We start from the raw sequence: 288,358 nt of genomic DNA, 5'->3' as shown, positions 1-288,358 counted from the left end.
TAAACGTACTCAGGACAGTTTTGCATGCGATCTTGTGTTGTGTTGTTTACAGTGACTTGGTTGAGACACCTCCAAAACATGTTTTTGAACGCTTCAACAGCATCTTCTGGCGACGAAAATCGATGACCACGCCTTTTTATACCCTCCACCATAAGGAGGGTATAATTAAATTTGTCATTCCGTTGGTAACACATCGAAATATTCGTTAAAGACGCTATAAAGTATATATATTATTGATCAGCATAAAATTCTATGTCGATTTGACCATGTCCGTCTGTCTGTCTGTCTGTCTGTTGAAATCAAGATACAGCTCGCAATTTTAAAGATAGAGAGTCAAAATTTGGTACAGAAGTTTTTATTACTTGCAGGATGGTTGGTATTGAAAATGAGATATATCGGTCCACGTTATGATATAGCCCCCATAGAACGGTACCTCCCGATTTTCGGTATTTTGAACGTTGTGGCCTCAATATTCCACCGAAATGGCTGAAATTTGCTATTTCGACTTCGTTGGGGGTACTCAAACTTCCCCTTTAAATTTGTCGGTATAGGTCCACGCCTTCATATAGCCTCCATGGAAAAGTACCTCCCGATTTTTAGTATTTTGAGGGTTGTGTCTTCAATATTCCACCAAAATGGCTGAAATTTGGTATTTAGTCTTCAATGTGATATAAAACTGTTCGCCAGAAATATGTCTGTACAGGTCCACGCTTTCATATTGCCCCATTTCTGACTAAAATTCGTCGGTATAGGTCCATGCTGAAATTCGTTATTTCGTCTTCCAAGAGCTATAAAATATTCCAGAAGAGTATTAGCAGTATATGTCCACGTCTTCGTATATCCCCATAGAAGCTTACTTCTTGATTTTCGGTATTTTTTTAGTTTTAGCCACATTCACTTACCGAAATATAGGAAATTTGGTATTTAGTCTTCTTTGAGCCTAAAAACTTTCCGTCAGAAATTTGTCGGTATAGATCGACGTTTTGAAATAGCCCCCATAGAATGGTGCCTCACATTGTTTTACCGAAATTGCTGAAATTTAGTATTAAGTCTTCTTCATACACGAACAACTTGTGGTGGAGGGTATAACAAGTTCGGCCCGGCCGAACTTAACGCCGTTCTTACTTGTTTCTTGATGTTCGGGAATCAAATGAAGTCATTGGGTGTCAAGGCAGGGCTGTACGGCAGATAACGCCTCACTTCCACGTTTTGTCCGGTCAAAAAGGCGCTGTATTGAATCGAAGTTTGAGAGCTCGCATGGTGCACAATGGTTCGTTTTCCCTTGTTCGTTTTTCGAGTTTATCCGGAGACTTCAGGCAAACAAATCAGAAACAACCGTTCTACATTGCTCATGCCGTATAGTCACCACATAGTCAGTATAGCCAAAGACACAGGTCACCATTTGCTTCAAAGTGCTTCGTCCATGAAAAACTTTCGTAGGATTTGAATCGCCTTCGAAGACCCACACGGTCGATTGCTGTTTTGTTTCGGGCTCCTAAGCATAGATCCAAGATTCGTCGTCTGTGACGATCTTATAAAGGTCGTTTGAAGCACCGCGACCGTATATATTCACAATTTTAATCGACAAGAGCCTTTTTTGAGAAAATTTCAAATCATGCTGGATCTAACGAGAAAATCCCATTTTTGGAGCCAGGTATTCAAGCAATATCATATGTTAATTGGCGGAGGAAAAAAATGCTTCTATCTCACGGTGTGTAACATTGCCATCTTGCATTACCCGTTCACGAACAGTTTAATTTTGTTCGTCTTTTAGCGAGTGTCGGCCACGATTGAATTCGTTAAAGAAGTTTTTCATAGTGCTATAGGATGGTCCTTTATCGACATACAAAGATTTAATTTGATACCGTGATTATCCACGTCAAAATTTGTGAAAAATGATCAGACGAAAATGTTCACAATTAAATTCCCATTGTGTTGCAAAGTGATTTTTTCAAGTCACTGTAAACAACACAACACATGGTTGTATGTCAAACTGTAATGAGTACATTTTGGCTAAAAACTGTCAAACTTTCCAAAAAATGTCAAGTGTCGTCTGTTTCTAGTTCCCCTCGTAGTATGGAGGGTATATTAAGTTTGTTTTCCTTTTGTAACGCATTGAAATACTCATTTGCGACCCTATAAAAGTACATATCGTCAACATAAACGCCCGAAGACGTAATCAACATGAAAATCGAAATTCATTTTGATGGAATCTGATACATAAAGCTAAAATACATGCTCTGGCAAAATTTCAGGCTTCTACGTTCAAAAATAACGATCCTATTCAATAAATGGCATTTCGGAAAATAGGATAACATTGCAGATTTTGTTATAATGACGGATCCAAAAACCATGCGTTTTCGCGGTTTTAGTTTCATTAGTTACTCCTATTCATACATGATTGATAATACCCCAAATACTCGTCCTCATAAGATTGATATTCTATAAAACAGTTTTTCATTTTATAACGTTTTTTGTTTCTCCTGTAAAGTTTTGCTTTTGTAGGTTACGTCTTCGGGCATTTATGGTGACGATATATTTTTGATGAGGATAAAATTCTGAGTCGATCAACACATATCCGTCTGTTGTAATCACAACAACGCTCAATATTTGCACCCTAGTGCATTATTGCCGTAGGCAGGCATAGTTCGAATATGGGCTATATCGGGCCACTGTTTTGATATAGCCCCCATATAACGACACTGCCTGATTTCAAGTATTTTGAGAATTTTAAGTACAACTTCTAACCGAACTAGCTGTAATTTGAGCTTTGAGGTTTCCAGTAGGTACAAAAAATCTCCAGTACAAATTGTAAAAAAGGTCCATATTCCCGGTATTTTGAGCATTTTTAACGAACTAGCTGTTATTCGATATTCCAGAAGATAATTACCAGTATAGGTCCACGTTTTCAATGAGACCCCAATAGAAAGGCACCTCCTGATTTGAAGGCCTTAGCCTCATTATCTCACCGAAATGGATGAAAGTGCCAGCACTTAGTCCTTTCTGTGCCTACAAAAATTTCCCCCAGAAACATGTCAGTACAGGTCCACGTTTTGATATAGCACCCATAGATCGGTACCTCCCGATTTTTTTTATGGTTTTGTCTACATTCTCCCATCGAAATGGCTAAAATTTGGTATTTGGTAGAACCGTACCTCCCGTTTTACGGTCCATTTGGTGATTTACTGCGGATATTTGCATATTCGTCGCGTGGAGGTCAGTCAAATAGCCCTTCACATTTGACATGAGGGAAGGTACTTGATGCAACGCCGTCTGGAGGGGGTGAAATACAGGAGAGGTTGAGGTTAAACAGTTCCGGAGACATCACCCTACATTGGGAAACACACTGTTTCGTTCTACGGGGCATGGACCATTTATTACTAAATTCCACGTATAACTGGGATCAAAGAATATAATTGGCTATCCAACTCTTAACATTTTAATTTATAATTTAGTCTGCTCGATGGCCCCAAACAGAGTAAGGTGCTTGACAGTATCAAAGGCTTTTGATAAGTCGATGCTATTCGGCTATTTCTGACGCTGGGGAGGACAAAATTTAAGTCGGTCTATACGATTCACCTTTACAGGCATCCTTGCTGACTTCAGCATTGGGAAAACCCTGCCTATTTTCCAGATTTCGGAAGGATGCGACAGGTTGAGAACTTTAGTAAGATCCTTCACTTCGAGCTCTTCCAGATGTTTCAGCATTACCCAATGCATTGGATGATTTAGGGTTCCTGATGACATCTGCAACAACATTCATTGTAAATTGTGGTGATATGATGCGACGTAGTACTTTTCTCTTCGCCCTGTGATTCCCGGGTTGCTCAACAAAATGTCGATAAAAACAAGTAAAAAAGTATCAGTCGGCTTTGCCGACTGAGATATACCCTCAGCCTGTGCAAATTGAAATACTTTTTTCACAATAAACTTATATATTTAGGGGGTTTCAAAATTTTGGTCTCGTATGAACCGACAAAAATGTTGATTAGGATTAAAGTTCAAAAATGTTGCTGAAAAAGTACTTAAAGGAATGGACCGACATAGACCATGGGGGTGCCATAGGGGGTTTTTACACCCTTCGGGCTGTTTTCTCAAGAAGTATGGACTTGCCCCTGAAACAACTTTTACCATCGTAACTGAGGCAGCGAATGTAAGTTGCTTCAACAGAAATCAAAGTGATTCAATAGCAGGTCTTAAAGTAAACTTATTCAAAATTTTGTGTGGGAGGTACGGGATGGAGTGGCCAAAATATAGTCCATATTCGAACCTGATCTATATCTGGTAGATATTGTGAGAATGTGTAAAGTATGGACCAAATCGGTCACTCCCATCAAGAGTTGTCATGCCCACAATTTTTTCGAATATTTTTGAACTTTTGTGGAGTAGGTACCTGAAGGAGTAGACCGATATGGCTTCTCTACGAACTTAAACTAAGTTTGGAAACAATATTACGAAGGCCAAATTTTGGCTGGAATCGGCATTTCCGTTCGAGAATTATCTTGCGCTTCCACCCATAAACATGGTGTCATAGGGTTTGTTTTTCAACTTTCAGGCTATTTTTTCAGGAAGTATGGACTTGCCCCTGAGGAAACTTGTACCTTCGTGTAGGGGACAGTGAATACAAGATGGTACAACAAAAACCAAGGCGATTCGAGAGCAGGTCCTAAACTGAACTTTTCCGAAATTTTGTGTGGGAGGTACTCGAAGGAGTTTACCGATTGAGTCCATATTGGAACCTCATCTAAGTCTGGTAGAAATTTCATAATGTGCAAAGTATGGACCAAATCGGTTACTCCCTTCAAGAGTTATCGTACGCACAAATTTTCCAAATATTTTCGAACTTCTGTGGGGGAGGTACCGGAAGGAGTGAACCGATATAATCCATCTTTGAAATTGAACTAAGGTTGCACAAAATATTACGAAAGCCAAATTTTGGACCGAATCGGCAGATCCGTTCGAGAGTTATCTTGCGCTGCAACCACTACACACGGTGTCATAGGGGTTTTTGTAACTTTCAGGCTATTTTCTCAGGAAGTATGGACTTGCCCCTAATGAAACTTACAGCGTCGTATAGAGTACAGCGAATACAACTTGCGTAAACAAAAATCAAAGCGATTCGAGACCAGGTCCTAAACTGAACTTTTCCGAAATTTTGTGTGGGAGGTACCCGAAGGAGTGGACCGATTGAGTCCATATTGGAACCTAATCTAAGTTTGGTAGAAATTACACGATGTGCAAAGTATGGACCAAATCGGTTATTCCCTACAGGAGTTATCGTGCGCACAAGTTTTGCGACAATTTTTGAACATTTGTGGGGGAGGTACCTGAAGGAGTGGACCTATATGGCCCATCTTCGAACTTAAATCGAATCTGGACAAAATATTTCGATACCCAAAATTTGAACCGAATCGATTGATCCGTTCGAGAGTTATCGTGCGCACCAGCCAGACAGACAGACCGACAGACAGGCAGACAGACGGACGGACGGACATTGCTAAATCTACTCAAAATTGTCTGAAACGTATATCGTACAAACATACTTGGGGTCTAAAACCATTATTTCGATGAGGCACATTTTTGGTCGTATCAAAGTGTAAATACCCTCTTTAGCCTAAAGGCTGAGGGTATAATAACTTGAGCGCCTCTTCAGATCACTTAGCGAAACGTCGGTACGAGAGTGACTTAACCGTTGCCCACAATTCACTTATTCCAGCTCCAATGTTGCAGCTCTTTAAAAAATTTAGCCACTTTTTCTGATAATGCTCACGAACAACCAGTTAATTTTCAGTATCAGCTCCCTGATTCTCATTTGCTAATAACTTCGCCTATGCGGGGAAATTTGGTCTCACTACTGGTATTTGTCTCGAAACGTTGAGCAGATCACTGAAGGGTTGAGCAGATCATTGAAGCGGTAAATAGTAAACTCTCTGAAACTAGGCCAATTAGTTTTCCCATGTTTGGTGAAAGTGCGCCGTTCATAGTTGATGAAATCGGATTGTCTGTTGAAGGAGACAATTATGGGGAGATGGTCTTGTCCAAGAGAAACGGCGGGTTGCCAGGTGACGTCGTTTGTCAGACAAGGTGACACGATGGTAGCGTCTAGCGTCCTGTGACACACTCCGCTAATTGACCGTGCAAAACGTAGAGCTATTAATCTGCGCAGCCAGCACTATTCCCCCCGAAAGCCACATCTAATGATGAGCATTAAAGCCCCTTAAGACCAGACAGTTTTGGCCTTCCAAAAGCGGGCTAATTTTAGCTTATCGCCAAAAATGTCAAATATAAGAATTTTGTGTAATATGTAAAAATTAAATGCCTACCCCATTTAAATTTTTTCTTTTGGGTCACCTGCATCTTCCATATAACATGGTTTTTCAGATTCTGAATGGGTAGAAACCATCGATATCTCATTGGTATTGAACCTTGTTCAATACCGGAAGAGCTAATATATTCTCATAAACGAAAGGAAACTACTTGCTCCATTCTACTTCACCACAACTGGTGGTGGATGGTACAAAATGTTCGTCCCGGCCGAACTTAAGGACGTTCTTATATCTTTAAATATATTCTCTACGATACTTCCGTCTCCCATTTTATATTAGTTGTGTTCCTGTACTTGCCCAAGGTTATCATATTTGCAATTTTTAATATGCCAAGCGTTCCTTAACCCCAAAAAATGGTAAAACTTGAAGCAATTTTTAAGAGAGAGACAACAAAAATGGCGTTCTCTTCTACCACAGGCTACCAGACAAATTTCTTAAAATGCTAGAACTGATTTTTCGACTTTTGTTTGACGTTTATATTAGGCAATGAAGAACAAAATTAACAAAAAACAAATAAAAAACGAACGCAGACAAAACAAAATTAAACACAGTGAAATAAAAGAAGAAAATTGAATTTGTATGTTTCTTTTTGAGATTGTTACCAGACCTACCATTTTTCCGTTCCTTTACCTTTCTGGTAAAACTGGTCATGAGAGAGAAATTTTGACTGTTTTCTTTTTTACCACTTTTACCATTAAAAACGTAAAGGAACAAAGCTTTTATTAAAATATATACAAACATACATACGCACGTGCTTTTTACCCCTGGCTCTCAAAGCAAGAAACTAAATTAATGAAATAAATAACTTGAGGCAAATTAATTACGCATATCTAAAGATTAGTTGAAAATAACGTATACGATTCTGAAATGAATGTGTGTGAATGTGTTTTTTAAAGGTATTATGCTTTACGCTAAACTAATATAGTAGTAGTATAAACGTGTGTTACCAGATTTACAATAGATGTAGTAAAAATAAAAATACAAATACACATTTTTTATATGGAATGTTTACTAAATGGTAAGTAAATATTTTATATAAGTAGACTATACATATCTGGCTTTGGTTTATAAGAACGCTTTCCAAACTAATCAACATTTACTAATATCTCCGACTCTTATAAGAAACTAAATGCCAACTCCTCTACATCAGTTTTACAAGGCTCAGCAGACGGTAATCCGGACAATTCGATAATCCTGACACCGTCGAAACATGTGGTGTCCGGATTATCGAGATTATACTGTATGTTCAAAAAGAATAATAACTCGAATCCTATATATCTTGCTATTGTGTCGACAACCTAAGAATATAATATTCTTTTCTGTCATAAAAACGCCAAATTTACTTTTTTACCAAAGTGTAGAGTCTAAGTTAGCTAATTAAATACTTCAGAAATTTAAAATCGAACGATACAGTACTTTTTGAGGCTACAAAACTCATGTCGAACAAATATCTCAGAAACCAATCGGCAAACTCTTAGCTAAGTCGTGACAAAATACTTTAAGTCGAAAATGTTCTTGATTGTTGTTCCGGCTGTATTCTCTACTTTTGATATAACGTTAAAGAGGAAGCTTTATTAATCTTTTAGTTGTACGAGTAGAAGTTTTTGGACTCGTTGGCATTAAACACTTTGCTGGACTCAGGTCTTGCAACTTATTGGAATTAGAATTTAAATATATCTTAAATTAAATTTATTGCTTCAAATGTAACATAGTTTTGGAAAATTACAATCGATCTTTAAGGAACCCCACATAATAAGCAATTAAATCAACAATTACTCTACCCTTGTCTTAATTAAATAAATTTATTTTACCATTGAAATAAGTATTTTTTCTTCAAGCTCGAGGTCAATATATCAATTATCTTTTATTGTTCGATATTTCGCAATTCTTTGAATTGCATCTTCAGGAAGATAAAATCGCAAAAAACATGTCAAGAAATAGTCTTAAAAATATTTTAAGTCTTAAAAGTCTTAAAATATTTCAAGAAATAGTCTTAAAAATATTTTAAGTCTTAAAATATTTTAAGACTATTTCTTGACGTGTTTTTTGCGATTTTATCTTCCTGAAGATGCAATTCAAAGAATTGCGAAATATCGAACAATAAAAGATAATTGATATATTGACCTCGAGCTTGAAGAAAAAATACTTATTTCAATGGTGAACAAAAAAGGTCGAAAAAACAACAATAAAGTAAATTTATTTTAGATTAACCCACTTAGCGCCGAGAATTTTTATTGCGAGAAAACTTAAAATTATTTATGAAAATTATATTTTTGAGACTTTCTAACTAAGCCTTTTTTAAAAAATAACTTTTTTCTCTAAAACGTGTATTTTTCCTGCAATCGGGCCTTCTTTCAAAAGTGCCAAAAACTTTGGAGGGTAATATCGGTGTATCCTTACATGCCAATCCCTTGGTTTTTGGTTGAGAAAATACTCTTACTATATTCCTAACAAATCCCTGACTTTATATGATTCTAACATTAATGATTAAATTTTTATCGCATATTTAAATTTTTCATCAAAAAATTACAAAAAAGTCGATTTTATGGAATAGCTTGGGTTTTAGGCCAATTGCGTGGAAATAGGTAGATCAAATGAAGCGTTATAAGCGTGAAATGACAGGTAACAGACAGTACTATAAAAAAATGCAAAAAACCCCACAAAAATATTCGAAAAAGCCAGAGTTTTACGTCAATTATTGCAACCATTTTTTGTGGCGTTTAAACGACCAGTGGCTTTATCTGGGTTAATACGCAGAAGTGTAAAATTATTGCGGAGACGGTACCTGTAGACAGGGAGCGACATAGTCCATTTTGGAAATGGATCTTATTTTGAGAGTCACTCCTTTCGATAGTTACAAACCACAAACCATTTTAGTTGGTCACCGTAGCAGTTAGAGCTTTGTCAGGAAGAATGGACACCCACGAAAAATAGGATATCGCTATAAACGATACAACAAAAAGTTCCAAAGGATTCTCAAACTTCCTTAAAATTGCACTTATGTTGAACTTTTGTGAGGGAGGTACCTGAAAATGTTGTGCATACATATTCTCTTGGAACTTGATGTTCGTTTAGAAGTAATTTTACGATATTTGAAGGAGTGGACCGATACAATAATATTATTCGTTCTACATATGTCTGGAAGAAATATTGTTACGTGTAAAGTTTAGACCGAACTTTTAATTAGGACAAAATATTACGAGATCCAAAACATGGGCCACATCGGTTGGTCTGTTTAAGAGTTACCATGCGCTCCAATTTTTTTTTTTTTCTTCATTATTTTCTCCTACTGTTTAGAAACAAATTTGTCTAAAAAGTCCCTGACCCATAGTACCATTTAGGGATATACAGAGAATCAATTTCTGAGTCGATTTATGAATGTCCGTCCGTCCGTTCGCAACGTACAGCTCGCATTTACTATCCGATTCAGCTGAAAATTGGGGAAGATAATTTTTAGTCATAGAAAGATCGCTACTTATTTTGGTGAGAGCCGGTTCAGATTTGTATATAACTCCCATATATGTTTTCCAAATTATATTGAAATCGGTTCAGATTTGGATATAGCTCCCATATATTTTTTCACTCGAATTGAGGTATTTTGTGAACCAAACAAACATCCAAATTTTGTCCAATTTTGATAAAAATTGGAAAATGTCACCGAATCAATTTGTCAAATTATATTGTAATCGGTTGAGATTTTGATATATGTAGCTCCCATATATAGAAAAAAATTATTCTCGAAATTATATTGAAATCTTGGTGGTGTTTCAAATAGTCGGTCCCGCCTGACTTTGGTCCTTTCCATACTGTTTGACTTATATGACATACAAAAACAAGTAAGAAAAGTCTATAGTCGGGCGGAGCCGACCATGGGATACCCTATACCACTATCCCTGGACCATCGCTCTCCACGGAACTTCTTTTCAATGATTGTGAAAATGTAATTATCAAATATCAGAGATGTAATGTATAATACTTATGACCAAAATTTAGTTCACGCAAACTAAAATGTAATGAAACCCACTTATGTAGTACTACTACTTCCGTTGTTTAACCGCTACGTTATTGAATTTTTTACCAATTTCACACAAAAATGTTAGTCCATTTAATCCGCTAAGTATTATCTGATCTTCACGTTGGTTTGTGCGCTTCCTCTTCATCATAAATTCAAACTTTGTTTAAAATTTTGCGGGTTATTATTTTGACCTACAGAGCCGCTACAAAATTGGTTAACATTTTGTTTTTGGTCCCCCTGTACATTTCACGATCATCACCAAAAACTAATCATTTCTATTCTGGCCCGAACCCAACCTCCTTAAAAAATTCGTTAGTATAGGTCCATAATTGCGGCCTTAAGCTTGTTAACAATGGACGGACACACATCGCTAAATCGCTTTATCTCGTCGAGATATGAATTTCGGCATACCAAATAAGGGGTCTAGGACGAATATTTCGTGGTGTTACATAAACTTTTGGAGAGTAAATAAGTAGCATGGGATAAAAATGTGGTTCTCTACACAGAACCCATTATATATTAGGTAGTAGTCCCGTTATCTAGCAAACACTTTATTGCAATTTACATCAGAGGAAAGGTCAGTAGTTTTTTTTCATATGTAGGCTACTTTGCGAAATATATATGTCCTCAAGGAATTAAAATATCGACCAAAAATAAAATTTATATATTTTTCATACAAAAGTAATGGTCCATTTCACCCGCTAAAGAATATCAGATCATCATTCAAAATTGTAGGCATCTTTTTCGACCTATACTCTTACCCGGTGCAAAATTTCGTGACTATTGATGTATAATTGCGACTTCTAGCGAGTTTATTATTACACTACAAACACATAACGGAATATATTAGGCTGTCACTCTGTTATCTGATCATGCATACCAACATAATTGGCATCAATTATTCACATATAATCAGAAATTCTGATCAATCCCAACAAAAGGAATCAAACCCTGAAACCCAAATACCTTCACATCCCGCAACAAAAACATCAGAAATTAAAGAAATGTTTAACAGCCTTACACTAATAATGCAACAAATGACAAACCTTATTGCAAATATAACTCAAAAACTCTCTAACATTTAAAATGAGTTTCCTAAAAATAGTGTTCTGGAATGCAAATGGTTTGTCGCAGCATTCCCTAGAAGTTAAAAACTTTCTGATATCAAATAATGTTGATATTCTTCTAATATCAGAGACGCACTTTACTCAAAAAAGCCATTTTTCAATTCCAAAATATAACTTCTACCATGTTATGCACCCTAGTGGGGTGCATTACATAACAAGAAAACTAACTGGTGTTACTTTCGATTTCAAGTATCTCAAACGATTAATTTAAAACTATCTCTGAAAACTGAACATGAAATCACAGAGAGTGTTGAACACTTGGTAAAAGTAATTCAACACGCTTCATGGAATGCTACACCAAAATTAAGTTTTGAAAAACCTCCTGTACCTAACGTAGTGAAACGGAAAATATCTGAAAAAAGAAAGGCTAGAAAGCGTTGGCAACAAACAAAAGCTCCAGAAGATAAAAGAAAACTAAACAAAATTACAAAGGAACTTCAAAAACTTTTAAAAGATTTGAATGAAAAAAATTTTGAGCGTCAGATCCAAAACCTGGGTGCAACAAAATCAACGGAATACTCTCTATGGAAGATAACCAAAAAGGTAAAAAAGCAATCCAAAACAAATCATCCTATTCGTAAGGCTGACAATAGTTGGACTAAAAGCAATTTAGAGAAAGCTACAACATTTGCAAATTATTTACATGATGTATTTACGCCAAATAGCAATGAAGATACGCCACTTCATATTAAAACTTTTTTAGAACAAGTCCACCAACTTGACTTACCGATAAAAAAAATTTCGAAAGCTGAAGTTTCTCAAGCAATAAAGTCTTTAAATATCGCCAAAGCACCTGGCTATGACCTAATTACCCCGAGGGTTCTAAAAGAACTCCCGGAAGAAGGTATAAGTCTCATCACGTACATTTTTAATGCTTGTTTGACTCGCAATTTCGTCCCCCCTCAGTGGAAAGTTGCGCAAATCTCTATGATTCAAAAGCCTGGAAAACCGGCCGATATAGTAAAATCTTATCGACCCATAAGTCTGTTACCAGTGTTATCCAAAGTCCTCGAATCACTGTCTCTTAAAAGGTTGATGCCTATTATTGAAAGCAAACATCTAATCCCACCTCACCAATTTGGGTTCAGGAAAAATCATGGAACGATTGAACAGATCCATCGCCTAGTGGAAGCAATCAATACTTCATTCGAATCAAAAAAATACTGCACTTCCGCATTTCTCGACATTTCCCAAGCCTTTGACAAAGTATGGCATGAAGGATTGTTATACAAAGTCAGAAAACTTGTTCCCATAAACTATTATTTGTTTATCAAGTCCTATTTACAAAATAGATTGTTTTACGTCTATGAGTCAAACGAATTAAGTGGTTTAAAATGTATAAGAGCCGGAGTTCCACAAGGCAGCGTTATGGGCCCCATATTGTATCTTCTGTTCACATCAGATCTCCCTCAATCCGAAAATACTGTCATTGGTACATTTGCCGACGATACTGCAGTATTAGCAATAGATAAAAATGCTTCAATTGCTAGTAGTAAACTACAAATCTACTTGGACACACTTTGTAAATGGCTAAAGCTCTGGCGTATAAAAGCAAATGAATCCAAATCCACCCATGTTACTTTTACTCTAAATCACGGAAATTGCCCGCCAGTTCAGATGAATCACATTGAACTTCCACAGGAAAAAGTGGTGAAATATCTCGGACTTCACTTAGATAAAAAAACTCAACTGGAACACACACATAAAAACAAAAAGAAGGGCTTTAGATATTCAAGCACACATAATGAATTACCTTATCGGACAAAATTCCAAAATGTCACTCGAAAATAAACTTCTTGTTTACAAATGCATCATAAAGCCAATTTGGACATATGGCATCCAGTTATGGGGAACCGCCTCCAATACAACAATCAAAACCCTGCAACAATTCCAATCAAAAACCTTACGGAAAATTGCTGGTGCACCTCAATACATATCAAATGATCGTCTTCACAAAGAATTAAACATAAGAACCGTGAAAGAAGAAATATCATACCAGATTCAAAACTACAAATCGAGGATAGAAACTCATCCAAATCCCTTGGCAGCAAACTTGATGAATAATCCTGAAACATTCACTAGGCTAAGAAGAAGAGCGCCTCAAGATATAATATAAAATTTAAATCAAATGTCACTAATCTTTTTGAAATGTTATTTTGTTTATGGGCCTACCACTGGGGAAGCCCTATTGAACGACTGTAAATAACCATTACATCTAAGCATAATGTAAATATCAAATATATGATAGAAAGCATTAATAAATTGAATTAAAAAAAAAAAAAATTGAAAGGTCAAGCGTCCCACTTTCAAGTATATCTCATTTGTCCGGAATGTCACTTCCAGGAATTAAGATATAAGCTGTATATTAAAAATGTTCACAATTTTCACACAAAAGTTTTGGTCCATTTAACCCTCTAAATATTATCCGATCGCCATCTCAAATTGCAAGCTTCTCCTTTGTGATATACTCTTACCTTATTTAAACTTACGCGTTGATCGGACTATTATTGAGACCTACAGAGCCGCTAGAAAATTGGATAAATATTATGTTTTTGGTCCATTTCACCCGCTAAATATTTCACGATCATCACCAATAAGAATAGGGATCTATTCTGATCTGCACCCGACCTCCATACAAAATTTCGTGACGATCGGTCCATAATTGCGGCCTGGAGCGTGTTTACAATTTATAATGGACAGACGGACGGACACACATCTCAAAATCGCTTTATCTCGTCGAGATATGAAGATTGGTATACCACATTGGGGGTCTCCGACGAATATTTCGCGGTGTTACATGAATTTTTACCAAAACAAACTTATAATACCCTTTTCCACATTGTGGTATAGGGTATAAAAAAGAAAAAAAATTGTTTTTACAAAAATTATAATTTCAAACCTTGAATTTGGAATGTATGGGGATGGGAAATGGGTAAATACCCATTAATTTCGGTTTTTTGGGTAAAAAATGGGTAAATACCCAGGTATTTACTCAAATTGTGGGTAAAAACTATTAAATAAGAAATTTGGGACAAAATGCAGTATAAAGTATTATATGGTCCATTTTATAATAAATTTTATTAATGTACAGTTAAACAGCATATAGAACAAGTTAAAATAAATAAATAAACATATTATTTAAACACATTATTTTTGCAATATTAGATCATGACATCACTGTCACTATCAGTTTCACTCCAAATAAAAATTATTGAAAAGTTAGGCGTAGAGTGGGTAATACCAATGGACGTGGATGGTGATTCCTCTAATAATGGAGATAAATTTAAGATTTCCCCTTCAGGGCATATATTTTTGTGGGAATTGCAGCTTGGATTTTTTGCTCTATTGCAGAGATTCTAATTGTGGGATATGAAACATACTTTTGCAACAGTATCTGCTCTTAATCTGTTCCTCTTTATGGGGTGGATGAAACTTTGAGTGCTGAATGACCGTTCTGCGGCTGCTGATGTGCATGGAGCAGTCAAAATACGAACCGCTATCCTGCTAAGGTCTTTTTTGTGACGCAAATACTGTTCCACTATGTAGTAGGAGATATTTCTTGTATACAGCTCCATACAAAATCTTTTGACCACAGATCCTCTCTAGCTTTATAGTTTGCTAGATCCATCATTACATTTACATTAAATTTTAAACCCATATCATGAATAAATTCCATCGCAATTAAAAATTCAGATGAATTTAAATCATGTCCAACGCTATTGGGGTCAAGTACACTTGTTGCCAAATGTATGGGTTTAATAGATTTGTTCATCCTTTTGTCAAAGGACGACAATAATTCTTTTTTTTTCATCGTCATTAATTTCGTTTGTTGTTGTTAATGTACTTTGCAGCTTATTACGAATATCTTTAAATGCAAAATTCACTCGATGTATACGAGGGCAGTTCGGAAACTTCTTCGCCTAGCACAAAAAGCGCGGTATAAACAGAAAAAAGTTAAGTGTTTTGACAACTTCCATCTCTGTTATGAACACATGTTAAATTTTGTTTCGATCTGGCAACTCCTTCATATAGAAACAGGGTTTCAAAAAAGACGCATCCGCAATTTTTTTACAATGGAAAAATTAGAAATGCGTGCTGTCATTAAATAATTACATAAAAAAGGTTTATCGGGGCAAGAAATTCATAATGATATGGTGAATGTGTTAGGTGAAAGTGCTCCTTCATATGCAACAGTAAAAAATTGGGTTGCTGAATTTAAACGTGGTCATACAAGTATTGAAGATAAATCACGTAGTCGACGTCCAAAAACAGCAACAACAAGAGAAATTGTAGCCAAAGTGCATGATATGGTATTAAATGATCGACGAATAAAAGTGCGTGAAATTGCTAATATCATGGGCATCTCAAATGAGACATGGATCCACCACTATACTCCAGAGACAAAAGAACAATCCGAACAATGGACTGAAGCTGGAGGAAGTGCCCCAAAGAAGGCAAAAACAATTCAATCGGCTGGTAAGGTTATGGCAACGGTTTTTTGGGACTTCAAAGGTATTTTATTGATTGACTATCTGCAAAATGGTAAAACAATAAATTCAGAGTACTATTGCAACCTTTTGGATCAATTAAATGTACAAATTCGAGAAAAACGTCCTGGTTTACAACACAAAAAATAATTTCTCATCAAGACAACGCACCAGCGCACAAGAGTGTTTTAACAATGGCTAAAATCAACGAATTAAAGTACGAGTGGCTTGACCACCCACCTTATTCTCCTGATTTAGCTCCCACTGACTTATACTTGTTACCAAATCTAAAAAAATTCCTTGCTGGCAAGCTTTTTACCTCAAATGAAGATGCAATTACAGTTGTAAACCACTATTTTGAAGACCTTGAGGAAAACTATTTTAATCAAGGGATAGAATTGTTAGAAAAGCGTTGGACTAAGTGTATTGAAGTTTCAGGAGATTATATTGAAAAATAAAAATATTTTTGAAAAACTAACTATTCTCTTTCATTGATAGGCTAAGAAGTTTCCGAACCGCCCTCGTACTGTGCTGATTTGATTCAAAAAAGGTTGTCCATTCAGCCATAGCACGATGGGGCCAATGACAGGTTTTCGAGGCAACAAATCACTGGGGCAAGCTAGACCTTCCTAATTTTGTACAGATGTTTATAATGGGCTTAGAAACTAATATGCCAAATTTGGTTCATATCGGTTCATATATACATATAGCTGCCGTATATATGTTCGCCCGATTTCAAGCAATTGATGGACCAAACACGAAAATTTTGCCCAATTTTTGTGCGATTTGGAAAATACCACGGAATTAGGACTACAAATAAGTTTGCCAAGTTATATTGAAATCGGTTCAGATTTTGATATTGCTCCCATATATATTTTCGCCCGATTTTAGGTATTTGGTGCACCAATCCCGCTATGTATGTCCAATCTTGATGAAATTTGAAATGTGTGACGGATTTTGGTCTAGAAACATTTTTGGCAAATCATATTGAAATCGGTTCAGAATTGGATATAGCTCCCATATATATGTTCGCCCGATTTCAGGAAAATGATTGACCAAGCATGCAAATTCCATCAAATTACAATAAAATTTGGAAAATGTTACGGAATTCGGACTACAAATAAGTTTGTCAAGTTATATTGAAATCGGTTCAGATATAGAAATAGCTCCCCTATACACATATGTTGAAATTTCATGGTTTTGTCTGTGGTTTGTTATAAGTTAATAAAAAAAAGGTTCCAAATTTAGTAAAAATCGGCTAAGATTCCGCCACAAAAGCCAAAGTTTGCGATATCTTTGAAATTATATATTATTATTATTATATACGTCTATTAAATTTTTCCGAAATCCAATTGGTAACATTAATGGGTTTCCGATTATTCGCCAACCAAAACATAAAAATGTCCATATTTTTAAGTATTACGACATCTGAAATCAGATTTTTATGAAAAGGCGCAGATAGGCGCAGCTAATTTTTTCACAAAATGATAGTACACATTAATACTGTTACGAATGTAACTGATAGGTTTAAGTTAGTTTAGTTTAATTTCCGTTAATTTAAAAATTTGAATTGTAACGTAAAGTTTTATTCCGCAGTTACTTTATTTAAGCAACAACAACTACCATGTAGAACTCTCTTCATTATTCTGGATGTTACCTTTTATTAATGTGCGTTTGTTTTGTTTTGCAACAATCATGTAATTATTGTTAGTTTGTTACTTCCTTATTTCTTAAATTTGTTGTTGTAATTACGTCACTCGTATTTCACCCATGTATGTATGTGAATGTGGTTGTTCGCTTATTGCGAATGTGCGTCTGTGTGTTCGTTGCACAGATTCGAGATGTTGCCAGATTTCTAGATAATTCTAGACCAAGGAGATTTTGGGTATAAATATGAGATTCCGGCCAAACAGTGGGCAGTTGTGAATTTTATACCGAAGTGTAAACATCGACTAGTAAAGAAGTAAAGTAAAGCTGTGTACTTAGCTATAACAGTCAGTTCCGAATAAGTGTAATAAAGTAAATAAAGCATTGTAGAAACGTAATCTAAAACGAACCCTGTTTTATTTGGTACAAATCGTATCGGGGAATAAAACAACGTCTACACGGAGATTAGTTAAATCTAATTCCGTAACAATACCTTTCACCACATATATATAATATCCTAGATCTACCTAGATCTCAAAAGTTATACTCCAGAGAACACATGGATAACAAAGCAAAATACTCCAAAAAAGACATAACATCTTAACTCAAAAATACATTTACCACACATAACATTTTTATTATTTGTTAACACTATCTTATTTTACATACCCATTGAAGAGCTTTCCATGTTTAAAAAATATAAAAATGTTGAAATGTTCTTTTTGGCGCCTAAAATGCTTTCACTACTTATTTATAATGAATGTCGGAAAATTATGCATAAGAAAATATGTCACTATTGCCAGATCAGTATGTCTCTATGTGATGTTACCAGATTGATTTATTTTTTTATTTTTAGTGATTCAGAGTGTTGGCAATCGAAATCCGTTATTATTTTTTTCAAATTGTTCACTTCAAAAATTGACTTTTTGCCTCGAAAACCTGCTATTGGCCCCATCGTGCATAGGTTGGAAGAGTTGTAAATTGATGTCTAACGTTTTCCAAAAATGTTTCGAGAGTAATAATGATTTTGTTGTTGGACTCAGGGTTATTTTTTCATGAACAGCCAAGGCTTGAAGGGATACTTTACTGTTCAATAAGCTTTTTAATGAAGTAGCATAAATACCCCATCTCGTTATAACTGGGAGTTTTAGCTGCTCCCCAGATCCTTTTTCTTTACAGATCTTAGCAAATGTCCACGAGAGGACCTTACTGCATTTAATAGTTTTGATTATATCAATAACTTGTAAAAAACAGTTCTTCAGAGTGGGACATTTTAAAAAGTCTTCGCTGAGCAAATTAAGGCAATGGGCTACACATCCTAGTGGTACTACTTGAGGGTATACCTTTTGGACCTCTTTAAATGCACCCTGCATATTCCCAGCATTATCGCCAGTGAGAGATATAAATTTGTGCTCACTGTTTACATTTATTACTTTTATAATCTCTTCGGTGATATATGCAGAGGTGTGCTTCAGTTGCCAAGATTCGGACAAACACCATCTCGGGCTTTGAGATTAAAAAGTTGATTACACCTTCACTGCGCACATTGCTCCAACCGTCACACTGCAGATGCATGTAACTTGCTGCCTTCACTTGCTCAGTAATGTTTTTCGAAGTTTCATCATATATCTTGTTCAAGTATTTACTGGAAATTGTCTTTCTATTTGGTAACTTAAATGAAGGATTCAATTCTTTGAAAAACCATAATTAACAAAAAGCCTTAAATTTAGTAGCGTCATTCTTTGGCCTACAACAACAATAGACGCCATAAATCTTGGATACAGAAAAAACTAGATGACGAACTTTTATACAGTTATTTTTCGACACTAATTGTGTGTGTGACAGAATAAGATCGAACAAAAGGGAGAGTAAATAAAGAAAATTCTTAATATGTATGTTTGTCCAGTAACTGAACTGGGTTGGAGGGAAAAAGAGAACAAAAAAATAAAATAGCTTGTGAACCACAAAAATAAATTGTGCTCCACACAAAAACAAAACTCACATAGCCTGCTCATCTGCAGACTGTAAACCATCGAAAGGACAACATGGAACGAAAGCGCACAAGCCCACCGCAACACGTAGCCCGGCTTCACAGCCACTACAACCATTTATCCCAAAGCCTGAGACACGTCTAATGATTACAGCATATGTTCGGCCTGTGCCACCCACTCGGTGCAATTGGCACGGTGCGCACTGTTCGCCTCACAGGACCGCCGAAGCTTGCTCCAATTCGTGAGAACGTAACAAACGATCCTCGAACAGCACACGACCTTCGATGGTACTATCGGTGCTGCAACCTCTTCGTGCTACAGTCGCCACCTCTACAGAACCGAGCACTACGTCGGCGCCTCGCAGCATTTCCTTCGACGCACCTTCAACGCAACAACAAGAACCTCAGTTGCTGGCCCCGCAGCACCCTTGATGGAATAGGCAACGGAAATAATGCCGCTACCGAACAGATAACTGTGTGCGATGCACGCCAAGTGGCGGTCGTGCCACCGGCAACTGGCGAGAACAATGAGGGGCGCACAGCTGCGGTCGAGGTGACACCCAGAAACAAGGAAGGCCAAATACAGCGCCGGGACCCATGCCGAGCGGTGGTCCGATGCCAAAGTCATGACATACCTAAGGTCCATTCGTCGTACAGATAGAACCCACATACATCTACAATATGTCTTACGACGACAAGGGCGGCCTGCGGTCCAAGTAACAATATCAGGACGGGAAAAAGCACGGCTCCGTTGCATGAGGAAGGACCCTTTCATCATAAGAAAGCAAACGTGGAAAAATAAGTACATATGATTTTTTTTTTTTTGTTTAAGAAATTTTGATTTTTGTTTATTTTATGAAGTTTCACTCTTTGAAGCAAAGGGGGATTTAACGTGACGTCATCACGTACATACATAACATCACAACACAAACATACTGGACAAGTTACGTTATCACGTACATACAGTGACCCTGCCAACATTTTTCAAAAATATTTATCGCTTGAGAATCTTCTGAAATTCACGGGAATGATCAATTCAATCGCGGAAGAGCGCACCTGAGAACCTTCTGCGAATCCCCAGTATAAAGTAACTGTTTCTCGGAAGCGAATCCCGAGGAAGAATCCCAGATTAATCATCTGGAAGATCTTCAGAAGATCAACATGTAAAGAAAAATTAAAAAAAGAATAGAACAATTGTTTTTTGTTTCTTTTATTTGTTGTTTAGTTTTCTCCTTTTGTTTTCTTTTCTGCTTTGTTATGGTTTTTAATTATTCCTTTATGTTGTGGTTATTTGTTATAGGCACAGTACTCAGTACTGTTTCCTCAGTCACTATGTTGTCTTTTGGTTAAACTTGGCAAAACCTGGACATGTGTGGTTTGTCAATACTCATAATATTATACGTGTCATTTACATCAAAGTTCTGTAGAAAGTGTATATGAGAATTATATGCAACAAAATCAAAAATGTTAGTAACAATCATCTGTTGCTCTTCCAGAAGAGTCTTCTGTGATTCCCAACGGCGATCATTTGAAAAATGTAAGAAAAAAATTTAATCAATCACCCAATGATCGCCGTGGGTAATCACAGAAGATTAATCTAAGCGAACACTCTTCCAAAAATTGAAAAAATGTTGGCAGGGGACTGTCACTAAAAATGATGCAACCTGAAATAAAAAATGTAAACGTTGATAAGGCTCCGCGAAAAATGGCCCCAGGAAATATGACCCCAAAAAGCATTGTGAAAAATGGCCCCAAATTTGGGGTGAAACTGCATAACGAATTTTGACCCCAATATGGCTCGAACAATTTTACCCCAAAATAATGCAATATTGCCCCAAGAATAAAATGAAAAACTGCCCCAAATTTGGGGCGATTTGCGTTGTGAAATTTTGCCCCAAAATAAAAAATTAAATTTCACCCCAAAAAATTTTTAATTTTTATTAGTTATATAAAAACAACCATAGTATCTCTGACATGTTCTCTACAATATGGACAAAGACAATGTTCAGATTTCGCCAAAGTGTATGTAGAATCAGAACAGCACTTCAAGTGTTTGCACGGAAGCATCACCACATTGTCTAAATTGTCCTTGCATATAACGCATTCTCTCTCATTGTAGTTAGTAGATTCGTTTTCTGCGGGAACTTCTTCTCCAGATCTTCCTCAATTGAGTTTTCTTCAAAAATGTTTTCTGGTGGTATTTGTTCTGGTACAATATTATTGTTTTTCTGTACCATTCGTGAGAGAAAGGTGGCCACCGTAATTTTGAATTCAGACAATAATTTTGTTGTTTCCTTATTAAAGCGTCCCTTATCACACTATTTTTCATTCTGTACTTTTTGAAAAAACCTCCACTTTCAGTAAGAATTGAGAAATCTCTACTCTTTAAATATTCCTCACGGCATAAGGCTTTTACAAATTTAAAAAGTTTCCATTTGAGGGGATACATTTTCCCAATACGCCGTTATAGGCTTCGACGGCTGAAGTGGTACGTGTGCTTTGATTATAAACACTAAGGTTTTCGCGCGATTTTTAAAACATACTCATTAATGCTCCTTTACAAGTATTACAATTAAAAATCGATTTCAAACATATCATAACATATCACAAATACCAACATCTAATGCATTTCACATTTGGAAAAATATTTTTTAAGGAAGTTCTCAGTCCCTGCTCGTAATTCGTTATTACAGGATTGCAGGATTCATATCAAATATATTTTCCTTTATGTATTTCAACATATTATCATACGCCTTTATAGTTTTTTTTATCCATAAGCACGAAGAATATAGGAAAAATCTATAGAAAATATCTCTTTTAGTATTTACAAAATATTTTTATTATTTGATCTTACTTCGTTGCAGTACTCGATATATATCACGAGCAATTGGTTGAAACATCCACTCGGAACGATTTTAAAAGTTTGAAAGGGGATGCGCAACCATTGAAAAAGGAGCACCATATACAATAATTGCTCTGGCAAGTTTCTCTTGAAGGCTCTCTTTGTATTCATCGCATATTTTGAGGCTCGAGTTTAATGGTGGAAGAGGAGTTGACGCGCTTAAAACAATTGGGTGTTCTGTTCACTTGGAATTATTTCACTTACTTCACTTAACGTAATTGGGCACTTGATGCAGCTTACCAAATGTTTTGCAATTTTATTAACATTTGGGAATTTATAAACTGTGTTGCAATATCTGCAAAGAACTGCCTTTGAGTTGCTTGGATTTGTTGCAAAATGCTTCCATATTCGTTCATTTTTAGGTCTTCCCATCATAAAAAAGATTAAGTTTTAACAGTCTTCACATATTTTTAACAGTCTTTACATATTAAAAAATACCTTATCCTCAGTTTTAACAGATTAGTGTATATCAGGCACAAGCTGTTGTTAATGCACTCACCAACAATTCGATGCTGACCACTATGGATAAATCGTCTTTAGTTGTCCCCGGTCAGCACTATTTGTCTGCACTTGTTCAACTAGCGAGTTCCCCGACTGCTTTTGGGCAAGATTCCGTGATCACCTCCTCGGTGATTTGCAATGGAGAGCACCTTGTTAATTGCCTTTGGGCAAGAATAGCCTCTTTGCTTATTAATGGCCTTTGAGCAATGTTAGAACTTTTCCTTCTGGACAAGATTTTTGACACTTTTGATCTTTAAAAATAACACTATGTTTGGATTTTGATTTTCAACGTTTTATTTTTAATTATTAATTCGAAAACAAATACACTTCAATGTGATTTTAATTAATTTAAACCATAACTCTTATTGGGTAACTAGAATGCTTCTTTCTTCTTTAACGTGTTGCTCTTCCTAATGGTTTGTTCAACAGTGATGTTTCCAAAGACAATTTCAGTTTTTGTTCTTTGCAAAAAATACTGGTTTTACCAGTCTACAAAAAAGCGAGTGAAGAAACAAAAATGGAATAAAGAAACAAAATGAAATGACGAAACAAAAATGGAATAATGAAACAAAGCGGAATCAGGAAACAAATGTAAACAAACCATTACAGAACACAATGGGAGAAAGACGTTCATGTGAGGTACAAATAGAGAAACGTTACAGGTATAATCTCGAACGTAACGTCCTCACATGAACAGCGGTTCTTACTTTTATTTGAAATTTTTTTTCAGCCAATTGACAACTAAAAATTCTCAATTATGATTCTTATTTTTTTAAATACCCAAATAAACACCCTAAATTGGAATGGTATTTACCAGGTATTTACCCATGTTTTGGGTAAATACCGGGTAGAATCCCATCTATAGGAATGTGAGTTACTATTGGTGTGTAGGTTAGGGTTATGACTTTTTGCCATTTTTCCTCAAAAATGATTTCCTGTAGCAGGGATGAATGAACTTTTGCCTATTAATCACTATGCTATCGGGTATTCCATTGAAATATAAAAAAAGTTCACGCACAAATCGATTTTAAAAAAATAATTTTTTGAAAAAATATATGAAATGAAAAAAAAAATTTTTCAAAAAATTATTTTTTATTGCACGAATGAATAAATATAAGCCTACTAATAACTATAATAACGTTTATTTCATTCAAATTTTAAAAAAGTCGCGAAAAAAGTCACTTTGAAAAAGTTTTAAACTTTTTAAATTTTTTTATGATACAGGGATATGAGGTTGTAAAAAAGTCATAACCCTAGTGTAGGTGCTGGATAAGGCCAGGTGTTTAGAAAGTCATACTGGAAAGTTCGTACGAAAAGTACCAAATACTATGTTAGTAAAACCTATTCTGAAATTTGCAACGTGAATCACTGTTGGTGTGTTTCTCTGGTATAAGGTCGCAGTTTTGGGAATTCTAATTAAAATGGAGTTAAATTCAGTTTTCACCATTTCCAGATACAATCGAACTACTCTTTTACAAACTTCCCTGTAACGAAAACTTCTCCATACCGAAGTTGTTTTTAAGGCGTATGTAGAAATTTTCACACTCTATAACGAATTTTCTCAATAACGTAGTAATTCGTCGGTCTCATAGAGAAGTTCGATTGTATTATTTATTTGTATTTTGTTCCATTTCCGCATATTTGCGGAAAGTTCCATATAATATGTATCTTACCTGCCAATCATCTTTGAATACATACTTACTTTTTCAATTACTATACTGTGCGATATAAATTCAGCTTTGAAGAAACTTTAAACCTTTATTAAATTGGCTAGCAAAATGCCCGCTACTTCGTATGCGGAAAGGATATAAAAAAACAAATAAACAATATATAATATGGAAATGACAAACACTGAATATTTGGTCGCACTAATACCAATTTTAATCAATATTTATTTTTATCTTAGTACTATACGTACCCCTTAAGTTCGATTTTCAAAAAGATCAGCCGTATCTCACCCTTACACATTAACAGCGAGATCAACGTTGCACACCAATATACACCCTAACTCCAAAAAATAAAAATTCCAGCACTGTCCCTACACCCAAAAACAAATTGAGTACCATTAAGTAATTTTCGTATACTTATGGTACGTATTTCGACGACATATGTTAGCCATACACGGACATTAATACAAAATAATTACAGTAAATTCCATAATAATTACAGTAATTCCAAATCTCAAGATTCCAGCTGTATCCGTTCGTTCAATTCCAAATTGTACCAAACTTAGTATCAAGTCGAACTCTTCGTACCCATAAGTAAGATTTTCCAAAACTACCTCAATCCTTCACTTTAGTAGTAATCTTACTTCCAAATTTCAGGATTCAAACTCTATCCGTTAAACCAAATTAAAATTGTACTAAATTTAGAACAATTTAGAATTTTCGTACCAATTTTCAAAACTTCCTCAACGCAACAGGGCTACAATAATCATACTTTCAAATTGCAGGATTCCACCGCTATCCGTTCACCTACATACAAATTGTACTAAATTTAGTACCATTTAGTGCTTTTCGTAACCATAAGTTTGCTTTTCCAAAACAACCTGAATCCTACTCTTCGACTGTAATCGTAATTCCAAATTTCAGGATTCCAGCTCTATTAATTCACCCGAATCCAAATTGTATCAAATTTAGTACCATTTCTTTCCCAAACAAAAATTTTAGCATTCCAGCTCTACCCGTTCACCCAAATCCATATTGTACCATATTTAGTACCATTTAGAACTTCTCGTACCCATACGTACGACTTTTCAATATTTCCTCAATACTACACTCCTACAGTAATCTTAATTCCTAATTCCAACACTATCCGTTTACTAAAATTCAAATTGTACCAAATTTAGTGCTTTCTGTACCCATAAGTACGAATTTCCAAAACTACCTCAATTCTACTGTCCGGCAGTAATCTTAGTTCCAAATTTCAGAATTCCAGCTCTATCCGTTCATCCAAATCCAAATTGTACCAAATTTAGTACCATTTAGTACTTTTCGTACCCAAAGGTACGAATTTCCAAAACTATCTCAATCCTACACCCCTACAGTAATCTTAATTCAAAACTTTAAGATTCCAGCTCTATCCGTTCACCCAAATCCAAATTTAGTACTGCTCGTAATCATAAATACGAACTTCCAAAACCATTTCCTTATTTCAACGCCATTTCCCAACCTTGATTCCCATACCAAATTTGAAGATTCTAGCTTTATTCATTAAAAATATGCAATTGGTACCAAATTTAGAAACTTTTAGTACTTTTCGTACACTTATAGGTCGAGTTTCTAAATACCCTTTGCTACATCTTCCTAACTCTCCATCAATGACCACTCGTTCAAAATTTCAGATTTCTAGCTCTTCGCGTTTGCCTAATACAATGGATTCCATAGTTAGTACACTTTAGCACTTTTCGTACCTTTCTACGACGAATTTCCAAAAACCCCTTTACACAAAAACAAATTGTACCAAATTCTGTACAATTCGATTTTCCAAAACAACCTTAATCCTTAACTTCAACAGTACCCATAATTCCAAATAACAGGATTCCAGCGCTATCCGTGCACTCAAATCCAAGTTGTACCATTTGGTACATTTCGTACCCATAAGTACGAATTTCAAAAACTACTTCCATCTCAATCCTATACTCCAACAGTAGTCTGACCAAATTCCAGGATTCCAGCTCTATCCGTTCCCCCAAATCCAAATTGTACCACAGGTAGTACCACTTAGTACTTTTCGTACCCTTACTACCTTAGTCCTACACTCCAATAGTAATCCTAATTTCAAATTTCAGGACTCAAACACTATCCGTCACCCAAATCCAAACTCTACCTCTATAGCCTACCGCGAACGGGTTGCAAATTCTAACTCTTTCCGTTTACTAAAATTCATACTTTAAATTAAAATAAATAAAATTAAAATACTTAAAATTCAGGATTCCAGTTCTATCCGTTCACCTAAATCCAAATTGTAATAAATTTAGTACCATTTAGTACTTTTCGTACATATAAATACGAATTTCCAAAATTTCCCCAATCCTATGCTCCAACAGTAATCTCAATTTCAAATTTCAGGATTCCAGCTCTGTCCGTTCACTCGAATCCCTATTGTACCAAATTTAGTACTTTTCGAACACATAAGTACGAATTTCCAAAACCACCCTCATATCTCAGTCCTACATTTCACAGTAATCTTAATTCCAAATTTCAGGTTTCCAGCTACATACATACGTTCACCCAAATCCAAATTGTACTAAATTTAGTACCATTTAGTACTTTTCGTACCCATAAGTACGAATTTTCAAAACTACCTCAATTCTACACCCCACCAGTAATCTCAATTCCAAATTTCGAGATTCCAACTATATCCGTTCACCCAAATCCCCATTGTCCCAAATTTAGTACCATTTAGTACTTTTCATTCACATAAGTAAGAATTTCCAAAACTTCCACAGTCCTACACTCCAACAGTAATATCAATTCCAAATTTCAGGAATCCAGCTCTATCCGTTCACCCAAATCCAAATTGTACTAAATTTAGTACCATTTAGTACTTTTCGTACACTCAAGTTTCCAAAAACCCTTTGGTGCATCTTTCTTACTCTTCATCAGTGATCCTCAGTCCAAATTTGGGGAATCAAGCTCTATCCGTTCACCCAAATCGAAACTGTACCAAATTTAGTGCTATTTAGTATTTTTCGTACCCTATGTACGAATTTCCAAAACTTCCACAATACTAAACTCCACCAGTAATCTCAGTTCCAAATTTCGAGATTCAAGCTCTATCCGTTCACCCAAATCCCTATTGTACGAAATTTAGTACTATTTAGTACTTTTCGTACACATAAGCATGAATTTCCAAAACTACCCTTGTATGGTCTCTGACCATACTTATGAGCAGCACTGTAAAGTTATTTTCTTCAAAATTGATTAGCGGTCCGCACTATGTACATTTTTACATATATACACATATACAAACAAACTGCGGCCGCTAACTATCAACCTATTGCTCTCCTTCCAATGAATCCTGGAATTTGTCAACATTAAAAGCCGTACAAAGAGCAGCGATAATTCATTCCGACAGTGATCATTAAAGCGTGCGATTCCCTCCAGCTGTGAAAGTTATACACCACACTCAAGTTTACAAGTCAAGAATAAACAATAAAATTACATTTTGTTACGTTTACAACACCAAAAGTTAAACTTAAACACAAAAAATTGTTACTAAATACAACACAGAATTACACAAAAAACAAGTACAAATAAAATAAATTAAATAAATAATTAAACATTTGCTACTTAAAATTAAAATTGCACTAAATTTTTTCTAATATTGCACTTTGTGAAATTTGTCTAAAATTAAAAACTAATTAAAACTTACCTTTTGTTTGAAACAAAATCTAAAAACAACATACATTGACATACACACACTCACATACATTGAATTATCACACAAAATTAAACCAAACACTTGAAATTAGAAAACATAAAATACCTACTTATTATTTACAAATAAAAAAGGCAAAAGGTTTGTAAATAAACAACCCTCATATCTCAATCCTACACTACAACAGTAACCTTAATTCCAAATTCCAGGTTTCCAGCTCTTTACGTTAACCCAAATCTAAATTGTACTAAATTTAGTACCATTTAGTACTTTTCGTGCACATGATTGGTAATTTTCCAAACCATTTCCTTTTAGAAGCACCACTTCCCAACCTTGATTTCCATACCAAATTCCTATATTCCTATATTCCTGGGGCCTATTATTGATTTCATTAATTATTTAGCGATTTCTTCAAATTACAGATTTTGAAATTGAATAGTTATGACTGTACATCTCCATATACGATAAAATTCTTAATTGCAAATAAATCGTGGTAATATGCACAATTTTATTGCACTTTCATTGATTTGCAAACATTTAGTTATTACCAAAAAGTGAGGTCCATACAGTTTTTAGTAGTTGTTATTTCTGGCCGATTTCTGAATTTATTCCCCTAATGTTGTCTTCAACAGCAACTCATTTGTTCAACAAACCCAACATCATTTATTGAAAGAATTTTTGTTTTAATTTTAAATTGAAAATCAAAATTTTTACAAATGCATCGTTTGTAATCATTTTTTTCTAACTGTATTCTAACGAATGAAAATCGTTTGTGCGACACCTGTTATGTGAAAACTAAATCAGGATCGGTTTGTATTTTTCGCGTAATTGATGTTTATACCATTATCACCAACTGCGACATCTGTTGCAATGGAAGATAACAAATGTCTTGTCTTTCTATTATTTAGTGGTTTACGATAAAATAAGTGCGCCTAGAAGTAAACTACAAAATTTGAAATTATGTGTGATCGTTTACGGTATCATGAAGTTATAGCATTGTTAATCTGACACATGTCTTGCAGAGGGCCAACTAAGTGAATAAGTACGTAATAATAATGAAAAATAAGGATTTTTGTTGTTGTTATTTTTTGTGGTTCCAGGACGAATTTTCTAAAACCCGGCCTTATCTCGCACATTTGCATCAACAGTGACCCACTGGTAAAATTTCAAGCTCCTAGCTTTAGCCGTTTTGGCTGGGCGTTGATGATGAGTCAGTCAGTCAGTCACTTATCACCAAGCTCATTTATATATATAGATAAAATATAACATAAATTCAAATGTAATTCATACATTGATAAACCAATGTTTGAAATGAATAAACAACAAATAATGCTGATTTTTTTCTAGCTTCTTCACTTTATTGACATTTTAATGTTTGTAACATCATCATCATCGGCTCATTCTTTCAGAATAATTATAAATAAATACATAATTAGAGAATATTTCGATTTGATTTTGTGTGTATTCTTTTTTAACATTCTTTTGGTAAATATTTACATATTTTTTGTTGTCAATATTTTAATTTAATTTTTTTTCGTTTATTTTTGTAGTAGTTCTCCCAGTTATTTAAATAATTGTTTGCTTTGGAAAGAATTTGTAAATAATGTCTGACTTTGTTTCGATTTTGTTTTTTGTTAGTTATATGTAATATTTATGTATGTTTAGGTACTGCTGCTGTTACTGCTCCTCATCATCTAAAGTTATGCATTTTTGTGTGTGTGTTTATTTTCAACAGCCAAAATATGTACGTTTTTATCGTTAAATATTAAATTCTATTTCATTATCCTTAATCATTCAATGGAATTACTGCTGATATTGCACATACATACATAGTTATTTTTAGTTATAGAATTTTATGTAAACATTTATGCTTAATATTTTCATTAATTTAATAAATATTATTTGTATAGACATTTGCGAAATTGTTTGTTTTATTTAGTTTGAAGTTTGTTATCAGACTGTTATTATGTGGCGTTAATTATATTTTGGGGATAATGATGATTTTAGTGAGACAGGAATACAAATGGGAAGAACCAAAAATAAAAGTTCGATGTAGTTCGACGTAAAATAATGTTAACGAAAGTCTTATTAGAAAAAATGGATATAGCGTTTCAAGTGCAATGCAACTAGGCCAGAAATCCCTAAAGTACCGCATAAGTTGTTAAGGTATCCAATACTTTTTCACTGAATGCCGATGAGCAAACAAACAAATGACATTCGTCTTGATATTCTGCTGAAAATATAACAATGCACACCAGGATAATGCCATCAACTACAAAACGTTAAAGATAGACTGCTGGTAATTCTGGTCAACGACATCTTAATAGGGACGGGTAGTCCATAATTATCGCAGAACTACCAGCAACACGTTCGACATGGTCACACAAATGTTCAAAAACATGCGGCTCAATGAATCTTCAACGCTATTGCTTAATAAATAAAGGTGTTTATGGCCAATCCGTAACCCTCTAGTTTGGCTAATCCTTCTCTATGAGGAACACTACGATAAAGAAAAGATGGCAAGGGGTTTGAAAAAAGGGCTTACAAGGCAATATTCGCGAAAGGTAAATGTTGAAATAAGTTGCCGCTAATCATAACAACACCATAACAATCTTTTTATTCCCCGATTAGAATAGCCGTACTGCTTACTCAAAAAAAAAAAAAACACTACATTTGTAAAGTGACAGAACATTGTCAGTTTTAATATTTTAAATACTAATATGAGTAATCCACGCTTTAATATTTAAATGATAAATCATCTTCAGATCGTGGAAAGATATAAATTATCAATTTCACAATATTATTAGATAATAGACAAAACGAACATTATTTGCGTCAGTCTCGGCGATAAAAGAGAAATTTTCTTTTTCTAAAATTTTTTTTTCAAATGATGTTCATCCGAAGTGGGAGAGGATGTATCACTTCAACATTTTCAATACAGGGAGACGACATTAACCTCCATCGTAAAAAAACTTTCAGACCATCTAAAATAACAAATAAAAAATTATCAGTCTGCTTTGCCGACAGGGATATACACTAGGCCGGGGCGATTTGTATGGAAGGAAAAAACATAAAAGGGCGCGTAGCCTTTCTGATTCTTGGGATTGTACTGAGCAAACAAGTCCACTAGAGCTTCCCGATTTAGACTTGAAGCCTTTAATCCACGTTTTTTGGATATTTGGGTATGTAACAGCTAAACCATTGAGATTTTCAATCCAACACTAAGAAAATTGTAGCCAAGACAATAATTAAGAACTCTCCAATATAATTAAGAACTCTCCAAAGCATTGGAACGTTCCTTCAGGCAGTTTTGGCCTTGAGACAAAATTTTCGGAAAATGTCGATAAATGAAACTGCGCTACAAAAGTTAATCAGAAAAATATTCAAGCGGTCTGATGCAAAAATTATATCGTGTTGGGGTTCATGGACAACGAAAATACCGTTGGTTCCTTTGTTTTTTTTTTTCATAATGTTGTTGCTGTTGTTCACTACAACGGGGTTTCTAAAATGGGCAAAACTTGTTTTTCACAACTTATTTTTATTAATCCTTCTCCATTTAAAAGAGTGAATTATATCTTTCAAACAAGCTATTAATATACCCTCCACCATAAGACGGAGGGTATCATTAAATTTGTAATTCCGTTTGTAACACATCGAAATATTCATCGGATCGCAATTTTTAAGATAGAGCTTTGTAATTTGGTATAGAAGTTTCTATTATTCCAATGATATTTGGTATTGCAAATGGGCTATATCGGTCCCCGTTTTGATATAGCCCCCATAGAACGGTACCACCCGATTTTGAAAGTTTTAGCCTCAATATCACACCGAAGTGGCTGAAATTTGGTACTTAGTCTTCGTTGGGGGTTTTCAAACTCGCCCCCTATATTTGTCGGTATTGGTACACGCCTTCATATAGCCCCCATAAAACGGTACCTTCCGATTTTCGGTATTGTGAAGGTTGTAGCCACAGCAACCCTCCGAAATGGCTGAATTTTGGTATTTAGTCTTCGTTGATGGTATAAAACTTTCCCCCAGGAATTTATCGGTACAGGTCTACGTCTTCATATAGCCCCATAGAACGGTACCTCCCGATTTTCGGTAGTTTGAAAGTTGTGGCTACAACAACCCACCGAAATGGCTAAAATTTGATATTTAGTCTACGTTGAAGGTAGGTTTTTACCTTCCAACTGAAATTCGGTCCACGTTTCGATATAGCCCCTATAGAACGGTACCTCCCGATTTCCGTAATTCTGATACTTGTCACATCAATATCCCACCGAAATTACTAAAAATTGTTATTTAGTCATCCAGGGTTTATAAAATATTCTAGAAGAGAATTATCAGTATATGTCATCCTATATCCCCCATGGAAGCTTACCTCTTGATTCTCGGTATTTTGAAGGTTTCAGCCACATTTTCTTTCCGGAATATCGGAAATTTGGTATTTAGTCTTCTTTGAGTCTAAATACTTTCCGCCAGAAATTTGTATGTAGCCCCCATTGAACGGCACCTCCCGATTTTTGGTATTTTGAAGGTAAGTCACATTGTTTTACCGAAATTTAGTTTAGTATTTAGTTTTCTTCATAAATGAAAGGAAACTAATTATTCCATTTTAGTTCAATACAACTCGTGGTGGAGGGTATAACAATATCGGCCCGGCCGAACTTAACGCCGTTCTTACTTGTTGTTTTTTATATCGCGACGTGCATATTAAGGTTTTCAATTCGCCCCGGCCTAATATACACTCAGCCTGTGTCAATAGCGGCTACACAAACAAACTCCTCTTCTCCAAAAAGTATGTATTTAGGGGGTTCTCAAAAATTTGTGGCATTTTTAGACGTACGAGTATGAACTTGCCTAACTAACGATTGTGGACGTCCCAAATAAATGGATTGGATTAAAGTTTTGAACTTTGGCGAAGTAGGTACCATTTTAGAAGTAGATCTAATTTTGGGGGTCATTCCTTTCGATAAGTATAGGAGCACACCAGACAATGTAGTTGATCACCGTAGGACCTAGAGCTTTCGGCCCATTTTGTCAGGGAGCATGGACTTGCCCACAAAAAAAAAAACATAATATCGCTGTAAACAGTACCAAAAGAAATACCTTCGGAGTACCTTGGATCTTGATGTCCGTTTGGAAGATACGCAAAGTTTCGGCAAAATAGGATACTCAATTCTTAAGTTATTGTTCACAGGGTTTTAGTATAGGGTTGCCCCCGAGAAAATTGTACTGTCGTAATAGGCCCCGAGAAGACAACATACTGCGAAAAAATTGTAAATCGATCCGAGACATGTCTTTTAGTTGCACTTTTGTGACCAATATATTCCATATTCAAAGCATATATTTTTCTGAAAAACACATTGCGATGTGCAAAGTTTGGAACAAATTGGTTACTCCCTTCGAGAGTTATCATGCGCATTATGTCAGCGGAAAAAAATTAAATTTTGTTGAGGAGGTACCTGAAGCAGTGGACCAATATAGCCAATTTACCGATTTATTTGAGGAATATCAAAACCTGGACCAATACCGACAATTCTCTGGAGGGTGGCTTAAACCTTCCAAATCGTGAGGTACAGATTTATTTGAGGAATATCAAACCCTGGACCAATACCGACAATTCTCTGGAGATTGGCTTAAACCTTCCAAATCGGGAGGTGCCGACTTATAAGAGGAATATCAAAACGTGGACGTATACCGACAATTCTCTGGAGGTATGTTTTATATTCCCAAGGGAGACTAAATACCAAATGTTTGCATTTTTTGTTGAATAATGTGGCTATAAACTTCAATATACTGAAAATCGGGAAGTTATCGTTACATGACAGCTATATCAAAACATTGACCTGTACCGACTACTCTCTGCGGGAATGTCCTATACTTTAAGAAAGACCAAATTTAAGTCATTTCGGTGGAATAACAGGAATAAAACCTTCAAAATGACGAAAATGGGGGGAGGGGGGTACTGTTATATGATAACTATATCAACACGTGGACCTATGACAACAATAAAATACCATATTTTAGCCTTTTCTGCTGAATAATTTACCTAAAAACCTTTAAATAGTGAATATCGCCGGGGGTACCGTTCTATGGTAGCTATATCCAAACGAAAATTCTCAGCAAGAATTTAATAGATATTTAGGAAGACTAAATTGTAGCCTTTCTGTTGTAAAATGTGGCTATGAACTTCAAACTACCGAACATTGAGAGGTACCGTCCCATGGAGACTATATCAAAACGACCGACCACTGTCTGTGGACCCAACGAATACTAAGCAGCAATTTCGATTGTACTATGTGCCTAACATCTGTAAAATTCCCAAATTCTGGAGGTACTGTTCTATGGGGGCTATATCAAAACGTGGACGCGTACCTACAATTCTCTGAAGAATTTTCTTCTACACCCAACGAAGGCTATATACCAAATGTAAGTAGGATAATGCGGATATATGCTATAATTAGTAAATTTTCGCATGGTATTATTAAATGGAACAGTGCTTTCAGCTGAACATATTTGTATACCCTCCGCCATAGTATGGGGGCAAAATGTATTAAATTTATTCATCCCAGCCAAAAAAGTCCTCCCAAAATAATGGGTTTTTATAGTACTTTTTGGTAGTCGTAACTACTTACAAAACCCCCTACTAACCCATTATTTTAACAAGGACATGTCGCACTGAATAACTAGTTATTCTATGACCAATATATGACCACTGGAAGTTGAAAAATAAGCTATAAGTTCAAAAATTATATTTTATATTTTTGAGGTGGAATTTGTTTTCAATTCCAACACACTTCATATTTTTATACCCTCCACCATAGTGTGGAGGGTATATTAAGTTTGTCATTCCGTTTGTAACACATCGAACTAATCATTTGCGACCCTATAAAGTATATATATTCTTGATCAGGATAAAATTCTAAGACGATCTAGCCATGTCCGTCTGTCCGTCCGTCTGTCCGTCTGTTGTAATCACTCTAGCGTCCGCAATAATTGAGATAGGGTGCTGCAATTTTGCACCCGAGGGTCTTTTTTCCATAGGCAGGTCAAGTTCGAAGATGGGCTATATCGGTCCACTCTTTGGTATAGCCCCCATATAACGGTACCTCCGGATTTGAGGTATTTTGACGTTATTCGCCATATTTGCAGACCGAACTAGCTATAATTTGGCACTTAGGGTTCCTAGTGATCAACAAACTTATATCCCAAAGGATATGGGCATAGGTCCATGTTTTGGTATAGTCCCCATATAACGGTACCTCCCGATTTTCGGTATTTTGAGAATTTTAGCCACAATTTTTAACCGAACTATCTGCAATTTGACATTTGAGGTTCTCAGTGGTCATGAAATATCTCCACCAAACATCGTCAACATAGGTCTATGTTTTGGTATAGCCCCCATATATCGGTACCTCCCGATTTTCCGTATTTTGAGAATTTTAGCTACAATTTTTAACCGAGCTAGCCGTAATTAGCCATTTGAGGTTCTCAGTGGTCATGAAATATCTCCACCAAACATCGTCAACATAGGTCCATGTTTTGGTATGGCCCCCTTATAACCGTACCTCCCGATTTTCGGTATTTTGAGCATTTTAGTTACAATTTTTAACCGAACTATCTGCAATTTGACATTTGAGGTTCTCAGTGGTCATGAAATATCTCCACCAAACATCGTCAACATAGGTCTATGTTTTGGTATAGCCCCCATATATCGGTACCTCCCGATTTTCCGTATTTTGAGAATTTTAGCTACAATTTTTAACCGAGCTAGCCGTAATTAGCCATTTGAGGTTCTCAGTGGTCATGAAATATCTCCACCAAACATCGTCAACATAGGTCCATGTTTTGGTATAGCCCCCATATAACCGTACCTCCCGATTTTCGGTATTTTGAGCATTTCAGTTACAATTTTTAACCGAACTATCTGCAAGTTGACATTTGAGGTTCTCAGTGGTTAAGAAACATCTCTACCAAACATCGTCAACATAGGTCCATGTTTTGGTATGGCCCCCTTATAACCGTACCTCCCGATTTTCGGTATTTTGAGCATTTTAGTTACAATTTTTAACCGAACTAGCTGTAATTTGACATTTGAGGTTCTCAGTGGTCATCAAACATCTCCACGAAACATCGTCAACATAGGTCCATGTTTTGGTATAGCCTCCATATAGCGGTACCTCCCGATTTTCGGTATTTTGAGAGTTTTAGCTACAGTTTTTAAGCGAAATAGCTGTAATTTGACATTTGAAGTTCTCAGTGGTCATAAAACATCTCCAACGAAACATCGTCAATATAGGTCCATGTTTGGGTATATCCCCCCATATAACTGTACCTCCCGATTTTAGGCAATTTTCAGTGGTCACGAAATTTCTTCACTAAAATTCGTCAACATGGGTCCATTTTTGAGGGTCTACATTGTTTTGATGAAACTACCCTCAATTTGACTCTTGAAGTTCCCTGCAGCTATAAAACTTTTCCGCCAAAAAATTTAAAGATCGGTTGACTCTTTGATATAGCCCCGTAGGTGGTAACTTTCACCTAGCTGAACCCATTTTTATACCCTACACCACTATGTGGTAAGGGGTATTATGTGTTAGTGCATTTGTATGTAACATACAAAAGGAAGCGAGATAGACCCATAGTTCCTTCTAGGGATATACATAGAATCACTTTCTGAGTCGATTTATGCATGTCCGTCCGTCCGTCCGTCCGTCCGTCCGTTCGCAACATACAGGTCGCATTTGTTGACCGATTTCGCTGAAAATTGGGGAATACCATTTTTTTAGCCGTCGGAAGATCAAGTTCGAAGATGGGCTATATCGGTCCAAGTTTTGGATATAGCCCCCATATATATTTTCGGCCGATTTCACGTATTTTCTGTAACACACACGCTATATATGTCCGATTTCGATGAAATTTGGAATGTGTGACTGAATTTGGTCTAAAAATAAATGTGCCAAATTATATCGAAATCGGTTCAGATTTGGATATAGCTCCCATATATATGTTCGCCCGATTTCAAGTATGCGATGTACCAATCACGCTATATACGTCCGATTTTAATGAAATTTGGAATGTTTGACTGAATTTGGTATAGAAATAAGTGTGCCAAATTATATAGAAATCGGTTCAGATTTGGATATAGCTCCCATATATATTTTCGGCCGATTTCACGTATTTTCTGTACCAAACACGCTATATATTTCCGATTTCGATTAAATTTGGAATGTGTGACTGAATTCAGTCTAGAAATAAATGTGCCAAATTATATCGAAATCGGTTCAGATTTGGATATAGCACCCATATATATTTTCGGCCGATTTCGCGTATTTGCTGCTCCAAAGACGCTATATAAGTCGGATTTCAATGATATTTGGAATGTGTGACTGAATTCGGTCTGGAAATAAATGTGCCACATTATATCAAAATCGGTTTAGATCTGGATATAGCTCCGATTTATATTTTACATATTCACAGTGGTGTAGGGTATCATATAGTCGGCCCCGCCCGACTTTGATCCTTTCCTTACTGGTTTTAGATTAGATTAGATAACACTGTGCAACAAAATTGAGGTGAATGTCTGGGGCACGGAAAATTCCTCTTGGGGAAGAAAGGCCTTGGTGAGTATATGTATTATAAACCACGACGGACAGATGCGCCGTGAGTCGAACTTCCGCGTTATGGCGTGATGAAATTTTTGTTAGAGACCCTGTGGGCCATCAGGAATTAGCGTTATATCTTTTTTCACTGTTGCTTAAGTGCTCTACAAAAACAACAAACAAAGATATAATGCTAATTCATGATGGCTTACAGGGTCTCTTGCAAAAACTTCATCACGCCATAACGCGGAAGTTCGACTCACGGCGCATCTGTCCTTCGGGGTTTTTATCTCTGCCCCAACATTTTTGTTCACAGTGTAATTTAAGCAATATTGGGAGGCAGTAGGAGTCTATCCATTGTCGAAAAGTTGTTCCACCTAAAATTGTGAAAGGACCCTAATTATTCAATTTTAATTAAGACTATTTTATGGTGGAGGGTATAAAAAGTTCAGCCCGGCCGAACTTAACGACTTTTTACTTGTTATTATTTTTTTTCGCCTTCTGCTGGCCTAACACACTACACACTCCGCCACGCACACGAACATTAAGGGTTGTTTCAACGTGTGCATATGCTTACATGCGCACCAGCAACTGTTCTTTGATTTTAAAAAAGTACCCGCCGACGGCGAGCGTTGGACGCAACACCCTTGGATTTGTAGTCGGACACACTAGATCTTTGCCACCGTACTCATTACTTAATAAAGAGTAATATAAGTAATTATTTTTGTATACATTACTTTGTATTGAGTTACATAATGACTAACGGATCGGAATTTTGCTGGGATCATTAGAAAGTATACATTTCCTTCATTAGGGCAAAACTCTGAGGCGATATAGACAAGTCCGCCGGTCTGCTGTAATCAGCTTTGCATTCAAACAAATTGAAAAAAGACTCTTAAACTTTGCATAAATGCATCAGTAGTGGAGTTCTGTAACACATTTTTTGAGTTACCGACAAATATCGGTCAAATTAAAACGTTTTTAATTTCGGTAATTAACGTCGCTATGTCCTACCGATAGCAACAATGTTGTCAACTTTTATTGACACTTTTCATTCATAATTTTGCGTTTTAATTTGACCGATTTTTGTCGGTAACTCAAAAAATGAGTTACATAATTACACTACAGGTAGATCATATTCGAAGATGGGCTATATCAAGCCACTTTTTGGATTTAGTCCCCATTTTAGTTAGATTTTTTCTTGAAACATCAACATCCATTTAGTCACCTGTAAATATTGTTAAAAATAAAAGTGTTTTTATGTTTCATTACTTTAATATGTAATATTTTTGTAGTCTTTATTGAATTATAATTGTTTGTTTGTTTGTTTTAACATTGAAGGCTTTTATTAAATGACACATAAATATAAGTTTTATTTTTCTAACAGTTTTCTTATTTTTGCTTCTTTCTTAATTTCCACTTTTAGAAATAGTAAAGTCATCAAAAAAGAAATATACATAGCGTAGGAAAAAATTCTAACAAAATTTAATTTCATTTAATTTAAGTTTAATATTTTTTCACTTATTTGGTAACAGCTGCCTTAAAGAGTCGTTATCAGTTGTTGTTGTTGTTGTTCTTGTTAAATACATGCATATAGTTAAGTAGTAAAATCGTTTTAGTTAGGTTTGGGTAGTTAGGTAAATTCATAGCATAATTACCAAGGTGGTGGTGTCACACCAGCTGTTCGAATATGAAATGTCAAATCCCTTTATAAAAAAAATTATGTTTGTTGTAATTTCCGCAACAACATAAAGACAATTTTGACATAACATATTCGAAATTTTACGATAACACGACCTTGGTAATTGTGCCACTACCTTGGTAATTGTGCCAAAGATGGAAAATATTGTAAATTTTAATTTTAACATTGTTTAAAAATTTCTGCATTTATTATTGAATTATTCATTTTGACACCAAGTATTGTTTTATCTATGTATGTATTTTGAATTAAATTTATCTATGATCCGCCCGCGGAAGAGTATTTGGTTTCTATTGTTTAATATTATTGAATTCGAAGATACAGGTTTAAAAGAAACACAACAGATAGTAATAATGTATAACGCAAAGGTAACAACTATGTCTTAATTGGTAACATGAAAAATATTAATGAAAATGGAACAAAAGCTCCCCAGCAAAATGTTCGTTGCCAAAGATGCCATTCAATCATGGGTGCAAGTGATCTAGCATGTCATCTTTTTAGCATCTTCATCGATGAATTTTATATGAGCGTGGACCCCAAAAGATGCTATTCATTTTTGGATCCAAAGCATGTCATTTACACCAATGCTTTGACATATCATTTTCACCAATGCTTTAGCATGTCATTTTAACCAATGCTTTGGCATGTCATTTTCACCAACCCTTTGCAATGAAATTCTCATTACGACGAGAGTTTTAACAACGCTGGTTGCGATTTCGAGTCTCCGACAACATCAAGTCTATTGTAAATAATTAATCTTATATATTTAGAAACATGTGTATAAATAAAAAAACAAAATTCATCGCTATTGGATCGATGGAATTGGTTCAAATCCTGTTGAAAAGATCGGATATCACGACTTCCTTTGCATGGGTTGAAAGGCTGATGAAAAGATCGGATATTCCCAGCAAAATTTGAAGGAAGGGGTTCCTTGCGATGACGTGATTTCATGTCATCTTTTGCATTGGTTCAAAGGAATTCGTGAAAGATCCGATCTTTTCATTAGGATTTGAACCAATGCAAAGGAAGTCGTGAAAGATCCTATATTTTCATCAGCATTTGTACCCATTCCGCCGATCCAATAGCGATGATGTTTGTGTTTTTATTTACACACCTGTTTTTTTTCATTTTGGTATGTTCCAGTACTGCAATTTTTTTACTTTTTTTCCGATAACATAAAGGAAAAATTGTTATCGTAGTAAAAATTAGTAGATTCTTGCAGGTTCTGGAACAGACCAAAGTTGTTAGAACTCTCGTCGTGATGTTGCCTTAGTCCATATTTACATTAGGCGATATTCCTTGCGGCAATTGTCAGTTTGTCGGTGAGAGAGGGTGTTGAGAGGCAAAGGGTTACCATATGCCTCACCTCTCTCTCCTACAAATTGACAATTGCCGCAAGGAAAATCGCCTAATGTAAATATGGACTTACATTTCCTGCATATCAGACAACTAAAACTTCTAAACAATTGGTATTGTATGAAGCTCGAAATGTCTGCAATAAAAATGAAGTCCCAATCATCGAGCTTAAAATAGAATCGGACTGCACACATTGCTATTTTAAAAGTTCCCTTGTCTGTTCTAAATCTGACATAGAACGAAATCAATCAAATCTCGCTTCTTGGAATTTGAAAAAAAGTCCGAAACGAAAAGGAACAAGAATCTGAAAATAAAGAAACGACTTTTGGAAAGAAACAATTAAAAATAAATTAATTAGGCATAAATGGTATTTTCCAGAAAAAGTCTCTACTCCCCGTTCGTTACATTTTGTTTTTAGAGATCCCTAAAGCAAGCCGGGTTGTAGATCCCTACATATTTTCGTCACTAAACAAAAGAGTATAAATTTCCAAAATGTTGTTATAAAATAACAAAATTATAAAATAAAGGTAATTTACGAAATAAAAATACTTAAAGGAGTGCATTTGGAGTCCATGTCGAAATCTGAACTGGTGATGGGAAGATAATAGAAAAAATCTTTTGTAAGATGAAAGAATATCAGTTGCGGAGAACGGAGGAAGTAGTCTGTTGCATTGCAGCGGTGGTGATTACATTGAAATTTTGGATGTAAACTTTTTGCTGATCAATTAATTGTAGTTATTTCGTGAATTCGACATTTAAATGTCATGCCAAGGGGTTGGTGAAAATTACATGTCAAAGCATTGGTTAAAATGACATGCCAAAGCATTGGTGAAAATGACATGTCAATGCATTGGTTGAAATGACATGCTTAGGATTCAAAAAAAAAAAAAGAACGTCATCATTTGGGGGTCACGCTCATATAAAATTCATGAGTGAAAATTAAAATAAATCATGTCTTACATATAAATGTTTATTCAAAAAAATAAAATTTGTACAAAGCAAGACTATCCAAAGGTCTTCAGAAATCCTAATCGAACTAAAACACTTGTTTTCGTTACTGGCGTGGTATTGTTTGGTTATACAGCCACTGTGCAATGTTGATAAATGTTCTGAAATTAAGAGGTGACCCCCACTTGCACAATTGAATACATTTTTCATGAATGTTTTCCAAGAAAACTATGAAACCATTTAAATAGATGTTTTTTTTTTCATCTGAAAGAGTACATCCTAATCTACTTTGTGAATTTTTCTTGTTGAAAACTATTACGTGGTTTTGTGGCAATTGACCTTCTACCAAACCCAGTTTTTATTAAAGTGTTTTGCGGTGCCAACTCTAGCTCGAAAACTTATAAACCGATCGTCATATATTTTTGAATGCTTATTTAGAACAAAAAAATCTTGTCCTTCATCGAAATGGTGCAAGGAAAAAGCGAAAATTTCAATTTTTGGCTTAAAAACTGACTATTTTTTGATGTCCTTGATAAGCCCACAAAATTATACGAAAATCGGATTAGTAGTTTCGGAGCTAGCTTTGGCACCGTTTTCAAAATGCCATTTAAAGAAAAACACGTTTTAAGTTTCTATGCTACATACAAATCACAATGAATTTTTCCCTTCAAACACAAATATCTCAGTAAATTTTGTTCCGATCGACTTAAAAGTTTTAGTTAAGGTGGAACCAAAAAGTCAAAATTTAAATTTTTGGCTTAAAAACGGAAGTTTTTTGGTCATAAAAATGGCAAAAAAATTGTAAAAATAAAATCGATCGATGATTTGGGTGTCCTTGATAAGCCCACAAAATTATATGACAATCGGATTATAAGTTTTGGAGCTAGAGATGGCACCGTTTTCAAAATGTCATTTCGAGAAAAACACGTTTTAAGTTTTTTTCCCTTCAAACACTCATATCTCAGTCACTTTGCTTCCGAGCGATTTGAAAGTTTTACCACATATTCTATGCTATTTATACTTCGATTTTCTGAAATTTACATGTGAAGGTCAACCCTTAAAGCTATTGGCTCATCATTTCTCCATTAATTTTGTTGCTTGCGTACTTACTTACCATATGCATATGTTACAAAGAGAGGAGCACGAGTTTGGACACATAAATATTAGGGATAAGGAAAATCGTACTCTACCCAGGGGTATTCTTGAAAACTTTGTCCTCTGAATTCGACATAAGATCTCAATAATGTATGGAACTCAGCAAATATTTGGGAGCTACGTGAGCCGAATAAACCGTTGAAAGGCCAACATAAATTCTGCATTAACAGTTGAGTGGGGTGTTTGGTGAAATTCAACATTGTTTCAACAGTTCCAAAATAAGAACATAAGTTTTCTGTTTATCTGTCGACTTTTGTTGAATACATATACTCATGTATAATATAAACCCGTTGCTGACAATTTCGAACACTTGCTTCAAATCTATTACAACAAGGATGGACCTTTTTGATTCTCGCAGTATCTTCGCAAAGCAGGAAAGTGATATCATACTGGGATGTGTTTAATAATCAGCAGTTATTTCAATAGCAAGTATGTGAAAATCGATTGGACTGTATGTCATTGAGTCGTGAACAATAAGTCCAAAAAAATATTTTGGAACAACTGTCTCAGACAGAATTTACAACAATTGTTAGTATTTTTATTTTTTTGAAAGTCTGAAAACTAGGCAGAAGGTCCTCTGTTCTCTTAAATTTTTAATTATAGAAAAATTTTTAACTTCGGATAAAAGTCTTAATAGCCGGTCGAAGCACAAGTAGGCATTTAAATAAAAATATTTTAAATCACAAAAAGGACATAACTCCCGTTGGAATTAGGTCGCCTTTATAGCATCCAAACATTTTTAGGCGTCATACTCTACATCAAACGCGGACATAACTCCCAAAATTATGCATTATGTATTGGGCTTCCCTACACCTTTTTTTAGATGTAATTCGAAACATTTTAGTTGTAATTCGTGACATTTCATTTGTAATTCGAGAATTCCATTTGTAATTCGAATTATTCCATTTGTAATTCGAATTATTCCATTTGTAATTCGAATTATTCCATTTTTAATTCGAATTATTATATTTGTCATTCGAATAATTCTATTTGTAATTCGAATTATTCCATTTGAAATTCGAATTATTCCATTTGAAATTCGAATTATTTTATTTGAAATTACAAATTAAATCATTCGAATTACAAATGAAATCATTCGAATTACAAATGGAATAATTCAAATTACAAATGGAATAATTCAAATTTCAAATAGGTTACTTCGAATTACAAATGGAATATTTCGAACTACAAATGAAATAATTCGAAGTACAAATGGAATTCTCAAATTACAAATGAAATGTTACGAATAACAAAAAAATCTCGAATTACAATTAAAATAATTCGAATTACATCTGAAAAAGTGTAGCTGTGTACTTCCTGCAGAAGCAACACATATAGGTGTGCAGTTAAATCGACGGACAGACTGCAAAGGACAGACCATTATGTGATCGTCACCTTAATATCACATATTGGCACATGTTGATATCCCGATTGGGAATACGTTCACTGTCTAAAGCCAGGAGGAGAAGAAAACCAGTGTTTGAAGAGGACCGGTTTGGTAAGTACCATAACGGCTCACAATGATTCAGAAATCGATTTTCCTCGCCATTCCCAATTTGTCATTTTCTTTGCGGCATTTGATAGTAAACATATAGAAAATAAGTGAACAAAAAACCACTAAAAAAGTATCAGTCGACTTGGCCGACAGAGATATACCCTCAGCCTCGGTCCTAAGTAAAAGAAGTAACGCACAATACTTCTGACGTCTATATAATAAGATGTACAACATTTGGACCAAATCGCTTTCTCCTTTCGAGGGTTATCTTACGTACTACCCAGTTTAGTTGGTTCCGGCAGGCTTTTCTGGAGCTTTTGGGTCATTATCTCAAGATGTAAGGACTTGCCTATGAAAAAAAAACATGTACCGTCGTAATAGGGAAAGCGAATACAAGTTGTTACAACAAAAATCAAAGGGATTCGAAGAACCGATTCGACAGACCCGTTCGAGCGTGTGCTCCAGCCATTAGATATGGCGCCATAGGAATTATGGACTTTCCCCTGAAAAAAACCTGTAATGTCGTAATGTGGGAGCGAATACAAGTTGTTACAAAAAGAAGCAAAAACTATTCGAGAGCAGGCCTTAAACTGCACTATTCCAAAATTTTGTGTGGGAGGTACTCGAAGGAGTGAGGCTATATAGTACATATTCGAACCTAATATATGTCCCGTAGAGATATGAAAAATATGGACCAAATCGCTGACTCCCTTCGCGCTCCAACCACTATACATGGTGCCATTGGGGTTTTTAAAATCTTTCGGACTATTTTCTTAGGAACTATGGTCTTGCCCCAGATAAGACTTGTACCGTCGTAATGGGGGCAGCGACAACAACAAAAATGAAAGCGATTAGAGAGCAGGTCCTAAACTGAAGTTTTTCTGAAATTTTGTGTGGGACCTAAAGAGTGGATCGATAAATTCTATATTGGAATATCATATAGGTGTGGTAGACATTTCACGATGTGCAAAGCATGGACCAAATCGGTTACTCCCTGAACATCCTAATGTTATAAACAGGCTTTCGGAGTCGGAGTCGGAGTCTACGAGTCGGAGTCGAGCAATTTTGCTGGAGTCGGAAAAAATAACTAGACTCCGACTCCGGATAATTTTTTTCTACATTATAAATAGAAATAAAACATTTAATTCGGGACACCAAAATTTTTTCAAAAAATCATTTATTTGAAAACAAAAATATAAGAAAACAATTAAGCGAACGGTATATTATACTAAGTTAGAGGGCGGTTCACAGGATATCTACTATCCTTTGAAGTCAAATCTTTTCATCTCTATTTTGATTACAAAATGCAGGTTGAGAATATTTTATGGTCCAATTGATGCTTTAATTTTTTGCAAGCAAAAGTAAAGTTCTATGATATTCGAATTATAATTGGGCATTTAATGTCTTCTGTACAAGTTCTACAAGTCTTATGTCAAAAGACCTACTGGTCTTCTCACCAAGGTCTAATTTGAAGAGATGTTACATAAAATTAGATAAAATCTTAATTATTAGAATTCTATAAAAATCTAGAAAGAACATCGGAATCTAGAAATTCATCGGTTTTATTTGTCATATTTTGTTGGCCCGTTTTATGACGAAAACGTCTGATTTTGACTTTTTCTATCCACCATTTCCGTAAAATCTAATGTTTTTTAAAAAGTCAATCGATGAAGGACTAGATTTTAATGTTCTTGATAAGTCCACAGAAATATATGGCAATCGGTTTAGTTTCCGAGTTGGCACCGCAAAACGCTTTTATGAAACAAGTGAACAAAGGCTATATAGACTATATTCCTCTGGGACCCAATTAGGCAAAAAAAAAATTCTTGACGATTCGATCAAAATTGCAACCTGTAGCGTGATTACCAAATATGGAAAAATTGGGTGCATTACCGACTATTGTGATATCTCCCTTGTTTGACCACCTTCGCCTACCTATTTTGCATTAATGTAAAGATTATATTTTCTTCTTTCATTGGTTTTTCTTTTAGTATACCCCTTATAGAAGCGGAGATATTCGGTTTGTAAAAACGTTGTCTTTTTCTATAAATAAGTTTTTTGCCCATTCTGACTCCTAAATAATATCCGACCATCACCAAAATCAATAGGCTTCTTCCCCTCCAGGACCCCCATCAACACCCACCCACCCACATAGTGGTGTAGAGAATTTTCGTATACGGCTATTTGCCACAAAACTTCGTGGTATTTTTCAAATTAAAATTCAGAAAGCAGATTTTGTTATGTTCTTTCATATGAAGAAAATCTAATAAAAAGTTTCGTAGTTTTCTTGGATAAACTTCATGAAAAATGGATTTTTAAGCCTCTCGAAGCATTCTAAAATGTTGGCTCACATTCATTTTAAAACCTTTTCATGAATTGCTTATAATTTTTACCGCGTGTAGTTTTTATGGTTTGCCCCGTCATTTTCACATATTTTAAAAGCTTAAAGATTTTCTCACGGGGAAGAGTTCCTTCCAAAATTTACTCGTGCGAAGAAAAAACGCCAAAACCTACAAAAACTTTCTAAATTGAATGTAACCCAGTAAAATGTTCGATGCCAAAGATGGCATTCAATCATGGGTGCAAGTGATCTGGCATGTCATCTTTTTAGCATCTTCATCGATGAATTTTATATGAGCGTGGACCCCAAAAGATGCTATTCATTTTTGGATCCAAAGCATGTCATTTACACCAATGCTTTGACATGTCATATTCACCAATGCTTTGGCATGTCATTTCCACCAATGCTTTGGCATGTCATTTTCACCAACCCTTTGCAATGACATTATCATTACGACGAGAGTTTTAACAACGTTGGTTCTGATTTCGAGTCTCCGACAGCATCAAGACTATTGTAAATAAGTAATATTATATTTAGAAAAATGTATATAAATAAAAACACAAAATTCATCTCTATTGGATCGATGGAATGGGTTCAAATGCTGATGAAAAGATCGGATCTTTCAGGACTTCCTTTGCAAGGGTTCGAATGCTGATGAAAAGATCGGATCTTTCACAACTTCCATTGCATTAGTTTAAATGCCAATGAAAATATCGGATCTATCACGACTTCGTTTGAACCAATGCAAAAGATGCCATGAAATCACGTCATCGCATGGAACCCCTTCCTTCAAATTTTGCTGGGTAAGATTCAATAGAAATAAAATAAAGATATGATTACTAATACCCTTTTTAAAGAATACCTTAGGAAAAGCCAACAAATTAGCCTATATGGGCCAAATATAGGATAAAGTTAAACATTTGTGCAAATTTTATTAATTTTAGTGGTATAGGAATTTACCCTCGGAGTCCACTCGGAGTCGGAGCCGGAGTCGTGAAAAAAATCGGTCTGGAGTCGGAGTCGCAGTCGAGCCAAAAATACCTCGACTCCAAAACCCTGGTTACAAACAATATCAAGTACCAAGAAGGTCTCTTTGGGACACATCCTTGGATATATCTCTCACAAAAGTTCAACATAAGTGTAGTTTAAGGGCTGTTCGAGGAGCCTTTGCAAATTTTGACCGATGGTACCCCTTGCGGTCTGGTTTACAGCGATATTTAATTTTTTCGTGGGTATGTCCATGGTTATGTTAGAAATGGTTCAAAAACTCTAAATCTTACCGTGATCAACTAAAATGACGCCTCGACACCATACTATATCGATCTGTCTACAGATAAAAGTTTCAACTCACACTGGCTGAGAGTATATACCTGTCGGCAAACTCGACTGATACTTTTTACTAGATTTCCAGAAAACAAAAGTTATCAATTTTCATAAGTTTGCCTCCACTGTGCCGACAGAAGTGATAAGTCTTTGGACATAGTCCTTAGAAAGTTTTTAATGTCGTCGTGCCCAAAAACATATACTCGTACAAGCGGGAAAAACAACCATTGAGGTATCAAATGGAGTTTTTTTCGACTTAATCTATTTTTTCAGGACTTAGCTAATAGTTTGCCGAGCTTTTTCTAGAGATATTTTTTCGATTCGCTATTTGTTGGATTCAGAATCAATAAGTCCGTAGTTTGTATCGTCCGACTTCTGATAAAAATGTTTTATTTTTCCTTATTCTACCCGGTATTTACCCAAAACTTGGGTAAATACCTGGTAAATTCCCGATGAATACCTTTTTCGGGTGTTTATTTGGGTATCTAAATATTTATTTTGAAATGAAAATTTTGTTTTTAAGTCAGACAGAACATCAAAAACAAAACAAACAAAAAACGGTTTAACCTAGCGAACTATACTTTTTATATGTAAAATCGAGCGTTGTAGTTGTATGTAGGAGGAAAATCAATGCAGACCGCAGCAACTATAGCTTTATCGAAACGGACCAAAACCTCAAGATTATCAGCTGAAATCCAAAGTTAAGACATCAGATATATGAAAAAATAAGAATATCGGTCCAGCATTTACGTTTTTTCCGCAAGAAGGACTTCAACAAACCGTTCTAAAAGCCCTCATATATCAAAAATTACGCTGTAACTATATATGTATGAGGGATATATAAAAAATAGGGACCAAAATTGGTAAAATATTAACTAGTCACATTTCCAAAAAAATGTAATTTCATTCAGAGTCAGTTAAAATTTGTTAAACTACTGCGTTTTCGCGTCCAATTGGATGATTTTAGTTTCTGTAGTTTTTACCCACATATTGGGTAAATACCTGGGTATTTAGCAATTTGTACCCAATTTACCCATTTTAATGGGTATTTACCATTTGGATGTTTACCCATTTACCATCTCTAAAAATAGTAAAGTTTTGGTGTTTTTATGAAATAAAAGAATAGTATTTTTTATAATAATACAATAATACAAATCTTTTTTAGTGGGACTGAAGTTAGTGTGTGATAATTGGATATGTACTTTAAAGAAGAAATTGCCGAATCGGGCCGAACTGCTTATATCCTCCACCGCATTAAACACTGTATATCTCTATTCGACCCCAGCAAAATTAAATGGAAGTGATTCCATGTGAAATCATGATTTCTGTTGCATGAGTGCGAAAGGAGTCGTGAAAGATCCGAACTTTTTCATCGTATTTTCATGAGCGCAATTGAAGTCGTGAAAGATCCGATCTTTTTCATCGAATTTTCATGAGCGAAATTGAAGTGGTGAAAGATCCGATCTTTGTCATAATATTGTCATGAGTTTAAATAAATTAATAAGTACCCGCACAATAAATTATCAAATACTCATGTACCCGAATAATTGTGTACTTGCAGAAGTAGTTGTTAAAATAAAAATAAAAGTCAGATGAAAGTGAGCGATAGTGGCAAAATTTATATATTTTAATGAAAAAAAATGTAAATTGATATAAAACAAAAGAAAAATATATTTTGTGTTTGGAAACCTGTTTCGTTTTGTGGATATTAAAAAGAAGAAGTAAAGCAATTTTTGGGATGGCTGGGCCATGTTAACAGGATGGAAAAAGATGCCACCGGCATATGAATACGAGCCATTTGACGTTATGCGACCCGAGGGAAGAACAAAACTCCAATGGAAAGGCCAAATTGAATATGATATCACAAAACATGGCATCCAAAGTTGGAGAAGCAAAGTAGAAGATCGGTAAAATAACTATTAAAGAGACCATAACATGGTAAGTTTTTTTGAAATAACATAAAAGAATTCAAATTTATACTAGATTTCCCAAATGGTGAGCTTGGTTCAGAGATTGACACATAATTTATCGGATATTGGAAAAACGGAACCCCAATTTGAAAGAAATATCTTGCAGCCATCGGAAGAGATAAATATGATATTGCAGATTAATATAATATATAATTTTGAAAATTACATACAAAATAAAGAAAAATAACATCTGGCGATACAAATCATCTATGCATTGTATTCTTATTGGTTCAACAAATTACAAAATTGTATTGCAAATTTTATTTCTGATTGGCGAAAATCTGGATCCAAAGCATTGGTGCAAGAAGCCATGACAATGAACTGGTGCAAGATGCTATGACAATGAACTGATGCAAAATGCCATGACAATGAACTGGTGCAAGATGCTATGACAATAAACTGGTGCAAAATGCTATGACAATGAATTGGTGAAAGTGTGTGTCACTCCCTTGTAAATGTCATTGGTGATTCACCTAAATTTTCACCTATGACATGTCACTTGCACCCATGATTCAACTCATGATTTGTCACCGAACATTTTGCTGGGACATATTCGCGAATGCAATCCCTGTATTGTGGACATATTTGCACCACTTTCTGCATGGAGGTTCTGCCGCCAATGGATTTCCAAAATCCATATGTATTTCAGATGATAATTTCTATGCTAATAGATTCGAATTAAAGGTAATCTTTCGAAAGCGAAAACGTGGAGCTATATAAAATACTGTGATCTCTCTATTGTGGTAATATTGCATATAAAATCAAATAAAAAATCTTTAAAACGGCGTACGGAAAAAACTTTATGAAACGTCTGCAAACGTTTCGTTTCGTATTTTCGTTTTGTTTACATTCGTGAATGCGAACAAAACGAAAAATGAAAAGGTCTCAATTTCACAACAACTCATAGAAAGTCCCGGTCCACACTACAGTGAATTTCATTAAAAAATTTCATGAAATTAGGTGTTCTTAGGTTGAATTCCTCACTGCAGCAATTTCATGATTTTACTCTTCTATGGAACTCGATCTATAGACGCATAATTTCATGTCAAAATATCAATGAAATTACTCTAGTGTGGCCCGGGACAAAGCGAAACCGTTCAATGCGCACTGCAAACGTTTGGTGGTCGGTTGAAACATCCACCGCAGTATATTCCAAGCATGTGATGTTAGCTTATAGGATTGTTAAACAATCAAATGTGTGTGTGTCTGACTTTGTCATTGATCAAGTCGCACAGCAAACGATTAATTTTGTTTCGTTCGTGAATGAAACAACTCTAAACAGCATAGGCGAAGTACTTTTCAGCAATCGTACAGTTTTGTTCTTCTTCAGTTGAAAAGTTTGTGGTTTTGTTTTGTTTTGAAACTATTCAGAAAAAATTAAAAGCTTTTGACTTTGTGTGAATCGTTTCGTTTGTTTGCGTCCATTTACGTAACGCTACACAACATTATTAACTTTCATGATTTTTGGTTAAGTTGAACCCCCCAAATGAAATTCTGCGCACGTCCCTGATGGGTATTGGTTATTTAAAAATACATATTTTGAAAACAATTTAAAAAATATAAACGTGTAGCCAGCCGTCATTAAGTCTGTCCAAAGGCAATCCACGACCAGAGAACTTACTTTAAAAATAAAAAATTTACTTATGATTTGTTAATTTGTGTTTTGTGGCCATCGATGTTGCCCAATGTCAAAGTGGACCTTATGACCACGTTATGTCAGGTATGTTAAGTGACGTCTTGTGTCACACTACTACATGAAAAGTCACACTACTGAGCAAGCACCCCAGAAGCGACTGCCCTGGAATGAAGATAGAAGATAGTCCTTTAGTGTTCTTATGTCATTTTGTTGAATAGACGCCTGTTGTTATTAGGCTCACCGCGATGTACTAATCTAATGTTGTTTAGCTTGGCTTTCAGAATCGCCGAAATACTCATGAAATTAATGTTATTCTTCGATTCTACCATTAAAGTTGGAAGTTATACCGAATATTGGAAATTTTCTGCATTAAAATGTCCTAATCATTTTCGAATATATTGTGCATGAGATTTCAAAGGGTACGTGAATAGTATAATTGTTCCACAAACATCCCATAAGGGACAAGGGAGACTTCTCTCATATCAATGAGTGCACCCCGATTCATATTAGCTCAATGAATAGTATGTGCCGTAATATCGGTGGATGGTTTTAAACGCTTTTTTAACTTCACGAATTACAGATATTGTCTGCCTCGCAAACGATGTTCGTAAGTCCACTTTTTATGAAAACAGCTACCATGTCGTGGAAAAGGTGATGCTAAAGAGACGGATGTGCGTGGTTTATATACACACCAAATGGAGAAACGTTTTAACTCAACATTTCGAATCAGTGTAAAAAATTCCGAAACTTAGTATTGGAAGTTCTCAAACCTAACTCAACTACGCAATACAGATAATATTTACAATATTTAAAACGAACCAAAAACTTTATGATAGCTTGCCAAAAGATTAGCTTGTTAACTCTCAGCGAATCGTTTATTTTTATAAAATCGGCGAATCGTTTATTTTTATAAAAGTTCCAGCAAAAAAGTTACAAAAAAAAAAAGTCGTAAGACCAAACACATCCAATTATCGCCCAATCGCGGTTGGATTTGATCAGACAAATTAATTCACTTTGGAATCATTTGTTGGTTACCTTTGGTTATAAATATGAAATGTAGAATTGGGTAAAATAAGTAAGTTTGTTATTATGTTTTTGTTTTATTGCACTAAAAATAAAATGGTAAAGGTATTATTTTCATTGTAGAGATTTTTCTATTTTCTTTATTATTTTGTATATTTTGCTGCTCGGTAAATTTAAAACATTTTATTTTTAATTTTTATACAATACATATTTTCTACACTTGATTTGTGTCTAAAATTAATAACGTTTTAATTTAATTGTTTTTTTAATTTTCTTTAAGACATTTAGCCATTTGTGTTTTATAACAATGTTTACACTCAAAAGTTGTTGTTTTTTTTAATTATGTTTACATCATATCATTGTTTATGAGAGTGTGTATGTGTGGTGGGTTGGGATAATCGTGTATTTATATAAGTACATATACATATATATTTATTTATTCATTTTAGATAATAATTAATTATAATCAATATATTCGTTTAAGCCTTTTTGTGTGTGTGTGTTTCAACATTTCTGGGAGGAGTTGGGAATTGGGGTTAATATTTTTCATCGTTTGATACTTTGATTTTTTAAAATGCGTGACGTGTGTTTCTTTGTTTTTGTTGCTGTTTTTTTCTTTTCAGTTTAACTGCTCGTTTTTTCCACCTTTTGTTTGATTCATTGAATTCTTTGAAATCCCTTTCGGAATTATTTGCAAGGACAACAAAGGATAATCGCAGTTAAATTGAAAGGGAAGCTCTGTCAATCCGTGTGTTGTTGTTATTATTTTTCTTTTTGTTATTTTCAAAGTGATGTTATGCGTATGCTGGTTGTTTGCTCTCGTGGTTAGAGGTTTCAAGAGGAAAGGGGTTGTTGCTAAGAAGCGTTTACTTTCTCGTTAAATGATTTTTATGCAAATGATACAAATAACGATCAACCTGATTATCATCGTTAATGCCGTTTTTGTTACTAGTCACACTGTTCTTGCTGTTGTTGTTATCATCGGAATTATCATTACGTGCATTTGAACCCTCATTAAGAGCCAGAGTCGCTAAATCGTTTAATTTGAAATCGTTGTTTTTGTGATGTTTTAAAGAAGACATAAGATTCTCCTTTGGCTCTCCCTCGTGACCACTGAGATTGATTGGTTTTTTCATTGTGGTTTCGTGGCGTTCATCACTTGGGCCATTTGCCGCCATTGGTTGGAATGCTAGTTTAATGCCATCGCTGCTAACCACATCCAAGTCCTCCATATCACCACCAGAACGAGCAGCAACATTTGCTCCATTGACATTATCATCATCATAGTTATCGAACGACATTGATGTCCTTCTGTCATTTGCCAACCAAGGTCGTCGTTGTTGTTGTTGCAGATAATCAAAAATTAATGTTGAGGGTATTAATTCCAAATCGTCGTAGGGTTGCATTGGCATCGATTCGCGTTGCATGTCACCATCAACATCATCGTTTAGTTGGTGTCGCTGTGATTGCTGTGCACCACCGCCATTCATGGCGTCCATCCATTGTTGCTCCAAAAACGGGTGGGGATGCTTGTTTGTCATCCGTTTGCCAACGTTTTTCAATATAGCCCGATTCAATTCCACCTTTGCCATGAATGATGGTTACCATCACGTACCATACGAAAGAAAGTCATGAAAGAAAAGAAAAAAAATACAGAAGAAAATCAGTTAAAATTTTTTTTTCATTTGTTGCGTATCGTTGGGGAAATTAAATTCTTTACAATATTTATGTACAGTTTTTAAAGGCAGGGGGCTTTTGTTAAACATGTGTATGTTAACACCCATTAAATAAAATTGTTTTTATTTAATATAAAATCTTTTAAAAATACATACAAATGATTCATTTGAGTTGAGGATGCAAAAATCTGAATATATGGCGATACTGTGGCTATTGGAGGTATTATAACTAACTAAGCGGTTGATTATTTCACTCAACAATGTACAGTTTTTAAAGGCAGGGGGCTTTTGTTAAAGATATGTTAACAGCCATTAAATAAAATTGTTTTAATTTAATATAAAATCTTTTAACAAGTAGAAAAGTATCAGTCGGCTTTGCCGAAGTAGAAAAGTATCAGTCGGAATGGACCGACTGAAGTATGGACTTGCCCCTGAAACAACTTTTACCATCGTAATCGAGGCAGCGAATGTAAGTTGCTTCAGCAAAAATCAAAGTGATTCAATAGCAGGTCTTAAAGTGAACTTATCGAAAATTTTGTGTGGGAGGTACGGATGGAGTGGACAAATATAGTCCATATTCGAACCTTATATATATCTGGTAGATATTATGAGAATGTGTAAAGTATTGACCAAATCGGTCACTTCCATCAACAGTTATCGTGCGCACAACTTTTCCGAATATTTTTGAACTTTTGTGGGGTAGGTACCTGAAGGAGTGGACCGATATGGCTTATCTACGAATTTAAACTAAGTTTGGAAACAATATTACGAAGGCCAAATTTTGGCCGGAATCGGCATTTCCGTTCGAGAATTATCTTGCGCTTCCACCCATAAACATAGGGTTTGTTTTTCAACTTGCAGGCTATTTTTTCAGGAATCTTTTCAGGATCTTTTCAGGACTTGCCCCTGAGGAAACTTGTACCTTTGTATAGGGGACAGTGAATACAATATGTTACAACAAAAACCGAGGCGATTCGAGAGCAGGTCCTAAACTGAACTTTTCCGAAATTTTGTGTGGGAGGTACTCGAAGGAGTTTACCGTTTGAGTCCATATTAGAACCTCATCTAAGTCTGGTAGAAATTTCATAATGTGCAGAGTATGGACCAAATCGGTTACTCCCTTCAAGAGTTATCGTACGCACAAATTTTCCGAACCTTTTCGAAATTTTGTGTGGGAGGTACCCGAAGGATTGGACCGATTGAGTCCATATTGGAACCTCATCTAAGTTTGGTAGAAATTACACGATATGCAAAGTATGGACCAAATCGGTTACTCCCTACAAGAGTTATCGTGCGCACAAGTTTTGCGACAATTTTTGAACATTTGTGGGGGAGGTACCTGAAGGTGTGGACCTATATGGCCCATCTTCGAACTTAAATCGAATCTGGACAAAATATTTCGATACCCAAAATTTGAACCGAATCGATTGATCCGTTCGAGAGTTATCGTGCGCACCAGCCAGCCAGACAGACAGACGGACGGACATTGCTAGATCTACTCAAAATTGTCTGAAACGGATATCGTACAAACATACTTGGGGTCTAAAACCATTATTTCGATGAGGCACATTTTTGGTCGTATCAAAGTTTAAATACCCTCTTTAGCCTAAAGGCTGAGGGTATAAAAATACATACAATTGATTCATTTGAGTTGAGGATGCAAAAATCTGAATATATGGCGATACTGTGGTTATTGGAGGTACTATAACTAACTAAGCGGTTGATTATTTCACTCAACACCTTTTGGACCAAGTATTGCAACCACTGGCAAAAATTGTATGTGACTTCTGAAAATCAATTCTGCCGTTCCCGATGGGCCCTGATAGACACACCAAAAACATAGTAAAATGAATATAACTTTAAATTGAGATCAATTTGAGGAGGAGATATTTTTGACACCGGCTAACAACAAGCCCACGACCACCGAAAATATCTGCCGATTTGCATCCAGTGGTACCCAGCTACAACATGCAAATGGTATATTGCACGGAGGCAATAAGACTGACAGAACTGAAGTTATAGAAAGGAGGAGTCGGGGAACACAACCTCCTAGTTGACGTGCTTAAAAAAGGGAAGGGAATTACTTGGATATTTTTTTGTACATCATTTCGACTACAGGGAGGGGAATCGTGGTTTCTGTGGCATTAAATATATCTACGGGTACTCAAAAGGTTCCTAGAAGAAAATATAGACCTTTTTACTAATGTCTGGGACGACTTCGAACTACAAAACAAAACAACATGAGCCAAGTTCTGTCGAATAACGAAGGAGAGGGGGCTGTCCGCATGAAATTGCAGTTCTCTATGACCATGGAAAAAACACAAATTAAAAATAACAAGATCTCCCCCTTACAAACTCAAGAAGACGTCAGACTTAACGTTCTAAAAGAATCTGAAATCAAAAGGTAAGGACTGGATTTTATACCTCATCTGCATATTTATTTGTCTCGCATCCCAGGGTCATAGGAAATAACATGGGCACCTGGGTTTCTGGGTGGTGCAGATAAACCTGCACGATTGCAAAGTAGCGGCTGTCAAACTTTTACTGTTTCTCTAATCAACCGATATCGAAATTACAAAAATTAAGTCTAACAGGGAAAAGTTCAAAATTATTATGTCCTCAGCCTTTGAACTAATGAGGAGATATACACTTCGGTACTATGAAAAATGCGCCTCATAGAAATAATGATATTAGACACAAATTTCGAACGGACCTGACCTGCGATTTGGTGAAAACTTTGCCCTGTTAATATTTTGTCCAAACTTAGGACTAGTTCGAAAAAGACTATATCGGTCCCCTACTTCGGATACTTTCCCCAAAAAAAGATTTTTTTGCTAACTTTTGAAAGGACTAACCGATTTAATTTATTCTTTGCACATCACACATTTTCTTCCAGACATAGATAAGATTCAAATGTGGACTATGTCGGTCCACTCTTTTGGGTACGTTCCACCCAAAATTACAAAACTACAATTTAAGACAAGATCTAGCATTGTTTTAATTTTTTGTCTTGCAACATATTGTTTATGTGGTCCCTATTACTGACTCATAATTTTTTCCGAGTTAGCACTTCTGATATCGTGCCGCTAAATCTCCTGGCGGCACCAACTAAAATTTCCTGCACCTGGACCGTCACCTCAACAATTAGGTGTTTGTATTCGTATATCTTTTCACCATGGTACGGCAATATATGCCAGAATGCTTGCTCGGAGCTTTTTTGTTCCGAAATAGAGAGGAACCCCGCGTCATGGATCTTTTCCGCTTACCACATCCGTACCCACCATTTATCAACATCGGAGGATGTAATGGATGTAGGGAGTGGTTGCACTTCTGAGGCTGCTCTGGTTTTAGCCTCCTCCTGGACTACAGGTAAGTTTCTTCTTGCTGTGCTAGAACATATCACAGTGTGTCTCCAATCTCGTCGTTAGATTTATCGTCATCGGAATACGGGACACCACCTCAGTCTCTCTAACAAAAACAAACGCAGCATACAAAACCACATGTTGTTGTTAAGTGGCCCGGAACTGCATCATTCCTGCAATTCAATAGCAAAGGTCTCCGTAACAAAGTCAACGAAATTGTACACTTTATGAGTCGAAAATTCACCATGATCGCCGCCATCTAGGAAACAAAGCTGATCGCCAACTGTAGCTTGCAACTTTGCGATTTGTATAATGTTTTGCAAAAGGATCGTAAAAAATGCGAAGAAGTAGGATTTACCTTCCTTATACGCTTGAGCTTGATTCTAGTGACCCATAAATAGAATTTTTAGGGACAGCAGTAAGTTGTGGAACTGTCGAGGTAGATTTGCGTACATGCCGCCAATGAATAGTTGTGCCCTGCGTTATATCTCCGACAATTTTTTGCTTGGTCGAGCAAATTCAAAGCTCCACTTTTGTCCCCGTGAACGGAGACGCTCCTACGAGGACAAAGAGATATTGTCGCAGCTCACCAGACATCACAATTGCGGCACCCGGTCTGATAAACGACTTGTCCAGGCAACCCGTAATTTCCCCTGGTTCGGGTGGTCTGTAGCCGATCATCGTTTCCGGTTACAGACCACCAGAATATTTATTTTATTTTTATTTTATTATTAATCCATTTAATAATACTAAAGCCTTCAAGGCCAATAAATAGTATTACAAAAACATTTTATGCTCAAAGTAGACTAAATTAACATCTATATATATTTATATTCATCAATTAATTTACAAATGCAAATTTATTAATTTCTAAAGCAAAGGAAAAAGATTGGCTCCCCAGCCATAACTAAAAAAGTGAAAAATATATGATCGCCGTACTTTTCCGAACGCCGTACTTTTTCTGAACCTTGGGAAAGGCGATTGTCAAGGGTTCAGCGAATTAACCAATCGCCGCTACAGAGTGCTACTCATTCCCTCAGATCCTCGGGTAGCTGAGAAAATTTTCCAGGACATCATCTGCTTATCGAATACCCGAAATCATACCAAATTAAGCAACAGAATCGATGAGACTTTCAAATGAGCGTAATGAACTTCGTCGACGAAAAATGAAAACTCAAAAGTTAGGGAACTTACTCTTGAAGTCAACAGACAAGTAGGCGAGCATAAAAGGAAAAGTGGATAAACCATCTAAAGCAATGAATGCAACACTGCTACAGGATTAAGTAAATTGTGGGCAACGGTTAAATAACTCTCGAATCCCGGTAAGAATGATGATATAAATGCTATTACTTTCAACAGCGTGACAGTGGCAGATCCGAACAGGTTCGCATTTTATTATAACCGGCAATTCATAGAGCACTCCGAGAGTGATAGGGCGAGGAGGGGTGCTATGCCATATAAAAGCCCTCCCAGGCAAGGTGGTACCGCAACAATTTACGATGAGCGATGTCATCCTAAGCGTTGGATCGACACAAAATCTCAAAAATAATATTTAGGCGACTGAATGAATCGAGAGTTGACTATTTGACAAGTGTCCTCAGGGTGGTTCTGCTACTAAAACCAGACAATAACGCCAGTGCAGGCGAATTGTCTTAAAATTCAAGAGGTACTACTATACCTATGATGAGAAGCAGTTTCCCAGTTGCCCAACATCAGCATGGATTCCAGAAAATGTACAGTACCACAATAGAATTACACGCCATGTTTGTACATATCAGTCGAGGACTGAACCAGAACCGGCCGTGCAAACGAACAGTTATGGTAGCTCTTCACCTATCGAAGGCCTTTAATGCCAACGCGATCGATGACATAGAGAAGACCCTCCCTTCAGCCGATTTTAAAACGTTGGATTAACAAATGTATGTGTAGGCGTTTGCGGCATTCAAAAATAAGTCTATGATCGGTTGAGTGAAACAGGAAGTTCTTCAATGTTTTCTGAAATTCCAATGTTTTGACCTAATTTTTTTTTGGTTTCCTTAGTTTCAATGTGTTTCTATCGAGTCCCATATCTATATAAAAAGAAAGAAAATTTTACCACTCCCACTTTTTCAATTTTAAATTTTAATATTTTCTACAAAAACTACTGAACTGATTTTCCTGAAATTGTCAGGGAATGTACTGCGATGGCCCCTGGTGAAAATAGGCTACATATTTTGCTGAATTTCGGAATGCTATATTTACAATAATTACGAATATATAGGTTTGGAAATTAATTTGCGAGACAATTGTGGTTGTGTCTCTGACCTTACCTACTTATTTGGAACACAAATACCGGAACACGCACACTTTTTAAAATATGTTACATCTGCAAAAACTACCGAACCTATTTTCCTGAAATTGTTAGGGAATATACGAATTAATCTACAATCTAGGTACTTTTTGGGACCCAATACTACTGAACCGATTTCCATGAAATTTGCAGCAAAAGCTCAAGGTTTGGCGTTGTTATGTATATTTTATGAGTTTCGGAGGAGGTGGGATACCTTCCCCACGCTTTTCTTTTAAACGCTATAAATTTTGGGAGGCAATTGTGCCAACATACCGGACCACGCCCACTTTTTTAAATATGTTATATCTTGAAAACTGTTGACCAAGCCCACTCTTTTCATATATTATATTATTATATATTTGTAGACGAATTTCGGGGGTCTATTGTTTTATAATCACAATATTTGCTAAACTTATGAGTGCATCGACTTGCAAATTAATTTTCGAGATAACTGTACCACCGTTCAAGAAAAACGATATATTTACAAATTTCCTTAAATGGTGAGATTCAACGGTTCATCAGCCATGAAAAACTGACATAACATATAAGTCTCAATAGGCGCGAGAATTCGACTTAACCATTTTTTTAACTTTTTCAACTTAGGATAAAGACAGGGGACATGGACGTTAAAAAATCCTAAACAGCATAAATGGGCGAAATCCGACAATGTCCGCAAGAGAAAAGAAACGTACAGACAAATTCTGTTGATATATTTAAAACCCTTTAATGAATAACTCGGTTTGACAATGGACCCGAAGGAATAAAGTAGAAAATACCTATTTTTGAATCGTCAAGCATAAAGTCCATAAAAAGTTGGCATTAAAATTACAAATCGGTGACGACAAAAATGTGGGTTTGACTAAGAAAATCAAAAAAGGCATCATTTCTAAAAGCTGAAAATATCATGATTTCGCCGGGATGAAATCATGATATTGGCACTGTCAGTTCGTTTTGAAAACATTACTCTCTGAGGGTAATAAATGAAGTTAAGCGATTGGGGGAATACTCCAGCTTAAGCAATCAAATGAGAGTGAATCTTCAACAATAAACAAAACAAACAAAAAACAGCGAATGGCACGCGTAAGGGAGTTTGTAATAAATTCCAACAACAATCACTCACAGGCAACTGTGATGATGTTTTTCAACGTACAGAACTCGATAAGTTCTTAGTTGATACGTGCTGATAGTTGTTTGCAAATAATTTTGTTCTGATGTTTTTTGAAAAAGCCGAAAAGTGAGTGTGATTCTCATTTATTTGAGAATACTAGACAATTAAAGAGTTCGTTTTTTCGCTAAAAAAGGCATCATTTCAAAAAGCTGAAAAAGCCAATTGATAATTCCCTTCGCCGGGATGAAATCATGATATTGGTAGCGATTAGTAAAATTTTGCAACACTGTCCGTTCGTTTTGAAAAACATTACTCTCTGTAATAGAGGGTAATAAATGAAGTTAAGCCATTGGGGGAATACTCCAGCTTAAGCAATCAAATAAGAAAAGCAATTTCTCAAGCATTGTGCAATGCTGCCATAATACTCTTGGTGACGGACGAGTATATAAAAAAATAAGTAAGCAAATGCTGTAGTCAGACGGGCCGATCATGTGATACCCTACACCACTACCCCTGCAATTAGCGCTAGCGCATCGAAATTCCTTTATTGTAAGAAATAACTTTGTGGATTCTACCGTGTCCAAAGACTCCACTTAAAAGAAGTTGTTCATGGCTGAAATACTCAGAAAATGTCGCCAACATTACTAAGGGGTATTATGCCACCATTAAAAATGTTATGTTGTCTGGCCGGAAAAACTCATATTCAATTATTTATTTGGTCTTCAACAAATAAATATTAAAAAAAACTTTAACGACAGCTACCCCGAGTACATTTTGCAAAAAGTGACTAAGCGAACCCATGCTGCAATATGTGTATAAAAATCCAACTATATATTAGTTATCTAGCAGACACATTATCGCAATTTGCATCAGGGGAAGCATCAGTAGCTCTTTTTTCATAATATACGGCTTGAGATATGTACGACTATAAGGCTTGAGATATGTAGGACGGTTAATTCTGAGTGTCACATTACACTTTGTTTGCCTGAAGTCTCCTGAGAAATTCGAAAAACGATGAAGAGAAATCGAATCTCGAATCGAATCTCTCACACATCGATTCAAATCAGCACCTGTTTGACCGGACAAAACGTGAAATTGATTGGTCATGCGCCGTACATCCCTGACTGGGCCTCCAATGACTTCATTTGATTGCAGCACATCAAGAAAAAAAGGCGTGGTCAACGATTTTCGTCGCCAGAAGATGCTGTAAAAAAACATGTTTTGGATGTGTCTCAATAAAGCCACTGAAAACTGTCCTAAGTACGCTTAGGCTAAAAACTATAAAAACTTAACAAAAAATGTCGAATGACGCCTGTCGACACTCCGTATGCCTCCGTATGCCCTTCAGGAAATAAAATATGGACCAAAATTAAATTTTTATATCTTTCATACAAAAGTTATGGTCCATTTCACGCGGTAAATAATATCAGATCACCGTTTAAAATTGTAGGCATCTTCTTCGACCTAAACTCTTACCTCGTGCAAAATTTCGTGACTATTGAGCTATAATCGCGACCTCTAGCGTCTTTATGATTACACTACAAACAAATACCTGTATATTTTAGGCTGTAGCTCTGTTATCTGACCTAGTACATCAACATAATTGGCATCAATGGAATGGTCGAGAGATCGTCTTCCAAATATAACTCACGTGGGCGAAATGTGGCTTCCAGAAATAATGATTTAAGCTGTGTAATAAAAAGTTTCACAATTTTCACATAAAAGTTGTGGTCCATTCAACCCTCTAGACATTATTTGATCACCATCTCAAATTGCAAGCTTCAACCTCGTCATACACGCAGAAAAATTTATGCTAGAAATATGTTTGGATCCAAACAAATATATGTTTGGGACCGGTTGCAAACAAATATATGTTTGGATCCAAACATAATATGTTTGGGTCCAAACAAATATATTTTTGCAACATTTTGTAACATATCTCAATTTGATATGTTTGGGTAAAACATATTTTTTATGTTAGAACATTTTTTTCATGGGTGGAGAGAGGATGTTTGTCAACGAGAGTAATAACAGTGCTCTCGCGGCTGTGGAATGTTGCTTTATAATAAAGAGTTGTGTGTATTGTATAATAGAGGAAGACGTAGAAACGAAGAAGGGGGCTTTGGTGGCATGTATGCGTCAAACTCGTGTGTTTCTTGTTTTGTTGTTGTTAACCAACGAAGAAGAAAAGAAGAAATGATATGAATTATATTTTTTTTCTTTTTTCAGTGTTTTAGTTGCCAGCGTAGCGTCAAGACGGTAAAGTGAGTGAATAAATCAGTGTTTTGTGTTTTCTTAAAGAAATTGTGTTTTTAGTAAATTAAATGCCCAATACATTTTATAATTGAATCGGAAAGTTGAATGGAATTATTTTATTGGACAAGGAAGAAATCGCATTTAATATTGGTAATTACATACATATTTATGTATATTTGAAATATGGCATATCCATATTTATTTATTACATTACATAATCATTTGATTCTAGATGCCGATTCCCCGCTGATGATTTCAACTAAGAGGACAATTTGTTTTATTTCACAACTAAGGAGAAGCGTTCAACTAAGTTTCTATATATTTTTCCTTTTTAAAAGTGTGACTACAAATTATTTCAATCAGTTTTTCTTTTATTAAAGTGTGTTATGTATTTCTTTGGAATTTTGTATGTACCTATGTGTTTATTGTTCTTTTGCCTTTTAATAAAAACCACAACATTTGTGTGTGTACTACTATAGAGATAGACAGTGAGCTCTTACTGAGAGCAAGTGAGCACACATTTTAAAGTGTTTTACATTAGATTTTACGCTCCCTTGCTCTCAGTAAGCGCCCACTGGTTCATGTGTTTGTTTTTTTTTTGTGCCTTTTGGGTTTGTATTTTTTTGCACCCAAACATATAAAATGTTTGCACCCAAACATAAAATTGTTTCCACCCAAACATATCTTTGTTTGCACCCAAACATATATATCTTTGCACCCAAACATAAATATCTTTGCACCCAAACATATATATGTTTGCACCCAAACATATATTTGTTTCCACCCAAACATATATTTGTTTCCACCCAAACATATATTATGTTTGGGTCTGTTCCAAACATATATATGTTTACTGCAAAATATGTATGGGACATATGTTAGAGAGGCCGATTTTTTTTTGCGTGTATACTCTTACTTTAATTAAAAATTTGAGGCGATCGGACTTTTATTGCGACCTACAGAGTACCTACAAAATCGGCTAAAAATTATGTTTTTGGTACATTTCACTCGCTAAATATTTCATCGCCAATAACAATAGGTGTCTATTCTGGTCTGAACCCGACCTCCATGTAAAATTTCGTGACGAACGGTCCATAATTGCGGCCTGGAGTTTCATTACAATTTATAATGGACAGACGGACTTAGGGACGGACGAACGGACGGACACACATCTCAAAATCGCTTTATTTCGTCGAGATATGAAAATTGGTATACCACATTGGGGGTCTCCGACGAATATTTCGCGGTGTTACATGAATTTTTGCCAAAACAAACTTATAATACCCTTTTCCACATTTTGGTATAGGCTATAAATATTACTGGTCAATTTCAATAATTGGCTGCATTTTTTCGGTAACATGTCGTAGGCAATAAATTTAAAAAATTTAAAATTACATAGCCGAATGTTGCATCAATTCTTATCATTGTAAGAAGTAATAACCTTTCCCAAGCTGTTTAAATCCCTATACTCTTGTAGGAATCTATGAATGTTTTGAGGCACATAATACTGCATATTTTTTCCGATTCAGAAAAGACTGCAAGTCAGATCACTCTCGGGCAGCCTAGTTAATTCACGAATGAGTCAAAAAATGGAATAAGAAACGGGAGCTTTTATGTAAGGAACATATTATCATGCATTAACACAATGAAGACCGAAGTCTTTATAAGGTAGATAATTTTGTTGTCTTTGTTCCTGCATTGGCAAACTCATTCACTACTGTGGGAAATACACAAAAAGACGTGGAAGGACGAGCCTTTGCAATCTACCCTATCTATGGATTAATATGAATATTGAGTATTCTAGGCTCTGTGAACGTGAACAAGAAATTGAGACTATCGGTGCCCTATATTTATGAAGAAATTCCACAGTCAATTAACCAGCGCCAAGTATGTCAGGACTTAAAGCATTTCTAGTGACGACATTTACAGATTTTAACAGGTTACGAACCAACCAGCTCCACTTTCTTTTTCGTTGTTAATTTCTTAGCTACACAGACTTCGCTTCCTATAAATAATGAACTTTTTATGTGTAATTGCTTTTCAGTTAAACGTTATACAATTGCCCACTCATTTCTAAATTTTTTTCAATTTATTTAATATTTTTAAATTTCAATTTCGTTTCAGTTTTCGCCCCTTCAAAAAATGTTAAAAATTGTAATTAACATTTTGCCATGAAATTGTTTCTTTTGGCCACAAATCAACATGATTACCTTAAGGCTTTCGTTTGCGTTTCATTTATTTAGCTATTCTGACTGTTTTAGAATTCCCAACACGTTTATTTTTGTTGCTGCTGTTGCTGTTGTACTTAACATCTTCTAAATTTGCTGTTGAAATAACACAAATTAGTGGATTTGTAAAACAAGCGTTTTTTTCTGTTTTTTATCTTTAAGGAATTAGATACGCACACAGCCACACACAGAATTTACTGTGGACAGACATCTCATAAAAAAGATTAGTCGTAAAATCCATGAGGGAAAAATTGAAATTAAATGGGAATTTAAAATTGTTTTGTTCCTTAACAAGAGGCTCTAAAGTGGGATTTTTGTTGTTAAATTTTGACATTTGGCCATTAAATCACAGGTGAATTTAAAGATATTCTTTCTTTAATTCGGAAGAAGATTGGTATTCTTATTAAATTTAATTACAAATAACAAGTCGTCGGTGTCATGCTTAAGTGTTCCATACGCCATTTTTGACATTTTGAGATAAAGGTACCTTACAAGGTTTTGAACCATGCTCTTTCAGATTTTTTGGTCGGTTTTTCTGTATCTCTTATAGTTTCTGAGATCTTCAGATGCCAGTATGTTCCATATCCGCTTTGTGATCCAAAAAATCTTGTCGTTTTGTTCCATATCCATAAAGCCTGGCGTATGGAACAAAACAACTTTGAACTTTTTAGTTCCATATCCATGTCGTTTGGCGTATGGAACAAAAAGACACAAATATGAATTGTTCCGCACCAAAAATGATGGCGTTTGGAACAAAAAATTTTCCATTTTTGCAAAGATACGGAAAAGTGTGGCGTATGGAACAAATTGTTTTAAAGGACTTGGTTTAAAAACTGAAGAATAATAGTTTCTAAATCCAAATATTGTTGAATATTGTATTGTTATATGAAAACGAGAATGTATTAATCGTTTAAACAAAAAATCCATAGTTTAAAGACAAAATTTTGATGAAAGTCCACAAAAATATACACAAAAACGTCCATTCGGCTTGAAGCTAACCGACTACAAACATGGTATTATAAGAAAATCGCGTTTAAATGTTTTATGTTACCTTAGAAATGCAAAATATCAATCCGTTTTGGCCGATCGAAATTTTTACCACAAAAAATAAGTGATAAATGGGGGAAATCCCTTAAATAAATGTTTTATTGAACCTATAATAATGGTCCTTATTGTATTTATATGAGAAAAATAAATGTTTCATTTAAAGTCCTGATTTTTAAACTCCACAGTAGAACTTCATATAAGGGAGGTGGAACACGATTGATAAAAAGTGTTTTGGTTGAAATGTGACAAAACGTGTCCCATGTGACACAAACTGCTAAAAACATGAAAAAAAGATTCCATGGAACAATTCAGCAACTTTTTGCAATTATAAAAATTTGCCATAACTTCTAGACTATCACAGATATCTGACTAAAATAAACTACTGACATATTCTATGAGTTTAGTTAAGTAGAACTGAGCTCGTAAAGTGTTGGATTATTGCACCATTTTTATCCTGTATGGCCTTAAACATTAACTTGAGTTTTTCTCGAATCAAGCAAATGGCGTATGGAACACTTAAGCATGACACCGACGAAGTCTCAATGTGGTTGAATGGTCCTTGAAGTTTTTTAAGACGTTTCAATGATAAAATTTACGAAATTTAATTACTTTACTTTTTGATTTTCTTATTTATGAATTCCATTACGAATATTAAAAGTACCAATATAATGAAATCTCAAGATCAAGACTCTTTTGTTCAAAATTCTCTAAAATTGCACTTTAAAATAATTTATATCATAATCAAGTAAAATAACTCTATCTCCGGCAGCCATCATCATTAGCTATTAAAATGCTTTCTCATGCTAATAATCGCCTTCTCAAAGCTATTTTGAATCTTACTACTGAAGTAAAGTACGTTTTCAATGTCAAACGTGATTTCTCTTGCTAATGTTGAGAGGTTATTGTCAATGTATGTATTCGTCAAACAAAAAAACATTTTCTTAACTAAAAGTGTGTGGACGCGACAAAACATTAAATAAACAAATTTATAATAATGTATTTGCTAAAGAGTTTGCCTTTGTCACGGCAGACGTTGTTTATTCGCTGAACAATGAAGAATAATACTATTGTAACAAATGGCGAAACCTCCCCCAACAGTTTTTTCTTGTAGACATTACAATGGAACAACTTCCTCTCAACACTCTTTTGTTGACATCCAAAAAAGGCCAAATCAATTGTTAAGTTTATTTGTGTCTTTTTGCCTTCATCAAAACTGTTTTTTTTTTTCTTCTTTCTAGATATTGTCCCACGCCCCGTCCCAACAAAATAAATGAGAAAATAAACACAATCTATGTATAGCAAAATGTTCATTAAGCAGGTACGCATTCACGAAATCGATTTACGACATGTTGTTGCCGAGGGTCGTGCGACTCAAATTGGCAGACCAAAGATTTAATTGAGGTAAATTGGGAAACGTTGGAAGAAAGCTAAGTTGCTTAGAGCTTTTAAATTATATGTTTTGGTGAAATTATTTGGTAAAATTGGGACAATGTCCTAGGTCATTGACATTTTCAATTCCCTATTTGGGATACGTTAACATAATATCTAACAACTCCTGCATATTTATGTATTTGCTGAACAGGAAAAGGAGTAAAAGAAATGCCAGTCGAGTTTACTAGAGTTCATGAACGAACTAGTTCAATTGAACGATTCATTGAAAATAGAGTATGAACTAGATCAGTCCATATAGTTCATCATAGTTCAATAGCTCACTGGGCGCCGACGGAAAGATCCACGAAGAACGATCAACGAACGAACGATTCAGAATCTAGTTCAGCATGTCATTCACATATTAATAAAGTGACGCCGTCGCCTGTGTTATGTGATGCCTTCATAATGTGAAGTGTTTGTTTATATTTTGGATCAAGGCACATGGAATAGGCGTTCGAAAATGAAGATTTCTACAACATATTCCAATATGACGAATCTATTACCTATTCAATGTGCTTTGTTTTGGATAGAAAATAATAAATAATGACAAGTAAGAACGGCCTTAAATTCGGCCGGGCCGAATTTGGTATACCCTCCACCACGAGTTATATTGAAGTAAAATGGAACAAATAGTTTCCATTCGTTTACGAAGAAAAAAAATTACCAAATTTCAGCAAATTTCGTTGATCTTTACCAACAAATTACAAATTTCCGATATTTCGGTAAGAAACTGTAGCTAAAACCTAAAAAAAATACCAACAATAAGGAGGTATGCTTCTATGGGGGATAAAGGAAGATGTGGACATATACTAATAATTCTTTTCAGGAATACTTTATATACAAATTTCATATGGGAAGTTTTATTCCCCAAATGATGACTAAACACCAAATTACAGCCATTTCGGCGTAATATTGAGGACAGAACCTTCAAAATACCGAAAATCGGGAGGTACCGTTCTAGGGGGGCTATATAAAGGCGTGGACCTATACCGAAAAAATTCCGGGGAAATGTTTTATACTAAATACCAAATTGAGGCCACAACCTGCAAAATACCGAAAATCCGAAGGGGGGGCTAAATGAAGGCTTGGACCTATACCGACAAAACTCTGGGGGAAAGTTGTATACCCCTAACGAGGACTAAGTACCACATTTTTGGTGTGATAATGAAGCTAAAATATTAAAAATACCGAAAATCGGGTGGTGCCGTTATATAGGGGCTATATCAAAACGTGGACCGATATAGCCCATTTGCAATACCAAACATCATAGGAGTAATAGAAACTTCTATACCAAATTACAAAGTTCTATCTTAAAAATTGAGAGCTGTATCTTGTTTTCAACAGACGGACGGACGGACAGACGGACATGGTTATATCGACTTAGAATGTTACCCTGAACAAGAATATATATACTTTATAGGGTCTTCGATATTTCGATGTGTTACAAACGGAATGACAAATTTAATTATACCCTCCATATTATGGTATAAAGGTTTTTTTTCGCAATGACAATTTCTACACACACACATAACATAAGTTTTTTGCCAGTTAACTAAATAAAGGACGTATTTTTCTTAAATTAATACCAACTTAACCCAGATAAAGACACTGGTCGTTTAAACGCCACAAAAATGGTTGCAAAAATAAACTATTTAAAAAATAAACTATTTAAAACAATCATTGATTAGAATTCTTAAAACTATTGTGTATTATTTTAATATCATAATTTAAAGAGTATGCAACTTGCTGACACAGAGATATGATGTTCCTGTAAATATTTATTAACAATAACTTCATAATACGAACAGTGCTTGCTCCCGGCACTTAGAGAAATTTATAGAGTTATATCTATGTATGTGTGAATAAAAACTTAAAAACTACTTATTTAACTTAAACTAAATATAAAAAAATTAAACTAAATAAAAAAAAATTAAAAAAATCATCCCCTATGAGTACCGGGAGTAGAATATATATAAAAGTTATGACTAGGACTATCGATTTGTTCCTGTAAAATTCCAATGGCTGATAGATAGTTCGTGTTTATCCAGCTAAATTCCTTTTCGCTTTCCAAAATGTTTTTAATTAAACGGTTATCATGATAAGAAAGTTTTTCAACAAAACGTTTCATTAAATTGAGGGAGTATTTTGACAAAGGTATAATTTTACTTTCTCTATAAATATATTCATTAGAATATCGCTTATTAAGTGAGCTAAAATTCCGTCCTAAACACTTGCGGAGGACGTGTCGTTCAAAAATCTCAATTTTTTTCATTGTAGTACGTGATATGCAAAACCAAATTGCAAAGGCATACAGAAGTACTGGCCGTAAGCTTACTTTATATAGATAAAGTTTAGTTTTTGTAGACAAAAATTTACTATTAAAAAGAAATGCAAAGGCACCTTTTATACGATTGGCTCTTTCTAAATTACATAAAGCGTGTTTATTAAACTTCAACAACTTGTTAAAATTAACGCCAAGGTATTTTAAATTTTCTTTAAAATCAATTTTGTTACCATCCAAAGATAAATCTAGTTTTTTACTTTCTGGTACCACTGTGTATTTGCATTAACTGAAGCATTGCGAATGCATATGGCATTACTTTTTGAAACATTGATTTTTATTCCCCATTGCGAATAAAAATTGCTCACTTGATTTAGATGCGTCGAGACATGTTGCAGAGCAACTGATGGAGATTCAATATGAGCATAAAGGAGTGAATCGTCTGCATAAAGTATTCCCTTGGACCCATTTGCTTCGTGAGGAAAATCGTAAATCGAAATGTTGTATAAGTGGGGAGCCAAAAAGAGCCTTGTGGCACACCGCATGACATAGAACCCTCAGATGATACTACATTTCCTATCTGAATACAGAATTTTCTCTCTTCGAGAAAGCTCTTGAAAAGTTTAACAATCGAAGGATGAAAACCAATAGAAATCATTTTATATAAAATACCGTTATGAGAAGTCTTATCAAAAGCTTTTTCAATATCAACAGAAACAGCAACTGTGCATTTGCGTTCTCTTAGATTTTGAATAATGTCGTTGTGAAATTTCAGAAGGGCGTGAACACTGGAATTGCCTTTCTTGAACCCAAATTGATAATGTGAAATGTATGAATCTTCCAGACCTGCATTCATTTTTTCCTAATAACTTTTTCGAAAAGCTTGCCAAGATTGGAAAGTAATGAAATTGGCCTCAAATTATTGATATCATTACTACCACATTTTTTCTGAATCGTTACAATTTTTGCAATCTTCCACGCTTTTGGAAAATAACCATTATTCAGACAATTATTAAACAAAATAGTTAAATATTCGAAAGCTTTGACGGGAAATTTTTTAATAAGGAAATTGGATATATTATCCACACCACAAGACTTCTTATTATTAATAAGCTTTACAATTTATTGAAGTGAATTTAAAGTTGTGAATGTAGAGCTGTTCTGATTGTTCAAGGCACTGGTAACGCCATTAAAGACAGTCGTAGTATCAGGAGCAGTAGATATGGTCTGATTTATCGTGTCATCTATAAAGGATGTATTTCTATTTGGAGGAGAACTTTGATATACGGAGGAAAAATGATTTCTAAGAACTTCTAACTTTTCATTCAAATCTGTTATGTTATTTCCGTTTACCGAAATGTCCGTCACCTTTGATCTTTTCTTATTCTCTATAATCTGAAATATTTTCTTATGTGCCCAAGGACCAGGTCTTATTTCCCTTAGCTTAGAATTAAAGACATTAGCTTGCTCTAACTCCGCTTGCTCTTTAATTATTATTTGAATTAATTTAATTTGCCTCGAGATCATCATATATTCAGGATCTCTTCTGTTTAGAGTTCGAGCAAATATCCTTTTTAAATCTCTTTGCCAATTGTACTTAATTCTGAGTAGATTCTTCAAATGATCCGACGCTACAAACTTTGAATTTCTCCTATTTTGCTCATTTGTGTGAATTTTTAGAATAAAATTAAATGACGTAACCAACTCTTCAATATAATAGTCAATTTCACTGTTAGATACATTTCGATCAATAGGAGGAAAATGCCACAATAAAGCATTCATGAGATCAAACCTAAATCCATCCCAATTTGTGTTTTTAAAAGAAGTAAAACCTTCGGGCGAATCTAGAATGAAGTCAAATTGTGAAAAGGAAATTTTAAGTTGCAGAGGTAAGTGATCTGAAAAAGTGGAGAGGGTACTAGTTGTAAAATGTTGGTTGCATATCAAATTGGTACTGACGATGAAGGGATCTAAGTGGGAAGAACCACTCGGATATGTGGGATATGAATCGCAAATTCTCGAAACATTCAACTTTTCGGATGCAATCCAGTTTGAAAGAACCTCCCCATTATAATTATTGCTGGTATCTCCCCAGGCAATATTTTTAGCGTTTAAATCGCCACCGATTACCAAACCATCAAAATTTTCCGAGAATGTTTGAATCAGGGTTTCGGAGTCGAGCCATTTTTCCTTCGACTCCGACTCCGACTCCAGGCCAGTTTTTTGTCACGACTCCGACTCCGGAGTCGACTCCGAGGGTAATTTCCTATACCACTAAAAATTAATTAAATTTGCTAAATTTTTCAACTTTTCCTATACTAGGACCCTATATGCTTATCTGTTCTTTTCTCTAAGACAATTTGTAATGCAATGCGATGTAAAATTGATGTTCCGTATTGAATCTGCTGTATCTTATATCAAAACAACAGAAGGAATTTAGAAAGTTTCAGTAGATGTTGCCGAAATATATGTACGAGTATACCCTCAGATTATCAATTTAAAACAAAAACAAGTAGAACTGACTAGTTTGATTAAATTTTTTTTGTATGGACGCACAGAGGGGAAACATTGGCATAAAGTTGTTCAAAACTCAAAATATGAAAATCGTTTTTTTTTATGAAAAAAATGTTGATAAACGGCAACCAGACTCTTTTTTACATTTGCTATAACCATCCTCGACTTTGTAGGATTAACCAATCCAATGCAGCAGTCGATTGAACTCATATTTTTCAAGATTTTTTGTTTTTGTAAAGTCTCCGAACAAGATTAGCATTTAAAATTTTCAGATTGATTTTACATCTTTGCTCTTTAATAATGGTAATACATATCCTCTTTCTGAAAATTGTTTATGATCATTTTTAAGATTACTACAATTTCAATAGTGAAAAAGTCTATTTCCCCGTCGTTTCCCGACCATAGTTTCTTCTAATGTTTTATGCGATTGAGCCTCAAATATCAGATTCAATCATAAAAAATTGCGCATATTTGCGCCATTCCGAAAAAATCTAATTTTTCTCAACTAAAGTATGAAATATTTTTATATGGAATTGAAAGGTTTACTCACACTAAATTTTGCTCCGCGTTATAACCGGGGCTCTAATTTATCAGACTAAACCAACACCTATCAAATATGTTTGCATTATTCAGAAACATTCACGGCTTTTCTCATGTGAATTGAGAAAAATTTAATTTAAGTAAATTTCAAAAAATAAAATTTGGAATGAAATATATGTATGTATATGGGACTATATATACATCTGTACTGATTTGTTTGAAAATTGGCTCAATGTTTTTAAGGCTAGTTCAGGTTGCATGTGTCAAATTTCAGTGATTTTGGTGCATTTTTATCTCATATCAGATGCCAATATATATGGAAGCTGCATCCAAATCTGGACCGATTTTCATTATTTTCTATAGGATTAATCCTTGTGCAGAAGATAGGCTTTGTGCAAAATATTATATCAATCGAAGTATAAATGAGCTTTCTAGGACTTTTGATCAACTTTTAACACAAATTTCCCCTCTGTGGGACGGGTCACATATCTTTTTCGTTTCATTTTGTCGAAATATGAAGATGGGTATGCCAACAGTAATTTGTTACTTACAGATTTTACGAAAACGAAATTTTGACTTCTACAGTTCCCTTTTTTTAAATGCATATTTTTTAATTCGTTTCGCTTAAATACACGACTATTATGTTCTTAATGATCCCACAAAAACATATCGACACCTCCAAATAATAGTATACTAAGTCTAAAAAGTGAGTTTTGCAGGAGAAGCCCTCAAAGTGTGGAAATTTTTTTGAACTTCAGTACTATGCTAAGTCAATATTTGTTTATAACTTCTGTTCGGATTGTCCGATTATTACCAAAATTTGAGAGAATTTAAGTTAAAGGACGTTAAATATAAAAATGCAGAGAACTTGAAAACATGCTAAGTCGACTTAGCATACTATTGTTTGGAGGCGTCGATATGCTGATCGGTTTATTCGTTTTCGAGCTTCAGTGGTCACCGCAAACTGCTTTAGTAAAAACAGTGTTTCGTAGGTGGCCATTTGTCAGAAAACTGTGCAATATTTTTCAACAAAAAAAAAAAAATTCTGAAAGTAGCTCAAGGTATTATAAATCAGATGAAAACAATATCTTTTGGAAAAAATTGGTAGATTACTTGTAAAAATTCATGAAAAATTTAATTTTTCGTGCACAATAAATGACCATAACCCCTTAATTTTGGACAAAATAAACTTATAATACTTTTTCCACATTATATTGTGAAGTATAAATATGTGAGATCTAAAACTGGTATTCCAGAGTGTATATAAGTTTTGTCATAAATGTGATGGTATATTAAGAAATCGATTCATATTGAAAGATGCAATTATAATTCTATTGTCATGGAACATTACTAAATATAATAAATCCTTTGCTTACAAGTTTACTCATAGATTTCCTACAAAATGAATAAACGATTTATCAAAATGTTAATAAAGTTAATCTCTCTATCATAAAAAAATAAAAACTCTTTTGATAAATGTAGAAAAAAACATTTTGCCCGGAGTCGGAGTCGAGATTTTTTTCACGACTCCAGACTCCGACTCCGACTCCAGCAAAATTTGCTAGACTCCGACTCCAGACTCCGACTCCGACTCCGAAGCCCTGGTTTGAATAGAGGATAAACCGTTACAAATAGATCTTCTATCATAGTTACTAGGAAAGTAAATAGACGCGCATAAAATTTTCCGCACTGAACCATTAATTTTTACGTTAATCTCCACAAATAAATGTGGAAAATTTAATCCAGGAATACTAACTTTCGTACAAGTAATGTTTTTACTGAAAGCTACTGCAACCCCGAGAGGACTACTATCCCTTAAAATAACATAATTATCTAAATATAAGGTATTTCCTTCAGGTAAGTGCAACTCTTGTAGGAAAGCTACATCAACCTTAGAATGGCGCAGAATTTCATTAAGTTCAATTTTCCTACTAACGTGGACGAGGGATCCAACGTTATACGTAATTAAGTTCAAACATTTATGGACTGTAGACATCTTGAACAACTTTTACTAACTTCAAGCATTCAGCTTTAGCTTCATCTTTTGACATTTTTTGGTAATTGCTAAGAAAACGTTTTACCCTTTCTTCAAGCGTCAATTGCTCCGGATCACATAACATTTGTGCTACATTTAAAAATTCTTAAATAAATCTAGGTTTCTCTGGTTTGTCGCAAAAAGTATCATTTCCCCTAAGAATTTTAGCAAATGAGCTCTTCGTAGTAACGGTGTTTGTTGCATTGAGAGCTCTAGCAACATTGCCGATTGCGGCAGTTTTTTGTACTTTAAGATCTTCAGCGGCCTTTTTCCTATGTAATACATAATCTTTGTAAGCGCTACATCCCCTATAATTTGCAGTGTGACCATAACTATTGCAATTAACACAAAAAACTTTATCTTCCGAACCTAATTCACAGGCACCACGTTCATGTTTTTTATCACATTTGACGCATGAGATGGGACGACTACAATTTTTTGAAAAGTGTCCCCACTGTTGACACCTATAGCACTGTGGAATTTTGGTCGAACTTTTGGGGTTTTCCCAATATGCAGTTTGACCAAGGATAGTATGGAGCCCAATGACCTCGTTTACTCTGCGATTTACCTTTAAAGTAACTAAAAATAGTCCGGTATCAATGCCATTCTTTTTAGAGAATTCAGTAGAAAACTTAGTAACTGATTCAACAGTATCGGGAACAAAATAGTCAATCTCTGACTTTATATCATCAGGATTTGTCTTATAATATAATCCCCTGCAGATTAAGCTTTGACGTTTAAACTCCTTAGGAGTGTAAGAATAAGAAGAAATCTTCTTTTCTTTTTATAACTGCATCATTTCTGCATGTGTCGAGGCATCTGTCAAGAATAATTTGCTTCTGGTTTTTGATTGATTTTTAATCTTAAATTGGATGTTTTTGGATTTTAGCTGTTCAATAAGAGAATTTATATTAACGTTCTGCAGAAAAATAGGTGGACAAAACGAATCTTTCTTTTCTGCTTTGGTCTGCATATTATTTTTAACGTTAGGAACACTATCATTTACAATGAAATCTGATTCTATATCCAAATCACCTAACAAGGAAAACCTATTTGAATCTTGCAATTTATCTTGCGATTTCATAGCGCAAACTTCAAATAAATCCTCATGAAGTGGGTTAACCCGAAAAAAACTTTAATGTAACCGTACTATAAGACAAAATATATGTTTGCCCCAACAGTATATGAGTGAAAGTCCACGATCCAAGGAACAACGCTCAACCAGACCTGTAGCTTACAACTTTGCGATGCTTATAACGTTTTGATGAAGGTTAAAGCAAAAAAAGGAGGCCCTCCTCCATTGGCCCTTCCCAAAATTGTGTTGGGATGCATTTCACGATTTATCTGGAATTGATAATGCAGTGAAGGCGATATTCTTGAGCATATCGGCCATGTTTATTTTCTATATACATTCCGGTAAAATTACCACCACAAAATGTTTACCGCATTTTAATATACCCACCTCCTATATACAACCAAAAGCATTCCTTCCCAAAATTTACAAAGATGAATTCACAGACAATATTGTGTTTTTATCAAATCGTTAAATCACTGACATAAGGCCACAACAAACAAGCGTCATAAAATTACGATAAATATCTTTCATCAGTTTGTTTTTTTCTCACTTTCCGTTTCGTTGTTTTCATCCTTCTAAGACTCGCTTCTTTTGTACAAACATAACCAGTAATTCCTATGTTACATTTGTAGATTCCCCCTTAATATCAACACCTTGAGGCAGCGGAATGAATGGAAAATCCGCATTCCCACACATATACACCACACCTAATACAAACATTGTACGAAAAGAAAGCTTCTTGTCATGGTTTGTCACCATCACCACTTGAGCGAAGTAAATACTATTCGCGTGAATGTTTTGTAACTTCTTAACATTTCCATCTGTCAATATTTTACCGTGAAATACTTTTCACAGTCGACAATTGAAAGGAGGTATGCAACAAATAACTCAACTTGTATACAGAGTAGAAATCTTGTGTAGGCAGAATTCCTTCAAAGAATGAGTGTTTGTTTAAGGAAACCATTTCAGTGAGATAACGAGTGGAGTAGATGTGTCACTTTTTTTGTAGCAGAGCATAGACGACATGAATGCCTGATACAATCTGAACACAGTTGTTTACTTTTTCTCTATGTTCGACGACATGTTACGCTCAAATTCAATCTGAAGAAGAAACACCAATTTGTCAAAGTAAATTGAACATACACTCAGAGATCTACACACAAAATTTATTAGTTTTAGAAATCTATGCTCATAAAGTATAGTAAGTTTATTAACATACAGGCTAAACGAAGAGGCTAACATTCTGAAATATTTGCCCGGGAGTCCCTTGCAAATTCCTCCTGTAATGTAAAAGGTGCTGAACTCCTGGTTTTAAGCAATCGGATTAAAACGAGAACTAAATAGTATAGCAAGCAATTGTACCATTTTTCCATTAAAAACTAAATATGCTTGACATATTTAAATCACAGCCGCAATAAATCTGGGGATCATAGTTGGGTACATCAATTCGGGTCCTATGCGAATTTAGGCAGCTACTTCATCCGGATATATATTGGGTGTTTGCCTTGAGAACTGGCGTTCTTCTCCAGTAAATATACTGGAGAGCTTCTAATAAAATAAAATAAAATAAAATAAAATAAAATAAAATAAAATAAAATAAAATAAAATAAAATAAAATAAAATAAAATAAAATAAAATAAAATAAAATAAAATAAAATAAAATAAAATAAAATAAAATAAAATAAAATAAAATAAAATAAAATAAAATAAAATAAAATAAAATAAAACAAAAAATAAAAGAAAAGAAAATAAAATAAAGTAAAATAAAATAAAATAACGGTTGTACGGCAACAAACTTTGAAAGTCGGATCGGATTTTGATATATCACCAATATGCATATTTCCCGATTTTGAGCTAAATCAAAATCCGATCCGATTTTTAAATTTTTTGTAGAAATCGTTTTTAGCCACAATACTGAACAGGTAAAGATTTTTCATCGATGCGATTTTAGTGAAAATGCGACTTTGGCCCCATAAAAATTACAATAAAAACAAAGATCGCTAGGTTTGCACGGGTTAACGTTAACAGATCGCCATAAAATGTCATATATATAAGTTTGGAAATCCAAAAAAATAAATTTTCTTTTTTGAAGTCACCATTGTGACACCGATTTCATAAAGTTCGTGTCCTGGCAACCCGTCTTTTATAGAGCTCAGACCATATTTTTATCATCGCCTGCGTCAACAGACCACCCCCCCTGCCTTTATATCATCTGAACGTAGTATTTTCTTACTAACAGCTTCTGAATGCTCCACATCCTGGGGTAGCTGGAAGAACTTTCATCAAAAATCATTATTGTGGCACCCGATTTTATAAATGGTGTGTTCTGGTAAACCATAATTAATCTTGGCTCAGTTCAACTTCTTATCATCATCTCCGTCGAGACCACGTCACTTTATGACCAGAGCATTTCAGATCATCAGGTAGCTTTGACACCAAAGATACTGGGGTTAGGAGATAAGCGTTATGAGCTTCTTCGTATTAATACCGCGGACCCAGAAGTTGATACAGGATTGTGATCAACGGTTAAATCACTGTACAATCCGTGAAATAGAAATGGTAGAACGGTTGCAAGCGTGTTAGAGTAATAGGGCGAAGAGGAATGTGCGATACAATGTAAAAGTACTCCAACGGAGAAGGCACCACCACAATTTGGTCCCACACTGAATCTCAATGGAAGTGTTTAGCAACTGGATGAACCAAGAGTTGAGTGTTTAACAAATGTCTTCAATCTATCGATAGTCACCGATATTGTACCAGAAACCTTGAATGTTGCCGACCTCTGAGGCCCGGTAAGGTTGCCAGCAAAGTCGAATCGTACAAACACTCAGATAGAACATTATCGCCAGAAGCGCATATTCTCGAGTTACTAATCGTTTTCATGATAGAAGCAATTTCCCCAGTTGGCCAACATAAACATGGATTCCGTATCACATCCACACATATCAATCGAGCACTGAACCAGAATCGGCCATTCGACCATACAGCCATAGTGACACTTGATCCATCTACGGCCTTATATATGTCAGCTGTGTTTTAAACGTTGGATTATCAATTATATTTGTGGCTCTCCCTGAACATATTGGTCGATGGTTCCCTACTTCCGATCACCACCTACCCTAAGGTTTTGCGTATAACATTTCGCAACTTATTCACGTCGTCAACGCAACATCATAAATAGGAGCAATGTCTTCAAGTAGCTGGTCAGCCAAATTGGGCTTGCTGACCAAATAACAAGACAATAGGCCGGACCTGCCAGAATTTCGCCCTGATAATTGCAAAAAGTTGCCTTCTTTGCCACTAGTGGACCAACCACATTCATGAGAAGTCGAAGACTTTACATTTTTGTCCTACCTTTTTTGTTTCTATCACCATGGGCATAATCATGTGGACAGACTTAAAACACACACAGATGTCAGAAAATATCTTCATGATCTAGAGAGAAAGGACCAACGGTAAAAACTTGAACCTTTAGACCAACGCCCATATCAGACTGGGTTGACTAGCATTCTCATGCAGTTGAGCAAGCAGTACAAAGATATAGGGTGAAAACTGGCAGCCAAGGCAAACGACAGTGATTTGAGCACAATTACGATTAGGACGGTGGAAGCGACTCAATTCGTAATGGGGCCAAACTGACGACATGCCCTACACGAAACGTTACATCTCTTTAATTGTACAGCTAAGTCCATTCGCCGGCCTTCGGCTTCTTTATGGACGAAATCGATCCACATTGTAGAAGCTTTGATTTCGCACTCAGAGGACGGATAACGGAAATTATACATGAACCAAAATATTTGATTTGCTGCTACAACAACAGCAACAACGCACAATGTTTGGTCTTGTTATGTGTACTGATGTCCACGAAGGTTATCTGAGGTTATCGGAAGCTTATTAAGGAAAAATTGGTATAGCATCTAAACAAGCAATTAAACATATCACATACCTTTATACCCTACACCACTATGTGGGGAGCGTATTATAAGTTGGTTTTGACCAAAAAGTTTGTAACGCATCGAAATAATGGTCGTAGACCCACACTTATATATACCAAAATGAATGTATCGAGTTGAGTCAACCTGGATATGTGTGTCCGTCCGTCCGTCTGTCCATTTAAACCTTGTAATCACGCTACAGGTCGCAATTTTGATCAGATCGTCACCAAATGTTGGGTGTTTATGAGGGTCCTGGAGGGGATGAAGCCTATTGATTTTGGTGATGGTCGGATAATATTTATTTGGTCGGAATGGGCAAAAAACTTTTTTAGAGAAAAAGTCGAAATTTTTCTCCAAAGCAAATATCTCAGCTTCCATAAGGGGTATACTTACTTACTTAGTTGGCCCATTACAGAACATTTGTTCCATAGACCGAACTAAGAACAGATCTCCATTCCTCTCTGTTCTTCGCTTGACTTTTTGGAATACCGCGCCTTTCCATTTCTTCATCCACTTGTGTGCTCCATCGAAGCTTAGGCCTGCCGATTCTGCGTGCACCGCCATGTGGCATGTATTCATACGCCTTTTTAGCGGGTTCATCATCGCTCATTCTCATGATATGGCCTAGCCAACGCAATCGTTGCATCTCGATACGTTTAACTATATGCATGTCTTTGTATAGCTTATATAGCTCGTGGTTCATACGACGTCGATATTCACGGTCAACGCAAATCGGCCCGTAGATCTTTCGAAGAATTTTCCTCTCAAACACACCAATCACTGCCTTATCTGCTTGCGCAAGTACCCATGCTTCGGAGCCATACATTAGCACGGGTAGTATCAGCGTTTTGTATAGTGTTATTTTTGTTTGACGAGATGTGGCTTTGTTTTTAAATTGCTTACTTAGACCATAGTAGCATCTGTTGGCCAATACAATTCTTCTTCTTATTTCACAACTGATGTTGTTTGTTGTGTTTATGGCAGTGCCGAGGTAGACGAAGTCTTTAACTACCTCAAAATTGTAGGTACCAACTTCTACGGTTGGTCCGAGCTCTATGGACGCTTTGCGAGTCGACACCATCAATTTGGTCTTTTCGCCGTTTACCGCCAGACCCACTTTCGCAGATTCTGCTTCGACCTTCCTAAAGGTATCAGTTACTTCCTTTACTGATCGTCATATGATGTCTATGTCATCAGCATAGGAAAGTAACATGTGGCTATTGGTGTAAATTGTGCCATTTCTTTTGACATTTGCATCTCGTATTACCTTTTCCAGCAAAATGTTGAATAGGTCACACGAAAGGCTGTCTCCTTGTCTGAAACCTCTTTTGGTACAAAATTCTTCGGAGAGGTTCTTTCCAATTTTAACTGAGGACCTAGTATCAGTTAGAGTCATCTTACAAAGCCGGATGAGCTTTGCGGGAATACCAAATTCAGACATTGCATGGAATACCTTTGATCGGAGGGGACTGTCGAATGCTGCTTTATAATCGACAAAAAGATGAAATGTGTCGATCTGCATCTCTTGGGTCTTCTCTAGGATTTGCCGCAGGGTAAATATCTGGTCAATTCCATAAGGGGTATACCAAAAGCAAAACCTGACAATGATAGCAGAAAATATCCCACTTTACAATTTGTTTTATTTGAACTGTACTGACGAGTATCTCAGCTTTGGTTGGATGCGTTTCAACAATGAATGTTGAAAATGTTGGAAAAGACACTGGGATATCCCAATTTCCAATTTATGGAATTTTATTTCCATGTCAAATATTTCTGCTTCTGTTGGACATATTCCAAGGAGAGAGCTTTATTCTATTTACCACTCAATGCGATATTTTATTGTTTTGAGGAAAAAGTTCGCTGAACCCAATTACACTGTCACATTTTACTGTTGTTAAATTAAACTACACCAACGCAACATAATATGTCGGAAATCATAAAATAACAAATTTTATTGACATATCCGCTAGCTAGTAACTGACTGACAACATTCCCTGTAGGGTATTTTCTTGGCAAATAAGATGTTTAAAGTTTTTCTCCTCATGTATGCGGTTTTCGTAAAGTGCTGAAAATACAGTTAACAAAAATACATTACAGTGTATGTGTATCGTACTATTTGTTTAAAAGTGTTTGTGTGTGTGTGTGTGAATATGTTTGCTCGACAAATACAGGCAAAGTTGTTTAACAACGAAATGCCTCAAGTTACAGGCATACCATCATGGGACGACAAACAGAAATTTATCTGTATAACTACGTAGAATGAAGGTTGGGTAGGTAAAATGAAAGTCAAGAGAGAAAATTCGCAAGATATTTTCATCAACCATACCATATGAAATGCTTGTTATTGGGGGGTGTAAATTTGCATATTTTTATATGGGGTATTCCATTAAAAGGAACTATTTTTGCAAAAACGACAATGGTGATTCGTGAACGCCTAAGATGGAGTTACAAGGAAGAAAATATAGAAATATTTTTGACCGATGGTTTATCCACATAGAATAATGTTGCTTAGAATTTCCTGAGTATTCAATGGATATTCCCTTCGAACTTGACAATCGAAATAACTTGGTAAAATAGAAAAACCAGATGACATCATAAATATGAGTACTTTAAAGTATGTTCATGGGAAATATTTCCGTAGCTCGTCAAAAACCGCAATGAAGAAAAAGGAAACCTTTGGGAACCGATATTCCGGACATACTTATCCTGTTTCACTAAGACGATTCGAATACAAAGTCATTCTAAATACTACCAAACTTCTGTTTTTTTTTTTTTTTTTTTTTTTTTTTTTGAAAAATATTTGAACTGTTTTTATTGTCAATCATTAAAGTTTTATTACACCCTACTCCACAATGTGGGAAGGGTATTATAAGTTTGTTTCGCTAAAAATTCATGTAGCACCGCGAAATATTCGTCGTAGGCGCCCAATGCTACACATATACCATTTTTCATATCAAGACGAGATAAAGCGATATAGCGATGTGTGTCCGTCCGTCAAACTCCAGGCCGTAATTATGGACCGATCGTCACGAATATGGAGGAGGAGGTCGGTTTCTCATTGGAAAAGACCGCTATTGTTACTTGTGCTGATCGTAAAATATATGGGGGGTGAAATGGACCAAAACTTAGTTTAAGTTCGAAAATGGACCACATCAGTCTACCCCTTGCATTAATTACCCCCACAAAAGTTCAAAAATGTTCCCTAAGATTATTCGCACGATAGTTCCAGAAGGGACTAACCGAATTGTTCGAAACTAGGGACGTGAAAATATTACTTTCATGCATATATCAGGTTCGAATATGGACTATATTGGCCCACTCCTTTGGGAAAAGTATAGTTAACAGCTCTTCTCGAACCGTTTTGAATTTATTTGAAACATGTTGGCTTGCGAAGTTGCATTTTTTTTATGGGCAAGCCCATACTTCCTGAGACGACGGCAAATAAACTGACTAGTGCCTAAGACAACCCTCGAAGGGAGAAGCCGGTTTGGTCTTAATTTTGTACATCGTATTATTTCTTAGATACTTGGATTACGTCCGAATATGGACTACATCGGAAAACTCCTTCGGGTGCCTCCCACACAAATTTTGGAAAGAGTGCTACTTAAGGACTCGTCTTGGATTGTTTCAATTTTTTTTTTGCTTTTTTTTGTCTTTGTGACCCTTTTTACGACGGTACAATTTTTTTTTAATCTGTACATACCGGCAATGAATAGTTGTGCACTGCCTTATATGCCTGATATTAGTTCGTTTGGAGGGCACTATGCATCTGATTCTAAAGAACTTTAACATTATGTACTAGCGTTTGCCGACCAAATTGATAGCCCCACATTTTACGCGGTGAACGAAAACGTTCCAATGAGGATACGAAAATATTGCCTCAACTCTCCAGACATCATCATCGTGGCAGACCACCAGATTTCATAACCTCTGCCGTACTTTTCTGTACAATGAAGAAGCTTATTGGCAAGGGTTCAGGGAATTCAACAATCTTGGCTTCAGAGAGCAGTCCAAGGGATCTTTGATTAGCCGAGAGAATACTCCGAATACTCATCACTGCTGCAGCCTTTCGCTGCATTCCTGCTGGTCTAATATCCAAAACAAGACCAAATTTCTCAGGAGGGACGACGGGACTGGCAAATGAGCGTGATGAGCTTTGTCGTACAAATTATGGGAACGCCAAAAGTTAGGGTACTTATTCTTGAAGTCAACAGGCTATTAGGTGATCATAAACGGAAAATATGTCTAAATTAGCGGAAGCAATGAAACATTGGTACCGAATTGGGAAAATTGTCGGCAACGGTTAAATCGCTCTCGACTCCGGGAAAGAAGGAGAATAGAACGGCTATTATTGCCAAGAGCGTGTCAGTGACAGATCTGAAGAGGTGCGCGTGTTATTTTAACCGGCAGTTTATATATCATGTCGAGAGTATAGGAGCTTTTGAAGACGATTTTTTTCGATGACATATGTTATAGGTTAAATATCCGCCGCTAAATCTACTGCCACATTTTTCACCTACTGTACGATTAAGATAAGGTTGCCCAGGAACATATTGTTCGACGGTGTTCTGATTATGACCACCAACTACCCCAAAATATTGGATATAAGGTTCGATAGCATGTATAAGACATCCGCTCAAGTCACTGCTATTTGTGACAAGACTAAAAGTAGGAATAAGGTATGTAAGTCGCACGCCAGCAGCACTTGGGATGCTGACAAAGAAACTTTGTTGACTTCTTATGAAGAAATACGCCGATCTGTGGTAAGCTGTGTGGCGCCAGTGTGTATGGTATGCGCTACGCAGTGGAAGAATTCAAACCTACCAGAATGTCGCCCTGAGGACTGCAATAGAGTGTCTCCGCATGACACAGTGGTCATCTTCATTAGGAGGTGATGATTGCACCGGCGAAATCTTCAGCACAACAAGATGTCGTCGATGCAGTAACTGCTTGGGTGTCATCGCCGTAAGCTTCTCCATAACAATCTTGTGGTCAGGCTTCTCCACCCAGGTACGTCTGGAGAGATCTTCATGTTGCAGAGATAGAAGTCCAAAGGTATAAACGAGAAACTCTAGATCAATGTGCCTATCAGGCAGGCTCGAAAAAAAAAACACACGCAGTTCAAAGGTATAGTGTGATTATTGTACGCGGAGTCAAGGCAAGCACATGGGGTTTTAGACCAATTAAGATCCCACAACATCCCCTGTATGTGGATTGGGTCTGCACAATACGATTCTTTGTGGCAGGTTTCAACATTTTTGAATCTGGATACAGAAGGACCAGAAACAGATAACGTTGCAGTAACTACCAAATAACAGGTTTATATGATACGTTTACTTTTTACTAAAAATAACATATTGCCCATAAAGAGTGGCATAACTCAAAAAATGTGTTTTTGAGTTAGCAATTTCTATTTTTTCTACGACTTCTAATTTATCTTGTGTGAAATTTTCATGTTGATATCTCCACAACTCAACGAGTTACAGCTTATCTTCGAGGAGTTTGGCATAAATCAACAAAACAAGTTTTTTGAGTTGGTGGTGTGCTGATTCCGACCAAGATGTTGGGTGTAATGTTCGTTAAAATGTTTAAGTCATCCGAGCAAATCAGTGCTATTTATGAGAAAATTAGATGTAGGAATAAGGTCCTCAAGTCGCAGGCCAGTAGCACTTGTGGCTGCTGACAATGAAACTTTGTTGACTTCTTACAAAGAAAGCGTTGTATGAAAATGTAAGCGCTACGCAGTGAAAGAATATTCAAACCTGCCAGAATGCAGACCTAAGGACTGCTCTGTGCCACTGTACTCATTGCTTAGTAATGAGTAATATGAGTAGTTTTGCCATGCAGAATGTACTAGAATTCTGTTACTCATTTTTCGAGTTACCGACAAATGTCGGTAAAATTGAAATGCTTATAATTTCGATAATTACCGAAATTTGTCCAATAAAAGTTCTCGGTAATACCTACCGATAGCAACAGTGTTGTCAACTTTTATTGATACTTTTCATTCATAGTTATGCGTTTTAATTTTAGCGATTTTTGTCGGTAACTCAAAAAATGAGTTACAAAATTCCAATACTTGGCTTTCCTAACAATTTTTTTAATTTAATTTAACAATAGGGCGGCGGTGAGAGTTGAACTGGCAATTATCGGTTTTTCAGTCGGAAACACACACTATGTACGCTCGATACTCATTACTTAATAATGTGTAAAATAAGTGATTTTGCCCTATAACATTTCCATTTTTCAGCCTAATGGTAAATCAGAATGTGTTAACTTGTTTACATTACTTGGTAATGTATTACTCATATCATATGGCTATAAATTTTTTGTTGAGTTACTGCTAAAAATTCTGGTAGCTACTTCGCCATTTACATTTTCTGCAAGCACCCATATGTTTCGGAATTTACCAGCATTGTGTACAATCATGCTTCCATTGAAGGTAATCGAGCAAGCGAAATATTCGAAATTGTGTAAATATTGTAAGAAGATACTTAACGTAGAGGGTGTTCCGGCGCATTCTGCATATAAACATAACGTACGTTAAGGTAATTCCTGTACTTTGTAGGTGTTTATTTTGTTAAAGAAATTTTACCAATGTTTAAAATTCACTTAGGTAGTACACGATGTGGGTGAAAGTGGTATATACATACATACATATGTACAAGTGGGTGTATGAGTGTCAGTGATTGAGTGATGATTTCGCACTTTTTTTCAATAACACTTCAATTCCCTGGGAAGGATTTATGATAAGATGCTGATTCATTTCATTGTTTGTATAAAGGTGAGAAATACATACATTTCGATTAGACTCATCAGATTTCAAATACATACATAAACATTCGTGCATGCATTTGTATGTGGATATGTATACACAACGCTAACAAATGGGGTATTTAAATTGCCTTCATGGAAATGTATTTGCCTAAAATACAGTTTAGACACAGAGTGCCAATGTGAGAAGTGGGTTAACCTATCAATCGAACGTTTAGTGTATTCTACACATACATAAATAATTGATGCGAGTGTTTACCCAGGAATTTAGTAATTACATAATTGACTGTGGCGTTGACATAAGGTAGCAAGGCAGGCAATCAAGTAGTTGGAAAAATAAACAGTTAGCCGTAGTTATTTGATTTGGCCGATAACAATATTTACTTTGATTTTCATTCGATAGGCAGTGACAGGTGGACAAGTTAATGGGAAGCATGTGACATGTTTTTATGTGGTTTGAGATTCCCAATTAATTACTCACATAAGTCAGGAATGTGTAGAGGAGGGACTTGATAACAGGTAAGCATTTATTTTGCTTTTTTTTCTTGGAATTTGGAATAAAATAAAGGAACCAAAACAAAGAAAATCTTCCATCAAACTCTGCCATAACTAAATATATTAGTTAGATATTAGTTCTAAAATTTTGTAAAATATCAAGCAAGATGTTGCTGTAGTTGTAGCAACGCAAATATGTTTATTGGTCTGTGTCCAGATTCTAAAATTCTGCAACCTGGACTGACTGCATCCATAAAGGATCAGAAAACCGAAACATCAATTAAACAAATGCAGAGTGTCCTGCGATCCAATCCATATGCAGGGCATGTGTTGGGTACCATGAACTCAATTCGGAGCCAATACGAATAGATGCGACAGCATCGCTAGGATCTTCACTGGGCTAATGTTCACCTTGGCAGCTGACATTCTTCTGCTGCGATGGATTGGGAGGTGTTCTCTGAGTACGACATTCACGCTGTACCATTATACTTTTCTCTCCAGTAGTACGATTCTCTAACTCATTTTATGAGTTACCGACAATAATCTGTAAAATTAAAATGCTCATGATTTCGAAATTAATGATGTTTTTCGATAAGTTACCGACTTTTGAACGGATTGAGGTATTTTCATAGTTCTGTTTTTGTTCGACAGATAACACTTTCAGCTTTTCGACACTAAAAGCCAACAAACTAGGTCTAGCGGTAGCAGAGGAATTCAAGGTCAATGTTAAAAATTTGAGTTTTTTCATATTTTGCATCAAAATATGAGTGTATTTGAGTTTTTCATATGTTCGGACTATTTAAAAAAGGCCAAACCTCAATAAACAAACAATATAAATACAAAAAATTGAAAAAAAACATTTTTTTGGAATTTTTTTTAATTTTTTTCAAAAATTGCAAAAAAATACTCAAAAAACTCTTATAACTCTTATAAAAACTCATATATTAAAAAAATTCTATTTGTGTGAAAAAGCTATAATTTATATGGGAAACGATATAGAAAAAACACCAATTTTTACCCATGTAATTTCAAAAATTTAAAAAAGTTTTAAACGGACCGATTGGTACGGGTACACGGGCATCACTCTGTGAAAACGGAACGGTGTTCTACTCCACTAAACTTGTAATTTCACTAAAATTTATAACCTAAGGAAAAATAAAATATCTCATTTCGTGTAAACGCTACGGTATTTTATTTAAAGACAACAATCCTACCTAACTCACAGAAAAACAACGAATACAATATCTGTTATAGTTTCTGAGAAATAGCTGTTTCTTTCTCCAGACATTTGCAAAAATTACGTATTTTCCTAAATTGGGAAACATTTTTCCTCTTTAGGAACACGCCACGCCCACACCTTCCAATATTTTGATCTATTTTTTTTTGCTTTCCTTAGTTTTAATATGTTTATTATCGAATCCCATATATAAATTCACAATCGGTTACAACAAAAAATGGTGGTTTTGGCCAGGAAAATCGATTTCTGAACTACTGTGCGACGAATGGTCCCAAATCCATTTTTCTGGCCAAAACTTTTTCTATTACCTTTTTGTATTGATATTTATTTTTATTTTTAATCACTGTCTCTAAATATTGATTCAGAAGAATTTTCACCTAACATTTGCACAAAACCCTTAAAATACTTTAAACAGAGTGATCGCATTGTATGGGGTCTAAACTAAAATGTTGACCTATGTTTATAGTTTTTGCTACGAAGGGCTTGTACCTTCCAAGAAGTCAAAATGTAAAATTACAAGCAAATACATAGCTTAAAATGTGGCTGACCTTATATGGGGGCTATACCCCAACGTGGACCTATGTCGAGAATTTTTGGTACAGAAGTTTTCTTGAGACTCAAAATAAAAATTCCTAATTTTCGGGAAAATCGGTTTCAAATTGTTTGTCCTAGACATAAGTTTATACCAGCTAAATATCCAATATTTCGAAATTTGATGTAAAATGAAAAAAATTATGCTTCAATTATCCTTAATTTTCGCAGCGAATCGCTATTTGAAATTAATTTTTTCTTAAAGTACACACATCAGAGTTATTTTGATTTCTTTTAAACATCGACTACTAGCGATGAAAATTATTTCGGTCCAGAACAATTTTAAAATTGAAAAAGGTAATAATTTAAGAGGGTTCCAGAAATATTTTGATAACTTTGTTCTTTGTTCGAATTTCTCTTCTGTTCTTTTTGGAAAATTAACCTACTTACTTTCGTCTTTCTGGCGCCCCATAGCTACCACAAACGGGCCTTTTGCTTTATAAGTGGCCAACAAGGTTTCTTTGGCAAGTGATGCAGGCAAGCAACATGAGAACCTTGTTCCTACTTTTGATTTTGTCGCAAATAGTACGGTTTACGCTGACGACATAAATATGCTGTCGAACGTTACACTCAATATCTTGGGGTAGTTGTTGGGCGAATCAGGACAATATCGACCAATACGTTCATGGGAAACTCCCATTTCAGTCGTCCAGGAGGATAGCAGTCACATTGCTGATTTGACGGAGGATTATTTCATATTCAGCAATGGGAATAAAGAACATGTTGTAGCAGTGACAATTTTCTACAATATTTTCCTTGGTTCCATTTCGATAGGGCTTGCGGTTTCCAAAATCAAAATCCTGAAACCCTAAAAATGCAACTTTTGGCCGTGATTTATTTAAAAATCTCTCATGCGATTTTTTTATTTTTTTCATCTATGAACATTGTTGTTTTAGAATCTGCAAAAACTTCCCAGGTGTAAGTTCCATCGATAGGTCAAGAGCCATTATGACTGGTCGATCGCAAGGCGTGTTCTGTTTCAGTCCTCGATTGATATGTGTGGATATGGCGTGTAATGTTATTGTGGTTCTGTGCATTTCCGAAATCCATGCTGATGTTGAGCAACTGGGTAACTGCTTCTTGTCGAGGGAAGGAGTAGTGTGTCTCTAGAATCTTTGATCAGTCTGTACGATTCGCCTCGGCTAGCATCCTTCGACTGATACGTGTAAATGTGGCATGTAATTTTGTTGTGGTATTGTACATTTTCCAGAATCCCTGCTAATGTCAGACAACAGAGGAAACAGCTTCTCATCATGAAGAGGAGTAGTGCCACCAGAATCTTCGCTACTGACGACAGGGGGAAATCGGCCACTCATCTACGCCCTATCATTCGCGGTGTGCTCTATATATTGCCGGTTAAAATAACAAGGGCCCCTCTCCGGATCTGTCACTGTGACGCTGATGAAAGTAGCAGCCGTTCTATCACCCCTCTTTTCCTTACTCTAGAGATATTTAACCGTTTCCCCTTAATTTACCGAATGGATTACTTCAGGTGGCCTAGCTAGTTTTCCGCCTATGCTTGCCAGTTTGCTTCAAGAGTTCTATAACGCCGTCGCCTCTGCTAGGAAATTCGGCCTGATTTCCGGTATTCGACCAGCAGGTATGTAGGGAGCGTCATGATGTCTTGGAAAATTGTTTCCTCTTCCCGAGGATCTGAGGGAATGACTAGCTCTTTGAAGCGGTGATTGGTAAATTCTCTTGCCAATCAGGAACAAGTGCGGCAGTTCAAAAAAATACACCGGTCGGGGGTTATTAAGTCGGTTGCTCTGTAAACGGCGACGCTGGTCGGAACCAAGGGAAATAACGGGTTGCCAGGACATTTCATTTATCAGACCGAGTAGTAATCATCTCTTATACTCGTAGGAGAATTTTCGACGCCGTGCAAAATTTGGAGCCACCAATTTGCTCGACCAACGCTGTACCACCCTGATCATTGGTTAGTACAGAATGCCAAGGCTCATGATGAGCATGGAAGTGGACTTCATAAGACGGTTATTAAAAATCGAACTACTGTCAGGTATATAAGGCAGGGGATTTGATAGTAATAATATTGAAACTAAGAACACCAAAAAAGTGGGTCAAAATACTAGAGGTTATGGGCGCGGCGTGCCCCTAAATACCAGATTTGTTTTCCCAAATTGTGGAAAATACGTCATTTTAACAAATTTCTGAGGAAAGAAATAGCAATTTCCCGAAAACTATAACAGATATGTATTGTGTTCATTATTTCATTCATTCTTGTTCATTATTGTTAGGTAGGTAGGATCGTTGCCTTTAAGAAACGATTTAATAAACTTCCGTAGCGTTTTACGATGTGCGTTATTTTATTTGTTCATAGGTACTAAATTTTAGTGAAATGCCTGAGAGTGTCCTCTTTTAGCCCATATATACTTCTGTACCCGTCCCGTTCCGTCCACTTAACACTTTTTTATACCCTCCACCATAATATTTAACATTCCGTTTGTAACACATCGAAATATTCATCGGAGACCTTACAAAGTATATATTGATCATGGTAAAATTTTAAGTCGATATAAACATGTCCGTATGTACGTCCGTCTGTTGAAATCAAAATACAGCTCGCAATTTTCAAAATAGAGCTTTGTAATTTGGTATAGAAGTTTCTATTAGTCCTAGAATGTTTGGGCTACAAACCGAAATGGCTGAAATTTGGTACTTAGTCTCGTTGTGGGTACAAAACTTTCCCCCAGAAATTTGTCGGTATTGGTCTACCCCTTCATATAGCCCCCTTTTAACGGAACATCCCGATTTTCGTTATTTTGAAGCTTGTGGCCACAATTATCCACCGAAATGGCTGAAATTTGGTATTTGCTGTACATTTGGGGTATAAAGCGTCCCATATGAAATTTTTCGGTATAGGTTTACACCTTCATATGGTCCCCATAGCTCGTACCTGCCGATTTTCGTTGTTTTGAAGGTTGTGGCCTCAATATTCTTCAGAAATGGCTGAAATTTGGTATTTGGTCTTCATATGGGGTATTAAAGGTTCCATATGAGACTTGTCAGTATAGATCCACGCCTTCATATAACCCCCATAGAAAGCTACAACCCGAAATGGCAGAACTTTGATTTAAAACTTTCACCCAGAAACTTGTCGGTACAGGTCCACGCCTTAGTATAGCCCCCATAGAACCGGACCTCCCGATTTTCGGTATTTTCAAGGTTGTGGACACAACAATCCACCGAAATGACTGCAATTTAGTGTTTAGTCTTTGCTGGAGGTAAAAGCCTTTCTGACTGAAATTCGCCGGCATGACGTGGACCCGTTTTGATATAGCCCCCATAGAATGGTACCTCCCTTTTTCGTAATTCTGAAGGTTGTGACGTCTTTAGTCTTCCATGGGGTTATAATATTTTCCAGAAAAGAATTATCAGTATAGGTCCGCGGGTTCCTATATCCCCCATTCAAGCGTACCTCTTCATTTTCGGTATTTTGCAGGATTTACCCAAATATCGGAAATTTGGTATTTAGTTTTATTTGAGTCTAAAAGCTTTCCGCCAGAAATTTGTAGGTATAAATCAACGTTCTGATATAGCTCCCATGGAACGGTATCTCCCGAATTTCGGAATTTTGAAGGTTAGACACATTGTTTTACCGAACTTGCTAAAATTTGGTATTTAGTCTTCTTCATAAACGAAAGGAAACTAATTGTTCCATTTTACTTCATTACAACTCGTGGTGGAGGGTATAACAAGTTTGGCCTGGCCGAACTTAACGCCGTTCTTACTTGTTTAATTTATTTAAATTACATGGGCAAAAATCGGTGGCGTTTTTACACAAATTAAATTTTTTTAAATATATAAGTTTTTGTATGTGTCTTATGAAACCCCAAGGAGTATTTTTTGTAATTTTTGAACAAATTTTATTACTTTTTTCATTCTTTGTGTTTGTATGGCTTGTTTATTGGTGTTTGACCTTTTTTAATTGATTTGAACATATGAAAAACTCAAAATGTAAGGGTCAATTAAGTCAAGCTCAAGCAAAATAGGTTTGTAGTGGACAGACTGGTGTGTAAGGAAGGTAAGTCCTCCTCCGATGTCTTGTACGATGTTGTAACCATCTCTACATTGCAAGGTACAGCTGGATTGCGGCGATGATGGTCGTCGACTCATAAAGTCTGCGATGTCACTGACTTTGTTGTGGAGACCGTTGCAATTGAATGGCAGGGATGATGCATTTTCTGGGTGATGAACAGCAATATTTGGTGTTAGATGCTGGTTTTTTTGTTGTAACCACATACTTCTTCTTCTTTATTTGCACATTCGTTTTCCGAATATTAGCGACCAATACAATTTAATTACAATTATCATATATACATTATTTGTTTTCATACATTATTTATCAAATCTGCAAATCCCTCTCTGTCTCTCGCCATGCTTAATAGATTTGTGACATCTCGAATACCAGTCCATTCCGTGATGTTATCAAGCCATGTTAACTCTTTCCTTCCTCTAATGGGGTTTCCTTCAATCTTTATGCGGGTTATATTTTGTAATAATTTATATTTTTGATTCCTCATAATATGTCCCAAATAAGCAGTTTTTCTTCTCTTTATGGCTGTGATGAGTTCTCTTTCGCAATGCATTTTCCTCAATACTTCAGCATTTGAAACATGAGCAGTCCAAGGAATTTTTAATATTCGCCGATATATCCATATTTCAAAGGCTTCTAACTTTTTAATATCGGCAGATTTCACTGTCCACACCTCCATTGCGTACCACATACTTATATACATATTTATGTTCCCATAACATCCTCAAAAAGACAAGAGAGGCTTCTCTCATTCTCACATTGCTAACTACGGAATGTTAAATTGTATTTCCCAACTATTACGCTACTGTAAAAATAATACCCTAAATATCGACACATACTTTTGTAAACTAACATCTTGAATACGGAACAAATTCTTGAAATACCTGATTGAGAATTTAATTCAATTGGCATACGTGATTAATATAAAAATAAAATTCTTCTCCTGTTCAAAATAATATTTTTATGAAATGAAAGCTTTAGTTTAATAACTAAAAATGCCAAGCTGCTGAATACCTTTCTAAAAATTTTGCCTTTGATGATCAATTATTGTGTATTTCATTTACTTTTTATGGGAAAACTTTTGGGAATGAAATTCCAAGCTGAAAAATATGTACCATAACTTGGCCAGTCCTTTTGTAACAAAAAAGGACTAAACTTAAACATTTCAAACGAAATGCAGAAAAAAAATCACAAAATATTTTATTACAAAAATATTTCTTCCACAATATTAAAGTATTTCAATTATTATTTTATGTTCACTCTGTGTCTCTCTTCCTTTCTGGGAAAACAACTTACCTGTCTTGTATTTTCTTTCATTTGCCTGCGAGCAATTTCCAAGAGCAAACGCTGCCGCAGTACATCCAGTGGATTCACAATTGACAATGAGGGTTTATTACGCTTCGAAAGGAAATAATCATTCTGGAAAAAAGAAAAGAGAAAAAAGAGGACATAAGCAAATGACCATCAACAAGAGTATCATAGAGGAAACATGAAATAAACTAAATGTTATAAAATTTTGAAATTATTATTTTTATGAGGTATTTGTTTTAATAACTGTTGCTGCTGGTTGCACTGCTGCCTGTTAAGTGATGGTTGCTTTACGTTATAACACTAAACGGAAACACTTCCTGTGTAGTAATTAAATATGTCTGTTGTTATATGAAGTATCTTCATTGAAATTAATTGCAAATGTGATACATTAATGTTTGAAGTAGTTAATGTCGTTTTTATTTTCATTAGCACTTTTTACCTAATTATATGTATATGTATGTATGTACATATTGCTCATTTACTAGAGGAGTAACATAAATCGATAAAATTAATTAATTTTGAGATACATAATTATGAATGCTAGTATACCATCTGAGCTTTTAATTGATACCACATGGTATGGTATATCAACAAGTGTATCGTGCTTCCTGCAAACATCTCAGACGGGCAAGAGAAAGACTCTACCAAGTTGGAATAACGCATGGAACATATACATATCTTACGGCAGCAGTAGTACATATCTCTATATAGGCTTGTGGTGCATTCCAAAAGAATACTAAGACCCGAGATAGCCTTTCAGAAAGTCTGAAGTACTTTTCTGAGGTCGAAAACTTCATTTATCTATCCAAAATTAGAAGGTTTTTAACACAAGTAAACATTTTTAGAGCAGTTGAGGTTAATTTAGGTTCAATTTAAATACACACCACATTTTTATTACAGGTGCACGAACATATGAATTGTTTGCCGATGGCGTACAGTGGTTCAGAATCGTTTTCTCCTGATCAAAATTCTGTAACTGTTGAAGGGATAGAGATATATGCATAATTCATATTTTGTTAGACAGATAACACAAGCAGCTTTCAGATGAATTATAAGCGCTCAAATTCGGTTTTTTATCTTCATATATGTATATTAAAGATGGTCAAACATTATGAATCAATATATATAAAATAGAAAAATGTTTGTACGTTTGTTTGTTTGTGCCTTAATAACTCAAAACCCGCTGAACGGATTTTCACAAAATTTTGAGAGTATTACAACATCACCTGAAAGTAAGGCTATAACAATTTTTGAAATTCCGCGGTGATCTGAAGATATAGAATCACAATCGGAGGTAGAAAATTTAAATTTTATATGCGTTTATCTCTAGAACGGTAACAGATATGGTCAAAATAAGCGGGAAGTAAGTACACGTCATCTCTTACAAAATAAGCGGGGTAAGGTCAGGCGGAGAAATTTTGATGTATCTCCCATATAAATATTTTCGGCCGATTTCTTGTATTTGATGCACCAAACACGCTATGTATGTCCTATTTCAATGAAAGTTGAAATGTGTGACGGATATTAGTCCAGAAATAATATGACGTAGGGGATGGAAGATACCAAGCAACGGTCCTGACTGGTTTTAACATGGCAAAGCCCAGGATTTATCTTGGTCCCTCTTTCATCTCAAGTGGACACTGACCTCCCCGTGGTGTCACCTGGGGAACTGCCTTTAACACCCGTTAAAGGTAGTGAGCTAACATGTGCCGCGCGTTCTCCCATAAAAACGTTAAAAACTTGGGTTTGGGCGTCGGGTTAGTAACCCTCCCCTAGAAAAAACAGCATACTATGAAAAAACGAAAGAAAAGAAAAACAACCCCCTCTAAAGTTGACGAACCCCGCAAACGTTTTAAGGTCCATGATCTGCGAATCTGCACCTGGAATGTTGGCACTCTTTATAGAGAAGGTGCCGTCTTCGCATTGGCAGACGTACTTGAAAAGTACAAGGCCGATATTACTGCCATACAGGAAATACGATGATTGGGAAAGGCGTCACAACAACACCTAAAGGTGACGCACTGTATTATAGCTGCCATGACGTAAAGCATGAGTTTGGTTGCGGATTTGTAGTTAGTCGGAGACTAAAACATCTTGTATCCAGCTTCACTCCAGTGAATGAAAGACTCGCTGCAATTTCAATAAAAGCTAAATTCTTCAACATCAGCTTTATTTGCGCTCATGCTCCCACTGAAGAAAAGGACGAACAGACCAAAGATATATTTTACGAGCGCTTAGAAGAAACATATGACAGTTGCCCTGCCCATGACATTAAAATCATTCTAGGCGATTTTAATGCCAAAATTGGAAAGGAGAATATCTTTGGCCCAACAGTCGGGAAATTCAGCCTCCAGAGTTAAACATCTGACAATGGTATGAGGCTGATAGACTTTGCAGCTGCAAAAAACATGGTACTTAGCAGTACCAGATTTAATCATCTCGATATTCATAAGGGCACCTGGCTGTCTCCAGATCAGAAACCAAGAAATCAAATTGATCATGTTGTGATAGATGGAAGACATTCATCGAGCGTGTTGGATGTACGATCGTTCCGAGGCGCAAACATTGATTCGGACCACTACCTTGTTGCAGCACTACCTTGTGGTAGCAACCAACGTACGAACAGACACAACACGAAAGTTAGACATCGGTAAGCTGCAATCACAACAGATAGCCACAGCATATTCCACTCAACTAGCCCAATTGCTTAATCAAAGCACTCCTCATCCCGATAACATATCAGCGCAATGGCAAAGCATTGCCCACTCCATGCAAACAGCCGCAAAATCAATACTTGGATACCAGTGGCCTCCACCAAGGAATCCATGGCATGATCAGGAGTGTCGTGCTGCCAACGAAGAGAAAAATGCGGCATATAGGGCTACTTTACAATCCGTAGCAACGCGTAGCGCACGAGAGAGATACATGGAGAAAAGGAGAGAGGAGAAACGTCTTTTCCGCAGGAAAAAGAGAGAGATGGAAAAGCGGGAGGCTGAAAAAATCGAGATGTACAGGAGCCAGAATGAAGTCCGAAAATTCTACCAAAGAGTCAAGCATCAAACTGATGGCTTTGGTATAGGCACATCCTCCTGTAGAGACCAGCAAGGTTATTTGGTAACTGATACAGATAGTACTCAGGATATGGAAAGAACATTTTTCAAAACTGTTGGTATCCAATAGCAGCGAAGACGACGAAGATACCACAGTCCCAATCCCAGAAGATGGTATTGAATGTATACCGCCCAGTCAAGATGAGGTAAAGAAGCAATAAATCGGCTGAAGAATAATAAGGCAGCAAGAGCCGATGGCTTACCAGCCGAGCTGTTTAAAACCGGATTCGACGCGCTGATAAAGTGTATGCATCAACTAGTTACCACCATCTGGCAGGAAGAACGCGTACCCGACGATTGGAACCTGAGCATCCTGTGTCCCGTCCGCAAGAAAGGAGATAAGACTGTATGCTCCAACTATAGGGGCATAAGTCTTCTCCCTATTGCCTACAAGATAGTGTCAGGGATATTGTGCGAACGTCTAAAGCCAATGTTCAGCGAAATAATTGGACCATACCAATGTGGCTTTAGACCTGGCAAGTCCACCATTGACCAGATATTTTCCCTACGGCAAATCCTGGAGAAGACCCAAGAGATGCAGATCGACACTTATCACCTTTTTGTCGATTATAGAGCAGCCTTCGACAGCCCACAACGTTCAAAGGTATTCCAGGCCATGTCTGAATTTGGTATCCCCGCAAAGCTCATTCGGCTTTGTAAAATGACTCTAACTGACACAAGATCTTCAGTTAAAATAGGAAAGAACCTCTCCGAACAGTTCAGTACCAAAAGAGGTTTCAGACAAGGAGACAGCCTTTCGTGTGACATATTAAACATTTTGCTGGAAAAGGTAATACGAGATTCAAATGTCAAAAGAAATGACACAATTTACACCAATAGTCACATGTTACTTGTTTATGCTGATGACATAGACATCATGGGAAGTTCAGTAAAAGAAGTAACCAATACCTTTATGAAGGTCGAAGGAGAATCTGCTAAAGTGGGTCTGACGGTAAACGGCGAGAAGACCAAGTTGATGGTGTCGACGCGTAAAGCGTCCATAGAGCTCGGACCAACTGTGGAGGTTGGTACCTATAATTTTGAGATAGTTAAAGACTTCGTTTACCTCGGCACTGCCATAAACACAACAAACAACAGCAGTTGTGAAATAAGAAGAAGAATTGTATTGGCCAACAGATGCTACTATGGTTTAAGTAAGCAATTTAAAAACAAAGCCACATCTCGTCAAACAAAAATAACGCTATACAAAACGCTGATACTACCCGTGCTAATGTATGGTTCCGAAGCATGGGTACTTGCGCAAGCAGATAAGGCAGTGCTTGGTGTGTTTGAGAGGAAAATTCTTCGAAAGATCTACAGGCCGATTTGCGTTGACGGTGAATATCGACATCGTATGAACCACGAGCTATATCAGCTATACAAAGACATGAATATAGTTAAACGTATCGAGATGCATTGATTGCGTTGGCTAGGTCATATCATAAGAATGGGCGATGATAAACCAGCTAAAAAGGCGTATGAACTCCACCACAAATTTCAGCCATTTCGGTGGATTAATGTGGCCACAACCTTCAAAATACCGAAAATCGGAAGGTACCGTTCTATGGGGGCTATATGATGGCGTGGACCTATACCTAGAAATTTCTGGGGGAAAGTTCTATACCCCCACCGAAGACTAAATACCAAATTTCAGCCATCTCAGTGTGATAATGAGGCCAAACCCTTCAAAATATTGAACATCGGGAGATATCGTCCTATGGGGGCTATATCAAAACGTGGACCTATATAAACATTTTATGGTAGAAATATTTCTTAGCCTCTGGAAACACAAAACACAAAGTTACAACCGATTCTGTATTAAAATGACGCGTACTTTATATGGGGGCTATACCAAAACGTGGACCTATATAAACCAACTTTGGTAGGAATGTTTTTTGGTCTCTGGAGACACAAAATACAAAGTTACAACCAATTCGGTGGTAAAATGGGACAAATATCTTAAACATTCCTTAAAACGACGACGCGTCACGCGTCATTTTGTGTGGGGGCTATACGAAAGCGTGGAACTACATAGCCCGCTTTCAATACCAAAAATCCTACGTACAAATAATAGATTTTCCAAAAATTTCAGCCACCTACGTCAATCTGTTCGGACGCTAGAGTGATTTCCACAGACGGACGGACATGGCTATATCGATGATCAAGATTATATATAGTCTGTGGGGTCTACAATGATTATTTCGAGTAATTACAAACGTAGTTACAAACTTAATATACCCCCATCCTATGGTGGAGGGTATAAAAATGATCGGATAGTATTTAACGGGTGAAATAGACGATTGGCCATTGTGGAAAATAGTATCCAATTTTAATTTTTGGTCCAAATTTTTGGAGTATATTTTAAGAACTTCCGAACACGAAACTTGAAAACCAACCCTTGATCTCCTTACTACGGAAAAAATTTGTACCGTTGTAATACGGGCCGTGAAAATAACCTTCTGCAAAAACATTTTAAATAGATCCGACACGAAAACTCAAACTGCACTTTTATCAAATTTTGTATGGGAGGTACCTGAAGGACGGGGCCGATATACTCCATATTCCAAGCTGATACATGACTGGGTGAAAAAATATGATGTGCAAAGTTTGGACCAATAAGAATCTCCATGCGAGCGTTACCTTGGGGAATTGCCATTTTAGTTTATGTCGTCAGGGTTTCTTCTTCAGGAAGAAGAAAGAAAATTGTAACGTCGACTTCGATTTTTATACTTTTCATACCAAAAAGTCGACCACTCGGCAACAACCGCTGCGCATATATATTCTTTATGAGAGTACACACAAAATCTCAGTTGTAATGAGTTCAAACATCGATCTTACCACCGATCATCTACCTTGTTTTCCAACAACACACTTCCCAAAGGTGTTTTGTCAGTGTTTGCGCGTTCCAATGGCTAGATACGGGGAGGTCATGCTACTCTGCTCTGAACTAAGAAAATTACTTGTGATATGAGCTTCTTTAAAGTAGAGTAATATGATCACCTGCCTCTGGAAACCTTCGAGTTTTCCGCTGACGAAGAGCTAACTTTGGATAGGAGAACACCCCAAATGAACAAATAATTGAAGAAGTTAAAAATGACAAAGATAAAATAATAAAGTCAGTTAGAGCCAGTCTCGGTAGTGGTGAAAAAGATAATATCTCCTGAAGGATAGGACACGGCGAAAAAAGAAAAACGAAAATAAAAATCACTGCTCATCTTCAAATGTCCTGAGTAAACCTCGTCAAGACCCATGCAGTAGAGACGGTCCCAAGCATCCTTTTGGCTGAACACTGAATCTCTTGCACTAAGGATTCTAAAAGGATATCCAGGACCTTTCAGAAGAGAAAGATACCAGTGTTCCACGACAAACTCTTAGATCCTACAAGGACCTGGACTAATAGCGTTCATCAGCAGTGAAGTACACTAGATACTTGGATCAGCATACAAACTCAAATGTTGTCCATTTCAAAATTGGGGGGCCAAGAATTGACGAGGACGATGATGTCAAACAAACAAAACCTTCGAGCTACACACAAGAGGGTGCCGAAACAATCAGCGACCCCCAAGAAGTCCTTTTACTGGAGCAGCTATGAATAGGTCATCCAGATAATCGGAGTGAAACGGAAACTGGTAGAGAAAATCAATACACCTGTTTCAGATGTAATTCGAATTTTTTTAATTGTAATTCGAGATGTCTATTTGTAATTCGTAACATTTCTATTGTAATTCGATAATTCCATTTGTAATTCGAATTATTCCATTTGTAATTTGAATTATTTCATTTGAAATTCGAATTATTCCATTTGTAATTCGAGTTATTCCATTTGTAATGGAAGTATGGGATGTACGTCAAGCGGTATAGCTGCAAACTCGAGGCTCGGTATGTGATGTGAGGTCTTCTACAGGAAGGAAAAAGAGGTGGACCATGGCGTATTACGTTTCAAATGCCGTCCAATCCAAAATTTGCAGGAAAAGAATCGGCTAGGACGAAGATGTGAAAAAATACCAGCCAGTAAGTTAAATCCTCGAGAGACATACATGAGGGAGCCGAAACCATCAGCCGCTCCCAAGAAGCCCGTTTACTGGAAGACCTATGATTGGAGTTATCAATATAAACCTCCATCGCAGTTAAATGTAAACTGAAGCCCTGAAGGAAAATCAATAAAAACAATATACGAGCCCTAACCACTATTAATTCGTACACCAGGTATTTTTTCACTATTTAACATGAAACTTAATTAACATCAAATGTTTGTCTAAAGAGAATAAATTTTCATAAATCTTTGTAGGATTCATTTTTTAGGCACAATAATATACTGGTTAATTGTTTTTCCATCGATTGGAAAATAAATATGACCTGTATGGCGATTTTCGGGAAATTCGTTTTTGGTCCCCATACAAAGTACTATGAAAAATAAAGAGCGGCCAGGGGACACGGGTTATCGTTAACCGATCGTCATAAATTTTTGTAGAGATCATTTTTTAGCCACAATAATGAACTCCTAAAGCTTTTTCATCGATTGGACCATAATTGCGGCCTTTAGAAAATGTTCGTGAAAATGCACCTTTGACCCTATACAAATTACTATGGAAACAAAGATCGCTCGGTAGATACGGGTTAACGTTAACCAATCCCCGTAAAATTTCATATATAAGGTTTTTGCATCAAATGGAAACAAATTTAGGAGCTAGGAGCTCCAAAATAAAAATATTTTGTTTTTTTGGGTCGCCCTAATATACATACTTTAATAACACATTGTTGAAATATGCTCTGTGTACGAATTAATAGTGGTTAGGGCTCGTACATATTAGATTAACCCAGGATCCATTTACTGTAAAAAAGGGCTAATAATGAGTGTGTATCCCTTTGAAAAAATTAGTATATCACGAATATTGTTAATTATTTCATATTCCATTTCAGAAAAAAAGGATACATTTTTTTCGCGCTACATCAACGATTTTTGATATGTAGGTTAAGAAAAAAATACCCACTACGAATCTGGTCGCGAGCCAAAATAAGCACATTTTTTGGTAAAAAAAATAATTTTTTGTTTGAAAAAATATTTTTTCACATGCATTATGTAGTAGAAAATATTGGAGAAATCTAAAGGAATACTTCCTTCATTTTGCTTAAATCTCCCAATAAAATAGACGGATTTTGCTTTATTGACATTCGTATTAAAGCTTTCCCATTAGGGAAGGTAATTGGGTTGATAAAGATATATTTCGAAGCTTTTGAAATGGAAATAGTGGTCAAGTAACCCATTTTAATTTATATGCATTTTAAAATACGTGTAAATCGCGTAATTATCAAAATCATTTTGTCCGCATGTGATTTTCATGTACAGCAAGACCATATCTATTAACTTGTATATATTTTTCGAAATATAAGTTGGACTCTAAGATGTAGCATCGGCTGCATCTTAGCATTAAAAAACCTATAAAATATCGCTAATTTGCGCAAAGTGCATACAATTTTTGTCCGCATCCGATTTCAATGTCCACCATGAAAATCTACATCGATATATATCTATTTCAAGGCGATCAATCAAGAACCGTGGATGTAGCATCACACACTATTTTTTGGGGTAAAATGAATGTAGCTCCCTTATCAGTGAAGTTTTCAAATCTCTGTTTCCGCTAAAACGAAGATGCCGCACTAGTTTTTTTATTGCAGTGGAAACGATCGGCAGAAAACGCGATAAACTACGCGATATTTTCAAAAACAATTTTAGGTGATTTTTCTACTTTGGAATTTCTCGTAACTCGCGTTTTAGTAGATGGATTTTCACGAGGAATGATTTATTGGATCCGGAACGTAAAAAACTAAAATGTGCAATGGAGTACGTGGTATTCTAGAGACAATTGCAAATATTAGACCCGAAAAATATGATTTTTAGAAAAATGATCGAACAAAATTTCTGCATTTGGATGCAGATTTCTATGAAGCTGTGCAGACTACATTCACAATATACGTATCAAATAACTCTGAATCGCAAGTACTACAATCCTGTTTATGATTTTTTGAAAAACCTGTTTGCGGAATGAAATTAGAAGAGAATTTCAAAAAACACTGTAAATCTGGCTTCAAAATGTCAGCATCATTTAATGGTAGAAGCAGACGAAATTTTGAAAAGTAATACATTAGTGAGATGATCATTAATTAGTTTGCTTCTGCTTTTACTTTGACAGGAAACTCGAGAGAAGTGTGGTTTACTCACAAATAGAGAGATAACAAAAAAAGACATGGTGGCTTCAACCCATTTTCACCAATTTTTTAACATAAATATAGCCACAGCTTCCTCGCAAATTTTCTTTTAAGGCCAATATTTTTTGCCACGTCCAAAAACATTTCATTTTATCCAAATATATTTAATTTGTATAATATACAATCACAAGTCGCGTGTTCTGAAAGGGTAAACCTTGGCTTCAGCTATGTTAAATTTTCAAAAATATTGGTGATATAGAGAAAACCCCTAAAATTTTATGGGGAAATCCAGATGACGATAAAACAAAGAACATAATATTATTGAGTAAGGTAGACATTAGTGGACAGACAGGAATCCTAGAGGACACCCTAGGCTACAAGCCCACTGCCCAAAATAGGTTGTGCAGATATTTGCAAATTCAGAGCTTGTGGAGTGGACGACGAAGCGTTTGAACACTTTATGTTTCACTGCCCAGCTTTGGCGAGCCTCATAACACAACTTTCGCGAATTGACTTAACTGCATCATTGGAGGCAAACTTTTTGCTGGTATACCAAACACCGCGAATCTAAATTCATTCTCTTTTGAAGACAAACCTTCAAAAGTTTATTGAAATTTTCTTTAAAGGCATTCTTTATTTTTTTTGTGCGACATTGTTATCATTGAGTGATATATTACACCTGTTATTCGGCAAATAAATTTAATAAAATTTCAATGTACAAGAAAAAATAAACAGTCTCCAATTTTGCTGGTTTTATGCTTTGTCAGCGGTTTTCTTTTTGTGTAACTTAAAAACAGAATTTTTCACCAAAAAAAGTACATTTATTGTGGTAAATAAAATGTAAATATATTTGTGGCACGAACTAAAGCACTTTATGTTCTGTTGTTGAACATAACAAAAGAGGGATTTTTGTTTGTCAAATTTCTGGCAGACACAACAATTGCTACAAGAGTAAACAAGACGAACTCATATTTTTTTATACTCTTCGCAATGATATGAGGCTGTAACAAAAATGTGAATATATACTGAAATTTTTTGTTTGGAATTTTTCTTAACTTACGGAAGAAGAAATATCATTTTCCGTTAGATAGAAGCTTCAAAATACCCTAAGGTAGACGGTACTATTAGCTTATATTAAATTATGGATTCAATACTTTATATGTATATCGGACAAAAATTTGAAGGTGTTACAAATAGAATGGCAAATTTATTATCCCCACAATTTTTTTATTGTGAGGGTTAACGAAAATTTTTATGCCCTATACCACAATGTGGAAATATTCGTCGGAGACCCCCAATGTGGTATACCAATCTTCATATCTCGACGAGATAAAGCGATTATGAGATGTGTGTCCGTCCGTCCGTCTGTCCATTATAAATTGTAAACACGCTCCAGACCGCAATTATGGACCGATCACGAAATTTTGTATGGAGGTCGGGTTCATATCAGAATAGATCCCTATTCTTATTGGTGATGATCGTGAAAAATTTAGCGGGTGAAATGGACCAAAAACATAATATTTATCAAATTTTCTAACGGCTCTGTAGATCTCAATAATAGTCCGATCAACGCGTAATTTTAAATAAGGTAAGAGTATATCACAAAGGAGAAGCTTGCAATTTGAGATGGCGACCGGATAATATTTAGAGGGTTAAATGGACCAAAACTTTTGTGTGAAAATTGTGAAAATTTTTAATATACAGCTTATATCTTAATTCCTGGTAGTGACATTCCGGACAAGTGCGATATACTTGAAAGTGGAACGCTTGAACTGTAAATGAGCGATATCTATATTTTGACCAGAATTTCACGAATGTCTTTAAGGAAAGCAATATTCCAAACTCGGTTTCATGAGCCATTTTAATGTTTTTAAACAATTTCGAGACGGATTGGCTTTATTTAGGCACATATCTGGAATAGAGGTATTTTCATAGTTTTTGCCTCATCTGGGATTTACATCAGCTGAAAATTTTCATGTAGGATTGTTAATGAATGAAAATCTTCCTTGAAAATTTTTCGAGATTTAATACTTCCGAGCCATGTCCTCTTAAGGCCGCCATCAGACCATATGATTTTTCACATGTATGACATCAGCTGTTCTGTATATTAGTATACACAAAGTGACAACATACATGTGAAAAAGCAGATGGTCTGATGGCCGCCTTAATGAGAGTTTTTGTCGATTTTCGACTGCCCATCGACCAAATGTACGTGTACCGACGGCCACACAGTCAAGCAAGCGATGTTTGAGCTAATCTGTCATTCAAAACTGGCAATGTGTACCCAGCTTTACCTTGCTGCATTACTGCAAATTATAAAACCACGGGGAAAACTATCATCTTCTGAAAGCTGTTTTATAGCGGTAACTAAGGGGTTACCTCTACTTGTCACTTTCAAACAACAACAAAAATATTGGCTTATTTTGAAGTACAGGTAGCGTAGAGTATGCCGCAAAAAATTCAAGAAGGGAACAATTTCTTGAGATTTTTTTGTAGCATTGATACGTTAAACGCGTTTTTCTCGAAATGACATTTTTGAAGTCGGTGCCAACGATAGCTCGAAACCGAATTGGCCGATATTCACATGTTTTGGTGAGCTTATTAAATAAATAAAAGGCTTGCCCTTAAGCGAGACAGTTTTTAAAAAATTTTTTGCCAGATTTTTTGACAAAAAAACAGTGAATTTTTTTCGTTAAAATCGAAATTTTGACTTTGACAGTTAAATTTTTTTATAAAAAAGTTTGTTTAAAATACTGTTTCGCCTTGAGGCAAGATTAATAGGTTCTTAAAACGCGTACAAACATGTACGATTGGGTTATATTTATTGCTGTGGGTTGTATATTTTATGTTGTCAGTCTCATTGACAAACCTATCGGCTAAAAAATCGCATTAAACGGTAACCAAACCTAGTTTTGGATCATGATGACGATTTTTTGACGATTTTCCAAATTTTGTTGACGATTTGACGATTTTTTTGACGATTTCGGACCAAAAACTGTCGGCAACGCTGGTTTCATTACATTTTAGTTTGTGTGAACTAAATTGTCCTTTCCTGCTACAAAAATGCCTTTGTCATGATAGATAACTTTTTGGTTTTGGTCATAAGTATTATACATTACATCTCTGATATTTGATAATTAAATTTTCACAATCATTGAAAAGAAGTTCCGTGGAGAGCGATTGTCCAGGGATAGTGGTATAGGGTATCCCATGGTCTTACTTGTTTTTAAATAATTTTATTTACAACAATTAAATAATTCCCTTAAAAATTCTCTATATAAAGAAATTCGATTCGATTTGCGCTTTTTTCACATTTCCTCACACTTTGTGAGTCCAATTGACTCTGAAAATCACTGCATTGCTTTTTCAATTCTAATTGACCGTCATGCCATTAAAACTTTAGCCAACCAACTATTCCCTGGACATCTACAGCGTGGAAAAGGTTAACTAATCAATTTGTAATAGAACACCCAGTAAATAAGCTGTTCTGTGAATTACAAGAGAAAAACCATGCAAAACTTTCTCTTACTATAAAATCAATGAAGTTAAATGACATGTTTTTTTACAGCAAAGTTCTAACCAACAAATTGAACTGCCACTAGCAATGAGAAAATGCAGCATCATCATCAACCATTCAACATCTCAAGGGAATAAAAATATACATATACATATGTATATGTTCACATAAAATTTTATTTTCAGACATCTGTTTACATGGAAAAAACATGCATTAGATGTTGTTGCAAACTTTTCACATATTACAGGTGTCGTAAACTGATTTATTTTAAACGTTTCACATTAACTTATGACTGTTATGATGGCGACGACGATGATGTTGGCTCTTGAAAGACGTAGTAAATTTGTCAAAGTCTACTTATTTTACTGGGCCACTGGGTCCTATGTACTAAGTGCACACTTAACTTTTATATGACAACATTATGAAGTTTTTAATTACATTAATTCATAAGTCATATGCAAATAGATAAATTTGCTCATGAGAAGTCTAAAATCTATTAAGATTCACTCAGCTGGAAAAATTGCTAAATATTAGATTAGATAATAAAATTTTGTTTCAAGGAAATTGACATTTTAATATATAGGCATTGAATAGCACCTGTCAATTTTTGAGATAAGGTAATAAAGTAATTAAAAATAATATGAAGAAAATAAATTAAATGATTCATACCCAGTAAAAAAGGATAAAAATCGGGGGCTACACCATGATTTCATGTTAACTTGACCGAACTGCGTTACATTTTCAAAATTTCATCAACATGTCTGTCGCATTTTGTGTTTGGAAATCGGCCGAAAATATATATGGGAGGATATCCAAATCGGATCCAAACATGAGTATTTTTTTAATTTTTAAACAAATGTTATACGTTTTAAAAATATTAAAAAAATAAAACACGTTTTTGGAAAAAAATTTAAAATTTATTTTTTTAGTTTATTTATTGGTGTTTGTTCTTTGTTAAAGATAGGAAGATATAAACAAACACTTATACTTTGATGAAAAAAATTAAAACAAGTAAAAAAGCGTTAAGTTCGACCGGGCCGAACTTTTTTACAATCCGCCATAAAATATTCTGAACTAAAACGGAATAATTATTTTCTTTCCTATCCACAATTTAAGGCGGAGATATTTTATGAATAAATAAGGCAAAAAAATTCATATAAAATATCTTCAATCGGTCTGCACCTTTATATGGGGCTATATCAAAGTGCGGACCTATGTTGGCAATTTTTGGTAGAATGTGACCAAATGTCGAATTACAGATAGTTCGATCGAAAATTGTATGTAAAATCCTCAAAGTATCGAAAATCGTGAGGTACCCTTATATGGATGGGGCTGTACCAAATCATGGACCTATGTTCACGGTTTTTCGTGGAGATGTTTTGTGATCACTATGAACCTCAACTGTCAAATTGCAGGTAGTTCGGTTAAAAATTATAGCTAACATTTTGACAATTTTTGGTGCCGAAGTTTTGTGACCACTGCAAATTTCAGACGGCAAATTACAGGTAGTACAGTCAGAAAAATTAGATAAAACCCTCAAAATACCGAAAATCGGGAGGTACCGTTATATGGGGGCTATACTAAAACATGGACATATGTTGACAGTTTTTGGTGGAGATTTTTTGTGATCAGTAGGAATCTCAAAGCTCAAATTACATGTAGTTCGGTCAAAAAATGTAGCTAACATTTTCAAAATACCGAAAATCAGGGTAGTACCGTAATATGGGGCCTGTACCCAAGCGTGGACCTATGTAGACAGTTTTTGGTAGAGATTTTTTGTGATCACTGGGAATTAAAGGATAGCAAATGTGACATTGAATAAATTGTGACGTTTTTAACATACAGACTTTCTTATGTCAATCATGTGCTGAGTACACTGTGTGTCATTTTTTGAGTCATGGTTTATTAACCATATTCTGACACCGCAGCGTGATAGAAGATCAAAAAATAGAAGACACGTGTCTCTCCGTTTTTCCCTATTTCATCAACTTTCGCGGTTATAGGCCTCCAAAGGTTTGAGGCTTTGATGTAAAAAGGGGTACATTTTTAAGACTATATCTTCCAAACCGTTAGGAATTTTTAATTTATCTCAGAGGCAAAGTTGTAGATCTTGTCTTAAGGAAGAAACATTGTGAACACATATAATCAATCAAACTTCATCTGCAGGGTCAAAATAGCCAAGGTCAAATTTCTTTTAAAAATTTTCTCGGGGTTTGGTCTGCAGCTATCGAACCGATCAAATTTGAAGCCAACAACCAACTGCAAAAATGTACCTCAGATCCCAATAAACATCTTTCTAGAACATACGGTATCTGTGTACGCGGTTCTTAAAGGTTTGATGTAAAAAGGGGTCATTTTTCAAGACTATATCTTCCAAACCGTTAGGAATTTTGAATTTATCTCAGAGACAAAGTTGTAGATCTTGTCTTAAGGAACAACAATTGTGAACACATAAAATCCATTCAACCCCATCTTCAAGGTCAAAATAGCCAAGGTCAAATTGCTTTTAATATTTTTCTCAGGTTTTGGTATGCAGCTATCAAACCGATCAAATTTGAAGCAAACAACCAACTACAAAAATGTACCTTAGATCCCAATAAATATCTTTGGACCAGAATTGGAGAAAAAAGTGTAAAAATTGAATATTTTCAAATGTTTTTTGCTATTTTAACCTTTAAGAACCGTTCATAGACATTTCGCATGGTCCAAAAAGTTGTTCATTGATGTCTTTGCTACATTATTGCAGATGTTTGTTTTCTTGAATATTGAACAGTTTAGTATCTGTGGACCAGAACCAGAGAAAACAGGAAAAAAATCCCATTTGCTTTGTTATTTTGACCTTGAAGAACCGTCTATACAGAGTTCATATGTTCTAGAAAGATATTTATTGGGATCTGAGGTACATTTTTGTAGTTGGTTGTTTGCTTCAAATTTGATCGGTTTGATAGCTGCATACTAAAACATGAGAAAAATTTTAAAAGAAATTTGACCTTGGCTATTTTGACCTTGAAGATGGGGTTGAATGGATTTTATGTGTTCACAATTGTTGTTCCTTAAGACAAGATCTACAACTTTGTCTCTGAGATAAATTCAAAATTCCTAACGGTTTGGAAGATATAGTCTTGAAAAATGACACCTTTTTACATCAAATCCTCAAATCCTTTAACACCCGTTAAAAGTAGTGAGCTAACATGTGCCGGAGACAGCCTTTCGTGTGACCTATTCAACATTTTGCTGGAAAAGGTAATACGATATGCAAATGTCAAAAGAAATGGCACAATTTACACCAATAGCCACATGTTACTTGCCTATGCTGATGACATAGACATCATGGGACGATCAGTAAAGGAAGTAACTGATACCTTTAGGAAGGTCGAAGCAGAATCTGCGAAAGTGGGTCTGGCGGTAAACGGCGAAAAGACCAAATTGATGGTGTCGACGCGCAAAGCGTCCATAGAGCTCGGACCAACTGTAGAAGTTGGTACCTACAATTTTGAGGTAGTTAAAGACTTCGTCTACCTCGGCACTGCCATAAACACAACAAACAACATCAGTTGTGAAATAAGAAGAAGAATTGTATTGGCCAACAGATGCTACTATGGTCTAAGTAAGCAATTTAAAAACAAAGCCACATCTCGTCAAACAAAAATAACACTATACAAAACGCTGATACTACCCGTGCTAATGTATGGCTCCGAAGCATGGGTACTTGCGCAAGCAGATAAGGCAGTGCTTGGTGGGTTTGAGAGGAAAATTCTTCGAAAGATCTACGAGCCGATTTGCGTTGACGGTGAATATCGACGTCGTATGAACCACGAGCTATATAAGCTATACAAAGACATGAATATAGTTAAACGTATCGAGATGCAACGATTGCGTTGGCTAGGCCATATCATGAGAATGAGCGATGATGAACCCGCTAAAAAGGCGTATGAATACATGCCACATGGCGGTGCACGCAGAATCGGCAGGCCTAAGCTTCGATGGGGCAAACAAGTGGATAAAGAAATGGAAAGGCGCGGTATTTCAAAAAGTCAAGCGAAAAACAGAGAGGAATGGAGATCTTTTCTTAGTTCGGTCTATGGAACAAATGTTCTGTAATGGGCCAACTAAGTAAGTAAGACACACGACAGCAGTACCCACTTCAATTCATGTGTGTCTCTGCTTAAGGGTTGTCAGTGACATGGCAAGACAATTTTCTAAAGACAACATATATTGGTGCCACTGTTCAGTATATAAGAGATGGAATACTCGTCCATAAAACTCTGGCTATGAAAGGAATGGATAATGAACAAAAAAATACAGGTAATTATTATATATTTGTAATTTTTCATTTTAAAGTATATTTTTCTATTTTAAATTTTAGGCAGTAACATAAGAACTAAAATGAAAAAGATTTTATTTGGCTTCGGATGTGAGTTCAACCAACTTGTGCATGTCGTTATTGATAGAGGTTCAAATATGAAGACCGCCTTTGGAAACGATATCATATTTTCTGCATAAATCATCTCTTGAATAATGTGGTTGAGAAAGGAGTTGCTGATGTGGAGGAAGCCAACTCGATTTCTGAAATTTGCTCTAAGCTAGTGAAATATTTTAAGAAATCAGGTCTTAATAGTTCTCTTAAAATTACGCTAAAAAGTTTTTCACTTACACGATGGAATATCTAATATTTCCTTTTGGAATCCATAAAACAAAACTGGTCTGATATATCTCGGATTCTTGAGGAGAAAGAGAAACCCGCAAAATTGAGCATATTAATTTAGGTGCAATAAATGATATTATAGGTGTCTAAAAACCCTTCAAAGAATCGTCGAGAATCTTGGAGGCTCCTCAGATCCACAAACTAAAAAAATATGTGCACACAAATAGCAGATTCGGAATTCATCCAAAAATTGAAAGAGAAACTTCTTCATCACATCCAAACTGTGATATCTCCAAACATTTTTGATATTCATAAGGTGGCTCTAATTCTGTTTCCTCCTGCCAATAAACTCCAACACTTCGATTAAATTGATGTACAAAAACTCATGACAAATGCAAACTGATCGCAGTGCTGTACGAAAATATTCCAAACGACCGTAATTTCGGCTATATTGAAGGAAATGATATGGAAGAAGATATCTTCTTCAGAACTCATCGATGGCAATACTAGGAGAAGAAGTATCAAATGAAATATCAAGGCATAGCGCACAGACTAAGGCCTATGGAAGGTCGGCCATTCAGAGTTCTGTTAACAACTTTTGACAACAAACATAATAGATTTTATATTATTGTGATTTGAGTTTCTTTGTATTTTAAATCACAATAATGTTTTTGACAACAAACATAAGCTTAGTGTCCAACTGTATAAACTGTGGCACGGACAGTTCCGCAACATACAAATTTCAATGTATTGGAATGGTGGGAGTCTCATAAGAATGAGTTTCCATACCTTCATAAGTTAAGTGCGTTGATATTCGCTATACCTGCTAATTCAGCACCATCAGAAAGAATATTTTAAAAAGCCCGTAATTTGCTTTGTGAGAGGAGGTCAGTAGTTGGAAAAGATACTAAAAGTTTAAGCAATATACTATTTTTAAACTATAACATAAATTTAAAAAGTGTTTCTGTTAACCATTTAAACATTGATTATTTTTGTTTGTTAATTATTTTATGTATTTATTTTACTTTTTATATTATGTTTTTTAGTAAATTGAATTCCTATGAAGTAAAATATTTTTGTTTGTTATTATTTATTTTTACCTTTTACATATTTTAATTTAAAATTTCAATTAAAACTAAATTTCTCTGAATTAATTTTGTTATTTATGTTTATGTTTTACTATTATTTACAATAAATATAAATATATTTTTTAGACTAATGCCCGATGTTATATGTGTTGTTTGCATAAAAGCTCTCGGTATTAAAAACGAATGAATAAATGAATATTTTACCAAAAGAGTAACCGTTTTTAATTTCATTTATTTTTACACCATATATTTTTTAATATAAACACTTTAACTACATGTATATGTACATCTTCAGGTAAACATTCTTAATTCACGTCATCGTAGTATTTTTCAATGTATATTTTTCATTCGTTGGTGGTTGTTAGATTGAAACATTGTTAGGCAGAACATATTTGTTGACACACCATTCAACATTCGCTTTGTGGGTTCACTTCATGTGCTGTTGTCGTGTTTGAACCGACGCGACATGGCTAGACAATGAGAATTTGTTTGTATGCCACGCACTGTTATGTTGTTTGATACAACAGAGCATAGCGTAGCATTTGTTTTCGTGGAAAGTCATAAATACGGAAATATGTGACAATTGCAGATGTTTACTGGGGAGTCCCGTAATATGGGGGCTGTACCCAAACGTGGACCTATATAGGCAGTTTTTGGTGGAGATGTTTTGTGATTACTGAGAACCTCAAATGTCAAATTACAGGTAGTGCGGGTAAACAATGTAGCTAAAAGCCTAAAAATACCAAAAATCGGGAGGTACCGTTATGGGGGCTATACAAAAATTTGAACATATGTTGACACTTTTTGGTGGAGATATTTTGTGATCACCAGGAACTTCAGCTGTCAAATAACAGAAAGTCCGGTTAAAAAATTGTAGCTGTAACCCTCAAAATATCCAAAATCGGGAGGTACCGTTATTGGTGGCTGTACCAAAACGTGGACCTATGTTGAAATTTTTTTTGAGAGATGTTTTGTGACCACTGGGAACCCTAAAAGTCAATTAACGGCTAGTTAGATCAAGAAAATGTAGCTAAAACCCCTAAAATACCGAAAATTGGGTGGTACCGTTATATGGGGACTATATCAAAACGTGGGCCGATATAGCCCATCTTCGAACTTGACCTGCCTATGGAAAAAAGAAAATCGGCTGCAAAAATATAACGCTCTAGCTCAATTATTGTGGACGCTAGAGTGATTAAAACAGACTGCCAGACGGACGGGTGCCACCGTGGTACAATGGTATGCATACCCGCCTTCACGCTGAAGGTCGTGGGTTCAACTTCCCGGCCAGTCAACATCAAAATGTTCAACGGTGGCAAAATACCCCTCAGTAATGTTGGCGACATTTCCTGAGTATTTCAGCCATGTAAAACTTCTCTACAAAGTGGTGTCTTAAGACACGCCGTTCGGACTCGGCGATAAACAGTAGGTCCCATATCAATGAGCTAATATGAATTGGGTTGCACTCATTGATATGAATAAGTCTCCTTTGTCCCGTATTGGGATGTTTGTGGAACAATTACTATTAGACGGACGGACATGGCTATATCGATCCTGACCAAGAATATGTATATACTTTATAGGATCGCAAATGATTATTTCAATACACTACAAACGAAAAAAACAAACTTAATATACCCTCCATACTATGGTGGAGGGTATAAAAGTGTAAAAAGAGAGATATACTCTCCGCAGGTATGATTTGAAACTTTCATCTATTAAAATTATCGAATCTGAAGAGAAGACCGATGTAGACCATTTTCGAAGTTAACCTAAATTTTGGACAAACTATTAGTAGATCCAATGTTTAGGCCAAATCGGTCTATCCATTTAGTGACATTTTTTTGCACTTTTGAGGGGGAGGTACAGGAAGGAGTGAACCGATATGCCTCTTATATTAACTTATACGGAGTATGGACAAAATATTACGAACTTTCGGAACGAATCGGCTGACCCGTTTGAGATTAATGGTGCGCTCCAGCCACTAAACAGCTTTCGTGTCATTTTCTCAGGAAATATGGACTTGAAAAACTTGTACCTTCGTAATCATAAAATCTAACAAAAATAAACACTTAAGGGGGGTGCCGCATAAAACAATCAGACATCGATTTTTTAAAACCACACTAGTTCGCACCATTTCAGCGAAAAGTTTTGAACTTTTGTGGAGGAGGTACCTGAGGGAGCGAAACGATATGGCTCATCTGCGTACTTAAACTAAGTCGGCTAATCGGCTGATCCGATTTAGAGTTATTGTGCGCTCCAACCACTACACATGGTACCGCAGGGCTTTTCACCAGAGCTACGAATACTCGCTCGAATTCCACAAGCGAGTGAAATTATTCTCGAATTCGAGCATGTTGGCGGGGGCAACTTGCCCCCTCCCCACCCCCAATCAAAAACTTCTCCCACCCTCAAATAAACTTTCCCCACCCCCCACCAAAAAAATGCACCACCTTCCCCCAAATTTTCACTCGCCAGTAAATCGGAGCTCTACTTTTGACAGCTTTCGGGCCATTTTCTCAGGAAGTGTGAACTTGTCAATGAAAAAAAACTTGTACCGTCGTAATGGGCGCAGCAACTACAAGTTGTTACAACAAAAATCAAAGGGATTCAAACAGAGGTCCAAATAAACTTTCCCCACCCCACACCAAAAAAATGCACCACCTTCCCCCAAATTTTCACTCGCCAGTAAATCGGAGCTCTGCTTTTGACAGCTTTCGGGCCATTTTCTCAGGAAGTGTGAACTTGTCAATGAAAAAAAAACTTGTACCGTCGTAATGGGCGCAGCAACTACAAGTTGTTACAACAAAAATCAAAGGGATTCAAACAGAGGTCCTTCACTGCACTTTTCCGAAATTTTGTGTGACAGGTAGCCAAAGGAGTGTACCGCTAGATCTAATATTGGTACATCATCTATACCAGATACAAATTTTACGATGTGCAATGTGCGGCCCAAATCGGTTGACCCAAAATTGTCTGAAACTGATTTCGTTCAAACAAACTTGGGGTCTAAACCCAATATTTCGATGAGTCACTTTTTGCCCGTAGGAAAGTGTATATACCACTGTTGACATAAATGCTGAGGGTATAAAATGCGATTCCCGAAACAAAATTTTCATGGCAAAAACAAACAAGTTTTTGTCGTTAACGAATTTAAATTTCCATAGCGTATCCGATAGTATACATATTGAAAGTAAGAAAAACGAACAATTAGGTCAAAATATTGGAAGGTGTCGTTGGCGTGTCCTTAAGACGACAATTTTCCTTATTTTTGGATAATACGTCATTTTTGCAAAGTTCTGGAGAAAAAAAGCTATTTCTCAGAAACCATTACAGACATTGGGTTCATTAGTTTTTTGTTGGTAGGATTGTTGCCTTTACCCCAGCGTTTACACAAAAGGAAAATTTTAGTGAAATTCCAAATTCAGGGGATATAGAACTTTTAATGTTCGCTAAAACACCCTATTTTGTATGCACAGAAAGATGCATGAGAGTGTCCCATTTCACCCCATATAGACTTTTGTACCAGCCCTGTAACGTTCGTTTAACACTTTTGTTTTAAATTTGTTGAAATTACTCGGGTAAAAATTAGAGTTGGGCAATCTCGTTCAATTGAACGATCCGGATCACTATCTCGCTCAATGGACACCGGTTATTTCTTTGACAAAACTGCGTATACTTAATTTCACATGTTGGTTTTGATGATGTTACTCATTCGTTTTTGAACGAGGACAGTAATACAGATTGTTCAATTGAACGAAATTGCTCAACTTTAGTAAAAATATATGTTCGTACCTTAGGGCGTATGATTGTGATGATTGTAATTTTTCTACTTAATAAGAAACATACGCACTAAGTTACCAATGTTAAGATATATAAAATACGAACTACAAAAAAAATTCAAACAAACAAGTGAGGAAAGGCTAAAGACGAGGCGCGGCCGACTATGAGATACCCTACAACATCACCCCTATTCATAAGATTTTCACTAGTAAATATTCAATAACCTTCCTCCTCCCTGTGATGCCCATCAGCATCCAAAATTTCGTGACGATCCGATCAAAATTGCTACATGTAGCGATTTACAAAAACAAAAGAAAATGAAAAATTGGGATGTATTACCGATTATTGCAATATCTCCGGCGTTTGATCTCCTACCCCAAACTAATTTGCATTATTGCAAAGCACTATAGGTAATTTGCCCAGTTTTTGAGGCAAAAAGTCGATTTTGCAACTTTTAATAATAATAATTTTTTAGATGGCATTGAAAAAAGAACATGTCAAAATTTATTAATATGAATGATATTTTTCAAAATATCGTCATTATCGCGGTTTAAATTGTAGTCAAAGTGAGAATTTCGAAGAAAAACTAAAAAAATATATATTGTAAGGCATATTTCAATGTATTTAAAATCGCGGAAAAATAAACCAAATATAAATATATGTAAAATGGAATAGATTGGCAATTGCGAGAGGAATTCATTTAATACATAATATAACTAAAACATTTTGGGTAACGAACAAAAAACACAAAAAGTCAGAAATAAATATTTTATTTTTCTTAAACTCACTTCGTATAGACTTATACCAAAATGGCCGTGTTTGGCCGTGATTTTGCCACCTAGAACACATTACTGAAAGTCTTCTGCGTTGGTATTACTAGGTTTCAAAACCCGATTTTGCCCGTTTTTTGATATTTATGAGATTTTATTAGGTTACTTCTCAATAAAAAGTCTTAAAATTGTGGAAGTTTGGTTTGAGGAAATAAATACAAAATATAAAAATATTGTTGGTTACAATTTCATTGCAAGTAAAATAAGTAATGGCGACAAATTGTTCGGTATATCCGGGTTTTCTATAAACGGTGCGGCAGTAGTAAGCTTTATTTTATCTCTCTATTACATATTAATCATTCATACGGTTTAAAGGAGTACTAAACTCGTCTTTATTAACGTATATTCAAAAAATATACAAAACTGTAGTAACAATTCGTTGGAAAATCTACTCGCGGGGACAAAATTTGTGTTACTTACTACCGTGGTCGTTTTCATCAGTTTGTTGTGTATAAGAAAACTAATGAAAATGGCATTGGAAAAAATAGCTTTGTTCGTTATATACGTAGTTGCTTATAACCGTTGTTCCTTATATCCGAATTTATCTGTAAAAATCTTTGTTTTATCTCACTTTTACACATAAATAATTTAAAAAGTTAAAAAATCCTTTAATTCCGCTGTTATTAATTTTTGTCTCAAAAACAGGGCAAATTACCTATAGTGCAAAGGTGAGATTTTCTAATTTCATAGTCAGGCTTTGCATTTGGAAGGCCAGCAGCCAAAGCTGTGATATTTGTCATTACAATTGAAATCCAAATCCATTAGCGACTATTGCGATACCTCCGTTGTTTGAACACCTACGCCAACCTACTTTGCATTGGTGTAAAGGCGAAGTTTTCCATTTTGATTATAAGGCTTTGATTATATAGAAGCGGATATATGGTAACATGGGGCGGCTTCGCCACTGGGGCGCCTTCGCCAGCGCCGATTTTCTTAATAATTATAACAGCTACATAAATGCCGTTAAAGGGAAAATTGTGAGTTTAACTAAGATCTTTCATCTCCCAAAAATTGGCATTTCTATCAAATATATGATTGCTGATGAAAACGGTTTCATGTTTTTGGGGTATTGCGAAAAATATTCATGGTAGGTATATTTTGTGATATCTTGTATACCGTTTGTGATATCAAAATTATATTTAATACCGTTAATAGACAACTACTGAAGAATATAAATCCAAATAATTTGCATGATAAAAGTAATTATAAATGTCATAATATTCATATTATGAACTATGTAGGGGGTGGGGCGGCTACGCCATGATAGGGGTGTTGTGGGTTAATGTGAGAAATATGTCAGGTTTAACTTAAATTATTTATGCTATTGATATACCACGCTATAATGTGAAGTTGAAATCAAATATTGTGCTAAACCTATCTAATTTGACAAAAATTTCATTTTTATGCCTAAATTCAAGGTACCTACTTCAATTAACGCCTAGAATATGTTTGTTTTTTTAAATTTTGGAATCATTTTTGATTATTAAATAGAAAACATGTTCCTTTTATGCATAATGTTGATATTTGGGGAGAAAGTATGGTAAATGCCAGTTTAGAGTCCGTTGATATATGTCCTATGTCGATGGCGAAGCTACCCCATGGGTGGGGAGGCTTCGCCACTTTTTAGACATTTTGTAAATTCTCAAAAATAATATTTTAAAAACAAAAATATAATTATTTATATATCAAAACTTAAAGTCAAGACACGCTAATATTCTTACCAAAAATAATATTTCGAAAAACTTTAATGATGTCGATATGAGAACATATTGAACAACAAGTAAGAAAAGTCTATAGTCGGACGGAGCCGACCATGGGATACCCTATACCACTATCCCTAGACAATAGCTCTCCACGGAACTTCTTGTCAATGATTGAGAAAATTTAATTATCAAATATCAGAGATGTAATGTATGATACTTATGACCAAAGCCAAAAAGTTATCTAGCATGACAGACATTTTTGTAAAAGGGAAAGGAAAATTTAGTTCACACAAACTAAAATGTAATGGGACCCACTTATGTAGTACCACTACTTCCGTTGTTTAACCGCTACGTTATTGAAATTTTTACCAATTTTACACAAAAGTTTCAGTCCATTTAACCCGCTAAGTATTATATGATCTTCACGTTGGTTTGTACGCTTCTTCTTCATCATAAACTCAAACTTTGTATAAAATTTTGCGGATTATTTTGACCTACAGAGCCGCTACAAAATTGGTTAAAATTTAGTTTTTGGTCCACTTCATCCCCTGAACATTTCACGATCATCACCAAAAACTAATCATTTCATTTCTGGCCCGAACCCAACCTCCTTAAAAAATTCGTTACAATCGGTCCATAATTGCGGCCTTAAGCTTGTTTACAATTTTTAATGGACGGACACACATCGCTAAATCGCTTTATCTAGTCGAGATATGAATTTTGGCATACCAAATATTTCGTGGTGTTACATAAACTTTTGGAGAGACAATATGTAGCATGGGATAAAAATGTGGTTCTCTACACAGAACCCATTATATATTAGGCAGTAGGCCCGTTATCTAGCAAACACTTTATTGCAATTTACATCAGAGGAAAGGTCAGTAGTTTTTTTCCATATGTAGGCTACTTTGCTAAATATATATGTCCTCAAGGAATTAAAATATCGACCAAAAATAAAATTTTTATATTTTTCGTACAAAAGTAATGGTCCATTTCACCGGCTAAAGAATATCAGATCATCATTCAAAATTGTAGGCATCTTTTTCGACCTATACTCTTACCCGGTGCAAAATTTCGTGACTATTGATGTATAATTGCGACTTCTAGCGAGTTTATTATTACACTACAAACAAATAACGGAATATATATTATGCTGTAACTCTGTTATCTGATCATGCACACCAACATAATTGGCATCAATTGAAAGGTCAAGCGTTCCACTTTCAAGTATATCTCACTTGTCCGGAATGTCACTTCCAGGAATTAAGATATAAGCTGTATATTAAAAATTTTCACAATTTTCACACAAAAGTTTTGGTCCATTTAACCCTCTAAATATTATCCGATCGTCATCTCAAATTGCAAGCTTCTCCTTTGTGATATACTCTTACCTTATTTAAAATTACGCGTTGATCGGACTATTATTGAGACCTACAGAGCCGCTAGAAAATTTGATAAATATTATGTTTTTGGTCCATTTCACCCGCTAAATATTTCACGATCATCACCAATAAGAATAGGGATCTATTCTGATCTGAACCCGACCTCCATACAAAATTTCGTGACGATCGGTCCATAATTGCGGCCTGGAGCGTGTTTACAATTTATAATGGACAGACGGACGGACGGACGGACTGACGGACGGACACACATCTCAAAATCGCTTTACCTCGTCGAGATATGAAGATTGGTATACCACATTGGGGGTCTCCGACGAATATTTCGCGGTGTTACATGAATTTTTACCAAAACAAACTTATAATACCCTTTTCCACATTGTGGTATAGGGTATAAAAACGTGGCGAAGGCGCCCCATGTTACCATATATTGTCCACAGAAGTTTTTTGTCCATACCGACCGCTGAATATGATCGGGACATTACCAAAATCAATAGATTTCTTCCCCCCATAAACCCACAAAATTTCGTGACAATCGTATCAAAATTGCAACCTGTAGCTTTCACTCAATGAATAAATAAATAGACAGACGGACGGACACGCATAGCCAGATCAATTCAGCTCGTCGAGACATTCATTTTAGTATGTAAAGGTCTACGACCATTATTTCGATGCGTTACAAACTTTTTGGCCAAAACCAAATTATAATACCTTCTCCACATATTTTTTGCACCCGACTATCTTTGGTCCATGGGCAGGTCAAGTTTGAAGACCGACCCACGTTTTGGTATATCCCCCATATAACGGTACCTCACGATTTTCGGTATTTTGAGGATTATAGCTAAAGTTTTTGACCGTATAAGGTCCAGAGTGGTCACAAAATTACTACACCAAAAATTGTCCACATAGGTCCATGGTTTGCTATAGCCCCTATGTTACGGTACCTGTCGATTTTCGTTGTTTTGAGGATTTTAGCTACCTTTTTTGACGGGGCTATCTGCAAATTGATGTTTGAGGTTCCCAATGGCCACAAAACTACTCCACCAAATACTATCAGCATAGGTCCATGTTTTAGAACAGCCCCAAAATAAAGGTACCTCCCGATTTTCGGTATTTTGAGGATTTTTGCTACCTTTTTAGGTGTTTTGACCGAACCATCTGTAATTCAACATTTTAAGTTCCCAGTGGTTAAATGTTCTTAAGCCTAAATGTTGAAACCTTTTCGGGGGAGGCACTGAAAGAAGTGGGCCGAAATAGTCCATCTTCGTATAACGATGTGCAAAGGTTAGACAAAATCGAGGGCTCATTTTAAGAGCTATAGTTAGTTGGTGGCCGTAGAATTTTTACTTAAATAACTATCGCAGGCTGTATAGACTTACCCTCGATGAAAAGTACACTGTCGTAATATGAGCTGCGAGGACTATCTCCTGTAAACATTTCAAAACGATCATAGACATGTCCTAAAATTGCACTTTTACGTACAATTTTGAAATATAGTCCATATCCGAACACTATTTAATTATGGAAGAAATATTACGATGCGCAAAGATTGGACCAATGTCAAACACTCCTGTCGAAAGTTATCGCGCCTTTAGTTAGTCACCGTGGATTTGTTAGAGCTTTTGGACCACTATGTCAGGAAAAACATTATGTAGCTGTAAACAGAATCATTCCTCGAAAAGCCCTTAGACGGCATTTAAACAAAAATGTTGATCTTTTGTGAGGGAGGTACCCGAAGATGTTTACCCTCTTGGAACTTGATGTACGTTTGGAAGGCGTTTAACGCTGTGCAAAGTTTTGGCCTTATCGGATACTCAATTTCTATGTTTTCGTACTCATCAGCCATTTTACTTGTGGTGCCGGCAGGGATATTCTCAGGAAGTATGGACTTGCCCCGAAGACTTATCGTCCGCTCCAGCCAGACGGACGGACGTACAAGGCTAAATCGGGATTTCGTCCAAACGGTACGTCCATACGTCCAAAAAAGTCCACAGCATTTTTGGAAAAAGGAAAGGTTGTGTAGCCGATATGCAATCTGTCCATGGATAAATGTTTCAACTCACACAGGCTGAGGGCGTTCAAATCAAAATGCATATCGTGCACTTACTGATTTTTTCGATCAATTTAAATATGCGTACAATCGGAAAATTCGTGCAAAATTTTAAGCAAATCAGGTCTGTGGGAGGTTTAAAAACACCAGTGCATTCTGGTTATTGATGAAAATTATGCCTAAAGGCTTGCAGTTATATACTTAGAAGAAAATCATCATTGAAGATGATGAGACATGTTTTCACATCAGAATTGTTACATTGAAGCAAACATAATGAAAAAGTTTGCTGTTTCATTCAAATTGTTTGTATTTCTTACTCAAATTGGCGAGTTATTTTCAAATCCTGAAGCAGTTTTTCTCCATCAGCTCTTATTCTAGAGATATAGCTCAGTGCCATAGTAGTAGTAGTTGTAAGTAGTAACATATTTTTATTTATATTTTCAAAATAGGTTTACAATTATTTGTTTCAGTAATATATGTAAGAAATAAAAATAAGATATTATAAAAATATTTAACAAAGCACTGGCTAAGAGCCGTCTGCCTAATGTTTAAAGTTAATTTTAGTGTTTTGAAGACATTGTTATTAGTTATAAATTGAACTCATTTAATAACTGATTTCTATAGTTGATGCATATCATAATGAAATTTGCCAACTGGCTCCAGTTTACAATATAAACATTTAAAATGTATATTAGTTCTTCTTCAGTAAGCAAAACCTTTTGGAAGATCATGAATCTAAATTCTTTTAACGATGGACAACGACATAGAAAATGCTGCAGGTTTTCAACTTCCATCATATTGCATAGCGAACATAGCGGGTTCCTATTAGGTTCATATATATTGCAGTTCAGCTTAAGCATATCGCTTCTTGCTTTAAAAATCCACATTTTTTCTTGAGCCGTTAGATTAGATGAAATATATGTCCGACCTGCAGCTGGATCCAATTTTGCGCATATACGGTTTGTCGCATTAGCTTTGTTTATAGCGAGAGTTTTATGTTTTGTTGTTAATGAATGAAAAAGTTGATCAATTTTTCCCATCGATTCGGCTTTAGTGTTGCGTGGGTCAAGTGGCTCAATATAGTTTTGTAGGAAAAGTGTTTTTACATCTTTTGCCCAATAGATCTGTTTTTGAATGATTTTCTTCGCTAGTTGATTTGGTAATCGATTGGAGTCATAATCATAAAGGGCGCGAATTATATAATTCAGATGCGTTTTCAAAGCGAACATATGGCTATGTTCTGACCCGGTTTCAAGACTTATTATGTAGGTCGGTGTGAAATTTGGGAGTAATAATATTTTTTCCTGGGTGATGTAGGGGATGGAAGATACCAAGGAACGGTCCTGACCGGTTTTAACATGGCAAAGCCCAGGATTTATCTTGGTCCCTCTTTCATCCCAAGTGGACACTGACCTCCCCTGGTGTCACCTGGGGAACTGCCTTTAACATCCGTTAAAGGTAGTGAGCTAACATGTGCCGCGCGTTCACCCATAAGAACGTTAAAAACTTGTGTTTGGGCGTCGGGTTAGTAACCCTCCCCTAGAAAAAACAGCCTACTATGAAAAAACGAAAGAAAAGAAAAACAAACCCCTCTAAAGTTGACGAACCCCGCAAACGTTTTAAGGACCATGATCTGCGAATCTGCACCTGGAATGTTCGCACTCTTTATAGAGAAGGTGCAGTCTTCGCATTGGCAGACGTACTTGAAAAGTACAAGACCGATATTACTGCCATACAGGAAATACGATGGATTGGGAAAGGCGTCACAACAACACCTAAAGGTGACGCACTGTATTATAGCTGCCATGACGTAAAGCATGAGTTTGGTTGTGGATTCGTAGTTAGTCGGAGACTAAAACATCTTGTATCCAGCTTCACTCCAGTGAATGAAAGACTTGCTGCAATTCGAATAAAAGCTAAATTCTTCTACATCAGCTTTATCTGCGCTCATGCTCCCACTGAAGAAAAGGATGAACAGACCAAAGATATATTTTACGAGCGCTTAGAAGAAACATATGACCGTTGCCCTGCCCATGACATTAAAATCATTCTAGGCGATTTTAATGCCAAAATTGGAAAGGAGAATATCTTTGGCCCAACAGTCGGGAAATTCAGTCTCCACAGTGAAACATCTGACAATGGTATGAGACTGATAGACTTTGCAGCTGCAAAAAACATGGTAGTTAGCAGTACCAGATTTAATCATCTCGATATTCATAAGGGCACCTGGCTGTCTCCAGATCAGAAAACAAGAAACCAAATTGATCATGTTGTGATAGATGGAAGACATTCATCGAGCGTGTTGGATGTACGATCGTTCCGAGGCGCAAACATTGATTCGGACCACTACCTTGTTGCAGCAAAGGTACGCACCCGCTTAAACGTAGCAAACAAAGTACGAACAGACACAACACGAAAGTTAGACATCGGTAAGCTGCAATCACAACAGATAGCCACAGCATATTCCACTCAACTAGCCCAATTGCTTAATCAAAGCCCTCCTCATCCCGATAACATATCAGCGCAATGGCAAAGCATTGCCCACTCCATGCAAACAGCCGCAAAATCCATACTTTGATACCAGAGACCTCCACCAAGGAATCCATGGTATGATGAGGAGTGTCGTGCTGCCACCGAAGAGAAAAATGCGGCATATAAGGCTACTTTACAATCCGTAGCAACGCGTAGCGCACGAGAGAGATACAGGGAGAAAAGGAGAGAGGAGAAACGTCTTTTCCGCAGAAAAAAGAGAGAGATGGAAAAGCGGGAGTGTGAAAAAATCGAGATGTACAGGAGCCAGAATGAAGTCCGAAAATTCTACCAAAGAGTCAAGCATCAAACTGATGGCTTTGGTACAGGCACATCCTCCTGTAGAGACCAGCAAGGTAATTTGGTAACTGATACAGATAGTGTACTCAGGATATGGAAAGAACATTTTTCAAATCTGTTGGTATCCAATAGCAGCGAAGACGACGAAGATACCACAGTCCCAATCCCAGAAGATGGTATTGAATGTATACCGCCCAGCCAAGATGAGGTAAAGACAGCAATAAATCGGCTGAAGAATAATAAGGCAGCAGGGGCCGATGGCTTACCAGCCGAGCTGTTCAAAACCGGAGGCGACACGCTGATAAGGTGTATTCATCAGCTAGTTAGCACCATCTGGCAGGAAGAACGAGTACCCGACGATTGGAACCTGAGTATCCTGTGCCCCGTCCACAAGAAGGGAGATAAGACTGTATGCTCTAACTATAGGGGCATAAGTCTACTCCCTATTGCCTACAAGATCGTGTCAGGGATATTGTGCGAACGACTAAAGCCAATGGTCAACGAGATTATTGGACCATACCAATGCGGCTTTAGACCTGGCAAGTCCACCATTGACCAGATATTCACCCTGCGGCAAATCCTGGAGAAGACCCAAGAGATGCAGATCGACACCTACCACCTTTTTGTCGATTATAAAGCAGCCTTCGACAGTCCGCTGCGCTCAAAGGTATTCCAAGCCATGTCTGAATTTGGTATTCCCGCAAAGCTCATCCGGCTTTGTAAAATGACTTTAACTGACACGAGGTCCTCAGTTAAAATAGGAAAGAACCTCTCCGAAGAGTTTGGTACCAAAAGAGGTTTCAGACAAGGAGACAGCCTTTCGTGTGACCTCTTCAACATCCTGCTAGAAAAGGTTATACGAGAGGCAAACGTCAAAAGAAGTGGCACAATCTACACCAACAGTCACATGTTACTTGCTTATGCTGATGATATAGACATCATGGGTCGATCAGTAAAAGAAGTAACTGATACCTTTATAAAGGTCGAAGGAGAATCTGCTAAAGTGGGTCTGGCGGTAAACGGTGAGAAGACCAAGTTGATGGTGTCGACGCGCAATGCGTCCATTGAGCTCGGACCGACTGTGGAAGTTGGTTCCTATAATATTGAGGTAGTAAAAGACTTCGTCTACCTCGGCACCTCCGTCAACACAACAAACGACATCAGTTGTGAAATAAAAAGAAGAATTGTATTGGCCAACAGATGCTACTTTGGATTAAGTAAGCAGTTTAAAAACAAAGCCACATCTCGTCAAACAAAAATAACGCTCTACAAAACACTGATACTACCCGTGCTGATGTATGGCTCCGAAGCCTGGGTACTTGCGCAAGCAGACATGGCAGTGCTTGGTGTGTTTGAGAGAAAAATTCTTCGAAAGATCTATGGACCAATCTGCGTTGACGGTGAATATCGACGTCGCATGAACCACGAGCTGTATCTGCTATACAACGACATGAATATTGTTAAACGTATCGAGATGCAGCGATTGCGTTGGCTAGGCCATATCATAAGAATGAGCGATGATGAACCCGCTAAAAAGGCGTATGAATACATGCCACATGGCGGTGCACGCAGAATTGGCAGGCCAAGGAATAGATGGCGCAAACAAGTGGATGATGAGATGACAAGGCGCGGTATTCCAGTGCGCAAAGCAACAAATAGAGAGGAATGGAGATCTCTTCTTAGTTCGGCCTATAGAACAAATGTTCTGTAATGGGCCAGCTAAGTAAGTAAGTAATATTTTTTCCAAAAATAGACTTCTAACTTGTCAGTTTCCTCGAAATTTGAAAATCCCCATATTTGTGCGCCATATTGTTGTATGGATCTGCACACTGCTTTAAATAGCTTCCATTTAGCTGTGATTGGTAGGTTTGGTTTACTTTGGTTTGAATCACAATTGTGGAGTTAAGAGCATGCCAAGGTATGTAAATTCTGATGTGATGGTTATCAGCTCCTGTTTATAGTACACTTTTCCCTTTGTGCGAGTTTACCGCCTTTTCTGAAAACCATTATCTTTGATTTTTCCAGGTTAACTGATATGTTCCACCTATCGCAATAATCCTCTAATTTATTTATCATCTGCTGTAAGATATTCACATCGTTTGCTAATATTACTATATCGTCCGTGTATAGTAATATTCTGATATTGAGATCATCCACTATAACCACACCGCCGATGTGTTCATGGAGGTCATCCAAATACAGTGCAAACAGGAGTGGTGACAACAGACATCCTTGTTTAACGCCCGTCGAAGTGGTGAAGCTTTCGGAGAGTTCTTTACCTGTCCATACACTAAACTTCGTGTTTCTATATACGCTTTCAATAAATTGTGTAAGTTTTGATGACACTCCAACACAATTCAATTTATATACTAAAGACCTTCTGGACACATTGTCGAAAGCTGCTTTGAAGTCCACGAAAAAAGCGTACGTTTTCATATTATTATTCCAATTCAAGTGTACAATGGAAGTAAGGTTAAATAGATTGTCGGAAGTTGAATAGTTTCTTCTGAAACCTGATTGATACTCGCTGATCTTTTTGTGTTTTTCAGTCCAGACAGTTAATCTGTCATTTATCAATCCCATCATAATCTTCGGCAGGCAATTCATGAATGATATTCCCCGGTAATTTTGGGCCTGTGTGGTATCCCCTTTTTTATGTATGGGGTATATTATGCTGGTTATGAATGTATCATCTACTTCTCCCTTGTTGTAAAAATTGTTACATGCTCTTACTATTTCCAAAAGGAATTGGTCAGGAGCATTCTTATAGAATTCATAAGGAACGCGATCTTCGCCTGGGGCCTTATTTATTTTCGCTTTTTGTAGTACCCTTTTTAGTTCTGCTAATGTAATTGGCTTATCCAGGTCATCGTCTACGAAGTAGTTGATTGCATACTGTATATCGGATGATTTTTGAGGGGGATTTAGTAAATTTTCAAAGTGGGTTTTAAGTTCACTTGTCAGAACACATATTTTTGTCTCATCATTATCAGTTCCAAGTTCTTTCGCTATTCTCCACCAATCTTTACTGTCTCGGACTTGTTCCAGTCTTCTTTCCATAGTAGAATAATATTGCTGTTTTGCAGTTTGGCAGATATTTTTATACTGACGATTACTATTAATGTATCTCTCTTTATTTTCATTTGTGCTAGATTGTCTAAATTTCTTAAGCAATTTGAACGTTTTTGTCCTTGCTTTAAAGCATTTTAGATTAAACCACTTCTTTTTTTCTTGAACGTAGATGAATAGTTTGAGCTATTTTGTGCAGCGTTTTTAACCAAGTCTGTTAATTCTGAAAAACTCAAAACAACCTGTTCTTCACGCATTTTCATTAAGGCCATCAGTTTAGTTTGGTATTCTTCTTTCTTCCTTATATTCCATTTAATTTTTGGTAGCAAACAGCTTACATTTTCCATTTCTCCATTTAATCTGTATGCCAGAGATAGTGATATGGGCATATGGTCTGACCAAATTTTATTTTCGATTTTGAATTCAATGATATGCTGAAGCATGTTTTGAGATATTGCACATATATCATTTACGGATTTCTCAATTGGGCTTATAAATGTAAATTCTCCGTTTTCGTCTATTTTGGTCATTCCATTCGCCACCAACAGATTATGATCATAGCAAAAGTCTATAAAGTTTCTACCTCTGGAGTTTACTTCCTCATCTTTAGAATTTCTTTCTGATAAACCAGCACGAAAATTCGATAAATAAATGTTTTCAATTTATATTTGCATAAGGCCGATTCGTATATTCAAGTCTCCAATGGTTATAGGGTTGTCAATTTCGTTTTCCCTAAGAAATAGGTCTATTTTTTCGAAATCGTCTTTCCATGTGGCTGATCTCATATAAAGTGGAATAAGAGTTGTACTGTTGTTGTTAATGTTCAATTGGACGTAGTTTAATCCGTTATAGATATTAAAGTTGTATTTGACATTTTTATTTTTAATGACTTATTAACTCCTATGAGAATTCCTCCAATTCCTCTACCGAAACGACTATTTCTAACTGCAGGTTGTCAATTTATGTCAAAACCGATGAAATATTTTTGAAATAGTTCTGTTTTATCAGCACATATATGGGTTTCAAGAAGAGCAAAGATGTCAAAACCGTTTACAAATTTAAAGAAATCAGGAAAAAGCATTTTGTTTTCAAGTCCGTGGACATTGTAGGAAAGAACTTTAATTACATGATCTTCTTCAAAGGTTTTGTGTTTGCATATATTACTATTATTTAGTTTTTTTGACCAATATTATTCAAAAGATGTAAATAATCAAGGTTTACATTTTCCAACTTATTTCCATACATTTCCTTTAATACTACTTCTGATTTATTTCTACACGCCATTAGCTCTCGATTTTTAGAAAATTTTATCCATTTATCTCCGATTTTAATAGAGTCATTACTCACAAGTATTTTATGTGTTTTATCAATGCTAAGAATTGTTGTTTTTAGTTGCATCAACACTTTCCGATCTTGTTGTCTTTCTTCAGTAAGATCCCTTTCAACTTTAATGCTCGTTCCAGTCAGATTTTTAACGTTTTTGAAGACTTTCTGGGCCATTTCCTCAGTTTGCATTTCAGCTATTGCTCCCATTTTACCATTTTTTGTATATAGAATTCTGGCTGTTGTAACTTTCGCATCAGAAATCTTCAGCACTTTTTTACAGACTTCCTCTACTGATTTTCTGGGAGAACCTTCTTTCGTAATATCTTTAAAAACAAAATTTTTTCGCTTACTTTGTTCTATTAAATATTTCAAATTATTGTAATCTTTTGCTCTTTCTGCCTTTAGATTTTCGACTTCAGAACGTAATTTTTGGTTATCCGTCTTGAACTCCTCATATTTGTTGCCCATATCAGTAATCCGGAGCTTTACATCTTCAATGTCGGTTTTCGAACATACGTTTTTAAGCTTTTCTTCCATAACAGATTCTATCGACTTTTCCATTATTTCCATGAGATCTGATAATTCCACATTTCCGACCAGTTTTTTCGACGAACATGGAACCTCATCTGGTGATATTTCCGTTAGGGTCCGCTTTGCTGACTGAAATTCAGTATGCTGTTTTGATGTTATTGGTGTTTGTGACATTGTAAACAGTCTATAATTAAATGGCTAGAGTTGGCAATGCTATTTAACGTTCAGGTAAGTATGGCAATGCCTTTGTTGATTTTAGTTGGCAACACTGGATGAAAAAACGAACATATGGTGTATCAGCTGGCAAACGTTGTTGAATTTTTGTGCAACTCTGCAGTATCAAACATGTGTGTCGATCAGCTGTATTTGTTTTTGTTCGAACCAATTGAGTGAGGTTTTCTTTGCAAATCGTTCCAATAAATTTCGCGAAAAATGAAAAATAATTTTGCAAAAAGTGTTTATACTTCACCTCCAACTTTCAATTCTTCACTTGACGGTGTTTGCTGTTTCCAGGTGTTGTTATGAATTTATGCTCAATAAAGCCTTGTGAGTATCAATGTTTACAAATTGTTTGGGAGCCGTATATAAACGCGTGTGTCTTCATAGTTTACGATCACCAAAAATATTTTCGGTTGTTTTTCAAACATGAGTTTGTTAAGGATATGACTTGTGCCAAACAGTTTTTTTCTATATTCATCGTAAACGTACCTTGAAAAATAAAGAAGGCCATACCCAAATTTTTAAAAATTGCGTATTTTGTTTAAAATTACGTCATTAGAATAAGCCATAGGTATTTCATATTGGATGTCAAAATTTGTGGGACGACTACGGCTATCTTCCAATGAAAATAAATATGTCAAGAATGCTGTAATATCCGAGACTTGGGCGAGGATCTTCAAAATATCTTGATAAATTCTAGACCTATCTTGATAAATTTACATGATGTATGTAAGAACACTATTCTAGAGATCGGTAAAAATTGCATTGTAAAACCAAGCAAAAGTTCATCTTTAAAACCATTGCTTTCCACAATTTCTACATGGGTTAAGGCATTTTTTGTCCCGGTAGAAGTTGGAATAATTTAACAATTAGTATTATACCATTTCTTAATTGCTGTTAAAAATGAATGTGTGTGGTAATTGTTTTCAATTCGCCTACGGTTTCGCATTATATTAACATAGTAATGCTTTCAACACCATTCAATGAATTAATTATTAAAGAAAACAAGTGGATAATTAAATGATACAATTAAAACGCACACACACATCTTTGGTAAAATTGTGGAGGAGTTGTTTTAAAATAATTGCTATATAGCAGTTAAAACAGTACGATCTGAGTAATTTTAACGCAAAAGAAAAGAAAGTTGGGCTTGTGATTTTTTCACTGATTACTTCAGGGCAAATAAGTGACAGTTTTACTCAAATAAAACCTGCCTTATTTAAAAATGTTTTAATCGCTATAACAGATCCCTATGACGTTCTTCAATAATATCTGGCTCATTAACTCAAAACTGTTAAATGTAGGTGTATTGTGAATATTAATATACATAAATACGCTGAGAGTATTATATACTTGTATGAGAAGTTATTTTTAGTCAATGTTTCCTGTGAATTCCTTAATAATTTATATATTCTTTAAAGTTCTCTATTCAAACATTTAAAGTTTAATTCTTCTTAAAATAAGCTGTTTATATCCTTTCAATAATCCTTTAAATTCCCCTTAATATTCCATCCCATAAACGTTACAAATATTATAATCTATATATAATTGTTAAAAAAACAGCAACAACAAAAACCATTATGAGGATTGGCGTTTTTTATTTGGGATGACGACTTCTATTTTGCTTTTCAAAATAGTCAAACTTAATCCCATAGTCGTTGTAGTAAAAACCAATAAAACATTAAAAGACAATGCAATTGATAACCGCCACAAATTCATCTATTTATTTACACATATTCTGGCCAATTCATCACAATGGGTATAAATAGTCCTCTTGTAAAGCCTCATGTGTATCAACCAACCAACAAACAAACCATTCAACCAACCTGCATTTCTTTGGTCTGGTCTTGGACAATTCAATTCATTAATATTCATACAATGGCATTTATACACAAATAAACACACACACATACCTGTATCGCATTGGAGTCCATTGCATCCATGGCCGGGTGATAACTGCCATAATTGCCTCTCTGAGCTGTATAGACTAGCTGTGTGGCACACAATAAAGTTAGTACTGGGCACAACCACGTTGTTGGTTTCATGGCGCTAAATGGTGGATTGAAAGAGAAGAAGGAAACACCGGAGAAGAACATTACAATACAGTTAAAAATATTTAAACATGATGCAATTTTTTTCGCCACAATTTTTTCTTTGGTGCAACAAAATTAAAGAGCATTTCAATGAATTGTGAATTCTGTTTTATATTCAATTGGCTTGTTGCAAGCTGCAACCACCTGCTGTTCTGTTGCAGTGTGTGTACTGCTCATAAAAATTGTGGCAGGAAAAGGGTGCATTTTATTATTTCTTATTTTTTGTTAAATGTTGAACTTAAAATAAACATTTATGTGTAAAAATGTTAAGTGTGGCTGTAGTCAATGGTAGTTGAAAACCCCAACAAGGACGACGTGAGAATACATAATCTGTGGATTCTTTATTTGAATGTGGGAGTTAATGGTTGTAATACGTGATGTTTCTATTGAAAAGTTTACTGTTGCAATCATATGTGACCATATATATTTAGGCACCAAAATCCTTGATACATTTTCAAGGATAGAAAGTAGGTTTCAGTAGTGGAATTCCGTAACTACTTTTTTTTTTTTTTTTTTTTTTTTTGATAGGAAAAAATCGATAGAAATTAAAGAGCAAATGTAGGCTATCAGCATTGATGCCGTAACGGTAACATATTTGGGACGCTAACTTATCGAAAATGGGTGCCACCGTGGTGCAATGGTATGCACGCCCGCCTTGCACGTAGAAGGTCGGGGGTTCGATTCCCCGGCCAGGCAACATCAAACATTTTTCAACGGTGGCAAAATACCTCTCAGTAATGTTGGCTACATTTCCTGAGTATTTCAGCCTTGAAAAACTTCTCCACAAGTGGTGTCTTATGACACGCCGTTCGGACTCGGCGATAAACAGTAGGTCCCATATCATTGAGCTAATATGAATCGGGGTGCACTCATTGATATGAGAGAAGTCTCCCTTGTCCCGTATGGGATGTTGTGGAACAATGTTTTTGTTTAACTTATCGAAAATATTTGGTAATAATAAAAGTTATGGGCATTTAAAGATTTCCAATTGGGTAATGCAGGGGATGAAAGATACCAAGCACCGACACTGACCGGCTTTAACATGTGAAGGCCTTGGATTTATCTTGGTCTCACCATCATTTCAAGTGTACACTGACCTCCATGTGGTGTCACCTGGGGAGCTGCATTAACCACCCGTTAAAGGTAGTGAGCTAACATAAGCCGAGCGTTCACACTTAAGGACATTAAAAACTCCAACACGAAGCCCCTTAAATAGTGGCTACGGGGGCTATACCAAAACGTGAACCTATACTTCTGTTATTCCGTTTGAATAATGCGGCTATAACATTCAAAACACCGAAAATCGAAGGGTACCGTTCTATGGGAGTTATATGAAGACGTGTGCCTATACCTACAAATTTTTGGTGGAAAGTTTTATGCTCCCAAATTTCAGATATTTCGATTAGGCATTGGCAGATGTACTTGAAAATACTAGGCCGATAGTACAGGAAATACGATGGACGAGGAATGGCGCCTCAACAACACCTGAAGGTGACGCAAAATATTAATGCTGCCATGACATAAAGCATGTGTTTGTTTGAAGATAGAACATAGCTGTGAAGCTGGGTTGGCAGCCGCTGGTCGAAACACTATGGTTTTGGGTCAATCCGCTCAAACATGGTATTTAGCACAACCAGATTTAAGCATATCGGCATTCATAAGGCACCTGGCTGTCTCCAGACCAAAAAATAATAAATCGAATTGATCATACGGTGATAGATGGAAGACATTCATCGAGTATGTTGGATGTACGATCGTTCCGAGAAGCAACCATAGACTCCGGCCATCACCTTGTTGTAGCAAAGGTACGTACCTGAATAAACGTAGCAAATAAAGTACGAACAAACACAAGACGGAAGTTGGACATCTGTAAGCTGCAATCACAACAGATAGCTAGTACATATTCCACCCAAGTGGCCCAATTGCTTAGTTAAAGCACTCCTCGTCCAGATAACATATCAGCATAATGCCAAGTGGGCAATATCACTCCATGCAAACAGCCGCAAAATCTATACTTGGATACCAGATACCTTCACCATGGAACCCATGTGTCGTGCTGCAACCGAAGAGAAAAATGCGGCATATAGGGCAACTTTATAATCAGTAGCAACGCATAGAGCACGAGAGAGGTATTGGGAGAAAAGCAGACAGGAGAAACGTCTTTTTCACTGGAAAAAGAAAATATTGGGAAAGCGGTTGATGTACGAAGTCCGAAAATTATACAAAAGAGTGAAACATTAAACCGTTGGCTTTGGTACAGGCACATCCTCCTGTAGAGACCATCAAGGTTACTTGGTAACTGATACAGATAGTGTGCTCGGAATATGAAAAGAGCATTTTCACAAACTCTTGGTATCCAATATGATGAGAAGATGGTATTGAATGTATACCGCCCGGACAAGATGAGGTAAAGACAGCAATAAACCGGCTGAAGAATAATACGGCAGCAGGAGCCGATGGCCTAATAGCCCAGCTGTTCAAAATCGGAGGCGACCCTCTGATTGGATTGTGAGCATCCTATATCCAGTTCACAAGAAAGGAGATAAGGCTGTATGCTCTAACTACAGGGGCATAAATCTTTTCCCTATTACCTGCAAGATAGTGTCATGTTCAATAAAATAATTGGGCCATACCAAAGCGGATTTAGACCTAGCAAATCCACCATTGACCAGATATTTACCCTGTGCAAATCCTGGAAAACACCCAAGAAATGCAGATCGACACCTACCATATTTTCGTCGATTATAAAGGAGCCTTCAACAGTCCCCTACGCTCAAAGGTATTCCAAGCCATGTCTGAATTTGGTATCCCCGCAAAGCTCATTCGGCTTTGTAAGATGACTTTAACTGATGCCCGGTCCTCAGTTAAAATAGGGAAGAATCTCTGTGAACATTTCCCTACCAAAAGAGGTTTCAGACAAGGAGACAACCTTTGTGTGAACTCTCCAACATCCTGCTGGAAAAGATTATACGAGATGCAGATTTTAAAAGAAATGGTACAATTTACACCAATGTTACTTGTTTATACTAACAATATTGACATGATGGGTCGATCAGTAAAAGAAGAACTAATACCTTTAAAAGGGTTGAAGGAGAATCTGCTACAGTGGGTCTGACAGCAAACGATGACAAGACCAAGCTGATGGTATCGGCGCGAAGTGCACCCATAGAACATAGACAAACTGTGGAAGTTGTTTCATACAATTTTGAGGTAATTAAAGACTTCGTCTAACGCCGCACCTCCATAAACCCAACAAACAAGATTAGTTGTGAAATAAGAAGCAGCATTGTGTTGGCCAACAGATGTTACTATGGCTTAAATAAGCTGTTTAGAAACAAAGCCACATCTCATCAAACAAAAATAACACTTTACAAAAAACAGATACTACCCGTTGTAGTGTATGGTTCCGAAGCCTAAGTACTTGCCCAAGATCTACGGACCAATACGCGTCGTATGAACCACGAGCTGTATCTGCTATACACGCAGAACCGGAAGGCCAAGGCTTTGGGGAATCAAACAAGACAAGATCGGAAAACGCGGTATTAAAAAATGGAAAAGCAAAGCAACAAAAAGGAGGAATAGAAATCTTTTTATTAGTTCGGTTTATAGGACAAATGTGCTGTAGACGGCCAGAGGTAAATTAGTAACCTATACTGATCACTTTCTTCGAAGTTTTGTAGCACCAAAGAAGACTAAATACCAAAGGAAGACCAAATACCAAATTTCAGCCACTTCAGTAAGCTAATGTGGCAAAAACCTTAAAAAAGGGAGGTACCGTTCTATGAGGGTTATATAAAAACGTGGACAGATTTATGGAGGAGGAGGTGTGTAGCCCTAAAGAAAGACAAATATCAAATTTCTACCACTTCGGTAAGATAATATGGCAAAAAGCTTAATAATACCGAAAATCGTGAGGAACGGTTATATTGGAGGTATATCAAAACGTGAAAAGTTTGGATAAGTTTTGTAGCCCCAAAGAAGACTAAATATGGCTAAAACTTTCAAAATACCGAAAATCAGGAGGTACCGTTCTATGGGGGCTACATAAAAACATGGACCTATAGTGACAGATTTCTGTGGGGAAAGTTTTGTAGTTTTAAAGAAGACCAAATACCAAATTTTATCTATTTTGGCAGGATAATGTGGCTAACACCATCAAAATATCGAAAATCGGGAGGTACCGTTCTATGGGGGGGCTATATAAAAACGTGGACCTATAGTGCTACATTTCTGGGGGGGGGAGTTTGGTAGCCCCAAAGAAGGCTAGATACCCATTTTCAGACATATCAGAAAGATAATGAAAATTGGGAGGTATCGTTCTATGGGGGCTATATAAAAACATGGACAGATTTATGGCGGGAAGGAGTTTTGTAGCCCTAAACAAGACGAAATACCAAATTTCAGCCATTTTTGTAAGATAACGTATGCCTATGGGAGGCATATCAAAATGTGGACCTACCTACCTACCGTTCTATGAGGGCTATATGAAGGTGTGGACCTATAGGAACAAATTTCGGGTGAACAGTTCTATACCTACAGCGAAGACCAAATACCACTTTTCAAGAATTTCGGCGGTGAATTGAGGCCACAACCTTAAAACTGCCGAAAATCGGAAGGTACCGTTCTATGGTGCCTATATGAAGACGTAGACCGACACCAAAAAAATTCTGGCAGAAAGTTTTATGCCCCCAACGAAGACTAACTACCAAATTCCAGCAATTTTGGTGAAATATTGAGGCAACAACCTTCGAAATACAGAAAATCGGAGGCATCGTTCTATGGGGGCTATATCAAAACGTGGCTCCATATAGCCCATTTTCAATACCAAACATCATAGGAATAATAGAAACTTCTCTACCAAAATTATATAAAACTCCATCTTAAGTGTTGTGAGCTGACCATGAATATATGTATATGTATACCTTTTAGGGTCTCTGACGAATGCTTGATGTGTTACAAACGGATCTCCCATTAGCAAATAATGAGTTTACATAGTAAATGTTCGTAGCTGCAACTACCTGCAAAACAACCTACTAACTCATTATTTTATGAAGAGCTTGTTGCATCAAATCCGTACCGTACACATTCCAACGAGCAGAATAGGTAGTTTTGCCTTTTAAAGTGTTTACAAAAATAACCCTTGTTTACATTACTTCGTAGTGGGTAATTCGACTCCTGTGACTCCCATTTTTATACCCTACACCACTATGTGGGGAGGGTATTATAAGTTGGTTTTGGCCAAAAAGTTTGTAACGCATCGAAATAATGGTCGTAGACCCATACTTATATATACCAAAATTAATGTCTGAAGGAGCTGAGTCGATCTGGTTTTTTGTATCCGTCCGTCGGTCTGTCTGTCCATATAAAACCTGACAATGAAAGTAGAAAATATCACCTTTCTAACGATGTAAAGTAGACACTCGTAGGTGGTCACACAACGAATATATCGTAATAGTCGCAAATAAAACTCAAATTTTCATTTTTGTCATTTTAATTATAATGACGAATATCACAGCTTTGGTTGGGGACTTTCCAAAAGCAAAGCCTGGCTATGAAAGTAGAAAATCCTATCTTTACAATAATGTAAAGCAGGTTGGCGTAGTGGCCAGACAACGGAGATATCACAATAGTCGGTAAAACATCCCATTTTTTAATGTTTTTGTAATCACGCTACACGTAACAATTTTGATTCGATCGTCACGAAATTTTGGGTGTTAATGGGGGTCCCACAGAGGAAAAAACCTATTGGTTTTGGTAATGGTCGGATATTATTCAGGGGTCGGAATGTGAAAAGAAATTATTTGGAGTAAAGGCCAACGTTTTATTTCAAAGCGAATATCTCTCTTCAGTAAAAGGTGTATCGAAAGCAAAACCTGGCAAGGAATGTAGAAAATATCACCTTCACAACGATGTGAAGTAGGTTGTCATAGGTGGTCAAACAACAGAGATATCGCAATAGTCGGTAATGCATCCCTTTTTCCATTTTTGTGCAATCACACAGGTCGAAATTTTGATCGTATCCTCACGAAATTTTTGTGGTTGGCGTACATCCCACTTTTCCATTTTTATTTGAGTTGTACTGACGATGCACTTATTTTCACTTGTTTTTTGTTTGTTTTTTTGTTTTTTTTTTTTTTTTTTTTTTTTTTTGATAGAAAATATTTATTTATTATTGTTTTTATTTTACAAGTAATTCCTTTAACATTTTAGCAATTTCTATTTATTATCACAACCACCCTCATATGTAAACAATTTTAAATAGTAGTAACATAAACAATAGCAGCAACAACAACAATAGGAAGCAAGCAACACAAAAAGTACATTCACATATTTGCAAATATTGCAATCATTTCCTAAACTGTCACAAAATGTTTCCTTTTACCGCAAGTGGCACGGAAATGATAGAAATGTCACCTGTAGCTACCGCAAAATTTCAACAGCTGAATATGATGAATGTCCTTAATAGACAAACACACCCCCACCTATAAACATACATATACACATACATATGTTTATAAATGCATTTTTATATGTAAGGAAAAATGCAAATTCATTGTGAAATGTCAACAAAATTTGTGACAATCAAAGCCGATGGATGATGACGGCCACTGGGTCGCAAAATATATTGTATTTGCAATACAACTGCAATATAAAATGGATTATACATATATAATAAAGCGAAAAACAAGAAGATTAAATTAAAAATTCTGTTTTTTTTACATTTTATCATCGTCGCTTTATTGATTGATTAATTTTATTTGTCAAGGATTTTTTTGTTTATGAGTTTATAGAGAGGCAAAAGAGTGTACAATTTGGAGGATGATAATGGCAACAAAATAGCTGAAAAAGCCCTTGCGGAAGGCTTAGCTAGTTCCACTCTATAGTTCGTACTTTGCCTATTATACACGCACCTTTAAGGTTCAACACAAAAAACGGAGTTCTCTCATAAGCATAACTACCCGAACTCTTGAAAATCAACTTAAGAACTCATCTACGGAGGGCGCCCATGCCTAACACCAAATCAGGAAACAAGAAACCAAATTTATCAAGTTTCGATAGATATATTGAGCGAGTTGGAACATGATAGTTGGAAATAGTGTTCAGGATAATGAAAGAACATTTCCCAAACTGCCAGTATAAAACACTAACGAAGACAGCAAAGATACCATAGTTCTAATCCCAGAATGTGGTATTGAGTATATACAGCCCGGCCAGGATGAGTAAGGGTAGCAATAAAAGGGCTGAAGATTAAAATGGAGCTGCCGTTGGTTTACCAGTCGAGCTGATAATAAGGTTTATGCAAAGAACGCGTAACTTATAACTGGAATGTCAGTATCCAATGTTCCGACCACAAGAAAAAAAATTAGACTGTGTACTCACATTAATTTAATAAATCTGTTCCCTAAAGCCTACAGTGAATGAAATAAATGGCACATCAGTGCGGCTTTAGACCTGACAGATCCACAATTGACCACATATTTTCTTTGCAGCAAATCCTGCAGAAGACCCAAGAGATGCGTATCGAAACTAACCATATTTTTGGCGATTTTACAACAGATCTTCGTAATAAAATCTGCGAGATTTTAGACTTCATGAGTCCGGAGAAATATTATTGTAGCCGCAATACAGGAAACAATGTTCAACATCACCTGTAGCTTGTAACGTTGCGATGGCTACAACGTATACGAGGTTCACTCGGGAATCTTCTGGCCTAGGCAACTCGCAGTGTCGCCAGGTGTCATTTGACTTTTTTTATAACCTCCACCATATGGAGGGTATAATTAAATTTGTCATTCCGTTTGTAACACATCGAAATATTCGTCGGAGACCCTATAAAGTATATATATTATTGATCAGCATAAAATTCTATGTCGATTTGACCATGTCCGTCTGTCCGTCCGTCCGTCTGTCTGTTGAAATCAAGATACAGCTCGCAATTTTAAAGATAGAGAGTCAAAATTTGGTACAGAAGTTTTTATTACTTGCAGGATGGTTGGTATTGAAAATGGGATATATCGGTCCACACCTTCATATAGCCCCCATAGAACGGTACCTCCCGATTTTCGGTATTTTGAACGTTGTGGCCTCAATATTCCACCGAAATGGCTGAAATTTGGTACGTAGTCTTCTTTAGGGGTATTAAACTTTCCCCCAGAATTTTGTCGGTATCGGTCCACACCTTCATATAGCCCCTATAAAACGGTACCTCCCGATTTTCGGGTTTTAGCTTCATTATCCTACCAAAATGGCTGAAATTTGGTACGTAGTCTTCTTTAGGGGTATAAAACTTCCTCCAGAATTTTGTCGGTATCGGTCCACACCTTCATATAGCCCCCATAGAACGGTACCTCCCGATTTTCGGTATATTTAAGGTTTTAGCCTCATTATCCTACCAAAATGGCTGAAATTTGGTACGTAGTCTTCTTTAGGGGTATGAAACTTTACCCCATAATTTTGTCGGTATCGGTCCACACCTTCATATAGCCCCCATAGAACGGTACCTCCCGATTTTCGGTATTTTGAAGGTTTTAGATTCATTATCACACCGAAATGGCTGAAATTTGGTACATAGTCTACGTTGGTGGTATAAAACTTTTCCCCAGAATTTTGTCGGTATCGGTCCATGCCTTCATATAGCCCCCATAGAACGGTACCTCTCGATTTTCGGTATTTTGAACTGAAATTGAAATTTGGTATTTAGTCTTCAATATGATATAAAACTGTTCGCCAGAAATATGTCTGTACAGGTCCACGCTTTCATATTGCCCCATTTCTGACTAAAATTCGTCGGTATAGGTCCACGTTTCGATTAGCCCCCATAGAACGGTACCTCCCGATTTTCGTAATACTGAAGATTGTGACGTCAATATCCAACCGAAATGGCTGAAATTCGTTATTTCGTCTTCCAAGAGTTATAAAATATTCCAGAAGAGTATTATCAGTATAGGTCCACGTCTTCCTATATCCCCATAGAAGCGTACTTCTTCATTTTCGGTATTTTTTAAGTTTTAGCCACATTCTCTTACCGAAATACAAGAAATTTGGTATTTAGTCTTCGTTGAGCCTAAAAACTTTCCGTCAGAAATTTGTCGGTATATATCGACGTTTTGAAATAGCCCCCATAGAATGGTGCCTCACATTGTTTTACCGAAATTGCTGAAATTTTCATACACGAAAGGAAAATAATTATTCCATTTTACTTCAATACAACTTGTGGTGGAGGGTATAACAAGTTCGGCCCGGCCGAACTTAACGCCGTTCTTACTTCTTTTTTGAAAGTTTGACAATTTTTAGCCTAAACGTATTCAGGTCAGTTTGAGGTATGACCATGTGTTGGGTTGCTTACATTGGCTTGATTGTGACACCTCCTAAACTTGGTTTTTGAACGCTTTTGCAGCATCTTCTGGCGATTGCAGCTATTTTTCGGGTTCGTACTCATAGTTCCATGATTCGTCACCTGGATCCATCTTAAAAACGTTTTTCAAAGCACCGCGATCGTATTTTTTGTTTTTTTTTTTAATTTCTTGCACCGATCAACACGGGATCCAAAGAGAAACACCCCATTTTTTCCGCCATGTTTTCATGCAATATCGAATGTTAGTTAGTGGAATAAATGCCCAAGGATGTATTTAACATAGCGATCTTGGATTATCCGTTCACGAACGGCTTAATATTTTTCTGGCACAGCGGCCGTTTTAGGACAACCCTCACGACCTTCGTTTTTAGCGAGTTTCCGCGACAAGTTTTTCATAGTCCTATAGGATGGTCCTTTATCGACATACAAATTTAGTTTGATCGATGCACTCTTGCCGAGATTATCCACGTCGAAAGTTATGAAAAATTATCGGACGAAAATGTTCGCAAGTAAATTCCATTTTTTTTTTTTTTTTTTTTTTGCAAAATGAGTTTTTCAAGTCACTGTAAACACCCTAAAACCTGTCAAACTTTCCAAAAAAAATGTCAAATGACAGCTGGCGACATTGCGAGTTGCCTAGGACAGAAGGTTTTCGAGTGACCCTCGTACACCAGTCTGTACAGTACAGACGTATCGCTTCACTTTGACTCGTTAACCCATACATGGAACGTAGTGGTGGTGCACATACCGCATTGCTATGCCCTGAGTTATATGCCTCACTTTTGGAGCATAATCATTAGCTGGTGCTAGTGGAGTTCAACGTTCATCATGAGCGTCCTATGCAATGACCAGAGGGTCGAGCAAATTTACAGCTAAACTTTTTTCACGGTGGCACAGCTCGCCAGACATCACCATTTGATACCCGGTGTGATAAATGACGTGTCCTGGCAACCTGTCACTTTGCTTGGCTCAGGCCTGCCTATCATCGTCTCTGCTAACCGACCGATATCATAACCTCTGACAGTAACTGAAAAAATTTTGCGGGATATCATTAAATCACTCTCCATGGATTATAGAAACGCAAGACAGATTTTAACGGGCAATTTTTAGAGTACCACGAGAGTTATAGGAAAAATAGGAGTGTGCTTCGTCGTAAAAGAGCCCTCTCACCCTTGAAAGTACCATCCCAATTTACAATAAATTGGCAATAGTTTGGCAAATATTAACCGGACCGCGAAATCATCCAAAATGTTGGGCCCACACGGAATCTTAACGGTTATACTTAAACAACTGAATGAACCCAGATTGGAGTATTTGAGAATTGTCCTCACTTTATCGACAGCCACCCATATTGTACCTGGAAATGTTTGCACAACACTCCAGCTACTGAAGGCAGACAATGATGCCAGTAAGGAAGATTCTAGACACACTACTCCTCCCATTCGTTTAGGAAAAAGATCAGAAAAAAGAAGTCGAAGACCCGTAGTGTGAAACAGGGAGTCCCCAAGGCCCCGATGCATGCTAAATCTACTGACACACCGTTCACCACCTGGATAGCTGAAATGAGACGCCACTTGGTGTTCCTATCCCGGTCACTAACTTCCCAAGAACTCCGCCGAAGTCGGTCCCAAGCCCAGTTGAAAAAGGAGGAGGGGTCGTCGTGAGCCAATTGATGTGAATTTATAATTCCACAATACATCTCTGGTACCACTAACGCCGGAGTGTTAAGCAACCACGTGCCTTTCGGTGTTTTTCAAGGTTTACAGTGGGGTTCCGTAGTCAGAAATGCCTCTCAACGCCATTTCGGGGGCACAATGGACAAAATTTGAAATTTTGAACCCCCTGGGCCGCCCTCTGCCTACGTCGGTGGGTTCCCACTCTATTTTCACGGAGCCTCGTTGTCAAGTCTTTGTCGTGATAATGAGACTATGATGTCCCTCCATTAATCAAAATATCATGGATATACGAACGTTCAACAAAAAATGACCCAAAAAACCGCTTATGTAGGTGTGGATGCTTTGGCACCACCAGTCTTTACTTCTATTCTATTATATTGACGACAGTCAAAATAGACAGAATATGAAACTCCTCAATCAAATTGAGGAAAATATCCCCGGGTGACATTTGGGAGAATTTATCGCTGACAGAGGATGATCAATATATGGATACGACAGTGATCCATGACTCCACCTCCAGTCATTATACTTCACCCCAATCCATTGATCAGATTGCTAAACCGATTTGTTCCATTGGATTGGACTTTAGAGTCGGACAAATTCGACAAAGCTTTGCTTCTCAGGCAAATTAGACTAGAGGACGAAAGTGACAGAAGCGAATCATCCATCTTATAGATGATTCACTGATATTGCAAACCTCAAAAAATGCCAAATCCAAAGAAGCAATGGAAAAGAAAGAATCTCAAAGGGCAGTCAATTACTGCACTTGGTACTCAAACAAAGATTCAAACACCATCAGCGTAAGGGTATTTCAGCTAATTTCCCACTTCAAGAACAGGAGGAACGCATATCGAGACCCCTAAGGCGGTGACGACAGGAGAAACATCTTGTTCGAATAAGGATACTTCGTTCAAAGTGCCTAAGTCGCAGCTTTCAAAAAAGGCTGAGAAGAAGCCTAAATAGGCAAAGAAAGTGAAACAAGTCCTCCGGCAAGGTTTCATTTGATTCCTCACCTGCCTCAACAAAAAAACCTCGTAAAAGGGTGGTGGAAGTGAGTCAACTGATGAGCAAGGAGAAACAATCTGACTCAGATGCAAACGCGAGCAGGAGGAGCAATGATGGATCTGTAGCAGCGTCAACAGTCGACCAATCCAAAATCTCAACCAGTACTTGTGAAGAGGATGAGGTTGTCCGAAGAAGAGTCTCCTGCCGTGAAAAAGCTGACACTGGCACGGTTGGTCCATTCGCCTGCATCGTATGCTGCGGTGAGAGGGTCTGTGGCAACGTCAACTAGTCGCCGGTCCTCAGTCGACCAATCCAAAATAACAACCAGTGCTTGTGAAGAGGATGAGGTAGTCCGAGGAACAGCCTCCTGCCGCAAAGAAGCAGATACTGTCACGGTTGGTCCATTTGCCTGCGTCGTATGCTGCGGTGATGGGGAGGGTTAGTGAGAAAATCACTACTGGAGAGACACAACTCTCTTCAATAAGTACATCTTTTTCGAAACCTTATACGTCTGCGAAAGCGAGCAAGGATAACGCGAAGCCTAGCTCCTAGCAGGATCTATGCTCGTCTTACTCGAAGCAAGCTCACAATACTGCTCAACGAATTGTGCCGGTTGACATTCGTAAAGCAATCATCGACAAGGCTGATTCGAATGGGAGCATTAGCATTTGTCATTGGTTGATGCTGGATGGTCTTTTAAGGGACATTCTCATCTCGGTCGTAGTTGACCATAGAAATGTGCGGCTTAGCCAGGCTGCTCTTTGCAGAGGAGTCAAGGTGTAGCTGCGACAATAAGAAATCTGCAGATTTTCAAGCAGTTAAGGACATTGACTCGCAATGGGAAGGCAGTAAACTGCCAGTTGTAACTGTTAACGAGATACCATACGGAATGGTGACTACAGTAAGGGTCCCTCGTCCTTCAATGGAACTGAGACTAATATTGAAGTCAGTCTACAAACGGAACGTCGGTCTTTAGATGGGAAAGTGAAAGATTCTTAATTCCTGTTAGAAGAACGACTGTTTTGTAATCAAGTTTGCCACCAATAAGTATGGGGAGGAAGAATAAGCATCCGAATTCCTCCAAAGAATCCAATAGGAAATAAGCAGCAAAAGCTTAGCTTTGTGCCGATAAATGTGCATCATTTCAAAACTGCTGCTGAACTCCTTAAAACCCATTCGAACTTAGATATTGACATTGCCCAAGTTCAGGAACCTTATATGTCCTCAACTCGATTGCAGGAAAGCTCCGCACGATATACGCAATATCCTTCAACTTTGCTGGGTTCCGGGTTATAGTAAGACGAAGGCTGCACAAAAACTACCTGGTCTAGGCAACACCGCGTATTGCCAGGCGCCTGGTTCAATGAAGTCAACGGTGGTCGGCACTCGCCAAAAAACCAAGGTTGTGAGGGTCGCCCAAAATCGGTCGTTGTGCCAGAAAAAAATATGCCGTGCATGAACGGATAATGTGAGATCGCCATGTTAAATACCGTTAGATAGAGGCATTTCTTCAACCAACTAAAATTCGATATTGCATAAACACCTGGCCGCAAAAATGGATTTTTCTCGTTAGATCGAGCAAAATTGGACAATCGCTCAAACAAAGGCTCCTGTGAATTGGTTCAAAGAAATTGTGCATAAAATCGATCGCGGTGCTTCAAACTACGTTTTTAGGATCATCACAGGCGACGAATCTAGGATCTATGCTTAGCATCCTTAAACAACAGCAGGAATCGGCCGCTTGGGTCTTCGAAAGCGAGCCAAATCAAACGAAAGTTGTTCATGTAACATGCACTTCAAAGCAAAAGGTTGCCAGTTTCTTCAGAAAAACTGACCATGTGGCGACTATACGGCTTGAGAAATATAGGACGGTTAATTCTGAGTGGCACACTATAATTTGTTTGTCTGAAGTATCCTGAGAAATTCGAAAACAGAACAAGAGAAGACAAATCATTCTGCGAATTGACAGTGTGGGCTTTTACACATCGATTTAAACCAGCGCCTGTTTGACCGAAAAAAATGTGGAATTGATGGCTCATCCGCCGTGCAGCCTTACTGGGGATTCAATGACTTCATTTGATTCCAGCACATCAAGAAAAAAATGCGATTTTTGTTGCCTGAAAATGCTGCAAAAGCGTTCAAAAACCATGTTTTAGAGGTGTCTCATTCGGAGTGGAGAAAGTGCTTCGCCAATAGGTTTCAGCGAACGAAAAAGTGTATAAATCATGCTGGAGACTACTTAAGAAAACAATAAAACCGTTTTTGATGATAAATATTCGCGTTTTCATTGTTAGGTCAGATAGTTATCGTTCAGCCCTCGTATAATGGAAACGAATTAGCAGATGAACTAGCTCGAGGTGGCCCTATGTATTCCTACCAGTTGATGATTTGGTCCGGCCACCAATGTGGTACTACATCGGCAAACTTCGGGAGATATACATCGGGGAAGCACGTCCTAGATGACTTATGTAACCAGGATGCAATACATCTAAAGCAATCTAGCCTGTGATCTTTCTTGTTGAAAGACTTCCTTTCTATTACTCCACAAATTAGGAATGAAAATCACTGTGGGACTTATTACAGGTCACTAGAGTTGTCCCAAGTGAACTAGAGGGAACGATCTAGTTCACTACATAGTTCCAATCGTCCACAGCGTTTGTATACAAAACTGCGTGTAAGTAATTTTACGCGTTAGTTTGTATTACGTTACTCATACGTTTTGGAACTAGGACAGTGAACCTAATTTCTAGTTCACATTCATTGCCGAACTCTACAGGCCACTGCACAGTGATATTGCTAAATTCAAAATGGGATGACATTGGCATTGATTACTGTAGGCTATGTAAAGATGTACAAGAGATGGGAACTGTCGAACATCTATGGCGTAGGGATCGTAATGTGTGCTGATGATTGTAAGGGCTGAGGGTATAAAGAAGACTATAATTGGTGAACAGATGCTACATTGGGATAAGTACTCAGCAAACCAATCGTACCTACATTGTAACGAAATCAGTACGAAATTCGGAAGCTACGTCCGATGTCGGATTCGAAATCGTAACGATATCTTAACGAAAGTTGTATAAAGTGGTTAAAATAATTTCGAAAAGAATTGTTGGAGCAAAATCGGATCGGTCTTTCGGTTTGATTTCGGATCGAAATCGTAAGAAAATCTTTGAGAAATTCGAAAAGGGAAATTTGTCTTCCGAATCTAAGTATAGATTTCTGAACGATTTCGGAAATAATATCCTATGAAAATCGGATGAACCTGAAACTGATTTCTGAACGATTTCGCAAATAATGCCGTATGAATATCGAAGGAAAAACATTTTCTATGAAAATCTGAACGCACCGCCCACGAAACAATAATCACACTTTCTCGGACACCAATCACGGCGTTAAAAAAAAAAAAATATTTTAAAGAAAGAAAATTATTTTAATGATATACTGGACAGTTTGCGTTGACGGAGAATATCGAATACTTTTTCAATTGTGGATATGGCTATGTCTCCATTACGCATTATTTTTTCGTATATTAATTCATCAAACAAAAAAACACATTAACCTTGTTAATAATTCAATTCATAACAAAGAAGAGAGCCATTTTTTGCCTTACACACACTTAGGTTAAGAATATTAAAGTTGAACAAAAACAGGAACAATATTTGATGCAACAAAAACAACAACAATTACCGAAAAGGAAAAACATTACAGAGATTTTAAGTACCTCATTTCATTGTCAGGATAATCTTGTGAAAAGATTATTTTTTTTGCTCTTCTGCAAAGAGTTTATACATACATAAGTATGTACATATGTATCTTTTTTTATTTCTTGTGAAAAAAGTACATATTTCCCCCTTCTCAAATATGGCTAACATTGTGGTTGACACTTGACATGTTATGGTACCAACTACATAAGTATGTGTTTTTTAAAAAATCTTCAGTTCACTCACACACATATTATACCATATTCATGTATGGTGTTGAATTGTTTATTTTCTTTCAATGGAACACTCATTCATTCACACAAAATATGTACATATGTAAGTCTATCCTGAGTGCATGATGTGGCTAGAATAGGTTCGGTTAGAGATGGTAAAGACTGCTGCTTCACTGCCAGTTGAAATTCTATTTAAAATTTAATTTTGTTATATTATATCGTTGTTTTTTTTTTTCATTTTGGTTAAAAGACTTGTCTGATAATATGGCTTAGACATATTTTTTCTTCTTCTTCTTTTTTCGGTTTTTATGAGTTTCAATAAATTACAAAATATTTAAATTACTTTTGGGCCCTGTAAGTGAACTGAACTTGAAGTTGATGAGATTGGTAATAAATTGCCATAAATTATAACGATTATTACCTTGAAAAAATATGTGTCTTGTTAAGTAAAATTATGATAAAGTATTTTCTTTTTCTTTTTTGATATTTTTGTGGGCAAATTGAAATCGGGAATGTGAAGGATAAAATAGTAAAAGGTATTTTATGGGAATAAAATTTGAAATCCACACAAGTAAGAACGGCGTTAAGTTCCACCAGGTCGAACTTGTTATACCCTCCACCATCACAGTATTGCAGTAAATATGAACAATTAGTAACTGCTAAGCTCTTTCTCAGCGTTCCTTGGATTGGATCTTAACTGATGATAATCACTTTATGCTGATAATTTTCTGTGTGCATCTTTTCTACCCATTTAGATACCAAAATCCCAGTTTACATCCACTTCAGAACGAAAATGTAACAACACTCTTTAAAAGGGCTCATCGTTGTTCTTTCTATCCTCTGACTAAACACAATACCAAATTACAGAAATCTAGGTTCGCAAATTTAACAAAAACTCCTCGAAATATATAAAATTGGGCAACCAGCCTATGGTGGTTAGACTAAAACCTATATATATGTATGTATGGTTATAGTTTTTTCCGAGTAAGTTGTCTATCTTCTGGGAACACAAACAAATGTGACTAAAATCTTCAAAAAAATTATATTGGGTGGTACCTTTACATGGGGCCTTTGGCAAAATGAGGACGTATATTGTCTGATTTTTTGCAAGGAATGTTTTGAAAACTGGCTAAAACTTTCAAAATATCTAAAATCCGTGAGTGGGGGCTACGTAAAGATTTATACCGACAAGTCTAAATACCATATTTAAAATATTTTGGAGGGATATTGAGGCCACTACCTTAAAATTACCGAAAATCGGAAGGTACTTTTCTATGGGGACTACTTGAAGACCTGGACCTGTACAAACAAAGTTTAGGTGGGCAGTTTTATACCAACAACAAAGACTAATTATCAAATTTAAGATATTTTGGGGGGATATTGAGGCCACATCCTTCAAAAAACCGAAAATCGGGAGGTACCGTTCTATAGGGGCTATATGAAGACGTGGAAAATTTCAGGGGGAAAGTTTTGTACCCCCAACGAAGACTGAATACGAACTTTTAGCCATTTCGGTGGGATATTGAGGCTAAAATCTTCAAGATACCGAAACTCGGGAGGGGCTATATGAAGACGTTGATCTATACCGACAAATTCCAGGTGGAACGTTTTATACCCCAATGAAGTCTAAATACCAAATTTTAGTCATTTCGGGACGATATTGAGGCTAAAACCTTCAAAATACCGAATGTCAAGAGGTACCGTTCTATGGGGGCTATATCAAAACGTGGACCGATATAGCCCATTTTGAATACCAAACATCCTAGGAGAAATAGAAACTTCTATACGAAATTATAAAGCTCTGTATTAAAAATTGCGAAGTGTATATTGATTTCAACAGACTGGCGTACGGACAGACAACCATTTCGGCATAGTATAGGTTCCAACGAATATTTCGATGTGTTACAAACGGAATGAGAAATTTAATTATATCCTCCATATTATGGCGGAGGGTATAAAAAATGTAAATAATGTGGCACAGAAGAGATGCATCTTATAGGAAAGTACCATGTGCTGTGAAGAGCAGAACATTAAATATCAGATGTATTTAGTAATATACCGATACTGCCGAGTGCTTTGAAACGGGAAAGTCCCACGTGGGCCTTTGACCCACACAAACTTCAGGAAACCATTTACAATTCAAATGCAGAGGAGAGAACAGGCTCGAAGATGGACTATATCGCTCCATTGCTTCCCGTACATACAACAAGAAATTTTGAATTTTTTGTAGTAGGACAACCTGCGCTACCCTTATTACGAAGTTATATTTTTGCTATTCCATATTTCATGAGATATTGACCCATAAGCTCTAATCAACCCTGACGGCATCAACTAAAATTACAGATAACCACCGGCCGGTCTTCATTGTGTGCCTTCCTTAAACACAAGTCCGTCCTATCTCGCTTGAACTTGACTCTAATTACATGGTATGAAGGGGGGGGGGGGGGGGGGGGGGTTACCAGTAAAGTGTGGGACTCCCGAAGTAGAGGCGCTTAATGTGTACATACAGATGATGAATAATTGTGCCCTGCCTTATATGCCTGATATTAGTTCGCTTCTGAATATCTTTAACCGTGTGGTGCTAGGGGACGTCAACGCTCGTCATAAGCTTTGACATTCCTTCCTAGATCCATACTTTCCACGCTGAATGCCAAAGCTCGCCAAACATCACCATTGTTACACCCGGTGTGATAAATGACGTGTCCTGGGAATTTGCCATTTCGTTTAGTTCAAACCACAATCCAATCATCGTCTCCGTTAACAGACCACCCCAACGTCGTACTTTTCTCAACAATGGAAAAGCGTATTCCCAAATTTTCAGAATTTACCAATTACAACTTCCAGTCCTTCAGATTCTCGGTTAGCTGAGATAAATATCCATGACATCATCACAGCTGCAGCCGCTTGCTAAATAACTGCTGGTCGAATACACAAAATTAAGCCAGTTAGGGAACTTACTCTTGAAGTCAACAGGCCAGTAGATGAGCAAGTGGAAAAAGTGGTTAGACCACCCGAAGCAACTCAACATTGGTAAATGATTGAACAAATTGTAAAACGGTCGTTACTTTCAACGGCGTGACAGTGACAGATCTGTGACAGTTAACCGACAATTTATAGACCACCGCAAGAGTGATGAAACCAAGAGGAGTGAGCTACGCCGTATGGGAGGGCCCAGTTATAAAGATTGACCAATAATCACTTAAGAGTCCCTTAGATCAATGAGTAGCAGAGAGAATTTTCCGAAATATCATCACAGCTGCAGCCGCTCGCAACATACCAGCTGGTGGTATATCCGAAATTATATCAAATTTCCCCTCCCTAGTGGGAACCATGAAGACCCAAGAGTTAGAAAAGCCGATAGTCTAGTAATCGAGAAAAAGCGGAAAAATGTGGCAAGACCACCTGCAGCAACGCAACTGTGGTGCAGAATTAAGTAAATTGTGGGCAACGGTTAAACCACCCTCGGAATCCGGGAAAGAAAGATGATAGAACGGCTATTACTTTCATTTGCGTGACAGATCCGAAGAGGTGCGCGTGGTTTTTTAGCCGGCGGTTTATAGAGCACCATGAAAGTTATAACGAAAGTCGAAATCATTCAAAGCGTTGGGCCCACACGGTATCACAAACGTAATGCTTAAGCATGTCTTGTCCAAGAAATCTGGAAAGTTCGCAGCGTACTCCCGCTACTGAAGCCAAGAAAGGTTGCCAGCAAAGGCGAATCGTATACGCCGATTTCACTCCTGGCACCAGTAGTGAAGATCCTAGAAGCACTACTCCTCCTAACGATGAGAAACAGTTTCTCCGTTGCGCAAATTTCCCCTCCCTAGTGGGAACCATGAAGACCCAAGAGTTAGAAAAGCCGATAGTCTAGTAATCGAGAAAAAGCGGAAAAATGTGGCAAGACCACCTGCAGCAACGCAACTGTGGTGCAGAATTAAGTAAATTGTGGGCAACGGTTAAACCACCCTCGGAATCCGGGAAAGAAAGATGATAGAACGTCTATTACTTTCATTTGCGTGACAGATCCGAAGAGGTGCGCGTGGGTTTTTATCCGGCGGTTTATAGAGCACCCTGAAAGTTGTAACGAAAGTCGAAATCATTCAAAGCATTGGGCCCACACGGTATCACAAACGTAATGCTTAAGCATGTCTTGTCCAAGAAATCTGGAAAGTTGGCAGGGTACTCCCGCTACTGAAGCCAAGAAAGGTTGCCAGCAAAGGCGAATCGTATACGCCGATTTCACTCCTGGCACCAGTAGTGAAGATCCTAGAGGCACTACTCCTCCTAACGATGAGAAACAATTTCTCCGTTGCCAAACATCCGCACGAATTCCGCAAAAATGCACAATACCACAATAGCTTTATACGCCATATCCACACATATTAGTCGGGGACTAAACCAGAACAGCCCGTCCGACGGTGACTTTTGACCTATCGAAGGCCTTCGATTCCGTCGACCATGCCAAACTGATCGAAAATATAAAGAAGATTTCCCTCCTGTCGTGTTTGAAATGTTGGATAATCAACTATATGTGTGGACGCCAGTCGTTTGTGGACTTCAGAAATAAGAAGTCGAAGACCAGTAGAGTTTAATAGTGACTTTCCCAAGGCTGGGTGATATCTCCGGAACTGTTTAACATCTACCTTTCTGAAATTTCACATACTCCATACTGCAAAGATATCGCAATGTACGCCTATGATTGTACGATTTTGGCGTCGGATCCTGGCTTAGTACAGTTTTTCTATTTAATATAAAAAACATCTGCCGCTTAAGCAACTGCCAGGCTGTTGGTGACCACCTCTTGGTCCAGGTGGTGACCTGGACGTTTGAATTGAGGCTCCCCTGATCATATTGTTTGAACCAACCACAGAATTCCCCAATATATGATGTGTAAAGTTGGATACTATATTTAATTCGTCCTCGCACGTCCACTAATATTTGTGAAGCAAGTAGGCTTGGATAACTTGGAGACCAACCCCCCATCCATCGCAGCAGAAAAACACCTACAGCCAAGACAAATACAAGTGGTTTTAGTCCAACTATGACCCGGACAATGCAGCCGCCTCAATTCGTATTGGTACCGAATTGATGACAGAATACGCAATACATGTCCTGCATGTGTATTGGGACCGCAAGACACGCTGCATTTGTTTAACTGCCCACTCAGATATCTCCTGATTCTTTATGGTCGCAGTCAAACTTGGTAGCAGAATTTTTTATCTGACGAAGAGGACCCATACCAGATAACTGAAAATTTATACGAACGAACATATTTGCGTTTCTGCAACAACAACAACCAGAGGCTCCCGTCAAACAATCCATTAAATCTGTAGCAACACGTAGGACACGAGCGAGCTATCGTTAGAAAAGGAAAGAGAGCAGAATTAAAAAAGTGTCCAAGTCAATAAAATTCATTTCCCTAATTCACCACCTACCTAATACGCTTGATTAACTTTTATTTAAATATGGTTCATCAAAAAGCTGTCCTTTTTGTCTAATACCAAAATACTCATTACTTCCGTAAAAAAATTGTAAATGAAACACCACAATAAGTACCAATAACTTTTTAAATCGCTGTTTACCTTTAAAAATGCAGTCCCTTTTTTAAGGGGAAACCCACTCAATCACATCATTCAACCACAATGGGAAATAATGAATGTGGTCCATAATTTAACGGTCAATTAATTTTCCAATTTTAGCATCACTCGCTTGCAGATGGAGCGCAATATCGCAAAAGGATAAAAGAACCAACAAAGAAAAAATAATTACCTTTTATCACCCAATAAAAAAGGTCACCATTTTCAGTGGCAAGTTTCTAACAAAATGGTGAACAACACAACAACAACAAAGTGGAAAAGAACAATTGTCAGATGTTCATTTCACAGTCATTTACACCTAACCTTGCCCACCAACACAAGACATAAACGATGACAACAACAACAACAAAAGCAACAGCTGATGAAGATGAACGCAAATGGTGGCAAATTGAATATCAACCGGATCCTTTTTACTAGTTTTTTTTTTATAGGATTGCAACCGTCATAGCTCATTGGCGTAGCTGGGTGAGACAATATGCTTCTCAGAATAACAAAACAGATTGATTGAAAATGATGAAATACAGGTGAAATAATGTTAGCTTACTACAAAGGGAAGAAATATGCCTAGAAAACTTGAGCTAACGTTGTTCATAGTATTCCCATACATTTGTAAGTTTAACTTCCGCTTCTTTAGGTTCCCTTTGTTACTGGTTGGATTTTTCGAAAAAACATAAGCCTTTTGATTACCTTTACTTTAAAAACAATAATCGAATCATCAAGCTTTTAATATTAAAAATACGTTTTTAAATTCTCTAAATTTGTTTATTTTGCCTTTAAAACACCAATCAATGGCATGTTACGTTTTGCCCTAATGAAACCTATAAAATATTTAAAAATACTTTCCTTTTAATGAGCCGGTTTTAACTTGTCCTTTCTACCGACCATCTACGCCATTGTTGATTTTCCATTTTAGAATGTTGCACAAAATGAAAACGTTATGGGATATGTCTACCTTTAACGTCTTCTTATTCTTCTTTCTGTACTTTGAATGCGTGTTTCTTTCATGTTCTTGTTTGACATTATTTGATTAGTATGAAATTTGATAAAATAAGAGAATAAGAGAAGACTACTTTTTGCACTTCAGATTGGCCACGTAACAAAGAAATATGTAATAGGTAATCGTTAACTTCAATAGTTACAACACAAATTCTTTGAATGGGCCGACAAAAGGGTGATGCATAAAACAAGTAAGAACGGCGTTAAGTTCGGCCGGGCCAAACCTTTTATGCCATCGATCACCACTATATTGAAGTAAATATGAACAATTAGTAACTACTAAGCTCTTTCTCTACGTTATGTATAATTCCTTGGAAGGGAATAATATCTTAACTGATGATATTTACTTTATACCGATAATTTTTTGTGTTGAGGTTACCCATTGTGATTCCAAAATACCAAGTTACATCCATTACAAAAGGAAAATGTTCAAACACTCTTTAAAAGACCTCATCGCTGTTCTTTCTATACTCTGACTAAACACAATACCAAATTACAGCAATCTCGTTTAGAAAATTTGACAAAAACCCCTCGAAATACATAAAATTGGGCAATATCGGTCCATGGGGGTTAGACTAAGACTGCTAGTAAGTTTTCTATCTTCTGGGAACATAAAATTCCAATTACAACCAATTCGGTAGGAAAATGTAACTAAAATGTTCAAAAAACAATCTTAAATTGGGAGGTACCCTTACGTGGGGCCTTGGGCAAAACGTGGACGAATGCTTCTGATCTTTTGCAAGGAATGTTTTGTACCTGTTATAAAACTTTCAAAATATCGAAAATCCGTAAGTGCCGTTCTGTGGGGGCTATAAAAAGACAAAAATTTCTCGTGGAAAGTATATACCCCCAACGAAGACTAAATACCAAATTTCAACCATTTGGGCGATGGTGTATTGAGGCCACAACTTTGAAATCGTTCTATGGGGACTTTATGAAGGCGACAAATTTCTGGTGGAATGTTTTATACCCCCAACGAAGACGAAATACCAAATTCCATTTATTTCAGTGGTCTATTGAGGCAAAACCTTAAAAATACCTAACATCGAGAGTTCTATGGGGGCTGTATGAAAACGTGGACCTATACTGATAATTCTCTCCTGGAATATTTTGAACCCTGCACGAAGTCTTAATACCAAATTTCAGATATATCGATGGGATATTGAGACCACATCCGTTGTCGGTAGTGTATCAACACCGTTTGTGGTCGAAATAAGCACGCCGCACAGTGGTCGAAACCACTGATCTAGCGGCGCGAAATTAATAACTTGGAAACGAATGAAGATATCTTTCTGAAATTTTGCACACACTCAATCTGTGTCTGTGGGTAGTTATGGACTAAATATGAACAACATAGGCAAATATTTTGGCATAGCCCCCATATAACGGTACCTCCTGATATTCGATATTTTGAGGATTTAAGCCACCTTTTCCTTCCAAACTAGTTGTAATTTGGTACTTAGGGTTCCTAGTGATCACTAAACCTTTCCACCAAAAATTGTGGACATAGGTCCACGTTTGGGCATAGGCCCCTTTTAAGGTACCTCCCGACTTTCAGTAGTTTGGGGATTTAAAGCTACATTTTCCGACCAAATTAGGTGTAATTTGGTATTTGGGGTTCCCAGTGGACACAAAAATTCTCCACCAAAAATTGGGAACATAGGTCTACATTTTGATATAGCCCCCATATAACCGTACCTACAGATTTTGGGTATTTTGAGGATTTAAGCTATTTTCAAGACCATTTATCAGCAAGATTTGCAGCTATTTGCAGGAATCTAGGGAGTCCAATTTAATTATTAAAAAAATAACTGGACCGAACCTCGGTGGACCTTTGTAGTTACGCTCCATCCAACAAAAGTATATTGCACTACAAACATACAAAAAATAATAATTTTTGAAAATTTATTGCTTTATAACTATGAAACTTCAGACCCCAAACATTTTATTTTAATTTAACTTAAACCCTCCACTATCAATAAAAAATAAACTTTGTTTAGTTTTATTACGAATTTATTTAACAATTAAACAAATATGAGATCAGGTTTTTAGCAACAATTTTATTAAAATCTGATCCGTCAAAATTTCTTGCACTTGACACTGAATAACTAAGTGAATATTTACAACAACAAAAAAGTAAAAACAAAATCTTAGTCAGCAGAATGTCTGTAATCGATATAATGGAAAACATTTCGCAATTTTATACTTTGATTTTTTGAATTTCGCGCCGCTAGATCAATGATTTCGTCCTCTGTGCGCCGTTGGCAATTTCACAACAAGTTTAATGGTTTTATGATCCCCTTGCCAAACCACAATCACCGGTTCAAAGATCTCTGCAACCAGGCTTTTTTCAAATCTTCTTCATATTCTTTATCTGATCGGGATCGCAAAGATCTGTATGAGTGTTCAAAACCTTGTCTTTTCAGTAGAACGGGGTCTTATAGAAAGACAGACTATCCAGACAAGACGACATAATATCTCGATTACCAACAAGGATTCACTTTAATACTTGTTCCTAACTATCCATGTCCACAGTTGCTCTAGCTACATATTTCATGTGACTCCCAAATTTTTACTGGGTACGTTCTGTGTTATTGGGACGAACTTGCGGGTCATTATCGAGGGAACTTGGTTTAAGTGTGGGAGTTACTCATATGTATAACTATAGTACCCACCACCCATTTTAGTTGGTCAGGAAGTATAGACTTGTGCACGAAAAAATTATATCACTGTAATCAGAATCAGAAGGACTACCTTCGGAACAAATTCTAAAACAATTCTCAGTAGAACCTTAATTGCCCTTTTTAATCACGCTAAAGGTCGTATAGAAGCCTATTGATTTTGTTTAAAGGCCAGGATGGCTCATAACTTTTGTATCTACCTAAACCCGTGAAAAGTTAATGCACATAGTCAGTGGTGTAGGGTATCACAAAGTTGGCCCAGTCGGCCTATATCCTTTGCTAACTTGTTGGTATTTTTTTATATTTTTAGCCCCTTTTTCCAACTGAACTACAATTCTTTAAAAAGCAGTGTTTTCTTAGTCCGAAGTAGAACCTCTTGGACATTACGATTCTTGTGATTTCAGTAATGATGTTGTTAGTATTTACGGCTATATCTTCCAATTTCCACAGTTGATTCGAGCTTGATAGACACATTACCCGACGATACCATTTAATTTCTATACCCTCAGCATTTAGGCCTCGTCGAAATAATGGTTTTATACCCCAAGTATGTTTGGACGAAATTCTTTTCAGACAATTTGTAGTTGATTTAGTCATGTCCGTTCGGCTGTATATCTGGTTCCACGAGCGGATCAACGGTACATCCCGGTTTTCGGTACATTGAAGGTTATGGCCTCAATACCACACAGAAATGGCCGAATTTTGGTACTTACTTTTGGTACTCTTCGTTCGTGGTATACAACTTTCCACCAGAAATTTGTCGGTATAGGTCTACGATACCTCCCGATTTTCGATACCTCCCGATTTTCGGTATTTTGAAGGTCATTATCAAACCGAAATAGATGATTAAATACCAAAGTCTTAGATGCAGGTATAATATATTCCAGTAGAGAATTATCAGTATAGTTCAACGTTTTCACATAGCCCCTATAGAAGGGTACCTCCCGATTTTCGGTATTTTGAAGGATGTGGCCTCAATATCCCAACCGAAATAGCTAAATCTTGGCATTTAGTCTTCGTTGGGGGTGTACACTTTCCGATAGAAATTTGTCGGTATAGGTCCACGTCTTCATATAACCCCCATAGAACGGTGTTTGGTAGAATGACGACACTCCTGGTTGTTTGCGGCTGTTTGCATGCAGTGGGTGTGCCACTCCACTGATGTATTATTGAGATGTTGGCAGATGGTACTTACTAGCCTATGCATATACCTAGCCAACGTGTTGCCTCCGGCCTTCAACCGCTCGACTGGTAAACCATCGGTTCTTGTGACCATAGTTTTCTTCACTCTACGGGGTTTAGACTTCTTGTTCCTGAATTCCACGTACGACGTCGCATATAATTGATTATCCAACATTTTTAAGTTTGGCCGAAGGGTTGTCTGATCTATGTCCTCAAGGCTTTTGATAAGTCAAGCGCCACCATCACTTCTGTCACACGGCGGTTTCTGGTTGAGTCCTCGACAAATATGTGTGGAGATGGCGTGCAGCACTGTTGTCGTGCTGTGCTGCTTGCAGAATCCCTGCTGATGATCGGCAACTAGATAGCTATTTCTGACACTGAGGAGGACTAAGGCCCCAAAGGCCTTTGCTACAGGCGACAATAGCGAAATCGGTCTGTTCGATTCATTTTTTCTGGCATCTTGCCTGGATTCAGTAGGGTGACTAATCTGCACATTTTCCAGAATTCGGGAATAACTAGAGTGGCTAGCGACAGGTTGAGAACTTTAGTGAGATACTCCACTCCCGGCTCATCCAGCTGTTTCAGCATTACCATGGAGATTCCATCACTTGTTCCGCTTATGCTCGCCGACCAGCCTGTTAACTTCCAGTGTAAGCTTCCTATCTCCGGGGTCATTGGGGTTGGCTCGACGAAGCTCATCACGCTCATTTTCTAATCCCGTCGCCTCTGCTGGGAAGTTTGGTCTTACTTCGGGTATTCGACCAGCAGGTATATGGCGAGTGGCTGCAGCTGTGATGATGTCTCGAAACGTCCATTCCGCTATCAGAACCTCAGAAGGCAGTCCTCTAAAGCGGCGGTTGGTAACTCTCTGGTATCCGGCAAATCAGCTTTCTTACGATTGACGAATGTACGGCGTTCAGAGGTGATGACATCGGGTGGTCTGCTAATGGAGACAATTATTGGGAGATGGGCTGATCCAAGAGAAATGACGGGTTGGCAGGTAACGTCATTTGTCGGACCAGGTGACACGGCGAACTGTGACACTCTCCTCTAATTCTGGTAGGGGCGTCCTCATTGACCGAACAAAACGTGGAGCACCGCAGCGACCTTGATCTTCTTCCTATTCATAAACTCCACTATTTCATCGATCTTACCTCGGAGTCCATTGCAATTAAATTTCAAAAGGATGTATTTGCTGGGATTGGAACAACAACGGCTGGTGTTAAAAGCTGCGCGCGCAGTCGCTGTTGAGGGGACTGCGGCGGAGTTTCGTAATATGACGACGACTCACTGGGGTCAGTGTTCGCGCAGCATGTAGCAACATAGTCCCTGTCGTAGTCCCTCACGTGGACTAGTCCAGAGTAACCCCTTAGATGCACCCACTCCTGACATCTATTGCATCTCACAGAAGATTGTATGTGAATGAAGAGGTGGATGTGACAAACCGAGCACAAATACATTGGTCCTGGGTTTTCCTCTGTCCCGGAACGGACCAAAAGAATTCCGGGATATGCTCCTCCCAACAAAAAAAAAAACGAAATAAATACAAACACATGTACACTGAGGTGGCAGTCGCTGGCCGGAACGCTGATGCTGTGTGGTTCCGGGTCAATCCGGTACGAGAGAAACCGCTGCCGTGAGATTGCAACAAGGTAGTGATTCGAGACAATGATTGCTCCCCGGATCGGCCAAACATCCAACACGCTCTATCACAACGTGATCATCATACTACCTTTACTCTCAGGGAGTTCTGTTGAAATAGGTCCAATAAAGAAATAAATGTGAATTAATTCTCTATCGTGTTGAGCTGTCATGGTTTAAGAGGTACACTGAATAATAAGGAGTATACCGATGATACACTAGGCTAGGTTTATTTGTGTCCATGATTTGCCTATTTCCATCATTTGTTTATTCAGACACTCAAGGGAGAGACTTCTTCAGTTCCGGATAAACACCTCTCCACAAAATATATCGTGAAGATCCGACCTAAGGTGCCACATGTAGCGATTCAGCTCCTCTAGACATTAATTACTGTATATATAAAAGTTGGTCTAAGACAATTATTTCGGTATGTTTCAAACTTTTGAGCCAAATACAAGTTATAACAACCTGTTGTTGTTGTAGCAGCATAGAAACCTATTTAGAAACATATGCTTAATGTTGAGTTGGTAGTGTTGAGCTGTTATGGTTTAAGAGGTACACTGAATAATAAGGAGTATACCGATGATACACTAGGCTAGGTTTATTTGTGTCCCGGATTTGCCTATTTCCATCATTTGTTTATTCAGACACTCAATGAAGAGACTTCTTCAGTTCCGGATAAACACCTCTCCACAAAATATATCGTGAAGATCCGACCTAAATTGTCACATGTGGCGATTCAGCTCCTCTAGACATTCATTACTGTATATATAAAAGTTGGTCTAAGACAATTATTTCGGTATGTTTCAAACTTTTGAGCCAAATACAAGTTATAACAACCTGTTGTTGTTGTAGCAGCATAGAAACCTATTTAGAAACATATGCTTAATGCTGGGTTGGCAGTCGCTGGCCGAAACACTATGGTTTCGGGTCAATCCGCTACGAAAGAACCCGCGGCCGTGGAATTGTGCCCACACAATGGTGTAGGGCACCGACTTAGGATAATTTCCGGGATTACTGCGAAATATAAAGAGTTACGTACGCAGAATTTCCATCAAAAAACCAAAAGTCTAGGTAAAGGAATTCTGAACCTAAAACACTAATCACTACATCACTACACATATTACATCAATGTAGAATTATTTATTTTAACTTAGAATAGAAATGTCCGGTTACCACCTGTATACATTTGAAAAATGATATACCCTCGAATTCTCCGAACTTTACCATAATATGTACTCTTTTGAGCACAATTACATACATTAATAAGGTCATCCTATTATATTTTAACATGTGTTAAATTTTCCCGACTACTGGGATGCTTATACATCCGCCTCTTATAAAGTTACCATGAGTTTTTCCCACATTAGATGGATTATTTTATTTCACAACAATATTTCGAGTAATTGGAACATTTTTTATTCTATTCAAACTTCATGAGATTTGACCTTTCACATCAAGGTAAATTGACCGACCTTTCAGATTAGTAGCACAAAAATTTGTATACGTTTTGTTGTCAGATTTATTATGCCAAATAAAGAGGATTTATTAACATGAGATTTATTCTACTTACATCACATACACAAACACACACATCGTCCACTGTGATGTAGTACATTGTGTTAATAGCCAATGATGACAAGAAGCTATACCTTTGCCATTTTACATCATGTCTTAGGTTAATTTTGTTTCCCCAGACCTATGAAACCACTGAATATGGCCATTACATTTTCTTTTCCTTCTCGAGTGATTTTTACTTCGGTTTCATAATTTGCCATTATCAGGTGTCATCTTCCAACAGCAATCTCTAATGGATCATATTGCACAAATTATATTACCTTAACAACAGCTACAACAGCAACGGACAATGGTGTTAATCCAACCTCATTCCACCTTGCCTGACCTTTGAAGCTTTTACTTTAAAATTTACAAAAAAATCCAATAAAATTTGATACTATTCTCAGTTTCTTGACAATACCTTTGAGTTCAACTTTTTTATTTTAAGATTTATAAAAAATAAATATCTTTTTATCAGAGTCGGAAGTAAAGCATTTTTTTCTTCGTATTTATTATGTAAGAAAATTGCATTTACTACCAACCACAAGAGCAAAGTGACAACCCTAGTATTTGTGACAAATATTACTTAACCACAGCCATTGCCGTATCTCCTGTGATTTGATTTTATGTTACAGCTAAAAAGCTTCATCTTTCGATGTTATGTAAGGCAAATATCTATAAAATAAAGTCACATTTATTTCATCAGCTTCTTCTTCTTCTTCTTCTTCTTGTTAAAGGTGGCAGGAGGAAGAAATTTAATTTGATACTGTTTTATGTCTTTTACGTACGTGAGAGGTACCTCTTAGGATATAGTGGATGTTTCTTAGTTGTTCTTTAATGTGTTCCCAAATATTGAATGAACTTTATTGGGGAATTTCCTTTTCTTTTGGAGTTGTAGTTTGTGTCAAGAGTTTGAGATTTAAATTATTTATAGAATTCTGAGTAGAACAATTCGCCAAACAATGTAATGAGCATTACTTAATGGAAAGCTCTACGAGTACAAAATATTGAAGCTAGGAAAAAGGGCAATTGAATGCAGAAAAACTAATGGCGACATGTACCATATATGTAGGCGCTAGGAAAAGATCCGTGATGTCTTCGACCAAATATAGTAAGACATACCAATACCAGGAACGTCGAAAATGCAGTTATCTTCAATATATTTGACCTTAAACATAGCATTAACTTTTTATAACCTCCACCATAAAATATAATAATTATAATAATAACTGTTCCACAAAAATCCCAGGCGGGACAAGGGAGACTTCTCTCATATCAATGAGTGCACCCCGATTCATATTAGCTCAATGATATGGCACCTACAGTTTATCGCCGAGTCCGAACGGCATGACCTGAGACACCACATGTAGAGAAGTCTTATATGGCTGAAATACCCAGGAATTTCGCCAACATTACTGAGGGGTATTTTGCCACCGTTGAAAATTTGATGTTGCCTAGCCGGGGACAAAATCGCCAAGGGCACAATTCACAAAGGGGATGAGGCATACATATATTAAAATAAAAAAATAAAAAACAAGTAAAAAAGTATCAGTCGGCTTTGCCGACAGAGATATATCCTCAGCATATTTGAATTGGAACTTTCATCTACGGACAGATCGAATGTATTTAGGGTCTTTTCACAAATTTGTGGCACTTTTTGGACACTTGCCGACAAAAACGTGGATTAGGATTAAAGGGAATGAACCAACATAGTGCATTACGGAAGTGGATCTTATTTTAAGAGCCATATCTTTTCGATAGATATCGCGCCCACTAGTCATTTCAGTGGGTTATCGTACACCTGTTGGACCAGTATGCCAGGAAGCATGGACATGTCCACGGAAAACATCATCGGTATAAATTACCAAAGGATCTCCGAACAGGCCCTAAACTGCACTTGGACACAAATGTTGAATTTTGTGGGGGAGGTATCCTAAGGAGAGGACCGATATGGGCCATTTTAAAAGTTAAACTAAGTTCGGACAAAATATGACGACGGCAAAATTTCGGAACAAATTGGTCTATCACTTCGAGAGTTATTATGCTCTCCAACTACTACATATGTTGCCACATGGGGTTTTTATAACTCTCGGGCTGTTTTCCCAAGAAGTATGGACTTGCCACTGAAAAACTTTTACCGTTGTTATTGAGTCAGCGATTGGACAAAATATTATGAAGGCCAAATGGCAAATCCGCCACCACTACACACGGTGTCATAGCGGTGTTTTGAACCGTTCAGGCTATTTTCTCAGGAAGTAGGGTTTTGCCCCTGATGAAACTTTTACCGCCGTATGAAGGGCCGTGAAGACAAGTTGCTAAAACAAAAATCAAAGCGATTCGAGAGATGACCCTAAACTGAACTTTTCCGAAATTTTGTGTGGGAGGTACCCGAAGGAGTGGACCGATTGAGTCCATATTGAAACCTTATCTAAGTTTCACGATGTGCAAAGTATGGACCAAATCGGTTACTCCCTTTAAAAGTTATCGTGCGCACAAATTTTCGGAACATTTTCGAACTTTTGTGTGGGAGTTACCGGAAGGCGTGGACCGATATAGCCCATCTTCGAACTTAAACTAAGTTTGGGCAAAATATTACGAAAGCCAAAATTTGAACCGAATCGGTTCATCCCTTCGAGAGTTATCGTGCGCTCCAGCCAGCCAGACAGACAGACGGACGGACATTGCTCAATCGACTCCAAATTGTCTGAAACACATTTCGTCCAAACATACTTGGGGTCTAAAACCATTATTTCGATGAGGCACATTTTGCCCGTATGAAAGTGTATATACCCTTCATAGCCTAAAGGCTGAGGGTATAAATATCTCTCAAATCTACGATCGTCCATCTACCTCCAAGTGAGAACATTCCCGAACAAGGCCGTAAAGAGGAAGAAACTAAAGCACAATACCACGACTTTTTCTACAACCTAACGACCTTTCAACGAAGTCGTTAAGTACAACCTGATGGTTACGGTCACCCACAACATCACTAGTGAAATAATAAGAATATGTAGTATTGGTCAACTGATGATACGTTGGACTAAGTAAGCAGTTTAAACACATTTTACAGAACATTGATACTACCTATAAAGCTAATGTAAGGATCCGAAGCATGAGTCACGCAAGCAGATAAAGATCTTTTGAATGATATACGGGCCAATCAACGTTGACGGTAAAGTTATCGGTATTGAGTTATAACAATTGCGTTGGCTAGGCTGTGTCATGAGAATGAGCGATGATGAATCCACATGAGTAAAAATATGGGTTGCATGGCCGTACACGCAGGACAGAAAGGCCAAATCTCCGATGGAGTAACCAAGTGGAAATTTTAGCCATTTCAGTTTGATCTCCCAATGAGGACTTTATATCAAATTCAATCTATTTCGGTCAGATACAGTGACCGCTCGACGGGGCCTATATAAAAACCTTAGTCTGTCCCGACAAATTTATAAAGACCAAATAACAAATCTCAGCAATTTCGATGGAAATAATCTTTTAACCAATAGAAGTCTCCATTCTGATATCCACGAAGCTAGAGACTAGGTGCAAAATTGTCCAATTAATAACAACCCTATTAATTTTAATGATAGTCGGATAATAAGTAGGGCTTGAAATCAGCAAAAACCTTTTGTGGTGGAATCAAACAAAGTTTTATTATTTACCGAATATCTCCACTTCTATTAAACAAACATATGTATATTTCCACGAATATCCTCGACGGGGCTAGGAAGAAGTCTCTCATATCAATGAGTTCCCCAATATTAGGTCAATGAATAGCATTGCACCGTATTATAGCCTATACAGATGGCGGTATGTCTTTCTACTACGTATACAAAATTTAGAAAGGTTAATGAACATGTTTAAGAATTACCTTGTTCTATGAAAAATTGAAATTAAAAATATTTTCTTTTTAAATTTCTTTCTTTGACTTTTATTTTCTTTTTAAAAGTTTACTGTTCAAAATTTCATAGAACAGGAATTGAGCCTCTGCACAATGGTCCCAAATCCAAATTTTCTGGCCAAAACTATTTCAACGTCTATTTTGTATTGAAATTAATTATTATTTATAATAAATGTGTTCAAACAGCAATTCTTACGTTTTATCGACCAAAATGACGAAAAACTGCCAAAATTGGTTGAACAGGGTGGTCCCGTTGTGTGGGGTCTAAACCAATACATTGACCTATGTTAATAATTTTTGGTACGAAGGATTCAAAATACCAAATTTCAGACGAATCGGTCATAAAGTGTCGCTAAAATCCACAAAATATCTAAAATCGGACGGTACTTTTATGTAGGGGCTATGACAAAAAATGGACCTATTTTCAAAAAATTATACATACTTGTTTTCTACACTCTGAAACCCTTAAATATGAATTTTAAGGAAAATCGGTTGATAGATGTGGGTATTACTGTTCTATTTCAATTGGATACTACTTATAGTCACAACAGGTATTTACAAAAAATTCTCCCATCTTAAAATAGAAAAATCCAGTTTATTTTAACTGTGGCAAATTTGAGCACGATTTGACTTCTGAATTTATTAGTACAGACCCCATGCTATCTTTCAAATTCGATTTGGAGGTGGACATATTTGGACATTTTTTTAAAAGTTTAAGTATATTTAAAAAATATTTGTAAAAAATAATTTTTAATATATTTACAAACATTGATTTTATTACGCTAATTTTAAAAATTTCATCGTTCTTTTTGTAAATATTATGAAAGTACTCATTCAGTATTCATAATAATAACTTTTGTTATTTTAATAACTTTTGTCTCACTTCTGTATATTTATGCAGCGACGCAATACAACAAAAATTGTATATTTTACAGCACAAAGTCTGTTTTATTTTAATTTTGGTACTGCGCCAACCAACGAATACTAACGTTATTTACAAAAACTAATTATTTTCAGATGACTTGATGTGTTTTTTATTATTCTGTGCAAAAAAAATTAAAATTTCGAATCTTCAAAAATAGGGTTTTGGCCAAAAATTTCCTGATTGAAACCTATGTGCTCTGGTAAGAAATCATAGATGGAAAGACCACATCCAAGAAGGATTCAATAAAGGACATCGATGCTGCTCGGTTGGGTTCGATCCGAAGAACGAGATTATTTTTTAGTTTTTAACATAGGCAGCTGTAGTTTTTTGGACGATCTTGACAAAAAATGAAAATAAAAATATAACCGAAGGTCCAACGAATGTGCGACTTAGTTCTCTGCTTAAGTCGCACATTCGCCAACGCATTGTGGTCGAACTTTTATGGGAAGTGAGGCCAAAAATACTTCCTGTGCAGATTGTGTTCCACAAACGTCCCAGATGGGACAAGCGAGACTTCTCTCATATCAGTGAGTGCACCCCGATTCATATTAGCTCAATGATATGGGACCTACTGTTTATTGCCGAGTCCGAACGGCGTGTCTTAAGATACCACTTGTAGAGAAGTTTTATATGGCTGAAATACTCAGGAAATGTCGTCAAAATCACTGAGGGGTATTTTGACACCGTTGAAAATTTTGATGTTGTCTGGCCTGGAAATCGATTCCACGACCTTTAGCGTGCAAGGCGGTGGCAACCTGTACAGATATCAATACGAAATTTTCAGTAAAGGTTAGTTTAGCAACACAAGTGAAAAAAACAAAAAAAATCAAAATAGGTCCAACTTTAGATATAGTCCCCATAGAACGGTACCCCCTGATTTCTGGCATTTTGGGGGACTTGACCGCATCTTTCAATGAAATTGGCTAAAATTTGGCTATCAGTATTCCCTAGTATTAGAAACCTATTTTGAATTGGGTCTACGTTTTGATAGGGTCCCATATAATGAATGGTACCTCCCGATTTTCGGAATTTTGAAGGTTTTATATAAATTATTAATTCGAAATGGCCGAAATGCCACATAATCATTCCTGGAAGTAGGCTATCCCCAGAAATTTATCGATTAATGTAGGTCCACCCTTTGATGTTGTCCCCATAAATCGGTTCCGCCCAATATTCGGTATTTTTAGGGTTCGAGCCGTAATAATCAATCAAAATGGCGGAATTTTCCAAATTTCACATTGAGGACCACATCTTGACGTATCCTTCATATAACTGAACCGCACGATGTCTCTTCTATATACATAAAAAGCTGAAATGTATCACCTGTCCATTTGAAAAAAAAAAACAAGTGAGAAAAGGCTATAGTCGGTACGGGGCCGACTATGTGATACCCTACACCACTACCTCTGTGAATAATCTTTTCACTCGAAAACATTACTTTTATGGAGATACGAAAGTGGCTTTTATACCAAATGACATAAGGCGAACTGAACCAAAATAATTAATATTTAATTTTATATTTGACTACTGTCGATATTACCAACATCAATAGGCTTCTATCTCTGTGAGAAAATTTCGTGATGATCCGATCAAAATTCCGACCTGTAGTGTGATTGCAGAAAAAGTGGAAAAAAGGGATGCATTAACGACTATTGCGATATCTCTATTATTTGACTACCTACGCCAACCTACTTTGCATAATTTCAAAGATGGGATTTTCTACTTTCTTAGTCAGGCTTTGCTTTTAGAAGGTCCCCAACCAAAGGTGTGATATCCGTCATTATTATTAAAATCGCAAAAATGAGAAGTTGGGTTTTATTAGCGACTATTGCGATAACTTCGTTGTTAGACCACCTACGACAACCTACGTTACATTGTTGTAAAGGTGATATTTTATACTTTCATTGCCAGGTTTTCTTGTAGACCCTTATAGACGCTGAGATATTTGCTTTGGAATAAAGTTTTTGCTCATTCCCACCCCTAAATATTATCCGACCATCATCAAAATCAATAGGCTTCTTCCTCTGTGAGACCCTCATTAACCCTCGAAATTTCGTGACGAACCGATCAAAATTGCGCCCAGTAGCGTTATTTCCAAAAAAAATGGAAAAATGGAATGTATTAACGAATATTGAGATATCTCCGTTATTTGGTCACCTACGCCGACCTAGTTTGCATCATTGTAAAGATGGGATCTTCTACTTTCATAGTCAGGCTTTGCTTTTGGAAAGTCCCAAGCCAAAGCTGTGATATTCGTCATTATAACTTAAATCACAAACATGAAAATTTGGGGTTTATTTGCGACTATTGTGATATCTTCGTTGTTTGATCACCCACGATAACCTACTTTACATCCTTAGAAAGGTTATATTTTCTACTTTCATTGTCAGGTTTTGCTTTTGGTATACCCCATATAGAAGCTGAGATATTCGCTTTGGAAAAAAACGTTGTCTTTTTATCCACATAAGTTTTTTTTAGCCATTTCAGTTTAATCTCCCAATGAGGACTTTATATCAAATTCAATCTATTTCGGTCAGATACAGTGACCGCTCGACGGGGCCTATATAAAAACGTTAGTCTGTCCCGACAAATTTATAAAGACCAAATAACAAATCTCAGCAATTTCGATGGAAATAATCTTTTAACCAATAGAAGTCTCCATTCTGATATCCACGAAGCTGGAGACTAGGTTCAAAATTGTCCAATTAATAACAACCCTATTAATTTTAATGATAGTCGGATAATAAGTAGGGCTTGGAATCAGCAAAAACCTTTTGTGGTGGAGTAAGACAAAGTTTTGTTATTAACGAATATCTCCACTTCTATTAAACAAACATATGTATGTATATTTCCACGAATATCCTCGATGGGGCTAGGAAGAAGTCTCTCATATCAATGAGTTACCCAATATTAGGTCAATGAATAGCATTGCACCGTATTATAGCCTATACAGATGGCGGTATGTCTTTCTACTACGTATACAAAATTTAGAAAGGTTAATGAACATGTTTAAGAATTATCTTGTTCTATGAAAAATTGAAATTAAAAATATTTTCTTTTTAAATTTCTTTCTTTGACTTTTATTTTCTTTTTAAAAGTTTACTGTTCAAAATTTCATAGAACAGGAATTGAGCCTCTGCACAATGGTCCCAAATCCAAATTTTCTGGCCAAAACTATTTCAACGTCCATTTTGTATTGAAATTAATTATTATTTATAATAAATGTGTACAAACAGCAATTCTTACGTTTTAGCGACCAAAATGACGAAAAACTGCCAAAATTGGTTGAACAGGGTGGTCCCGTTGTGTGCGGTCTTAACCAATACATTGACCTATGTTAATAATTTTTGGTACGAAGGATTCAAAATACCAAATTTCAGCCGAATCGGTCACAAAGTGTCGCTAAAATCCACAAAATATTTACAAAAAATTCTCCCATCTTAAAATAGAAAAATCTACTTTATTTTAACTGTGGCAAATTTGAGCACGATTTGACTTCTGAATTTATTAGTACAGACCCCATGCTTTCTTTCAAATTCGATTTGGAGGTGGACATATTTGTAAATTTTTTAAAAGTTTAAGTATATTTAAAAAATATTTGTAAAAAATAATTTTTAATATATTTACAAACATTGATTTTATTACGCTAATTTTAAAAATTTCATCGTTCTTTTTGTAAATATTATGAAAGTACTCATTCAGTATTCATAATAATAACTTTTGTTATTACAATAACTTTTGTCTCACTTCTGTATATTTATGCAGCGACGCAATACAACAAAAATTGTATATTTTACAGCACAAAGTCTGTTTTATTTTAATTTTGGTACTGCGCCAACCAACGAATACTAACGTTATTTACAAAAACTAATTATTTTCAGATGACTTGTTTTTTTTATTATTCTGTGCAAAAAAATTAAAATTTCGAAACTTCAAAAATAGGGTTTTGGCCAAAAATTTCCTGATTGAAACCTATGTGCTCTGGTAAGAAATCATAGATGGAAAGACCACATCCAAGAAGGATTCAATAAAGGACATCGATGCTGCTCGATTGGGTTCGATCCGAAGAACGAGATTATGTTTTAGTTTTTAACATAGGCAGCTGTAGTTTTTTGGACGATCTGGCCAAAAAATGAAAATAAAAATATAACCGAAGGTCCAACGAATGTGCGACTTAGTTCTCTGCTTAAGTCGCACATTCGCCAACGCATTGTGGTCGAACTTTTATGCGAAGTGAGGCCAAAAATACTTCCTGTGCAGATTGTGTTCCACAAACGTCCCAGATGGGATAAGCGAGACTTCTCTCATATCAATGAGTGCACCCCGATTCATATTAGCTCAATGATATGGGACCTACTGTTTATTGCCGAGTCCGAACGGCGTGTCTTAAGATACCACTTGTAGAGAAGTTTTATATGGCTGAAATACTCAGGAAATGTCGCCCAAAATCACTGAGGGGTATTTTGACACCGTTGAAAATTTTGATGTTGTCTGGCCTGGAAATCGAATCCACGACCTTTTGCGTGCAAGGCGGTGGCAACCTGTACAGATATCAATACGAAATTTTCAGTAAAGGTTAGTTTAGCAACACAAGTGAAAAAAAAAAACAAAAAAAAAATCAAAATAGGTCCAACTTTAGGTACAGTCCCCATAGAACGGTACCCCCTGATTTCTGGCATTTTGGGGGACTTGACCACATCTTTCAATGAAATTGGCTAAAATTTGGCTATCGGTATTCCCTAGTATTAGAAACCTATTTTGAATTGGGTCTACGTTTTGATAGGGTCCCCATATAATGAATGATACCTCCCGATTTTCGGAATTTTGAAGGTTTTATATAAATTATTAATTCGAAATGGCCGAAATGCCACATAATCATTCCTGGAGGTAGGCTATCCCCAGAAATTTATCGATTAATGTAGGTCCACCCTTTGATGTTGTCCCCATAAATCGGTTCCGCCCAATATTCGGTATTTTTAGGGTTCGAGCCGTAATAATCAATCAGAATGGCGGAATTTTCCAAATTTCACATTGAGGACCACATTTTGACGTATCCTTCATATAACTGAACTGAACTATATACATAAAAAGCTGAAATGTATCACCTGTCCATTTGAAAAAAAAAGACAAAAACACCCTGAAAGGTATCCTTAGTTTGGGAACAAGATCCAAAGATGCGAAAAGATGATATTTTGAAAATATAATCTTTAGACTCCTGTCAATATTTAAAAAAAAAAAAAATCTTTGGGGGAACATAACTAAAACTTTACACGAAATTTAATTAGACTGAAGAAATTACATTACAAAAGTCCTTCAGTCAACTCACGTATTCAATAATGATTGCAAAAAATTAACAAACACAAAACTGCATAAAAATTAAGTTAATGCCTTGTTTTTCAATATTTCAATTAAGTTTGGTCAATATACAGTTCAATTAATTTGATACTAATATTTTACTTTCACCTAGCTTTTGCACTGAATTCACCTCCAACCTGTTAAATTTTCTCTTTTTTGATGCTATTCTCAAAGAGTACAGTAATAAGCAATCCATAACAAATTTATTTTAGAGGAATTTAACATGTTAGGAGTAGATATGAACACATTTGGTACCAAAAATTAGACGTTCATTTTTTTTAATTTTGGCCAATGGCAGCGACCACTGTGCAACGAGTGCAATAGAGATAATTCTACGAATTCACCAAGTTGTAATTGAGATAAGGTATGAAGCGGCCATCACAACAAGACCAGAGCGATGAAGAAGTGGATCGTAGGGGACCACTTAACACACCATCAAAATACGGTATACTCAATAAATCATATTGCTCCCGACTCGAAACGCACATAATTAACTTGTCTTAAACACTAATACCAGACAAAGACTTTTGGATTGATAAAACCCTAATGTAAATGTCAACTGGAAACAGTTCTTGTACAGATGGTGCAATACTTGAGGAAGAACGGGCTGGGATTTTTTATAATGGAACCTGAAGATATTTCTCTCCTCTAACCGGATCATAATACTGTCCTGTGATTACAGAGGTTTCAACATTTGAATTCCGGATCGTAAGCTTTAGCAAAAAACAGATAATAAGCCCCAATAAATTTAGAGAGCACGAAGACACGCGGCACGCCTAGAGATACAAAACCCTGACGAGGATAAAACCATGAAACTTATTCCTATAAATAGAGATATCGGCCAAAACTAAAGCACCCCCTCAGTAAATTTTTTTTAAATCATAATTTTTTTATGAAAACTAAATTATAAATTTATTTTTTATTTTTCTTTTTATTTATTTATATGTTTATAATTGAAAAATACAAAAATAAGGAGATCAGAATTTAATAAACAAAAGTTAAAATTCAAAAAACATTTTAGGTCGCAAATATAAGCGGACAAAACTAAAAAAAAACTAAAACTAAAAAAAATCGACTAAAAATGAAGGAGCCAGACTGGCATTCGCCAAGACCCATTTGAACTGTTTTCCGATGAATCTATGTTTAATTTAAAGTATTCAGATGGTAAAAGGCTTGGACCAAATGGGCAACCGTTAAATCCTAAATATTGCAAAGACGCTGTAAAACATGGAGGCGGAAGGTTTTTTGCTGGTCGTCGACAGAATAAGCCGGCGTCTACCGTTCTTTTGCAATTTGTTCTTTTGCTAATTTTTAAACCTAACGGATTTAGTATTTGACCAGAGAATGCTGTAGCATCATTTTTGGATGAATATGAACAATATCGGCTAATGTTTTGGTATAGCCCCCTTATAGCGGTACCTTCCGATCTTCGGCATTTCGGATATTTAAGCCACATTTTCCTACTAAATTAGCTGTAATTTGGTACATAGGGTTCTTAGCGGTCACAAAACATATCCACCAAAAATCGTGGACCTGGGTCCACGTTTGGGTATAGCCTCCATATAACGGTACCTTCCGATTTTCAGTATTTTGAGGATTTAAGCTAAATTTTCCGAAAACCGATTATTTCGCCTGCAATAATTAATAATTTAGTATCCTTTATGCCTAAAAGATGTGATTGTGTCATCCAGAATAGAGGATAAGCAACGAAATATTGATTTCAATAGTTTTTGTTGTACCTCAAATTGGGGGGTGCTTTAGTTTTGTCCGCTTATATTTACGACCTAAAATATTTTGTGAATTTTAACTTTTGTTTATTAAATTCTTAATTCCTTATTTTTGTATTTTCCAATTATAAAGATATAAATAAATAAAAAGAAAAATAAAATATAAATTTATAATTTAGTTTTCATAAAAAAATTATCATTTCAAAAAAACTTACTGAGGGGGTGCTTTAGTTTTGGCCGATACTGTATACAAAATATGATGTGCAGAAATTATCGCATGCAGGGCGTGCTGAGTAAATAAGGAAACTCGGTGTGGAATAACTGGTTACTTTTATAAGCAATCCCAACTTAAGGTATTGATTTGCTCTTGACGCAAACCAATCTATTTCTTGCTGCAAACATTTTACATACAGCAATCTAACACCTCATATATGAATGTGTGCATGTACGAGTATGTATCTCGTGGCTACATTTCAAGCAGACAAAATTACATTAATCATCGTTTCAAATCGGACATCAAGACTTTGCCTTCATCATCAGCTGTCATGCATAAATAGTGGCTGGTCAATTTTCTTTTCCCATGTTCTAGCAACGATTATCTGATTCGATATCCATATTGCATGAAACGAAAAAACAAACTTCAAAACTTCTTGGCAAATGAAATGATGTGTTGAAAACAAAATGTAAAATATTTGCGTATCCTATGCCCTCCATTCATCACAAAAGTGGAAAAATACATTTGTTACAACTTTTTTTTGTTAAATGTCAAATGGCACTCCCCTTTCTGCATCTATGAAAGATAACGCAAATTCTTCAAATACAAGCAATATTTTTTAAAATTGTTTTTAATTAATTAAACGTTTAATATCCTTAGAATGACAGCAAATGATGTAGTTGTCAAGTGAATGAACTGGCTGATTGACAGACTGAATGAATGGTTGGCTGACAACGACAGCCTGAATGAGTTGTTAAAGAAGTCAACAAAAAAGATAACCATAAAAAATTAGCAATATTCTTTTCGAATGTTCTGTGTCCGTTAAAATGCAATAATAATTATTATTTCTTTTCGCGTCAATATAATGGTTGCCAATTAATTATAAGTTTTAATAAGTGTTTTCGTTTTTGTTTCAATTGTTGTAGTCGTTAGTTTTTAAGTTTAAAAAGAAAGGATGGGAAGATGTTGTTGGCAAAATTTAAAGAATTTTTTAAATACAATACAATAATTGGATTTGCTTTAACCCTCATCCCAGAAATGAATTTCCACTCTATTCTGTCAATTGGCTTGGTAGAATGCTGGAAAACAGACTAATCAATTCGAACGTTGGGAAGAGTTCCACAAGGAAATCACTCACCAGGGGCACTCCACATACAGTAATTATGTTACCTTTACTGCGGCTTCTGGTGGTAAACGTAATTCTTAGGGAGTTTGACAAATTAATTTTGATTTCATTTTAATCAGTGGTAAATTTCTATCTATGTTTATTAGGTAGGACAAGTAAGGTACTCTACTAAACGGTCTTGATGCAAATCCAGCCAAAAAACATGTTGGTACTATTCACCAGGAAAAGAAATATTACGGACTTCGTGCGGCCAATATTGGATGGTGTTCAAATACACCTTTCTACAAAAACAGTAACTTGGTGTGGTGCTCGGCCATCAACTAAACGCGTGTTTAGACTAGCCATCAATGTCGTATGATCTGTCTCCTATTTTAATCATACAACATCCTTTATATTTGTCAAAGTCCATACCACTTTTAGTTTTTGCATACAATCTAGGATAAATTTTAGTATGACAACATAAAATAAATCACGCAACAAACACAATTTGTTTTGTTAAAAACTATAATCGCCCTCAATTTTTCATTTTCATTGCCTATTTTCTTCGTTTTTTGGTAAAATTGTTTTCTTCCAACAATTTATTTCTCAACTGCATATGAAAATACATAACCGAATAGAGCGCTCTCTAATCGAAAAATTTTCATATGAGTTGCCACATCATTTTGATAGATGCAGTTTTTCATAGTGGTCACACTATGTGTAAAACATTCACAGGTAGCAAATTTTACATCTCATACGACATTGGTGGATGGTGTAAGCACCACTTAAGATGGAAAAAGAATACTGAGGAACGCATGAAACATTTTTGCTTGCAGATTGAACCTTTCTGCAACGGATAGGTATCGAGGTTGGTCTAAGTGACAAAAGGAAGGCAAACGACTACATTTCACCAACTCGGGGTTTTCATAAAACTGACGTAATCATCCCGGATAGAAATGAGTGGGCGCAGCACGACCATGGTCAAAGATGAAAGAGGGAACGGGAGCTGATGTGAATTGTGAAGAACTTTACATCCGACACTAATACAAACTTAGCGATAACTACATCGTTTTTCAGGCAGAAATTTTTAGAGTGTTGAGATGTTTAGAGCTGTTAGTGGGAATAGCAGATTTTGCAGGTAGAGTGATCACGGTATATGTGGATAGCCAGGCTGTTCTATAGACAAGTGTATATCTGCCTTAAAAACTTGTGGTATGGTTGTTAAATTTTTTTGGGTGCTAGGGCACTGCAATGAAAAGAGTTTATGGACTAGCAAGACGGAGTTCTCATTCTTCTGACATTACAGGTGAAGGATGACTGTGTCATGTCACTGTTTCCTCACCAATCCCAAGTTCTGCTTTGGAAAAACAGTAAGGATCTGGCATGACGGACCTGGAGGCAAGGTATCGAAGTTAATCTGGCCGATAATTTCAGGACGTAGTACTGCATCCCTACTCTGGCTTAGCAAGTCAGAAGTCAGAATTGCTGTAGGAGCCATAACTGGTCACTACAGTATATACATTAAGTACTGCAGGTACTGCGAAGACAAGAAAGAGACTAAGGGTCTGTTTCTGTAAGACGATTCGAATTTAAATTCGTTCGAATTACTACCAAACTCTTGCTATTGTAGAAAATTTTGAATTGAAATTGAAAACACAAATGAAGAAGATATTAAAAAAATTTGAATTCAAATCGTCTTAGTTAAACAGGCCCTAAAACGATCGGGCCGGTATACTAGTCTGGTCAAACAAAGACACCGCACAGTGGAAAAAAGTACCGATTTAGCGCGCCAAAAGTAAAAGTCTATGTTTTATTGTATGTTTGTCCATAAATTCGATATGAACAGCTATAGATTGACAATTTTACTTCATTTATTAATATATTTGGTAAATTTGTATTTTTACCGTAGAATGGTACCTATCGATTTTCGGTATTTTAAAGATTTCTACCACATTATCCAACCGAAACGGCAAGGATTTGGCATATAGTCTCCGTGGGGGTTATGCATACACTCCTATAAACATTTTCGGTATAGGACCACGTTTTTATATAGCCCCCATAGACCGGTACCACCGATTTCGGCAATTTTGGAGGTTTTAGCCATATTATCCAACCGATATAGCTGAAAGTTGACATTTAGTCTTCGTTGGTGGTATAAAATATTCCGACGAAGAATTTTCGGCACAGGTAAACGCATTGATATGGCCCCCATAGAATGGTACCGCTCTAATTTCAGCATTTTTACAAAAAAAATGATATTAGTAAAAATAGTAATAAAATAAAATGTTGCAGTTTGTTGCAGCTAAAATTTTACAAATTAGTTAAGAACTATGTGTACTAAAAATAAAATAAAAAATCAACGCGCCATGTCAACCAAAAACGGACCGTTATTCCGCTTAGACTTATGCAAAACAAATTATTTTAAATGCCGTTGCATTCTGTGGACACCTTAGATTAATACTGCAACAATCATTTTTAAATTGGCGTATGTGATTTTTTTGACTTTTGGCGCGCTAGATCGGTATTTGTTTCCACTGTGCACCGGCTGTTTGATGTTCATGAAAGATGTACTCTTACTTCTATTACATAAAACAGGGCCACGGTTAAAATACTGCAGGGGTCTTAAATGGTTACACAGAAAAAAAATCCAGCGATTAAAAAATTGTCATATTGACGAAATTCGATAAAATTATTTGATCACAAAGTAAAAATACAACTGATAAAATATTTCACATATTGACAAAAAATATGTATCAAATGGCTAAAATGGCTAAATTTTTTTTTCTGTGTCATCCTAGACTTAATAAGTCCAACTAATTCCTTCTTCTATCCTACATATCTGTTCTATCCTCTCCTCTCTTCCATTTTCCAGTTTTCCCTCCTTTGCACTCCTATCAATGGACACAGATTTCCCTCAAACGCATCATCCATCCATGCCGCAAAAATTCCATCACCATGTTTTGAAATAAACATAGCAACGACACACACATCTCAAGAAAAAACACGGCACATTGTTGTAGCGCAAAATTTCTCTATGCCGTAAAAAGTTTTTTCTCTCGCTCTTGAGAGCGAGAACAGTAACATTTTCATATTTGATAAACATTTTCCCAATATATTCGTAATAGTTTATCCCCATTCGACAAAAATATGGTGATAAAGTTTTTAATCAAAATTTCCGGGGTGGCTTTTTTCTGTGCATAAAACCTGCCAAAAATACCCAAACTTTAGTTTTGGTACAATTATTTTCATTGTTTTTGTAGTCTGCTAAGCTTGATACTTTTGCCTCTTTAAAACATGATGATCTAAAATTGTTAAAACAATTAGCTAAGAAAGTTTTGGCTATACCTGTCAGTTCAGCAACGATTAAGAGATTTTTCTCCACATCTACACTCAACAAAAGAATTTTAAGTTCTAACTTGGACAAAATAATATTTTTAAAACAAACAAAAAACGCCAACCCTCCTAATATTTTTATACCCTCCACCATAGTATGGAGGGTATATTAAGTTTGTTTTTCCGTTTGTAACGCATTGAAATACTCATTTGCGACCCTATAAAGTATATATATTCTTGATCAGGGTAAAATTCTAAGTCGATCTGAGCACGTCCGTCCGTCCGTCCGTCCGTCCGTCCGTCCGTCTGTGGTAATCACTCTAGCATCCACAAAAATGGAGATAGGACGCTGAAATTTTGGGAAAATGCGTCTTTTGTTTGCAGGCAGGTCAAGTTCGATGATGGGCTATATCGGTCCACGTTTTGGTATAGCCCCCATATAACGGTACCCCCCGATTTACGGTATTTTGACGTTTTTAGCTACATTTTCAGACCGATTTGGCTATAATTTGACATTTAGGATTCTTAAGTATCAGTAAACTTATATAACAAAAGTTGTGGACATAGGTCCACGTTTTGGTATAGCCCCCATATAACGGTACCCCCCGATTTACGGTATTTTGACGTTTTTAGCTACATTTTCAGACCGATTTGGCTATAATTTGACATTTAGGGTTCTTAAGTATCAATAAACTTATATAACAAAAGTTGTGGACATAGGTCCACGTTTTGGTATAGCCCCCATATAACGGTACCCCCCGATTTGCGGTATTTTCACGTTTTTAGCTACATTTTCAGACCGATGTAGCTATAATTTGACATTTCGGGTTCTTAAATGTCAATAAACTTATATAACAAAAGTTGTGGACATAGGTCTACGTTTTGGTATAGCCCCCATATAACGGTACACCCCGATTTACGGTATTGTGACGGTTGTAGCTACATTTTCAGACCGACTTAGCTATATTTTGACATTTAGGGTTCTTAAGTGTCATTAAACTCATTTAACAAAACTTGTGGACATAGGTCCACGTTTTGGTATAGCCCCCATATAACGGTACCCCCCGATTTGCGATATTTTGACGTTTGTAGCTACATTTTCAGACCGATTTAGCTATAATTTGACATTTAGGGTTCTTAAGTGTCAATAAACTTATATTACAAAATTTGTGGACATAGGTCCACGTTTTCGTATAGCCCCCATATAACGGTACCCCCCGATTTACGGTATTTTGACGTTTTTAGCTACATTTTCAGACCGATATAGCTATAATTTGACATTTAGGGTTCTTAAGTGTAACTAAACTTATATAACAAAAGTTGTGGACCTAGGTCCACGTTTTGGTATAGCCCCCATATAACGGTACCCCCGATTTACGGCATTTTGACGTTTTTATCTACATTTTCAGACCGATTTAGCTATCAATTGACATTTAGGGTTCTTAAATGTCAATAAACTTATATAACTAGTGGACATAAGTCCACGTTTTGGAATAGCCCCCATATAACGTTACCGCCCGATTTCAGGTATTTTGAGAATTTTACCAACAAGTTTTAACCGAATTATCTGTAATTTGAACATTTGACATTTGAAATTCTTAGTGGTCACCACACCTCTCCACCAAAAATTGTCAAGAAATCCCCCATATAACGGTACCTCCCGATTTTCAGTAATTTGATGATTTTAGCTACAATATTAAACCGAACTAGCAGTAATTTGACATTTGAAGTTCTTAGTGGTCGCAACACCTCTCCATCAAAAATTGTCAACATAGGTCCATGTTCGGATATAGCTCCCATGTAACGGTACCTCACAATTTTCAGTAATTTGGCAATTTTAGCTACAATTTTTAACAGAACTAACTGTAATTGGACATTTGAAGGTTGTAGTGGTCACCACACATCTGCATCAACAATTTTCAACATAGCCCCAATATAACGATACTTCCCGATTTTCGGTACTTTGAGGATTTTACTTAAAATGTTTAACCGAACGTAGGTCCATGTTTTTGTATAGCCCCAAAACAAACCTCCCGATTTTCCGTACCTTAGCTTTATTTTTTGGACGAACTTTCTGTAATTTGAAATTTAAAAGTCAACAAAAATTCTGCAACAATTGTTCATTTAATTTCATATTTTCGTATAGCCCGCATACCTCCGAACTAGCTGTTAATGACATTTGAAGTTCCCATGTTATGTACCAATTTTCGGTATTTTGAGGATTCTAGCTGCAATTTTTAACCGAATTAGGAGTTATTTGACATTAAAGGCTCCCATCAACAACTGTCAACATAGGCCCATGTTTTATTATAACCCCTATATAACAGTACCTCCCAATTTCTAGCCCACCAAAAATTGTCAACAGTTAGATATAGGTACCATAAAAAAGGGCCTCCCGAATGAAGCATTTTATGTACATTATCTGACATTTTAACGTACTCACTTAAAGTTGGGGACAGGAATGAATATTTTACGGTGGAGGGTATGAAAAGTTCGGCCCGGCCGAACTTAATGCTTTTTTACTTGTTAAATAATAAGAATATGTAAATATGTACTTGTATACAGGTAATGTTTTGTAATTGTATATAATGTGTAGATATTATTTTCCAGTTTTAGTGCATTTATAAATAAAACACTTTAGTTAAAATTTTTATATTATTTTTTATTTACGCTGTTTTATTTAACTTGTTTTGTTGTCTGTCTGTTTAGTTCAAATCTATTAACTCATTTTTAACGCAGTTGCCGTTGACCAATCGAACTAAAACGATGCACACTTTTTAGGTTTGGAAGACAAAAAATTGTATTTACTAAAAAGCTAAAATAAAAAAATAATTAAAAATGTGTTTTATTTATAAATGCTCTAAAAGCTAGCATCAAGTAGAATATTCTTCTTCATGATGCAATTTCAAATAAAATGCTTGCATTTAAATTAAAAATGGTGACAAAAGTAAACGGTAAGCGTTTTATTTGATAGATTCCATCATGAAGAAGAATATACTACTTCATGCTAAGCGAAAAAATATTTTCTAGCTAATAGTGCATTTATAAATAAAATACTGTAGCTTAATTTTGTAATTATTCTTTATTTCATACAAAGTGTTCGTGCTTGAGCATGATCCAAATAGAAGGTCATCCAATAAGATAAGCTGATACCTCCATTTCTTGTCAACATATGTATATTGTCGTAGTTTGAAATTGAAAAAAAAGACATAGTTACCCATAGCAAAATTATCAAAACAAATTTTGGTTATTTCAACCAAATGTTTAAATACTTTTGAAATATCGCGAATAAAACATTTATCTACAATTATCTTTGTGTTTTGTGACGTTTATTGTTGTGTGATATAAAAGAAACCAAAAATAAATAAACATTTTTAATAATAACAAAATCAAAACGAAATAATTTTTATTCGCAGCAACAACAACTTTTGACAACAATTGAAGGTGCAGAGTTGTATTTTTTGGTGAATTTGCCTATTAGATGACCTTCTTTATTGGGCCATGTGCTTGAGTGTGCGTGATCTTGCCTTCTCGAAAAATGCCGTGTTTGTGCGTGAATGTGCATAAAAAATTTGGCCCGTGTTTGTACATTTTCGTGCCTAATTTTTTAGGCACGCGCCCACCTCTATTTCTTTCTAATGTTTTAAAAAATTTTAATTTTCCCTAATTTGGAGAGCACAGAAAGCTAACCCAGCCGAACATAACACATTTCTATTTCTTTCTTTTCGTATTAATATTTTCAAGAAAAATTTAAATTATGTTTGCAGATATTTTAACACTATTTTTATCTTTATTTCCTTCATTGTTTATACCCTCAGCCTTTAGGCTAAAGAGGGTATTTACACTTTGATACGACCAAAAATGTGCCTCATCGAAATAATGGTTTTAGACCCCAAGTATGTTTGTACGATATCCGTTTCAGACAATTTTGAGTAGATCTAGCAATGTCCGTCCGTCTGTCTGTCTGTCTGTCCGTCTGTCTGTCTGGCTGGTGCGCACGATAACTCTCGAACGGATCAATCGATTCGGTTCAAATTTTGGGTAACGAAATATTTTGTCCAGATTCGATTTAAGTTCGAAGATGGGCCATATAGGTCCACTCCTTCAGGTACCTCCCCCACAAATGTTCAAAAATTGTCGCAAAACTTGTGCGCACGATAACTCTTGTAGGGAATAACCGATTTGGTCCATACTTTGCACATCGTGTAATTTCTACCAAACTTAGATGAGGTTCCAATATGGACTCAATCGGTCCACTCCTTTGGGTACCTCCCACACAAAATTTCGGAAAAGTTCAGTTTAGGACCTGGTCTCGAATCGCTTTGATTTTTGTTTACTCAAGTTGTATTCGCTGTCCTCTATATGACGCTGTAAGTTTCATTAGGGGCAAGTCCATACTTCCTCAGAAAATAGCCTGAAAGTTACAAAAAACCCTATGACACCGTGTGTGGTTGGAGCGCATAATAACTCTCGAACGGACCTGCCGATTCGGTCCAAAAATTGGCTTTCGTAATATTTTGTCCAAACTTAGTTCAAGTTCAAAGATGGATTATATCGGTCCACTCCTTCCGGTACCCCCCCCCCCCCCCCCCCACAAAAGTTCGAAAATGTTCGGAAAATTTGTGCGTGCGATAAATCTTGAAGGAAGTAACCGATTTGGTCCATACATTGCACATTATGAAATTTCTACCAGACCTAGATGAGGTTCCAATATGGACTCAATCGGTAAACTCCTTCGAGTACCTCCCACACAAAATTTCGGAAAGGTTCAGTTTAGGACCTGCTCTCAAATCGCCTTGGTTTTTGTTGTAACATTTTGTATTCACTGTCCCCTATACGAAGGTACAAGTTTCCTCAGGGGCAAGTCCATACTTCCTGAAAAAATAGCCTGAAAGTTGAAAAACAAACCCTATGACACCATGTTTATGGGTGGAAGCGCAAGATAATTCTCGAACGGAAATGCCGATTCCGGCCAAAATTTGGCATTCGTAATATTGATTCCGAACTTAGTTTAAGTTCGTAGATAAGCCATATCGGTCCACTCCTCCAGGTACCTACCCCACAAAAGTTCAAAAATATTCGGAAAAATTGTGCGCACGATAACTCTTGATGGGAGTGACCGATTTGGTCCATACTTTACACATTCTCATAATATCTACCAGATATAGATCAAGTTCGAATATGGAATATGGAGTGGACAAATATCCACTCCATCCCGTACCTCCCACACAAAATTTTGGATAAGTTCACTTTAATACCTGCTATTGAATCACTTTGATTTTTGTTGAAGCAACTTACATTCGCTGCCTCAATTACGATGGTAAAAGTTGTTTCAGGGGCAAGTCCATACTTCTTGAGAAAACAGTCCGAAGGGTGTAAAAACCCCCTATGGCACCCCCATGGTCTATGTCGGTCCATTCCTTTAAGTACCTTTTCCGCAAAATTTTTGAACTTTAATCCTAATCAACATTTTGGTCGGTTCATACGACCAACATTTTGAAACCCCCTAAATACATAAGTTTTTTTTTTTGTGAAAAAAGTGTTTCAATTTGCACAGGCTGAGGGTATATCTCTGTCGGCAAAGCCGACTGATACTTTTTAACTTGTTTGGTCTACAAACAACTATAACATAAATATTTTTGTACGTACGTACATCTCTATTTCCTGGTTACAAACAAACGGAAACAAAAACGCCACCATGTTCTAGTTTTGTCAAAGTTTGACAATGATGCAAAGTGGACAGCAAACCACCACCATAGCCTCCATTGTCATCCCCATTAAAATCAAATCAATGGACAACTAACTTGGACATACAGACACTCAACCAAAACTGTTGTCCTGTTAACGCTATTTTCCCGGAATGATGATGTTTCGCTTTAGTGTAAAATGCTCTGTCTATTTGCTGTTCTATGCAAAAAAAGAAAAAGAGAACCTTGACAATGAACCCTTTTTTCCAAGTGGTGCGCTGTGCTGTCCTGGTGTTGACATCAAAGTGAAAGTGTTTCTTCTTCGTCATTGTCAAGTGAAATTGTGTTATTAAAGTGTCATTTATTTAATGGGCTTGTAAATATTTCTTTTCCATCGCAACACTTTGGGGAAATGCTCGTCGGAATAGATCATTAATAATATTTCTGTTCTGAGTATATTAAATTTAATTAACGTGCATGAGTAGTAGAAGTAGCAGTAGCAGTCTGTCGTCAAAGTAAATTGAATATTGCATATATTTTGTGAATTAAGGTGGTTCAAGAGTGGGATGATAAAGGGTTTCAATAATGTTTTCTTTAAACTATAGTAAATTATGTTGAAAAATAGATACTGTATGGCTTTGGGTTACTTTGGAAATAATAAAATAAAATAAAACGATTTTTAAAGTTTTAGCTAAAATATATCATAAATGTGGCATATCATCACATCAAGTTAGTATGACATTACATATACACAAAGGATCTACTGAAAATTAATAGAGTATCACCGTCGACGTCTGAATACGAGACAGCAACAAACGCAGCATCTAATACCCCAACTTGTTGTTCAGCGCCCCGAAATTGCAACGGTCTTTGCAACAAAGTCAGCGAAATAGTAGACTTTATGAGTCGGAAGAACATCATGGTAGCCGCGGTTCAGGAAACAAAGATCACCGTCACCTGTAAATTGCAAAGTTGCGATGATTACAACGTTTTGCAAAAGGATTGAACAAGAAGCGGAGGAGGAGGACTTGACTTCCGTACTCACCAGTCTGTGTCCAGCACAGACCTATTTCCCTTGAGCTTGACTCTGGGTAACATGCAATGTATGCGGTTAGCAGTAAGGTGTGGGAATGCCGAGGTAGAATTGCAGAATGTGTACATACCGCCGATAAATAGATGTGGCTTGCGTTGCGACATTGGTTCGCTATTGGAGGGCTATAACAGTCTGGTGGTAGGGGACTTCGATGTTCTCCATAAGCTTTGGCATTTCATCCTAGGTAATGACTTGGCACTGCTCGCCAGACATCACCATTGTCGCACACGGTCTCACAAATGACATGGCCTGGCAACCCATCACTTCCATTGGCTCAGACTATCTTCCGATCATCGTCACCGTAAACTGACCAATTCCATAACCTCTGAGGGTTCAGAAAATTAACCAATCACAGCTTCAGAGAGCTATCCATTCTCTGAGATCCTCGGGTAGCTGAGAGAACTTTCGCGGCCATCGTCACTGCTGCAGCCGCTCGTTACATACCTGCTGGTCGAATACCCGAAATCAGACCTAATTTCTCAACAGAGGTGACGGAACTAGTAAATGAGCGTGATGAGCTTCGTCGTAATAATCCTGAAGTCTCAAGAGTTAGAAAAATTACTATTGAAGTAAACAGGCTAGTAGGCGACTATAAGCGGGAAAAGTGGCTAGATCACCTGAATACAATGCAATGCAACATTGGTACAGGATTGAGAAAATTGTTGGCTCGAATACGGGAAAGAAAGATGACAGAACGGTTTTAACTTTCAACGGCATAACAGCGGCAGATACACATGTTATTTTAACCGATAGTATAGAGCACCCTGAAATAGATAGGACAAAGAGAAGTGTTCAAGGCCGAAACGCGAAATCATCCAAAGCGTCGAAAGCTACCATCACACTTTACCATGAGCGATATTGCAGATGTCATCCCAAACGCGAAATCATCCAAAGCGTTAGGCTCACACGAAATATCAATGGTGTTGCTTTAGCAACCAATATTATACCAGAAGCCTAGATAATTTGCAGGATGATCCGGCTAATGAAGTCAGTCAAGGATGCCAGCTAAGCCGAATTGTAAAAACCGATTTCTCTCTAGTCGCCAGTAGCGAAGATCCCAGAAGCACTACTCCTCTCCGTGATGATAATCTGTTTCCCACTTGTCCATACAGCATGGATTCCGGAAAATGCACAGCACCACAATAGTATTGCACGTCATAGTCACACCCATCAGTCGAAGACTGAACCAGAACAGGCCTTGTGACCGAACAGTAATGGTGGCGCTTGACCTATCAAGGACCTTCCACACAGTAATTCATGATAGAACGGCTGTTACTTTTACCAGCGTGACGTGTTATTTTAAGCAGCATTTTGTAGAGGAGTGTACAAGGCCGTAAAAGAGCCTCTCAGCCGAAGAGATGAGCAATGTTGCTGATGTCATCCGAAGCGTTGGACCCACACAAAATCTCAATGGTAATGCTTAAGCAGCTGGATGAACCCGGAGTTGAGTATTTGACAAGTGTCCTCAATTTATCGTTTGTCACCCATATTGTACCAAAAACCTGGCAAGTTGGCAGGATGGTCCCATTACTGAAAGCAGTCACTAGTAGCGAAGATACTAGAGGTACTACTCCTTCCCATGATGAGAAGCAATTTCCCAGTTGCCCAACATCAGCATGGATTCCGGAAAATGCACAGTACCAGATAATCATTATACGCCATATCCCCACCTATCAGTCGAGGACTGAATCAGAACAGGCTGTGCGACCGAACAGTCATGGTGACTCTTGACCTATTGAAGGCCTTCGATACCACCATATATGCCAAGCTGTTCGAAGACATAGAGAAGCTTCCATCCAGTCGTGTTTGAAACGTTGGTTAATTAAGTCGTAGAGGCAAGTTGTTTCACAAATAAGAAGTCGAAGACCCGTAGAGAGAAACAGAGAGCTCCTCTAGACGCGGCGATATCTCCGGAACTGTTGAACCTCTATTTTTTGTGAAATTTCACACCCTAGAGCTTATTGAGATCGAAATGTGTGGTGTCGGGTCCTATCATCGATTAAATATGTATTTAATAGGTTAAATATATACGTAACTGTTTTTTCGATCAAATATGAAAGTTTTTCCACCTAATATCAAACTATCGGCCACTTAATCAACTGTCACACTGTTCACCACCTGGACGGCTGAATTGAGGCTCCCCCTTGAACATATCGGATAATGGTATTCTGGTTCCATATAGGAAATATCATTTGCAAAAAGATCAGAAGTAGAACAAGGTCCTCAAGTCACTGGCCAGCAGCACTTGTGTTGCTGACAAAAAAGGTTGTTAATCTCTTAAAAAGCAATAGACCGGTCTGTGGTAAGCTATGCGGCGCCAGTGTGGTATGCAAATTTTAGAGCTACGCAGTGGTGTGCATCAGAGTGCCTCCTTATGACACCAATGGACCATCTTCATGACGAGGCAAAGGTTTTACCGGTGCATCAACACAACAAGATACCTACTTGGGTGTTAGCATCGTGAACATCTTTGCACAATATTGTAAACTGTATTCCCCATACAGGCATGTCAGGAGAGATCTTCTTGATCTAGAGAAAGAGAGAGATCACCAAAGGTACAAATGGGAATTTCAAGATCTTCACCAAAAATTGTCAAAATATGTCGATGTCTCGGCATAGCCCCCATATAACGGTACCTCCCGATTTTTGGGATTTTGACGTTTTTAGCAACATTTATTGACCGAACTACCTGTAATTTGACGTTTAAGGTTCCAAAAGGTCATAAAACCTCTCTACCAAAAATCGTCAACATAGGTTCATTCTATGCCATAGCCCCCATATAACGGTACCTTCCGATTTTCGGTATTTTTTGACAGAAGTACCTATAATTTGACATTTGAGGATCCCAATTGTCACAAAATGTATCTACCAAAAATTGTTAACAAAGGTCCATATCTCGGTATAGAACCCATATAACGGTACCTCCCAAATGTCGATATTCGGAGGATTTTAGCCATTTTTTGGGACCGAACTACCTGCAATTTTACATTTGAAGTTTCTAGAGGTCACAAAATATCTCCACCAAAAATCGTCAACATAGGTCCATGTTATGGTATAGCCCCCCATATAACGGTTCCTCCCGTTTTTCGGTATTTAGAGGATTTTAGCCGTATTTTTGGACCAAACTACCTGTAATTTCACATTTGAGTTTCTCAGTGGTCCCGAAACTTATCCACCAAAATACCTCCACATAGTTCCATTTGTTGGTATTGGAGTACCTCGCATATCGAATGTTGCGGAATGTTTGAGGATTTTAACTACAACAGATTAAAGAAATTTTTAGAGAAAATTTTTGACCTAATTTAGACGTTTGGGGTATCGGTGGTCGAACAATTTTTGTACCTAACAGGAAACTAATTATTCTATTTTAGTTCAGAATATTTTTTATGGTGGAGGGTATAAAAAGTTCGGCACGGCCGAACTTAATGTTTTTAACTTGTTTCGCTTTCTGCTGGATTTGATCATGCGAACTTCTGATTTGTAGCGGAACACACTGTGCTATGCGTACGAACATTAAGGGTTGTTTAAACGCTTGCATGTGTACCACCATCTTTTTTTACATTTTTAACAAAAAACTCGCTTTGCCGACACGATCTGCGCCGCCGTACTCATAACTTCGTAAGCAGTAATATAAGGAGTTATTGTTGTTTACATTAATTTGTAATGGGTTACATAACGACTAACGGATACGAATTTTTGCTGGGAGAAAGCACCAATGCTTCAGTTCAACACTTTTCCGCGTTAATCCAAATCAAATTTATTAACAAAATGTAAACATTTATTCAGAACGTCCACAATCGTTAAGATAAATACCCTAGAAGTCTCAATATTTTTGTCCGCAATTTCATACGTCCAAACAGGACCATAAAGTTCTGAGAACCCCCCTAGATACATAATTTTTGTGAAAAAGGATCACAGTTGTGTAATTGGTGTTCGATCTGCCCATAGATCAATTCACACTGGCTGAGGGTATATCTTTGTCGCAAAGTCGACTGACACTTTTATACATACACCATGTTTTATATTGAGTTTTCTTTAATTTGACAACAATAATTAAAAACCTTTAAGTCTGTAAGTGCCGTCTTCAGCACGCCCACACTCAAATTGTTTAGTCCAATTTGTAGCTACCTAAGATTTGCTTATAGCAATAATATAAACTCTCTTAAAAAACATTTTTCCCCAAACAAGGTGACTCGCCTTCAGTTCGACCAACTAAACAGTTATTATATAATGATTGATACATATATTTGCTTTTGTTTCCTAAATACTTTTTACATTTTTTCACAAAACCATAACCAATAGAAAAGAGATTGTGAATATTAATATAAAACAAATATTATCTTAGGGACAGTAAAATCCGTTTGAAATAAATATTACAAATAGAAACACATATATATTTTTGTGTGAGATTAGCAGATTATGCATTTGTGTTTAGTTCCTGTCCCCATTGTTTACAAATTTCGGGATGATGGATTGCAAAATAACAAATAACCCAAAAGTTCTGAACGTTTCTTATCGCAACTTATTTTTTGGAAACAAAAAATTCTATGTAAATATTTTACTTGTTGAAGTAAAACATTCGGCAGCAAACGTTTAAAAACGAAAAAAGAAAATTTTTGTAAATTTTTCTTATTTTGCCTTTAGGTTATCTAAAACTAAAACCATGATAAACATGGTTATGCAAAAGAAAAAATGAAAAAGCTCAGATATCCCTAAAATTTCCAAGCAAATTATTATCTTAAAATGTTTTATGCTATAAATATTTTTGTAATTTTTCTCCTTTTTTTTTTGGTGCTGTGACATTCAACTATCCAAACCACAACAGCATGACCATCAACCAGTGCCACAGTACCAAAATCAACAGCACAACCACAAGAGTCGAGTCTGTTGTCTTTCCTGTTGGCATTAAGTAACTATTATCCATCCATCTTCTAATATTTTATATTCTACCGGTCGTTCTTCGTTCGTTCTTAAGCTCTTAACAATGGCTATGCTTTTTTGTAAGAAGCCTTTGTCCTTTAAATATTGGCGCTATGACATTGTTTATTGTTGTTTATTTAAGTTAATTTTGTACTCTTTTGAGTCTTAATAGATGGAATGTGGTGTATCTTTAAGGGTACGCAAAATATGAGTAATTATATCTAAAATAATTAAAAGTTCAAGGATTATATTAAATCCTTAGTGGTAACTATGGGAAGAGCACAAAGGAAAAAAAAACTACTTGTTAAACTTTAATTCCAAAAATGAACTTGCCTTTAAAAACTAAAAGAAGAAAGAACTACTCCCGGCAGCTTTACTATGGTATTGAGGTTTGTAGAAAGGAATGAAACGCCGTCTACTTAATTTCTCCATTAAAATTGAAAATTTCCATAATATAAAAGGGATTTAACTATTTTCGAGGGTTGAGTTAAGGTAATCCCTAACAAAAGTTCTTTATTAATGAGGAAGTCAAGCAAAATTTGAAACAATTTTATACGAACTAAAGTCGCCTGCAAAATCTTCTTTGCCTTATAACATCTTTAAAAATGAAAAGGCGATAAAAACGAGAAGCCATGGGCCTGGACTTAAGCCTACCCCCGCAAAAAGTTCTTTGTCTTTTAAAATCTCTAAACATTAAAATATTTGTCACACATCGAAATATTCGTCAAAGTCGGCATAACCATGGTTGGTATTGAAAATGGACAATATCGGTCGACGTTTTGATATAGCCCGCATTGTGGCCTCAATATCCAACCGAAATGACTGAAATTTGGTATTTAGTCTTCGTTTGGGTTATGCAACTTTCCGCCAGACAATTGCCGCTATAGGTCAACGTCTTCATATAGCCCCCATAGAACGGCACCTCCCGGTATTGTGGCCTCAATATTCCACCGAAATGGCTAACGTTTGGTATTTTGTCTTCGTTGGGGGTTTAAACTTTCCACAAGAATTGTACATTCTGATTTTCGCAATTTTGTAGGTTCTGGCCTCAATATCCCACCGAAATGTGTGAAATTTGATAACTTAACTTTTCTTTGGGGCTACAAAACTTTCTCCCAGAAGTTGTCACTATAGGTCCACGTTTTGTTATAGCCACCAATAAACGGTACCTCCGGATTTTCGGTACTTTGAAGGTTTTAGCCACATTAACTGACCTGAATTGACTGAAATTTGGTATTTGGTATTCTTTGGCGCTAAAAAACTTTTCCCAAAAACTTTACCGCTACCCTTTTCGCTTCCTGGACCAAATAATTGAGAACTGAGCTCAGTTAACAGTCGACGATAGAATAATTCCGACGCCAGAAGATCCATGCTGTTGTATTTGATAACCTTTTTAATTTCACGAAGCATACCTCGTATATCAAAGGAAAAGTTCATGCAAAGAATAAGGTCCTCAAAAGCGATCTAGACGGATCTCAATTGTCACTAAGCCAGAATAGATTCAAGCACTCTTGAGGCTCACAGATTTGAGCCATGTGGATCTCTAGACAAGACCAATCGTGGTGGACCGTTCCCTATTATTTATTGCGGACAACCTGTTAAAACAACACATTTGCAATACGTTTTTCCTTCCATATTTGCTCTTGATGTCGTTCTCGCATGTGGTCAAAGCACGATAGTCTTAGTCGTATCAAGGACTGCCTCATTCATTAGGCTAAATAGGGTATATACACTGCACAAAATTGTGCCTAATCGAAATAATGGTTTTAGACCCCAAGTAGGTTTGGCCGAAATCTGTTTCGACAATTTGGAGTTGAATTAGCCTGGCTGGGGCACACGAAAACTCTCAAACGGATCAACATATTCGGTCCAACATTTGGCCTTCGTAATGTTTTGTCCAAACTTAGTTTAAGGTCGAAGATAGGTCATATCGGTCCACTCCACGTAGGGATGAAAGATACCAAGGAACGGTCCTGACCGGCTTTAACATGGTAAAGTCCAGGATTTATCTTGGTCCCTCTCTCATCTCAAGTGGACACTGACCTCCCCGTGGTGTCACCTGGGGAGCTGCCTTTTACACCCGTTAAAGGTAGTGAGTCAACATGTGCCGCGCGTTCACCCATAAGAACGTTTGGGCGTCGGGCTAGTAACCCCCCCCCCCCCTCCCCCTAGAAAAAAACAGCCTACTATGAAACAACGAAAGAAAAGAAAAACAAACCCCTCTAAAGTTGACGACCCCCGCAAACGTTTTAAGGACCATGATCTGCGAATCTGCACCTGAAATGTTCGGACTCTTTATAGAGAAGGTGCATTTTACGCGCTGGCAGATGTACTTGAAAAGTACAAGGCCGACATTACTGCCATACGTGAAATACGATTGACTATCAGCTTTATCTGCGCTCCAACCGAAGACAAGGACCAACAGACCAAAGATATATTCTACGAGCGCTTAGAAGAAACATATGACCGTTGTCCTGCCCATGACATTAAAATTGTTCTAGGCGATTTTAATGCCAAAATAGGAAAGGAGAATATCTTTGGACAAACAGTCGGGAAATTCAGTCTACATAGTGAAACATCAGACAATGAAATGAGGCTGATAGACTTCGCAGCGGAAAAAAACATGGTAGTTAGCAGTACCAGATTTAAGCATCTCGATATTCATAAGGGCACTTGGCTGTCTCCAGACCAAAGAACAATAAATCAAATTGATCACGTTGTGATAGATGGAAGACATTCATCGAGCGTGTTGGATGTACGATCGTTCCGAGGAGCAAACATAGATTCGGACCATTACCTCGTTGCAGCAAAGGTACGTACCCGTCTAAACGTTGCAAATAAAGCACGGACAGACACAACACGAAAGTTGGACATCGCTAAGCTGCAAACACAACAGATAGCCACAGCATATTCTACTCAACTGACCCAATTGTATAATGAAAGCGCTTCTCGTCCCGATAACATATCAGCACAATGGCAAAATATTGCACACTCCATGCAAACAGCCGCAAAATCAGTACTTAGATACCAGAGACCTCCACCAAAGAATCCATGGTATGACTAGGAGTGCCGTGCTGCTACCGATGAAAAAAATGCGGCATATAGGGCTACTTTACAATCAGTAGCAACGCGTAGCGCACGAGAGAGGTATCAGGAGAAAAGGAGAGAGGAGAAACGTCTTTCCGCAGGAAAAAGAGAGAGATGTAAAAGAGGGAGTGTGAACAAATAGAGATGTACAGGAGTCAGAATGAAGTCCGAAAGTTCTACCAAAGAGTTAAGCATCAAACTAAGGGATTTGGTACAGGCATATCCTCCTGTAGAGACCAACAAGGTAATTTGGTAACTGATACAGATAGTGTGCTCAGGATAGGGAAAGAACATTTTTCCAAACTGTTGGTATCCGATAGCAGTGAAGATGGCGAAGATACCACAGTTCCAATCCCAGAAGATGGTATTGAATGTATACCGCCCAGCCAGGATGAGGTAAGGACAGCAATAAACCGGCTGAAGAATAATAAGGCGGCAGGAGCAGATGGCCTACCAGCCGAGCTGTTCAAAACCGGAGGCGACACGCTGATAAGGTGTATGCATCAGCTAGTTAGCACCATCTGGCAGGAAGAACGCGTACCCGACGATTGGAACGTGAGCATCCTATGTCCAGTCCACAAGAAGGGTGATAAGACTGTGTGCTCCAATTGCAGATAGTATCTGGCATATTGTGTGAAAGACTAAAGCCTATGGTCAATGAAATTATTGGACCTATCAGTGCGGCTTTAGACCTGGCAAATCCACCATTGACCAGATATTTACCTTGAGACAAATCCTGGAAAAGACCCAAGAAATGCAGATCGACACCTTCCATCTTTTCGTCGATTATAAAGCAGCATTCGACAGTCCTATACGTTCAAAGGTGTTCCAAGCCATGTCTGATTTTGGTATTCCTGCAAAGCTCATTCTGCTTTGTAGAATGACGTTAACTGAGACGAGATCCTCAGTTAAAATAGGAAAGAACCTCTCCGAAGAGTTTATTACCAAAAGAGGTTTCAGACAAGGAGACGGCCTGTCGTGTGACTTGATCAACATCCTGCTGGAAAAGGTTATACGAGATGCAAATGTCTAAAGAAATGGAACGATATACACGAACAGCCATATGTTACTGGCTTATGCCGATGACATTGACATCATGGGTCGGTCGGTAAAGGAAGTAACTGACACCTTTCCAAAGTCGAAAGAGAATCTGCTAAAGTTGGTTTGGCAGTAAACGGCGAAAAAGCAAGTTGATGGTATCGACGCGTATTATATCCACTAACCACGCACCATCTTTGAATGTTGGTAGCTATAATTTTGAGGTAGTAAAGGACTTCGTCTACCTCGGCACCGCCATAAACACAACAAATAACATCAGTTGTGAAATACGAAGAAGAATAGTGTTGGCTAACAGATGCTACTTTGGGCTGAGTAAGCAGTTTAGGAATAAAGCCACCTCTCGACAAACAAAAGTAACACTTTACAAAACACTGATACTACCCGTGCTAATGTATGGTTCCGAAGCATGGGTACTTGCTCAAGCAGATAAGGCAGTGCTTGGTGTGTTCGAGAGAAAAATTCTTCGAAAGATCTACGGGCCAATCTGTGTTGACGGCGAATATCGGCGTCGTATGAACAACGAGCTGTACCAACTATACAATGACATCAATGTAGTTGAACAAATCGAGATACAACGATTGCGATGGCTAGGCCATGTTATAAGAATGAGTGATGATGAACCCGCTAAAAAGGCGTATAAATACGGGCCGCATGGAGGTTCTCGCAGATCTGGAAGGCCAAAGCTTCGTTGGATTGAACAAGTCAAACGAGATATCAGAAAGCTACATATCCTAGATTGGGAAAATACGGCAACAAACAGAGAGGATTGGAGATTTTTTCTTAGTTCGGCTTATGGAACAAATGTTCTGTAAAAGGCCAGCTAAGTAAGTAAGTAAGGTCGAGCATAGGGCCACTGGTTTCTGTAATCATGGGGTTTAAAGTGATCAGACGATTACCCTGATGCACTCGATTTTGGGATGGGGCTGCCAACTAAGCTTCCAGACTAGCTGTGATAGAGAAGCCGGTCCTAACATGGAGGATAGACGCTCGAGATAATAACTGCCGTTTAATCGTCGTTTTTTGTAGATGCCACTGCGCCGATAATCTTTTATTTAGCGAGTCGAACGTCCCCAATTCGCCAATGGGAGGGTCCCTATAGAGGATCTAGCAATCCCCCACAGCATTTTTTCATGCGCAAATTCATACTTCCTGGGCCAAAAGCTACAAAAAAGCCTGCCGGCACCAACTAACTGGGTTGTACTAAGATAACCCTCGGAGAAAGAAATCGATTTGGTCCAAACGTTGTTAATCGTATTATTTCTTAGAGACTCGTATTATGTCCAAATATTGACTACATCGGACAACTCTTTCGGGTACATACCACTCAATGTTTGGAAAAAGTGCAGTTTAGAGACTCGTCCGCATGGTTTTTAAATTTTTTGCAACGTGTTGTGTATGCGGCCATATTTGCCATATTTGCGACGGTGCAATTTGTGCAATTCGGGGGCAAGTTCATACTTCCTGAGAATTTGACCAAAAACTCTAAAAACCCCTGAATTATTGTGTTTATTTTTTATACCCTATACCACAATGTGGAAAAGGGTATTATAAGTTTGTTTTGGTAAAAATTCATGTAACACCGCGAAATATTCGTCGGAGACCCCCAATGTGGTATACCATTCTTCATATCTCGACGAGATAAAGCGATTTTGAGATGTGTGTCCGTCCGTCAGTCCGTCCGTCCGTCCGTCTGTCCATTATAAATTGTAAACACGCTCCAGGCCGCAATTATGGACCGATCGTCACGAAATTATGTATGGAGGTCGGGTTCAGATCAGAATAGATCCCTATTCTTATTGGTGATGATCGTGAAATATTTAGCGGGTGAAATGGACCAAAAACATTATATTTTTCCAATTTTCTAGCGGCTTTGTAGGTCTCAATAACAGTCCGATCAACGCGTAATTTTTAATAAGGTGAGAGTATATCAATAAGTAGAAGCTTGCAATTTGAGATGGCGATCGGATAATATTTAGAGGGTTAAATGGACCAAAACTTTTGTGTGAAAATTGTGAAAATTTTTAATATACAGCTTATATCTTAATTCCTGGAAGCGACATTCCGGACAAGTGAGATATACTTGAAAGCGGAACGCTTGACCTTTCAATTGATGCCAATTATGTTGGTGTGCATGATCAGATAACAGAGTTACAGCCTAATATATTCCGTTATTTGTTTGTAGTGTAATAATAAACTAGCTAGAAGTCGCAATTGTACATCAATAGATACGACATTTTGCACCGGGTAAGAGTATAAGTCGAAAAAGATGCCTACAATTTTGAATGATAATCTGATATTCTTTAGCGGGTGAAATGGACCATTACTTTGGTATGAAAAATATAAAAATTTTATTTTTGGTCGAAATTTTAATTCCCTGAGGACATATATATTTCGCAAAGTAGCCTACATATCGACGCCTCCAAACAATAGTATGCTAAGTCGACTTAGCATGTTTTCAAGTTCTTTACATTTTTATATTTAACGTCCTTTAACTTAAATTCTGTCAAATGTTGGTAATGATCGGACAATCCGAACAGAAGTTATAAACAAATATTTACTTAGCATAGTACTGAAGGTGAAAGAAATTTCCAAACTTTTAGAGCTTGTCCTGCAAAACTCGCTTTTCAGAATTAGCAAACTATTATTTGGAGGTGTCGAACGTCCTTTAACTTAAACTCTGTCTAATTTTGGTAATGATCGGTCAATCCGAACAGAAGTTATAAACAAATATTGACTGAGCATAGTACTGAAGTTCAAAAAAATTTCCAAACTTTGAGAGCTTCTCCTGCAAAACTCACTTTTTAGACTTAGCATACTATTATTTGGAGGTGTCGATATGGGAAAAAAACTACTGACCTTTCCTCTGATGTAAATTGCAATAAAGTGTTTGCTAGATAACGGGCCTACTGCCTAATATATAATGGGTTCTGTGTAGAGAACCACATTTTTATCCCATTGTCTCTCCAAAAGTTTATGTAACACCACGAAATATTCGTCCTAGACCCCTTATTTGGTATGCCAAAATTCATATCTCGACGAGATAAAGCGATGTGTGTCCGTCCATTAAAAATTGTAAACAAGCTTAAGGCCGCAATTATAGACCGATTGTAACGAATTTTTTAAGGAGGTTGGGTTCGGGCCAGAATAGAAATGATTAGTTTTTGCTGATGATCGTGAAATGTTCAGGGAATGAAATGGACCAAAAACAAAATTTTAACCAATATTGTAGCGACTCTGTAGGTCAAAATAATAACCCGCAAAATTTTAAACAAAGTTTGAGTTTATGATGAAGAAGAAGCGTACAAACCAACATGAAGATCAGATAATACTTAGCGGGTTAAATGGACTGAAACTTTTGTGTGAAATTGGTAAAAATTTCAATAACGTTGCGGTTAAACAACGGAAGTAGTATTACTACATAAGTGGGTTTCATTACATTTTAGTTTGTGTGAACTAAATTTACCTTTCCTGCAACAAAAATGTCTTTGTCATGCTAGATAACTTTTGGTTATGGTCATAAGTATTATACATTACATCTCTGATATTTGAAAATTAAATTTTCACAAGCATTGAAAAGAAGTTCCGTGGAGAGCGATTGTCCAGGGATAGTGGTATAGGGTATCCCATGGTCGGCTCCGTCCGACTATAGACTTTTCTTACTTGTTTTTTTTTAGGTCCGAGGCTAAGGGTATATCTCTGTCGGCACTGCTGACTGATACTTTCTAACTTGTTTCAAAGAAAAAGAAAAGAATAACCTCCTCAATTCGGGGATGATAGGTAGTTGGAAATTTACTTTAAGACTCTTCTAGAGATTCGCTAAGGTGTCCGCGTTTGCTTATTCCATTCACATCTTCCCAATATTTTAACAGGATATTGCGCTATCCGCAACCAGTGAAGAAGCACGACTGCCTAGCTCCAAACTTCCATATATCCACAGAATGGGCATTGGGATATCTTTGACTTCTTCCACTGATTACATTCAGTTTTGTATTAATTTCCACGAACTGTTCATTCAGAAACTGTTATCTTTTGCTCCGTGTAGCTTTTATAAGCTTCGAAGTATGTAAAGGCAACAATAAAGCTTAGTAGCCACGGGGAATAAAATTTCTGCAAACAACTCTACTCAGCTTTAAATCATTAATACTCAGACGAAATACAGAATAAATGCCTATGTCCGCATCCTGACATAGTGGTCGTTTATGCTCCTATATTATTTTGCTTAAACCATATTGGGCTGAACTCTAATTTTAAGTAAACCTCGCCTTGCTCCTTCTGGGATGTTCGTGGGAAATAATTTTATCTTTGTTCCTTTAACAGTAATAATGTAATATGCATATTAAATGAATAGATTACAACACGTGGAACCAAATATATTATCCACATACAAACATACTATTGACCATTTGTAGGTAAATACAATATGATGCGCGCCTCAATCAAAATTAATTTTTGATTTTTGAATAAATAACGCCAAAAATCATTAACGAAATCTTACATTTATTGCTATGCCCTCGTGATTTGACCTCGCCAAATTGTAGGCAGACGAAACTTTAGACACTTGATTTGTCCTTCAGTGAAAGGTCTTGTTTACTATCCAAATATTTAATTTTAGCTGAAAATTATTTAGCCGTGAATTTTTAATTCAAATATTTACTTGGAATTTCATACAAGTTATGCTGTGACAATTAGTTAGTTGGGGGGGCTTTAAATAGCGTAGGCTAATTTCATCCCAAAATAAATTTTCACATGACCTAAAATGTAGTTACCTACCACATATTTAGCTGTTGTAATGAAGGATAAGGTATAGTTGGCGCTAATGAAGTATGTTGTTTCGGAGGTTAAGTTTAATAAAAAATGTTAATCGAATAAAACTCAAAGGTTTCGTGGGATAAACACTTTGGGGTTATTTTTGTCATGTTCGTGGTTATTGTGGATGACAGACGTTCCCTTTCATATTTCGTTATAATTTCATTTATTAAAATTAGTTCCTTACGAACTTTTGTTCCCCAAATTTATATTTTTATGCCAGACATTGTTTAAAGTCAAAGACATTGTTTAAAGTCAAATTTAGGTTTCTCAGCGTTTGAAGACAAATAAGTAGTGTTTAAAAAATATAATATGTAGTAATATATTAGTTTTTAGGTATATTTTGAGAGGGAAAACTTCTAAAATTCAAGATGTTTAGAAGTTCTCTGTAAACTCCACATGTGAATGGATAAATAAAAACAAGTTAGAACGGCGTTAAATTCGACCACTCCCATTTCATCCAAGAACCTGAAATATGAAATTCTAAATCATAAAAAAAATTGAAAATTGCCTGGGATTTTCATAATAGCCACATTTAGGACCCCAATTATCTATAATTGGTCAATTGTGTATATTAGAGCAATATCAAAATCTGATCCGATTTTCATACAATTTTGTAGGAATCGGTCTTTAGCCAAAACAACGAACTGGTTAAATTTTTTCATCGATTGGACAACAAAAGCGGCATTTACAGCAATTTCGTGAAAAAACAACTTTGGTTCCATACAATTTACTATGGAAATAAAGATCGGTCAGGTGCAATGGTTAACCTTAACCTCATATTTAAGGTTTTTGTATAAAATGGAACAAAACAACTTTTTCTTTTTTTAAGGTCACCCTAGTGACAACCTTTAAAATACTTAAAATCGGGAGGTACCATCATAAGGGTTATATGTAAAAATATGAATCTGTACTGATGCGTGGAGGTGTTCTTCCCATTGAGAATCCGAAATACCATGTTACAGCCATTTTAGTAGAAAAATCTTTGGAAAGACTTCACATCGGGCGGTATCGTTTTTACCTACCGATCTGAGAACCCGCTTTATGAACCTAAGTACGTATGCCTACAATTTTTGTGGATGAGTTTTTTTAACCGCTAGATGGACTCAGTGATAAACAGTAGGCCCCATATCATTGAGCTGATATGAATCTGGGCGCACTCATTGATATAAGAGAAGTCTTCCTTGTCCCTTCTGGGATGTTTGTGGAACAATTATAGATGGAAAACTTAAAATGCAATTTAAAGCTATTTTGGTCGGAAAATATAGCTAATGTCCTCCAAGTACCTATACTCGTGTGAAATTTTCTGACACCTTGGAACCTTAAATGGCAAATTACTCCTTTTTTTGTAAAAATAAGCTGAAATCCTCAAAATAGCAAAAATCCTCAAAAAAAAAACGAAAATCAAATGTACCTCTTATATGAATTTTAAATATGATTACCAAATTTCAGTCATTTCGGTAGGATAATATGGCAAAAATTTTAACATACCGAAAATCGTGCATCCTGAGTCAAATACCGAAAACTTAAAATGTTTGAAAAATTTTTCTACCCCTAGCGTATATAAGTACCAAATTTAAGCCATGTTGGTTCGATAATGTGGTTAAATCCTTCGAAATATCGAGAAAATGTACCGACAATTCTTTAAAGCCATGTACAGCTACATCGCTAGGATAATGAGGATAAAACCTTAAAAATAACTAAAATCGGGAGATATCATTCTATAAGGGCTACACCAAAACGAAGAAGACCAACACCGGCAATTCTCTATAGAAATAGTTTATGCCCCTAGCAAAAACTAAACACAAAATGTCAGTAATTTCGGTTGAAAATTGTGGCAAAAACCTTCAAAATACCAAAAATCGGGCGGTACCGTTCTATGGAGGCTATACCAAAACAGGGACCTGTACTGACAAATTTCTGAGAAACATTTTTGTGGTTTCAAAGAAGACTAAATACCAATTTTCAGCCATTACGGTGTGATAATGTGTCTAAAACCCTGAAAATACCGAAAATCGGGCGATACCGTTCTACGGGGTATCAAAACCTAGATATGTACTCTTTCTATACCTCTGATATTAGACCACATTCGGTAATATAATTGGTATCCAGAAAGAAAATATCAGTCTGCTGTACCGACAGAGCTGTACCCTCAGCCTCGGACCTATGTTGCCTAACATTTAAAAACGATCCCAGACGAGGCCTTCAACTACACTCTTTCCAAACTTTGTGTGGGAGGTATCCGAAAGAGTGGTCCGTTGTAGTCAATATTCGGACATAATCCGAGTCTGTAAGAAATAATACGATGTACAAAATTTCGACCAATCGATTTATCTCTTTGAGGGTTATCTTACGTACCAGCCAGTATAGTTGGTGCCAGCAGGCTTATTTGGAGCTTTTGGAGGTAGTATGGACTCTCCCCCAAAAATACCGAAAATTGGGAGGTACCGTTATAAGGAAGCTGTACCAAAACATGGACCTATGTTGACGATTATTAGTGAAGAAGTTTAGTGATCACGGAGAACCTCAAATGTAAAATTACAGCTAGTTCGGTTAAAATTTCCCTCAAAATACGGCAAATCGGGAAGAAACGTTATATGGGGGCTATACCAAAACATGACCTATGTTGAGAATTTTTAGTGAAGAAGTTTCGTGACCGCAGAGAATCTCAAATGTCAAATTACAACTAGTTTGGTTAAAAATTGTAGCTAAAATCCTCAAATCTCCGGGAGGAATCGTTATAAGGGGGACTATACCAAAAAAAAGAACCTATTCTCACGATATTAATGAAGAAGTTTCGTGACAACTCAGAACCTCAAATGTTAAATTACAGCTAGTTCGATTAAAAATTGTTACTAAAATCCTCAAAATACCAAAAATCGGGAAGTACCGTTATATGGGGGCTATACCAAAACATGGACCTTTGTTGACAATTTTTAGTGAAGAAGTTTTGTAATCCAGAGAATATCAAATGTCAAATTACAACTAGTTTGGTTAAAAATTGTAGCTAAAATCCTCAAATCCTAATGAGGTATCGTTATATGGGGACTATACCAAAAAAAGAACCTATTCTGACGATTTTTAATGAAGAAGTTTCGTGGCAACTGAGAACCTCAAATGTTAAATTACAGCTAGTTCGATTAAAAATTGTTACTAAAATCCTCAAAATACCGAAAATCAGGAGGTACCGTTATACAGTTTCAGTCCATTTAACCCGCTAAGTATTATCTGATCTTCACATTGGTTTGTACGCTTCTTCTTCATCATAAACTCAAACTTTGTTTAAAATTTTGCGGGTTATTATTTTGACCTACAGAGCTGCTACAAAATTGGTTAAAATTTTGTTTTTGGTCCATTTCATCCCCTGAACATTTCACGATCATCACCAAAAACTAATAATTTCTATTCTGGCCCGAACCCAACCTCCTTATTCATTACAATCGGTCCATAATTGCGGCCTTAAGCTTGTTTACAATTTTTAATGGACGGACACACATCGCTAAATCGCTTTATCTCGTCGAGATATGAATTTCGGCATACCAAAAAAGGGTTCTAGGACGAATATTTCGTGGTGTTACATGAACTTTTGGAGAGACAATATGTAGCCTGGGATAAGAATGTGGGCTCTAAATAGAACCCAATGTCCTCAAGAAATTAAAATATCGACAAAAAATATTTTTTTTATATTTTTCATACCAAAGTAATGGTCCATTTCACCCGCTAAAGAATATCAGATTATCATTCAAAATTGTAGGCATCTTTTTCGACTTATACTCTTACCCGGTGCAAAATGTCGTATCTATTGATGTACAATTGCGACTTCTAGCTAGTTTATTATTACACTACAAACAAATAACGGAATATATTAGGCTGTAACTCTGTTATCTGATCATGCACACCAACATAATTGGCATCAATTGAAAGGTCAAGCGTTCCACTTTCAAGTATATCTCACTTGTCCGGAATGTCACTTCCAGGAATTAAGATATAAGCTGTATATTAAAAATTTTCACAATTTTCACACAAAAGTTTTGGTCCATTTAACCCTCTAAATATTATCCGATCGCCATCTCAAATTGCAAGCTTCTCCTTTGTGATATACTCTTACCTTATTTAAAATTACTCGTTGATCGGACTATTATTGAGACCTACAGAGCCGCTAGAAAATTGGATATATATTATGTTTTTGGTCCATTTCGCCCGCTAAATATTTCACGATCATCACCAATAAGAATAGGGATCTATTCAAATCTGAACCCGACCTCCATACCAAATTTCGTGACGATCGGTCCATAAATGCGGCCTGGAGTGTGTTTACAATTTACAATGGACAGACGGACGGACGGACACACATCTCAAAATCGCTTTATCTCGTCGAGATATGAAGATTGGTATACCACATTGGTGGTCTCAGACGAATATTTCGCGGTGTTACATGAATTTTTACCAAAACAAACTTATAATACCCTTTTCCACATTGTGGTATAGGGTATAACAAGTTTCCGCACAAATCACTTTGATTTTTTTTTTTTTTTTTTTTTTTGAAAAAATGCTATGAAATGAGAAAAAAATTTATCTCAAAAAATTATTTCCTATTGCACGAATGAATGACCTGTCGTGTGCCCCTATACCTTGTTTTCAGTTAAATATCTGCTTACATTGACACTAAAAAAATTTTTAAAAGTTCTGAAAAATAAAAACTTTAAAAGCTGTTTTGTGCGGTAGCTTAAAATTTTATGTAATCTTAGGTAAAAACTCATTAAAATATCATACAGGGATACGAGGTTGTAAAAAGTGCATAACCCTAATAACGGTACCCCCGCGATTTTCGGTATTTTGAGAATTGTATCTACTATTTTTAACCGAACAAGCTGTAATTTGAATTTTTGCACTTAACAGGAAACTAATTATTCCATTTTAGTTCAGAATATTTTATAATGGAAGGTTTAAAAAGTTTGGCCAGGCCAAACTATTTTTATACCCTCCACCATATGGAGGGTATAATTAAATTTGTCATTCCGTTTGTAACACATCGAAATATTCGTCGGAGACCCTATAAAGTATATATATTATTGATCAGAATAAATTCTATGTCGATTTGACCATGTCCGTCTGTCCGTCCGTCCGTTCGTCTGTCTGTCTGTTGAAATCAAGATACAGCTCGCAATTTTAAAGATAGAGAGTCAAAATTTGGTACAGAAGTTTTTATTACTTGCAGGATGGTTGGTATTGAAAATGGGATATATCGGTCCACGTTTTGATATAGCCCCCATAGAACGGTACCTCCCGATTTTCGGTATTTTTAAGGTTTTAGCTTCATTATCCTACCAAAATGGCTGAAATTTGGTACGTAGTCTTCCTTAGGGGTATACAACTTTCCCCCAGAATTTTGTCGGTATCGGTCCACACCTTCATATAGCCCCCATAGAACGGTACCTCCCGATTTTCGGTATTTTTAAGGTTTTAGCTTCATTATCCTACCAAAATGGCTGAAATTTGGTACGTAGTCTTCTTTAGGGGTATACAACTTTCCCTCTGAATTTTGTTGGTATCGGTCCACACCTTCATATAGCCCCCATAGAACGGTACCTCCCAATTTTCGGTATTTTGAAGGTTTTAGCTTCATTATCCTACCAAAATGGCTGAAATTTGGTACGTAGTCTTCTTTAGGGGTATAAAACTTTCCATTAGAATTTTGTTGGTATCGGTCCACACCTTTATATAGCCCCCATAGAACGGTACCTCCCGATTTTCGGTATTTTTAAGGTTTTAGCTTCATTATCCTACCAAAATGGCTGAAATTTGGTACGTAGTCTTCTTTAGGGGTACACAACTTTCCCCCAGAATTTTGTTGGTATCGGTCCACACCTTCATATAGCCCCCATAGAACGGTACCTCCCTATTTTCGGTATTTTGAAGGTTTTAGCTTCATTATCCTACCAAAATGGCTAAAATTTGGTACATAGTCTTCTTTAGGGGTATAAAACTTTCCCTTAGCTTTCCTAAAAATGGCTGAAATTTGGTATGTAGTCTTCTTTAGGGGTATAAAACTTCCCCCCAGAATTTTGTCGGTATCGGTCTACACCTTCATATAGTCCCCATAGAACGGTACCTCCCGATTTTCCGTATTTTGAAGGTTTTAGCTTCATTATCACACCGAAATGGCTGAAATTTGGTATTTAGACTTCGTTATGGGTACTCAAACTCCCCTTTAAATTTGTCGGTATAGGTCCACGCCTTCATATAGCCCCCATGGAAAGGTACCTCCCGATTTTTCATATTTTGAAGGTTGTGTCTTCAATATTCCACCAAAATGGCTGAAATTTGGTATTTAGTCTTCAATGTGATATAAAACTGTTCGTCAGAAATATGTCTGTACAGGTCCACGCATTCATATTGCACCATTTCTGACTAACATCCGTCGGTATAGGTCCACGTTTCGATGTAGCCCCCATAGAACGGTACCTCCCGATTTTCGTAATACTGAAGATTGTGACGTCAATATCCAACCGAAATGGCTGAAATTCGTTATTTCGTCTTCCAAGAGTTATAAAATATTCCAGAAGAGTACTAGAAGCGTACTTCCTGATTTTCGGTATTTTTTAAGTTTTAGTCACATTCTCTTACCGAAATATAGGAAATTTGGTATTAAGTCTTCTTTGAGCCTAAAAACTTTCCGTCAGAAATTTGTCGGTATAGATCGACGTTTTGAAATAGCCCATATAGAATGGTGCCTAACATTGTTTCACCAAAATTGCTGAAATTTAGTATTAAGTCTTCTTCATACACGAAAGGAAACTAATTATTCCATTTTACTTCAGTACAACTTGTGGTGGAGGGTATAACAAGTTTGGCCCGGCCGAACTTAACACCGTTTTTTTTCTAACGTACGCAAAAAACAGCATCTGAAAGTAGAAGTAACCAACACGTCCTGAACGGGACATTCCATTTGAAAGTTGCTGTCATCAACATGTTTATAAAATGCAAAGCAAGTTAATATCAACAGAAAAAATTAGATATTCTCATTAAAAGCAACTTTACTAACAGTTTAAATACCAGCAATATTTCAAATTAAATTCTGTTTTTATGAAAATGTAAAATGAAAAATTTTATAAAGGTAAAAACTGTCAAATGAAAAAAAGTATAAAGGAAATATGTTTCATTTCAAATTTTCACTCGTAGGTAATTTGGAGAGGTTTTTAGGCAAAAAGTCTTTGTTTGCACTTTTAATAACGCGAGTTTTCTAATTTGATTCGAAGAAGGAATATGTAAAATTCTATGGATGTGCAATTTGTTTTACAAAATATTCAAAACTCGCGGTAAAATTCAAAGCTAAAATCAAAATTTCAAAGACAAAATAAAAATGTTAAAAAAAAACTCAGAGCAGAATTTAAACGCATTTTGTAAGAGTTTGGTAATAATCAAATACATAAATATGATATTCAGTGGAATGGTGGCGGTGTGTACTTTCTGTTTTAAGAAACAATTTTCTTCAAAATGTTTGGTACAGCAGAAAAAATTGTCATACAGGATACAACCTAGAAATTCTTTTTTTACAAAATTATAGTTTTATATTATAGACTTTTACAACATTGTCCAACTTTGTCTGAAATTCTGCCACCAGGAATATCTTCAGCAAAGGGTTCTGAATCAACTGCATAATTACCAAGGTGCGATTTATTGCGTTTTTTGAGTTATATCACTTTTTTCTGAAATTCTGCCACCGGGAATATCTTCAGCAAAGGGTTCTGAATCAACTACATAATTACCAAGGTGCGATTGTTTGCGTTTTTTGAGTTATATCACTTTTTTTAAGGGCGCCCTACTTGCAGAAATATATGTTCCTTTAAAAAAGTAATATTAATAAAGATCTTTTCGCGAATCAATACATATTTCAAACATATCAAAGTTTATAATTTTTTTTTGCGGATTAGTTCATTGTTTGGAACGAATAAAATAGGTAAAATGAGAATAGGGGGAAGGAAAAAGAAAATTTGTTCATTATATCCGGCGTTCGTTATAAAAGTGTTCGTCTGTAAAATTCTTATTTAAGCTTAGTTAAATATCATATTAAATATCATAATATTTTAAACAGTGCTTAAATTCGTCGCTATCCGCTTGTGTTTAAAAGTGGGCCTGAAAATCCTAACAAATTGTAAAAAAATCTACTCGCGGGGTAACAATTTTTGTTCGTTATAATCGTGGTTGTTTAAGAACTGGAATGTGTGTACAAATCTTAAGAAAAATTCTTTTGAAACACAAAACTTTGTTCGCTATAAACGTAGTTTCTTATAACCGATGTTCGCTATATCCGAATTTTACGGCATAGTTCTTTGTTTTATCTTACTTTTGCATATAAAGCATTAAAAAGGTGTAAAATGTTCATATGTCCAAGGCAGGCCAAATTTGGAGGCGGTAGCTCGATTATAACCATGATCCAAATAGAAGGTCATCCAAAACAAGTTAAAAAGTATCAGTCGGCTTTGCCGACAGAGATATACCCTCAGCCTGTGCAAATTGAAACACTTTTTTCACAAAAAAAAAAAACTTTTGTATTTAGAGGGTTTCAAAATGTTGGTCGTATGAACCGACAAAAATGTTGATTAGGATTAAAGTTCAAAAATTTTGCGGAAAATGTACTTAAAGGAATGGACCGACATAGACCATGGGGGTGCCATAAGGGGTTTTTACACCCTTCGGACTGTTTTCTCAAGAAGTATGGGATTGCCCCTGAAACAACTTTTACCATCGTAATTGAGGCAGCGAATGTACGTTGCTTCAACAAAAATCAAAGTGATTCAATAGCAGGTCTTAAAGTGAACTTATCCAAAATTTTGTGTGGGAGGTACGGGATGGAGTGGATATTTGTCCACTCCATATTCCATATTCGAACCTGATCTATATCTGGTACATATTATGAGAATGTGTAAAGTATGGACCAAATCGGTCACTCCCATCAAGAGTTATCGTGCGCACAATTTTTCCGAATATTTGTGAACTTTTGTGGGGTAGGTACCTGAAGGAGTGGACCGATATGGCTTATCTACGAACTTAAAGTAAGTTTGGAAACAATATTACGAAGGCCAAATTTTGGCCGGAATCGGCATTTCCGTTCGAGAATTATCTTGCGCTTCCACTCATAAACATGGTGTCTTAGGGTTTGTTTTTCAACTTTCAGGCCATTTTTTCAGGAAGTATGGACTTGCCCCTGAGGAAACTTGTACCTTCGCATAGGGGACAGTGAATACAAAATGTTACAACAAACTAAACTTTTCCGAAATTTTGTGTGGGAGGTACTCGAAGGAGTTTACCGATTGAGTCCATATTGGAACCTCATCTAAGTCTGGTAGAAATTTCATAATGTGCAAAGTATGGACCAAATCGGTTACTCCCTTCAAGAGTTATCGTACGCACAAATTTTCCGAACATTATCGAACTTTTGTGGGGGAGGTACCGGAAGGAGTGGACCGATATAATCCATCTTTGAACTTAAACTACGTTTGAACAAAATATTATGAAAGCCAAATTTTGGACCGAATCGACAGGTCCGTTCGAGAGTTATCATGCGCTCCAACCACTACAGACGGTTTCATAGGGTTTTTTGTAACTTTGAGGCTATTTTCTGAGGAAGTATGGACTTGCCCCTAATGAAACTTACAGCGTCGTATAGGGGACAGCGAATACAACTTGAGTAAACAAAAATCAAAGCGATTCGAGACCAGGTCCTAAACTGAACTTTTCCGAAATTTTGTGTGGGAAGTACCCGAAGGAGTGGACCGATTGAGTCCATATTGGAACCTCATCTAAGTTTGGTAGAAATTACACGATGTGCAAAGTATGGACCAAATCGGTTATTCCCTACAAGAGTTATCGTGCGCACAAGTTTTGCGACAATTTTTGAACATTTGTGGGGGAGGTACCTGAAGGAGTGGACCTATATGGTCCATCTTCGAACTTAAATCGAATCTGGACAAAATATTTGGATACCCAAAATTTGAACCGAATCGATTGATCCGTTCGAGAGTTATCGTGCGCACCAGCCAGCCAGACAGACAGACGGACAGACAGACAGACAGACAGACAGACGGACGGACATTGCTAGATCTACTCAAAATTGTCTGAAACGGATATCGTACAAACATACTTGGGGTCTAAAACCATTATTTCGATGAGGCACATTTTTGGTCGTATCAAAGTGTAAATACCCTCTTTAGCCTAAAGGCTGAGGGTATAAAGACAAGCTGATACCTCCATTTCCCGTCAAAATATATTGTCGTTGTTTGAAATTGAACAAAAAACATAGTTACCCATAGCAAAATTATCAAAACAAATTTTGGTTATTTTAACCAAATGTTTAAATTCTTTTGAAATATAGCGAATAAAACATTTGTCTACAATTATCTTTGTGTTTTGTGGCGTTTATTGTTGTGTGATATAAAAGAAACCAAAAAAAAAAATAAAAAAAATTTTAATAATAACAAAATCAAAACTAAATAATTTTTATTCGCAGCAACAATAACTTTTGACAACAAATGAAGGTGCAGAGTTGTATTTTTTGGTGAATTTGCCGATTGGATGACCTTCTTTATTGGGCCATGATTAGAACTATTTTTGGCACTTGTATGGAAAAGAGTGCCAAAATAGTTCTAATCGAGCTACCGCCTCCAAATTTTAAACGTAAGTTTATAAGAAGCCAAAAAGATAGAAAACCATTTTTAGTGGACGTAGGTCCATATTTGGGTATAGCTCCCATAGAAAGGTACCGATTTTGGCCAAATTTACCAACCGATTTGGATATTATTTTGAATTTTGAGTTCTGAGTGAATAAACTAGCTCCTTGCAAAAAATATTCAATATAGCCCCCATATAAATGTACCCTAAGATTTTGGCTATTTGGACAATTTTAGCAACATTTTCCAACTGATTTGGCTGTAATTTGGCATTTTGAGTTCTGAGTGAACCAAATACCTCCATGCATAACTCCCATATAAACGTACCTCCCGATTTTCGGAATTTTGACGATTTTACAGGCGTGGTATAAGAGGAATAACTTAGCGGGTGGCAGATGGGGGCAGCTGGACTTTTTTAATCGTAAACTAGAGACTATCCCCTGCATTTAAAAAAAATTTCGATACTCACAAAGGCTCACAACGTTAGTAAAACGCAACTTTAATTTATAGAAATTATATTAAAAATAGCAGAAAAAGTCATTTATAAAGAAATTATTTTTAATTAAGTTAGGAAACGAATTATGAATTAGTTTTTTTCGTTAAAACATTGTCAATGCCATTATCTATAAGTTTCATTTTGAAAATTGCACATTTACCTCTCCAATTTTTTATAATTTTACTTTGCGTATGTATTTTTCGTTTTAAAGGCCTGTTATACAAATCACAACTTTTTCGACTTAACTTGACCCACTGTAAATTTACAAAAATAATGCTGGATGTTAAAAATTTGATATGATTAGAGAATATTTATTTCAATCGCAATCAAATTTGTCGCCGTCAATTTTTCGACTTTTGTCCACGGGCGGAACCACTGTGCCCTGGAGTCACTCATCCATAATAATAATCGCGTAATATTCCCTGTGAAAATGAGTTTAATCAATAACTCAGCAATCCTACGAAATTTAATAACTATCAGCCACATTTTTGCGGCCTTAATTACAAAGTTTGGCTCTTTAATTCATTTCATTGTTCAATTTGAAATCACAGGTGGGCTATTAAGCAAATGAATTACAAGAATGTACATGGAACTCCTTTAATTTTCCCACACCAATGGCAGAAGGCCTAAAAAATATGTGAAAAGAAACTTTGTTCCTTCTAAAAACAACGAATGAAAGAAAGTCCTACAACCATCCATCAAATGAAGAAGTTGCACAAAAAAATCCTACGCAAATGATGTGGAGACAAGCACCAAAAGACCATCAACCAAATGGAAAACACAAAAACAAATCGTCACTAAAACAAAACAAAAAGAAACACCTTAGTAGCTACAACAAGACATTTTCGTGTCGAAAAATTACTTTCAGATCTTAATTACGATACTTACAAATAAATGGTGGTTATAAATTAATCCAATAAAACGTTGGCAAAAGCGTAAGCGAAACGCTGTTTCTCTGGAGCAAAAACAATAAAATCAATGCGCTTTAATTTGATTTGGCGCCCAAGAATTGGCTGGTTTGAGTTACAGATTCAAATTTGGAAATCTGCGATTATTCACTTTGTTACACTTTTTTCGTTTTTGGAAACTAAATGAAATTCCACTTGAATTGCCTTTTACGCACAATAAACGAATTAATTAATCTTTGAATAGAAAATTTATCAGCGAAACACTTGAAATTTTAATTTAAGATTTACAACGCGGCCCACCAAAAGAAGACACCAACAATTTTAATAAACGTTAAACATATATTTCCTTTAACAAAATAATAACTAAACTGGATTTTCCCTAATCTCCAAAGAAAATCACTTTGAACTTTCACTGAAATCCTTTAAGAAATTTGAAAAACAAATTTTGTTTTCTAACGGAACCAAGTTTTTCTGCACAAAATCACGTTCACTTTTAATTCCAATATTTTTTGTAGTTGTTTGGAATTTTCTTTGTTATTTTCTCTTTTTTGCAATTTACCACTAAGCTCAAAATTTCAATTTTCTATTATCTGTTATTTCAAATTGTAACTGTTTTGTTATAATCCTTGTCCGTTTGTTCACTTCTCCTTTTGAATTTTTGAATGGATGAATGTTTTAGCGTGTTTTGTTTAAACGACGCAACAGGCTGACAACGCAAAGATAACTCAGGTTGAAATCGTCCAGCGACAACGTTTTATATTCAAAATCAGCAAAAATGTTTGTCTTCATTGGTGTAAACACACGCACACACACCAGTGCAAGGAAGATTCGTGTTTAAAACACCGACACACACACTCACACGCGTAGGCATTAGTAAAGCACAGAATGAAACTTCACAAACGAATCGCAAATGTTTGTTGTAGAGCATGCGTTGTTAATTGTATATGTGTTGTATGGACACACAGACACACATGGTTACACGAAACAGATCCTTTCAATCCAACCCATACCACCCATGCTATGGTATTGCTTCAACTGTGAAGTAGTAAAACATCCTGTTGCGTATCTCAAACGCATTTTAAATTGCTCTTTGCAAAGCGATGTTAAGCAACTTTGTTGCTAAACATGAATTTTCACAGGGACAGTGGTTTTGAGGCATTAAAACGATTTAATTGAAAAAACAAGTAAGAACGGCGTTAAGTTCGGACGGGCCGAACTTATTATAACCTCCACCACGAGTTGTATTGAAGAAAATTGGAGCAATTAGTTTCCTTTCCTTTATGAAGAAGACTAAATACCAAATTTCAGCAAGTTCGGTAAAACAATGTGTCTAAAGTTCGAAATACCGAAATTCGGGAGGTACCGTTCTATGGGGATTACATCACAACGTCGATTTATACCGGAAATTTCGGGCAGAAAGAAGACTAAATACCAAATTTCAGCCATTTCGGTGGAATATTGAGGCTAAAACCTTCAAAATACCGAAAATCAAGAGGTACGCTTCTATGGGGGATATAAGAAGACGCGGACCTATACTAATAGTTCTCTTCAAAAATATTTAATAACCTTATGGAAGACGAAATAACAAATGTCAGCCATTTCAGTGAAATGTTGACGTTACAACCTTCAGAATTACGAAAATCGGGCCAAAACCTTCAAAATACCGAAAATCGGGAACTACCGTTCTATTGGGGCTAATGAAGGCGTGGACCTATAACGACGAATTTCAGTCGGAAAGGTTTTTACCTCCAATGTAGACTAAATACCGAATTTCACCCATTTCGGTGGGTTCTTGGGGCCACAACCTTCAAAATACCGAAAATCGGAAGGTACCGTTCTATGGGCGCCATATGAAGGCGTGGACCTATAACTACAAATTTCAGGTGGTAAGTTTTATACCCCCACCCAAGACTAAATACCGAATTTCAGCCATTTCGGTAGAATATTAAGGCTAAAACCTTCAAAATACAGAAAATTGGGAGCTACCGTTCTATAGGGGCTATATGAAGGTGTTGACCTATACCTAAAAATTTCAGGTGGTAAGTTTTATACCCCCAACGAAGACTAAATACCAAATTTCAGCCATTTCGGTGTAATATTAAGGCTAAAACCTTCAAAATGCAGAAAATCAAGAGCTGCCGTTCTATGGGGCCTCTATGAAGACGTGGACCTATAACGACGAATTTCAGTCGGAAAAGTTTATACCTTTAATGTAGACTAACTAACGAATTTCACCCATTTCGGTGGGTTATTGGGGCAACAACCTTCAACATATCGAAAATCGGGAGCTACCGTTCTATGGGGGCTATATGAAGGCGTGGACCTATACCTACAAATTTCAAGTGGTAAGTTTTATAACCCCAACGAAGACTAAACACCAAATTCCACCCATTTCGGTGGGTTCTTGAGGCCACAACCTTCAAAATACCGAATATCGGAAAGCACCGTTCTATGGAGGCTATATGAAGGCGTGGACCTATACCTATAAACGAAGTCTAAGTACCAAATTTAAGTCATGTCGGTGTAATAATGACGTTAAAACCTTCAAAATCCCGAAAATCGGGAGGTACCGTTCTATTGGGTATATATCAAAACGTGGCCCGATATAGCCCATTTGCAGTACCAAACATTCTAGGCGTAATAGAAACTTCTATACCAAATTAAAAAGCTCTATCTTAAAAATTGCGACCTGTATCTTGAATTCGACAGACGGACGAGCGGACAGATGGACCTGGTTATATCGACTTAGAACTTTACCCTGATCCAGAATATATATACTTTATAGGGTCTCCGATGAATATTTCGATGTGTTACAAACGGAGTGACAAATTTAATTATACCCTTCATAATATGGTGGAGGCTATAATAAAATATGTAGCTTCTTTCTATACCGGTTTGATGTTAAATGTTCCGCTTCGACAATTCTATAAAAGCCAATATTCCAATATTTTTAATTACTTAGGGGTAGTTTACACTATATATAAATGTCATATGACACGAAATAAAAACATTCCATATCTACCAACGCAGGCAATGTGGAGACGTAATTTTATTCCATTTTTGCTGGTGTGGACGCACAAAGTAAATGGCGTAAGGAAAATCCTCAATATTCCACATATTAGCGACTATATAATGATGGACAATTTCATGTCATATGACATTTACATATAGTGTAAACTACCCCTTACTTAGGAATAATTTTCAAAGTGAACATCAGGAAGACAAATATGACGTGTACTGGCACACATGTATCGGTTCCTTCTACCGTAAAGGGAAGTGTTATTGATATCTTCGAAACCTTTAGCTATATTGGGAGCATAATATCAGCGAATGGCCGATCTGAAGTAGATATATTGGCTCGCATCAACAACGCCAGAGTTGTACAGAGTAGCCTTTCAGTACTCCACAAAATAATGTATACCAATAACATAATCCGTAAAACTAACTCCGAATTTTCGACAGCAGTTTGAAATCAGTACTGTTTTATGGCCTTCTAATTCATACATACATACATATGTTCCCACAACATCCCCGAAGGGACAAGGGAGACTTCTCTCATATCAATGAGTGCACGCCGATTCATATTGGCTCAATGATATGGGACCTACTTTTTATTGCCGAATCCGAACGGCGTGTCTTACGACACCACTTTTTAGAGAAGTTTTTCATAGCTTAAATACTCAGGAAATGTCGCCAGCATCACTGAGGGGGAATTTTGCCACCGTTGAAAATTTGATGTCGCTTGGCCTGGGATTCGAACCGCAGACCTTCTTTATAATTTATATCTTTATAATTTGGAATATAAGTTTCTATTACTCCTAGGGTCTTTGGTATTGAAATGGGCTATATCGGTCCATGTTTTGATTTAGCACCAACAGAACGGTACCTCCCGATTTCGGTATAAAATATTCCAGAAGAGAATTAGGAGTATATGTAGGTCCATGTTTTCATATAACCCTCATAGAAAGGTACCTCCCGATTTTCGGTATTTTGAAGGTTGTGACCTTAATATTTTACCATTTGGTATTTAGGCTTCTTTGGTGGTATACAACTTTCCACCACGGTACCCTTTATTTTCGGTATTTTGAAAGTTTTAGCAACATTACACTGTGCAACACTGAAAATGCAAACAACTTCTAATGGGCATTTTCTGAAACCCTAGTTGGGTTTCGTGTTGTTAGATCGGGTTTGGATTGTATAGCCTCATCTAAACCGGGTTAAAATGATTTTTTTGCACTGATCGGGACTTTATCTCAGAAACCAATAAGAATTTTGGTTTGTGGTCTTCAGCAATGTTGCAGCTCTAAAGTAGTTGAACTTGCGTCTAAACACACAAGAACTAGGAAAATGGCATCTAGCGCATCAAAATGTATAAAATATACGAAAGTTTACCTAAATTCTGTAAATATGGTCAGTAGTAGCTAAACTATTGGGAGTTGAACCAAATAATCTTTAGCAAACATTTTCCAAATAATGTGCTCAGCAATTCTTCAGAACATTCTGAAACTCTAAAATACGTCAGGCGGTATTTCCTATTAATTTAATTAATCGAGCTTTATGACCTAAGGAGATTACACTGAAAAATTGATATCTAGCGAGGTCCTACACACACATCAACCGCTATGCGACGATCGTTTCGTTAGCTGGTTAGGCTAACATACTCAGGCATATTAGATGTTATTGTTGCTAGACAATTTTCGCCATTGGGAGCCCCTATTTATACATCCAAGATTGCAAATTTGCATTTGTGAATTTCAAATTGAAGATTTTTATTTTCAAAGACGACTCATTCGTCCCCTTTCTATTCGAGAAATCAATTTTTCAATATTACATTCATATCTCTTATCATACTTTCTACAAAACATATTTCAAACAATGTACACACAGGCTGTTTATTTTCATATTTGGGATTTCAAAGCATTGCTGATATATTTATCGAATTGTCATTGAAAAATGTACTAGGAACAGTGTGATAGAAGCATTTTACAAGAATGGAATGTACTAAAGACTTGTGTATTACATTTCATTGTATATTTTTTCCAAACAACAGTCGACGAAAAATGAAATAGTTTTGAAGATATGGTGCGAAATATACAAAATAATGGAATTTTTAGTTATTTTATGAATTAGGAGGGTTGGCGTTTATTTTTTTTTTTTATTTTTTTATTTGGGATGACGACTTCTATTTTGTTTTTCAAAATAGTCAGGCTTAATCCCATAGTCGTTGTTTAAATATTTTATTAAAACAACTTTAATTTATTAGTGGGAAAAAATTGACGATGTTTACCAAGGGGTAAGACAGGGAAGACTATAGCTTCAGATCTCGCCACAGATCTTCATCAGTTCCCTTGTTTCTTGTTTTTCAACAAGAAACTTTTTATACCCAAGTAAAAATCGCTTCAGGTTTGGATATAGCTCCTATATATATCTTTCCCCGATTTTGCTATAAATCGCTCAATTTTTGATGAATAGTCTTCAAATATAACATGGGACGTTTCCCCAGGCACATGTTCAGTTTTAACGATTTTGATTTGATTTCGCAAAAATCGGTACAGATTTGGATATAGCCTCCATATATATCTTTCACCGATTTTGCTATAAATAGGTCAATTTTTGATAAATAACCTTCAAATTTAACATGGGATGTTTTCTTAGGCCTGTGCCCTCATAAGTACTTGTGCAAACATTCATCAACCCAGGTCAACGGTAAAACAAAACAGGGGCTTGAGGAATCCCATGTTAAATTTGAAGGGTATTCATCAACAATTTACCAATTATAGCAAAATCGGGGAAATATATATAAAGGGGCTATATCCAAATCTGAACCGATTTTTGCTAAAATCGGTGAAACTACTCAGGAGCCTAAGAAAATATCACATATTAAATTTGAAGGCTATTCGATTAAAATTGAGTTATAGCAAAATCGGGTAAAGATATATATAGGGGCTATATCTAAATCTGAACCGACTGTTGTGAAAATCGGTGTAGCTACTCAGGGGCCTAAGAAAATAACACATACTAAATTTGAAGGCTATTCGATCAAAATTTAACGAGTTGTAGCAAAATCGGGAAAAGATATATATGGGGGCTATATAAAATCTAAACCTATATATCTCAGAAGGTTGCAGGGATGGGCAGAATGTTTTTACACATTTTGATGTGGAAGAGATGTCCAATTAACGAAAAACAGGAGCCAAGGTGGCAATAGGTGGCAATCAAAAGATCTGCTCTACTAAATATTAAGAATTTTGAATTTTTTTATTAAATTTAAATTTTGATTTCTTGATAACGGTACATTGCCCATGTACAGTTAATGTCAACTTTTTGTACTAAAACGTTATATTTATAGCCCACTCATCAAATCCCCATCCAAAACTTTTAGTATTATCAACAAATTTTTCAGAAAATGTTATTTTAAATGTCGTTTAATTTTCATATGATTATCGCCTTAGATTACCTGGGCAATATTTTTCATATTTAAAGAGCTATAACTTCATTATGGATGCATATATCGACAAAATTCTTTCAGATTCCTTGTATCGGATGTGTTTACTGTAAGAAAAAAACATAAAAGTATGTAAAAGTTAACATCACATTTTTTGATTTTTGTCCACGCGGCAACACTGTGCGGCGTGCTCAATTCGAGCACAAACGTTGTTGCTACACTATCGACAACGGATGTACTCAGTTTGACCACGTTTGGTGTAATTTTTTCCCTGCGTGTGATATTTTTTTACTTGCTTACCCTCATATTAACAAAATAAGGAAAATCAACTAAACCCTGTTGGCAGACTCAACTTAGGAAAAAACAAAGAACCTACTGTTACATAGTAAGGTAGCGCACAGCTCTACCTTAAGAGCCAAACCTAACCCAACCTCTTATGGCATTTTTGAATTCCAGATTTTTTTTCATTTTTTCATTACTGACTCCTTTGTGGTGTTTATACCAATGTCCTTCCAATAAAATTTTTCCGGAATAATCACTACAGGTATACATGTTGCGAAACATTGTTGCAGCATATCTTATGGATTTTATGAATGAATTTTTTGTTTTCTAACCACCACTCATCAGCCTTAATAAAATATATTCAACAAATGTCTCAATAAATAAAATCTAAAATGAGTTTTGATTATTCGTACACTGCTCGCAATTAAAATAAGTTTGAACACGAATACACTGCGTTCCTTCCACAAAACATATTGTGTGAAGGAAAAATAGTGAAAATTACAAAATTTGTATATTCTTGACGGTTTTGAACAGACCAAATTTATAACTATACCTTTCAAAGTTTCTGTTTTATTAGAAATCAGGTTATTTTAAGAATGGATATATTTTAATTATTAGCTAGTCTATTATCTTTAGTATCTTTATATTTCGTATAAGGCAGGAAAGCATATTTGAATTTGTATGTGTATTGATTAATAAATATTTCTTACTGTGTAAATTAAGCCCACACAAATTTCAATTTTCAATATTTATATCACTGATTAATTCAATTTAATTTCATTGAACAAAGAACCACTGCAGTTCTGAATTCAGTTTGCTGATTTATACAGGCGGTTCATTGGCCGTAGATTCATTTCATCGCTATTACTACATAATGTTAGATTTAACTAGATAAAACGTGCGTTGGGATCTCGATGATATTCAGTATTTGTTAGTAAGTAAATAAAATGCCTGCTTGGCTGAAACTAGATCATACAAGATGTTTGACACGCTCAATGTTCGATCGAAACCATAGAATGGATGAAGTAATTTCTAAAACCAAATTAATACACTGCAGGTTTTGTAAGCACTTTGAAAATTTCCATATGCTTTGACAATTGCCTGGCTTCTGACCAAAATTTTGCCGCAATGTGGTAGATTCTTAGAGCCCAGCAAATTCCGAAAAATTCCACCAATGAATGAAGTATCAAACTGATGTCTTTGTTCCTGGTACATTCTCTAGTATACACGAGCACGGTAATCCGGTAACAAGTGCAGATAGCGCGTAGAAGGAACGCTTTTCCAATCTGTTGGTATCAATAAAGAGTGATAAAGAAGATGTCACAAAACCTATACCAAACGATTACATTGAATGATTACGGCCCAGATAGAAGAAGTCGATGTGTTAGCAGCTGAGTAGTTGAATACCAAAGACAATACTTACCACCGTCTGTTAAGAGGAACGCATTCCCGATGACTAAAGTCTATGCAGTACGTGAACAAATGGAGTTACTCTTTACTTGATTATGACGGGACCAAGAGATGGCAGTAAAGAGTCAATTGTATGGCTAAAGGTGGCGGCCAAAGGTCCTCACAAACCCTTACTTAAAGGTTTACTGGCAGCTCCAGCACCATATATATCTTTCGTTGGAACTTGAACAAGTTGCTTGGTGTCATCGGTTACGCTGAGAATACCTGCTGTTTCGCTGATTATCTTTGAGCAAATAAAAGCAGGCTGTATAGTCCGGACAAAATACTCTGCTAATTCCAAATGTTCCAAATAAATACCAACAAGTAAAGAATTGTTAAATTCGGTCGGGCTGAACTTTTTATACCATTCATCAAAAAATATTCTGCACTAAAATTAAATTATTTTCTTTGCCGGCCACAATGTTAGGTGGATATACATATGTATATTATGACCACAGATACCCTAAATGCGAAAATTAGGTCCGAAAATGTCTTCAATCGGACTGCACCTTTAATGGATGGTCGAGAAGTTTTATGACCACTGGGATCCTCAAATGTTAAATTAGAGATATTTGGGTCATAGCGTTATATTTGGGGCTATACAAAAATATGGATCTATGTTAAAAATTTTTGGTGTAAAAGTTTTGTGACCACTGGTAATCTTGATTTTCAAATTTCAAAATATCGAAAATGTTGAAAATTGGTAGGTATCGTTATATGGGGGGTTATACTAAAACATGGACCTGTGTTGACAATTTTTTATGGAGAAGTTTCGTAACCACTGGGAATCTCAAACTTCAAATTACTGGTAGTTTGGTTAAAAATTATAGTTAAAATCTTCAAAATATCGAAAATCGGGATGTGTCGACAATTTTTGGTGACGATTTTTCGTGGCCACTGGGAACCGCAAATGTTGTAATTCAGTCAAAAATGTAACGAAAATCGGGAGGTGCCGTTAATGGGGCTATACCGAAACATGGACCTATGTTAACAAATTTTAGTGGAGAAGTTTGTGACCACTGAGAAACTTACATGTCAAATTGCAGCTAGGTCGGCTCAATATTGTAGCTAAAAACCTCGAAATATCGAAAATCGATGGGAGATATAGCAAAACAGGTGCCTATGTTGACAATTTTTGGTGGAAAAGTTTTTTGACTATTAGGGATCTCAAATATCAAATTACAGGGAGTTCGATCAAAAAATTTAGCTAAAATCTTTAAAATACCGAAAATCGGGAGGTACCGTTATATGCAGCTAGTTCGGTGCAAAATTTTAGCCAAAAATCTTCAAAATACCGAAGGTACCGCTCTATGGGGAATATAGCGAAACATGGACCCATGTGGACAGTTTTTGATGCAGGTTTTGCATGGCCACTGGAAATCGCTAGAGCCAGATTGGATGTATTTCGGTGAAAAAATTTAGCTAAATTCCTTAAAATGCTAAAAATCGGAAGGTACCGTTATATTGGGACTATATCAAAACATGGACCTACATTGACAATTTTAAGTGTAGAGGTGCTGTGGCCCACAACTAGTTTGGTTAGAAATTGTATCTTAAAATCTTCAAAAATCGGTGGAGAATATCCACAAACAAGAAACAAGGGAACTGATGAGATCCAGTGGCGTGGATCGAAACTATTAGTATTCCCTGCCTTACCCCTTGGCGAACAATGCCAAATCTTTTCCACTAATAAAATAGTTGTTTTAATATATTAAAACAACAACAATGGGATTAAGCCAGACTATTTTGAAAAAACAAAATTGCAAACGCTATCCCAATATAAAAAAACGCCACAATGCTTCAAATTGAAGACACTGGCACGACGTGTGTTGTTTTTGCTGTAAAGCAGACCAACCAAATTTTGGTGTGTGCATTTGTCGAAATTCGACGACACATACAAGTGGAAGAGGTTTGAATTGTTTTCGCAGACACTTTCGTCGGAGTTGTATGAGGTTGCCAAGGAAAAACTTCTCATTGAACTTTTTTCTTTGCTTACCTTTATACTTCGAGCTGACGATTGATGTTTGGGTATAAAAAGTTTCTTGTTGAAGAAGTTATTGAAAAATAACTTCGGTGGAGAATATCCACAAACAAGAAACAAGGGAACTGATGAGATCCAGTGGCGTGGATCGAAACTATTAGTATTCCCTGCCTTACCCCTTGGCGAACAATGCCAAATCTTTTCCACTAATAAAATAGTTGTTTTAATATATTAAAACAACAACAATGGGATTAAACCAGACTATTTTGAAAAAAACAAAATTAAATCTTCAAAATACTGATAATCGGGATGAACTGCTATATGGACAATTTTTAGTGGAAACTTCAAATGGTAAATTACTGCTAGTTCGGTTAGAATGTATAGCTTAAATAAAATCGTCAAAATATCGAAAATTAGAAAGTACCGTTACATGGACCTACCGTTACAATACATGGACCTATGTTTACAATTTTTGGAGGTACCGTTATGTTGGGGCTAAATCAAAACATTTTCAATGGAGATGTTTTTGACCACTGCGAACCTCAAATGTCAAATTACAGGTAGTTCAGTCAAAAAATGTGGCTAAAATTCTCGAAGTAGCAAAAATCGGGAGGTACCGTATTTTGGGGGGGCTATATCAAAACTTGGGTACTTGACCTGTGTTCACGCCGGATTTCCCCAATCGGCAACCCTAATTCGCATTTTGCTATGTTCCGAAATATTTGCATTCGGCATCCCTAATTCTGCTCATTTTCTCTCTCTGAACTTTCTTACTAAACTTACATTGTAATATTACTTCATCCAACACTTCGAATGCACTACTGTATTTTATTCCCTGCAAAGCACAAACTTCCTTTTCAGATACCTGTATATTCCAAATTCCAAAGGAGAGCTGTCACTCGATGTTGCGAGGCATATCCTCATCCTGAAATCGCTACAGCAGGATATATTTACATTAAATTCATCAGTTTTAAGTTGAAAACTTTCATAATTCATTCCTCAATTATAATTCTTCCATTTTTATTACGCATTGGGATCACCGAGAGAGTCCACGGCACAATTACGGTATATATTTACTGCAGTGGTACTGCAAGGGGCCCGGGATGTTCACGCCGGATTTCCCCAATCGGCAACCCTAATTCGCATTTTGCTATGTTCCGAAATATTTGCATTCGACATCCCTAATTCTGTTTAGAATTGTACCCGTATGCTCTCATTTTCTCTCTCTGAACTTTCTTACTAAACTTACATTGTAATTTTCTTCATAACAAACACTTGTTACCAATCTATCAACCACTATTGTTGTCAATTCGGTAAGCGCTTTATTCATTACTGTTCTTTTCCAACCAACTTATACGCTCGTTTTATTTCTTTCTATTCCTGCCATAACTACAATCGAGAGGAAAATATTTCGAAATCCACGGATTCTTCCCTCCAGAAATACCCATGTCTGGCATTTTCAACCTGCCTATGGAAAAAATACACTCGGGTGCAAAAATATAGCGTTATAGCTCAATGAAGGTGGACGCTAGAGTGACTACAACAGACGGACATGGTTAGATCGACCTAGAATTTTATCCTGAGCAAGAATACATATCGCTCATTTACTCACAGAATGACACATCTCAAAAAACCCAGTTTCGAGAAAAACGAGTTCTAAGTTGGCGATTGAAATTTGACTTCCCAATTTAAAATGATTATTACACAAAAAATAAAATAACTACTTGGACCAAATTTTGCAAACAGCTAACCAGACATCAGTGCTAAATGTCTGTGCAAGATCTAGCATGATTTGAAGTGTTTTACTGCTTAATAAACTCAAAAAACTTGTTTGTTAAATTATGTCAAACTCGTAGTAAATAAGCTGTAACTCCTTGAGTTTTAGAGATATCAATATGAAAATTTGACACAAGATAAAGTGGAAGCCGTAGAAAAAAATAGAAGTTGCTAAGTCAGAAAACGCTTTTTTTGAGTTATGTCACTCTTTGAGTAAATGAGCGATATATTTTATATGGTCACAGTTGATCATTTAAATGCATTATAAACGGAAAAACAAACTTAATATGCCCTCCATACTGTGGTGGAAAGTATAAAAAAGGCTAAGCTACTTAGAGTTCAAACAACAAATACTATCCCGCTTTCTATAAATGGCAAAATAATTGACGATGTTCGTGCTTTCTGCTCCTGGTGATAATTCAGGATACTTACAAAATGTTGACATATTCCTGCCCATGCATTAATTGCTTCCACATTCAGGGAAGAATAAATAACCAGTCATATTAAATTTGCGACTAGTGTAAATCCATAATATTGCAGCTGTTGAGTGGAGCCTTGTAAACACACACACCCTCATACTCACACGCAGTAGCATTAACAAAACCAAAAGTTTAATGAAATTTGCACCTAGCTTTATTGAACGAGTATATTGAAGTTGGTATTTGCATCATCATTAATGTACATACGTCTGAAACTCATAAGGATACATGTTTATATGTATGAATGAGTGATTGACACACTCATCCTCTATCTATAAATTAAAAATTTATATTTTTAATATGGTCAAGCAATTATATGGAGCACATGGCGGCGACGAATCCTATTAAAATATTTTTAATTAAAATCTCATCTCAGCAAAATATGTGTTTTCAGGAAATATGTATGTTTGTACGTTTGGTCAAATGACATTCATTTACTTCGCTATCATGTATGCTACCTCTGCTTGACCACCACCAACCACTGCCACAATGCCACAAACGATATGTGGTGATGGCCTGTCATCCCTAACCTGTTCGATTTTAATGCTTTTAACAAATTGTCTATTCATATGGAAATAAAATTATTATGTTGCTTTTTTTTTGTTGTAATAATAAAAATAAAACTCACGTTACTATTAATGGAGAATGTCATTCACTTTTCTGCGTTTCTAAATATTCGATATTTAACGAGAACATGGTAATTACATTGAGGTCAGGGTAAAAAGGAGGATGTAGTTAAAGGTGATCATAGCTAAAAGGCATGGAGTCCACATTAATTATTCATTGATTTATTTTGGGTTTAATTTATTGAGTAATACGGTGTAATGACGTTCATTGTCGTTTCATCCGCCTCGGAGGTGAAAATCTAGATTTGTTGTTGGTCTTATGGTCACCAGTGTCAACATATCTTCTTTGAAATTTTAATCAACATTAATTTCTGGTAATAATTTGGTTAAATATTTACCTATGAATAATTTAAATAATTGTGTGGTCATTGGAAGAATATTTAATCTCTGATTAATTTCATAGCCTCTACAGGAGACAATAGAATGAATCATTTAAAATATTTGTTTAATCTACATACATGTGTATGTTTCTGAATTATTTAAGGATGATGTATGTATTATTTCTTAATAATAAAAATACTCATGAGCACAGAAAAAATATAAAACTTCCTGTAAAATTATGTAATAAATAAGAAATTATTTAAAAAAAAAAAAAAACAAGTAAGAAAAGTCTATAGTCGGACGGAGCCGACCATGGGATACCCTATACCACTATCCCTGGACAATCGCTCTCCACGGAACTTCTTTTCAATGATTGTGAAAATTTAATTATCAAATATCAGAGATGTAATGTATAATACTTATGTAGTACTACTACTTCCGTTGTTTAACCGCTACGTTATTGAAATTTTTACCAATTTCACACAAAAGTTTCAGTCCATTTAACCCGCTAAGTGTTATCTGATCTTCACGTTGGTTTGTACGCTTCTTCTTCATCATAAACTCAAACTTTGTTTAAAATTTTGCGGGTTATTATTTTGACCTACAGAGCCGCTACAAAATTGGTTAAAATTTTGTTTTTGGTCCATTTCATTGCCTGAACATTTCACGATCATCAGCAAAAACTAATCATTTCTATTCTGGCCCGAACCCAACCTCCTTAAAAAATTCGTTACAATCGTTCCATAATTGCGTCCTTAAGCTTGTTTACAATTTTAATGGACGGACACACATCGCTAAATCGCTTTATCTCGTCGAGATATGAATTTTGGCATACCAAATAAGGGGTCTAGGACGAATATTTCGTGGTGTTACATAAACTTTTGGAGAGACAATGTGTAGCATGGGATAAAATTGTGGTTCTCTACACAGAACCCATTATATATTAGGCAGTAGGCCCTTTATCTAGCAAACACTTTATTGCAATTTACATCAGAGGAAAGGTCAGTAGTTTTTTTCATATGTAGGCTACTTTGCGAAATATATATGTCTTCAAGGAATTAAAATATCGACCAAAAATAAAATTTTTATATTTTTCATACAAAAGTAATGGTCCATTTCACCCGCTAAAGAATATCAGATCATCATTCAAAATTGTAGGCATCTTTTTCGACCTATACTCTTACCCGGTGCAAAATTTCGTGACTATTGATGTATAATTGCGACTTCTAGCGAGTTTATTATTACACTACAAACAAATATCGGAATATATTAGGCTGTAACTCTGTTATCTGATCATGCACACCAGCATAATTGGCATCAATTGAAAGGTCAAGCATTCCACTTTCAAGTATATCTCACTTGACCAGAATGTCACTTCCAGGAATTAAGATATAAGCTGTATATTAAAAATTTGCACAATTTTCACACAAAAGTTTTGGTCCATTTAACCCTCTAAATATTATCCGATCGCCATCTCAAATTGCAAGCTTCTCCTTTGGGATATACTCTTACCTTATTTAAAATTACGCATTGATCGGACTATTATTGAGACCTACAGAGCCGCTAGAAAATTGGATAAATATTATGTTTTTGGTCCATTTCACCCACTAAATATTTCACGATCATCACCAATAAGAATAGGGATCTATTCTGATCTGAACCCGACCTCCATACAAAATTTCGTGACGATCGGTCCATAATTGCGGCCTGGAGCGTGTTTACAATTTATAATGGACGGACGGACTGGCGGACGGACACACATCTCAAAATCGCTTTATCTCGTCGAGATATGAAGATTGGTATACCACATTGGGGGTCTCCGACGAATATTTCGCGGTGTTACATGAATTTTTACCAAAACAAACTTATAATAACCTTTTCCACATTGTGGTATAGGTTATAAAAATAAGTTTCAGTGTTTTATTTAGAAATGCACTTAAAACTAGAAAAAAATTTGTTGCTTAGCCTCAATAAATATATTCTTTCACATGATGGAATCTCTCAAATAAAACGCTTGCCGTTTAATTTTGCCACCATTTATAATTTAAATGCAATTGTTTTATTTGAGAGATTCCATCACGAGAAAGAATATATTTATTGAGGCTAAGCGACAAATTATTTTCTAGTTTTAAGTGCATTTCTAAATAAAACTCTGAAACTTAATTTTTTTAAAGTATTTCTTATGTTTTAATTTTTAGTAAATACTTTTTTTGACCACTGAGAACAAAATTATAGTCAATTTAGGCCGACAATTTAGATAAAAACTTTAAAATGCCTGAAATCGTGTAGTACCGTTATATAAAGGCTATACCAAAACCTGGGCTTATGTCCATAATTTTTGGTGGGGAAGTTTCTGTACCATTCGGAACTCAAAATGCCAAGTTACAGCCAATTCTGGCTAAAAATGGAGATAGAATCCTTAAAACACTTGAAATCGGGTGGTACCACTATATAGGGGGTCTAACCAAGACCTGGACCTATGTCCACAATTTTTGGCGGGGAAGTTTCAGTGCCATTGGGAACCCCAAATGCCAAAATACAGCCTATTCGGGTTAAAAATGAAGATAAAATCCTTAAAACACTTGATATCAGGTGGTACCGCTATATGGGGGCCATACCAAAACCTGTACCTATGTCCATCATTTTTAGTGAGGAAGTTTCTGGGGGTCCCATTGCCAAGTTACAGCCAATTCGGGCGAAAAATGAAGATAAAATCCTCATAATACTTGAAATTGGATGGTACCGCTATAAGGGGGCTATAGCATTCATGTTCACAATTTTTGGTGGGGAAATGACTGTATCATTGGAAATCCCAAATGCCAACTGACAGCTAATTCGGGCAAAAATGAAGAAAAAATCCTCAAAATACCTGAAATCGGACGGTACCGCTATATGGGGGCTGTAGGAAAAAATGTGCCCATATTCATGTTTTGTCATCCAAATCTGAAAAGTGTGCAATGTTTCAGTTCGATTGGTCAACTGCAACTGCGTTAAAAATGAGTTTTTTTATAACCGGCAAAGATTAGGTGTGTCTTTTTACTAGACAGCGGAATCCTATGCAAATGCATATATGGTTAGGATGGTCGTAGAGAAAATATGATTAGACAGAAACTCGTTTTATTACAAAATAAAACAAATTAGGCCCAGAAATTTTTGAATTTTTTGCATATTTTGCATATCGTGCATATTTTATCATATTTTGACATATCTGCATAAAATGAGCATATGCAAAACCATATGCAAAAATATATTCAAGGATTTGTGGTCTAAATATCCCACTGAAATGGCTGAAATTTGGCATTAAGTCTTTGTTAGGGGTATGAAACTTTACAACTGAAATTTGTCCGCATAGGTCCACGTCTCCATATAGCCCCCATAGAACGGTACCTACCCATATTCGGTATTTTGAAAGTTGTAGCCTCAATATCCCACCGAAATGACTGAAATTTGGTACTTAGTCTTCGTTGGTGGTACAAAACATTCCACCTGAAAATTTTCGGTATAGGTCTACGTCTTCACATAGCCCCCATTGAACGGTACCTCCCGATTTTCGGTATTTTGAAGGTTGTGACCTCAATATCCCACCGAAATGACTGAAATTTTGTATTTAGTCTTCGTTGGGGGTATACAACTTTCCACCTAAAATTATTCGGTATAGGTCTACGTCTTCATATAGCCCCCATAGAACAGTACCTCCCGATTTTCGGTATTTTGAAGGTTGTGGCCTCAATATCCCACCAAAATGACTGAAATTTGGCATTTTGTCTTCGCTGGAGGTATAAAACTTTCCATCTGTAATTTGTCGGTATAGGTCCACGTCTTCATATAGCCCCCACAGAACGATACCTCCGGATTTCTGGTATTTTTAAGGTTGTGTCCTTAACATCCCTCCGAAATGGCTGAAATTTGGTATTAAGTCTTCGTTGTGTGTATAAAACTTTCCACCTGAAATTTGTCGGTATAGGTCCATGTCTTCATATAGCCCCCATAGAACGGTACCTCCGGATTTCTGGTATTTGGAAGGTTGTGGCCTCAATATCCCTCCGAAATTAATGAAATTTTACATTTTGTCTTCGCTGGGGGTATAAAACTTTCCATCTGTAATTTGTCTGTATAGGTCCACGTCTTCATATAGCGCCCATAGAATGGTACCTCCGGATCTGTGGTATTTTGAAGGTTGTGGCCTCAATATCCCTCCGAAATGGGTGAAATTTGGTATTAAGTCTTCCTTGGGGGTGTAAAACTTTCAACCGGAAATTTCTTGGTATCGGTCCACGTCTTCATATAGACCCCATAGAAGGGTACCTCCCGATTTCCGGTATTTCGAAGGTTGTGACCTCAATATCCCGCCGAAATGGTTGAAAGTGTGTATTAAGTCTTTCTTGGGGGTAACAAACTTTCCACCCAAAATTTGTCGGTTTAGGCCTTCATATACCCCCCAAAGAACGATAACTCCCGATTTTCGGTATTTTGAAGGTTGTGGCTGTGGTTATACATTCCTCTATTTTACTAACTTGTCTGAGGAGAATTTTAAACAGAAAATTTGTACACACAAACATTTTTGTACCTAATACCTATGTACCTATGTGTCGATTGCAATGTAATCAGAAGCCAAAATTATGCCCAGACCCAAAATTTGACATGAATTGGACCAAAACTAGGGGTTGCATAAAATTCCGCTGTCTACTTTTTACTTACTAAATGTTGCTGAAACATTTTTTTCAGCAACTTTTGCTTTATACAACTGTCAAAATCTGCAACATTAGTAATAATTATTACTAATTATCACGTAAAAAAACACCGCCAATATTTTCAATATTTCATTGGCATTGTGATCTTTAATGTAAACGTTCTGTAACTGACATAAGGTATGGCAATGTGAACAATATTTTGCGTAAAATGGTTCTAAAATTGCAGTTTGGAACGAATTTAGTTCAACACTCTCAATATTCAACAGATCGGCGAAAGATTTTCTTATGCTGTTTAGCTTTCACTATGATCAACCTTATTTGTCAAAATCTCTACCCGAATTTTCATAAAACGTGTTTATCAAAATTTCCCCAAACCTTTTCAGTTGTTTGACGCACTTCTTTTGTTCACGTAGTTATTTACTGAAAACTAGCAGACCCGAATCCGTGTTGCTAGCCCGTCATTTTGTATTTTAGTGGCAACTTGACAATTAAACAAGTAAAAAGTCGTTAAGTTCGGCCGGGCCGAATTTTTATACCCTCCACCATAAAGTAGTCTTAATTAAAATGGAATAATTAGGGTCCTTTCACAATTTTAGGTGGAACAACTATTCGACAATGGATGCCTCCCACTATTGCTTGCATTACACTGTGAACACAAATGTTGGGGCAGAGATAATTCCTTTTGGAGATGAAAGTCCTTGGTGTGTGTATATTAAAAACCCCGGACAAAATTCCAGGACAGATGCGCCGTGAGTCGAACTTCCGCGTTATGGCGTGATGAAGTTTTTGCAAGAGACCCTATAAGCCATCATGGATTAGCATTATATCTTTGTTTGTTGTTTTTGTAGAGCACTTAAGCCACAGTAAACAAAGATAAAACGCTAATTCCTGATGGCCCACAGGGTCTCTAACAAAAATTTCATCACGCCATAACGCGGAAATTCGACTCACGGCGGATCTGTCCTTCGGGGTTCATAATATACTCGCCAAGGCCTTTCTTCTCCAAGAGGAATTTTCCGTGACCCAGACTTTCACCTCCATTTTGTTGCGCAGTCTTATCTAATCTAATCTAAAAAAATGTGTTCAGCTAGGTGAAAGGTACCACCTACTGGGCTATATGAAAGAGTCAACCTATCTTTAAATTTTTTGGCGGAAAAGTTTTATAGCTGCAGGGAACTTCAAGAGTCAAATTGAGGGTAGTTTCATCAAAACAATGTAGACCCTCAAAAATGGACCCATGTTGACGAATTTTAGTGAAGAAATTTCGTGACCACTGAAAATTCCCGAAAATCGGGAGGTACAGTTATATGGGGGGATATACCAAAACATGGAAATATATTAACGATTATTTTTGAATAGACAAAATTGTAGCTAAAGTTCTCAAAATACCGATTATTACAGCTAGTTCGGTTAAAAATTGCAGCTAAAATTCTCAAAATACCGAAAATCGGGAGGTACCGTTATATGGGGGCTATACCAAAACATGGACCTTTGTTGACGATGTTTGGTGGAGATGTTTCATGACGACTGAGAACCTCAAATGTCAAATTGCAGATAGTTTGGTTACCAATTGTGGTTAAAATTTCAAAATACCGAAAATCGGGAGGTACGGTTATATGTGGGCTATACCAAAACATGGACCTATGTTGACGATGTTTGGTGGAGATATTTCATGACCACTGAGAACCTCAAATGGCAAATTCCAGCTAGTTCGGTTAAAAATTGTAGCTAAAATTCTCAAAATACCGAAAATCGGGAGGTACCGATATATGGGGGCTATACCAAAACATGGACCTATGTTGACGATGTTTAGTGGAGATGTTTCATGACCACTGAGAACCTCAAATGTCAAATTGCAGATAGTTCGGTTAAAAATTGTGACTAAAATTCTCAAAATACCGGAAATCGGGAGATACTGTTATATGGGGACTATACCAAAACATGGGCCTATGCCCATATCCTTTGGGATATAAGTTTGTTGATCACTACGAACCATAAGTGCCAAATTATAGCTAATTCGGTCCGCAAATGTGGAGAAGAACGTCAAAATAACTCAAATCCGGAGGTACCGTTATATGGGGGCTATACCAAAGAGTGGACCGATATAGCCCATCTTCGAACTTGACCTGCCTATGGAAAAAAGACCCTCGGGTGCAAAATTTCAGCACTCTATCTCAATTATTGCGGACGCTAGAGTGATTACAACAGACGGACAGACGGACATGGCTAGATCGTCTTAGAATTTTATCCTGATCAAGAATATATATACTTTATAGGATCGCAAATGATTAGTTCGATGTGTTACAAATGGAATGACAAAGTTAATATACCCTCCATACTATGGTGGAGGGTATACAAACAAGTAAGCCAAGGCTATAGTCGGACGGGGCCGACCATGTAATACCCTACACCACTACCCCTGAGAATTAGCTTTTCACAAATCCAAATTTCTTTATCGAACGAATAAACTTATTGTAAGAATTAACTTTGCACCGTATCACACAAAGCTTAAATAATAATGTAATAATTATTTCACAAACATCCCAGAAGAGACTTCTCTCATATTCGCTCAATGATATGGGAACCACAGCATATCTCCGAGTCCGAAAGGTGCGTCCTAAGACACCGTATGTAGAGAAGTTTTTCATGGCTGCAATACTCAGAAAATGACACCATCATTACTGAGGGGTATTTTGCCACAGTTGAAAATCTCATGTGGTCTGGCCTAGGAACCGAACCCGAAAGGTGGCAAAGCGACCCATGGTTCAATGTACGTATAAAAATCCAATTGGACAATCAAAACGCTAGGGCACCATGTAATCTGCAATAATGCAAAAACTGGGAATGGGGCAATGTGGTTCTCTACACAAAACCCATTATGTATTAGGCAGTAAGCCCGTTATCTATCAGACATGTTATTGCAATGTGCATCAAGGGGAAGGGTCAGAAATTATTTTTCATCAATATTAATATAGACCAAAAAATATTTTTTTTCATACAAAAGTAATGGTCCTTTTCACCCGCTAAATAATATCAGATCATCCAAAATTGTAAGCATCTTCCCCTACCTAACTCCCAACCTCGTGCAAAATTTCGTGATTATTGGGCTATAATTGCGACCTCTACCGTGTTTATCATTCCACTACAAACAAATAACGGGGTATATTAGGCTGTAACTCTGTTATCTTATCATGTACTCCAACACACTTGACTTCAACAGAAAAGTCAAGCGTTCCTCTTCCAAGTATAGCTTACTTTCCCGGAATGTCTCTTCCAGGAATAAAGATATAAGCTGTATATTAAAATTTTTTACAATTTTCACACAAAAGTTTTGGTCCATTTAACCCTCTAAATATTATCTGATCGCCATCTCAAATTACAAGCTTCTCCTTTGTCATATGCTCTTACCTTATTTAAAATTTCGAGGCGATCTGACTATTATTGCGACCTACAGAGCATCTACAAAATCGGACAAAAATGTTGTTTTTGGTCCATTTCACCCGCTAAATATTTCACGATCATCATCAGTTAAAATAGCGATCTATTCTGATGTGAAACCGACCTCCATACCAAATTTCGTGACGATCGGTCCATAATTGCGGCCTGGAGTTTGATTACAATTTATAATGGACAGACGGACACACGGACGGACGGACACACATCTCAAAATCGCTTTATTACATTGGGGGTCTCCGACGAATATTTCGCGGTGTTACATGAATTTTTACCAAAATAAACTTATAATACCCTTTCCACATAGTGGTGTAGGGTATAATAATTAGAAGTTTCTGAGTTGCCTGCATTTTACCACTTACAGCCATCGTTTAAAATGATATGACCTTTTCGGAGTATCGAAACATCGTCCTTGATCATATTTTTAATTCCATTGCTCATTGTGAAGACTTTGTGTTAAGATAAGAGCAAAATCTAAAGTAAATTAAATCACTTATTATTAGACATCGGATTTTGCATATTTGCATATTTTTTATTAATAAAGATACGAAAATTCTGATTGGACCAAAATTCGTTTTGAAGAAAACTGAATGCAATGACAGGCTCATATTTTTTATTTTTTTGCATATTTGCATATTTTGCATATGCACAAAATATGCAAAATATGCAAAAAATATGCAAAATATGCAAAAAATATGCAAAATATGCAAGTAATTTTTTTGACAAAAATCATCAAATTAAATTTGGAAAGTCATCAAAAAGTGTTCTATATTAAGTTTATTGCCGTTAAACGTCGATTTCTTAGCAGATTATCATGTTATTAGTTATTATTCCGCCACAGCAATAAATCTGGACTAAAATACTTAGAAAATTTCCTATAACCCAGCCTTCTTATTACAACATAAGTTGCTTTCTAATACAAATTTGTTCAAAAACTCAATCAGAAATGTCAAAATGTATGTATCCAAATATGTTGATAGGTTCTGCTCGGCCAAAATTGTCTGACAGAATAACAAATGAGCTAGAAATTAAGACTAAGGAAATATTGAATATTACATAAAATCTTTCATATTTTATTAAAAACATATAACAAATATATACGGTGCCATGATGAATATTTCCCTCTGAATTTTCCACACGGAAAATAATTTTTAAAAGTGAAATTCTTTTAAAATCAATATTTGTTAAATGTTGAAAAGTACTCGATTCGCTTCATTATGGCGTATTCTAGTCGAATCGACAAAAATATTCCCTTTTTGAGCATAAATACGGAAATAACAAATTGTGAAATTGGTAAAGGAAACAAATTCTGCACGGAATTTTTATTCATAATTGCACTGATAACTATATTTTAATACCCTAACCCCCATTATTATAAGTCTCCTTTTGTTATAGTTTGAATTTACCGAAAAGATTTATAGCGTTCCGGTTAATTTAAAGTTAAAAGTGATGATTGAATTTCAAGGAGGAGCTTCTTGCAATTAACTTTCAATGTAAAAATCATATTTGTAATGCATCCAAATTGGCTTATTTTGAGTTTTAAAATCCATCAGATAGTAAAAGAACACATATAATAATGGCCCTAAGGGTATTATGTCTTAGTGAATGAGTTTGCAACATGCAAAATGAAACGAAATAGACCCACAGTTCCTTTTGATGATCTGCATAGATTCACACTTATCCATCTCGCCATGTCTTTTTGAAAATAAAGCACAGGTCACATTTATAGACCACTTCGCATAAAAATTGGGGATTTTTTGGCCCTAGGGCGATCCCTATTTTGGTAAGAATTGATTCAGATTTGGATATTGCTCCCATATATACAGTTGATTCGCGATAATCCCTACACCACAGGTTTCGGCGGTGTCCGAATTATCAAATTGTTCGGATTAACGAATTGTAAGGAAAATAAATTATTTTATATGATTAAATCACTCGTGGAAGTTATATAATAATCCTTCTTTAAATTGTAATTGCTAATTACGAACACTTAAATGAAAGTGCTCTACGTGTAAAAACTAGTGAGATTTTTCTACTCGAAAATCCGGAAAAAGAAAAAGCCAATAAGATTGTGGCGTTTTTAAAGTTTACATCAGGATGTAAGCAAACCTAGAGACAGATGCATAATTTTATCGTTTTGTAAATTAATATTCCTTAAAATCTTTGCCTTTTAGGTGTATAGTGCATTTGACAATTTAATGACAATATTGCGCGAATATTTTTCTTAATATATTTATTTATATCCTATACAACAAAACTAACGTGTCATGAAAGGTTTGTCCTTGTACTCGATAATTTTTACTAAATGTTGCTGAAACAATTTTTTACCAACTTCTCCATTAAACAACTGTCAAAATTCGAAGCATTGGTAATAATTGGTACAAATTATGGAGTACACGGACAGGTATAAATTAAACAATTGTGTATACAAAAGGGTTATAACTTTTCGACTGTGTTATCAAAATTGTTTTCCTGTAGCAGGAATGAATGAACTATATTTTTTTAGCATTCCAAATACTTTTCTAGCAGAAATATGTGAGTGGTTTTGCCATTTTAAAGACAATTCCAAGGTTTTTGACTTATTTTACCACTACCACTCTATTGTGTAGTTTTTCTAAGTGATGTCATTTTGCACTAATCATTGGACGTTCTTCATTTTTCTTATTATTCATCGTGGATGGGTATAACAATAATGCATTACTTTTCGCCGAGGAGTAAACATTTTCCAATTCTGCATTAAGCGGTTGTATGCGTACAATATAGATCGATATTATAAAATTATGTATTTTTAGTGCATTAAACTAAAACCATGTCATCAATATTAAAGCGGCAGTTAGAGCATTTTTCCAAAGAAGCTTTTTGACCATAGAGAACAATAATTGCCAATTTATGTCTGTATATACTGAATAAAGTACTAAAAACTATAAAATATATGCAAATCTAATATGTGGATATTCAAAACGTATACTTCTAATTATAGTTATATTCCAGAACCTGGAATCGTAAATGGTACTTTAGTACTTTTTCCCATTTTGCGCTAAAAAACGAACACTTTTTCCAAAAACTAGAAAAAATTGCGCTTTTATCTAAACAAAAATAGCGATGACTAACTCTAGCCCCTTTGTTTTTCTGCTAGACAATTTTGGCCGATTAGAAACTATCACCATATTTGGACACGTTGATTTTGACATTTATGATTGAGTTTTTGAAATTTTTCCATTATCTATCTACATTTGTATAGGAAGCAAATTATGTTGTAATAGGAATGCTGGGTTATTTGACATTTTCTTACCTTGTGAAAACTGATTTAAATCTTGTTAGTCTAGATTTATTGCTGTGGTGGAATATCTGGAGAGTCTCAATAACATAATGATCTGCAAAAAACTATGTTAAACGTCAAAAAACTTAATTTAGAATGCTTTTTTGATGATTTTCCAAGTTTAATTGACGATTTTTGTCAAAAAAACACTTGCATATTTAGCATATTTTTTGCATATTTTGCATATTTTTTGCATATATTTTGCATATTTTTTGCATATATTTTGCATATTTTTTGCATATTTTTTGCATATTTTTGATATGACCCCAAATATCGAAAAATTGACCCTCAAAACGCCTAGATCCAAAATTTGAGTCCAATCGGATAAGAAATAAAAAACATGCTAAAATCCGATGTCTACTTATTATTTCAGTGCCAAACAAAAATGCAATTTCTATTTGTTCATTTACACACGTCTGTTGACTTTTTCCTCATGCATGTCTGTCAAATTAAACCATTTTCCGTGATGAATCTGTAACGAATGTTCTCTATACCGTAGTAATTCGTCTGTTCCCAACTTTTACGTTATAGAGAAGTTCAACTGTATTTGTAAAGATTAATTTCAATAGAAAACTTTTAAAGAGACAACACATTTCTTAATATTTTCCATGCTTTATGTGGTGATATTTTTGATGTTTGCACAAAATACCAAAACCCTACCTATTCATAATCAGCATAAAATACTTAATCGACATAACGTAACGATGTCCATCAGTGCGTCCGTCTATTGAAATGAAAATAATGCTCAAGCCCGCGAAACAGAAGATTCGAAATTAGATCCATCAACTGTACATTGATGACAAATATTTGCATATTTCGTGCTTCAAAAACTGGACCAATAATTTTCCGAAAAATACTTGCTTGAACAAATACAAATTTTTTGGCGGGCAATGTCATTCTATTGGTGCTTTATCGAAACGTAGAGTTTTGGCCTGGGGTTTGATGACAATTTTTAATGGACAGATGGACGGACATACATAAATAATATCGCTTTATTTTAAACAAGGCTTATTACCAAATGAGACATGTTTTCTATTCATTCTGAATACGATATACGTTGTTACAGTTATTCCATTTTGACGATACAATAGGGTGACCAAAAAAAAAACAAAAATATTGGAAGTTTTTCCATTTGAACTAACTTTAAATGAACTAACTTTAAATGCTCATAGATGAGAAAAATAAAAAAATAATAAAAAAAACAAAAATCGTCGGAGGGATTTTTAAATAAATCGCGGTCAAAGTTCGCATTTGTAGTGTTTTATAGATTTTCAGGATTTTGCTTGAAAACGGCTGGTCTTATCGAAATAAGATTAGAAAAAATGTTGCAGTTGTGAACATTTTCTACAAGATTGACTTTTATGATTTTTTCCCAAGTTTTGCCATTTTTGAGATATAGAAGTTCAAATTGGGACATTGCACTCTCCATCGCCTGCTTTTAGAACAATGTCATGACTGTAATGTCCTAATTTAAACTTATATATCTCAAAAATTAGAAAAGCCAATCTTGTAGAGAATTTTCGCAGCTATAAGATTTTCTCTAGTACCATTTCGATAAGACTTGCCGTTTTCAAATAAAATCGTGAAAATCAAAAAAAACCTAAAAATCTTTGAGATATAGAAGATCATATCTCAAAAATGGTAAAACCTGGTCGTAAAGGTCAATCTTGTAGAGAATTTTACTGGTAGACCCATAGCCCTTTTTCGATAGGACTTACCGTTTTCAAGCAAAATCGTGAAAACCAAAACACATTTTCGCGAGCGATTTATCTCTCGGGTGATTTTTTTATACCCTCCACCATAGTATGGAGGGTATATTAAGTTTGTCATTCCGTTTGTAACACATCGAACTAATCATTTGCGACCCTATAAAGTATATATATTCTTGATCAGGATAAAATTCTAAGACGATCTAGCCATGTCCGTCTGTCCGTCCGTCTGTTGTAATCACTCTAGAGTCCGCAATAATTGAGATAGAGTGCTGAAATTTTGCACCCGAGGGACTTTTTTCCATAGGCAGGTCAAGTTCGAAGATGGGCTATATCGGTCCACTCTTTGGTATAGCCCCAAATATAACGGTACCTCCGGATTTGAGTTATTTTGACGTTCTTCGCCACATTTGCAGACCTAATTAGCTATAATTTGGCACTTATGGTTAGTAGTGATCAACAAACGTATATCCCAAAGGATATGGGCATAGGTCCATGTTTTGGTATAGTCCCCATATAACGGTATCTCCCGATTTTCGGTATTTTGAGAATTTTAGCCACAATTTTTAACCGAACTATCTGCAATTTGACATTTGAGGTTCTCAGTGGTCATGAAACATCTCCACGAAACATCGTCAACATAGGTCCATGTTTTGGTATAGCCCCCATATATCGGTACCTCCCGATTTTCGGTATTTTGAGAATTTTAGCTACAATTTTTAACCGAACTAGCTGTAATTTGCCATTTGAGGTTCTCAGTGGTCATGAAATATCTCCACCAAACATCGTCAACATAGGTCCATGTTTTGGAATAGCCCCCATATAACGGTAATTCCTGATTTTCGGTATTTTGATAATTTTAGCCACAATTGGTAACCGAACTATCTGCAATTTGACATTTGAGGTTCTCAGTGAAACATCTCCACTAAACATCGTCAACATAGGTCCATGTTTTGGTATGGCCCCCTTATAACTGTACCTCCCGATTTTCGGTATTTTGAGAATTTTAGCTACAATTTTTAACCGAAATAGCTGTAATTTGCCATTCGAGGTTCTCAGTCGTCATGAAACATCTCCACCAAAAATCGTCAACATAGGTCCATGTTTTGGTATAGCCCCCATATAACGGTACCTCCCGATTTTCGGTATTTTGAGAATTTTAGCTACAGTTTTTAACCGAAATAGCTGTAATTTGACATTTGAAGTTCTCAGTGGTCATAAAACTTCTCCAACGAAACATCGTCAACATAGGTCCATGTTTTGGTATAGCCCCCATATAACGGTATCTCCCGATTTTCGGTATTTTGAGAATTTTAGCTGCAATTTTTAACCGAACTAGCTGTAATGATCGGTATTTTGAGAACTTTAGCTACAATTTTGTCTATTCAAAAATAATCGTTAATATAGGTCCATGTTTTGGTATATCCCCCCATATAACTGTACCTCCCGATTTTCGGGAATTTTCAGTGGCCACGAAATTTCTTCACTAAAATTCGACAACATGGGTCCATTTTTGAGGGTCTACATTGTTTTGATGAAACTACCCTCAATTTGACTCTTGAAGTTCCCTGCAGCTATAAAACTTTTCCGCCAAAAATTTAAAGATAGGTTGACTCTTTGATATAGCCCAGTAGGTGGTACCTTTCAACTAGCTGAACACATTTTTTTAGATTAGATTAGATAAGACTGCGCAACAAAATGGAGGTAAAAGTCTGGGGCACGGAAAATTCCTCTTGAAGAAGAAAGGCCTTGGTGAGTATATTATGAACCCCGAAGGACAGATCCGCCGTGAATCGAACTTCCGCGTTATGGCGCGATGAAATTTTTGTTAGAGACCCTGTGGGCCATCAGGAATTAGCGTTATATCTTTGTTCACTGTTGCTTAAGTGCTCTACAAAAACAACAAACAAAGATATAATGCTAATCCATGATGGCTTATAGGGTCTCTTGCAAAAACTTCACCACGCCATAACGCGGAAGTTCGACTCACGGCGCATCTGTCCTGGGATTTTGTCCGGATTTTCATCTCCAAAAGGAATTATCTCTGCCCCAACATTTGTGTTCACAGTGTAATGCAAGCAATAGTGGGAGGCAGTAGTAGTCTATCCATTGTCGAAAAGTTTTTCCACCTAAAATTGTGAAAGGACCCTAATTATTCCATTTTAACTAAGATTATTTTATGGTGGAGGGTATAAAAAGTTCAGCCCGGCCGAACTTAACGACTTTTTACTTGTTATTTTTCTCTTGTATGAACATTGTAGTTTCAGAATCCGCAAAAACTTCCGGGTGTAAGCTTCTTTCATTTAAATTTGGTTCAAGAGTGTCATTTAAAGATAGTTACGGCGCACCATGTATGACATTGTTTTATGAGGAGGCGATACAGTTAGAGCATTTTCCCAATTTGAACTTCTATATCTCAAAAATGGTCAAACCTTGGAAAAAGTCATGGAGGTCAATCTTGTAGAGAATTTTCACTGCTACAACATTTTCTGTAGTCCGGTTTCTATAGGACTTGCGGTTTCCAAGCAAAATCGCGAAAATCTAAAAAACCCTACAAATGTGAACTTTGACCGTGATTTATTTAAAAAGCCCTCCGGAGATTTTTTCTTTTTTTTTTTGTTTTTTGATTTTTCTTATCTACGAACATTGTAGTTCCAGTATCCGCAAAAACTTTCCAGGTGTAAGCACCTTCCATTTAAAGTTCGTTTAGACGCTCCGTTACAACGATTTCTTAGTTCAATTTCAATTTTACAAAAAAGCACGCGTGACACGAAACACGTTTTCTTATTATGCGTCGCGTGACCTCTCGATTTACATCACTTATCTTTCGAATATATTGACGACCCAATTGTCCTAAGTCGAACGATGGTCGAATATCTGCAGACTCTAGAAGAGGTTTTCGGAGATTGGAAAATGCGCGTAAATTTCGAGACATGAGATTTCACGCGAACCTGTATCTGTTACCTATGACACTAGTAACATCGGAAGGATCCAGCTCCACCTATCTATCTAAAAGAGCTTCAACGAGTACTACTTTTTGCATCATGGTTTCGTATTGAAGTTTTCAAATAAGTCGTCCCCTCGAACAAATGAAGAAACACCTAAAATCGGTTGAAAATCAGAACAGGAAGTGGCGTTGGTCCGGTTGAAACAAGTGATAAAATAGGCTTCCGTTTTACGCTGTCCTGACATTAACAACACTTCTTCACTGAAAATTGTTAACATAGGCCCATGTTTAGCAATTTGTAATTTGACATTTAAGGTTCTTAGGGGCCTCAACACTTCTTTACCAAACATTGTCAAAATAGGCCCCTGTTTAGGGGTAGCCCCATATAACGGTACCTCCCGATTTTCGGTATTTTGAGGGTCTTGCCACATTTTTTTACTGAACTACTCGTAATTTGACATGTTCCCTGTAGTCACAAAATTTCTCCACCAAAAATCCTCCCGACCTCCCGATTCTCGATATTTTGAGGATTTTAGCTACATTTTATAACCGAACTAGCTGTAATTTGAAATTTTAGGTTTTCAAGGGTCACAACACTTTTGCACCAAAAATTGCCAACATAGACCAATGTTAGCCGCCATCGGTTTCTCCAGATTTTCGGTATTTTTACGGTTTTAGCTACACTTTTTGACTAAACTACCCGTAAATTGGGGTGACGTAGGGGATGAATGATACCAAGGAACGGTCTTGACCGGCTTTAACATGGCAAAGCCCAGGACTTATCTTGGTCCCTCATTCATCTCAAGTGGACACTGACCTTCCCGTGGTGTCACCTGGGGAGCTGCCTTTAACGCCCGTTAGAGGTAGTGAGCTAACATGTGCCGCGCGTTCACCCATAAGAACGATAAAAACTTGGGTTGGGCGTTGGGCTAGTAACTCACCCCGTCAAAACAGCTTACTGTGAAAAAAACAAAGAAAAAGAAGAAAAACAAACCCCTCTAAAGTTGACGACCCCCGCAAACGTATTAAGGACCATGATCTGCGAATCTGCACCTGGAATGTCAGGACTCTTTACAGAGTAGGTGCAGTTTACGCATTGGCGGATGTACTTGACAAGTAAAATGGATGTACTTGACAAGTACAATGCCGCACGCCTTACAGGAAGTGCGATGGAATCGGGCAGACGTAAAGGTCACAAACGATTATGCAATGTATTATAGCTGCCATGAAACGAAGCATGAGCTAGGTGTTGGATTCATGGTAAACCGGAGGCTTAAAAATCTTGTATCCAGTTTTACTCCGGTTGATGAGAGAATTGCCACAATCCGTATAAAAGCAAAGTTTTTTAACATCAGTCTCATCTGCGCCCATGCTCCAACCGAAGAGAAAGACGAACAGACCAAGGATATATTCTACGAGCGCCTAGAGAGACTATATGACCGCTGCCCTGGCCACGACATTAAGATTGTTCTAGGAGATTTTAATGCTAAAATTAGAAGGGAAAATATATTCGGTCCCACGGTCGGCAAATTCAGTCTTCATGAGGCTGATTGATTTTGCAGCGGCAAAGAACATGGTAGTGAGCAGCACCAGATTCCCACACCTCGACATCTTGTGTATGTCGAGGATACGTGGATATCCCCGGATGGGAAAACAAAAAATCAGATTGATCATGTTGTGATAGATGGAAGACACTCGTCCAGTGTGTTAGATGTCCGATCGATTCGAGGTGCGAACATCGATTCGGACCCTTTCCTTGTAGCAGCCAAGGTACGCACTCGTCTTAATGTTGCGGCAAAAGTGCGATCTAACACAGGACGGAAGTTGGATGTCGAGAAGCTGCAAACACAACAGACAGCACAAGCCTACTCCGCTCAACTGACTCGCATGCTGGAAAACAGCACTCCTTGTCCCGATAATGTAGAAGCACGTTGGCAAAGAATAGCCCACTCCCTTCAGACTGCCGCAAAAACCATAGCGTATTTTCAGGAGAAAAAAGAAGGAGCAAGAAAAACGTGAGCGTGAGAAACTCGAGATGTTCAGGAGTCAGAATGAAGTCCGAAAATCTTACCAGAGTGTAAAACACCAGACTGAAGGATATGGTGCAGGCACATTCTCCTGCAAAGATGACCAAGGGAATCTGGTAACTGATACAGATAGCGTACTGAGGATCTGGAAGGAGCACTTTATGAAGCTTTTGGTATCGAATATGGATGGCGATGAAGATACCCCAGAACCAATCGTAAATGACAATGTTGAATGTCTACCACCTAGCCAAAGCGAGGTTACGACAGCCATTAATCGGCTGAAAAACAATAAGGCAGCAGGAGCTGATGGACTTCCCGCCGAATTGTTCAAGACCGGTGGCGAAATGCTGGTAAGGAGTATGCATCAGCTAATTTACGAAATTTGGCAGGAAGAAAGCGTACCCAACGATTGGAACCTCAGCCTACTATGTCCCGTACATAAGAAAGGAGACAAAACGGTTTGTGCAAATTACCGAGGTATAAGTCTCCTTCCCATCGCATATAAAGTGTTGTCAAGCATACTGTGTGAACGGTTAAAACCCATGGTCAATGAAATAATCGGGTCATACCAATGCGGTTTTAGACCTGGTAAGTCGACAATTGACCAAATCTTCACACTGCGCCAAATATTGGAGAAGACCCACGAAAGACAGATCGACACATACCACCTATTCGTCGACTATAAGGCCGCGTTCGACTGCCCAATTAGAGCAAAGGTGTTTCGAGCCATGTCTGAGTTTGGCATCCCTGCAAAACTAATTCGACTATGCAGGATGACATTGGCTGACACAAGATTAGCGGTTAAAATAGGGAAGAACCTCTCCGAGCCTTTCAACACAAAACGAGGTTTCAGACAAGGTGACAGTCCATCGTGTGACCTACTTAATATCCTACTGGAAAAGGTCATACGAGATGCGAATATATATACGACCAGAGACAAAAACAGCACGATATACAATAAAGATGTAATGTTGCTTGCATACGCAGATGACATAGACATAATAGGTAGATCAGCGCAAGCCGTAACAGCCACCTTTGCAAAAATTGAAAAAGAGTCTGCCAAAGTGGGTCTGGCAGTCAACGGCGATAAGACGAAGTTTATGCTATCAACACGCAAGTCGTCCAGTAGACTCGGACCAACTGTGGATGTTGATAATTATAAATTTGAGATAGTAAATGACTTTATCTACCTCGGCACCGCCATAAATAAAACCAACAATATATGCCTTGAAATAAAGAGAAGAATAATATTGGCCAACAGATGCTACTTTGGTCTAAATAAACAGTTTAAAAGCAAAACCACCTCTCGTCAAACAAAATTTACACTTTACCGGACACTGATACTACCCGTTCTTTTGTATGGATCTGAAGCATGGGTACTTGCGAAAGCAGATGAGGCAGAACTTGGTGTGTTTGAGAGAAAAATTCTTCGAAAGATTTATGGACCAATATGCGTTGAAGGTGAATACCGACGTCGTATGAACCACGAGCTATACCAGCCGACCGACATCGATATAGTAAAACGTATCGAACTACAACGATTGCGTTGGTTTGGCCATGTCAGCAGGATGGATAAAGATGCCCCCGCCAAAAAGGCATTTGAATACGAGCCACTCGACGGTATACGCCCCAAGGGAAGGCCAAAACTCCGATGGAAAGACCAAGTTGAAGAAGATATCACAAAACATGGCGTCCAAAATTGGAGAAGTAAGGCAAAAGATCGGTGCATTTGGAAATCTATTCTTAGTTCGGCTTATGGAACAAGATGTTCTGTTTAGTATAAAAGCCATCTAAGTAAGTAACCCGTAAATTGACATTTGAGATTCCCTGCAATCACGAAAATTCTGCACCGAAAATGTTCGGCATAGGCCTTGTTTAGACATAGCCCCCATATAAAGGTTCTTCCCAATTTCCGGTATTTTGAGGATTTTAGCTACAATTTTCAACCGAACTAGCTGTAATTTGACATTTAAGGTTCATAGGGTTCACAACACTTCTTCAAAAATTGTCAACATAGGTCCATGTTTACACGCAGAGAAAAAATATTTTTCGCTTTTGTTGGAACAAAAATGTCTGTTTTGGTTCCAAAAATGTATTTGTTTTGTTCAAACATTGTAATCCAAATCCAAAAATACCATCTTTTGTTCCAAACATAGAAAACAAAAACAACTTTCGAATTTCCGCAATATTGTAAAAATCGTTAACAATACCGATTGTAGGAACTATCATAATCTAATTTTGTTTACAAAAAGTATTGTCAACCCAGAAAACCAGCCCAGAAATTTTTGATTTGAGCGTATATACTTCTCATATACATTTTTCACATAACTTGGATATAAATGTCGCGTATAATATTGCAATCATTGATGAACAAAATACATGGTTTGCTGCATTGGCTGACAAGAAAGACAAACAAAAAGCCACAAGCATCCACCACAACATAAGGAATAATTAAACACCATAACAAACTCCGGTATAACACCAAACCTCAAAGCACAATAAAGATAGAAGAATGAAACAAAACAGAAACAAATAAAAACAAGAGTCTCATTGTTGGTATACATACACACAAAAACAAAGATAAAGGCTTCATCTCATACAAACAAAACTCACCATAATTGTTTTTTTTCAACACGGCATCGAATAGCGAGAGAAGAGAAAAAATTGTCGAAGAAAAGAGAGAACTATTGTGCAGTTGACAAAAACTATTTTTGGATTTAACAAAACCCAATTGTTGGAATCACAATACTATATTTGGAATTTAACAATATCTTTACAATACATATTTTGCTCTTCGAATATTGTTGGATCAATCATATTTTTTTCTCTGCGTGTAGGTGCAGCCCCCATATAATGGAATTTTGGCCCCATAAAGCGGTAGCACCGAATTTATGTTTTTTTAGTTTTATCTAAATTTTCGGGAAAGAAAAAACGGCACCGCCCGTTTTTAGCTGACCTGGGGTTCCAAGTGCTCAAAAGAATAAGTTCAGAATATTTCATGGTGGAGGGTATAAAAAGTTAAATTCCAGTTGACCTTAAAATATATCAATGCTAAAGCACCTAACACCTCTAATTTGTCTTCCTAAATATAAATAAAATAGAAAATTATGCACAGCTTATTGTATGAACTTATCTACATATACATACATATGTACTATATAATATGTACTACCGAGAAGTTCTTAGCTAAATACAGAATTTCAGCCAAACACACCGCAAGAGTTTGAAACAATTTATGTTTATTCCTTAAAATAGTTTTGAAATACTTTCTCAGGGTATTTTACAAGCAGTTTTTATTCGATTAACAAAAGCCAATGCTGGCTGTTCCTACTTTAGCAATGAAGAATTGGAGGCAACTAAACTTTAAGTACAAAAACAAAATGTAATAATAAGCATTTTTAGTTGTAGAATATGAGTGGGGTGTGGGTGAGCAAGGGGTGTGGGTGTGGGTGCGTAGCAGTATTAGTTTGTATCTTCGTACAATAACTTATTTGCCTAAAGAAGTTACTTATCCTTATGGGAAAACTGGAAAACTATTGCAAAAATATTTACGTTTTCTTTTCTCTGATACGAACACAAAGTACAGCTTGAGAGAGAGAATGAGCATATTGTTGGTGTCAAGAGGCAACCCGGCTGTGTTGTGAGAATATGTCTGCAAAGTAATAATAATTGCATTGAAATTGACGTATATACCGTAAAGTTTTGACAGCTAAGTGGAAAAGTCTACTTGTGGCGTTTTCTAAATATTTTCTTTCTTCTCCATGTAGAAGAGGGGTGGGATTATGAAGTTCTGCTAAACGAGGATAGGCATGGTAAATCTTTTGTATTGGGAAATGGGAATAAATGAGCAATTTTGGGAAGCATTTACATGTGACAAATGTTTTATTTAAACTTAATTTATTAACTTATTTTATTAAAAAGTGTAAATTGTTCCAAATAATGTAATATTTTCAATGATTGAATGATGAGTAAAATCGTGACAAATCAAATCGATTCACGATCGTTCAATCTACAACGACTCTGCGAGACAGTTATCCGCTGCACAGATTGTCCTGAAATGTTTAGAGTAAACTACAACAAAATCAAAACTTAGGCCGAAATTACCAATTTTTCGTACGTGAAGGTAGCGCTGTGAGAAGCCACATGAACCACCCAGACCTGCGTGGATGATCTCCTCCAGATGATCTTCTCGTAGCAATCATTAAAAGGTCTGATTTTGAAAGAAAGGTTAATGAAGATACGATGGACAGTAGGAAGACCGGCTTTGGCAGGCCAGCAATTTTCAAGGGTGTTAAAGTTACTAATTGCCAGGATAAGAAATTGAAAAATGTCCTTATTCAGAAAATAAATGTCTCTAACGCACTTTGGGAGGGCTGCAAGCTTGCCGCGATCTCTGCTAACGGCTGATTCGATGTGATGTAACCACAAAGCTACCGGAATAGTGCCAGCCAATGCCGCGTGCTAGGCAGACGTTTTGCACGGTGTCATCGATCCTTACCCTAGGAATTTAGCTGCGACAAATGGGGGATGTTCTCCGAGGACTGCATTCACACGACAGTTGTTTATGTCATCAGCGTCTGCATCCGTGTGAACGCTATTTAAACCTGCTTGATAGGCTTGTTGATCTAGGGGTTCTCTCTTGTAGCGTTCGACCTCCATTTCTAGATCGAGAAGATCCCCTTACATACCAGGGTGGTCCTATCCACCATATGGTGATTAGGATGGCACTCACGGTAACACTTGAGCAAGTACTGCAACGAAAGCTGCCTTTGTGTTGCTGTAACGGAAGAACCTTTGTCTTATTATGTAGATGTCCACTGAAGATATGGAGAGGCAGCCTGATGCAGTTCTCAGAGCGGCATTCTGACAGGTTTGAATATTTTTCCATTGCGTTGCACTTATATTCGCGGAACAAACTGGCGCCGCATAGCTTACCACCGACCGACCTATCGCGTTATATGTGGTCAAAAATGTTTCTTTATCTGCACCCAAGTACTGCCGTCTAGGAACTTGAAGACCTTGTTCCTACATCTCAGTTTGTCGTAGATAGCTGTGGCATGCGCGGACGATATGAACACGCTGCCAAATGTGACCCTTAGAATTTTGGGGTAGTTTGTGGTCGAAATTCTGCTACCATCGAACATGACATTCAACTCTGTTCTCACCTCTACCGTCCATGTTGGAAGCAGAGTGGTCGTAGATTTAGTGGCGGATATTTGCATATTACTCGCGTGTCGAAACGTGGCAAGATCAGTCAAAAAGGAGTTCAGCCTTTCACAAATAACATCGGGGAAGGTACCTGACAGGAAAGGTAAATGTTTCACCCTACGGAGCTTGGACTTCATGTTCCTGAATTCCACGTACGACCGACTTCCACACATATAATTGATTATCCAACGATGGCCGGGTGCTTGTCTGCTCGATGTCCTTAAACAGCGTGGAGTGCTTGAGAGTATCAAAGGCTGTTGATAAGTCAAGCGCCACTATCACTCTTCGGTCACAGGCTTTCTCTGGTTGAATCTTCGGCTAATATGTGTGTAGATGACGTGCAGCGCTGTTACTGTGTTGTATTATTACAGAACCCATGCTCGCCATGGTCGGCAACTGGTTAGCCAACCTGTTAGCTTCCAGTGTCAGCTCCCTGACCCCGGGGTCGCCACTGCTGGGAAATTTGGCCTCACTTCGTGTATTCGACCAGCAGGTATATGGCGAGCGGCTGCAGCAGTGATGATGTCTCGGAACGTCCTTCCTGTTACCCGAGCATCAGAAGGGTTGAGCAGATCTCTGAAGCGGTGATTACTGAACTCTATGAAACTCGGCCTATTAGCTTTGTCATGTTTGATCAAAGTGCGGCGTTCAGAGGTGATAAAATCGCGCGGTCTGCTGATGGAAACAATTATGGGGATATGGTCTGACACCAAGAGAAATGGTGGGTTGCCAGGTGACGTCATTTGTCAGATCAGGAGACACGATGGTTATGTCTGGCGAACTGTGACGAACTAGTTCTGGTAGGAACGAAAAGCTATCAATCTACTCAGCTAGCGCTGCACCCCGAGGACCGAACACCACATCTCATGATGAGCTTTAAAGTCCCCCAACACCAGACGGTTATGACCTTCCAAAAGCGGACTAATGTTGGGCCTATAACCTGGAGTACAGTTATTAATCGTCGGGATGTATATCACCTCTACCTCGGTAGTTCCACACCTGACTGCTACTCCACATACATTCCATGTATTAGTCATTAGAGCCAGGCTCATAGGAAACTAATCCCCCTCCACTATTGGCGTGATCCTTCCTCAGTACATTGCTACCATCGCAAGCTGCAGTTGTTGTTTAGCTGCATCACCATGACCATGATATTCTCCCGACTCATGGAATCCACTATTTCCTCGATCTAACCTCGCAAATAAGGATACATTTTCAGGGATTGGAACAACAACTGCGGGTGACTCGCATATTCTGAAGACGACGACGACTTACTAGGGGACGTGTTCACGCAGCATGCAGCAACATAGTCGCTGTCATAGTCTCTTGCATGGACGAGTCCAGAACAGCCCCTGAAATGCACTCACTCCCGGCATAAGTATGAAAGGAAAGTTTCAGCGAGGCAATAGAAGAAGTTAATGCAGCGGCAAGATTTCGCAAGGAGATCTCAAAAGGTCCAAAACCTATTGGGAGCATCAAACGAAGTGGTAGCACGTAAAAGAACTCCGCTCTAGAAACTCTGGACTCATTTCTGCTTCAGGAGGTGAGATCCATGATAGCGATTGCGGCATTAGAGAACACGGCCATTTTCCAGCCCTCCCAAAGTGCGTCCGACCCATTTACAGTCTGGATAAGGAAATTTTTCCATTCCTTATCTTGGCAAATAATGAAATGAAAATTACTTTTCTGCCAAAGCCGGGCTTTCTACAGTCTACGTCGTCACATGTTAAGACCATCTTCAGACTACTTTCCACCAGCTACCAATGATCCTCACTGATCCTGCCTTCAGGATCTAAATTATCAATGATTGCTACCAGAAGGTCATCTGGGGTGACTCATGTGGCTTTTCGCCAGAAGGTTTTATACCTCAGGCAGCATTGAATGTGCTACTAAATTCCCAACCCCTACATATTCTAGTTTAGTATCAAGCACCACGATGTACCCGATGTATTAAATTACGGACGAAACTGCGTCCCGGCTGAAGAATAATAAGGCAGCAGGAACCGATGGCTTACCAGCCGAGGTTTTCTAAACCGGAGGCGACAAGCTGATAAGGGGTAGTTTACACTATATGTAAATGTCATATGACACGAAATAAAAACATTCCATATCTACCCACGCAGGCAATGTGGAGACGTAATTTTATTAAATTTTTGCTGGTGTGGACGCACAAAGTAAATGGCATAAGGAAAATCCCCAATATTGCACATATTAACGACTATATAATGATGGAAAGATTCATGTCATATGACATTTACATATAGTGTAAACTACCCCTAATATGTATGCATCAGCTACTTAGCACCATCTGGCAGGAAAAACGAGTACCCGGCGATTGGAACCTGAGCATCCTGTGTCCTGCCCACAAGAAAGGAGATAAGACTGTATGCTCTAACTATAGTGGCATAAGTCTTCTCCATATTGGCTACAAGATAGTGGCAGGGATACTGTGCGAACGACTAAAGCCTATGGCCAACGAAATAATTGGGCCATACCAATGCGGCTTTAGACCTGGCAAATCCACAAATGACCCTATATTTACTCTGCGACAAATCCTGGAGAAGACCCAAGAGATGCAGATCGACACCTACCATCTTTCTGTCGATTATAAAGCAGCCTTCGACAGGCCCCTACGTTCAAAGATATTCCAAACCATGTCTGAATTTGGTATCCCTGCAAAGCTCATTCGGCTTTGTAGAATGACATTAACGGATACTCGGTCCTCAGTTAAAATAGGAAAGAACCTCTCCGAAGAGTTTTGTACCAAAAGAGGTTTCAGACAAGGAGACTGTCTCTCGTGTGACTTATTCAACATTCTGCTGGAAAAGGTTATACGAGATGCGAAGGTCAAAAGAAGTGGCACAATATATACAAACAGCAACATTTTACACGGAGAGAAAAAAATATGATTGGGGACCTTCCAAAAACAAAGTCCGACTATGAAAGAAGAAAATCTCATCTTTACAATGATGCAAAGTAAGTTGGCGTAGGTGGCCAAATAACGGAAATATCGCAATAGTCGGCAATACATCCCATTTTTGTCATTTTTTTGTAATCACGCTACAGGTCGCAATTTTGATCGGACCGTCACGAAATTTTGGGGGTTAATGGGGGTCCTAAAGAGGAAGAAGAAGATTTTGGTGATGGTCGGATCATATTCAGGTGTCGGAATGGGCAAAAAACTTATTTGGAGAAAAATCAACGTTTTATTTCAAAGCGAATATCTCCGTTTCTATAAAGGTATATGAAAAACAAAACCTGCTAATGAAAGTAGAAAATATCACCTTTGCAACGATGTAACGTAGGTTGTCGTAGGTGGTCAAACAACGAAGATATCGCAATAGCCGCTAATAGAACACAACTTTTCATGTTTGCGATTTTAATAATAATGACGAATATCACAGCTTTGGGTTGGGACCTTCCAAAAGCAAAGTCTGACAATGAAAGTAGAAAATCCCATCTTTACAATGATGTAAAGCAGATTGTCCACCTACGACAATAACGGAAATATCGCAATATCGCAATAATGCATCCCTTTTTCCATTTTTTGTGCAATCACACTACAGGTCGGAATTTTGATGGGATCCTAACGAAATGTTGGGAGTTGATGGAGGTGTAACAGAGAAAGAAGCCTATTGATGGTTGGCGTACATCCCACTTTTCCATTTTTTATTTGGGTTGTACTGTCGATGCACTTAAATGCGTTTCAACAAAATTGACCTGTGTTCATGAAGACATTCAGAGCAAAAGCGCTAAGCTATCCCAATTTACATATTTTGAATTTTACCAGTCAAAAGCTTATGAACAGGGTTAGTGGTGTAGGGTATTACATAGTCGGCCCAGACCCGACTATAGCCTTGGCTCACTTGCTGTTAATTACAAAAATTTTTTTGGTCATATCCAATAGTTGTTGTCATATCCAACAATACTTTTTGTCTGCTGGACAATATTATTCTATTTTCTTCGACAATTTTATCCTCTCCTCTCGGTATTCGATGCCGTGGTGAAAAAAAAATTTGGTGAGATTTGTTTGTATGAGTTCCTCTTATATTTGTTTTTTTTTTTCATTTTATCTTTGTTCTTTTTTTTTTTTTTATGTACACCAGAGATTCCTGTTTTTCTTACTATATAAGTCAAGCTTAATCTCATATTTGTTGTTTTCAAATTTAAAATCAACAAATTTAAAGTCGGATGTAGTTGAAATTGATTACTTTTGGGGAGGCAGAGAAGACTAGTTTCGTCCAACGCCACTTGGACTCATCAGTTCTCTTAGTTCTTTGTATTGAAACAAATAACCCTTCCCCAATTTTATGACGACTCGAGCTCAAGAATAAGTGTGACTGATGAATTCGTTTAAATACGAATTCAACCGAAACACCTAAAAACTCTCGTAGCCGCATATGTAAACCAAATTAACTATGTACTCCCACTGTCATGTGTCTCCCCACATTGCAGAGAATGCACATAACTATTTCGATAGTTGTCGAAAAATAACAACAACCAATTGTCCACGGTGCTTTGTGTCTATTTTTAGATTAACTTTGGCAGTTTTGTTGAGATGTGTGTTTTACTTACTATTTGTATATAAGTCATATTTGTTGTTTTTATTTGTTTCTTCTTTCTAATTCTTCTTTGTGTTTTGATAGTTGAGTTACACCACAATATGAGAAGGGTTGTTCTTTTCATATTTGTTGTGGTTTTATGGAATTCCTTATGTTGGGGTAGGTGCCTGGAGGATGAGCGCAATGGAGTAGTTATGTTTCTTCATTCAATTTGTTGTCTGGCAACACCTCGCCATGTGTAGTGTTTGTCAATGCTCATAATATTATACATGACATTTATACCAAAGTTATGTAGAAAGTATATATGAGAATTATATACGATCAAATCAAAAATTTCAGTAACAGGTTTTTCTGGGCTGACAATAGTTTTTGTAAAAATTCTAGATTATGATAGTTCCCACCATAGGTATTGTCAATGATTTTTACAATATTGAGGAATTTCGCAAAATAGATATTGTTGTTCCAACAAAAGCGACAAATATTTTTTCTCTTCGTGTACTTGCTTATGCCGATGACATTGACATGATGGGTCGATCGGCAAATGAAGTAACTGATACCTTTGCAAAAGTCGAAAGGGAATATGCTAAAGTGGGCCTGGCGGTAAACGGCGAGAAGACCAAGTTGATGGTGTCGACGCGCAATGCGTCCATAGAGATCGGACCAACTGTTGATGTTGGTTCCTATAATTTTGAGGTAGTAAAAGACTTCATCTACCTCGGCAAGGCCGTAAACACAACAAACAACATCAGATGTTAAATAAAAAGAAGAATTATATTGGCCAACAGATGCTACTTTGGCTTAAGTAAGCAGTTTAAGAACAACGCCACATCTCGTCAAACAAAGACAACGCTTTAAAAAACACTGATACTACCCGTGCTGATGTTTGATTCCGAAGCCTGGGTACATGCGCAAACAGACAAGACTGTGCTTGGTGTGTTTGAGAGAAAAGTTCTTCGAAAGATCTATGGTTTATCATATTAAATCCAACCAAAACAACTTTATTTGGTATCTAACTTCCTCTATGCAAGTCGACAAGTATAATTTGGCATTGAACTTTAAATATGCACCTCGTTCTTTTTGGTTTCTTGTCGATTAGATTATTTGATGAAATTAAAACGGCATTTAATGCGATTATGTCTTCGGCTTTTACTACGATAATATTATAACATAGACTAATATTTTGAAATAGTCTTTATGATGAATACCTCGAAGGAGTTACTACTTTGTTGTACACTTACGTTAAATAGGTATTTATTATGAAAGTTTTAAGAAATGTAAAATGTAGAAAATTGTATTTTTGGATCTAGGCGGAGGTAATTGTAGGCAATATTACATTTCTGCAAAAATATAAACTTTAATGATTAAACTTTAATATGAAATTTTAATAGTATCATTTCTTATATCCCACGGCTATAAAAAGAAGATAAAATTTTGCCATCATATTCAAAATCAGCCTGAGTCATCACTCAAGTTATTAACTGGATTATAATTGGATTAGAAAACTCCCTTAGATTAGCGAAGTCTATTTATTTCATAAAACTTGACACCTCATTTATTGCCTTTCCTTCATTTCATTTGTATGCATTCAACAATTACAATCATCCTGAGGTAATTGTTTAAATAGCTGAAAATTGCGTATTTTAATTAGAGAAAAATAAGAAAAGAATTATTTCGAACGTAGTCATAACCAGGGTTTCGGAGTTGGAGTCTAGCAAATTTTACTGGAATCGGAGTCGTGAAAAAAGCTCGACCGGGCACAATTTTTGTTTTGTTTGTGAATCATTTATTCATTTTATAAGAAAACTATGAGAAAACATGTAAGCAAAGGCTTTATTATTATTATTTTTTGGTCCAATTGATCCACATAATGTTTGCAAACAAATGTGAAGTTCCATGACAATATAATTACACTGTGCAACAAAATTAAATTTTTTCAAAATGATGGGAAAAATCGCGTAGATTATGAGAGTAGAGCTAAAAATATGAGACACGTGTATCGGCGTTTTAAAAGTTTACGTCGGAAAGTAACCAAAATAGGCGGGGCAAGTTCCGCCTATTTTTAATTTATTCGAAATATTCGAGTTAAGATATCTTTGAATCCTTGCATTTCAGGTATATAGTGTCTTTGGCAACTTTACAGAGGAGTATGTGGGCAATATTTTTGTTAAAAATTTTAACCCTCATGCGGTTCATCAAAGGGGTCTTTTTTGTCCTTTTTTCAAAAATCTTTCAAAAACTCCTTAAAATGTAATTGTATCAAATCCAAATATTCTACAAAAATGTTCGCCACCAAAGTAGGAATTAGTCCCACCATTGTAGTTTTTTGGACCACACCAAATTGAGCATGTGAGTGTCCATATGACACCTATATTTTCACTTGACCATAGCCGTAGACCTCTAATGTATTTTCACTTACAATATAAGCAACCAATGGCTTATCCAAACTACGGAATTTAAGTTGAAAGTACTAAAAATACGCAATTTGGGCAGGTCCAATGTGGGTTTTTTATATTCCAAATATATATGCACCACAAATATTTCAAAAGCATTATGAATGGAACGCACAACATCTTCTGTATGAATTCACATCGAAAAACCATCAATATGATATTTACAGTATCGAATCAAAACGACAATCTGTATGAAAATTGGGAAATATGGCCCTAAAACATACATATATATCAAAAACAAGTGCTGCTAAGAATGTTATATAATATGGTTACAGATTTCTTTTATTCAGAGACCCATAATGAAATTTCATTTGGAACATTTCTTTCTTTAACAATATTTCCAAAAAGTAAAGGATTTTGCGAGATTTTGATCCAGTATGGAATTATGTAAAATTAACAGTCCAAAATTAAAACATATAATTTCATCCTAATATATATAAATTTGTAATCTAATTTTTTAAGGAAATAGTATACATAGATATATGGTTTATTTTGAAACTCATAGTGAAATTTTGTGTTGAATTTTTCATCCTTTGACACTTTTCACCTATAACCAAGTTTCATATTACTTCCATGTACCAACTCGAAAAAAGAAGAAACATTTTTCATCAAAAAAATTGGGAAATATTTTCATGTTTTTTCAGCAAAATTGATACTGATATTTTCATGCTATAAAATGTAAATAGACATTTCATTTCTTTGGTGACCCATAGTGAAATTTGATGAAGAATATTTTTGTTTCTGACATCATCTCTCTAAAATTATGTTTTGTGGGACAATTTTGAATAAACTCAGATGAAGTCCGACTTTAACCCTAAAACGTGTTTTTCGTTTTTAGAGATTCCTGGCGATTAGACAAGAGTTACAGATTTTGTGTATTCTGAGACCTATAATAAAATTTTATGGCGAAAATTTTTGTAGAATATTTGGATTTGATACAATCACATTTTTAAGGAGTTTTTGAAAGATTTTTGAAAAAAGGACAAAAAAGACCCCTTTGATGAACCGCATGAGGGTTAAAATTTTTAACAAAAATATTGTCCACATACTCCTCTGTAAAGTTGCCAAAGACACTATATACCTGAAATGCAAGGATTCAAAGATATCTTAACTCGAATATTTCGAAAAAATTAAAAATGGGCGGAACTTGCCCCGCCTATTTTGGTTACTTTCCGACGTAAACTTTTAAAACGCCGATACACGTGTCTCATATTTTTAGCTCTACTTTCATAATCTACTCGATTTTCCTCGTCATTTTTTTTGTTGTCGCACAGTGTTATAATTGTGTCTTTTCGTGAGTGTTTAAGCTGAATCGATTTCTTAACATACCATCACAAATTTGTTTTTACCAAAATGCATGTAACACTACATAATAGTAGTCCTAGACCCCCTTTTCGTATACCAATCTTCATATATCGACAAAATGAAACGATCAAGCTACATATGTGTGCCAGCACGTCCGTCCAGTCCATCTGTCCATCAATATTTTGCATTTAATTTATATTAAAGATAATATTTTAAATGCTTAATATTTCTAAGTTTGATCGGTAAGGACTGCATTTTGATCCAAATATATTACCCACGTATTATCATTGTTATTATCATTGTCATTAAAGAACACATTTCACAGAGGTCACAGTCAAAGTGAACAAATTAAATGAAACCTCAAATTTTGTTACTATTGAACATTTCATAGGACGTCTTTTGGTAAGAAAACTTGAGTATTATCCATTTGACATCGATTTTAAGAGATAAGTTGCATATTAGAATTGACAGGGTGCCAATGTTCTTGCTATTGTTGTTAAAGGCTTTTATATAAAGAAGAAAACATTATTGAACTAATTTTTGGATCTTTACTGAAGTTAGGTGCTTGAAAACTTCACACAATATTTTAGCCACATGAATAAAAATAGATAAAGTCAACTCTGTGGTTTTCAAACAAAACGACATAGGTCGACTTATGTTATTAATGCCACGTAGTAGTACTTTTTACAATGTTTTATTTACCTTGCTTTGGTCCGTTTAGTTCAAATCTGCTAACTCATTTTTAACACAGTTGCAGTTGACCAATCGAACTGAAACTTTGCACACTTTTCAGATTTGGATGACAATAAATGAATATGAAATCAAAACCAATATTGGACGGTGTTTTATTTAAATTGCATTTCAAATCTGGTAACTCAATTTTGACACAGTTGCAGTTGACCAATCGGACTAAAACTTTCCACACTTTTCAGATTTGGATGACAATACATGAATATGAAATTAAAACAAAGATTGGTCCATTTCACAGTGTTTTAACGTGTTTTATTTAAATTGCATTTCAACTCTGGTAACTCATTTTCGACGCAGTTGCAGTTGACCAATCGGACTAAAACTTTCCACACTTTTCAGATTTGGATTACAATACATGAATATGAAATTAAAACAAAGATTGGTCCATTTTATAGTGTTTTAACTATGTTTTATTTAAATTGAATTTCAAATCTGGTAAATCAATTTTGACACACTTGCAGTTGACCAATCGGACTAAACCGTTGCACACTTTTCAGATTTGGATGACAATAAATGAATACACGCAGAGAAAAAAATATGTTTGATCCAACAATATTCCAAGAGCAAAATATGTATTGTTAACATATTGTTGGATTCCTTATATAGTATTGTGAATCCAACTATCGTTTTTGTTACATCCAAAAATAGTTTGTGTCAACTGAACAATATTTCTCTCTTTTCTTCGAAAAATTTTTTCTCTTCTCTCGCTATTCGATGCCGTGTTGAGAAAACAATTTTGGTGAGTTGTGGTGTTTGTATGACATCCCAGCCAACAATTGTTTCGAAACAAATTCTAGATATTTTATCCGTAAATCGGAAACTATTCTGATGTTTTATTAGATATTCTGAATATTTTCTCCCAAAATTCTCAATGTTTATTAGGATACGATTCGAATTTCTCATTGATTAAATTGGAACTTTATTTAAAATATTTGTTGAACTTTTTATTATTACAATGTTGATGAAATCGTATTCGTCGCTGCTGCCCACTGAATTGGACATTTATAAAATCATAAAGCACAGTCCTTGCGAACAAATTTTCCATTTGATTTATCTAAAATAGAAATAACAATATTATAAACAACGTTTTAGAAAATGTGTATACAATCTTACACTTTTATTTATTGTAAAACATGTGCCAATTTCATCACAAAATAACTTGTTCCGTTACGTCTTATTCACTTAACAGCTACAAAATAACTAAAAAAACAAGCAATATCGTGAAGACACAAAAAATCTCTCCCTTGCCTTTAAATCAACTCTCGACGAATGATCGGCAATTTTGTTCCCGAGAGAGAGAGAAACGAATCAAAATTTCCCATTAGAGTATGTGCAGATTACTCGCAACTTTTTCGAAAACAAGCGCACGAAAGTGTGCAGAAATTCTTAAACGAAATCTTGCTGAAGATCACTTCAATTTCTGAGGGAAATTTTGAGAATTCCGTACATTTTCTGAACAAACTTTGGAAAACCTCTTAAAAGAATCTAATATCAGAGCCCTCGGTAAAAATTGTTTACTGGGATGCTGCCTTTATCTTTGTTTTTGTGTGTATGTATACCAACAATGAGACTCTTGTTATACCCTCCACCATATGGAGGGTATAATTCAATTTGTCATTCCGTTTGTAACACATCGAAATATTCGTCGGAGACCCTATAAAATATATATATTATTGATCAGCATAAAATTCTATGTCGATTTGACCATGTCCGTCTGTCCGTCCGTCCGTCTGTCTGTCTGTTGAAATCAAGATACAGCTCGCAATTTTAAAGATAGAGAGTCAAAATTTGGTACAGAAGTTTTTATTACTTGCAGGATGGTTGGTATTGAAAATGGGATATATCGGTCCAGGTTTTGATATAGCCCCATAGAACGGTACCTTCCGATTTTCGGTATTTTTAAGGTTTTAGCTTCATTATCCTACCAAAATGGCTAAAATTTGGTACGTAGTCTTCTTTAGGGGTATAAAAAATTCCCCCAGAATTTTGTCGGTATCGGTCCACACCTTCATATAGCCCCCATAGAACGGTACCTCCCGATTTTCGGTATTTTTAGGGTTTTAGCTTCATTATCCTACCAAAATGGCTGAAATTTGGTACGTAGTCTTCTTTAGCGGTATAAAACTTTCCCCCAGAATTTTGTCGCTATCGGTCCACACCTTCATATAGCCCCCATAGAACGGTACCTCCCGATTTTCGGTATTTTTAAGGTTTTAGCTTCATTATCCTACCAAAATGGCTGAAATTTGGTACGTAGTCTTCTTTAGGGTTATACAACTTTCCCCCAGAATTTTGTCGGTATCGGTCCACACCTTAAAATAGCCCCCATAGAACGGTACCTCCCGATTTTCGGTATTTTTAAGGTTTTAGCTTCATCATCCTACCAAAATGGCTGAAATTTGGTACGTAGTCTTCTTTACAAAACTTTCCCCCAGAATTTTGTCGGTATCGGTCTACACCTTCATATAGCCCCCATAGAACGGTACCTCCCAATTTTCGGTATTTTTAAGGGTTTAGCTTCATTATCCTACCAAAATGGCTGAAATTTGGTACGTAGTCCTCTTTAGGGGTATAAAACTTTCCCCCAGAATTTTGTTTGTATCGGTCCACACCTTCATATAGCCCCCATAGAACAGTATCTCCCGATTTTTGGTATTTTTATCCTACCAAAATGGCTGAAATTTGGTACGTAGAACGGTACCTCCCAATTTTCGGTATTTTTAAGGGTTTAGCTTCATTATCCTACCAAAATGACTGAAATTTGGTACGTAGTCCTCTTTAGGGGTATAAAACTTTCCCCCATAATTTTGTCTGTATCGGTCCACACCTTCATATAGCCCCCATAGTACGGTACCTCCCGATTTTCGGTATTTTTTAAGTTTTAGCTTCATTATCCTACCAAAATGGCTGAAATTTGGTACGTAGTCTTCTTTAGGGTTATAAAACTTTCCCCCAGAATTTTTTCGGTATCGGTCCACACCTTCATATAGCCCCCATAGAACACTACCTCCGATTCTCGGTATTTTGAAGGTTTTAGATTCATTATCACACCGAAATGGCTGAAATTGGGTACTTAGTCTACGTTGGTGGTATAAAACTTCCCCCCAGAACTTTGTCGGTATCGGTCCATGCCTTCATATAGCCCCCATAGAACAGTACCTCTCGATTTTCGGTATTTTGAACGTTGTGGCCTCAATATTCCACCGAAATGGCTGAAATTTGGTATTTAGACTTCGTTGGGGTACTCAAACTTCCCCTTTAAATTTGTCGGTATAGGTCCACGCCTTCATGGAAAGGCACTTCCCGATTTTTCGTATTTTTGTGTCTTCAATATTCCACCAAAATTGCTGAAATTTGGTATTTAGTCTTCAATGTGATATAAAACTGTTCGCCAGAAATATGTCTGTACAGGTCCACGCTTTCATATTGCCCCATTTCTGACTAAAATTCGTCGGTATAGGTCCACATTTCGATAAAGCCCCCATAGAACGGTACCTCCCGATTTTATTAATACTGATGATTGTGACGTCAATATCCATCCGAAATGGCTGAAATTCGTTATTTCGTCTTCCAAGAGTTATTAAATATTCCAGAAGAGTATTATCAGTATAGGTCCACGTCTTCCTATATCCCCATAGAAGCGTACTTCTTGATTTTCGGTATTTTTTAAATTTTAGCCACATTCTCTTACCGAAATATAGGAAATTTGGTATTTAGTCTTCTTTGAGCCTAAAAACTTTCCGTCAGAAATTTGTCGGTATAGATCGACGTTTTGAAATAGCCCCCATAGAATGGTGCCTCACATTGTTTTTCCGAAATTGCTGAAATTTAGTATTAAGTCTTCTTCATACACGAAAGGAAACTAATTATTCCATTTTACTTCAATACAACTTGTGGTGGAGGGTATAACAAGTTCGGCCCGGCCGAACTTAACGCCGTTCTTACTTGTTTTTATTTGTTTCTGTTTTGTTTCATTCTTCTTTCCCTTTCATGTTTGTTATGGTGTTTAATTATTCCTTATGTTGTGGTGGCTGCTTGTGGCTTTTTGTTTGTCTTTGTTGTCAGCTAAAGTAGCAAACCATGTATTGCGTTCATTAATGCTCGTAATATTATACGCGATATTTATATCAAAGTTGTGTGGAAAGTGTATATGAGAAGTATATACACTCAAATCAAAAAAATTAGTATCTGGTTTTCAGGGCTGACAATATGTTTTGTAAAAAATTTAGATTATGATTGTTCCTACAATCGGTATTGTTAACGATTTTTACAATATTGCGGAAATTCGAAAGTTGTTTTTGTTTTCTATGTTTGGAACAAAAGATGGTATTTTTGGATTTGGATTACAATGTTTGTACAAAACAAACACATTTTTGGAACCAAAATAGATATTTTTGTTCCAACAAAACCGAAAAATATTTTTTCTCTGCGTGTATGAAATCAAAACCAATATTGGACCATTTTTACCATTTTTATTGTGTTTTTACGGTGTTTTATTTAAATTGCATTTCAACTCTGGTAACTCATTTTCCACACAGTTGCAGTTGACCAATCGAACTCAAACTTTGCACACTTTTCAGATTTGGATGGCAATACATGAATATGGGCCCAGTTTTTCCTACAGCCCCCATATAGCGGTTCCACCCGATTTCAGATAATTTGAGGATTTTATCTTCATTTTTCCCGAATTAGCTGTCATTTGGCATTTCCAATGATACAGACATTTCCCCAGCAAAAATTGTGAACATAGGTCCAGGTTTTGGTATAGCCCCCTTATAGCGGTACCACCCGATTTCAAGTATTATGAGGATTTTATCTTCATTTTTAGGCCGAATTGGCTGTAACGTGGCATTTGCAGTCCACAATGGTACAGAAACTTCCCCACCAAAAATTGTCAACATAGGTCCAGGTTTTGGTATAGCCCCCATATAGTCGTACCACCCGATTTCAAGTGTTTTAAGGATTTTATTTTCTTAAATCTTAAACAAGGTAAGGGTATATGACGAAGAAGAAGCTTGAAATTTGAGATAATGATCAGATAATATTTAGAGGGTTAAATGGACCACAACTTTTGTCTGAAAATTGTGAAAATTTTTAATATACAGCTTATACCTTTATTCTTGGAAGACATTTGCCGGGCAAGTAAGCTATACTTGGAAAATAAACTTTTGACCCTTCTATTGATGTCAATTGTGTTGGTGTACATGATAAGATAACAGAGTTACAGCCTTATATATTCAATTATTTGTTTGTATTGTAATAATATACACGCTAGAGGTCGCAATTATAACTCAATACTCACGAAATTTTGCACGAGGTAAGACTTTAGGTCGAAGAAGATGCCTACAATTTTGGATGGGGATCTGATATTATTTAGCGGGTGAAATGGACCATTACTTTTGTATGAAAAATATAAATATTTTATATTTGGTCCTTATTTAAATTTCTGGAGGGCATATACCGCCAAAGTAGCCTACACATGAAAAAAGAACGACTGACCTTTCCCCTGATACAAATTGCAATAATGAGTTTGGTAGATAACGGGGCTACACCCTAATATAAAGTGGTTTTTCTGTAGAGAACCACATTTTCCTCCCATGCTATAATTGTCTCTGTCATGACAGAGAAATTCCCAGTTTGTGCATTATTGCGAATAACGTGGAGCCCAGGCGTATTAATTGTCCATTGGATTTTTTATACATATCGCACCAGTTCAACACTTGGTAAGAAAAGGTAGCAGCAATACACAGCTGACTGAACTGGGTTGTAACGTTAGTGTCAAATTTCATATGACATTTTATACATTTATTTCTATTTCGATGTACATTGGGGACATATATTTTTTGAGAAAAAAAAATATATCATTCGGAAAAAAACATTTCCCAGAAAGACTTCTTCATATCAATGATATGTAACCTCCTCCAAGTTCGAACGATAAGCCGCGAAGTAAATCCCCGCTTGTAGAGGCGATACAACGTTTGTTAATATGTGAGGTATTTTGTTAAAATTTAAAAAAATAAAGCCCTAATAAACATGTGCTTCTTTGATTTCTAAAACAAAACATTGAAACAGCTTCTCCTTTTTCTTTGAATGTACAACGACCCCAAACTTTTCTGCAAGAATTCTACCTTCTGCGAGAATTTATGCATTTAGTGGAATGATGTGGAAACATAAAAATTGAAAATGTAACGAATTTTCATTCATGTTTTCCAAAATATTCAACCAAATGTGAAAAATTATTAGTTTTTTTTAAATTCCAATAATTTATAGACATTTCCTTGTTTTGTTTACAAATACAACTAGCAGTAACGTTACAAACAAAAACAAATTCCTTTGTGGTTGTTGTTCGAGTTGTATTTGTTGTAGTATTAACTTTACCTTATATTTGTTCTACCATGAGTTCAACAGAAGGGTAGTAACTAAATATTTTAACTTTTTATTAAGAAAATGAATTACCCTACAAAATCTGTCATTTCTTTGTCAAAAATACCGGTATTTCACTTTTCATACTACTACTTATGTACCAACAGTTTTTGTCTCTACTGAAAATAGAAAAGTTTGAGTTACTGCCTTTTTGTTGAACAGGTGCGATATGTTGCAGCATCGGGTCGCTTCGGCACGTTTTTTCATAATGTACTCGGTGTCGCTACCATTAAAGTTTTTTTTTGAAATATGAATTTTGGTGAAGGTGAAGGCACCCGCTGACCTCCTCCTGGCGTATAATTTTGGGATTTATACATACAACAACGAAAGGCGTCCCCTAAGACACCACTTGTAGAGAAATTTTTCATGGCTGAAATACTCAGGAAATGTCGTCAACATTACAAAAAGTTATTTTGCCACCGTTGCACAGTGCAAAATATGAGCACTTTAGCGGAACTTTACTAATAACTTTTAAAGGAAAAGTTGTAGATTCCTAAAATTTTGCACAAATGTTTCTTATATTAGTGGACAGTGTGGGGCTCAAATTGGGCCACATAGACCCGCGGTTTCCTGTAGCGCTCATGTAACTGTGGCTGCCGTTTTTACGTTTTACATTCATTTTTCAATCGATTTTGATGCAAATTGGTATATTGAGTTTTCAGCGGATAGAAAACTCATGTACAAAATATTTTCAATATAGGTTCGCGTTTTGGAATAGCCCCCACATTCCGGGTTCCCTCATATTGGGTATTTTAAAGGTTAAAGGTGTGAAAATACCCCTCAGTAATGTTGGCGACATTTTCTAAGAGGTAGTTTACACTATCCATCAATTTCATATGACACGAAATAAAAACATTCCATATTTACCGACGGAGGCAATGTGGAGACGTAGTTTTTTTACATTTTTGTTGGTGTGGACGCACAGAGTAAATGGCTTAAGAAAAATCTCCAATATTACACATATTAGCGAATATATAATGATGGAAAATTTCATGTCTTATGACATTTACATATAGTGTAAACTACGCCTAAGTATTTCAGTCATGTAAAACTTCTCTACAAGTGGTGGCTTAGGTAGGGCACGCCGTTCGGACTCGGCGATAAACTGTAGGTCTCCATATCAGGAAATTTGAATCGTGGTGTACTGATTGATATGAGAGAAGGCTCCTTTGTCCCTTATGGTATATTTGTGGAACAATTATTATATTAATATTTAAGCTTGATGTGATAAGGTGGCAGAATCCACAAAGTTATTTCTTACAATGATTTTATTTGTACCATAAATGAATTTTGATTTGCTGAAAGCTAATTTCCAGGGGTAGTGGTGTAGGGTAGGGTCGGCCCCGTCCGACTATAGTCTTTGCTTACTTGTTTTTTCTAATTTTTCGAATCAAACCAAAATATATATTTGCAACAATATTTTCCAACAATAAGTTTTTCTCTTTTGTTGTTGCTATAATATGTAATTTATGTACCCAATCTCTATAAATTTGGTATCATATTTTTCTACGCATTGTCTAGATTCCGCATATATTTTTTAATTTATTTTTTGAGGGTTTGTTCGGACTCTGGGACAGGATAATTTGGATTTACTTCAAAATTTTTTTATTATTAAATTTAATAATTATTTAAACATCTACGAATAGATATGGAATGCTGTTAACGATTTATGCATACATTTTCTCATAACAACAAATAAGATATTTTTAAATATTTTTTCTTTATATGAGAATAAAAACCGCTATAACTTTTGCGCACATCGTCCAATTTTGTGAACGCGAACAGATTTGAAACCAGAATTTTTTTCTTAACCTCTATGCCAAAAATTGTAGATGTGCTCCCAAAAAAAATTTTTAATTTTTTTCAAATGGAATTGCAAAGGATTTTTGGTTTTTGCCATATCGGGTAAGACTATATCGGTCCACACCTTCGGGTACGTCCCACACTAAATTCGGAAAAGTGAAATTTAAGAGTCCTCTCGAATCGATTTGAATTTTTTCAGCAGATTGTCCTTGTGTTCTGCTTTACGATGGTATAATAGCTATAACAAGTCCATACTTCCTGAGATTATGGCCGAAAAGCGCCAAGAAACCCTGAAAAACAAACAAGAAACCTAAATAAAATGGTAAATCCGCAAGGGGATTTTCTGATTGGTCCAAACCAAACTTTGGACATCGAATTATTTCATCCAGTCATGTATCAGGTTGGAATGTGGACTATATCGGTCCCGTGCGTCGAGTACCTCACACACAAAATTTGCGAAAAGTGCAGTTTGAGGACTCGTATCGGATCTATTTGAATTTTTTGAAGGAGGTTTTTTTCGCGGTCCCTATTGCAACGGTACAATTTTTCCCGAGGAAAATCCATTCTTGCAGAAATAATGGTCCAAAAGAGGGACAAGGGAGGCTTCTCTTATATCAATGCATTCATATTAAGTTAGTGATATGTGACCTAGTTATTATCGCCGAGTCCGAACGGTGTGTCCGATGTTGCCACTTGTGTTTTTCATGGCTGAAATACTCAGGAAATATCGCCAACATTACAAAGGTGCATTTTGCCACCGTTTAAAATTTGGTTGACAAAGAAAAACTTCTCATTGAAGTTTTTTCTTTGTTCACCTTTATACTTCGAGCTGACGATTGATGTTTGGGTATAAAAAGTTTTTTGTTGAAGAAGTTATTAAAAATAACTTCGGTGGAGAATATCCTCAAACAAGAAACAAGGGAACTGATGAGATCCAGTGGCGTGGATCGAAACTAATCTTCCCTGCCTTGCCCCTTGGCGAACAATGCCAAACTTTTCCCACTAATAAATTAGATGTTTTAAAATAATAAAACAACAACAATGGGATTAAGACAGACTATAGCTCTGTTCCAGAACTAAAAAGTTTTTACTATTTTTACCACTTTTACACATTTTGCGTTCCCGTACACAAAATTTATTGGTCTGTTCCTTTACTTTTGAAAATGGTAAAACCGGCAGAAGTAGCAAAAGTTGTAAACTGCTCCCATATGAATTGTATGATGTCTGAAGTAAAGGAACGCTTTTCAAGTAAAAAGTGGTAAAACTTGAAGATTCTTGCACGTAAAGGAACGGAGCTTATATGAAAATCGTTTACGACTTTTACAACTTTTACGACTTTTACCACTTTATAAAGTACGGGAACAGGCCATATTTTGAAAAAGCACTAATTGTAAAGTCTTCAGTGTTGCCAGCTTGAAAGCAATTGACAAAAAAGTGCAACACTGAAGGGGCCTATAGGTGTCTATAGATTCACAGTGGGACGTAAATGTTGGGTTGAAAATGGAAGCGATAAATGCCGAATAATCCGCGAAAATGGGCAATGTGGGAAAATCGGCATGGGTTTTTGGCAGTATAAAAAGCGTAACGGGGAAAATATCTCTCCTATTTGTCTTTGGTTGTTTTGGTAAAGAACCGGTTTTATTATAATAAATAAATATAAAAAAAAAATCCAAAATAAAAGAACAATGAAAAGAGTTTAATGTTTATACCAAAGTATTGGCATAGTTTTTATTGTGTTTTGGTGGTGCCTGTTTTGATGCGAATAAATACAAGTAAGAAGATTGTTTTGCCATTGTAAGGCTTATGTTTGAATGTGTATCATTTTGTTTTATTAAAGATATCGCCAACTCCAAAGGCAACAAAACTGAAAGAAACTCTGACCCCCCAAGTATATGCCTGGATGAGGTCATTACTAATTAATGAGGAGTCTTTTTATGTGCTTCGAAATAGTACAATATTTATGGCGAGATCTTTAATCTGTTAATGGAAATCCATACTAACATTAATCTTGATGTGTTGGTGTTAGCCACAAAATTGTGATGAAAACCTCCGCTTGGAAATCCAACAATTGTTGATATAAATCTGCTCCTGACCGAATGAGAAGAAGAAGAAGAGAAGACGCAAATTTTGATTAAAGAACTCGGCCGCCTTTGGCTTGTTATTTGTGAATCAAGCGATTTGATATTCCTTTGTTTGATATTTGGTGGTGAAAATTCCTGGTGTTGCGAATGATGTCCTCGTTGTAAGATAACAAAATACACAGCAACGTCTGAGACCAAGAAGTATATTTAGATTAAATCCCAGTAAACCAGGTAAAATTGTTAATTTTTTTACATACCGAGTGTTTTCGGATACAAATTAAAAGAATGATCTACCGATAACCAGTGCGCCACAACAAGCGTAAAAATCTGTAAAGAAAAAGAAATAAATTTATTAATTATTAATGACATAAATTAACATCAAATGATAAAAAAGATACACATCAAAAAATGAAAATTATCTAACCCAACTAAAATATAATTTAAGTGTGAACGTCCGTAGTTAGTTCTTTAGAGTATAAGTGGTTAAATTAAGGAATTTTGTGAGAGTTTCTAATGCCAGGAACAGTGCGTGGACTATTTTTGTGTTTATCTGATTTTCTTGTGTGGACATATGGTGACGTCCATTCTTCCTCCGCTAAGAGAGCTCTTTTATGCTTGGTTTACATTTAGGAAATCCACTCGATTTCAACTGTCAATTCCTTTGCGTATACGTCAAATGAAAACTCATATGAAATCCATTGGATTTCATTTGACATAAACGCAAAGGAATTGACAGTTGAAATCGAGTGGATTTCGTAATAGTAAACTAAGCATTAGGAAGGTATTGAGAGTATGAAAGTGGCCACATTTGGCAATATAAATAGTCTGTTGGTATATGGCGGTAGCCTGAGTTATTGACTCACTAAGAAAAAGGCACTTCAGAGGTTGACATAATTATTATTTGTAATGTTCTTTTAGAGTTAAAGCTTTTATTAACTATGAGAATAAATATTTTTAAATGTTTGATTGTTTGTTAAGAGTGTTTGGAAATTGGGGCCCTTTAAAATTGATGTGATCGTGTGACAGGAAGAAAGGGTCAAGGCAGTGTGGGCAAAGTGGGGGAACTATGACACCAAGTTCCTTTATCATGTTTGTATGTAGTGTTGTGTCGTTTTGTTGTGTTTGTTTTAATGTTGTGTCCCCTTTTCATTTATTGTTCGACCTATAGGTCCTGGTCTACACTATATTGATTTCACTGAAATAATTTAATCAAATTAGGCTTTCTTACACTATGTTTACATTTACGAAATCCACTTGATTTCAACTGTCAATTCCATTGCTCAAACGTCAAATGAAATCCAATCGATTTCAGATGAGTTTTCATTTTACATATACACAAAGGATTTGACAGATGAAATCGAGTGGATTTCGTAAATGTAAACATAGTATTAGATCAAGTTCCCCTCTACAATAATTTCATAAAATTACTTAATGGGTACTTTACACGATATGTTTTTTACATATGAGTTGTCACTTTGCAGATACATTTTGTATGGGAGAAGTGACAACTAATATGTAAAAAACATATCGTGTAAAGTACCCATTAGTATGGAATTCGATCTAAGTCTCGGGCCACACTACATTAATTTCATTGAAATTTTGATATGAAATTATGCGTCTCTAGATCGACGTCCATAGTAGAGTAAAATCATAAAATTGCTGTAGTGGGGAATTCGATTTAAGAACACCTAATGTCATGAAAATTCTTAATGATGTTCACGCTAGTGTGGACCGGGACTAAGAACGCATAATTTCATGAAATTTTATCAACTGCTTGCTTGTATCGAACGGAGTGCATTTTTCACGACTGCAGATGGACTGCATCGAAATATGCAAATTCAAAGACATAGAACTGTAAAGATTGGACATAGTGCATAATGCAGTTCAATTTTACTATTAAACCATAGATGGTGTTTGTGTATAACAGACAACTAACAGAACACGACGGCAACAAAAACAAGTATAACATAATTTTATGTCACCATCTTGGAACATAACTAGAGATGGACAGTGGGTAAATACCCAATGGGTAAATACCCGGTAAATTGGGTGAATTGGGTAAATACCGGGTAAATACCCATTTGTGGGTATTTATTTGGGTATTTACTAAATTGAATCGCTAATACAACATCTTAGACCCTATTTCTGGGTTTAGGTTATGAAATCGATTCAAAATGGATAGTTTTACAATACTTTAAATAAGTGGGTAAATACTTGGGTAAATACCCGAGTATTTACCCAAGTGTTGGGTAAAAACTCATTAACTGCGGAACCACTTGACGTAGGCAGACAAAATTTGGCTCAAATCTTACTTATATCAAGAGAATATCTAGCATTGAAAATGGGGTCTCTGGGTCCATGTTTTGATATAGCCCCCATGTAACCGTACCTCCCGATTTAAGGTATTTTTTGTCTATTTGCCTCATTGTACAATCATAGTGGCTGAAATTTGGCACAGTGAGTTCTAAATATGTAGAAAATATCCTTGCAAAATTTTGTCAACATAGGTCCACGTTTTCTAATAGCCCCCATATAAGGGTACCCCGATTTTGAGTATTTACCCAAATGTTGGGTAAAAACTCTTTAACTGCCGAACCACTTGACGTAGGCTGACAAAACTAGGCATAAATCTTTCCTATGTCAAAAGAACTTCTGGTACTGAACATGGAGTCTCTGGGTCCATGTTTTGATATAGCCCCCATATAGCCGTACCTCCCGATTTAAGGTATTTTTCATCTATTAGCCACATTTTACAACCAAATTGGCTATAATTTGGCACAGTGAGTCCTCAATGAGTATTAAATATCCTTGCAAACATTTGTCAACATAGGTCCACGTTTTCTAATAGCCCCCATATAAGGGTACCCCGATTTTGAGTATTTACCCAAATGTTGGGTAAAAACTCTTTAACTGCCGAACCACTTGACGTAGGCTGTCAAAACTAGGCATAAATCTTTCTTATGTCAAAAGAACTTCTGGTACTGAACATGGGGTCGCTGTGTCCATGTTTTGATATAGCCCCCATATAGCCGTACCTCCCGATTTAAGGTATTTTTCATCTATTAGCCACATTTTACAACCAAATTGGCTATAATTTGGCACAGTGAGTCCTCAATGAGTATTAAATATCCTTGCAAACATTTGTCAACATAGGTCCACGTTTTCTAATAGCCCCCATATAAGGGTACCCCGATTTTGAGTATTTACCCAAATGTTGGGTAAAAACTCTTTAACTGCCGAACCACTTGACGTAGGCTGTCAAAACTAGGCATAAATCTTTCTTATGTCAAAAGAACTTCTGGTACTGAACATGGGGTCGCTGTGTCCATGTTTTGATATAGCCCCCATATAGCCGTACCTCCCGATTTAAGGTATTTTTCATCTATTAGCCACATTTTACAACCAAATTGGCTATAATTTGGCACAGTGAGTCCTCAATGAGTATTAAATATCCTTGCAAACATTTGTCAACATAGGTCCACGTTTTCTAATAGCCCCTATATGGGTTTCTGAAATCGGGAGGTACGGTTATATGGGGGCTATATCAAAACGTGGACCTAAAGATCCCATTTGCAGTACCAGAAGTTATTTGATAAAACAGAGATTTTAGTCCAATTTTTGCAACCCTACGTCAATTGCTTCGGAAGATAAATAGTTTTTACCCTATATTTGGGTAAATACCTGAAATCGGGGTACCTTTATATGGGGGCTGTAAGAAATCGTGGACCTACGTTGACAAATGTGTGCAAGGATATTATATACTCATTTAGGACTCACTGCGCCAAATTACAGCCAATTTGGTTGTAAAATGTGGCTAATAGGTAAAAAATACCTTAAATCGGGATGTACGGCTATACGGGGGCTATATCAAAACATGGACCCAAGGACTCCATTTTCAATACGTTTAATACTATTGATATAAGAAAGATTTGAGCCAAATTTCGTCAGCCCACGTCAAGTGGTTCGACAGTTAAAGAGTTTTTACCCAACATTTGGGTAAATACTCGAAATCGGAGTACCCTTATATGGGGGCTACAAGAAAACGTGGACCTACGTTGACAAATTTTTGCAAGGATATATTATACTCATTGAGGACTCACTGCGCCAAATTTCAGCCAATATGATTGTACAATGAGGCTAATAGTTAAAAAATACCTTAAATCGGGAGGTACGGATATATGGGGGCTATATCAAAACATGGACCCAGAGACCCCATTTTCAATGCTAGATATTCTCTTGATATAAGTAAGATTTGAGCCAAATTTTGTCAGCTTACGTCAAGTAGTTCGGCAGTTAATGAGTTTTTACCCAACACTTGGGTAAATACTCGGGTATTTACCCAAGTATTTACCGACTTGTTTAAAGTATTGTAAAACTATCCATTTTGAATCGATTTCATAACCTAAACCCAGAAATAGGGTCTAAGATGTTGTATTAGCGATTCAATATAGTAAATACCCAAATAAATACCCACAAATGGGTATTTACCCGGTATTTACCCACCGTGTGGGTATTTACCGGGTAAATACCCGGTAAATACCATCTCTAAACATAACATTATGTTAGACCTCCAGCGCCATCTGCCGATGTATGGTAGCAATAGAAATGTCCCATCTTGTTATATTTTATGTCTTTGCCAAATTGCACAACTTCCAATTTTGTTAATTTATTTTTTTTCGGAGAATGGCGTCGAAATTTTCATAAACCGTGAATCCGGCCCAGTACAAAACACAAGGTGTGTTCGTTTACTCAACAATTTGTACAAATTTGCACAAGTCCAGTAACTTCTTGTAATCGGCTAAGGTCTTTTGCATTGTACTGTAGAGTAAACGAACAACATCCAGTAACAATTTGTACAAATTTTGAGTAAACGAACACACATACAGTTAATGTTCAATGTCACATAAAAGGCGGGATTTGACAAAATACGACATTTAATTGACTGAAATTCAATCGAATTGGCAACTAATGCTTCGTTTACATTTTCGAAATCCACCCGATTTCAACTGTCAATTCTAAAACCCACTCGATTACAACTGTCAATTCCATTGCTTAAACGTCAAATGAAATCGAATGCATTTCAGATGAGTTTTCATTTGACGTATACACAAAGGAATTGACAGTTGAAATCGAGTGGATTTCGTAAATGTAAACTCAGCATTACTATAAAATAACTTCGTTTGGTGTAGATAAATAAGCTGTAAGTTACTAGCTTGTGTAAACGATATTAGCGTTGTTAGTGAATGTTCGAGAATTTAAGTTTATAAATTGGGACGCGCCACCTATTGTTGAGTAGTTTAATCAAATTCAATATAGTACCATATTGAGCACCACTGGCTTGAAGTAAACAAATACAATAGTGCCAACTTAGCGTTTTTTTGTGATGAAAAAATTTTCGTTATTAAACGTTAATTTCATCAGATATATCGGATGTTGCAATAAACGGTTTAAAACGATTATTTATTGCTCTGTTTGCAAGAAGCTACTATTTTTTACTACGATAACATTATTTCTTTTATGTTATCAGGCAAAATAGTAAAAATTAGTATATTCTTTCACGTCTGGGACAGACCATATATTAAAGACCCGATTCCGCGTTGCTGGTTCGTCGTGTTGTTTTTTAATATCAACTTTGTATGGCTTTTATACTTTACAATTCAAATTCGATCCTTAACATCATGGTTCAATTATTAGAAGGTTGGGCAGGTTCATGAAATTATAAAAAAACAACTCTGGTGTCGGTTTGCTTATAACTTCAAATGAATAAAAACAAATGCAACAGGTTTTGTTTATTTGAAATATTGTCAAACATTCAAATTGAAACATATTATATATGTATGTATATCCACGTTATGGTATAGCCCCCATATAACAGTACCTGCAGATTTTAGTTCAGAAAACTTGACGGTGGAGGATATAAAACGTTCGGCTCGGCCCAATGGACACTGTGATCCCTTGCGTTAACTTGGGAGCTACCTTTAACATCCGTTAAGGGCAGTGAGCTAGCATGTTTACTCATAAGAACGTTAAAAACTTGAGTTGGGTATTGAGCTGTGGGTTATTAACCCATCCCTCCAAAACATCGTACTATGAAGGAACAGAAGACAACCTATTCTATAGTTGAAGACCCCCGCAAACGTTTTATGTATCATAAACTACGAATCTGTGCCTGGAATTTTTTGACTATATATAGAAGTGCAGTTTACCAACTGGAAGATATACTTGAAAAATACATGTCCTATACAGGAAATAAGATGGATTTGGAAAGGCGTTACAACAACACCTAAAGGTGACACACTCTATTACAGCAACCATTAAAATAAAGCCTGAGTTTGGTTAGGGATTTGTTGTTGGTAAAAGGGTCTGGTATCCGGCTTCATTCCAGTGGTTGAAAGACTTGCTACAATTCGTACAAAAGCTAAATTTTCGGCATCAGTTTTATTTGTGCTCATGCACCCACAAAAGACAAGGAATATACCAAATACATATATATTAAATGAGCGCTTAGAAGAAAGGAATGTGGCTGATAGACTTCGCAGCGGCCAAAGCATGGTAGTTTACAGTACTAGATTTAAGCACCTCGACATTCATCGTTCTGAGGAACAAAAATGGATCACAATCTTGTTGAAAATACGTATCCACATAAAGTACGAACAGACACAAAACGGATGTTGGATTTCGGCAAGCTGCAATCACAACGCACAGCTACAGCATTTCCACTTATCTGGCCAAATTGCTTAACGAAAGTATCCTTCGACAACGTTGAAGTTATTTCTGTTTTCAAATATATATGAATGTCTTCTATTATTATTTATCAATCCCAATTTGATTTTAAATAAATTTGTTTGTCAACCTTGTCAAAACTGTTTTGACACAATAGGAGGACCTCAAGAAAAAATTGTAATCAGATGTTTGCTCTGTCCTACCTTGTAATGATTGTACCATGCTTAACATGTTTTATAAAACATGCATCATTTATGTTGCCAATTCCATACAATATCTGTCAAATAAATGACACCCGTTTTAAGTGCACCCGTTTTAAGTGCAAGTTTAAAATGCGTTTAAGTTTAGTAAATATAGCGATGTTAAGACAATAGGCCCTCTGGATATCGGGAACCACGAGACATTCCTGAACATTTTCTGAAAATTGCATGAAATTGGGTTCAGTAGTTTTGGAAGTATAATGTATTGAAAGAGTGAACGTGGCCATTATTTTTCAAGATGTAACATATTTAAAAAAAGTGGGCGTGTTCGGGTATTTTGCTGAAATCGGTATGGTCTTACTATTTGCATACACAATGTTTAAAAAAATTCAAAATGCATCAAAATATAGCTTTTATTTTCACCATGGGACAACGTTGAACACATGACACAATAATGCTTGGTTTACATTTACGAAATCCATTCGATTTCAACTGTCAAATCCATAGGTTAAACCATGGTTTAATAAGAAAGGTTAGCCAAAGCTTTATGTCAATTTAAATTTTTTTCATTCGAGTATGCCTAAAACTTCAAAACAATATAAACAAACTGTGTATGTGTGTGTGGTGTTTGAATAATATGCCAAACAATTTTAAAAACAATCGAATTCAATTATTTTTAAAATTGTTTTTAGACCATTTATGTGGAAGAAATTGCTGAGATTTGCATTGAAACAATCAGTTTATCATATTCACAACTCGACTATGTGGAGAAAACTTAACTCTTCATTCATTTTTCGCGTTTTTTATAAAATGCTCAAAAAATGCATTGTAAACAAACCCACCTGTTGCTTTTATTTTGAAGTTTTAGGAATTCAAGAAAAACAAGGGTTCTATAGATTTTTTTCATTTAAATCTACCTCTTTACTTATACCATGGGTTAAACGTCAAATGAAATCCAATGGATTTCAGAAGAGATTTCATTTAACGTTTGAGATATGGAATTGACAGTTGAAATCGAATGGATTTCGTAAATGTAAACTTAGCATAAGAGAGGTAGAGTCATGCAAACATATGATTATTTTTTTTTTTCATAAATTTACCCTTGACAGAACTCAACTTTCAAAAATTAAAATGAAATTATAGGTCTGTACGATAACCCAAAAGTTTATACAAATTTGAACAAACTTTAGCAAAATGCTGTTCGATAACAAACTTGTTCAGTATAAAAGAAATGAGAGAAGCTGCAAGTAGTTGCAAGAACTTGCAAACACTTTTTACTTGCGAAGTTATCGAACAGACAATATATTTTTTTATTGGTACGTACAATTTGTGGCAAAAATACAATATTTATATATTTTTGAATACAGTAAAATTGGTGTAATTATAGCGCCGATAAATCAAAAGCTTTAATAATTCGTAATAAATTGACGGCTCCACATTTCAACCATGTAGTGGAATTCTGTAATTTGTCACCGACAAAAATCGGTAAAACTAACACGCGAAATTATGAATGAAAAGCTCAAATATAAGTTGAAAATAGAGTTGCTATCGGTAGAACTTTGCGACAATTTTATTTTAGTCGCTAACTTAGCGACATACAGTTATAGCCCGTTTAGACTATACCCTTATACGTTGATTAAGGCCATTATCTCGAATCCACCCTGATTTACCATACAAAATTAAAGCAACTCAAAACATGGATTTGTTTTAAATCACACTTTAAATCGAAATATTTTCATATACAACACTGTTTTTTTGCTCCTAAAAATACAACTATAAAAAACAAACCCATCAAAATTTGATGACTTCCATCACAACTACATGGCAGTTAGCAGCACCAGATTCAATCATCTTGACTTTCATAAGGGCACCTTGCTGTCTCCAGACCAAAAAAAGAATACGAAATCAAATTCATCAAATTGTGATAGATACAAGACATTCATGGAGTGTGTTGGATATATGATCGTTCCGAGGAGCAAACGTAGACTCGGACATCAAAATATAGCTTTTATTTTCACCATGGGACAACGTTGAACACATGGCACAATAATGCTTGGTTTACATTTACGAAATCCATTCGATTTCAACTGTCAAATCCATAGGTTAAACGTCAAATGAAATCCAATGGATTTCAGAAGAGATTTCATTTAACGTTTGAGATATGGAATTGACAGTTGAAATCGAATGGATTTCGTAAATGTAAACTTAGCATAAGAGAGGTAGAGTCATGCAAACATATGATTATTTTTTTTCATAAATTTACCCTTGACAGAACTCAACTTTCAAAAATTAAAATGAAATTATAGGTCTGTACGATAACCCAAAAGTTTGTACAAATTTGAACAAACTTTAGCAAAATGCTGTTCGATAACAAACTTGTTGAAGCTGCAAGTAGTTGCAAGAACTTGCAAACACTTTTTACTTGCGAAGTTATCGAACAGGCATTATATTATTTTATTGGTACGTACAATTTGTGGCAAAAATACAATATTTATATATTTTTGAATACAGTAAAATTGGTGTAATTATAGCGCCGATAAATCAAAAGCTTTAATAATTCGTAATAAATTGTCGGCTCCACATTTCAACCATGTAGTGGAATTCTGTAATTTGTCACCGACAAAAATCGGTAAAACTAATGCCAAGTTTACATTTGCGCTGCAAAATCCACTGGATTTCACGAAATCCTGAAATACACCCCGGTGTTTACACTTATTTTTTGTTTATTTCAAACATATCACAATGATCAAGGTAGATGCATATGCGCAGCTGATCGAACATGAATTTTCAAAACAATTTATTGTAAATTGTATTAGTCATCAAAAATATACGACAATATAGAACTTTACAACTTTATTTCGAAAATTATCGTAAAATTATCTATATATCGTATTAATTGTGTATGGTTCCAACAAATGGAAAAATAATAATAAATTTTGATCGACAACAGTTGTGTTCTTCTCCTGATTTCTGCCATACAATTTTGGCCTAGAGAAACTAGCAGCAAGCATGATCATGATATGATTGCTAATACGTTTTTTTTGACATTTATGCTGGAGTTTTTGCAATTTCCGACATTTTTCCGTTCCCGGAATTTTTAATAAATTTTTGACAATTCGCTCTTTTATCTAACATTACCATTAAAAAAGTACGGGAACACAATGAAAAATAGCATTTAAGAAAAGTAATTTAATATTTTATTCACATTGTTTACAAATTTTGATACTAAAATTTTTTTTTGCAGCAATTGACCATCTACCTTGTTTATTGTGATACGTGAAAAGTGTTGCAACTTTTGGCACTTTTTTAGGCAAACACAGGGCTGTATATCATGTGTACTGTGATTTCGATGTTGATTTCGCTGAAATCACGAAATAAGATGATTTCATTTTTGTATGGGAAATCATGATAAATTTTGCATGATTCCGCGCGAAATCACGAAACGCCTTCGAAATCACGAAACGATGCCGAATGTAAACCAGACATAACACGCGAAATTACGAATGAAAAGCTCAAATAGAAGTTGAAAATAGAGTTGCTATCGGTAGAACTTTGCGACAACTTTATTTTAGTCGCTAACTTAGCGACATACAGTTATAGCCCGTTTAGACTATACCCTTATACGTTGATTAAGGCCATTATCTCGAATCCACCCTGATTTACCATACAAAATTAAAGCAACTCAAAACATGGATTTGTTTTAAATCACACTTTAAATCGAAATATTTTCATATACAACACTGTTTTTTTGCTCCTAAAAATACAACTATAAAAAACAAACCCATCAAAATTTGATGACTTCCATCACAACTACATGGCAGTTAGCAGCCCAGATTCAATCATCTTAACTTTCATAAGGACACCTTGCTGTCTCCAGACCAAAAAAAGAATACGAAATCAAATTCATCAAATTGTGATAGATACAAGACATTCATGGAGTGTGTTGGATATATGATCGTTCCGAGGAGGAAACGTAGACTCGGACAACAACTCTGTTGCAGCAAAGGTTCGTACGGACAGACACAATAATTTTTTCTTCCGAGTAGCACGATTTATGAATATTTGTATTTGTTTGGCTATGTTTGACTTGATTCACATTCGTCACCAACTGCAAAATAGGATGGATTTAAAAATTAGTTATGTACACAGTCTTACATAAGTATACGTACGCCCCATAAATCTCGGGTTTTAGAAAAAGTAATGATATTTATGAAATTCCAAGTACACAGGTTTATTTCATCTCACTAATAAACAATATTTAATACAACAAAAGTATATTCCATAATATAAATAACGGTAAATTTTACAAAAACCAAAAAATGATACTTACAAAAGTATACATACGCCCCAAGGAAATATGAGTATTATCGTACAATTTATGGAATTAGCAGCAAAATTTATACATGTTATTGTTTTGGCGAATGTGTCTGGGTGTCCGAGATATATTTTAGAGAAAAAAAATAATTTTTTGGTGTTAAGTGCCGTTATTTAAAGCCAAACTTCTTGTATAGCTCGTTAAAGCGGACCCTTGCTGATTTCTTTCCGTTTTAGGTATTTGAGTATACAAAAGCCCCAATATTAGTGTCAGATTATAGATTTTGAGATCCTAGAAAGCTTTTTAGTTGACCTTGTGCATAACACACCTTCCTGGGTGTCGATAAATTCACATTTTTACTGGGATATCTCAGGAAGTTAATAGATTCCTCGGAATTCTAGGCTCAAATAACATACAGAAGTCCTTGAATTGTGTTTTAATATGGCGTTATATAATCCTTGGACATCAATTGAATCAGAAATGTACAATTATCCGATACTTTCCGACCCTATATTGACGGTAATGGTTATAATACGAAAACTACGTTGTTCACAGTGTAAATTTCATGCTTTTTGGTAGTGATTATATTTTGATGCTTTGGGAGCAGGTTTTTAACAAAATATTTCACATTTCTGATTCAATTGGTGTCCAAGGATTATATAACACCATATTAAAACACAATTCAAGGTCTTCTGTATGTAATTTGAGCCAAGAATTCCGAGGAAACTATTAACTTCCTGAGATATCCCAGGAAAAATGTGAATTTATCGACACCCAGGAAGGTGTGTTATGCACAAGCTCAACTAAAAAGCTTTTTAGGATCTCAAAATCTATAATCTGACACTAATATTGTGGCTTTTGTATACTCAAATACCTAAAACGGAAAGAAATCAGCAAGGGTCAGCTTTAACGAGATATACAAGAAGTTTGGCATTAAATAACGGACCTTAACACCCAAAAATTATTTTTTTTTTCTCTAAAATATATCTCGGACACCCAGACACATTCGCCAAAACAATAAAATGTATAAATTTTGCTGCTAATTCGATAAATTGTACTATAATACTCATATTTCCTTGGGGCGTATGTATACTTTTGTAAGTATCATTTTTTGGTTTTTGTAAAATTTACCGTTATTTATATTATGGAATATACTTTTGTTGTATTAAATATTGTTTATTAGTGAGACGAAATAAACCTGTGTACTTGGAATTTCATAAATATCATTACTTTTTCTAAAACCCGAGATTTATGGGGCGTACGTATACTTATGTAAGACTGTGTATATGTTCATATATTATAAAAAACTTAACCTGCCAAACTAAGCTCCAATGACTTTGGTTGACCAGACGTGAAATTCTTTTCAGAGGTAGATCTCGTCATATATCATTTATGGAGGAAGTCCACAGTTCCCGAGATAAGGGCTTCCGAAAAATATCTTCCATCCACACTCATCGTTGTCTCCTTACCAAGCTCCTTACTAAGTTACTAAGCACAAATGTTAATTAATACGAAATGTTTTCACACTGACACAACTGAATCTCGATAACAGCTGTCATTCTTGCTGAGTGCAATTAGACTGATTGTCCCAATCTACATTGGGCAAGTTTACATGCGGCAAGTCTGATAAGAGTGACACGTACGGGGAATGAATGGAATTGGAAGAAATTGCTTGTATTGGCAATTTTCAGCCAATTCCTTTAAAATTTTTCATAATTGGCATTATGCCTGTTCCAGAATCTGCAACAAGCTACTATTTTTTACTACGATAACAATTTTTTCTTTATGATATCGAAAAAAATAGTAAAAATTAGTAGATTCTTGCAGTACAGGAACAGACCAATAATGAAATTGCTATAGTGGGGAACTCAATTGATTTCATTTTCAATGAAATCACGCTAGTGTGGGCCGGGACTAACTTCATTTTTGAAGCGCGTTGTATATATTAGCCCTGTTCCTTTACGTTCCAGAATCTTCAAGTTTTACAACTTTTTACTCGAAAAGCGTTCCTTTACTTCAGACACAATACAATTCATATGGGAGCAGTTTTCAACTTTTACTACTTTTGCCGGTTTTACCACTTTCAGAAGTAAAGGAACAGACCAATTGAGTTATTTGGTCTGTTCCAGAACTGCAAGAATCTACTAATTTCGTGTTGTTTTTCCATAACATAAAGGAAAGATTGTTATCGTAGTAAAAACTAGTAGCTTTTGGTAGGTTCTGCAACAAGCTACTATTTTTTACTACGATAACAATTTTTTCTTTATGATATCGAAAAAAATAGTAAAAATTAGTAGATTCTTGCAGTACAGGAACAGACCAATAATGAAATTGCTATAGTGGGGAACTCAATTGATTTCATTTTCAATGAAATCACGCTAGTGTGGGCCGGGACTAACTTCATTTTTGAAGCGCGTTGTATATATTGAGTTATTTGGTCTGTTCCAGAACTGCAAGAATCTACTAATTTCGTGTTGTTTTTCCATAACATAAAGGAAAGATTGTTATCGTAGTAAAAACTAGTAGCTTTTGGTAGGTTCTGGAACAGGCATATTGTGATGATGGACAGGAAGTAGAAGCCACTAATTGAACCGGACTAAATAGAAAATAATAGCATTTTTTACTGTTCTATTTGTCCCTTGTAATACTTAATTTCCTTTATGATGGGGATTTTGACATTTCTGCACGAGTTTTTCCAATTTTTGCCTTTTTCCGTTTCTGTACATATTGAACAGATTTTTATGGGAAAGCAGTGCAATGATATTGTTAGATTGGTGATCTCTTTCTTGAGGATATGCTATGATGTTTGTTTAGTGGCGGGTGTTGGAAGAATTTGAAATTCCATAAAATGGTATCAGCGAACAAATATATAAAAACGGACAATATGTAATCTGGCTCGTTTTGATAATGAAATGATGATTGAAATTAAAAAGAGAGTTGGAATCGTTTTATTCCCTTGCTGCTCATCAACGAAGGAGTTATTATATTCCTTGTAGCCTTTGACATTAGTAGCTCTAGAAGAGGATATTAGTTCATGTCCTGCTACAAAAATCATAATAAAAATCTATATTTGTACTCATTCAATCACAAAAAGTTTCGTTAACTACATTTTCTTTACAGGGAAGAGAAAAAAAGGTTGATCCTTCAGGTGGATCACCCTCTAGTTGGGTGCTGTATGAAAGGGTCAACTCCATTTTGGGAGGATACAAGTTCTGCAACTTAGAAGAGACAGTTGAAGAAAGTATCGGTGGGTACATAACAAATATTACATATTTTTATTGGTTTATTTCATTTTTCACTACAATGGATTTTTAATGTTATGTATTTAAACATTTTACTTTACAGGCAATGGAGGCCATTATTAAAGAGTTGATTGAGGGTATTAAAAAAATGAACGAATTGAGTGAGCGAGGTTTGGAAATTCAGAATACTGTTGCACAAACTGAAAAAGAGAGGAACGATATCCTAAGAGAGTTCTTATATGCCTTTAAAAACAATCAAAATAATTAGTTTTTTTAATTAAATGTTATTTTAATATTTAAATATATATTGAATTTCTTTTTATATAGTTATCCTGTATCCTTTTTTATGTATATTGCATGAAAGAATATATTTAATTTTTATTTTAGTTTTTATTGATTTCAAACATTTCATGACACCAAAATGAAATAAATAATGGTGTTGAATTATCATAGTTTATGTGTTTTTGTGTGACGATGTCGTGAAAAGCTTATGCAGAGGTGAAGGACTGCATGTCTTCTTCAAGATCTGTAAAAACAATGATTTTAAATTTTATATTTATTTCAAGCATATCTTACTAACCTGTTTCCCATAAAAAGTTAGTAATGGCGTTCCTCATTTCTTCCCCTCTGCCGTGTACGCGGCTGAGAGGCATTTGTGGAATCTCATCCCTATTGTTGGCATCATTCTCGAGCCAATTGTTGTATATTTGATCATTATGATCATTTAAAAAGTTGTGCAAAACACAACTACATTTTATAATATTTTTGGCATTTTTGATATCATTTTCGATACCTCTGCCTACCCTGCGAAATCTAGCCTTCAAATGACCGAAGGCATTCTCCACAACTCTTCTCGCTTTCGACAAATGATAATTATATTTCTTCTCCTTGTCTGAAGCACCTACAGCAAATGGGTATGGCTTCATAATTGTTTCCGATAATTGGAATGCCGAATCCCCAATTATAAACACTGGTACATCATACCCACACATATTCTTCCTTTTATCATTTAAAATTGGGCTTTGAAGCAATTTTTTCAGTTTGCTGCTCTCGTAGATATATGAGTCGTTGCACCGACCGGGAGCACCGACGTTAATATATGTAAAACGGTATCTGAAACGAACATATTGTAAGAATCAAAGGTTGGTATAATAATATTCCATTACCTATAATCAACTAAAGCCAGAAGCACCATAGAGTACCAGCCCTTATAGTTGTAGTAATCATATGCCTCCTCCCTTGGAGGCTTTATCTCGATATGACAACCATCTGTTAAATTCGAATAATAAAAATTAATGGAAGGATTATAATCCATGAAATGCTGAACATACATATATTGTTGGTGCTGATTGGCAACAATATTTGTTCAACTACTTACCAAGGGCCCCGAAACACTGAGGAAACCCAAGACTCTCAAAACCTTTGACACACTCGTCCACTTTTTGTTCGGTCAAAATATTGCTGGGTAGATGTTGGGGAGCAAGTAATTCCCATACCTTGCTACAAAATTCATTAAATAAAATGCAAACAGTCGCTTTGGACACTCCAAATAAACGTCCAATGGTGGCGTATTCCGCAGACGACCGTAGTGTATATAACGATATGGCAATTCTTTTGTCTAGTGGAATACATTTCCTCAAGTTTGTGTCGATTTTTTCCATGGATTTAAGTTGATCACACAGTATATTAAAACGTTCACGGTCCATCCGGAAACTTTCTTTAAAAAAAGAAGGTGTGCATCTAGGGATGTCCATCTCCCAAATCTTTCCATGTCTCTCCTAAAATACATAAACACATATGAACATGCGTATATAATTTCCTGACAAAGAGGACCTTACAAATTTCCAAATTCTGCCAGACATTCGCAGAGTCCGGGTGATCATATTTTGTTTTTTTATTAAAATTAACATTTTCATTAATATATTCCTTTTATCTTTATGTATATTGTGCAGCATCATTTGTTGACTTTCCTGCCGATCGCAGCACTGGAGAAAAACCTGAGTTAACACATCAATTTTTTCCATTTTTAATGTTCAAACAAATTTTTTTCCAAATGTTTAGTAAATAAAAAAGCGCGAATGTATACGTAAACAAAGATCAGCTGATTGACATTTTACATCATTTTAAACTAGTCTAAACAAGTAGGATTTGAAAGTTGGATTTAGAAATCGAGTCGATTTAAAATGACTAGTCTAAACGGGCTATTACTCCCAGCTTATTTGATGTAGGTACAAAGTTGCAATATTTCGACTTGTTTTCAACCGAGAGGCCTGTGGTAAATCCCAAAAGTACCAAAATCGTGAACTTTATTTTCTGACGAGAATAAAGGCAAAGACATTTTCTGTTGGGAGACCTTTTTATATTAAAATTGCTGATATTTATCGTTGTTTAAGTACAACAGACAATTACTGATATGGAAGAGTCCCCAACACAGGTATGAGTCCGTAAAATATGACAAGCGTCGTTACACGGTATTGACAGTAAAATTTTTTAGAACCTCTGGTCTAAAGCATAGGCATGAAATTTTTTACTCATTTATGGAAATATAGAAGGAAATGTATTTTTTTATCCGTTTTGGTCTAATATAATGGGTATATCAATTTGGCATTATAGACTCAATAACATATTATCCCGATTTTAATTTTATTGAACATAGATGGTCCACGAGATAACTTAATATAAAAAATAGCGATATTTTACATCCCCTAGACCTCAATAGTGCACTTCTTGAGGTATGGGGCCATATGGACTATTATAGACCTATTCCTCACGTAGCTATACTATTAAGTCCATATATCATGCTTAATTGTTATTCTGATTCAAAAAGGGAGACGCCATGAAGTTATAAATATGATTAATATAATAAAAGATCGTATTATTTACTATTATGTACTAATTTAAATAGGGTGCATCATTTAAGCTGTGAGTAGGATTTTCGGGGTAGTACCAATCCTTTGATTTTTAATTCCCAAGGGTGTAGATTTTTTAACATACTCCGATATACGTTTCAACTATATGTCCAATCCTTTATAAAACATCAATTTATTTCACTCTCATTTGAAAACAAGACGAAATATTGCAGCTTTACTTAATAAAGTGTAACTGCATCAAATAAGCCGGGAGTAATACCCCGGTTACACTATTGAAGGTTAACCCACTGGGTTTAATAGATCCAGTGGGTTAATCTTTGCTGGTTACACTTAGCTTTTCGAGGATATAAACTGTCAGCTGATGTTTGTTTACGTATACATACAAAATAACTAATAAAGTCGTGTTTTACACTTTTGCAATTTCTCGTATGAGATATCGTCCCCTCTTTGCTCATATTGGTATATTTTAAACACAGGGATACATTTTTGTATCATGGTATCAAGCGTACTTTTTGTTAAAAAGTGTCTAATGTAGAAAAATAAATAATTTTATGATTTTCAAATAACTTTAGATTTATTAACTCCATAAAATCTCATGCGACCAATCGTAAACGTGTAAAACACGACAAACTCTGTTGGAAAAACAGTTGCAACTTTTGGTACTTTTTGAGTAGAGTTGGATTTTTTTGCACAAATACCGAATACAACACTGCATTTTTGGTGGATTTGTGCCGGATTTAAAATAAACCCAGTCGTGAGAGGATTTAATATTTGTATGGCAAATCTGGTCAGATTTGACCAGATTAAGCAATAAATCCTCATAAAGTGGGTTAACCCGGCAAAAAACTGTAGTGTAACCGCACTATAACTGTACTTCGCGAGGCGAGGCAGCTTATGTATCTAGGCCAAAGATCTATTTATAAGGTCACGTAAGTAGCACAACAACAACTCTATTTTGGCCGAAAATTCTTCAATGTGTCAAAATGTTTGTTTACGTTTTCATACAAATGATTCACAATAACAAAAAAATTGACAGATTGAAACCAATCAGCTGGTCGTTTTACGCCACCTTATAATTTCATCATGATCTAGGCCTTTACAGTTGAAATCGAGTGGATTTCGTGAATGTAAACGTAATATTACAGTTTTCTGAGCATTATGTAAACGTAGCCAAAGCATAGGTTGTACGATTTATCTCATGTATTCATAAGCGATATTTTCAACGTTTTATTTTTCACAAAAATAAGTTGACATCACTGCTACAAAGTAAAAAATGGCGTAATATTTGTGTTGCTTTCCATATCAGTGCTGAGAAATTGTTGAAATTTGCGTGGAATTTAACAGAAAATATAAATAAATTATTTACAAAATATAAACAAAATATTTCCCACTAAAAATACAATATAACACAGTTTAAATTGTTTATGAAAGCAGGAAAGAAACATACGTGATTGCCAATTATATGAAAAAAGAAGAGTATCGAAGAAAAAAAGAGAAAAATCGGCACACACATAGAAAAGCGCACAAATTACGGTGTAAATGTATGCGTGTGTATGTATGATGGACGGACAGCAAAACGCACCACAACAAAACATAACGCGTAAACTCTAAAAAAGAAATACAAACCAAACTAATTTACATTTTATGGAAAAATCTGAGCGATAACTGAAGTTGGAATGCTGCATTAAAACATTTACAGAAGCAGAATCCAAAAACCAACCAACTAATAAAAGAAAATTGTGAAAACACTCAAAAGGAAAGTCTTCGTAAGGCGAAGACATTCCAACAACATTTTTGTTGGCAAGCAGTATCAGCAGCCGAAGGAGAGGAAGAAAAAGGCTGTAAATAGCAGAAGTAAAAAACACCAACAACACAATTTGTAAGGCGAAGAAGAATTTTCACTGCAACAACAATTGGCCCATTAACAGCCCCAGCCCCAGAAAATTCTTTGCCAATTTTCTTCATTCAAAAACTTCAATATAAAATCGTTTAAAGATTACAATTATGTCCGGTGGTGGACAAGACTCCACTAGCAGTAGTAGCACTAATGGTAGTGCTACAAATGGGGTGTCATCATCAGCGGTAGCTACTACTCCCACATCTACAGGGCAATCGATCAATCAAAGATCTCGTGGTCGACCGGCTAAACGGGCTACATGCACCTGGTGTGGCGAAAGTAAACAACCATTGCAATATGTTCTACCTACACAGAATGGTAAGAAGGAATTTTGTTCGGAGACATGTATAGCTGAATTCCGTAAGGCCTATAGCAAAGGTGCTTGTGTCCAGTGTGACAACGTTATACGTGAAGGAGCACCCAACAAGGAATTCTGTTCGTTAATGTGCATGAATAAACATCAGAAGAAAAACGGTCCAACAAGATCGTTGAGTAATGGTTCGCGAG

At 36.3% G+C, this 288,358-nt stretch overlaps 2 protein-coding genes and 1 long non-coding RNA gene across 3 annotated transcripts in view; 2 read left to right on the top strand and 1 right to left on the bottom strand.

The window, feature by feature from the left end:
* Nucleotides 1–53,516: 53,516 nt before the first annotated feature.
* Nucleotides 53,517–213,279, bottom strand: Dh44 (corticotropin-releasing diuretic hormone 44). Its single transcript, XM_073963651.1, has 4 exons — nt 212,498–213,279; nt 133,425–133,560; nt 95,193–95,315; nt 53,517–54,511 (listed from the first exon to the last, which is right to left on the bottom strand). The coding sequence occupies exons 2-4, from the start codon at nt 133,554–133,556 to the stop codon at nt 53,795–53,797; spliced, it is 972 nt and encodes a 323-aa protein (XP_073819752.1). The 5' UTR covers nt 133,557–133,560; nt 212,498–213,279; the 3' UTR covers nt 53,517–53,794.
* LOC141390714 (uncharacterized) lies at nt 131,735–283,295 on the top strand. The gene is made up of 3 exons (XR_012409460.1): nt 131,735–131,838; nt 282,963–283,089; nt 283,188–283,295. It is a non-coding gene; the product is annotated as an uncharacterized lncRNA (long non-coding RNA).
* Nucleotides 283,296–287,190: 3,895 nt separating this feature from the next.
* Scm (Polycomb protein Scm) overlaps nt 287,191–288,358 on the top strand; it is a 15,530-nt gene continuing 14,362 nt past the window's right edge. Inside the window, exon 1 of the mRNA XM_073986814.1 lies at nt 287,191–288,358. This exon is cut by the window's right edge and continues 107 nt beyond it. Coding sequence (XP_073842915.1) covers nt 287,959–288,358 — 400 coding nt within the window. The 5' untranslated portion in view covers nt 287,191–287,958.

The sequence above is a fragment of the Musca autumnalis genome, unplaced genomic scaffold, assembly GCF_047663935.1.
Source record: "Musca autumnalis isolate F117 unplaced genomic scaffold, ASM4766393v1 scaffold_1, whole genome shotgun sequence".
NCBI lineage: Eukaryota > Metazoa > Arthropoda > Insecta > Diptera > Muscidae > Musca > Musca autumnalis.
The sequence above is the reverse complement of the archived record's forward strand: the minus strand, read 5'-3'. Positions and strand labels throughout refer to the sequence as shown.

Coding starts and splice junctions, on each gene's coding strand:
- Dh44 (XM_073963651.1), bottom strand. CDS start 133,556: ATGAAACCAACAACGTGGTTGTGCCCAGTACTAACTTTATTGTGTGCC. Junction 95,316..133,424: donor TGGACTCCAATGCGATACAG/GTATGTGTGTGT, acceptor TCTTTTTTCCAG/AATGATTATTTCCTTTCGAA. Junction 54,512..95,192: donor TGAAAGAAAATACAAGACAG/GTAAGTTGTTTT, acceptor TTCATGGCAAAG/GTGGAATTGAATCGGGCTAT.